General features: G+C 38.8%; 7 protein-coding genes across 17 annotated transcripts in view; 1 reads left to right on the forward strand and 6 right to left on the reverse strand.

The window, feature by feature from the left end:
• Window positions 1-6,699: 6,699 nt before the first annotated feature.
• Window positions 6,700-11,425, reverse strand: LOC311075699 (uncharacterized protein). 4 transcript variants are annotated; one of them, XM_084103247.1, is made up of 6 exons: window positions 10,622-11,425; window positions 10,382-10,497; window positions 10,184-10,281; window positions 9,848-9,994; window positions 9,055-9,275; window positions 6,700-7,465 (listed from the first exon to the last, which is right to left on the reverse strand). In XM_084103247.1, the coding sequence occupies exons 3-6, from the start codon at window positions 10,279-10,281 to the stop codon at window positions 7,236-7,238; spliced, it is 696 nt and encodes a 231-aa protein (XP_083959373.1). In that variant the 5' UTR covers window positions 10,382-10,497; window positions 10,622-11,425; the 3' UTR covers window positions 6,700-7,235. The 4 variants fall into 4 exon arrangements, with proteins under 4 accessions (XP_083959373.1, XP_083959375.1, XP_083959376.1 ...); XM_084103249.1 differs by having other exon boundaries at window positions 6,700-7,462; window positions 10,622-11,017; XM_084103250.1 differs by having other exon boundaries at window positions 6,700-7,462; window positions 10,382-10,427; window positions 10,622-10,755.
• Window positions 11,275-23,370, reverse strand: LOC311075698 (uncharacterized protein). 2 transcript variants are annotated; one of them, XM_084103245.1, is made up of 5 exons: window positions 22,102-23,370; window positions 17,451-17,668; window positions 17,141-17,338; window positions 16,487-16,642; window positions 11,275-13,183 (listed from the first exon to the last, which is right to left on the reverse strand). In XM_084103245.1, exons 1-5 carry the CDS (start codon window positions 23,223-23,225, stop codon window positions 13,161-13,163), a joined length of 1,719 nt encoding a protein of 572 aa, XP_083959371.1. In that variant the 5' UTR covers window positions 23,226-23,370; the 3' UTR covers window positions 11,275-13,160. The 2 variants fall into 2 exon arrangements, with proteins under 2 accessions (XP_083959371.1, XP_083959372.1); XM_084103246.1 differs by having other exon boundaries at window positions 12,191-13,183; window positions 17,141-17,335; window positions 22,102-23,354.
• A 1,810-nt stretch (window positions 23,371-25,180) lies between these two features.
• anxa13 (annexin A13) lies at window positions 25,181-35,390 on the reverse strand. Of its 2 annotated transcripts, none has more exons than XM_084103455.1 (11): window positions 35,266-35,390; window positions 33,154-33,229; window positions 32,901-32,995; window positions 32,647-32,817; window positions 32,457-32,490; window positions 31,275-31,354; window positions 30,963-31,031; window positions 29,929-30,030; window positions 29,022-29,097; window positions 28,204-28,316; window positions 25,181-26,270 (listed from the first exon to the last, which is right to left on the reverse strand). In XM_084103455.1, exons 1-11 carry the CDS (start codon window positions 35,278-35,280, stop codon window positions 26,151-26,153), a joined length of 951 nt encoding a protein of 316 aa, XP_083959581.1. In that variant the 5' UTR covers window positions 35,281-35,390; the 3' UTR covers window positions 25,181-26,150. The 2 variants fall into 2 exon arrangements, with proteins under 2 accessions (XP_083959581.1, XP_083959582.1); XM_084103456.1 differs by having other exon boundaries at window positions 32,647-32,814; window positions 35,266-35,388.
• A 16,563-nt stretch (window positions 35,391-51,953) lies between these two features.
• Window positions 51,954-158,257, reverse strand: gpr158a (G protein-coupled receptor 158a). 2 transcript variants are annotated; one of them, XM_084103576.1, is made up of 12 exons: window positions 157,026-158,257; window positions 141,687-141,792; window positions 107,751-107,853; window positions 102,953-103,182; window positions 99,474-99,542; window positions 67,870-67,979; window positions 63,647-63,885; window positions 61,440-61,578; window positions 57,997-58,102; window positions 57,759-57,905; window positions 57,528-57,611; window positions 51,954-57,093 (listed from the first exon to the last, which is right to left on the reverse strand). In XM_084103576.1, exons 1-12 carry the CDS (start codon window positions 157,868-157,870, stop codon window positions 55,159-55,161), a joined length of 4,113 nt encoding a protein of 1,370 aa, XP_083959702.1. In that variant the 5' UTR covers window positions 157,871-158,257; the 3' UTR covers window positions 51,954-55,158. The 2 variants fall into 2 exon arrangements, with proteins under 2 accessions (XP_083959702.1, XP_083959703.1); XM_084103577.1 differs by lacking the exon at window positions 57,528-57,611.
• LOC311074981 (uncharacterized protein) lies at window positions 70,876-74,628 on the forward strand. 2 transcript variants are annotated; one of them, XM_084102032.1, is made up of 6 exons: window positions 70,876-70,998; window positions 72,771-72,843; window positions 72,941-73,089; window positions 73,224-73,326; window positions 73,510-73,592; window positions 73,854-73,956. In XM_084102032.1, exons 3-6 carry the CDS (start codon window positions 73,006-73,008, stop codon window positions 73,890-73,892), a joined length of 309 nt encoding a protein of 102 aa, XP_083958158.1. In that variant the 5' UTR covers window positions 70,876-70,998; window positions 72,771-72,843; window positions 72,941-73,005; the 3' UTR covers window positions 73,893-73,956. The 2 variants fall into 2 exon arrangements, 1 of the variants encoding a protein (XP_083958158.1); XR_014604415.1 differs by lacking the exon at window positions 73,510-73,592 and having other exon boundaries at window positions 73,854-74,628.
• A 9,919-nt stretch (window positions 158,258-168,176) lies between the features above and the next one.
• Window positions 168,177-172,273, reverse strand: LOC311075555 (patched domain-containing protein 3-like; the record flags this gene model as incomplete). The annotated part of the gene is made up of 4 exons (XM_084103048.1): window positions 168,177-169,900; window positions 170,373-170,518; window positions 171,285-171,406; window positions 171,575-172,273. The coding sequence occupies 4 exons, from the start codon at window positions 172,271-172,273 to the stop codon at window positions 168,177-168,179; spliced, it is 2,691 nt and encodes an 896-aa protein (XP_083959174.1).
• A 27,299-nt stretch (window positions 172,274-199,572) lies between these two features.
• Window positions 199,573-288,358, reverse strand: part of arhgap21a (Rho GTPase activating protein 21a) — a gene marked incomplete at its 5' end in the record, with an annotated part of 101,973 nt that continues 13,187 nt past the window's right edge. For 2 of the 4 annotated variants that reach the window (XM_084103459.1, XM_084103460.1), the window contains 24 exons: window positions 199,573-203,181; window positions 204,299-204,330; window positions 207,808-207,913; window positions 209,181-209,222; window positions 209,329-209,454; window positions 209,887-209,976; window positions 210,073-210,146; window positions 210,332-210,410; window positions 210,529-210,687; window positions 211,673-211,815; window positions 213,111-213,259; window positions 213,346-213,410; window positions 214,825-215,124; window positions 215,713-215,832; window positions 217,034-217,076; window positions 217,196-217,298; window positions 217,393-217,539; window positions 220,262-222,239; window positions 223,177-223,200; window positions 226,113-226,167; window positions 226,572-226,650; window positions 228,782-228,874; window positions 245,103-245,124; window positions 247,235-247,420. In XM_084103459.1, the coding sequence (XP_083959585.1) occupies window positions 201,568-203,181; window positions 204,299-204,330; window positions 207,808-207,913; window positions 209,181-209,222; window positions 209,329-209,454; window positions 209,887-209,976; window positions 210,073-210,146; window positions 210,332-210,410; window positions 210,529-210,687; window positions 211,673-211,815; window positions 213,111-213,259; window positions 213,346-213,410; window positions 214,825-215,124; window positions 215,713-215,832; window positions 217,034-217,076; window positions 217,196-217,298; window positions 217,393-217,539; window positions 220,262-222,239; window positions 223,177-223,200; window positions 226,113-226,167; window positions 226,572-226,650; window positions 228,782-228,874; window positions 245,103-245,124; window positions 247,235-247,420 (5,829 nt within the window). In that variant the 3' untranslated portion in view covers window positions 199,573-201,567. Of the gene's footprint in view, window positions 203,182-204,298; window positions 204,331-207,807; window positions 207,914-209,180; window positions 209,223-209,328; window positions 209,455-209,886; window positions 209,977-210,072; window positions 210,147-210,331; window positions 210,411-210,528; window positions 210,688-211,672; window positions 211,816-213,110; window positions 213,260-213,345; window positions 213,411-214,824; window positions 215,125-215,712; window positions 215,833-217,033; window positions 217,077-217,195; window positions 217,299-217,392; window positions 217,540-220,261; window positions 222,240-223,176; window positions 223,201-226,112; window positions 226,168-226,571; window positions 226,651-228,781; window positions 228,875-245,102; window positions 245,125-247,234; window positions 247,421-253,742; window positions 254,010-288,214 lie in introns of those variants that run through there. The other 2 variants (XM_084103458.1, XM_084103457.1) reach the window with 2 other exon arrangements.

Here is a 288,358-nt window from a genome sequence, read left to right on the forward strand (position 1 = left end):
ATACTGCTTTACAACAATGAACTCTTAAGAAAGCTACACATTGCGATTTATCAATAAAATACCTTACTCGCATGTTTAGTAATAAAACATGATCTCTGTGTCGCTTTTACAAAATTTCAAATCCCTCAGTTCTCGCCATCTCCAAAAAAACAATTAGATTTGATTGTCGTTTTATTACGGGCCTGCATTCTCTGTTTGTCTAACCTATGCCACTCCTACATCATACACGCCTCAAAGTAGCCGGTGTTACAATATATTCAGTTCTTGAAATATTTGGTTCCACTGGGTCACACTTTCATGAATATTCATGATATCCTCCTATTTTCTATGTTAAGCATAAGCTTTTTTTTTGCTTTTGTGATGTTTCCACATAACTCATCATCTTGTAAAGTCGCTGTTTGTTTCAGACTGGATGTGAGAGCTGAAGTAATGGCTAGGCTAGCTCTGGCAGTGTGTGATCTGGACATACAAGGAGGCTCTTTTCATTGAGTGCCAAGGCACTATTTTAATAATCATCTCAGAAACTCACTTAATTTTGCATTCTTGCATTCCACATATTGTTTTAAAATTTTTATTGTCTTTCTCATTGTTGCTTACCATTGAAACTTTTATTACCTTTTCGAAACAACCCATTAAACAGTTGCGATTGAGGAGCTTGCAGTAAGATTTTCAGTTCTATTCGTTTTCTCAAGTACAAGTACATGCCCGCAATAGGAGGATATCATGACTATACATTAAAGCGCCACCCAGTGGAACTAAATATTTCAGTAACTGAATATATTGTAACACCGGAGCAACTTTTCTCTATTTACGTATATAACGAGACATGCACGGGCGAGTGATGTATGTCAGCAATTTCCCGCAAAATCAAAAAACATATAATAGACTAACCATAGTGAATCAAGGTAAGACAAAAACTGGTTTTGGAAGAAGGATTGATAATGTATTATTTAAACTGATTTTATTAATTTTTAATTTATATAGTGTACCTCTAAAATGGCTACAGTGTCAAAAACAGAGCAGTATCCACTGTCCACTGTTTATTTCTGTTATAATGTAAGTGTCAATGATACACTGACCTGCATTAACCAGACACAGTATCATTCTTCACAATTGCTTGCAGGGAAAATGACCAGGATGTAGCTCAGTATGTCCATTGGTGCATGTGTAGGCCTTTGGCATCCACTTCCTGCTCTGACCCACTTAGAGTGGTGTGTTGGTTATTTTAAGACACCAGTCGCACACCCTGCGGCACAAACACACAGCACGAACAATGTTAGAGGATGGTGTGGCGGTCCAGAGCCAAACTGGCATGTGATACAATAGCTGCAAATGACAGAGAGATTTTGTGCTGGACAAAAACAGCAAACCAAACCGATGAGTGCAAGGAAACACAACATGATCCCACTGCATTCCACACTGAGGGGGTGATTTGGTAGAAGAAAAAAGAAATCTAATGTTATATTTGATTTTCAAGGGCTTACTTTACCTCTAAAGATCAGTTCTTAAACAATCTATATAATGTGGATGGTCTGTTCTGAAAAGCATACATGTCTATTTAGTTCTCTGCTAAAGAGAAGTTGTTTTTCTGGCACCTATATATAGGCCTATATATATATATATATATGGTATATGACCCTGTGACCCTATATATGTGACCCTGGACCACAAAACCAGTCACAAGTCGCACGGGTATATTTGTGGCAATAGCCAACAATACATTGTATGGGTCAAAATTATAAATTTTTCTTTTATGTCAAAAATCATTAGGATATTAAGTAAAGATCATGTTCCAAGAAGATATTTTGTAAATTTCCAACCGTAAATCTATAAAACATTTATTTTTGTGAGTGAATGCAGCACAATCACGAACATAAATGGACAAGTTTAAAGGCGATTTTCTCAATGTTTTGATTTTTTTGCACCCTCGGATTCCAGAATAGTTGTATATCGGCCAAATATTGTCCTATCCTAACAAACCATAAGTCAATGGAAAGCTTATTTATTCAGGTGGTGATGTATAAATCTCAATTTAAAAAAATTGACCCATGTGACTGGTTTTGTGGTCCAGTGTCACATATATATATACTGTATTTAAAAAATATTTAATTTGCAATTTTATTTTATAAAATGTTACAATTTTGCGAGTTTATTTTCACAAAATATATGGAAATGGTTTATTATTGTTTAGTTGAGTTATTAAAATGTATAATTGTTATGTTTATGATGGACTGTGATATTTTAACATTAAAAATCACATGAAAGGTGTTTAAAGGGGACCTATTATGCCCCTTTTTACACAATATAATAGAAGTCTCATTTGTCTCTAAATACCCCACAGATCCTTTATTGTATCATGTTGTAAAAGCCCATTTTTGAGAGGAAGGAAAAACCCATTTTCGTGCATGTATCTTTAAATGCAAATGAGCTGCTGCTCCCTGCCCTGCTTTCCAGAAGAGGCCGGAGCCTTTACAGCTCGTTCCTCGGATACTCTGACAAAAACGAAAACATCTGTTTGGTTTTGATTATCATCTCTATCGCGGTGAAGCTCACGTGACATCGCAGTTTTTCATCCACACTAGGTTGTCGAAAACGCACCGTCAGTTATGTCTGTGGACATAAACAGCAAGTAAAGAAATCACGTGTATATTAGATCTGTGTATTAAAGAGACAGCAGTGTAATATACAGTACCTACTGCTGTATATGCTGTTAATATGAATCAAACAACAAAAGAAAAACAGAAAATCACTCACTGCTCTTGATTGAACAACTTTAGTAGCTTTAATAAGAATTCATTTCTTCACTGAATGCTGCTGTTAAATGCTCTGGCGAGGAGATAAACATGGCGGACTGTGTACATTCACTCAAGGGGAGGAGCTAAGCTAATAGGGAAGATTTTGTCACCATTGTGGGCGGGGCCTGTTCTAATGTGACGTCTCACTGGATACAAACAGCAAACGTTTTATTCTGAGACACTGCTTATGATTTATGGGGATAAAAAAAAAAAAGGTGGTTGGTGGGTGTTTTTTTACCATCATAGGGTGGTTGTGTACACACACTGCCGAGGGACATTTATGTTTCAAACACCATGTAAAATTACATTTTGCATAATAAGTCCCCATTAAAAAAAACTAATGTAAAACTAATATAAAAAAATATATAATGATGGCATGGTAAATTGTTTTCAAAATTGATCTTTAATATGATCTTCAAGCAGAATTTGAGTCATATTATACCATTAAATCATTTTTAAATATTGGTAACACTTTAGTTTAAGGTCCAATTCTCACTATGAACAAGTTGCTTATTAGCATGCATATTAGTAGGATTTTAGTTTATTAGTATAAGCACATATTAATACCTTATTCTGCATGACCATATTCTACACCCTACATCTACATCATATTAATAAGCAGTAATTAGGAGTTTAATGAGGCAAAAGTCATAGTTAATAGTTAGTTAATAGTGAGAAATGGACCGAAGTGTGACCGAAATATTTCTCAAATATTAAGCAATTTAACACCAATGACACATATATTAAATAAGACCAAACTTTTTCAGTGGAGAAATAAACATGCAAATTCGAACCTCTTTTACCTCTAAATGTTTAAATTGGATACTTTCCCACAACTGTTGTACTTTAAAAAAAAAAATTTGTTTGAGGTTACAGTTATATTGTACTTACTCAAATAAGAACAGAGTAATATTAACTAACTACATGTACTATAGAGTTACAGTTAGTGTTTGGTTCATACTATAGTAAGTACACATTATACAAGTCCACCTTAAAATTAAGTGTTACCAAAATATTAAATTATTAATTACCTATTTTATTTAGCTTTTTAGACCTTGCAGTAATGCAATCAATCGATCGATCAATAATAAACAATAATAAATAATAAAATTTTGTTATAGAATTATGCCTTTTGTATTGTTATACTGAAGGAGACTAACATTGAAAGAGCAGCACTGTCAGAACAATGGATTTCCAGTTCAATTTAAAGTTTCGACATAAAGTTAGTCAATGGGGTTTCTGTCATATTTTATGTATGTTATGACTAGAAAATAAAAATTGGGAGGCAGTTCTGAAAGGCAGTTTTGCTCCTGGCTGAAAACATGTTCTCATAACAATCTGACAGATGTAGGGATTATAGTGGTCATGACTGGTCAAATAAGCCTGCAGGTGTGCTCTATTCATCAAGTGTTTGGGATCTTACATAAGCGCAGTTTTGGGAGGAAGGATGGTGAACTCTGGCTCAAAATCATGCCAGTGCACCTGCCACACATTCAGCTCGTATGAAACCACCCTGTGAAATCCGTCACTTACAGGACCTCATCGCCGCAGCTGCGGTCGGTCCTCATTCCAGTCACGTCCGTTATGATGCTTCAGGCTCCATTAGGCTCAAAGCACGGCGAGACCCTCCGGTTCCTCAGCCGTCTGCAAGAGGACTACAGCTGTCAGCTCTGAAAAGACAGCAGGTGGACACACTCTCACACACTCAGCCTGTTTATTTATCGGAAGTCATCCCATAAAAAATGACTGCAATGGCAATGCTTTGTTGGAAAGAGAGAGAGAGAGAGAGATAGAGACAAACTGGAAGGAGAGATAGACAGGAAGCTGAGAGAAAACGTGTGTGAATGACAAAGACAGAGTCCCACAGAAAGATAAACAGCCACAGAGGAGGCCTATAATGGCTTTGCACTGCTAATTTGTCACTCCACTTGAACGGCAAACAGCAGGAACACACGCCGAACTGTCACTCCCTGCTGCCCAAAGACAAGCTCACAAGAACCTTCATTACTGGTGAAGACATCAGCTATAGACATCTACAGTAGATCTATACAGAATAAAAATATATAAAATATAAATATAAAGCTGACAGTTAAGTTTTCTCTTCAAGAATATAAAAACAATTCCGTTTACAAGGGATATTTACTGTGGTTTTTCTTCGTTTTCTCTTCACACATCACGTGTCTCATCTCATGTTCTTCTATCTAATGGGTAAATAAGTACTCTAACTTTTGATTAAACTTTATAGGGGCAAAAATGTTCATGGAAATGACGTCAGAGCCTAATTAAAGGAATGCCGTACTTTCTGCAAATTTCTAACTAAAAAATACCAACATGGTTTATCAATATTTTAGCCTTGTTTAGCTGATAGATAAAAAGTATTTATAATTATGTTTAGTTTCAAGGTTAAAGATTGAAATTCTGGGACAAAGGTAAACAACATAAAAGGCATTTGAAATGTAGCACAAATAAATGATGAAGACAAAATGAAAACAAATGATTAGGATGAGCAAGCATACTAGAGCGAGTTACATGCATAAGTGGGGTTTCACAGAGATGCCACAGAAGTGATAAACCTCAACTTTCTGACAGGTGATAAGATCCATTTTTGAAACCACAAAGAACCTTTAATAAGTGAACAAGTGCCGTTTTTCAATATAAACAAACTTTTGTTGCATTGAAAGATTCCGTAAAGGTTCTTCATTCAACCATAGATGCCAATAGTTTAAAAATAAAAAAGTGAACACAATGAGTAGAACACATCTTAAATGTACTTCAAAACACAGTCCACCATTAAAACAGGTTTGGAATGACGTGAGTAGGCCTAAATGATGACATAATTTGCATTTAACATTGTAAGTTTCTTGTCTAGCTTTCCACTTACCGCTAACAAAGTTCTTCTGATTCTGTGCAGAAAGAACAAGCAAACGGTCTTGTCATCTAGTCACTAGTGGTGGCTTAGATAACAAGCTGATCCAGCAGAGGTATCAGAGCGCCCTCTAGTGTCTAGGCGTGGAGCTCGCAACAGGAAGTTGTGTTGTGTTGGTGGAGGTGTTCTGTTCATCAAAACGATGCGCTCACTTAGTTCAAGACCTTTTCTGTAAGTTAAATCACAGCAGGTGACGACCAGTGACTGTCCGTGTAACCTTCATATCTTTGAGTGTCGCTTATGATAGAAACAGATATCCTTTAATAAAATATGCATGTCTACAAATATTATTTAAAAAACGGTTTCTCCACAAATGGAAAGCATACCCATTACCTTTTCTTTATGTTGGTAGTCTTGGTTTCTTTTAAAAAAAATTATAAGCTATCAAACAGCGACTGATTAAATAGCAAAATGGAGTGCTTTCGTTCTGCATTGTGCAGCAAAGCAATGCATTTTTAATAGGTTACTCAAAATGAACGTTCATTTCATAATGTCATTCATAACTATGTTGTCAGTTATTTTTTATTTTAAGACTGAAGGTTTAGCCACCCCTGCTGGAAAAACAAACAAACAGGTAAAATCAGTCTGACCAGCTAATGAAGAGGCAAAAACCCATCTAAATCCATCCTGCTAAACCAGCTGAGACCAGCCAATAATCTTAGACTGGATTTAGCGGTTTCTCTCAGCAGGGACATTTGCTGTTTCTCAGGTGAAGAATTGTCAGACTGCTGTATAGATCATCCATGTGAGCAGGGCTTCATGCATCGCTACACAACACTGCTGAGCTGACAATGGACAAGTGACATTTTGCCTGTGAAATTTGAGAAAAATTGCAAATCTGCATGACGAACCCCAAGTAGTTGCAAAATCCGCACATGGAAATCTTACGCCAAAAACATTCCAGATTGCGTGGATTCCCAATGACTGAATTTTGCCAGAGAAAATTCGCTAAACACCAGTAAATAAGCACACACCTTTAGCGACAGAGATAAAGATGTTTTATTGTCCCAGAAAGTCATACAGGTTTGGAATGGCATAAGGCAATTATCAGTAAATATAGTTCATTAGGATGAATTATTCCTAATAATAATGTTAACAACAATACATATTGAATAGCTAATACATACTGGCAATTGTTCAAAACTCATTCAAATAAATTAGTAACAATGATAAAATGACAAACGCAAAAAAAATAATTTATAAAATGTTTGAACATTAAGGGCGCAAACCCATAAAAGCGGAAATGGGAGTGTAAAGTTCTGCGTGTGATCTACTGACGACATGCAAATTAAACAACAGACACAGCCGGATCATTTCCATAATGATCAGCCGCAAAAATAACTGTCTACGCCTTTTCAGTGTTCATTTTTCACGGCTTGTCTTCAGTAAATCCTGACAATAGTTTTTTAACCCCAAAAGAGGGTTTGCACTGGCCAAGCTGTTAGTAAATCTGGCCCTAAGGGTCCATTCAGTTACAGTTCATGCACTGACTTTAAGACTTTCATAGGAGCCATTTAACTTTTTCCAGTTGCTACATCGGAAACCCCTCGACAGACATGAGCAGAGAGAGCGCCGGTGAGGTTCTCGATCTGAGAGCGGAGGAACCTGCGATCCTCCTGTAGGTCCTGAACCTGTCTCTCCAGAGCTTCAATCCTCTCCTGTTTGCTCTCCAGCAGACACTGAAGTTTGGTGATGGTCAGCATAACACCGCTGGGTAAACCCTCCATGATCGGTGGTATCACTGCTGAGAAAGATGGAAACAAAACAAACTGTCTATGTATATGTATTTGTTCCTACAAAAGAAAACAATCTCTAACTGATCATTATCTCATTTAATTATACACTTTGACAAAAAGGAAACAATGGACAGTGGGAAAATAAAAAAACATTAGCAACACAGCCTTCCATTACTAACCCAATTGACTGGTTGGGATTCGAGGTGTTCAATCAGAAGTGTTTAAGTTAGTCAGAATCCACTCACCGATTAAAACGTCTGAGTTTTGGTTCAGTGCTGTTCTTCTGCACACTCACCATTCCTCTCATTATAGCAAAGGAAGTGCAGACACGATGTAAATAAGAGATTCATTGAGCTGTGAGACAGCTTCATTGATTATAACAGAACTCTGTGAGATCGCGATGAACTGAGTTGAGTGACACTAACACTGTGGGCCATTTTTGATTGTTTTAAACTGCAAGTAAAGTGCAGTGTGTTTTCTTTAAAGGAACACGCCAACTTTTTGGGACTTTAGCTTACTCACTGTATCCCCCAGAGTTAGATAAGTCCATACATACCCTTTTTATCTCCGTGCGTGCCGTAACTCTGTCTGACGCACTCAGCGCTAGCCTAGCTTAGCACAAAGACTGGAGGTAAATGGCTCCAGCTAGCATACTGCTCCCAATAAGTGACAAAATAACACCAACACTTTCCTATTTACATGTTGTGATTTGTATAGTCACAGCAATGTACAAAGGTCACATGAGACACAGCCATCTTCTAACCTTACACATACTGGGAACTATATTCTCAGAAGGCGAAGCACTGCTACTTCTGCGGAGTGATTTACTCCAACTCTGAGCGAACTCTCTGCTCCTCACCACAGGGCTTCTCAGGTGCTGCGAGCAAATCACTCCGCCCAAGTAGCAGTGCTTCGCCTTCTGAGAATATAGTTCCCAGTATGTATACGGTTAGAGGATGACTGTGTCTCATGTGACCTTGTTATTCGTACACGCTGTGACTATACAAATCACAACATCTAAATAGGAAAATGTTAGCGTTATTTTGTCACTTATTGAGAGTATTTACCTCCAGTCTTTGTGCTAAGCTAGGCTAGCGGTGGGTGCGTCAGACAGAGTTACGGCACGCACGGAGATGAAAAGGGTATGTATGGACTTATCTAACTCTGGGGGATACGGTGAATAAGCTAAAGTCCCAAAAAGTCAGCTTGTTCCTTTAAAATAAATGTAAGCTTCTGTAATGTTTTTCCCTCCTTTATATTGAATGACTAGGACTGTAGTCTAATGGATCTAATAAACTTGGGAACGACATGTATGTAGACTGTAGGATGATGACCTACAGAATCATAGGCTACGCCGCGAGTTAGTATAGAAGAATAAAACGTCATAACAAATAGAGCAAGATGAATCGCACTTTGGCAATTGCGGTTTTTATGTGCGCTGAAAAAAAGAGGAAGCAGCGAAAGAGGAGAATATGTGAATAATACACACTCTAAAATGACATCACTACAGACAATACTTAAACGCTCTTTCTAACTCTGTCCCATCATTGCATTTTGGAGATTGACATTGATTCTCAGTAAATGAAAAATCACGTACTGGACACGGCACTGTTCGGAGTGTGGTCCTGCGCTGTATGATTATCAGCTAGCACTGAGTTCATATTTTCCCACTGGATTACTTCAGGCTCCGGTTCCTGTTTCATCCAGCTGTAGTTGCTCACGGGACTCTCCTGTCTCGCGGAGCTGGAGTCAAGCTCACTGCTGGGGGAGTACGGAGCCAGATCCTGCAGCCATTGAGAGTTCATCTCATCCTGAGAGCTGCAGGAGGACAATATTATACAACAATCAAACAATCATGGAATAATTCCTCTTATGTACATTACTTTAATATTTTACTTTAAGGTGCACTATGTAACCTTTGGTCCTCTAGTAGTTAAAAAACAAAACTGCATGCATTTTGCAGAAGAACATTATTTTGGTTGTGCTTTGGCTTTGAGAAAGAGAAAGTACAATGGGTTGTGAATAAAGCGTGTTGAATTTCATTATATCCATTTATGTTTACAAATTACTATTCAAGATGATGAACAAATCTTTAAAAACGTATTTTGTCAAGTGGTTACATGTTATTTTCTTACATTACTTATAATAAATATCCATGACACAGTGGATAATGAGAATATTCACGACAACTGTGGTTGTGTTCGTGCAGCTTCTATCATGTCTTAATCCATTTTTTTAGTAAGTACAACAGGATTACAAAAAAGTGTATTTAAAATAATAATAATAATTATTATTACTATTATTATTGTATTAATACTAGAAAGACATGAAAATTATACAAAATAATGGTTACTGCCATATTCAGTTTTGCAACAATTGAAGGAACATACCAGGATTGCAGAGGTACACTACGAATCTTGTTTCTGTGGCTTCTCTGGTACTGTCTCCATTTGTTCCTCAATTCTGCCTGTCTTTCCTTAGAGAGTTCAGCAACTGCAGGATGTTTCGTCTTTCCCTCCGTCTTTCTTCGTTGATAGCTAAGAATTTTCAAACAAAAAGACAATGTTTTAGTATTGCATATTAAAATGTAATAATTTCATATTTGCATAATACATTACTATTGTTTATGGTAATATATAACAGTACAACTTAGGATAAGATCGAGGTTATTTGAATATGTGAATTGTTTGCTATTTATAATTCGCTGTGGAATAAAATTCAAACACCTCTCTCTTCTTTTTGCAAGGTATCTGGCCCTGGCAACAGGATCAGCATTCACCTTCGCTCTGTGCCGAGCTGATTTCTCATTGTTTGATAGTGGCATCTACAAATAGAAGAAGAAAAAAACACTGTGTTGCAATACAATAATTATGTTTATATTATTTTTAATTATATTTTAAGGCAAGAATATAAATGGGACATACCTTTAGGCTACATATTCCGCATCAATATATCACCATAGTCTGAGTTCTAGATATTTCCATGAGAGTCAAATGAGGTGACAGGTTACACCATTTGACATTTTAGTTTCCATATTTTTCTGAATAAAAAGGATTTTTGAATTATGACCTTCCAAAAGACATTTCCATTTATATGTGAACCTCAACAAACTTGCCATGTCATAGAAAGATCAAATGATCTGCTATTTTGAAAGGCATACTAACCTTGACACACAGCCATGAGGATTTGCAGTGTTCCTCTCAGTCACATTATTTCCTGTTTCACGGTCACATGACAGTAGAACGGCTTCCTTCATGTCGTCGGTTACACCAGCGATGGGGGATGGGCTCTGGTTACACCACACAGAACAGCTTCACTGGACGTTTTCATAGAAATACTTATCATAAACTGCTTCATACGTTGTTTTACAAGGATCTCAAGCTTGTGCTGAGACTTTCTCTAATTCATAATTTAACATCAGTTACACCACCTAGACATGTTTTGTCCACCAACAACAACAAAATATCAAGATGCGTTTTAATTCAGAGAATCAAGTCAAATAAACAATTAAGGGACGATGACTTATTCGTGAACGATTGTTTTTGCTGGATCCTTTCAAAGAACTGGTTGCACGGGTTCCCCGACTGAACGCTTCGTTCACGAATTGGACTCTGACTGAATCAGTCCGCGCGGATCTCGAGTCAACAGCTTAACTGACTCATTTGAACAAGAACCGTAGTGAGCTGATAACAGCAAGAGTGAATCAAGGATTTGACCAGATCAAACTTACTGTCCGATTAGGAGAAAGGTACGTTTTATTTCATTTAACTAAATTGCAGATTACAAATGAAACTTACATGTTTTTTGTTGTTTTTTTGCATTTTATTAAAACATTAAACAAATCAGCAATGAATTTTCGTTTTGTTTACTGCAAATCCGAAATGTATTTAGGTTCTAAATGACTGTTTTCGCTTAAACAAACAAATGAAATGATATCAAATCTTATATTCAAAGACCATAGCTGTGTAATACAGGATGGCAGGGACAGCGTAATGACGTAATTACGTAAAAAGAATCTCCGAACTGTCAGGTTCTTTAAAACGAACTGTTCATAAGAACCGATTCGCGGAAATGAGTCGGACGTCCCTTCCAGCGTCGTCAAAGGAACTGTTCAAGGGCAAAGAAAGTGGTGGTGCTAATAGCTTTAAGTATGAACGGGTCGGTAACAGGATGTGTCATATTTCTCTAAATATTTGGTATCTGATATTTGCAAAGTGACCCCAGTCGCACGTGCACCCCACCTTTTTGCAAGCAAGAATTTTTTTAAAATAAATCTCTGGACGGACATACTTCCAGATAGCCAGAAATTAATGACAAAATAAGAGTGCACTGTAGTCTCTTGTAGTAGATGGGGGAAATAAGAAAAGAGGAACATCTACATAAAGCAATATCTTTATATGAGTTCTAGGTGTACTTGCCGTCATGTGTGTACATGAAATAAGTAATGAGCAACAGCTCATTTTTTTTTTAAAGGTATGCAAAGGTATGAGTGAAGACTATTTTATTTGCATAACATGTCCCTTTTCTGCAATCAAAGAACCTTTGATTTGAGTTTTTGGAGGACGTGTTATAGAGAGCATGTGGTTTCAGATGGGGGTTTCAAGCCTGCAATGTTCTAGTAATCTGCAGGTACAGGTGTCTTTGATTCGGGTTGGAGCTAAACTCTGCAGGACAGTGGACCACGAGGGCCTGATTTAAATTACCCTGACATAAAGGAACGTGATGGAATTGTTAGAGAATACAACCTTGGCAGAGTTTATGTGAAGAAAACAAAAAACAGACACAATATGCAACCAACACATACATACACACCAAATCTGTGCTTCGAGTGGACTGGATGATCTATTTCACTGAATGCAACAAGATAAAAAAAAAAAAGCACAGTTCTAAGAGATCTGTGCATGTATTACACAAACCACTTAAAACTTCTAAGAGACGTACGCACGGTAATTCATATGATAAAACTAGTGATTATGCATAACACATGTTTTAATGTCACCCACTACTTTTATTTCCTTCCAGGGCCCAGAGCCTCTCATTTTAACTTTGCAAAAGTCTCAGAGCGCCCTCTAGTGTCCAAACACGGAGAATACTCATTTGTTCAGCAGTCCTAGGTAGAAGCCTTCATCCGCTCCATCCTTCTTCTCATCACAAAACAGCTGTTCAGTTGTGATATCGTAGGCCAACCCGGAAGACTAAGGTTATCCTAATGGTTTCTTTTAGAGTAGCATAAGAAGAATGTGAGTTACTATGACAAATCATTGTAGTCCTTAATAGCAACTTGCATTTTGAAAGCAAAAAGAACACTCATATGTACTCATAAACCAAAACCCATTAGATCAAGGTTCAGAAATCTTGAGTCTTTCCGGGTTGTAGAATTACAAACTGAACAGCTCTGCAGAGACACTGAGGGTGTTTCCTCACACAGCCTGACCCACCAGAGGAACAGACCTGTTAGAAACCAGCTGCAGTTCTGCCACGAGGGTCGTGTTGGGGACAGTCAGGCAGGGTCAACCAGGAGCGCTGTCCCAGGCCAGAAGATGGAGGGCCCAAATAAGGTCCTTTTTACGGTACAGCCCACTGTACTCCTGGGCACACGGAGGCTCACTCGTAAAAATTGTCCCTTGCCCTGTGAACCTTAGTGACAGACTTGGACGGAAAGCCCAACTCATACTCTTCTTCTTGATGAAGGCAGATCAAGACCTAGTCACACTGGGAAACATACCCTGTTGAGAAGAAATTGAAATACAGCTCAAATCAAATTTGACCTTTTGTTAAAATGTTACATGCAGTTACTATAGTAATAACTATGAATTATGCATAGTTACATGCAACTAAACCTAAACCCTAGTCCTTGCCCTATAGTAAGTACATGTAGTTAACTAATATTACTCAGTACACCTTGAAATAGTTAAACCAACCTTTTGTTTTAACAAATGTTCACTATTACATGCATTTACTGTTAAAACTCAAACTTTGATAAATGCCATCATCCCTTGAGGAAAACGTGAAGTACACTTGTAGTGTATATATTTTGTAGTATATTTAAAAAAAAAAAAAAAAGTAAAAAAGAAAAACTGTCCTTGCAGATAATATAAATATTAATGAAATAAAGGGCCACTTAAGTGTACACTTTTATGAGTATACGTTATTCTGTATACTTTTAAAAAGTAATGTCAAATTAAAAGTTTTCAATAAATTTTAAAATATTTTACTAATCTTTAAAGTGTACACACAAAATACACTTATTTTGATGTGATTTAGTATGTTAGTCAACACATGTAAAGTACTTGATTATAATTTGTAGTTTGTTGTTTGACATTACATTTAAAATTAACATATTTTTAACATGCTAATAAATGTGTAGTTACAAATATATTTAAAGCTGCAGTCCGTAACTGTTGGCGCTCTCACGGTTAATAAACAGAGCTGCATGTGTATTGCGGAAGAACATTGTATCCGGAGCTGCTTCTCTCTGTTTATGTCTATGACGAGTCACGCCGGTACTGGGCTACTCCGCTGTGGTACGACCCGAACTAGTCTAAAATAGTCCCAATATAAACACTTATTATAGGTGTACCGTAGTGATTCAGATTAGACGAAAACACAGTTTTAAAAATGGATTCATGATATAATACTCGCTTATTATATACATTTTGTAAATTTTAAACAAAAAAGTTACAGACTGCAGCTTTAAATACATGACATACAATTAAGTCCTACTTAAATCGGATTAAAAAGCACTAACAGAGGCCTGCGTGGGAAGGATTTTTCCTTTCTCCTGCTCCCACCCGCAACATTCATGTTTGTCCTCCACCCACCCGCAAGTAAAAGAATACATAGATTATTTCAGTACTTTTATGAAACTTCAGTGAAATAGTTTCAACGTGTCGCCTAGCCACAACTCAACATGAACGCTCCCGATAAATTATTTATTAAAGCATCACAAACAACTTAATTTTAACAGAAAAGCAAGCATAGGCTACAGCATGCATGATTTATAAATGACAAAAAAAGCTGTCACTAGTTTTAAATCACGATCTCGATTTCGCTATAATCAATAAAGCTGTCTACACTGCACAATGAGTAATTTATTTACATCGTCTCTATACTTCATTTGTAACAGTGAGAGGAATCGTGAGGGTGCAGAACTCAGCACTGAACAAAAACTCCTGTGTTTTGACTGGTGAGTGGATTCTGACTTAAACACCTCTGATCGGCCCTTGTGTTCACAAAATCAACATACAGTGAGGAAAATAAGTATTTGAACACCCTGCTATTTTGCAAGTTCTCCCACTTAGAAATCATGGAGGGGTCTGAAATTGTCATCGTAGGTGCATGTCCACTGTGAGAGACATAATCTAATAAAAAAATCCAGAAATCACAATGTATGATTTTTTAACTATTTATTTGTATGATACAGCTGCAAATAAGTATTTGAACACCTGAGAAAATCAATGTTAATATTTGGTACAGTAGCCTTTGTTTGCAATTACAGAGGTCAAACGTTTCCTGTAGTTTTTCACCAGGTTTGCACACACTGCAGGAGGGATTTTGGCCCACTCCTCCACACAGATCTTCTCTAGATCAGTCAGGTTTCTGGGCTGTCGCTGAGAAACACGGAGTTTGAGCTCCCTCCAAAGATTCTCTATTGGGTTTAGGTCTGGAGACTGGCTAGGCCACGCCAGAACCTTTATATGCTTCTTACAGAGCCACTCCTTGGTTATCCTGGCTGTGTGCTTCGGGTCATTGTCATGTTGGAAGACCCAGCCTCGACCCATCTTCAATGCTCTAACTGAGGGAAGGAGGTTGTTCCCCAAAATCTCGCAATACATGGCCCCGGTCATCCTCTCCTTAATACAGTGCAGTCGCCCTGTCCCATGTGCAGAAAAACACCCCCAAAGCATGATGCTACCACCCCCATGCTTCACAGTAGGGATGGTGTTCTTGGGATGGTACTCATCATTCTTCTTCCTCCAAACACGTTTAGTGGAATTATGACCAAAAAGTTCTATTTTGGTCTCATCTGACCACATGACTTTCTCCCATGACTCCTCTGGATCATCCAAATGGTCATTGGCAAACTTAAGACGGGCCTTGACATGTGCTGGTTTAAGCAGGGGAACCTTCCGTGCCATGCATGATTTCAAACCATGACGTCTTAGCGTATTACCAACAGTAACCTTGGAAACGGTGGTCCCAGCTCTTTTCAGGTCATTGACCAGCTCCTCCCATGTAGTTCTGGGCTGATTTCTCACCGTTCTCAGGATCATTGAGACCCCACGAGGTGAGATCTTGCATGGAGCCCCAGTCCGAGGGAGATTGACAGTCATGTTTAGCTTCTTCCATTTTCTAATGATTGCTCCAACAGTGGACCTTTTTTCACCAAGCTGCTTGGCAATTTCCCCGTAGCCCTTTCCAGCCTTGTGGAGGTGTACAATTTTGTCTCTAGTGTCTTTGGACAGCTCTTTGGTCTTGGCCATGCTAGTAGTTGGATTCTTACTGATTGTATGGGGTGGACAGGTGTCTTTATGCAGCTAACGACCTCAAACAGGTGCATCTAATTTAGGATAATAAATGGAGTGGAGGTGGACATTTTAAAGGCAGACTAACAGGTCTTTGAGGGTCAGAATTCTAGCTGATAGACAGGTGTTCAAATACTTATTTGCAGCTGTATCATACAAATAAATAGTTAAAAAATCATATATTGTGATTTCTGGATTTTTTTTTTTAGATTATGTCTCTCACAGTGGACATGCACCTACGATGACAATTTCAGACCCCTCCATGATTTCCAAGTGGGAGAACTTGCAAAATAGCAGGGTGTTCAAATACTTATTTTCCTCACTGTATATGTTTGGGATTGGCTACATTGCTTGAAAAAAAAAAAACGCTGCAAAAACAGAAAAATTGATGCTCTCCATAGTGCAAACATCTAAGCTGAATTTATGAACAATCCAGATTCTAGATACAAAACTGACACTGGAAGAACATTTGCCAAGTTCCTGTAAAAGCGCGACTTGTCGTACCTCTCTTCCCTTTCTTCTTGTGGCGTCTCTTTTTCCTGACGCTGCTGGACTCTTCAGATGAAGAAGAGCTGCTGGATTCATCAGTGGCGTACGAGCTGGACGAGCTCTTACGCCGCCTTTTACGTGACCTGGACCCTGAGTACACTGATGTGCTCGCTGTAGGAACCGAGAATGGTAGTAAACAAGAGAACATGAGCAAGTGCAAGTGTAACAGGAAACAGAACATCAACTGCAAAATTCATTCATTCATCATTTGAGCTGAAAATACATTTACATGAAATGACTATGTGAAATCTTAGATTTAAAAAAGTTAAGTTTGGAATCTTAATGAGAACAGTCACAGTTAAAGAGACAGTTATTTGTTGTCTTGGTATATTTAGCTAGAACATTATTTTAATGTTTTGTAGATCATTAAAGAAAACTGCATGTCATGTTGGTTATACTTTATTTGTAACTTTGCGTGTGGTAAAATGATATACTGTGACAAAGTAATTGCAACCAAATGCAATGTCATGAAATTTAAAATAATTTTGTGCTGACAAAATATTAATTATAAAATATCATATATCATATCTATTCAAAATATATCTAATATAATGCAGTTCTCTTCATTCTTAAGAAATTATTCATTTTTTTCCCATCTTTCCACCACACCTTCAGGCACCGGAACCAAGCGAGCGCCGGTGAGGTTCTCGATCTGAGAGCGGAGGAACCTGCGATCCTCCTGTAGGTCCTGAACCTGTCTCTCCAGAGCTTCAATCCTCTCCTGTTTGCTCTCCAGCAGACACTGAAGTTTGGTGATGGTCAGCATAACACCGCTGGGTAAACCCTCCATCGGGTTTGGGTCCGCTGCTGAGAAAAAGAGTCATGGATTTTCACTCAATCTACGTCCCATCACTGAAATGTGGAGATGCTAATGAGCTCATTGACATGGATTCTTAAAAAAAATGTATAAATATCATACTAGCAACAGCACTGCTCAGAGATTTGTCCTGCTCCGCATCAGTGGCGGCCTCCGAGTTTATATTTTCCCACTGGATTACTTCAGGCTCCGGTTCCTGTTTCACCCAGCTGTGGCTGCTCACGGGACTCTCCTGTTTCGCGGAGCTGGAGTCAAGCTCACTGCTGGGGGAAAACGGAGCGGATTCCTGCTGCCACTGAGTGTTAATCTCAACCGGAACGCTGCAAGAGAACATCAAACAACAGTCTCATAATTACACTTTACAAATTATTTTAATGCTATCCCACTTAAACATTGTTTGTTAATTTACATTGCTGATATTCACAGATATTGCATATATACCATATTACAAAACAGTATTTTAGTCAATGACTAATCAAGATTAGCTTCATTCATGTGACAGTTTCTAAATGTAAAGAAATGTAACCTTTGAATATATGAAGAGTTCAGATGCAAAAGCCTCTAAGTGCCATCTGAAATTTTTAAATGACAATTAATAGGTAATTTGCATTGCCATTTAAGTGAAATTATTGAACTTACATATACAAGCTTGATAAAAATGATCATTCTAGAAGAAAATTTCAGATGGCACTTAGAGGCTTTTGCATTTACAAATATAAAAGTTTTACAAAACTTTGAATAACTGAAATGTTATATGGTGTAATAAAACAATAATAATAATGTTCCTTAGGCTTTTATAGTCTACACATCTTAGGGTACGTTTTACAAGACAACGATGTGCTAAAAACGTACAACGTTGTCAAAACAATCCCCTGATCCGCGGAAACGACTAAAAACTCGTAGTTGGCGATATCACTTGAAACACTACGCGCCTATAGTCTGAACATGTAACATGCATGCGCATGACCACGACCACAGAGGACTCATCTTCTGATGGCTATCCAGCAGGATAACACGCCATGTCACAAAGCTCAAATCTTCTCAAGCTGGTTTCTTGAATGAGACATTGTGTTCACTATACTCAAATTGTCTCCAGAGTCACCAGATCTCAATCCAATAGAGCAGCTTTGAGATGTGGTGGAACAGGAGATTCACATCATGGATGTTCAGCCGACAAATCTGCAGCAACTGCATGATGCTGTCGTCAATATGGACCAACATCTCTGAGGAATGTTTCCAGCACCTTGTTGAATCTATGCCACGAATAAGTAAGGCAATTGGTGTACGTATGAAGTGGCTAGTGAGTGTGTATAGTATATTTCTATTTAGCTTTGATTTACTTTATTTCATCATGGTTTTTATCCAACAGCTGTATGTGATTAGTTATTTGTTAAGTAAGGGGTAATCCATGTCTAACTGTCCATTAAACTATTTTAATGCACGAAATGGAGACCAGCCGACGAGAAGCAGAGTGCATTTAAATCATTTAATCCACAGCCAGCCGTGGATTATCCCGCTTATCATTTGCCAGCATTGACAAGTTTAAGCTGTTATTGATGTTTGCAGTGCAATATTTGACCAGAAGGTTATTTTTATCAGCTATAGCATGTTATATCTAGCATTCTGCCTGCTTTAAATCTTTCACAGTAATAAATATCATCGAGAGTTTCTGTGCTCCTGAATGTTTCTGTGCGCTTCAAGGACAGCAGCGCATTAATAAACTGACTGGAATCACCTGTGCATTAAATGGTTTTAATACAATCAGAATCATATGAGACAGACTATGGTATAATATCAGTTATACAACAGATCAGAATCTGTAAATCAACTGCTCAAGTGGTATTCGAAGAGTGCTGATATTTGGTATCACAGCACTGGGTTTCACTCTTTGTATCACTCTACCCATCAGCGTTTGCTGTGTACACTCAGATCTGAGTATATGAGGGGAAAGGAGTTATGATTTTTTTGCAGGAGAACAATAAGCAGTTTCATTCCAACCTACAACAAAACTAAACCAACTAAAACGTTTCATATCTAGTAAACATCAAGGGTATTTCTGAAAGCCAGTTAATAAAGAATGTTTTACAAACAAATGTTTTGAAAACAATTTAAATAGCATTTTTAAGATTTACTCTGATACTCACGCTGCATTCACACCATGTCTTAATTACCGTCATTTTGAGGTGACAACACGTTAATGTCCTACTCAGAGCGGTTCACGTCCTCAGACTTGAAATTACGCGTTTCTATTGCGGTCACATGGTACAAGTAAATTCCCAGCTTACAAATTGTAATTACAAGCTCTACGAGGCTGAGAAGGCTTTTTACAAATTACTATTAATTACGACATGGCGTGAAGGCACCTTCAGTATACAAGCACAATTGTGAATGTAATTTTGCTTTTAAACAACAGAGTTTTATAAACGAAGTTTAAGTTAAAGTTAAAGAAACGGTTTACCCAAAAATGAAAATGCCATCATCATTTACTCACCCTCATGTCGTTCGAAACCTGTATGACTTTCTTCTGTGAAACACACACACACACAAAAAAGATATTGTGAAGAATGTTTCAACTTCGTTCAACAAGAACGAACAATAACCTAAAGGATGCGTAAATGATGACATGAATTTTTATTTCTGGGATTCAAGATTCAAGGAGGGCGATTGAAACAGGAAGAAAAAGAAAAAACGCAAAAAAAGCTTCCAACGCAAAGTTTGTTTTCATGACACGTGTTGCCAAGCAAAGCTAGACAGAACAGGAGAGTGAGACATTCAAGGCCCAACGTTGTTATATGAAATATAAGCATTCTTTACGCATGTCCAGTCAAACAAATAACCAGAATGTAACTTCTGCATGAATATAAATTTGGTGACAGTTTGTAACCTGGAAAGGACCAGCTTCTGTGTTTGAAATTTTAAAGGTAGGGTATGCAATTTTTGGAGTGGCTAGCAATAGCAAGTTAGCTTTGAAAGCATGACATCCCAAAGCCACTTGTCCCATAAAACACATGAACGCATCCAGCAAATTCTGTAAAGCGTCACGAGTACATGTAACGATTCACTCCGAGCCGGTTGAAAATCGATATAAATATCTGACGATTCAAGTCGGTTGAGATGTTAAACTAATGGCGATACACGTTTTAAACAGCAGGGGCGTTTACTGTATACTATGCTTTACCGGAACAATAGCAGCGAGTGTTTTCAGTTCATGGAAGTTGAGTTTGTGAGCGTGAAGCTCAACTTCCATAGGAATTAATTGAAACACTCGCTCTGCTGCGCCAGTGTGCACGGCACACACCTTCAAACAGAAGCAAACATGGCGACGGCGAGCGCGTAGATGTTGACGTCGACTCATTCAAATTGGAGGTGTGGTGGCATTTTGACTTTCCGAAGACTAATTATCACCACAGTGAGAAGCTCCAGTCACCTCCTTCTGCATGTTAAAAAATATGAATAGGCCAAACCAGGCGGATTTACAACCCCACTCATGGCGACGAGTGCAAGAGCCACGGAGATCACTTGGTGCTTCGGTGTTTTCATGGCAAAAGATACAAGGCCGTGGTTGTTTTCTGTCGTGATAAACGCATTCCAGGCTCACCAAGAGAAAGACCAGTGCAGCACGAGGATGTATTCCACAGACTGAAGGAGAAAGCTGTGCTGTTGCAGAACCAGGTATATATACCAGGTATTAATATTATATTTTTTAATAATTTGTTTATTTTTATGGCATAGCCTGTTTTTCTAAATGTGTTCTGGTTTTCTAACTCTTGCAAGTGTAATGATACAAATTAAAATAATTAATAAAATAATATTAAAATCTTGCCTTTATAACAATGTGAAACCCCTGTCACTGCTGTACTATAGTCTTTTTATTTCTGCTATTCCTCTGTGCAGGATGAGGGTGAAGAAAGTGCCAGTGTCCCTCCTCCTGAAACAGTGTTTAGTGTATTATTACATATTATATTATATATTACATTAAATATAATTTATAAAGAAATGTGCAGCATTTTGTCTGAGAAATAAAAGGACACTTTTTCATTTATAATAATTTGTCATAAATCTTAATTTGTAAAAAAAAAAAAAAAAAAATGAGAAAATCGTATTGTGAAACCAGTATCGTGAATCGTATAGCATCGCGAGTTGAGTGAATCGTTACATCCCAAGTCACGAGACGCCATTAAACTACCTCATGTCTCAAAGCACATGTACATAATAATAAACAAACAACTTAAAGAGCTCTGACCTGTACCACCTGACGGCTGCAGATTAATTTCGGCGTTGATAGTGTTGCCACTGAAACGCATAAATTTGAGTCAAGAACCGCTCCGAGTATGAGGTCACGGGTTTCCATCTCTTCCTATTTACAGTAGTCTTGGCGTGAACGCAGCATAAGCTGGTTGTTTTGGTTCAGGAGGAACTGTAAAGGCGGCTGCTGTTTTGGTTGTGGCGCTCGCTGACTGACGTCTGTCTAACTCTGCGTAGAAACGCGCTGTTAAAGTGTGATGTCTGCGCGAGCAGGGTGCGCGGAGGTATGGAAATACCTGTTGACAGGCAGGTAGGACATCGGATCGATTGGACGAACTTTTTAGTGGGCATACGTCTTCCACAGACAAGAATATACATTTAGTGGTTTTACTTAGTGGTTGAGATAAGGATGTGAAGAGACTTTGAACCAGCATAACAAAAAATGTTTCTGGAACAAATCGCCTACCCTGCCTTTAACGTTTTGCGTCAATATTTTGGCTAAACATACCTCTGCAAACATACCGCCATGATCTCCCTCGTTTCGGTCAGTCTTTGAATTGAAGTGACCCTCAGACTGTGATTGGTGTAGGTCGTTCTCGTCCCGGCCTCTTTGCAGATTTTGGGCAGCATTTGGGACAGATAATTGACTCCCAAAGGAACCGCAGTGTACCAGATCTCATCGCTGATCACATACATCCTTTTGGGCTGTACATAAAGCGCTTTTGCGTCGGCTGGAATTTTGCTGAGATATTTCTCCAGAGAGGCAACGGGACACAGCGGATTGCCAGGCTCCTCAAACATAGCCTTGCGTTTTTTCTTGTCCCTCTCCTGCGGGTTCTTCGTGTCCTCGTTTAATGTCATGGTGAAGTATTTGAACCCGTTTTGGTCTCGGTTCAAAGCAAACGCGTCTGGCTGCAGGTGTCGGTTACCCTCCTTACCCCGGAGTCCAAAATGTAACTGGATGTCATACCACACCTTGTTTAATAAGCCTTTTGGGTTGCCAGGGTCCAGTGCAGCAGAATGTTTCAGCATGTGCTGGTCTTCAGGTGAGATCGGCGGATAGTGTGCTGTTATATCCCTACCGGAGCGTCGCATCTGCTTAACAACCCCTTTAAAAACATTGTTGGCGGACCTGAACTCGGTGTCCTGCATCAGATTCCACGCACGGTTGATGGGAGGCTCGTTGATGAACCGATTTAACCCAGCCCGAAGCCCGACGTAACTGCTGATCCCGTACAACTCTCCTTTGCTCGTCCGAATAGAGCCATAAAACTCGCGCAGCACCGGGTTGAGCTCCGACTTCTCTGCGGTTTTTAAGTCGATCGTCAACTGCTTTTCACGCAGCCAGGCTTTAAAACAGTTCACTGCCCATATTGTTTGCTTTACGGTGCTAGATTCGTTTCGGTTGTGTTCTAATTCGTCCAAATCCGCTGATGTTACATTTGCACACCTGGATACTTGTGCTGTTAAACTGGCCTCTCCTCCCTCCGTCTCTTCCTCTTCACCTTCACCTGAAGAGCTTTCACACTTTAGGTCAAACATTATATTCATGGGGACAAGGTCCGTTGGTTCAGTTGGTTTCTTCTTTCTTCCAATATCATAGATGTTCAAGGTGTTCGTTAGATCATACATAACATCCAAACTAGCATTTCCATGTCCATGCAAAGCTCAAATGAAGCATTATTTTAAGCATCTTGCTGCTGACCTGTATACATAAACATCCACGAGTGTTTTCAGGATTTCTTTGTTGTTCTTCTTCATTGCGATCCTGGCGGATGAAGAGTCACAGAAACATAGCGCCATCTGCTGTTCACTGGCAAGAAACATGAGCGACACCGCATTTGATCAGTGGTTTACAGAAATCATTTCACTTTAAGTGTTTTCTCAACATTGAAACATTGCATATCAACTCCTGACGAACACACATTATTTATTATTTGAATTATCACTCAGTGAGTAATTTAATGTGTTACTTTGGAAGACTTTTGTCTTTCAAACACATTACATTTTGGTATAATTTGTTGTCAGCTGAACAACTTTGACTATTTACTTAAAGTACCCACTGAGATTTTAATAAATTATGTCAATAATAAATAATAATTAAAATTAAGTTTATGGATCCCTAATGGCGGTTGATGGTCACATGGCATGCAAGTAAACAAATACAATATTTTATACTTTAATTTATATTTGATCATTTTATTGTGATTATTTTTATTTTAAAATGATTTAATTTTATATTTTTATGATTTATTAAATTATTAGATTTTTTATTAAACTCGCCCCAGTCTGGGAAACCCTGACATAACGTAATAATGCACTTTATGTAGTTCGTAAAGAATAGAATATATTTTCTTTCTCTTTGTATTTTTATATTAGTATGGTACAAGATTATCCATCTCAAATCAATGTGGCAAACGAGTTAGGTCAAAAGTAATCAAAAAGTAATCAGATTATATTCCCTTAAATGTGCAATAGGCCTAATGGATTATGATAACTTGTGTGTTGTAACACTGTCAGTTTGATATCTAAATATCTATGGTGATGTCATCAATATCGTACACTAGCATCGCCTTTTGATCTCACAGGAGAATTGGCATGTGACTGTGAGCAACATTGTAGATTTTATGACCAAAAAACTAATTTTCAGTTGAGAAAAATATTGCATATCAATCACTGTATTGCAGACATAACAGTTTGGCCTATATTACTTGCATAATCTAGCTATTTCTCTAGTTTAATTTGATGCTTTGCATTCACGCTAACTTCAAATATGCTAAAATAGTTAGATAAAGTATGGATTGTTTCAACAGTTCATTAAACAAGTGACCAACCTCTTATGATAATTATGGTAATATGAATAGGTTTTTTTTTGTTGTTGTTGTTTTAACATTGAGGGATTTATGTGGTAAATATGTTTCCATCATAGTTTATGCACGTCTTTTTATAGGATAAACACATTATCACTTGCGATTTGTTATGCATATTTTGTAGCGTTTTTTTTTTTTTTTTTTTGTGAAATCCCAAAATTCACATAAAATAGGTGGATGGCAACAGTGACAGAACTGTTATGTGACAGGAATACAGTACAGACACACAAACAGCAATTGTTTTTGTGCTAAGTCCTTAAAGAAATACTTCAATGACATTCTTGAATAAATTTAGAATATGTGTGGATCTTATTTCAGCAAATGTCCTCTCTACATCTCTCCTCAGCCTGTGTTACAGCCTTACACAGCTCACTCAGGTCGGTTGTCGAAGTGGAGTGTGGTCCACTTCTCATGTTTATGTTCCCTTCCCTCGCTCACTTTGATTGTGTGTCATTGCTTCGGTTGCTCGAGAGAAACACGTATCCAGTAATCAAGCAATCATAAGCAACTGTGATTGGGCCATCTCAACCATCGGTGAGAAGAGCAACATATACCACGTGACAACTCCTCTTACGTGATAGGACACTGGCAGGTGCTGCTAAATAATAGCAAGGTCTAACAGACGTTTAATAAAACATATATACATATAAATAAATAAAGAGAAAATTATAGATTAATAATGCTAGCTCTCCAGTAACTTTGCAAGATACTCCGGTGTACTTTGAACAGCTTTTTTTTATTCAGTTGCATGAAATACAATTGTGTTAATACAGAAGATAGTCCAAGATCCATCTCATGTGGTTTATTCAAACTTAGTTTAATTTAATAGTCATGTCTCAAATATTAAGCTCTACATTTACTGAATGACAGGGGGTAGCACAACTCAATTCTTGTGTTAAAGATATATTAAAATATAATGTAATATTCCATCTAAATGATATAAATACTTTAGTCTTATGTTAGTTACATTAATGATCAGGTGAATAAAACAGTCACTTCAATAATGCAGATATTTTTACCACAGGTTGACATATTAGCTGCATAGAAGTCTCATACATTATTATGCTGACCAAAAATGTTACATTGTAATTGCAGAGTTTCTCTGCATGCTTCATGAAGTCATACACACATATTCAGAATTCACATTGTCATGCACATTTTGAAATGGCCAGTAAAACAGTGAGGTTTTTGTATGGCAAAATACTGGCATGAAAATGATCTGACGACTGCTATTCGACAGTAAATAAAATTGCTGGTCTTGCATCATTTGTGTTCTTACTTCTCAACTCATAATTATCATAATGTAGGCTAACAAAGTTATCTTCTAATCCTTGAAACCACAAGACTCCACTTGAACAAATCCAACTGGCCAATTTAGTTTCACGAACAAGGAACGTCACAGAAAACTGGACACAAATCCATGTCTGTTTATGAGGACAGCTGCATTGGACTTTTGAGTGGTGCTATGTATATTCATAATTTATACAGGCATATATATTTGCACTGTGTAGTAAAATATTAATATTAAAGATATTGTATTTGGTTTTTGTCCCTTTAAACTTAGCTATATAAAAAATGTGTTTGTAGACTGTAAGACAGAAAACTAGTCATGTTAGTTTGCCTTGATTGGGACTATAATGAAAGCTTCCTTGGTCCATGTTGCGCACTGGGTCTGAATGTGCGTCTCTCAGTGAAGGATGGCCAGCAGGAGACGCTTGAAATCTCCACCACACTCCGAGCTGATGGCCTCTTTCAGAGACACATCATATTTCTCCAGGTACATGTCTTTGATGGTCTCCAGATCAATCTACTCAAGCAGAAGAGTGTCCATTACAGTACAATGTACTTCATGCTAAATATCAATGTCTATGATCAGAATAGCATATTATACGAATTATAGCGTTTGCTATATACTGTATGCAAATGCATGCATGAAATATCTGGAATACAATACCATTCAAAAGTTTGTTTTCTTTGAAAGAAAATATTACTTTTATTCAGCAAGGATGCATTCAATTGATCAAAAGTGCCAGTAAAGACAATGGACCCTATTATACACCAGGCACAATGCGGCGCCAGGCAAGTGTCCTTTGCTAGTTTCAGCCTGACGCAGTTTTCATTTTCACATCCTTTGCCATGTTGTTTAAATAGCAAATGCATTTGCACCCATTTGTTCGCTCATTGGCTTGCTGGTCTGAAAACGAGGTGTGTTCAGGCGCATTGTTGGCGCGTTGCTATTTTGAGGCAACTGAAATAGACTGCGCCATTGACCAACTGAAACCTGGTCTAAAGTCAATGGCACAATATATTTTTATTATTATTTAGAGCCCGTTAGTAATGTGCGCCTATAAGCGGATCCACAACACGTGTACTCTCTGCTTATTACACATACATGGACGCGTAGCAGTACACAAACATGCCAAATATTAAAAATAAAAGGATTACAATGTAAAAGATTAATATTGTGTCCATGAAGATATGGTGGAATCCGGCTTGTCCCATAAATGGTCTGCTTGCGCACTTTAACCTCGCGCACGAGCAGATCTGTTTCCTCACTAGAGAAGCGTTCAGTCTTTCTGCTTGCAAATTTCGCCATGTAAATAGCGAATCCGCCATGGCGCGAGCACAACTGGCTTTTAAAGGGAATGGGAGATGAGACTCTGATTGGTTTATTGCACGTTACGCCTAAAACACACCCATTACTCATTAAGAGAATAGGGACAACCCTTAAAGACCATGCGCCGAGTGCACCGACCAGTAGTCCCGTCATTAAACTAGCAAAAATGGATTCAGACATGCCCTAAGTGTACTTGCGCCATGCGCTTAGATCGTTAAAATAGGGCCCATAATGTTCCACAGCAAAGCAGCATATTAAAATGATTTCTGAAGGATCAGAAGACTGGAGTAATTATGCAGAAAATTCTGCTTTGCATCACAGGAATAAATCACATTTTTAAATGGATTAAAATAGAAAACAGTTATTTTAAATTGAAATAATATTTCACAAAATATTTTTTTTTCTGTATTTTTGATCAAATAAAGGCAGCCTTTGCTGAGCATATGACACTTCTTTAAAGAAAAACATTTAAAAAATCCTACCGATCCCAAATTTTTGAATGGTAGTGCAATATCATTCATGACTGTTAATATTCCAAAGTTAGGAATATCAATACTTGATTTAAAAATACTGGATTTAAAATGCGTACCACTGTTTGAAATATTTACTGCATGCTCTTTCACATGCTACTTTCTAAAAATGTAAGCATTTAATAAATGCTGTGCAGAGTGCAGTACACAACACTCTAGTATTCCATTCTGAACACACCCAAAATGACTAGTAATACTGATAGAAGGCCCGTTCACACCAACAACAATAACTTTAAGGATAGCAAAAATACAGTTCTAAAAATCATTCTAAATATAACAGAATAGCAGAGTCCACACCACAACTTTAACAATAATGGCACAGAAACAATATAACGATAATTTAAATCACTTTCAGAATGATTTTTTTTTTTTTCCGCTGATGAATGATAAAATCAATGACAGCCAATCAGAATTCATCCTGCATTGAGCATTTAAAGTGACAGATGACAAAACTGCAGCATGTGCTTAGAATAAACAGAAAAATATTGTGCGTTGGTGTGGACGCATCGCTAATGTACTTATATATTTATCTTTCTTGGTGTGAATGGGCCTTAACACTACTCAGAGCATATAAAATGAGGAATGGTTTATACCTCTGAGCGACACACAATGATGCGGATGAGAGTGTCTTCATCAGTCCCGGCACCTTTCATGGCGGCGTTCAGCCTCCGGGCAAAGAATAGCTGGGGGTTCTTAGCAACCCTCACTATGGGTTAGATAGAAAGTGTTAAACAAGTGAAGAATTGCTATACAAATAATGAAAGCTGGAAACTCTAATATTGTAGTATTTTAACATAGCAGTTTGGCTTTGTTCTCATATCTCGTGTATTTGCACTTTGAAGTTGCGAAGTTCATTTTCGTTCTTCGCGTAGAGGTAAAAATAAACGTATTTACTTTGCAGTGGTATAATGTAACCGCTAAGACTGACGTGAATATGTAAATATGTGCTGCACGCTTTCCTTTCAATAACAAAATAAACAACAAAAATGACAGCGGTGAGAAAAGCATCTGATCATAGCGATGTGTAGATGTTTGCACCAGCTCTGCAATTCAGCACTCCAGTAAAGTCACGTCACATTTATTTATATATAGTCATCAAGAAGAGAAGAGATGTTGTTGCAAGAGGGAGGGGGAGTTATTTTACAAGGCCATTTGAAAAATAATGATGTGCACTGGATTAATCATTTATAATAAATTCTGCAACATTCCATTAAAAAAACAAACAATAACTGTCCATTTTGATTTCATGGTGACTGTAAGTCTCAGTCAATTGGGTGAATTTAGACACACTGCAAGCTGTAGACACTACTGGACATTGAACAACTTTTTCAAAGATTTCTATTTCAAAATCAGATGTCATGTGATTTCCTTGCTGTTCATACTACAAAAGGCCAGTGTTTACAATACAAACCAAGTGTGACATAGCAGTCCTTCAGAGTTCCAGAGGTTTCCTTATCAATTGCATCCAAAATCTCAGTTCCAGAAATCTGTTGGAGAACATGAAATACAATCTAAAAGTAATCCAGAGCTACTACAAGACAACTAAGACAACTTATTGTACTAAATTACTACTTTAGATGGATAGTTCCCCCCTTAAATAGAAATTAAGTCATCATTTACTCACCCTGGTGTTGTTCTAATGCTGTATGCCCTTCTTTCTTTTTCATACCACAATTTTTTTTTTTTAATGTCCTGCTCATGCTGGTCCATATAAGTGAATAGACAGTGAATAGCGACCAGCATCAAGCTTTGAAAAAGATGCAATATCACAGCATGATCCCATGCAACACATGTCGTATATTCTAAGTTTACTAGAAATCCCAAAAAAATATTTGTGTACTTTCTTCACTTGGTTGAATATCTCTCAGATGACAGTCAGACGGACAGTTGAATGTGAATATATTCACCTCGGAGAATAAAGTACATGGATTGTATTTTATGTTGTGATTTTATTAATCTGTATTTCTCACAACTTGTGTGCTTTTTCTGGGCGAGCCGTAGTGACTGCGGCACAAAGAGTCTGAACTGGGCGCACGTCCCGCAAAGACCAACAGCCAAGGTCAGGATTTTCGTTAAATAATACATTACATTTTGGTTGTTTTTTTTACTAAACCCTATTATATTAGCCCAGAACACTTGGAATATACTACACGTGTTGCATGGGATCATTCTATGATACTTTTGAATCTTATACTCTTGTAGTCCGGAAAAAAAGGGCAAATTGCATTAGAACAACACCAGGGTGGGTAAATGATGACCTAATTTAAATTTTAGGATGAACTATCCCTTTGAGCTCATAGAACAGAATAAAAACTCACGGCTTCATAGGCTTTGAATGTGGCCTGCAGTTGTAAGTAGTTCCTGGTGGCCAGAATGAAGCTGAAAGTTGACTCGTCTGTGCCAAAGCCGCCCTCTCCAGCCTTACAGATCATTAAAACATATATTAATAAACTGGAATAAGACTGGACACGGGACTAAATATTAATAAACTGGAATAAGACTGGACATGGACATCATTTGTTTATTTGTTTGCATGTCATTTGACCATTAACTGATATCAGAGAACTGTGAACATATAAATGTATATTAAGTGACTGAAATATTAACTGAAAATCTCAGGAGGTACGTCAAGTCAATATTTTAAGGTCTAAGGGGTTCGGGTGTCAACATTTTTTGGAAATCCCTGAGATAAACAATGAAGCAAAATATCAAATTATTAACTGCATCTAAACCATGATAAGCCTTTTAGACACAGAGAACAGCATTTAACCGACTGTGTTAAATTAAATGCATTTCATAAATGACATGCAGTTAAACATATTAATCTAAATAAGGATAAATATAATATAATAATAATAATAATAATAAAATATTATACACTACTGTTCAATACTTTAATTCAGCTAGGATGCATTAAATTGATCAAAACTGGCAGCAAAGACTTATTTATAATGTTACAAAAGATTTCTATTTTAAATAAATGCTGTTCTTTTGAACTTTCTAATCATCAAAGAATCCAGAAAAATGATTTCCACAAAAATATTAAGCAGCAGAAATCTTTTCAACATTGATAATAATCAGAAATGTTTCTTGAGCAGTAAATCAGCATATTAGTGATCCGTAAATCCATTCAAAATCACCATACAAATGCAATATTCTATAAACCTCAAATGATTTGTAACCCTTATCTGTCTCTAAAGTTATACATAACATAAGTTATGTATAAATGTTTTTAAAAAATCATGTTTTAGATGCTGTCCAACACATTTTATATTGTGTTTCCAGACGTGTGCTAGAACCAGGCTTCATGTATGAATATCTATAAAGTGAGATCATGTTGAATGTCCCCTACTTCAAACAGTGAGACGGCGTCTTGCTCTGCCAGTGCTTCGTCCACCTCGTAGCTCTCGTCTCTGTTACCCTACAAGAGAGAAAGTATTGACCGAGAGAGTGAAATCCAATCTGAGTCACGTCATTGAATCCTGCCTCCACTTATCTAATGAAAGGGGATGTGAACCACTGCCAAGCTCCTCCGCCCTATAAGGACATGAGGAAAGGGGAGGGGTACTAAACACAGGCTTAGAGTGAGCTCTTCGTGCCGCCCAGGACTGCAGTGTAGTCATTTTGTAAGATGTAAGCAACCATTTTGATTCAGAGGATTTACCTGGAGAAGAAATGTTAGTAGTCGCCTAACATCCCCACTGGTGTCTCCTTCAATGTCTGCCTCCAAATCCCTGTCATGCACTGTAGACAACAACACACAGTTGGTTTTTCATTTGATAAAACAATAGAAAAACTGTTCAAGATGAAGAAAAATATTTTTCCCACCTCAACAATCTCAACAAGTCTGTTGGATTTTTTCACCCGTTGTATTGTATTTTGATTCTTTACTAAATTATTTGAAACATCATGAATCTAAAATCTGGTCAAATCCTGGTAGAAATTTTGTAATGTCAGAAATATGAAGACAAATGTCACTGACTAGATATATTTAAAATAATGTCGGCCACTTTTTACAGGTAACATAAGACATTTGGCATTACCAGGACCCACAAATATTACACCATTGCATTATTGAACATTATATTCAACATTATAGTAGTTTAATGAAGTATTGACACTAAAACTCTGTAAACTTGAATTTTTTCTCTCGCACAGAAATTGTCACTATCCATGATACATATAGATGCATTTTTGTATTGCGATATATTGTGAAACGATATATTGTTACACCCCTAACATTTACTAATACATTTTTAAATTAAGTTTTAATTTTAATTTTATCTGTTAACCTTAGTTAATGCACTATGAACTAACATGAATGATCAAGGTACAATTGTATTGCTCAAATATTAATACATGCTGTAAAATATATATTGCATAATGCATATAGTCCATGTAAGCTAGCTAATACGTCCTTGTCAACAAACGGGACTTGCAAAGTGTTACCTATGAACTTTACATACATGTCTCTATGTTATAACTAAAGAAACACACATTTGACCTGTAATATTTTAATGTTTATATTATTTTCTTGGAATTTTGTTCTGTAGAACTTCTCAGTTCTTGTAATTCATATTAATATATTTATTTCATTTAGCACATTTTCATGGTTGAGTATTGTTTTTTATTTGTATAATAAAGTTCAGCACTGTTTTGCTTGGATTGTTATGTTTGTAAAACTATCGGTTGATTAATCAGTTATCGGCACGTACGGCTTAACTTCGTAATCAGTATCGGTGAAATCCACTCTCGGTGGACCTCTAATGAAAGGTAATATTCATACAAGCATAATATGGGCACTTATTATACAGTGTTGAAATCATCTTGGTTGAGCTGTTCTTACCGTAGGTGTAGGTCTCTCGGTAAGTGGCAATATCCTGTTGGAAAACAAAAAGTAGGAAATAACTCATTTCAATTTTTAAATCTATTTAACTGTAAACATATTAGTAACAGACAAACATTTTTCCCTGCTTTATAACAGTGACAAACACAGGAACTTGCAGAGGCTTTCAATTCAAAACAAACTGACATACAGCATTGGTAGCAGTGCACAGGATCTCCACCAGGACGTCCTCGTCGGTGCCAGCGCCCTTCATGGCCTTCCTGAGCTCTTTAACAGCAAACACGTGAGGAGGATCCAACATGGCGATGATGGCATTCTCAAAGTTACCAGTCAGCTCACTCTTCAAAACATCCACCAACTCCTTCATAGAAAACATTCTCTTTATTCTTAAAATATATATTTTTAACTATTTCTTTGACAGAAAAGTGTTTTCAGAATACTCACATCATCATATTTCTCAAAGTATGCTTGTTTGATCTCCATTCTCTGAGCTGCACATCGATTGGCTAGGATTTCTATGATGGCTTTCTCATCAGTTCCTTGAAAATTTGATAGAAAATGTCATTCAAATGTATCCATCGGTTATGAAAATAGCCTGTAAATAGCAGACTAACTATAACTGCATGTCGAATTGTAATTGCATTCTATAGACATGCTGAATGTTGAATAAAATATAAGACTGGCATAAACATCTCACCTAAACCTTTGCAGGCTTTGCGGATGGCCTTTATGTCGGCAACTACGTCGAAGTCTTCATAAGGAAAAACTGTTGGCTGTTGAATAAAACCAAAGATAATCATTTTTAATGTTCATTATATTTGCATTAGAAGGTCACATGAATGCCACTTAATTCATGTTTTAGCATTCAGCATTCAGTGAATTTGCTTACTATGACACTGGCAGTCATTATTATTGGATGAGGACATTTATATGTGCCACCAGTAATACCATTAAATATTGATAAAACATTTAAATTTAACATAAGAAGTCAGACTCCTCTTACATTAAAAAATAAATTGTCACTACTTATTATTGCTAAATAGTTTTTGGTTTATGGAAGCAAATCATTCTTGCAGCTTTCAAGAATAATGTGTTTAAAGCAAAAGTCTAAGGGGACCACTGTTAAGATACTTCAATGAAAAAAAAAAAATCTTACATATATTTTAAAGATTCAAAAGATTCTAAAATATTTATTACTGCTGCAATGATCCCAAAAAACTGTAATTATAAAATAAAAATATTATAAAATCATGGTAGCACTTAGTAATGACTAAGCTGAAAAAAAACAATACGTAAAATTTACTTTATTGTTATTTTGCAAACAATGATAAAACAGTGTAAATACAGTTGGGAAACAGTGAAAAAAGCAACCTTATTAATTTTTCATGCCCCAGTGCATGATGGGAACATCAGTATCAGAAAGTTGAGTAGGTTTTACTTAATTTTATAAGGTTGATATTTACATTTTGATTTCTACAAGCTTGAATTGAGTACTGATATAGAATTTACTTTGTTGTCGTTTTTTATTCTTGCCTGAACTAACTTATGTAATGTAGAAATTACATTTGTTTTTTTCTGTAGTATTTACTTTACCACAGAATAAATATTTAACAATATTATTGATCTGCCTGCATTGACACCATTAATGAGAACTGAACTGGATGACGACATCACAGTTTTCTCCAGAGCGGCTCTAAATGAACTAAATGAATAGGCTAACTTTTTTACAACAGAAATGAACCATCACTGAACTTACTTAATCTGGACTATGACGCTATTTTCTTCTAGATCTGCTGTACAGCAGAAACAAACTTTGTTGCATTATGTTATCACTGCAAAGCTGCTTTGAAACAATCTGTATTGTAAATAAGCGCTATATAAATAACGATGACTTGACTTGACAGAAACATTTTTATCTGTGTGTGTGTGTGCATGTGTGTGTATGTTATGCTATGGGGACCAAATGTCCCCACAAGGAAAGTAATACCAGTAAATTTTTAGCTTATGGGGACATTTTATTTTGTTTTTATATATATAAAAAAAAATCATACTAAATGAAGTGTTTTGAAAATTTAAAAATGCAGAAAGTTTTCTGTGATGGATAGTTTAAGAGGTAGGGTTAGTGTAAGGGTATGGAATATACAGTTACTTTGTACAGAATAAAAACCATTGCGTCTATGGAGAGTCCCCACAAGGATAGTGAACCAGACGTGTGTGTGTGTGTGTGTGACTGAAGAGGTTAGTGAGCTACTATTCCCCTCAGTCTCCCCCATATGAACAAAAGGCCGGCTCAGGAATGCTGAGACTGAGGAAGCGCCCTGTCCAAACTCACTGCAACCCAGACCGAGGCCCTGCACTGGCACTATGAAGAGCTCAGAGTCTCCTCCCAAAGCATTTCCTCTGACTCATTCATAACGGGATTCTAATACAGTCCTTCCCTTTACGATTTCATATAACCTTATAATCTAAATCACCGTAAGACATATTCGAAAAGTGGGAAAATAGTTTTTCAACATTTAACAGTAAAAATAATCGTGGATAATTACAGTTTACACGATAAGGGCTGTTTCCCAAAAGCATCGCGTGGCATCGCAGCCCAGATCAGACATCTTAACTGTCTTTATTCTTTTGTCACTGTATTCATTTTTCTTTCCTTCTCTTTAAAACAGATTTAAGTTGATCGATTATGCGACCAGTCCCGTATCAAACTCTGCGCTGGATGCAACACTAACACACTCTCTCTCTCTCTGTCTGTCTCTCTGTGGCGTGTGTAAAGTGTGTATTAGCAGGGAAAAAATGAAATACTCACTTGACAGTTTCCCATGGTGAGAGTTTTTGGTGTTTGATGATCAGATGATCTGACCGCTGTCCGAACTGCAGGCCACACGCGCGAGAGTGTCGGTAAGTGACGTCAGCACGCAGGGAAATAACGGGATGGATTTCAAACGTGCTCGTGAGAGGCAGCATAAACGGGTCTGGCATCTGCATTTTTGAAAACCATTACTATCATCTATACAATATTATACATGACCTCTGCATACATTATAATTATTATTTCTGACTCTGTCTAAGTATGCATTTAAATCTCCCAAATTCTGACGTTTTTTTTTCTTCTTCCAGGCAGTTATAGTTAAGAAAACATCTCATAGCAAGAATACGCGTTACCTAGACCTAAAACCACACATAGGCCTATGACAAACAGATACAACTGTTTGGAGACACGAGAACGTATATATAAACTTGCATTTCTTTAGCACATATTCTACAAATAGAAAGACTAATTAAGGGCGCCCCCTACTGAACAATAATACACATTTCAGTAACTTATTTGACAACATCAAACACGTTCAAATGCTTTATTTGTTTGTTTAGACCAAATTTACAAATGAATGCTGTAAAGTGTAGAACAGTATAAAGTAGAGATCAGCAACTTGACTGACAAGGAGAGGTTCAGTTCTCTTGCATCGATTCTCCCACACAGCTTGATAAAACACTCAAAGCATATTATCTAAATAAGAGGTTAATACTACATTTATGTTGCATGCATACGTGTTAAACTATTGAATGCATTCAAGCGGTTTTCATCACATTTGTGTCATGATGAAGAGAACAAAATCTCCATTGTTTTGCTTTATTATACCCTTTCTTTTTTGTTGAATAAGTTTAATCTACCAACAGTTATCATTATTTAATCACTAGCATCAGCATTTGTACCAGGGCTCCTGAAAATGGCATTTTTAAAAATACTATAACGAGAGAGGGTGATTTGACAAATCTGCAATAATAATTAGGCTACATATTTCACTAATAATAAAATGATAAGTCAGAAAACATCTGAACATTCACAAAACAGATTTTCAGAAGTATTCCCATTGACTTGAACTCAAAAACACATTGGATTATTGTTGGGATGTGTTTCTTTTACTTCAGTGAACAGGAAATGTGTTCCCTTTCGATATACTGTTTACTCGCATTGTCTCAGTTTTAGCTAACACTGAAAGTTCTCCTCTTTTCTCCAAATCCTAAAACCTGATTGGTTTACGTCTGAGTAACTGCACAGACAAATGGCATTTCAGTTCGTTTTCTTCACCCGTGAGGATCAATGCCCCTCATCTGGCGCGAGTGGCTTGTTCTCATTTGGTGGGTCTGAAGAACTAGACTCGAAGTCTCTGGCTGCCTCTGACTGCGAAGAGTGGGCAAACTCCGGTGATGACTCTGCCCCTCTACCGCCTAAACAGTTACGAACGGCCTCGCATGGACTCAGAGCTTTTGCCAGTCCTCACTAAAGTCTTCGAGGAACTCGGCTTGGAATGGTCGGCCCCAGAAGAGCCCACTAGACGAATGGTTCCTGCAGCCGGGGCACCACCAGCGGGCCTCTTGCCGGCGTACAGCTCCATTCTTCCTGGAGGTCCGCCAGGAACTCACCAAGACATGGCACACCCCCTACTCTGTGTGCGTCCACTCTTCTTCTTCAGCTGCTCTCTCCACGGTTGACGGAGCCGAAGAAAAGGGCTAGACGAAGCTCCGTCCAGTGGAAGAAGCTGACGCTGCGCATCTCTATTGGCCCGCCCACGGCTATCGGCTGGAAGACCAAGGCTAGCCACCCTTCCAAGCCCTGCAGGACCACGTCAGCGCTCGCTCGCAACGGATTAGGCCCTGCGTGCTACAAAAGCCCCTGCACAAGCCATTGGCCACGCTATGGCCAGCCTATTGATGTTGGAGTGGCACTTGTGGCTCAATCTCACTGAGATTAAGGGCGCCGACAGGACGGCTCTTCTTGATTCCCTCGTCTCCCTCCCTGTTCGGCTCCACGGTGGACGGCTTTGCAGAACGCTACATCGAGGCCCAGAAGTCATCGCAGGCTATGCATCACTTCTTGCCTAAAAGAACCAGCTCCACCACTGCCTCCAGTCGCTCCAAGACGGCCCGCCGACTCAGCAGCGACCCAAGCCAGCCTCAGCGCCCGTCCAGCCCCAGCCGAAAGCGGAGCCGGAAGTCAAGCCACGCCTCCGCCTGATGCCTCAGAACAGAGGAGAAAAGGGTTAAGTCCCGTCGTGGCCGGACTCAGCCTGTAGTACTTCAACCATTTGCCACTCAACTCTGGGCTTGGCAAGCCATCCCCAGAGCGTCAAGCTGTATTTTGGGGATAATAGAACGAGGTTACTGCTGGGAAAATGTACAGTGGAGAAATTTCCCATGGAACGCAGCGAGTCAGGCTTTTACAGTCGCTACTTCCTCGTCCCCAAGAAGGATGGCGGCCTCAGGCCCATCCTTGATCTGAGATGTCTGAATCGCGCCCTCATGAGACGGCCCTTCAGAATGTTAACTTTCAAACAAATCCTTGCACAAATTCGCCCCGGTGATTGGTTTATATCAGTTGATCTTCATATCCAGATAGCCCGCCATCACAGACTGTTCTTGAGGTTCGAGGGGGTGGCATACCAATATACTGTCCATCTCTTTAGCTCTGCATACTTTTACGAAGTGCGTAGACGAGGTTACTCCCGTCTGTCTCTCTCCCCTCTGAGACAGACGGGAATCCGCATACTCAACTATCTCGACAATTATCTGCTTATAGCCCAATCAGAACAGGAGCTATGCACCCACAGATCCCGGCTCCTCAGCCATCTTGAGGACCTGGGCTTCAGGGTCAACTTTGGCAAGAGCTCGCTGCTCCCTGGCCAACGAATTTCATTCCTGGGAGCAGTCTTCGACTCAAATGAAGGCTAGGCTCTAACAAGAACGCACCTTGAAAATCAGGAGCATGGCAACCTCATTCAAAGTGGGGTCTTTTCACCCCATCAAGAGATTTCAGAAGAGGCCTCATGGCAAATTCAGTGAGTAACGTTACATGAATGTAAATGATCTATGTGCGGTTTATGATGTCACATTGCTGTTTCTAGCAGTTTTTTTTTTTTTTTTTTTTTTTTTTGTGATTTATACATCCACTACATTCACATGTCCAATCAGCATCTAATTCAATTTGTTAGCTTAATTTATTTTTTTCTTTACTTTTATAGGATGCAGCCGACGGCTGTTCATATAAAAATCCCTCCCATTCTTCAATCTTTTTTTGCACAAACACCTTTTTCGTTGCATAAGGAACTGTGTTAATGATCTTAACAAAGATTTCACTAAGATGTTTGCATGCCATGAGACGTTGGAAGATTTGGTTACTAAATACCATGAGTTAAAACCAACAAAATATCAAAGTATAATGGTTATAATTTAATGTTGTGTGGACTTAGGTTATTTTGGTTACCTTACCTCATGACTAAATGTTGGTGTTTGATGTCAATAGGAAATGCACTGTACCTGTACTAACAATGTTGTTCTTTTTCCACTAGATGTCAGTACACTATAAAAGTAGTAGAATGTTTAGAAAAACATCTGGAGCAGAATTGATGAGATGTTCTGCCTTATTAAGTGTTATTAGACTTCCAGATTGATTTATAAAAGGCATATTAATTTGCATATTAACTGTCAAGTTAATATAATCCCAAATCATAGTCATTAATACACAGTCCATTTTATATTACACTGTAGGCTATTAGAAAGTTAGTTTATTATATGTAAATATAATTTACAGAAATAAATATATATGAATAGATATTTAGATATTAGTTTTGTGTACTTCAAGTATACATAGCAAAAGCAAATAGTGAAACATGCACCAAATAAATGCACGAAAGAAGCTTCCTTTTATTACATAGCCATTGTCTTCAGCCATAAATTGTGGAAAATATGAATTATATATGTTGTTACAATGCTATTCTTTGGCTTAGTGTGTGAATTTAATCAGCCCAGTGACAGCAGATGAAAATGATGTTTATATAACACCAGTGCTAATTAATGTGTGTTGTCATTGACAAATAAATAAATATACAGTTTATATATATATACACTGAAAAAAATGTTTTCATTCATCCAATTAAAAAAATGCAGGGTAATGGTTCACATCTATATTTTATAACTTGAGCCAATGAAAAATAAATAACTTGCCCTAACCAATATTTTCTATGTATTTTCTTGGCACAAAGTATATTTTTCTAGTTGAAGAAAGTCAATTAATTTAAATTTTGTTTTTGATCTAAACAAAAATATATAGATTTAATCAAAACAAAAATTCACATTTAAGAAATATGTATTAGACATTTTTTGTTTTCTCCAATCAAATAGATATAGATTTAATTATACAATTGTTTCTCATTTTTAAAAATACAAGTTAATAGAAATGAAACAAAAAGATATGGATTTAATAAAACATGTTTCCCATTAAGGAACATTTCTTAATATTTAATCTTGTCCAAAAAAGAAAAGAAAAAAAAAGACAGATAATTTTCATTACATCGATATTGATTAACTTGTTATACATTACTTCCACAAATCCAGAATTTCAGTCCTCAAGTGTCAGATTTTCAACTTCTAAGAGCTGGCAAACATGACCGTAGAAAACAACAGCCTTAACCGAGAACAATGCAGTGAATTAGGGAAATGCGACAATTTCTCAGTTTCATCACTACTAGAAATGCAGCTGTAGTCAGTATCTCACTATCTCTGTCCTCATTGTATTTTATGATGATGATTAAGTATTTAATTATATCCAACTGTAAAAAAAAAACATTTTTGAAAAGTCAGAAATGGGAATGGAAGTACAGAGTTGTTGCTATGCACCGTCCCATTTCGTCTCATTGGTGTAAACTGGCAGCTTTCAGAACGCTGCAACGCGTAGTATTGCGTAACGCTGAACCATAGCCAGCCACTCAAACATGACATAATTTACAGGAGTAAACTGGGATGTGTGGGAACCCTGAATTAAGCTCTATTGTAGAGATGGTCATAGAGCCTCTTGACTTTGTTGGTCATGCCTTTTGGGTCCAGCTCCATGATGACTTTCTGGATATATTCAAATGTCTTGGGATATTCCAGACTGAAGGCCCAGGAGAATGGCAACAGCATTTGCGACCGACAGCAAGTCGCTCAGAACCTCTTGTCCCTCAAGTATGCTGTCATTGTTTGTGGGTACAGCTAGTGCATCTCTGATGACGAAGATCGCCATGCTTTCTTGCTGAAGATTTTTTTTCAGCCTCTTCCTTCTCCGACACCTGGAAAAGAATTTAGGAAAAGAATAAGGAATCGATACAGCTTGGGTTTCCCCCCAGATTAACCTCTTAACATTCCGACAGCCCACAGGCTAATACCGTATATTCTTATATTCAGGCCAGCTAATACCGTATTGGCCTGAATATAAGACCACCCCCTATTTTTCACTCATTTTTGAAAAACAGGCACAGGTGCTCCCTTTGGGGACACAGCAGGCACAGGTACCCAGCAGGCACCCTTTGGGGACACAGCAGGCACAGGTGCTCCCTTTGGGGATGCAACAGGCACAGGTGCTCCCTTTGGGGATGCAACAGGCACAGGTGCTCCCTTTGGGGATGCAGCAGGCACAGGTGCTCCCTTTGGGGATGCAGCAGGCACAGATATCACTGAAGACCAGGGATGAGGTGAGGTCCTCTTTTTTAGCACTGGGAGTGTTCTGCTGCCTCCACTGCTTCGTGGTCTTCAGTTCCTCCTCCTCCTCCTAACCCTAAGCACCCTTCGCCGTTGATTCCGTCCAGCTCAGAACCTGCACGTTACCATCGGAAACAGAGGAGGAGAAGGAAGACCTCCTCCGTGACTGTTCCGGTGGTCCCAGTTCCGGTGGTCCCAAGTCCGGTGGTTCCGGTGGTCCCGAGTCCGGTGGTCCCAGTTCCGGTGGTCCCGAGTCCGGTGGTCCCGAGTCCGGTGGTCCCAGTTCCGGTGGTCCCGAGTCCGGTGGTCCCGAGTCCGGTGGTCCCGGGTTTGGTGGTCTCGAGTCCGGTGGTCCGGTGGTCTGGAGGCGGAGGAGGAGGAGGAGGAGGAGGAGGAGGAGGAAGACTTCCTGCCTCCCCAATGGCCCGGAGGCTGTCCCCTCCGAGCAGCCCGCTGTCGTTCCGGAGGCCGTCCCCTTCGAGCAGCCCGCTGTCATCCCTGAGATCGTCTCGGAGTCGCCCACCATCAGTCCTGCCACGGCCAAGAGAGTGGTCTTCCTTTTTTATGCAGTGGCGGTACTGCAGGCGTGGAGGAAGCACGGGACGTCTGCCGATCCAGAGACTGTTCCTGAGCCTGTGTCTTCGGACAAGAGGGTCGCTGCCGAGCTTGTTCACGTCACGCCTGCCGAGCCAGTGTCTTCGGACAAGATGGCCGCGGCCGAGCCTGTTCACGTCACGCCTGCCGAGCCTGGGTCTTCGGACAAGATGGCCGCCGCCGAGACTGTTCACGTCACGTCTGCCGAGCCTGTGTCTTCGGACAAGATGGCCGCCACAGAGACTGTTCACGTCACGTCTGCCGAGCATGTGTCTTCGGATAAGATGGCCGCCGCCGAGCCGGTGTCTGTTCCTGAGCCGGTGGTGTCTGTTCCTGAGCCGGTGGTGTCTGTTCCTGAGCCGGTGGTGTCTGTTCCGGAGCCGGTGGTGTCTGTTCCGGAGCCGGTGGTGTCTGTTCCTGAGCCGGTGGTGTCTGTTCCGGAGCCGGTGGTGTCTGTTCCGGAGCCGGTGGTGTCTGTTCCTGAGCCGGTGGTGTCTGTTCCTGAGCCGGTGGTGTCTGTTCCTGAGCCGGTGGTGTCGGTTCCAGTTCCTGAGCCGGTGGTGTCTGTTCCTGAGCCGGTGGTGTCGGTTCCAGTTCCTGAGCCGGTGGTGTCGGTTCCAGTTCCTGAGCCGGTGGTGTCGGTTCCTGAGCCGGGGTCTGTTCCAGTTCCTGAGCCGGTGTCTGTTCCTGTGCCGTGGACGCCCGAGGGAAAGTCTCCGCCCTGGCCGCCCGAGGGAAAGTCTCCGCCCTGGCCGCCAGATGGACTGTTCGCTCTGCCCTGGCCGCCGAGGGAAAGTCTCCACCCTGGCCGCCAGATGGACTGTTCGCTCTGCCCTGGTCGCTCAAGGGAAAGTCTCCACCCTGGCCGCCCGATGAACTGGCCGCTCCGCCCTGGCCGCCTGAGGGAGAGTCTCCGCCCTGGCCGCCCGATAAACTGTCGTCTCCGCCCTGGCTGCCAGATGGACTGTCACTCCCTGTCCCCGTTTCCCTCCATGGACCTGGCCCCCCATCCCTCACCCTGATCCTCCACCAGTCCACCTCCCGCCTGAACGTTTGTTTTGTCTGTCACGTCTTGGAGCGTCTGGTAGTCGCTCCGTAGAGGGGGGGTTATGTCACAGTGTCTGGTTTGTGTTTCCCCGGGTGTCCACTAGAGGTCTCTCTCCCTTACTGTCACATTCATTCTGGAGCTGCATTTCCCACAATCCTTTGTCTGTTCTCATCACTCATCATTGCACGCAGCTGTTTCCCATTACATTGTTTAGTTCTGTGTATAAATACCCTGTCTGTTTTAGTCCTTGTCACGGAGTCATTGTGGTATGTCACTTACACTTCTTGAAGTCTGTTTCCTGGTTTGAGTTTGTTTTGTTCCTTGTTTGTTTATTTTGTTATTGGACTGCTAACATGGATTTTGACCCCTGCATGGATGACGACGAATTGGATTGCCCTACAAATAAAAGTGTTGTATTTGGATCCACCTGTTTCTCTCCCTTTCCTTGGTGTGTGGATCGTGACAAGGCTACGCAAAAAAAACAATGGCAGGGCTTGTATTATTTGGTAGCCTATTATTGTCTTATTTGCTTATTTGGTTTAAAATAAAATAAAACACTCTTTCGGAACGCTGTCTTACTGAAATACAGTGAATTATCATCATCTGTGTAAAATCCCGAGTTTGTTTTTATTCACCAATCCTAATGGAAAAATGAAGAAGCATAAATTAATGATGTAAAATTACGGAGCCCTGCATGACATTCGGAAAATTTGTCTATATCAGCCTAATAGGCTATCTCTCCTTGAAATGCTAGTAATTTAATGCAATCATACAAGTGGCACTGACTTATCTGCTGGGTAAATTAATAAATATAAATCTCAAACATTGTATAATTTATATCAGCAGCATTTCTTTATATCTCCCAGCCCTGAACTGCTCAATATTAAAGCCTATGTAGCCTATATGACTTTTTGTAAAGCTGCTTTAAAACGATGTGAATTGAGCATTATACGAATAATTTTGACACTTTGATATAGACCTAGGTATATATAGGCTATACAGCCTATATATCGTGGCCACGAATAAAGAATTAGTTCAGATTTAGCAGTACGGCTATATTACATGACAGTCTGCCTGAAGGGATTGTAGTACAGTAACATCATCTAACTCATTAATAACTGTTTAACTCGTATTAAGTTAATCAAAACATTATCCAATTGATTATTGAAATCGACATCGTTATCACTTAATATTTCTGTAGTACGGCCAAACAGCGTAGTAGATCATTCATAAACTCGTACATAAAGGAATGCGCATGCTAATGCCTCAAGCGTCATAAACCAATGAAATTGGGGGTGGGCGGAGCGACACGTGTAGCCCCGCCTTAATGTGTCGCCCCAGCCCAATCGTCCAGACTGCACTCTGGGGTTACTCAATTCCTTTAACATCGTATATCAAGACTGGATGAGCAGGTGAACTCGTGAAGCTTTACATAAGTCCATGTAAGATTCGTTTTTAACACAGTTGTTTACATTGCACACTGTTCAGTATTCATAAGTGAATATTCGGTGAATAAACGTACCGTGTGTGTGTGGCGTGGGTGGAATAGTGGAGTTGTAGCGTTGGTGCTGACAGCCAGGCGCTGAGGAATTTCTCATGGTAATGATCCTCAGTGTAGAGAGGGCCTTTAATTGGGTGAATATGTCATAAGGCCTCACAGTTAATCATAGCAAATAGAGGATGGCTGAGAGGAAGTTTGGGTCGTTTGGGAAATGGTGAAGAATGTAGGCTGTTGTAGTTGGGCTTTAGCAATGTGTGCCATAATTGGTGACTGAGTTTTGTAGATAACTGGGTGTTTTTCATTTATGTGATGGAAGCAAGAGCTTTTTGAAGCCTTTAATGCCTCTTAGATGATAAAGAGTACCATTTTATTTACACTAGCAGCATAGACGTAACACTGTAAGCCTGTGCCTAAATAGTGACTCATTTAGATGGGATTTGTATTTAAAAGAATTATGAATAAAATTAAGAAGGCATAATTGGCATGTGTCTTACATTTAACTGCTAGTCTTATTCAAACCATGTAATCTCTTGAAACTTCAGGCAAAGCAAAGAAAAAAATATAAATGTACAATACATACATTACACTAGACATTACAACAGAGTTGTCTTGAAAAGGTTATAATAAGATAGATGCTAACAAATCTGAATCAACAAAAACAAAGCTTTTGAGTATTAATTAGGCCTAATGTAACCTTCACCCAAAGAACCAATTTTTTAAGACAATCACTTGAGCAATAAATGTCATGTGACTAATTACTCTGAAAATGATGCTGATTGGCTGATGTAACCACAAGAACACAGTCGTAGGGCTTTTACTAGAAGCAATTATTCTGAGTGTCAAAATATTACTGTTTTTCTCCAGAGCAAAGTCTCTCACTGGTAATATATCTGCTTTAATATAATTTAATATACTGTTTAGTCAGAATACACGGCTACTTCTGAAAGGTAGTCAATGGAGAAACTCGCTTTGCATGTACAAAGATAGTTACAGAATCTAGCAGTAGGAGCTAACTGCTGAAACTAACCAGCCAAATCCTGAACTGTTAGGTATGAATAATTAATTTACTGACAGACAACTGGTAATTGATCAGTTGGTTATGCAAGTTAAATCCTTCTAAGTTGAAATCTTGCCTCATGAATTTTGGTGGCTGGGCACTCCAGGAAGTTTACCAAGGTATACGTCAGCATGACCGAATTCATATTCATGACCTTAGCCTTGTAGGATTTGTCACATCGCCTCCGGAACACCTTGATGAGTCATGAATTGTCCCAATACAAATGCGTGGCCCGCTGTACGCTGCCTAGGGGAATGAAAAGCTTGTGTGGGTGTCTTGCGCTGGATTTATCTTCTGAGCACAGCCAGAGCTAGCAGGGATTTAGCTATACCCCTGAGCTCTGTGGGCATTAGACCACCCACTGTGACAGTCAGAAAGACATTCAAAAGCTCTTCTTGATAATTTATGAAGATAAGACATCAAAACATTTAAATAGTTTGAATGTGCAATGCTTTTATTTTATAAAAACGAATATGTGACTAATTTTTAAAACCACCAGCAATAATACATCTCTGGATCATAGACAGAAGCTTAATCAAATTCTTTATTAATGAAATCTTCATGAATTAGCACCTAAAGACTGCAGGGTTTTTATGTTTCTGCATTGGAAACTGGAGGCCACGTGTCAGTGGATGATGCAGTCAAGGGCGTAGATTTGGTTTGAACATTGGGGGGGTTGAAGTTTGGGTCTGCATATTTTTCATGTGATCATGGTATAAATATTGGGGGGGTTGTAATGCATAGATTTAAATATTGGGGGGGTTATCTCCCCCCCAACCCCCCCACAAATTACGCCCCTGGATGCAGTCAACATGGGGCAGCATTATGTTCTGAAACATCTGGATAAAACAGGGACTTATGTGTGGATTCTGTTTTGTGGACTTTAGTTCGGCTTTCAATACCATCCCAGCACTCCTCCGGACTAAATGAACCCAGCTCTCTGTTCCTAGCTCTTACTAGCTGTTGCCTATCAGTCAGAAAGCTGGTGATCCATTGACAGATAGGCAACAGCTAGTAAGAATTGGGAAAATCTGTCTAACACCGGCACAATCAGCACTGGCGCCACCCAGGACTCTCAGATAAAAAAGGTACAAAAGCTGTCACTGGGGCAGTACCTTTTCAAAAGGTACACTTTTGTACCTAAAGGGTGCATTTTGGTACATTAAAGTTAGTACCTCCTAAAGTCTACATATTAGGACCTAAAATGAAAAAAAGTGTACCACTTTTGTGTAACCGTGATTGAAAGTGATTGATGTGTAACCGATCTCATGAAATGCATCTCTATAGCACGGATTGTATTTATCATGCAATTTATAAGCGAAAATTAGTTTTTATGTGCATATAATACGCAATGTAAACCCCTTGGGTAAGACTATTGGTGTTGGGGACGTGCGTATTACACGCCATAAAGTGCGTACCATATGCACGCGAAAACTGCGTAGCCTATATATATATGCACATAAAAAAAAAATTAAAAAAAATTTTCCTGTATAAATTTCACGATAAATACAATGCTTGCTATAGAGACTGATTTCATGAAATCAGGCTGGCTTACTCATGAAGGACTGCATACATGAACGACTGCATAATTATATAAAACAAACAATTAAACAAATAAATAAATAACCAAACAGCTCAAATTTGAAAGTATATAAATGGTGAACATGAATTTAAAACAACACACACTAAATTTAATATTTATGTTGAAAGTGAGATATCACCTTCGTTAAAAATACTAATAATAACAGTGTTAATGTCTACTGTGGATTTGACATCCTCTGACATCTCTTATATTCTTATTTTCTTCTATAATACCATATGGAATATAATATCTAATTAAACCCAGAAAATAAAATTAGAATTCAAATCTAAAACATGAATGGCTTTGTAAAATTTAAATAAATACTTTGTACAAATGAAGATTCATTCAGATTTAATTTGATGCTCTTTGGAACACTCTGAAGTCATGCTGGAGAACATTATCATCAGGTTTAGTTCATGAAGATGGAGTGCTGCTGTATTTGGAGATTTCGAAATACTAAGTAGCCTAATTAATCTTTACTTCCCTGCTGGTTTTGGGCATGAGGATATAAGTGAGTCATAACACAGGCCAGAATCAAACCTGTGTCTCCCACTCATCCTCTCTGGAGCATGTGTGCTAAACGCTATAGGTCACGGTTATGACATCGCTAAAATCTGTATTTAATATACTGAAAATAAAAGGCTCCTCATAATTTATGACATGTATGAATCATTTATGAAATATGAAATGACCTCTGCATTCACCCTTTAGACACAGATGTGATGCAGCAAATCTGAAACAACATTCTTCTCCATTTGTGCCAGTGTAGAGAGAGGCCAGTCTCACTATATTGATTGGCTGTTCGTTCCACTGACAGAGTGCTCTTGAAAAGAGAAATCAATGCTAAAGTGATTTGTTTATACTCTTTTAGTATGCTTTTACCTTACATTACAGCTCATCAGGACTCACAATCCAAAGAGTTTACAGCGACCTTAGGTCATTAAACCTTTAGTATCGAAGGATGGATGAAGCTTGGGCTGTAGAGTTTGTTGGAAGGAGAGGAAAAATGCTACAGTAGCCAAGACTTCAGTTTGGTCACCCCATTATCTTCCCCCGTTAATATGTAATTATGCACTGACAAAGTTTTTGTAGTATTATTAGTGGTGTTTCTACTGAAGAAAATGCATTAAAGGCCCACTGATGTGCCTTGGAATGCGCAGCTTTGTGTGATGCATTGGCATAATTTCCACTGAAACAGGAAGCTAAGGCGGGACATGAATGGCTCCTCCTCCTTTATAGCCAATAGCGTTTAGCTTACCTCGCAGACTGCAAGTCGTACTTGACAGCAGCATGGAAGCGAATCCGAGCGCTGATGATACGTTGGATTCAATAGTAGAGGTGTGAATAAATTCTCGCCATTTCATTCTTAAACTCTCACCAACATTGGTTGCATTGGAAAATGTAAATAAAACTCGAGCGTTTGAGCAACCTAACACACATCTCCAACCCATATTGCTCTGTGACGTGTCAACGGTTGCGTTGGCCAGGTGGTCTTTATAGCAGAGGGGCGGGATGCTTTCGATTCTAGAGAGCATTTGATTGGACAGAAGATGTGATGAGAAGCTGAAGATCCATTTTAGCGGAAGTGAGAGACTCTATGTTTTGAATGCTTATATCTCCTAATTGTGAATTTTGTCATTGTTTTGGAACACACCAGCTTATTCATAACCTCAAATCTAACATATTCATACTAAAAGCTAAAAAACTTAAATTTTGAATTTCAGGGGGCCTTTAAGAACAATCATAACCTTGATATGTAAATAAAGTATCGAGTTTTCCTTTTGTGCGTAACCGGGCCTGAGAGAGGTGTGCTATAAGGCTTAAGGCCCCGATATCGAAAAACTATCTGGTGTGACAATTTAGAACAAAATCAGGCAAAAACGAAGTTCATTTGGAGTTTATTTTGGCCGTTTGAAACAGCTTGCAAAAGCAAACTTCCTGGTTGAACAGGAATCAAGTATTTGCACCACATTCAAAAGGCAGTTGGCTAGACTGATCTTCAGCAGCTTGGCTATTGACAGAAATATGAGGAAGAACCCAATATCATCTTATCCACTTTCCCCATACTGAGCACCAAATGATCCCTGTCAGAAAGACTACAGTGTCTCCATAAAAGCTTTTCCGGAGCTGAGCCAAACGTGCATATGAATATCCTAAAGTGGTTACAATGTAGAAGGCTTTAAAAGGCTTCCTTTAAGTTTAAAGTAAACAAACCTTGCAGAGAACTAAGACTGCCAGGATACAAATTTACTTTGAGAATAGGCCATGACCACTTAGCTGGAGCCTTTGTGTGGAGATCAGTCATTATTAATGAAAGCAAAAATGCTGACAAGGCAAAACCAACCAAGAGATTTTTGCAAATGCAACATATTTGAACCGCTGTTGGCTATGATGCAATTATCATGGTTCTGTATGGAACTGTTTTAACGGTCTCATCAATGGCCCTGTTTACACCTGGTATTAAGATGCGTTTTGGTCGATCGGATCACAAGTAGATTCTCCCTACTCAGTGAAACACCCACTGAGAATCCTGTTGAAAGTGACACACTCTTTCAGTTTAAATCTGAACTAAAAACACATCTCTTTGACCTAGCATACACATAACACATTATAAACTTCTAAAATTCAATGTTAGGTTGCATAGATCAGGTCAGCCGGAACCAGGAACACTCCCCATAAATCCTGATGTACTTGTTACATCAAAAGAAGAATGGCGTCTACGCTAATATTAGTCTCTCTGTTTATCCCGAGGTTTACCGCAGTCCGCCGGATCCAGGCCGTATCCAGATCTGACGAAGGACCTGCGCCTGGACACGACGACAACGCAGTCCTGAAGTGTCAACCAATCTCTCCCCTGTGAAGGCCTCCTTCTCTTCCCTTTACCTCTGTACAGATAAAACATTGTCAAAATAGTTCCGGTTCACATGGTAAGCGATAAATAATTCTGTATTATAATTTTTTAAGGCCAGACAAGTAATTTGTTGAGGTCAATTTGTAAGGCCAGACAAGTAATTTGTTGAGGTCAATTTGTAAAGAAGGACTACACGCCTGCGCACATATATATTCAAACACGCATACCTATAGCACATTAATGGTTTTCTGTTAGAACGGTGTCGTGTAAGCGGACCCTAAATTAATAACTAATGATCTTTGCAACGGAAGTGAATCAATCGAAACTAGCTGGACAATAACTTTATTCTAGAGCTGCTGTAAAGCCAAAACAATCTCTGTTACTGTAATTTCCTATTATCACTGTAAAGTGCTATATAAATGAAGGTGACTTGACTTGACAAGTAGAAGATGGAGACACAATACCCATAGACACCTGGTGTTTTAATCCGTCTCTTTTGTCCACTTACGACCACTTCTGTCCTGATTTCTTCGAGGGGAAGGTGTATGGGTGGGTACATGAATGGCCTTTTTCAGATCTTTTGATCTAATGGACGAAATTCATTTTACATATGAACGCGACCGGAGACAACGGAATACACACGGAGAGCAGCAGCTTTCGTTTCTGCTCTGACAGCCGCAACACCACACCAAACGCTGTGAGTGTGTTAGAAATCAGGAATGGTGTGAAAACATTGTGCTTAGTCAAGTCAAGTATTCAATTTAAACTTGGGTCTTTAGTCGACAAAGTTTAAATCCCGTCTGGCTAGTGCACTTCCCATAATGTTTATGCGTTAGGTCAGTAGATGGAGAGTAGGCGGTCTTTTGTCGCTGTTCGAACGCATTCGACCACATGAGCATTTACACTACGAAAGCAATCCGGTCAAATGTGTTTTCGACTGGAAGAAGAAAGCTCAAATGTTTTAGACCCCGTTTACTACCAGGTGTAAACAGGGCTAGTGTTGTAACAAAAGTCCTAAAGCTGTGAAAAATGGTTTAGTACTAAGTGTGTGTTCACACTTGTAGTTCAGATCTCCTAGTTCTTTTGGCTTAGACCAAAATATAAATTAATGCATGTAGCCCTGGTTCACTTTGCATTCACTCTGTCATTTTTAACACTGAACCTAAAGATACAAAGCAAAAAGCTTTTATCACATCATAAAAGCTTTTTGCTTTGTATTTTTAGGTTCAGTGTTAAAAATGACACAGTGAATGCAAAGTGAACCAGGGCTACATGCATTAATTTATTTTGAGACGGAACTTACCTAAAATCTAAAACAATGCTGTGTGCTGGCCAGTAGCTGGCGATGTCACTTTGTAAGGAAACACCACTACCTATATAATGAACATTTATTACGCATGCACATGATGTCACCGTTTTCACTAATTCGCGTTTGTGTTGTTTACAGAGACGATAAAGCTATCGCTTTAAAAAACGTGCACTTTGAAACCAGATTTCAAATGCTTGAGTTTTCAGGCCACCAAAACGCTGTTGACGTGTAAATGATTGGTCAAAACACATTAAAGTTTTCCGTTTTTAGTGTTGTGTAAATGGCCCCTTAATGTCCTGGAATTATAAACAGAACTTTTCTTCTGTATTGTGACATGAAGGATATGGATTGTGTGTAAAAACCAAGAACCAAGACAGGGACTTGGTTCTATCTTTTGTTTGTTCACTGGATTTTGAGATGCAGTCAAAAATGAATGTGATCTTGCAGTTGATTGTGGATGGCCAGGTTTTTGGACTAAATGAATGGTGAAGAATGACATACACCACCAGAGAAAAGGTAGAGTTATGAAATTTTGATTCAACATTATGAGGTAAAAAAAAAAAGAGAGAAACATATATGGATGAATTGTTCACAAAAATGGCAACTTTAAATGTGCGAGTGAATCCTCAAAATGATTGCTCATAGTGTGTACAGAAAACAGGAGACATGTCTTGAAATTGTGACGATTGAAATAATGATAACCAGTGAAACATTTAACTTCTACCCAAATAGTAGAGCTATTTTTGACCAAAGGAATATTAGTTATCTGCAGAAATATTATTGTCCAGCAACAGTGGAGAGACAGTTTCAAATTTTGTGTCAAGACGCACACCTCTCATCGATTACAGGTTTACTCGGAAATTCTAAGTCACGAAATAGCCTGTCAATGGAAAGTTCTTACCTCCAGGGAAGAATACCTCCAATATGTACTAGACTCTTGTGAAAAGTAATAAGTTTTCAATGTAGGTGCTTTATGTAAACCTTTTACAAAAAACAAACAAACATATTTTCATCATTTTGATTCATTCAGTCAACACAAAATTGCTTTTTGTAGAAATATTTATTGCAGAGGAGGTATTTTTATGTACATGCTATCACAATATTACACAATATAAATCTACCAAATATCTCCATATGTGTATGCTATAAGCTTGTCATAGAGCATTTAATATAACAAGCACATAATACAGTGGGTAGGGTACAGTTTCACTCACTATACAACTTGTAACAGTCCAAAAAAGATCAAAGATTCTTTTTAAAGTTCTATCAAGGGCAGTGAAACATCAGTCTTACTAATTTCTCATTATCATGCAGAAGCAACGAGAGTTAGAGCTAAGACAATACCGCGTTAAGTAGTAGGAGTGTTCCCCCAACACGTGACACGCGGGGCCCAAGTAAACGAGCTAAATAACCAAAATCAATTCATAAATAGATAAATAATTACTTTTGTAAACTCCAAAAACTGAACTAAACATTGCACTAAGACAATGTAATAGGCAAGGTTACCATTAACATTAACAGGTCATGAGCTGAGTGCTTACATCATACTACATAGAAATCAACCTGCAGATGAGTAAAACTTGTAAACTAGAGGGATGCACTACGATACAACAACCATTCCCAGAAACATTCTCTATGTAACAAAGTTGGTCAATTTTACACATCCATCTAGGCATACATTAAGAACGGACTCTGGAGAGTGTATTATTCTTACCAGAGTATGAGATGACTAGACAGTTTAGGAGCAGTAGATCTATAGGTTGCTGAAAGATCCCTTTAGTGTACCTAGAAATCCATGAGCACATATCCTGATGAGGATAGCAGAAATTCTGGGTTCTAAATTATAAGCAGATTATATAAATTTTGGAAGGTGGTGATACTCTCTTGATTGCTGCTTTGTAGTCAATAAAATACTACCTGGGTCATTCTTACTCCGCTGTACAGTTTGTATCAAATATTAAACTCACAATGTTTAAAGATGGAAATAATATGAGATGCATTTTTTTGAAGAAAAGGTTCTAAATGGAACCTTAAAGGGTTCAAAAACCTTTTAGGAGTTTCAATCATGGGATTCATTTTTGGATTTACTTTGAATTAATTTAGTTTTAATTCATTTTTGGAAATAACCCATTAAACATGAAAGTATTATGCAATTATTAAATGCATTTCTCCTTATATAGAACTTTTTTTTTTTCTTTTTTTTTTAAATTTTTCTCTTTAAAATTCAGTCAATAACCCTAGGGTTCTATATAGAAACCCATTAAACCTTAAATTCTTTAGTGATAGTTAATCATGTCAAGCTTGACCAGAGCATATTTCTGAAAGTCTGGTAAAAGACTAAAAGTAGTGCAGAACAGAAATGACCCACTGTGTTAATATAACATGGGAAGATACCCAGAGATCATTGGTCAATTTACCCCACTTAGAGAGATGGAAGTGTGACATCATTTGATTCTTTCACAGAATGTCAAGAATTATATATTTAGGTACAATTTTTTTTTTTTTTTTTTTTTTTACCTCTTTGGTTCACATAACATATGTACATGGTATAACCTTTTCTTCTGTATTCTTGCTAATTCATAGTGCGCACATACAAAACACAAGAATCTGTCAATACATTAAAAAAAAACATTTAGTTACTGTAAGATTGGGTCAAAACCATTTGCAATTGCAATATGTCAACATTTATATGAATATTTCATTACTGGGCATCGTACTGTACAGCAGTTCATGCCTCATGTATTGTGACACCATTACCTTGACATCATTACAGATTACCAATGACCATGTGAGAAGGCATACAAGAGATATGTTAACATTCCAACAATAATTTAGATAGATTGTTGAATTCACATCAGTTGTCTCTGGGGATGTTTCAAAATGTTCTTCTAAGAAATCGTACAATTTCCAAAAAAACAATACAGTAAAAGCTAGATTTTTATTTGTAAACTGATGTAATCATCATAAAATGTTAAAGATACCAGACACATGATAAAGAAATTAAGGCTTGGGTCAGAATTTGATATGACCTACACTGGAATTTGATACGTTTTGTATATTATCATGAGTGTTCTAATTGTAAAAGATAAAAAGGAAAGTCATTATAGATGCAGAAACCTAAATGATTGTGCCCTACGCTGAGAGAAATTATACTGTATCTATGGTCCCATGAACTGAGTAGTGGATTTTTTCCCCCTAGCATACCCCATTCAAAAAGCATTTACAATTTTGTAACATTGCTAATATATAAACTAAACTTCATTTCTTTTCAAAAATAAGATGCTGATTTTCATAAAGTGTTTCAATAAATATTTATGGGCTATGACAAAGGTTTCACATCTCCCAATACAAAGTAAGACTGGTACAGGACTATTTAAATAGGCACATTCAGGATAATATATCAGCAAATTTGGAAGCATTGGAAATGTTTAATTTTTTTTTTTTTACTAGCTTTCTTTCTAGTCAAGAAATCTAAAAAAAGTGTTGCAAATGTGCACATATGATCTCACTGCAGAACAGCATAAAACACCAAGGCCAAAAAGACAAACAAGGGAAAATATGAATGGAGTTATGTCCAGTTTACATCTGTCTTTCTTCTTTACTAAAGTGCTACAGGGTAATTTTCTAGCAGCCATATGAATTCGGCTCACTGTACAAATGTAGTGGTACTCTATTATGCTGTTGAGGTTTGAGTTCTTAGATTTATTGGATTTTACCGCTATCTTTGGCAAAAATGTTTTACTCAAACCAAACGATAATGTATGAATCAAATCAAAACAAGGAAATGGATCAGGCTTACTCCATGACACGTCATGCATGGTCCACACCCTCAGGAACTTGTACAATCTTTTGTGGAAGCCACAGTCAAGGAGGGGCTACAGATGCAGCTGTTATGAGGGTTCAAATGTTAATGAGTATACATGTGGTGAGTATAGGCATCTTGTTTACATTGCACATAAAGAGTTGCATAATTGTAAACTACCGTTTCTATTTAAAGGTTCAACCAATACTTTAGAATCTGGAATGCCTGGTGAGTTGTTGCATTTTTGTATTTTTTTCTTCTTTTTTATTCCAAAAAAACACAAAGGGAAAACAAAAGGTTGAAGAGAAAGGCAGCTTGTGCGACTTGTTGATTTTCTTCTCCAAATCACCAAAAAAATCTATTAAAGTTTATATTCTATGGTGTATTTATGAAAGAAAAAGCACATATAATGAGAACTAACTAACGGTTCACTCAGGTAAAGTGTCATGCTTTTTTTGTTGATGCTTGGTCGTCAAATTCCCAAGGACAGACATCTGCCATTTTAACACCACTAGTAACTCTGCCTTTGGAATTTGAACTTATCTGTTTGCTAGTAGATGAACTGTTGCTCCTGTTGACGTCTTTACTAGTTGCGGCATCTTCAAAATCCCAAGGGCATACATCTGCTTGCTTGCCTTTTGCTAATGCAACATTTGGGCTTTTTTGTTTTTCCATTGAGACAATTTCCTGACTACTCTCAACATCCCATGGACAAACTTCAGCCAGTGTAGACTGGCTGACAGGTCTTTCTTTCGCCTTGCCAGAGGTGAACCTGTCTTTTGTGTTTGATTTCTTTTTGTCATCATCTGGATCCTTTGTTTTCTCTCTTTCCATCTCTAATTTTCTGACAGGGGAAGTTCCCTTCTTTATAGCAGGGGTCTCCTTTGTTTTAGAAACCTGAGAGGAACAAGGGGGCTTTTCAGAGATTGGACCAGAGACAGTCTCATAGTCCCATGGACACACTTCTGCTTTAGGGGGCGGCTGCAGTGAGCTGCCTGTGGATTTAGTAGGTTCGGGGAGAACACTCTTTACTTTGCCCTCTGTAGGTGTATTACCCTTGCCCTTGACTTCAGTAGGCGAGGAGCTTATTTTGCCTTTGATCTCAGCTGGTGTGGTGCCCTTTTTTGGTCTGCTCTTATCAGGGGAGCAAGCTGAGTCCTTTGGCTTGCTTGACACTTCCTCAAAGTCCCATGGACAAATGTCAGCTTTTAGACCCTTGGGGACCTCTCCGGAAGCCTGGGGTTGGGATATGGCAGGCTTACTAGTGGAGTTAGGTTTTGACACCATTGCCTGACTATGGTCCTCATTTCCTTCTTCCCATGGACATATGTCTGTTCTATCTGCAACTTTCTGGTTTGGATGCCTGGCCATAGAGGGTGACTGCTCTGTGCCTTTTTGCTTTTGCGACTTTGTCGCTTTGTTGCTACTTCCATGGACTGTGGTGGTCTGCTCAGGGGCAATGGACACATGTTTCTGGACCTTGTTTTCAGAGGGGGTCGGCAAGTCCTCCAGTTCCCAAGGGCACACCTCTGAAAGGTCATACAGATCTTTCCCCTTGGCTGTTTCTGAGCAAATGGAGGGCTGGCTTCCACTCATTTGTGGCTTCATTATACCGGTTTTGGCAGCTGTCTGCTTGTACTCCACTGATTGGCTGACAATCATCTTTGGATAACCCTCCTTTTCTTCAGCTTCAGCTGAGGTCTTGACATCCTTGTTCTTTTGATTAGCTTTCTTTGTTGAATCTTCCACTGCTTGGGCCTTTCCTGTTAGACCAAGTGTTTTCTCTTTGGCACTGGCAATAACGCTTAGAGATTTCTGCAGCATGGATGTTCTAGGGTGAATAGGTTTCTTATCAGCTGTCAGGTTGTGAGCGCTAGCTGACTTGCACACCAAGGGAACTGACTCTGTTGACTCACTGGCTGCATCAATCTTCTCAGAGGACTTTTTGACCAGCTTCTTGCCCATTAAGGTTTCAAGGAGGGAGCCTTCTGTGGTTGCGACTTCCATCTTGTCAGTCATCGAACTGCTGGAATCCTCACTGTGGTCTCGAACATGGTCATAACTGCTGTGGGACTTTTTAAGGGAGAAAACTTTGCTCTTCAAGGATTCATCTTTGGCAGGCTTAACAGAGTGTGAAGGGTCAAAAGGGTTCTTTCTCAGGACACAGATGCTGTTGCGGGTACTCCCATGTTCACCCAGGTCCTTGTCCTCACGGCTACACTGACGACCCATTGACTCTGGAATCTCAGTTATGCGGCGCATGAGAGAGCGGCCTAGGCCCTTTTTGGAGCTGCGCTTCTTCTGCAGGTGAGGATTGTTGGCCAGCATCTTTTTCCTCTTATATATCTCCAGCTGGGAGTAGAGTTTCTTCAGCTCTTCCTGTAGATTTAAAGACAAAACGGGCCATTAATTCATAACACATGTCAACATGTAGAAATGTAAAAATAAAATGATTCTAGTTACACTGAAGCAGACGCTCTATTGCACAGAAAACATGCAGAAGTCATTATATGCAACTACAGACAGTGCCTCGAAGACGTTAGACCAAACCAACATGCTGTTTTACACTAATTAAAGACAGGACAGTCTGGGACGGTGTCAAATATGAAAATTTTGTGTTTTATTGTTAGGTCTGAAACAGCCTCTGAAGAACTTCAAAGCATTTAGAACAGCCGTGTCAAAGTCAATCAACAAATATTATACCAAGTGCAGAACTTTATCCTATTAGCAAAGTGCCCTTCCTATGAACAAAATGTGGGTCTTCTGTGAGAGACTTCTTCAGCTCTAACAAACAAACAAAAACCTCTGCTCACGTTGGTACGTTTTTCCCAAAGACTGTCGCAAGACCTTACGCCACAGCCATTAATAGAACTTAGCTGGCCCATTTCCTCTGGTGTCTGCAATAAAAAACTGCCATGGCTCAGTATCTTCATCGGTTATAGGACAAGGGGTCAAAAGATTGCAGATTATGAAATTTTAGTTAATTACTAAGGCAGGAGAGAGTCAAGAGGAAAAAGAAGCAGGAAAGAAAACAGGGCACCTACCCGAATATCCTCTGGATCCAGACTGTGCTCACTCCAGGCAGACGTGATGCTGCTATTCAGGTATGACCCAGACCGCCCCATGTCCAATTCATCTTCATAGGCCTCCGTAGCAATGTCATCCCTTAGATGTGTGCCCGCAAACAAGAACTGTGGAAAAGGCATGGATATTTAAGAGATTCTGTAAAATTTGATTTTAGCCAACACATTATCAAAAATGAAAGCTGTTTGGTGGGTTTACCTTTGGCACAAGCAGTAACCCCAAAGTGACAGTCACTGTCAAGTGTGTATGAGCAAAGAATAGCATTAGCATCCAATCCGGGTGCAGCTCAGGGGCTAGAGTGAACCTGTGGGTGGATTTACAGAAAAATGTATAATCACCTTGGCTGAACAAAATAAAACCATTACAATTTCTATACAATACAATTTTGGGTACTTCCCCAAATTTTTTAATTCGTTATCATAATTGGATCGTGGCTGAAACTTTGAAAAATCTGCGCAAGATGAGACATTCCTTTATCTTTCTCTCTACTTTTGTCTGGTACATGTGCATCATAGAAGTGACTCTGGTCACATTCAGAAACGCTTATTCAGACAACCAACTTCTTCATTAATTAAACTTATTTCATATGAACGCATACATAATTAAATAAACATACTGATGCAATCGTGATTGAATCATGACATTTCAAAATATGGTATAGCCCCAGCCATCGTGGGTAATAAGGGTAAATGTTAAAACTTTGTCCAGCTTTGAAGCAGCATCTAATGCAACAAGTTTCGCTCACTCTTCTCCCCCACAGACATTGGAAGTATTATTATTTTTTTTATCAGAATGCAGACTGCACTCACAACAAGCGAATCGGTGAGAACACTCGTTTAAATATCATACACACCAGGACATTTGACTGCACATCACATTTTTGACATTAGCCTATTGATACTGCTTGCAGTCGTAATGCAAGGGACAGGTCTACGGGCCATTAATTAAGCCTTTAAATAAAAGGGTTTTTGAGCTGTTTACACTGTCACATGCAATAAAAGAGGGACAGGAAACAAAAATAAAAAAAAACCTGCCTACCTTACACAACACCGAAGGGGGACTTGCGCTAAGGAGTAGAGCGTGCAAATTCTTTTTTATGCACACTGCAACTGTCACAATATGATGTCACACTCTGCGAGTATGTTTAAAAAATTAATAATTCAACATATAAAAAACACTTTTTAATAGCCCACTAAGAGTTTATTACAAATAAATTACTAAATGCTAAAAATTATTAAATCTTTATGAACAACAATTTGGCTTGCATTTACAATGCTGTGAAAACAGGGTGTGCAGCCCTACTGTAATTCCTGCGCCCATGAGAAATGCTCAAAAGTTAACTCTGACTGCTGATTAGCATGTAGCTAAGCTAACACGTCAGTACTCTATATCCTATGATTCTCTTAGTTGAAAACTTGAAATAATATTTCAGCGAGATGCATCTGTTTCGTACCACTACTGTTTCTACTTTTTTACTGAATAAAAAGAGATTTATTGTCACTATTTCCTTCAGCTTTGTCTGCCATCTTTGGATGAAAACAACTGAAATTTGAAACTGCAATGCCCACTATGGCTCAACACGTCAGAGCATGTGCACTTCTAAGTGAGTCCTTGGCAGTCTCCAATATAGCAGGTTTATATTTAGATTTATGCTGTGTTCATCTGTGCATAGATGTTTTTTTTTTCTTCAGGTTTATCTGTGCTGGCCTGCTGGGAGACTGTCTTCACCTGGGACTATGTTTGCTGTGAAGTTGCAGCTCTGTTGCGTTCAGCTCTTTTAATCTGGTTGGAAATTGATGGTCCCTCTGAGATGACTGATACACTGAATAGAATGGACATGTCCGTACATATGAAGAAAATAAGAACCTTTAAAAAAAAAAAAAAGTTTTCCTCTTACTGTTGTTACATCACCTTCTGAGATTGCTGAGGTGAACTGTGTGTATGCTGAAAACTGTGTGTGTATGCTGAAAACACTGGCTGCCACAATACATTAATTAATGTTTATGATGAAAGGACATGGATGCTGTTACACAAGAATACAGATCCTTAACTAACACTATCCCATGGCTCTGTACTACGATTAATTACTGTAGAAACAGTGGAGAGAGCACCAAGCAATGCAACGCTTCTAAAAATCACATGACCTGCCTTTGAAGTCAACCGCCTTTATCTTGTGTAAAAGTTCAAGCTAAGTCCCTGCCTGAATGAGTGCCTCATTACCGCTGAAGTTATTCATTCACTCCACAGCCCTAAACTGATTTTTTAGAATGCAGTGGCGGTCCGTCGGACAAGGGAGGCAGATTTTCCTTAAGATGAATTAAAAATGGACATAAGAACTAAAAACTAAAACAATTATTCCAAACACGTGGTTTTACCACAGCCCGAAATGTAGAGAAGGCTGACAGCGTTTAAACAATAATATCAATAGTAAACTGACCTATCAGAATGGATATTAATTTGCACTTTATTTCAATGGTCCACTTTAGACATTCTACTAACTATAAGTATTTTTGCAACTACATGTCAACTAACTCTCATTAGAGTATTAGTAGACGGTCTGCTTAATATCTGTTAACATATATTTTTTTTATGGTCCCTTAACAGACATTCTACTGACTATAAGTAACTTTGCAACTATGTCAACTTATTCTACACCCGAAGGCTAACAGAACATCAGTTTAACAGAACATCAACTTATATTTGGATCTGTACCTCACACACAGCTATCAAATGACTTGGAAAACAGAGCACGAGTCATATGGACTACTTTTATGGTGCTCTTCCATTCTTTTGAGCTCCCATTCAAGTACCGTTCAGGCTCAACCCTGCTTAGCTTCAGTGGGAAATCAGGCAAGAGCTGCTCACAGAGGTTGACTTAAACAGTGTGTTGAGATCACAAGCATCCCAAGATAAGGACCATCTTCCAAAACACAACATATGATATGCAGCAGGGGTTTTTTTTTCAGCAGGGAGTCCATATAACAACAGCATCTGGCTTTTAGTCTAGTGTAATCAAGTGAAGGCAAGTGCGAGAGATATTGACTTAAAGGGGACCTATTATGCAAAATTTACTTTTGTATTGTTTTTGAACATAATTATGTACCCGCACTGTGTGTACACAATCGATACGCATGCAGGGCCCTATTTAACGATCTTTTTTTGTTTTTTGTTGGTCAATGGCGCAGTCTATTTCAGTTGCCTCAATGCGTGAACATGCCTGAACACAGCATTGCATTGTTGGAGCATAATTATTATTTTTTTACCAGCACGCCCATGGGCGCACAAATGGGTGCAAATGCATTTGCCATTTACACAATGTGGCGCAGGACGTGAAAATGATAACTGCGTCGGGCTGAAACTAGCAAAGAACACTTGCGTCGCGCTTGATAGGGCCCGTAGTGTGAGTACACCCTAATACTCAGAGGACGAGCCGTCTGACAACCAGCTTGTCTAAACAGCATGTTTTTGCTTTCACTAAAAAATGGTACAATAAACATGGTACAATAAATTATCTGTGGGGTATTTCGAGCTGAAACTTCGCAGACACATTCTGGGGACACCTGAGCATAATAGGTCCCCTTTAATAATGATAAGACAGGGATAGGAGGGAAAGGAGGAAGTCCTCGATGGCAGTCACTCACCTTAAAATGTGGAATATGAAAGAGAGGATGAGCTCATTGTGCACTGCGATGGCCATGTAGCGTGGCTCATGAAATGCTGAGGGGACGGTCCTCACAGCAAAACAAAGATACACACCCCACAGAAGGAACAGGAACTCAGCTGTTTGTGAGAGGTAGTAAAGAGTTAAAACCCAAATGACATACCAGTTCCCAGATCAACCAGAGAATGATGTGGATGTCAAAACCTTTCTGTTACAAACCAATATAGCGCTAGATTGAAAATACCAGAATGATAGAGAAATAGACATTCGATGAATGCAATAAAAGGCATCTAGATTGCTTGTATTCTCTGGACACTGCTTGACAGACAATTACAAATGAAGCTGTAGAAGGTAGTCCAAAGTTTTAAACTTCCCCATCCCCTATTGGCACACCCTATACAATGTCATCCAGTCAGCTGGCCTGACATCAATAAACATGTGTTCCCCCAGTGAAAATCTGTCATCATCAATGTGACGTTTACTGATCCAGGTGTTAGATTGGGCACATTCTAATTTGCCATGCTTGAGAAAAATACATCAGCATAAACATTTGTGTTGAATTCGATTCGTCACAGCCTGGCTGATGCTTCCTGTGAGCTCCGCTATATGTCTGCAATTAGTGCCAAGCCAGACTTGATTAATCACTTCCTTGGCTTGTATTTCAAACATAATGACCTGCAATGGTCTACCACGATGGCTATGTCCAGATTAGCATACTACCACATTACTCTTACAATTTAGGCAAGATGCACTTCATCTGTCAGGACTCAGTATCTACAAGAACAGATTCTAGTTTTGTCATCACTTACTGAAAACTCAAGCACAAAATACTTATAATCAAGTCATAAGATTATAATAAGTCGTTTTTGTCACATCAAAGACGATCACAGATGTTACAGATTACATACTGTCAGCAAACAGCTATTTAAAGGTTGAAAGGTTCTTTAAAAAAGAACTACACTTTAGCACACTTTTATGAAGAGTATGGAATTGCTAAGGTTTTGAGTGCTTGTTGACCCACTTTAGTAGGACTTACTGTAAGTACATCTTTAAATATTTTCACAATTACTTGTAGTGTCTTTGAAATATAGTTAAAGTGTTCTGCCGAATGTTCGCATTTATGGTAAACAAAATGATGTTGTAATATAGTACATTTAAAATATATTAAATGTAATATTGAATAACAAAATATAGTTAAAAATAATTTACATGTTTTTTAATTAGTCAAATAAGTATCCTTCTATAAAGCATTACACAAGTACACTTAAGTGCCCCTTTATTTGATATTTTATTAAATACTTTGAATATTTGAAGTGCACATTTCTATACAATTATGCACTTTTCTTTTTTCACAGGGGGTTGATTAGACAGTTTGCGTTATCCTCACACAAAGTGGCTGCAGAAAACTTGGAATATATCACATTAGTTGTTCATTAGTTGTGAAAGTGTAAATTCACTTTCATTACAACATGACATCATGACTTTGCGTAAACATACACGCCACTTTCAAGTCAAGTGGTGTGTTATTTATACGCATTTTGAGCTTTCCGCGTGTATGTCCACGCGCGTGTATGTGTACGCCGTTAAACGTCCGAGTGATTCCGCGTGTATGTGTACGCCGTTAAATGTCCGAGCGAAACGGAGGAAAATGTATATCTACATCTGGGGAGCAATATTTTTTTCCCTAGGATGGTAGGGGAACACTCATAAATGGTATTAACCCGTGTGATGGGTAGGTTTAGGGACGCGGTTGGGGTAGGTCATATATATTTATATACAGTAATGTAACGGAAAAATCAACGGCGTTGATAAACACGCTGAAAAGCGATTATGCGTGTTGATAACACGCCAAAAATGGAAATACGAATTGGCGTGTCATACATACGCCATTTCATGAGATCAGTCTGATATGGAAATGTGCAGTGTGAACATTCTACTAAACATCTGCAAAATTCATACGGGTTTAGAACAGTATGAGTTTGAATGATGCTGTAAGTTTCATTTTTCTGTAAACTGTTCCTTTAAACAGTGCCTTGAAGAGATTCTCTCTCTTTCTTTAAATAAGTATCCATTTTTGGGAACATTTCATCCAGACTCTTTGATTCTGTTTGATAATATATTCAAGCTGGTGCTCATTAAAATGCCAAATAGTCATAAAGGAAGCTCTTAGGTAACAGATTCACTCACCCACAGCAATCATGTAATCCCAGCGGTCCAGCAGACAAATGCTGAACTGCAGCCCATCAGTGGTGAAGCCCACACTGATGAGAGCGTGATGTCTGTTTGGATTCTGACAAACAGCGGAGGTCCAGGCTATTGCGAACCATAACACAATCAGCAGGATTATACACAGTAGACGTAACACTCTCCAGCTGGTCATGTAGGGGATCCGTTGGGCTGTACGTGACAGGAACACCTTGAGAACCCTGGAAAACAATGAAAACAACCATTGAATCCAGGGCCTAAAATGAACACTATATAACAGTATATGAAACGGTGTCAGTCGCCAGCTGGCTGGTAATATTTTTTAAAAGTGTTGTGAAAACATAAACAAACGTGAACGCCGCTGCGTCTCAGACAGTGCGCAAATACTGAATTGAGCTCTTTTTCACGTCTTCTTGCACTTAAACGGACAAATTCACAAAAAGTTTCAAAAATGGCCATGTTAGCGAGTATCCTAGTAAACATAGTCGGTTATGTCTTGAGTGAACATTAACAGTAGAGAAAGATGTGTACTGGTATCAGTGTATTGGATCTGCGAATTAGGTCTTAAAGTGACAGCAGCCTAATATTTCTGCTATACTGTCTGGGTTTTTAATATTAATCAACAACAAAGAACCAAGAAAATCATTCACTGCTCAAGATTAATAAGGATTAATCTACTTGAAAACTACTGTTCCTTGTCTTTAATATACTGTATATATATTTTTAAATGTATATTAGTTAGGCTAGTAGTTTGAGCTGTGGTATCAACATTGGAATAGAGAATTGTGAATTTTCACTGGTATCTACATTTTTGGTGTCATACCTGTTTTTGCAATGTTTTTTTTGCAACCTGGTTTTGCTGGTTTTTTTCATGGCCGGTAAAATTTTTTTATGACTGGTAAATTTTCTCAAGTCACCGGCCATTGGCAGGTGTGGCAAAAAAGTTAGTTTTACGCCCTGATTGTGTCATTATCACCTCAATATCGGAACTGATGTTTCTTCTAGAATGATCATTTTTATGAAGCTTGTATATTTAAGTTAGCTATAGGTGACACACCTGAATGAATGGCTCATTAAGTATGCAGGGGCATTGTCTAATCAGGTGTGAACTACTAAATATGCATGATCGTTTATGCCCCATCTGCATATTGGCTTTCCAAACTAAAAGTGTTTTGCAAAACTTAAATCAATGTATCGTTTTATGTGAATGATTAAGCAGGATGATTTTCACATCATTTTGAAGAAAAAACTCTAGGCGAGGACATCCATTAGTCAAAAGTCTTATTGACACATATTTAGTATGTGTTTTGTGGCCTTATTTCAGAAACTTTCATTTTTATTTTTTTCAATAACCATGCATAAACATTATTCTCTCAAAAATGAAAACATGTACATACATGTGGCTCACATATTATGGTAGTTCTGTTTGTGCTAAATAGAGTGTAATTTTTTTTTGCCATTGATATGTTTATAAGCAACTGAAAAAAGCACAAATGTCAGGGCATGTCAGAACATCTCAAGGACCCCAAAAACACCCCAGACTCCAGAGGGTTAAAATAGCACCTTGTGGAAATTTCTTAAAGTCTGTATTTGTAAAGCATTTTACTTCCATAATGTGGTGTAATTTCGAGTGAACATGATATTCAACAGGATTGATTGAATAAGAAATGTGGGCGTTCAAGAGGCATGGAAAGTTATTATTTAAAAAAAAGCTTGTTAAAGTGTTAAAATAACTGATAAGGTCATGAATGTGTATTACGAAAGCAAATGTAAATTTGTATTTTATTAGGCATAATAATATTTATTTTTCCGGCAACACTTTACAATAAGGTTAATTAGTTAACATTAGTTAATGTATTAACTAACATGAACTAACAATGAGCAATACATTTGTTACAGTATTTATTAATCTTTGTTAATATTAGTAACAAAATCAGCTGTTCATTGTTTGTTCATGTTACTTCACTGTGCATGAACTAATGTTAACGAATAAAACATTTGATGTATTAGTAAATGTTGAAATAAACAAACTAAGATTAATAAATGCTGTAGAAGTATTGTTCATTCTTAGTTCATGTTAACTAATGAACCTTATTGTAAAGTGTTACCATTCTTTCTTTCAAAGTCAAATCAATCAAACGTATACATTTATGTCACCCTGATAAAGTGTTGTCTATGCCCCACAATGTCTAGTAAAAAAAAAAGTAAAAAAAAGAAAAATTAAGAAATGTGTTCATTTTCACCCCAGTGAAGTATCATCCCATTTCTGTCCAGGTCCAAAGAGAAGCCATTCCTTTCTGATGCCTTAAATACGAATGCCATTAGGCCATTTCCAGTGCATAACATACTGTCAAGCCCACATTATCTTCTGTAAATGTTCCTAAAGATCCTCTACATATCCTCCTTCATCCCATTCTTCCGGAGGCCAGACCCTCAGACTGTCCACAGTTCATTTTCTACTTTTGTTGTCCAAACCATTCAATAAAATGTAACACACTGTGGTCATATTGTCCTAAGTACCTCCTGTTATGGTTTCCCCAACAAAACATTTAGCTGTGCAGCTTAACGATGTAGTCAATCTTTTTTTTAAACGTACTTTACCCCTGATGAACTAGCCGTGGAACATGCAGCTCTGACACTTTATAGGACGTTTACTTTAATGGAAAATTAGGGATAATACAAACATTAACTGTGCTTAAAAGGGTATCACAATTAAATCAGGAGAGGCTAATGCTGCAAGGTCATACAGGAAATGAAGTCCATATAAGAGTAAGAAAAAGTGCATTAGAGGACCGCTCTAGATATGCTGCCATTCTTTATAGCATCTTAAGTCTTTATGGAATAATAGTCTGTATTGAATCTGAACTTTTTATGAAATATAATAGTGATGACAAAGCTAAAGTATAATGTTTATTTAATGACTAAAATCAAGAGAACAAGCAATACATGCTTCTAGATATCTCATGTACCCTTGTGAAAAAGTACACTTTAGCACACTTTTAAAAGGAGTACTTATCACAGAAATGATAAACTTTAAAGTGCCCAATCATGCTTTTTCGAATAATACCTTTCATGTAGTTTGTAATACAGCTGTTTGTGAATGTTAAAGGTCTGCAAAGGTTTAAAGATCAAAATGCACTACAAATAAAGTTATTGTTTCCTAAAAGAAAGAGTCGCCTTTAGCAAATTCAGTCTCACTTTCTGTTACAAACCTACATAACATGTAAAACATTTGCATAATGTCAGCCTATGGTCTTCATTGGCTGCCCGTGGACAATGTCTACTTTGCCCCGCCTTCAAACCCTGAAGTTGTAGCTGAAGCCTGGAAGAATTTAGTGTTGTCGACATGGTGAGAAGATGCTATTTTCTGAGCTGCAAATCCACTTTGCATGCACTTTCAAAGGATGAGGACTCGAATTGATATGGTAAAACCGACACCATCGTTACAGATAATATCACTGTGTGTACATGTGCTGAGGAGCTGAAAATTCAGATAGGGTAATAGGCATTTGGTTTCCAATTCGCGCTGTAAGCGGTAGACCAATCACAACAGACTGGGCCGTCTGACCAATCAGAGCAGAGCAGGCTCGTGCAAAGGAGGAGTTTAGACAGACTGAATCTTCAAACTAACCATTTTCAGACTCTATGAAAAATGAGCTGATTTGAAATGTATATTATGAGAAAATGTAATTTTTATTTTGGTTTAGCACTAATTGAAGCCCATGAGGAACAGATGAATTCTAGCTAACTGTTCAGTCTCTTTCGCCCAGCCTTTGACTCTTTCGCCCACTATGCAATCTGCTACCTAAAACATATCCAGCCTTATTGTTTTTTTCAGCGTTGATTCTGAAATGGCAAAGATCTCAGCAGGTTCCACCTCATCTGCCATATTAGGAAAGTACAAGTTGTGACATTTAATAACATTGTGGTCCGTGAATCATCCAGAATGTGTGTGTGCACTATTGTGTGTATAGGTGTGTGTGTGTGTGAGTGTGTGTGTTTGTCTGGCGCAGCGTATCTATTTCTCAGAAGCATCAATCTCAAAACTCTCAGAGATTACAATGTGTCATTCTCCGCTCACAGACTGTAAGTCGTTCTCAATATCTCATTCTAGCCATTCCTAGGATTAAGATTGGTATCAATCAAGATAATTATTACTAAAACTGTGACCAAAATAATAACAACACTGCAAGTTCTACGGGTACCTGAAGAGTTTGAGGGTGACCGTTCCATAGACCGTGGCAAACCCGAGCAGACGAACCCATCGCAGCAGGATACAGCGGAAAACACTCGGCTGGAAGTACAGAATCACCACCTGGAAAACAATAAGCAAGCACTCAAATGGAATATGCATTTATTTTAATAACTAGGTGTCTATTTATTCAGACGAGAAGGAAATGTTTGCTACAAGATCCCTGCTGTTTTGTCCTTGACTGATGGTTAAAGGATAAAAAAGTAAATTAAAGTTCAATATCTGAAGGTAAAATGTGTAATTTCAGAATTGCTAGAAGCACAAAATGGAACTGAAAAAAGAAAACATAAATTTCGGTCACATTTTATGGTCCAATTCTCACTATTAACTAACTATTAACTACGACTTTTCCCTCAATAAACTCCTAATTACTGCTTATTAATGGTTAGTAAGTTGTTAAGTTTAGGTATTGGGTAAGAATAAGGCATGTGTCGTCAATGTTGGTGCTAAGTGGTTGTTATGCTAATTCTCCACTGTGTTCTCTTTGATTATTAAAAGAGGTTTCATTTTGACCTCTCCTTTGTCGTGCGCTTCCTTGATACAGCCACAATCGTGACAATTAGTTTATTCATTTATATTAAATGCAATTACTGTCAGGTTTGTGGGTAAGGAATGAAGCGAGGACTCAATTGCAGGAAGTCTTTATTCATCAAAAAATAAAACAAAACAGACAACAAAAACTACCCCGAGGGGGAAAACAAGACAGACTTGACTAACTAGACTTGACTTGACTTGACTTAACTTGACTTGACTTGAAGCACACAGCAGAGAAACACAGTGTGCATACGACGACGAACCAGCACAGGACTGCAAACACAGGGAGAATAAATAGGGAGCAAACAAGGCAGGTAACGAGGGAGGACAGGTGACAAACACGCGGAGCATGGATGTCTGAATCCCGACAGAGAACCGAAAACCAAACTAGACCGACGTGCCGGGATCCAAACACCATGCCCGCACACATAACGAGGCACGTAGGCTCGAGCACGCTCGTAACCGTGCACTCAGACAAAGACGAGACAAAACTGGGAGTGTCAGAGCTCTGTCACAAAACCAAGAATTGAACTAGACAAAACCCTGACAATTACTTGATCTTAAACGTGCTTTATTTCACCCACTAAATGACTTTACCTGTGTACTTTAGTAAAAAATATTATAAAAACATTATAATTTAAAATATAGGCTACTTTAAAGTAAAACATTTCATTTCACATTAAAAGTCAAATGCAAATTATTGCAAAGCGCGCTTTTTGAAAGTGTGTTAAGAAACAGTCATGAATGTGTACTCTAAGTTTTTTAAAAATATACTTTTAAGATTTGAAGTATACAAGTGCACACTCAACACAATTAAGTGCACTTTATCAGAAGGGGGATATTTTTAGCAACTAACAGCTTACATTTTTTGCGCCTACAAAACCATCAACCCCATCCTCAAAATTACATGATTTTTTTTTTTTTTGGTGCACTTACTGTCTACCAGACATTCTGATAAAAGAATACCGTAACTGAATAATCACAATCACGCATTACAAAGACCGGTTTAATGTGTTGGAATAGAATAAAGTATTTTAACTATTCAATCAAATTAATTACATGTGCTGATTAAATAATTGCTATTATCAACATATTTCTATTTGCTGAAAAAAAAGCCCAAAATTAAGATAATGAAAATACATCATTGTGGCAGACGAAACACTGTTGTGACTGTTGTGTCACATCTCGCGTCATGAGTGCCACATTTTTAAGATGCTGTAGAACAGTCTTGAGACTACTGCATTGTGTTCAATTCTGTTATGCTTTGTCAATTTTTATAGCGGTATTTTTTCAATTAAATTATTTTATTTTAAAACATATTTACTGTTCAATTTGTGCAAGGAACCAATGGATTACTAACATCCTGTCAACAGCTTGTTTTGTTTTTTCTGGGGACACATGAAAGTGCATAAATCAGAAATTCGCTTTTCATTTCTCTGCTCATCACTTACATCAAGCCTTCAACCTATAAAAAAATACAAATAATCTCTTTGATGTGACTGTGATGTGCGCTTCCATTGATCTATACATCCATCATACTTATCTGCCACCGTTCTCCAAACAAACCCGTCAGATGTCAAGGAATCTAACAGAGAATTCCAGCACATCACAGCACTTCCGTTGCATCCACAGAGAGAAAGAGAGAGAGACACTAAAGGTGAACTGTAATTGAAGCAGAATCTCACAGCTGTGCCTCCAGAAACCCCCCTCTGTCCCCCGCGCGCTGGCCTCCGCTCAATCTCTCTATGTGCAAACAGCGATGCGACGACGCTCTGTGTAATCTATTAACAACAGTCTGCTCACTTCTCAGGAAGCTCTATTATTAAATTGATTATGGAAAAATGATTCAGAGCAGATTAATTGCTCCAGCACAGACTCTTCTGTCATAATTAAGTTGAGAAAAACTGATGACAGAGTCTAAGATACATCCGTATGGGGCTCATGCAGACCCCCACAGCTCCCTCACACATGAGATGACACTAATCTTAAAGGATGGCATGAGCAAATAGTGAAGTTGTACATCATCATATATGTATTTCTGCTATTTAAAGGGGTCATGAACTGGCTTTTTTAATTTTTTAATATTGATGTCTGAGGTCAACTTATGACGTTCGCTTGGTTTTTACATTCAAAAACATCAAAATGAAAAAGTAATAGGCTATTTTCTACCCTGGTTTTGAGCCTAGCTCCTGAAACGCTCGGTTTTTATGGGCGTGCCGCATTGAAGACTTGGAAGTAAACACCCACTGCTATGACTGCACTGTAAAAAATCCAACTTGCAAATTGTTTACTCACCTTAAGATTATAAGTTGAGTGGGCAAATGTTTGAGCGCAATGTTGAGTTAACTTATAAAAACTATTTAACTGCATGTTTACTACTATTTGTCCAATGAACACAAAAAAATAAGTTGAGAAAACTTAATGTTTTGATTTCTGTGCTGGAACGTTTAACTTCCCACCATCGCGCATGCGCAGTCTGTCTCTATGTACGTTACACGGGGTTTCCTCCTTCAACCACGCTATCGAAGGGACTGGATTCATCTCTGAGGTAAGTTTTATTTTGCTTTATGAATGAAAATAAGCTACATTGATTGCAGACATATGTTGGTAAAATATAGTATTATGTTAAAAGATATTTTCTGTGGAGACGATAAGTGTCTATTGTTAGAGATTATCCGCGTAGCACATGGTTAACTTACTTAACTATTGACACCTAGACTAACGTTAAAGTGAGGAAACATGCTTGAATGAGAAAAGACAAGAACGTGCACGAAGTTTAAAATGTTAAGCGCAGTAAGTCGTTAAAAAAGACTCAAATCTGGTGCTTGCGCTGATTGAGACAGAAGAGAGCTGTTTATCTCAGACAGAATGTGAGTGCGAATTCAGTTATCTTTCACGGCTTATTGCTAATTAATAGTGAAATAACGTTACACACAATTATTTAAAAAAACCCACTGTGTGTGTAGTATTCATGTAAATACAGTCGGCTATGTCTTAAGTGAACAAACAATGTTGTAAAATCCAGATGTTTCAGTATTAAATCTGTGCAATAGCTCTTAAAGTGACAGTAGTCTATTCGATTTAAATTCAATTTCAAGTTTATTTGTTATATAGGCCTATATACAAATGTCAGTGACAATTTGTACATGCTTAGGTTGAGGCTCAGGCATTCTACAGTAGTGCAATATAATTCAATATAATACAATTTAGAGGGGAAAAAATATAGGCCTATATATGCAAAACAAATGTTATGTTAAAAATACGCATGTTTGCTTTGTATATTAAATAATGTTTAAAGTGAAAATATGTTATCTGCCGCTGTCAGTGTCCTTCAATCAATGAAAGACAAAATCGCTCACTGCTCTTTAATAACTTTTGTATTTTTAAGGAAAAAATGAATTTATTTTTTTTCACATTTGATTATTCCATTTCTGTAGTATTTTTACTATATGTAAATTAACTAGTGATGCTCCGATCAGCATTTTTGGGGCCGATCACCGATTACCGATCACCAAAATCATGATCTGCCGATTGCCGATCACTGCCGATCACAGAATGGAAATATGCTAGAGTCAAGAAAATCTTGAAGAACCACCAATATTTATTTAATTGTAGTTAGAAAACAAGATAACATAAGGCTACTGTAGGCCACCTTTTCCAAATAAGGCACAGTATAATTTTTCAAAACAAAGAGGGGTCAGGCAGACTACAATGGATGTAGTTGAGGAACTAACTACATCAGATCCAAAAAATAAAATAATGACAATGACATTTGAGGTTATTAAAACAGTAAGTCCCGCCCCTCGACTGCCAAAAATAAAAGTGTTTGAGCGAGCAAAATCAGCAGGCGAGAGGAGATCAAGCGCGAGTGTGTGGGGAATGATCATGCGCGCGCGCGAGGGCAGAGATGTCATGCGCCCGCGCAGGGTTTGAATGAGCTCGCGAGTTCCCGTTTCCTCGCGCGTAGATCTGTTATCCTCTCGCGAATGTCATTTACCGCGCGCGCCAGCATCAGTTGTGCGCTCGTTTATAATTGCCATTGAATTGCCGTCATAGGAGAACTCATTTTGCCACTGTTAAGCAAGCTCTGCTCTGCTGTTGTGTTGTCGCGCATGCGGAAAAGTTGCGCGAGTTATTTACGTCACATGATCGGCTTTTTTGATCGGCGCTTTTGGGGGTTGCCGATCAAGCTATTTTTTGCCAATATCGGCCGATCATGATCGGCGGCCGATCAATCGGAGCATCACTAAAATTAACCTACTGTAACTGTTTTTTTTAGTTTAATATGAATCTTTGTTATGTTGTATTTGTCCCTTTTAGACTAAAGAACATCAGTACAGCAACAAGAACCTCTGATGTGCTAAAACAGTGGCCTTTGTTTTTGAAAGATCAGGTGAGTTTATCATTTTTAGTTAGTAGAACTGAATTAACGTGTAGGCCTACACTTAATTCTTACTGTTTTAACAATGTTTTTTTTTTTTTTTTTTCAGGGTCTGTGCTGAGTATTACAGGTTTACACAAACTAATCAGAAGAGCACCTTTTTCTCTTAGTTAGATGAATACACATCTAATTGTACAAAACAAGTGGTGGAGCGTATACGATGAGATGAAGATCCTCCTAGACCAACTTAATCATCAGGTAATTATTTTGCATGTGGTCATATCTCTCTGGTTAAAGGCTGAATTTTGCCATCTCCTTTTCAAGGTAATTCCCATGCTTCTCTTTGGATATAACATGCATAGCTTGTTCCATATTTGTTTTCTGTCTTTCAGACACAGAAACTACAATGTGCTTGGTCAAAGAAAGGCTACAACTCTCAGAGCTCTACCTTTGTTTATGAGGGAAAAGTCAGGAAACATCCTGAAGACTTGCCTGGTAAGAAGATGTGTGTCACCAGCATATACACTCACACTTGATATAATTTCACCTGTTCACCAGATCCCCATGACGTTGTGCCACGTGTAACTATATTAAAGGAATAGTTCACCCAAAAATGAAAATTAGCCCATGATTTACTCACCCTGAAGTCATTAGGTGTATATGGCATTCTTTTTTCAGACAAATACATTTGGAGTTATATTAAAACGATTCCTGGCTCTTCCAAGCTTTATAAGGGCAGTGATATAGTGGCAGACTTGAGGGTGAGTAAATCATGGGCTAATTTTCATTTTTGGGTAAACTATCCCTTTAATACTGCATGGCATCTAACAGCACAGGTGCAGGAAATTGGGAGATGTATTCTGTTTATCAGTTTTAGTTCTATGGCTGAATTTGAACAAGCTTAAAAACATGACCACCTTTACTTTTCAAGTGAAGGTACATGAGCACATGTTTAGGGTCACTCTGTGGTGTAACGTAATTCAAAATAAAAAAAAGTTATGTCAATTTATTTTCTACTGCAGGACACAGAGCCAGAAGACATTCACAAGGGGAGAAGATGAGGATCTTAACTATCGTTGAAGATGATGTTGCAACTGTTCCACTCCAACCCAATTATAAGGTGCCTCTCTGTAGTACTATAGATACTATGGGCTAGATAATGTGCAAGAACTTTGCCACAGCTGTTACTCTCATCTTTGGCTTGATTTATACCCTCAATGTGAACTGTCCTAAACAATTAAAATACATAAAATACACTTTTGACTAAATTAAAAATTGTTTATTGGTCTTGACTTAAAGTGCTCAGCAAGAGTCCGGTCCTTCAAAAAATTATTGTTCAAGTAGCTGCAATCCATATGGATAATTGTAAGATTGAGCATTTATTTGTTCCAGTTTGTACTCTTATTTAGTGCATAGTCTTTTAATGGCTTCATTTCTTCTCTAGAACATAAAGATATAAATGTAAGCCATGTTTTATATAAATGTAACACATATGATTTAATCCATGTCTTCTGAATACAATCGGATATCAAGATTTAAAAAGAATTGTTAGTTTATTGTTTCTCCCAAAACTGTATTACTTCAGAAAATACAAATTACAGCTGCATGTCTTTGTGTCTTGCACAGAAGAAAATAAGTCCTATGAGTTTGAGACAGAAAAAAGTAAATAATTATGATTTTGGGGTAATATATTCCTTTGAATAAAAAAAGAAAATTCTTGTCATGATGACAGCTAATTGAAATGACATTTTTATTTGCCTTCAACATGCTTCTGAATAAATGTTTTGTTAACATTGACTCACTGTTTTCAGTTTTTGACTTGGGCAAAGTTATTGTAGTTTCCAGTCTTAACATATTATTACTTAGTACCAATTTCCTTTAGGATTTTTTTGTTCACTCAACTTCAGACATTCAGACAATTTTTTTTTAATTGGCTCAACTTAAAAAGGTTTGTTAAAAAATAGTTGCACCTCTCCAGAAAACTAACAATCTTAAGTTAACCCAATAAAAAAAAAATTGTAAGACTTACAACTTAATTTCAGTCAGTCTAACTGTTATTTACAAAAGTTGAGTAAACAAGAAAAAGCTGAAGGAAATTGGTACTAAGTTTTTTGTTGTTGTACTGGCTTAAATTTTTTTACAGTGTGGATAACAGTTTTGCATATTATAATGAGTTTCATGTAATGCGCGAATCGGTGGGCGGGGCTAAACAGGCAGTGTTGAAGTAGGCGTTGATCTTCTTCTGCGGAGGCGGTGTTTGATACCCTTTGACGTCATAGATCCCCACTTTGAAAAACCTGTCGTTTGCTGAGCCTGGTGTCAATAACAGCTTTTATTGGACTAACAAGGACGTTTTCAGTTCTGAAACTTACAGGATATTCTTATAGTATGATGACCTCTTATATGTCAAAAGCTCAAGGAAAATTTGATTTCTCAGTTCATCACCCCTTTAAATTCAACATGAGAAGCAGTTTGGCATTTGCAACTCATTTAATGTTGCACAATGAGACATATTTTGTAAGGAAAATGGTGGACTTTATTTTATCCATTGAGAATTGTAAAAAGTTCTTTCATTTTGATGATAGATCATCTAAAAGCCCTAAACTACAGTGGCCGAGAGAGCTCAACACGCTGCAACTGAAGAAAACACATGCAAATAGAAAAACACCTGCAAATTAAGAAACATCTTCATCAGTTTCACAACACATGTGTGCTCCAAATACTCACAACACAACCAAATACAGAAATGCGCTGCAAAAGTTCACAACACAAACAAATACAGAAACGTGCTGCAAATAGGACAGAACACAACGGAAATGTTTCCGGGGAACCCAATAAGTGACGGACTCGGCTGGGACGTGCTTACAGCTGTCTACTTTTATTTTTTAATTTTTTTGCAAAACATACAGAGATGACACGTTTATAACTTTGTATACAATATACAAAATGTATTTACAATATGTTCAATGTCATAAGAATACTAAAAAGAACAATGAGCTGAACACTAAAATAAATAAATAAATAAAAAAGAGAGAGAAAAAGAACATGAGGGAAAGACATTAATCTATACATCAGTTACATTGTTCACATTTTGTCATGTTATGTTAAAATATGTTTCATAAGAAATGTTAGAATGCAGCAAGGGTCCAAATATGAGACGGCAAGTTTTAAAGTTGAGACACTCACACACAGATATAACGCATATTTTAAAAACTTTGTTGTATAAAATGTATATTTATTTGCAACAGTTATGTTAACAGCAATAATACTATATTTCTGGTAAGAACAACTATTCAGCTGATGGACACGCGCTGCGTTGTCATGGGAACATCCCAGGTGAAAATAATGAGGAAATTACGTTGTCTTTCGTTGCTCCCTTCATCAACATAATGGCACACAAGTGCCCCGCTCCCTCCAAAGTGCCCAATTCAAGGGCTCTGCCGTCTTCCCTTTTAAGAAAGTAGGGCATAGGTAAAGCTCACGAGCAATAAGCACGTCCCAGCCGTCCGTCCGTCACTTATTGGGTTCCCCGGAAACATTTCCGTTGTGTTCTGTCCTATTTGCAGCGCGTTTCTGTATTTGTTTGTGTTGTGAACTTTTGCAGAGTGTTTCTGTATTTGGTTGTGTTGTGAACTTTTGCAGAGCGTTTCTGTATTTGGTTGTGTTGTGAGTATTTGGAGCACACATGTGTTGTGAAACTGATGAAGATGTTTTCTTAATTTGCGGGTGTTTTTCTATTTGCATGTGTTTTCTTCAGTTGCAGCGTGTTGAGCTCTCTCGGCCACCGTACTAAACATACAATAAACTCAACATTCAAAATAAAAATAATGATATTTTTGTGATTTGTAAAGACGTGCATGCAGGTTTACAGAAGACAAATTTGTAATGTCAGGTGCATAAGCTTATTTCGTAACAGAAAACACTTAATACAAACTCATCTTGTGTTTTTCAGTCACACATCTGAACCTCAAACAGCTTAGACACTGACTTTGAGTGGTACATTCATTCAATTGCCCTTTCGTTGACAAGTGTTTTTTGTTTTTGCCTTAAAAGAAAATATATGGCAGTATTTTTCAAAGCATTGTGTCATTGTGGCTGCAAGTCTTTCAATTGCATTTACACACGTCACCAGCAGATGTCACCTGTGTTTTGAGTGCTTTGTGAAGTAAATGGTTGAAGAGATTCAAAGTTGGTTTCCTGTTTCAAAAAGCTTTGTTTCTTCCATCACAATAGCTCCTTGTCAATTGTCAGTACTATTTTATGGCTTCTTTTTCTTTCATTTAAAGGGTTAATTTACCCAAATATGAAAATTATCCCATAATTTATTCCATAATAAAAGCCATGTGTATATGACTTTCTTCTTTCAGCCAAACACTCGGAGTCAATCGGTGTCATATTACAAAATATCCTGGCTCTTCCAAACTTTATAATGGGAGTGAATAGTAGTAACTGAGATTTTGAAGCCCAAAAAGCGCATTCATCCATCATAAAAGTAATCAATACGGCTCCAGGGGGTTAATAAAGGCCTTCTAAAGCGAAGTGATGCATTTTTGCATGAAAAATATCCATATTTATAAACTAGAATCACTGGCTTCCGTAGGCAAGTCGAGATCCGGCTGAAGAGTGACCCTTGACCTGACGCATAACGTAATGACGAACGCAGAAGTGCAGAGGGATAGAGCAAAACAAAACACCAGTCACGAATTAGAAGTCTAAAATTTGAAATAGGAAATAGAAATCTCAGAGGAGCCTGAGATGCGCGAACAGATGTTACCTGAAGCTAGTGATTACAAGTTATCATTTTTCTTACAAAAACTCATCGCTTCGTTTCAGAAGGCCTTTATTAACCCCCTGGAGCTGTATGTATTACTTTTATGATGGATGGATGCACTATTTTGGGCTTCAAAATCTATTATAAAGCTTGGAAGAGCCAGGATATATTTTAATATAACTCTGATTGTGTTTGGCTAAAAGAAGAAAGTCATATACACCTACATAGGATGGTTTGAGGGTGAGTATATTAAGGGATCATTTTCATTTTTGGGTGAATTAACCTTTAATGTCAGTTGTCATCAGCATTTGCACCAATCGTAACAATCACACCAATCGTTTCCCAAAAGCAACGTAAGCCTAAGTCGACTGCTGAAACTATTAGCACTAATGGTCTCAACAATCTTCTTGGGCTTACAATGCTTGGGAATCAGTTCCAGTATAACAATGTAACTCTCTGCTTAATCACCATAGTATGATGAATCGACTAGCTAGTCACAACAGTTTCCAAACACCATATTAACATGGACACATCTCTGTAGCTTACATTTACAATTCAATTACTATACAATAGCAGTCTGTCTTTCTGTAAAGCTGTGAACTGTGTACTTTGAAAAGCATTATACAAATAAATATATTACTTTATTATATTAAGGTGGGACTCATCTTTATGGTGGGACTCATCTCTTCACCACACTGGATTTACTAACAGCTTGTGCCAGCGCAAACCATCTTTTGTGTTAAAAAAAAACTATTGTCAGAATTTACTAAAGACAAGAAGTGAAAAATTAGCGCTGAAAAGACGTGGATATGATTATTTTTGCATATGCATTAGTAGGAGTTTCCCCTTCAGACGCAAAATGTATGGGAGGAGAGTATTTCAATGAATCATGCAAGGTGATTTACTAAGGTGTGCGCAAGTCAATTTACTGGTATTTGCACCATTATTTAACGCCCCAAGAAAGCATGTCTTAAACCAGACGCTAATTTGCTCTGCTCTTGGTAGATTGTGTTGGATTGGTCATTATGGAAATGATCTGACTGTGTCTGTGTTCTTCAATTTACGCGTCGTCAGTAGATCACACAGAACTTTCCACTCCCAACTCGTGAACTTTCCTGTTTAGTAAATCTAGCCCATAGTTTGCTAACAAAGCTTTCAGGAAACAGTTGATGGACCCAATTGACTTCCATAGTATTTTTTTCCTACTATGGAAGTCAATGGTTTTGGTTACCGACATTCTTCAAAATATCTTCCTTTGTGTTCAGCAGAAGAAAGAAATCCATACAGGTTTGGAACAACTTGAGGGTGAGTAAATGATGACAGAATTTTCATTTTTAAGTGAACCTTTCCTTTAAGACAAGGCCAAACATATGGCCAAAAGGGGTGTTTCATAAAGGCACGGTAGCTAAAAGGGTAAAGGGTAAAGAGAGGGTAAAAAGGGATGTGAAAAGCTATACTCAAATAATTGTAATGACCCCTTTAAATGCACTTTTACCGTCCAGTGGGGCAGGAATGTGTTGTTTCAAAGATGTAGTGCCTGTGTGTGTGTGTGTGTGTGTGTGTGTGTGTGTGTGTGTGTGTGTGTGTGATAGCTGTCTCAGGTCCAGTGACTAAAGTGGTGTGTGTGTGTGTTGTGCTTGTCAGGGGAGCATCCAGTCAGCCAGCTCTTAATTAGAACTGGGAGTACCACACGCCTCCAGCAGAACTCTCAACAGTTTTAACCAGTCACTGACAAACCATGCAAAACTAACACTCTACACCTTCTCATAAATATCTGATGCAGAGTAAACAGCACTACTTTCAAGGATTACTTCATTGTCAGCATAATATTCATCTCAACTAAAGTGACATCGCTGTTGAAAGATATGAAACGTACTCTGTCAGGAGTAGTGTACTACAGGAGTGACTAGAACTGCAGCGTTTCAAAGGCCTTTAATGTGTCAGGACACAATTCATTACATAACACAAGTATGCGCTACATCTCAGCGTTATTGCAAAAGGAAGCTAGACCTAGCATTAACTGTCGTCATCTATTCAGTTTCCCTTTTCAGGTCAACTAATATGAAGCAGCAGTTTGAAGAGAAACTTGCTGAGCAAGTGAAAGTTAGTTAGACTGTCAACGGGTAACCTGAATAACATAGCCGATGTAGTGACGCAGAAATTTAAAGGTAACTATGTTGCCCCCTTCAGCAATGAAGTTATTATCTGCCAGACCGATGAAAGGAAGCACATTAAATCTGTACATTCGCTTGCAGCACACAGCTGCATTTGTGTACTTAAAGTATATTCCAAGTATAGAATTCTTGCATAGTGCATATGTAACTGGTCCTACTCGACCCACTCCGAGCGGGATTCAATTCGGCGGGCACACTAACAAGGATGCTAAAGAAAGACCGCAGCCGCTAGCGTCAATCGCTAGTGCTCCTTTTGAGGCCAGGGGAAGTGAAGTTTACACGGACAGCTCTTACTGGCCTATAAGTCTGTTACATATATTGTGTAGTATACACTGCATACTTTAAAATTGTATGTGAATTCTATAAACATTTCAAACATTGGAGCTGGTTACGTGATGCAAACATCAAAATGTGTTATTTACAAATCATGCACTATGGTAAAAGTGTTTTGGGGTTAAAACATATTGTAAAATAAAATCATTATTAATTTATATCTGCCCCTGTAATCATAATTTGCGTGAAAAGGAATTAAAGTGATTGGTGTTTTACTGCCTCTAGTGTTTATTTAAAGGCATAGTTCACCAAAAAATAAAAATGATGTCATAATTTATTCACCAAGTTGTTCTTAACCTGTGTGCGTTTCTATCTTCTGCTGAACACATAAGAAGATATTTTGAAGAATGTCAGTAATCAAACAGTTGATTGACTTCCATAGTATTTTTTTCAATGTCAATGGCTACTGTCAACTGTTTGATTACCAACATTCTTCAAAATATCTTCTTTTGTGTTCAGCAGAAGAAAGAAACTCACACAGGTTAAGAACAACTTGAGTGTGAGTAAATGATGACAGAATTTTCATTTTTGGGTGAACTATCCCTTTAAGTTGGAAACTGCAGTTGTATATATAGGTACGTTTTTGCATTGATCCATCACCCAAGTGTTTTTTGCCTACTTTTTCATGATGCTGCGTATTCGGAAGTTCCACTTATTTGATGGACAGCTCATGGCATACTATATTATGGCATAGTATATAGTGTGGATTTGGCTATGTGGAGCAGTTATTTGCCATTTGATCCAGTTTTGTGTAAAAATGTCTTAGTAGATGAAATTAAATGAAATGAAATGATGAAATGATGACATGACATTACTTCTCATGTATTTGTCACACTGGAAAATTGAAGGTCAAACAAAACACAGTGCACTGTGGGATACATTAGTCAAGTAAGCTCTGGTACATTAAACAGCACATATTTGCAAATAATATCCAAACACAGACAATTCCCACGTTGTGCTCAGTCTCCAGTAAAAGAAGTACGATGATATGCCATTCTGAACATACGCATCATCCCTTGCATGCCACTCACTCCTTAGATGAACCTTCTGCATAATGGACTCACATTGATGACCGGTTGAAAGCTGATCCACACGTACAACAGCCAAAGATCAATGAGAATGAATGTAACCTGACCTCTGTGCGTGTGTCTGTGTGGTGTGTGTCGGCACCAGAGCCCCATCCAAAATATGAAAGACAAAGAAGAGCAAACATCTGAGGCTGCGTAATTATCAGTGTGTTGCAGATGTGCTGCGACCCCCCCTTACGGGACCATTCGTGCTAATCCGATTAGCAGAGGCATTAATGGTCGTCCCATAGCAGTGGAAAAAGACACAGGCACGTGGTTATTTTGGCTCACTAGCTCTGAGTCAGACGAGGGACGTGGCGAACTCTGGAGGGGAAGCCAAGAGGAGGCGACGGAAGTCAACGTTGCCCAGATCGGTGAGGCGAGACTGTATTTTGCATGATGCAGGAAAGTCTCACCGCACTCGAAGCGTAACAAAACACACAACGCTTCAAGTGGCTGATTCCTCAGAGGGCTCGAGAACACAAACAAAACGCAGTTGCCGTGGCGTGAGACGACAGAGAGCCAGACGGTAACCAGGTTGAGAAAAAAAAACACTGAAGCAAATCCTGAGTTATCATTTTACATTAGTGCGCCTATATCTATAAATATTCATATTTTTCAGCCTCTTCGCAATATTCAATCTTGCCTTAAATATGCTTACCCTGAAATGGCTTTAAATTGTGATTATTTTTTTTCAATCAAAGGATTTGATCCAAATAGTCATTGCCAAGTCGACAAATTACTTTTACTTTTAGGTACAAGTCGATTTTTGATGGTTTTTACAAAAGTTTCATGGCCCCCAGAATATTTTATTGTATGAATATCTGAACATGCAATATATCAAAATAGAGAACAGAGCCACAATTATACTTGACCTCCGATACTAATCACCCAGCACCTATTGTAACACCTTACAAACTAGCATTTTGCAAAAAACATAATTAAAAAAAAACACTCTTGAAATGGAGGGGTTTAGCTGAATGTCAGGGCAGTCCAGAACAAAAAAAGGGGAGTGAGACAGCTCTGACATTTCCACAGTTTGCCTGGAGCACTTACGTCCGCTCTAAATATTAGTGATGAGAGGAACTTAATGACGAGACCTTGCCTCTTGCCTTGCCTTACCCGGAAAAACTGAATCTTTTGGAGAAAGACAGAGGCACAGAGGAGCAGCTGACGCATGTCTTGTCTTTGGGGAGTTGGCAGAGCTCTCATCCATCACAGAAACATGCTGTCGGGTCACACCTGTTGTACAGCTCACACATGCACTGTCAGCACTCACTAACTCATTCCATGTAAGCGCTATTCATGAATCAATACATCTAAAAGACCTATAACAGGTTCAACAAAAAACTACAGCATTGAATATTATTTAACTAAAGCACTTAAAGAACTGCAAGTAATACATTAATTTACAGTGTCCTTGTTACACAGCACATGTAGTTACTGTAGTAATAACAATAAATTATGAATAATAATAAGCAACTAACCCTAAACCAAATCCTAACCCTATAGTAAGTACATGTAGTTAATTATTGCTTAAATGTAAATGTTAAACATTGAAATAAAGTGTAACCGAACTACGCTTATAGTTTCTTGTATCACAGTGGGTAACACTTTATTTTACAGCGTCCTTGTTACACATCTTACATGTACTTACTATAGTAGTAACAGTAAATTATGCATAATTACAAGCAACTAACCTTAAACCAAACTCTAACCATAATTATAAGTACATATTGTTAATTAAAATCACTCATATATTTGTATAATAACGAGGTCACCTTAAAATAAAGGGATACTCTTTAGTTATTATACATTTAAGTACTTAAGAATAAAGTAACTAGGGTTAGGATTAGGGTTTGGTTTATTTAGGGTCAGTTGCAAGCAATTATGCATAATTTATACACTGTAAAAAAAAGTTGCTACCTTTTTAAGTAAAATTAACTTGGTCATTTAAGTAATTTCGACTTAAATTACATTAAACGTACAGTATGGAATTTTTCGCCGCTAGGGGTCGCTAACCTCTTTACAATAACAAAGGCGTAGTTTGATGACGCAACATTTGCTAAGAATTATGGATGTTGTCGTCAACGTCAAGCCGGCCGATCTAATAATGTTTATGGATGACTGAATACATCAATGTTTTTATCATGACTGTGATATGAAGCAGTTCGGGATTGCTAAGAGACAGCTATCAGCTCCACACGCGACGCGAGTCCCACGGATATAAAAGGAATATGGACATTTCATTCTACCGAACTACACGCAGAATTACTACTCACAGGTCAGTTTATTAGACAAACTTGTGAGGTAATGCAGCGCTGTTTCACTTGGTCTAACATTACACTAGCACACTAAACTGCATTTGAATGTGTTGAAATTTCTGTGCTAGTTTGTCTGTATGAGACTAGCAGTAAGCTAGATCAACATTAGAATAACATACAGATCATATTCTAACATTTTATCATTGTTGAACTATATAACATTGATTAGTTTTATGTAAATGTGCTCACCTGTTTAATAAGTACATGTAGGAGCGGTCGAAGTCTCGGACGTGGAGCTCTCGTTTATATACTGTCTATGGGAGCTCTCGGCATCTCGAAAACACAGCGCTGATATTGATTCTCGTTTTAGTTCTCCTTTTTTATCCAAAGTCTGCTTGCCATGGTCCATAATGTTTGAACGAAACAACAACAGCGTGCAAATAGACATTGCGAACTACACATTTGTCCACGTCTGTTGCTTTGGTTACAATCAGAGGGCTCTGGTTGCTATGGCAGTACGAGCGGAAACCAGGGACAACGCGGATATGACGGCATTGACGGTGACAAAATGGAAATAAAGAAACGGGACGTGTCTTCGAATTAAATTACAAATTTCTCCTGGTTTGAAAGTTGTTGGAAACAGTCGGGATAATGTAAGTACACAACAAAAAAATATATATAACATAGATATAGTGATTTTTGCTATTTTTAAAGCAAAAAAGTTACATATTGTGCCTTAAAACTGGCTTAGAAAATTAGTTAAATCTTGTATAACTTTTAAAAAAAGTTGAAAATTGCTTAACTTATTTTGTTAAAGTTAAGCAATGTGAGTTAAAGCAATGTAAAAAACATATGTTTTCATAACTTATTGATCATTTAATTTTTTACAGTGCAGTTATTACTATAGTAACTGCATGTAACAATGACACTGTAAAATAAAGTTTTACCAGTGGGTATTGCTATTGCACCTTCTATATGTAAATTACCTCTGTTATGATTGGCTGATTACCTCTGTTATGATTGGCCAAAATCGTATCTCACGATGTAAGCAATTTTAAATCACAATAATTAGATTAAACCACAATTACATTAACTTTAAATGTAATATTGTTACACACTACAGTTCAAATTACTTTTGCACGTGCTTTAGTTTGTTAGTCAACACATCAAAATAAGTGTACTTTAAAGCATAACAAAATTCTTTCTAGTGATTTAAAATGTACTTTAAAGTAAAAAAAAAAAATTGAGTAGCAGAAGAGGTGAACATTTTCAGTCTCTTTTTTGGGATAAAGAAAGTCATATACGGATGAATGCATGCAGGTGAATAAATGAAGAGAGAATTTCAGGTTGAACTATTCCTTAAAAAGCAGGAAAATAAAGACCTATTTCCCCGGTGAAACTGTGTGAGGTACTGTCATGCTGTCTGGCTCATCTGTGTGTGTGACACTACCCTCTGGAGTGTAAACCCGAGAACAGAGTGTTCCTCATCCCTCACGCAACATCCACACAAAAACACACACTGCTCTTCAAAGCTCGCATGGGCATTCACTCACACACACTTCATTACACCCCTTCAGGGGCTCATCCACTCACAAGCCAATGCCAAAAAAAGCATTTATTATTTACCTTTACATAATACTCCTGGTAGATTTATCCTAATGCCTCCCGCTTGCATTTCTTTTCCCTTTTTTGTTGTTGTTGCTAGTTTCAACCCCCCTGCAGCTCCCTTTCTCATTGTCATTTTCAAAGAAGGCGCCCCATTACATAACGCGTCGTTTTCTCTGTACATCTTTGAGTCTTTGTGTAAGATGAAGAGAAAGAAGCAGAGTAGGAGTGGACCTGCCAAAGAGTGTTTGAACACATGCTCTCCCCCATACACACACAACCTCAGTGTGCCAAGGCAGAGATTGATAACACTGCAGTCAATCACGACGGCCGAGGAATTCACACAGCCGACACCATCAGACTCGTGGCGGAATTCAGAGAAACCCTATTAGTGCTGTCAGTCAAAACTCAAACAAGCAGCCATGATTGGCAGAGGAACACAGGAAACACAGAGAGTGGCAGACGGGAAGTGTACATCATGAAGGCAACAGTAAAGATGCTATGAGGCTATGTTTGACAATAGTACAACCACTACTAATACTAATAACAGTATTACTACTACTAAATAGTCCTTTTACAGTTTCTGCAGTATTCAGAATGTGTATAACTAGAGGACACTGTGCTGAGTACAGAAACACAAAATCTTTCATCTTCAAGATCAAGTCATCTTGATCTTTTATTCCTAGAGTGATGATTGAATCCGAAGTACTGTACACTGTATAATATTTTTGGTCACACTTTAGATTAGCGTCCAATTCTCACTATTAACTAACTATTAACTACGAATTTTGCCTCAATAAACTCCTAATTACTGCTTATTAATAGTTAGTAATGTGGTTGTTAAGTTTAGGTATTGGGTAGGATTGATATTCTACATTATGGTCATGCAGAATAAGGCATTACTATGTGCTTTATATGCACTAATAAACAGTCAATATCCTAGCAATATGCATGCTAATAAGCATATAGTTAAGAAATTGGATCCTAAACTAAACTGTAACCATTTTTTATTTTATTTGACCAAACTATTTTCGAATTTAGAATTTGACCTAATTATACACACACTGTATATATGTTATAATACATTTGCTTTCAAAAACCAAGGATATTTATTTCACAAAAATTGTTGATACACAAGTACCGTCCCACTCTACTTAACATACACATAAATTGTCAGACTATGACTAATACTGATGAATAAACAGTATAAGGTAAGGCTATTAAATAGCAATCCCAAACTAGTTTTTGTTAATTCAATAAAGATAGCAAGTTGGTATGAGCCACCACAGTCATTTAAAATACAGCGGGGGGAAATAAGTATTGAACACATCATAATTTTTCTCAGTAAATATATTTCCAAAGGTGCTATTGACATGAAATTTTCACCAGATGTTGGTAACAACCCAAGTAAGCCATACATACAAAGAAACAAACAAAAATAAGTTCAGAAATTAAGTTATGTGTAATAATGTGAAATGACACAGGGAAAAAGTATTGAACACATGAAGAAAGGGAGGCGCAAAAAGGCATGGAAAGCCAAGACAACTGCTGAAAACTTACAGTAATTAAAAAGCAATCCAGCCCCCTGTCAGTGGAAATTAATATCAGCTGGTTCAGTCCCAAATGATGGCCTACAAAAAGGTCTCATTGCCAAGGTGTCACACAAGACACATCTCATGATGGGTAAAAGCGAAGAGCTGTCTCAAGACCTTTGCAACCTAATTGTTGCAAAACATAATGATGGCATTGGTTATAGGCGCCATTCTAAGCTTCTGAATGGTCCAGTGAGCACTTTTGGGGCCATAATACAGAAGTGGAAAGACAATAATTTCACCATAAATGTGCCTCGACCAGTGCTCCTCGCAAGATTTCTGATAGAGGAGTGAAAAGAATAATCAGAAGAGTTGTATTCATCATCCTTATGAATAGAATGAACCTCATCCCAGTGTGAAAATCCTTTACAGCTAACAAGTTCCAGTTACGTAATTTACTGGTACTTTTTGGTAATTTCACGACTTACTAATTGACAACATTACTACGACTTTGCATGCTAGTAATTTATCTGACAGGACAGGAAAGTTCATTTTTCAGAGACTTTTTATTTCGTAACAAGTTACGAATATACAGTGAGGAAAATAAGTATTTGAATACCCTGCTATTTTGCAAGTTCTCCCACTTGGAAATCATGGAGGGGTCTGAAATTGTCATCGTAGGTGCATGTCCACTGTGAGAGACATAATCTAAAAAAAAAAAAATCCAGAAATCACAATATATGATTTTTTAACTATTTATTTGTATGATACAGCTGCAAATAAGTATTTGAACACCTGAGAAAATCAATGTTAATATTTGGTACAGTAGCCTTTGTTTGCAATTACAGAGGTCAAACGTTTCCTGTAGTTTTTCACCAGGTTTGCACACACTGCAGGAGGGATTTTGGCCCACTCCTCCACACAGATCTTCTCTAGATCAGTCAGGTTTCTGGGCTGTCGCTGAGAAACACGGAGTTTGAGCTCCCTCCAAAGATTCTCTATTGGGTTTAGGTCTGGAGACTGGCTAGGCCACACCAGAACCTTGATATGCTTCTTACAGAGCCACTCCTTGGTTATCCTGGCTGTGTGCTTCGGGTCATTGTCATGTTGGAAGACCCAGCCTCGACCCATCTTCAATGCTCTAATTGAGGGAAGGAGGTTGTTCCCCAAAATCTCGCAATACATGGCCCCGGTCATCCTCTCCTTAATACAGTGCAGTCGCCCTGTCCCATGTGCAGAAAAACCCCCCCAAAGCATGATGCTACCACCCCCATGCTTCACAGTAGGGATGGTGTTCTTGGGATGGTACTCATCATTCTTCTTCCTCCAAACACGTTTAGTGGAATTATGACCAAAAAGTTCTATTTTGGTCTCATCTGACCACATGACTTTCTCCCATGACTCCTCTGGATCATCCAAATGGTCATTGGCAAACTTAAGACGGGCCTTGACATGTGCTGGTTTAAGCAGGGGAACCTTCCGTGCCATGCATGATTTCAAACCATGACGTCTTAGTGTATTACCAACAGTAACCTTGGAAACGGTGGTCCCAGCTCTTTTCAGGTCATTGACCAGCTCCTCCCGTGTAGTTCTGGGCTGATTTCTCACCTTTCTTAGGATCATTGAGACCCCATGAGGCGAGATCTTGCATGGATCCCCAGTCCGAGGGAGATTGACAGTCATGTTTAGCTTCTTCCATTTTCTAATGATTGCTCCAACAGTGGACCTTTTTTCACCAAGCTGCTTGGCAATTTCCCCGTAGCCCTTTCCAGCCTTGTGGAGGTGTACAATTTTGTCTCTAGTGTCTTTGGACAGCTCTTTGGTCTTGGCCATGTTAGTAGTTGGATTCTTACTGATTGTATGGGGTGGACAGGTGTCTTTATGCAGCTAACGACCTCAAACAGGTGCATCTAATTTAGGATAATAAATGGATTGGAGGTGGACATTTTAAAGGCAGACTAACAGGTCTTTGAGGGTCAGAATTCTAGCTGATAGACAGGTGTTCAAATACTTATTTGCAGCTGTATCATACAAATAAATAGTTAAAAAATCATATAAGGTCATATCTTTTTTTAGATTATGTCTCTCACAGTGGACATGCACCTACGATGACAATTTCAGACCCCTCCATGATATCCAAGTGGGAGAACTTGCAAAATAGCAGGGTGTTCAAATACTTATTTTCCTCACTGTAACTGGCATCGGTAAAGAATGGAACGGTTAAGCAAAGAGAACGGTTTGGCCCGACTACAGTTCTGTACTGAGTAAATCTCTAACAGGTTCAGGATTGAAAGCTGGGCAGTGATGCTGAGATAGCATGACTCAATCTTTCAAGCTCTCGCCTCATCAAGGCAGCACTTTCACAATGTGCTTTAATAAAGAACTTCCGTTTCCGTGGAGCGGTGTGGCTGCAACAGCTGGGCTGTGAAAGCTGGAGCAGATGAGATGACGTGCGTAGCCCTCTATGCAGCTGAATGCTGTTATTTATTACAGTCATGCATGATCATTAGCTGGCGTGTTCCTCATCTCCACCCTCACACCAATCTCCAGGCACTTGGTTACAAAGGCCACGGATCACGGATCGTTCAAACTGACGTTAAATGATTCCATGCAAATGTTGATGCATGATTCAGAAGTTCCACCATTTCTCATTTGCAATTTAGCAATTGGACACAAATAGGGCTTGAAGTTTTGTTTTCTTCAATAAATGGTCAGTGAAAGGATAACCTCGGGTCAATACTGAAAAGTAACTCATAATTAAAAATATTGTTTACTTAACAAACAGGATATCAATTCAACAGATTAATGTCATAATCACTGTATAATACAGAAGGTCCGGACATTTGATGACATTTAAAGTGCTTAATCCTAGCTACTTTTCAAGCAAAGGTTGTTTTCATGTTATATAAACAGAATGTCTCAAAAAAGTGCATTTGTACTTCTAATGGTTTAAAAGAAAAGTAATGGGACACGAAAGAATGTGCCATTTTATAAGTCCCTAAACCACACAGTGTACAATACTGGTGCTTAAAATAACTAAAAACTGTATTTTATTATCAGTAGACAAGCATTAAGATGTTATTTGTTTGTTGCTCCAAAGCATGAATGATAAAGCTGACTTAGGCAGAGATCGATTAGACAGACAGCTCAAGGTCAGTACATCAGACCATCTGCTTATTGATCCTGGATTAGTTTTCTTGGAAACCCACATATATTCCAAGAAATTGCCTTATGTTCTTGATGGCACGGTGAGAAGTGTGAGTAGATGAGTATTAAAGCAGAATTAATAATGCAAGAGGTTCCTTCCTTCAGACAAGCAGACGAAACATCATAAACATTGCTTTTTATGCATGAACGTGATTCTAGCCAATCCATTCAATCAATCATTAGGGATATTCTGGTGTAGATGCCTTCAAAGGTCTTATATTGAGTGATCTAATCTAATTTCCAAGCAGTGACCTTATGCTGTCCATCCTTGATTCATAGGAAGCTTCTATGCTCTCATATACCAGAAGGACAAATGCAGGATTAGAAGGAGTGAGCACCTTTTCCCCAAACACCATAAATAATTGAGCGCTAGCAGAGGTCATTTCTGGAGCAGGTCTAATTAAGGACGGAGGTGGAGCGTGGAGTCTGCTGGTTTCTGGTCCATAAAGGCTAGAACACCACCTCACCGGGTGCTTTTTTATGTGTCAGTCAAGACATGCTTGCACAATGGCATGCTGTAGGTTTGACCACAAGTGCACAGTGAGAAAAGTTCGGCCTACACGTTTGGCTATATTTGCATGTCTTTGTATTTCTAATGATAAATACAAAGTTCTGTCATTGAAAACCTTAACTCAGTCTGCTTGCAATCATATCGTTTTCTATAGGGCACAGCTGAAGGGTTCCTGCTGTATCAGCTTGCTGCTCAACTTTCAAACACTTGGTCAGACGCTTATAGAAACCCTCCACCTTCCCCAGCTCCACCTGTATAGATCTGCTACGGGTAATTCATGTATGCTTTTGTACAGCAGCAGCATGTCTTACTAACTCACAGCAGCGTGTTATGTATGTATTGACAGTAGCAAGTCTGTGTACTTGCTGTAATAACCTACAGCAGCAGCAGCAGCGTAGGAGATCTATTGTGAAAAAACAAACATATTAACAATGTATTAAAATAATCCAGCTGTGTGAATGCACGCAGTCATATCTCATTCAAAATATACACCCGACTCTTTAGCATGACGCAATCGGTCACGAGACAATGCTATTTCACAATCAAAACTGACGTAATGACGCAATTGGTCATGAGACATGAGGGAGCCAATGCCATTTCACAAACAAAGCTGACGTAATGCTTCTTTGGGCGGCAATTTTTGAATGTGTGCATAGGATGTACAGCGGATGGAGATGGAGATCTCTTTGAGTCTGTTCTTCACACAAATCAATCGCTTGGACTCGGAACACTCGGAATAAATTATGCCTGTAGCCATATCTGCCTGTTATATCCTTTGTTTTATATAATACACAAATGGGTAGGTTTAGGGGTGGGGTTGGGTTCAAACATGTCTAAATAGTGTAAATAAAATAAATAAATGTAGATACAATTATGGTGGTTAATTAAATTAAGAATCATAACCCAATATATAATGTTGTCATCATGATGATAACATTCCCATGTCCAACGCATCTATGCATGTATGACGCCAAAAGTTTCTCACTGAAAGCAATGGAGTTCCCTGTTCGTCGATAACGTGACACCTAGGGGTACCTTTAGCGTCTTAATTGTGCTGCGGAAGGCACTTGACCGGGCTTCAGTTTTTGACGCCTTGGGAGCGAGAATGGGGGAATAATTGGGAAAGCTAACGGATAGCTTTCTCCAGGTAATAGAGCTCATTGGTTGGTGAGTAAGTTATGAGCAGTGAGAAGGTACTGTAGTCAGCTAAAAGGAAAGCTGTTTCAGGGGTGGAGCATTAATTAATTAATTTTTATCTTTCAAAATAAGATCAGGAGTCTTGTATTATGAAAGTAAATAGGGTCAATTATGAATTCTTGGAAAAGTTTACGAAGAGGCTAACTACTTTAGCATGATACTGAAAGATTGTCAGTGGTTCAAGCAGAAAGCAATTTTACAGCCATAACAACAGCTTTTCTAAGAGGTGAGAGGTGCCTGTCTTTTTTTTAGTCCTAGATAACATTAACCTGATTGGTGATAATGTGAACAGGCAGCTTTGGGATGATATCGTCATCTATTTTCATTCTTTCACAACTCGTCTCTTTCTTTTCTCTCCTCTCTTCCCATTTGGCTTGTAATCTGTAAGAATGTCTATGTCTGTGTGGACATGTCTGGTTTAGGTGTGGGGGGAGTTGGCTCCTCTTCCCCACATGCGGGGGCAAAAACAGGAGGTAATAGCTTGTGCTGTGTCCCCCGAGTCTTGCGGCGTGTGAATTACATCTAGTTTGGCCTCCATGGAGTCAAGAGCTCTCTCTCCGTCAAAACCGTGCACTGTTCCCTTCCCCGTCATCACCAAATCCACCGAGATATTTCTGATAACATTAGGTTAATAGGTATGTGACCTGTGCTTTGTGCAGGAGAGAAAAAAAAAGAGATGAGAAATACAGCAAGAGACATGTCTGTGTCAGACTTTTAAACATCAGCATTAAGTTCAGTTTACACTGCATCTTATTTTGGCAAAAGCCACCTGCTTAGCCAGGAAGTGGCTGCCTGAAAGACCTGATACAAAAAATATAGATATACAAATACGGTGCATATTACTATGAATGGGAGAAAGTGCAACACGCAATATGGCGGAATAAGCCCCGCATTCTAAATAAGGGCCAATCACTGATTGGCAAAGTCATTGCGCCACTGCAGCTGCCAATAGAAATTCCAGTTTCAATAGAAACAGTCAGGGCCCTATCTTGCACCCAGCGCAATTGACCGACGCATGTATCATTCCTATTTTGCACCCGACGCACAGCGGACTTTTCCCTCGGCAGACGCATGTCGGTAAATTAGGGAACAAACTTGCGCTCCCGGGGGCGGTTCAGCACAAAGAGGAGGCGTGTTGCGGCGCAAACGTTCCCTGGTGCTATTTTGCAGTTCCAGAAAACAATTCTGGCACAGACCAGGAAAAACCTAGTCTAAAGTCAGTGGCGCGTTCAGATGCTATTTTAAGGGCGCATGCTTGGCCATAATGTAGCGTGTGCACAACACGCATACACTTTGCTTCTCTCATCTACACACAGACGCAGCAGTTGACATTTTTGCAAACCATACATAATTACAAGGAAAAATATTCCACACGAGGGAAATCATTGTGGTGTCCATGAAGATGTGAAAAAATAGGCATAAATCTAGCTTACACATAGTGCTGGGCGGTGTACCGGTTCATACCGAATACCGGTGTTTATTTTTGTTATGATATGAATTTTTAAAATACCGCAATACCGGTGTATGTCGCTTTAATAACGATCGGAACGCGGCGCGACACTGTTTGAGAGGGTCCTTTCACTGTTGCACTGTGGTGACGCACGTGTTACTAAGGGGCTGTTTACACCTGGCCACTTCATGAGTTTTCTCAGATCGGATAACTATCTGATTTATCAAAACAATTCCATTTACACCTGGTCACATAAATGTGTTTTTGCGAAACGGATTTAAATCCGATCTTCAATTCCCGCGCTATATATGCAGATTTAATGGAGTGCACGTCACCGAAAGCAACAGATATGAGCTGCATTTTATTGATCATCAGCTAAAATGTCAAAATCAAAGACTGCAATAAGAGAGAGCGGCAACAGCCCTGGTAAGATCATTTCGTTTCTCTACTTTTAATGATGATGATTGTGTGTTAAGCGTCTCACTTTCACTTTTGATTTGCGATAGTTTGCACGTTGGCTTAATGAATATATGCTCAGCTTCTCATCTGCGGTGATGCGTGTTCCAGTACCGTCGTCATAACTGGCTATAACATTACATATAGCCTATAACACGCTCTCACACGTTTATTTTTTTAGCATTTTTGGGAGGAGTACAATTTACATATGTGGTTTCAACAACCAGATGCATTTACACTTTTCCAGTTTCGTCTGTAATGCGTCTCAGACCTCCTCCTGAAGTGGTTTGAGCGATCGGATTCAAATCCGTTTCGGAGGGCATTTACACCTGGTCTTTTCACGATCGGATAGCTATCCGGTCACAGAAAACGCATGAAGTGGCCAGGTGTAAACAGCCCCTAAGCGTGACTTTGAAGATGGCTAGGTTAAACTATAATTGATAGCTGTCAAATTATATTACAGTGTTTCCCATACATTGGTTCACAATATCAACACAGCCTTTTGGAAAATCTGTTTGTGTTTGGCATTGACATCGTTGAATAAACATGAGCACTGCACGTTTCAAAATCAAATGGCGGCGCAGGTGTTTTTATATGAATGGATGTGAAGTGAACTGACGGTCTTTAGAAAAGCTTCTTTGTTATTACGATTCAATCTTTCTTTATCTTTCCTGATAAAGCAGCGTTTATGAGCGTTGCTGCTTTGTGTACAGCCGTTACCTGGGAAACCGCTATTTCTGCCGCTCTTAAAGCGCCTCTTAAACCCAGTCATGCTTGGGGAAAAAAAACGTCTTAAACCGTGAAACCGGTGTAATTTAGAAAAATACCGTGATGTGGATTTTTGGTCATACCGCCCAGCACTAAGTTTACCCAAATTATTATACGGCTGTTTAACCAAAGCTAATTTGGGTGGGTTTCTCCCATCCCCATACAATGTCACTCCTATGTCTTTTACGGCCCTGACGAGAACGTCGGTCTCCTCGGCTATGAACCGCTCCTGGCGTGCGCCTGGCAAATCCGCCGTTATAATAGCAATCCGCCATGGAACAAGCGCGCCTGCTCTTAAAGGGAATGTGAGATGATGCTCTGATTGGTTTATTTCACGTTACGCCCAAACCACACCTTTGTAGCTACTTCAGACCAACCCATTTTAGATTTGCGAGATCCGCCCACAAAGTTACTAGCGTTTCGCGTTTGATACTTGCGTTTCAGATCATTAAAATAGGGCCCTCAATGTTCTGAGACACGTGCTTAGGACTGCACATGCGCATTGGCCTGGTCCAGCCGGAAAAATTCAGTTTTTTTGTCATGATTTGAGTTGACAGATTTCATTGGTAATTTCAAATATGAAATTTAATCATAAGTTTGGTGAATAGTTTTGGATAATTTAATGTTTCCCCATTCAAAGAGATGGGAGTTGTACTTGCATGAATGAAATAGCTGCCTGAGAGGCATTTCAATGATGGCCGACAAGTGAAATGACTTCCCTTCAAGGGACTTTGCCTGATATAGCACAATAACCTGAGCATTACCATGTTTGTGTTTTTTTTATACAAACAATGGAAGTCAGTAGGGTCCAATATTGTTCAGCACCTCACTGACTTTCATTGTATGGACAAAACCATTTCTTCAAAATATCTTCTTTTTTTAATGGCAATACGTGAAAAGCCATTATGGTCCTCGGTAACATAAGGCGGAAGATTGGTTTAAGATTTTGATGCCAGGTACACAGACTGGAGAACGGCAGGCATTCTCTGATCCACTTAATCCATGGAAAGGCAGTGACTTGGATCGACTCAAAACATAAGGCCACACTCCATCCTGTGCCAGTCAAAACGCACAAGAACACAGCAGTGTTTTTCATTAGCCTCCCGATGGGCCGGGTTCCAGGGTCAGGATGGCAGCAGACCATTTGGGCATAGAGGTGAAAGAAGAGGACAACTGGAGAGGGCAGAGGGAAAAAATGGTGGAACAGAAAGAAGGCCTAAGATGAAGATTGTATATGGAATTCAGGCTCACATAGATTGATGGAGGGTGGAAATGCTCAGCAGGGAGAGAAGGTGTGTACGACGTATGAAGGAATCACTTCCCTTGAGTTAAATAAGAGAGATGCTTGAAATTTAGATAGATCTGCAGTTGGTCCCCCCAGGATTTCACGACGGGGAGTATTAATCTAGTTAGTAACTAGAGTATTAAACCTAACACTAAAAATGACAAGCGTCAGATATATAGTAGAAAGAGAATCTGTGTATGCCTCATAAATTCACTGACACAGGTGCCCTGTGACTTCTGTGTGGACAGGGATGAACAAGCAACCAGAAAAGCATGTGTGTGTGTGTGTGCATGTAATTCGGTTTCTTCTCTCTCTCGCTCCACATCCCCCGCCTTATTCCAGACGCCGCCAAGTGAAGTTATTGCATGTGACACGCTCAGCAGTAGGAGAGGGTTGCGAGCTGAAAAAATTGCATTACTCAACAAAGCAGAATGCCAGAGGAACAAGATGAGATACATCTCTGCTTCTTGATAACACTGGAATTATTTAAGTAGAAGAGGGGGAGAAGGAGTGGATAATATTTTCCAGTCTATATTTAGATTGGGAGCAATTGCAGCAGAGCAGACAGGCGGAGCTTCTATCTGCTTCAGATGAGCTACACGGTGGGCCGTGAGCAGGCAGATATATCTGTCTCTGAGCTTCAGATTAAACCACAAACTGAATCAGAAGGAAAACGGCAGTTCTAAAAGAACAGACACATTCTCATAGGCTGCATGTACACTGCATGTACATTGCAAGACCTAATGCACAGATACAATATTTTGACACCAAGCCAATTTTAAATCCTGTCTGATTATATTCACTTTAAACTAGGGCTGTTGGTCAATTAAAATATTAAATCACTATATTAATACAGTTGCTTTTTAAGAGCAGACAACTTCATAATGTGTGTAATTATTGGGTTCACCAGTTTGTGTGGATGATACTCAAGGCAGAATATATGTGCATATCCACAAAAAAACATACCAACCTTGATTTGGTGGATAAAAAACTAAATATTAACTACTTCACTGTTATTAATTATAGTAAACTAAAACCATTTAAAACATTTTTTTTACTTGAAATAAAATAAATGTTAGCTGATATATAGGGCTGTGCCCGTCAACTCGACAAAATTCCAGAAGTTATTCCACTGGACATGGAATCTCTTCTTTCTTTTCCCAAATCTTCACTCATGTCTCACCTATTTTCACAGGGGATTATAATCATTTCTTCCTTTTGTTCACTTTTTATTACTACATTTGCATCCTTCGGACGATGGAGACGGAGTCGAAGGTGGTGGAGCTCTGAGCACAGATGGCGAGCAGATGGAACTAGGAACTGGGAACTAACCCGGTAGAGCCGTAAGTCCGATGGTCCCAGGTGGAGCCAATGGAGGGAGGAGCCAAGAAGGAGTCAGGGTGATCCACTCGACTGGTAGGAGCTGGATGACGGAAGGCCCGAGTTGAATCCACACCACAGAGGGGAGGTCGAGCAGGAGTCAAGGGGTTGACGGGAAACAGCAGAAATGGGGCTAATGGACTGGCTGACATTGAAAGAGGACACGGGAGAAGGAGGCTGGGTGGGAACTCTGGAGACTTCAAGCTGGATGAAACCAATGGGAACGCAGGAGATACTGAGCTGGGCCAAACCAGTGGGGAGGCTGGAAATTCTGAGCTGGGCAGAACCAGAGGGGACAGGAGATGCAGGTAAACATTCTCTTCTAAATCATTTAGTAGGTCAGAGTACAGCAGTAGGTGGTACACCTCAATGGTGGTAGTGTGGAAGGGGCTCCTATCTATACACACGAACTCCAAGAGTACTCACACGGCGGACGATGTTGCCGGCTCACACACCTGGTCAGACATCTTGCAAGGCTCAGGCTCCGATGGCTTGCTCCAACCTATTCTCCAGCGTGGGCTCATGCATCACTTCAGGCTCTAGCGTTCGCTCCATGCAGCTTGGTGATGACTGGCTGGGCTTTGGGTTACAGGCTGTGATGAGCAACACTGCTAAGTCCATATTTAAATATACTTAATGGGAGGGTCCTGTATTCTGTCACGCACTGGCTGTAATGATGCACGCAAAGTTGAGGAATCAAATGAAACTGTCTTTAACAATAATTCCAACCAAAACACGTAGGAGAACTTCAGGAAGAAAAACAACCACGCTACAATAAAAGATACATGACAAAAAAAGTAAGGAAAACTCAGGGCTTAAATACAAGGGGAGTAATGAGGACACTAATTAAACAACAGGTGAACAAAATCAGTAACTATGGGAACAAACTAGTGAACCAATTACAGAGAACATACTGTAGGCAAACAGAACATAGGCAACACGTTACATTGCCAGAGAAAAATATACTGTGTTAATTCAGAATTTCAAACATGTTCATCATAGAAGATGTGTATTCAAGTCACAGTATGTATGATTTTTATTTTTGAATTACTAAACCTAAGTGACCAGATAATAGATATGAATTAGATTCAGATAGTAGCCCAAATCAAGAAAATCTGATCCTATGCCTTAATTGACCACAACAAATTCCAATCTAAAGCCAGATGTCTGTGAAAAGAAAGTTAACAAAAAAATGTTTTTTAAAACTTTCCTCTTGAGCAAATCTCACAAAAATGGTCAATAATGTCCAAGTCATATTTCACACCAAAATCAAAGGAACAAAATAAGAAATTCTATATTGCATAAAGAAAATTAAGAATATGTGAAATAATACACAGACATTTTCTCATGCCACTCATAAACTGGTACTATTCTAAATTGTTAAAAACAGATTAAGACATTTGTTTTCTATAGGACAAATGCACAGGAAATGAAGGCCTCGATATACTCACGGCGAAGATTTTTCTTAACTTTTGATTGTTTAAAAGCAAGCAGATTTACAGTATTAAACATGAAAAAAGTGTCAGTGTCTCTTCAATTAGAATTACAACTTCAGTTCCTACTATAAAGTGACTCTCCATTGTATTCATGTTTTCACTTGATGATGTCTGACCTCGATGGACCGAACAGAAGAAATGAACCAGAGGAGATTTCCTCCTCAAAGAAGGCGGAGTCTCAGAGCCACACTTATTACTATTATATCATTGCCATGGACCAATGGTAGTTTGATGGTGCTTACCAGCCAGAGGGAAATTTTATGGAAGGAGCTTTGCCAAGCTTTTTCGAACTCCCGAAACAAACACAAACGAACTTCGTTTTGGCCTGATTTTGTTCAAAATAAAGTCACACCAGTTTGAGGATATCAGGGGCGTTATGGTCACATAAAGAGTGATTAAATGGCTAAAATGGTCCTCCACCATCACTCCAGAATTATCTCAAAGATTATTACTTTCCAGGACCTTGCATGTGCTAAGCCTCTAAATCAGTTCACTTTAATTGCATTTACCCTTCCATGTTAAGACATGCCCACAGCTTCCTGTGAATGCCACTAAACTGCAATTACTGTGAGCCAAACGGCTCTGCTGAATAAAGCACATGACAACATCTGTCTAAATCAATACTTTATCGATACATCGACAGCAGATTGTCCATCAGTGAAATATCTCGGCTAGGATATCTATTTTATCCTAAATTGCTTCAGTGCATTCTGCACCATGTGAACATCTAATTAGTGTTGTAATATCATACATTTTAAAAATGTGACTTTTGCTGTATTTTAGAAAGTTCCCAGACCAAAACAAGCTAAGCTCTAACAAAAATCTGTGTCTTCAGTGTATGCAATATTGATGTGCTTCCTGCGGATTGATTTTTCTCCATGTATCAAATCCCTTTTTCATATTCTTAAACATATCATACATAAATCACCAGATTTAACAGCATTCAGAAGTCCATAGAGCTTAACTCGAATTGATCCCGCTACATTTCTTTAATGCTTAAATTAGTGCCATTAAAAAGGCATTCTCCTCCTAATGGCTACATTACATTGCAGTACAAGTCTAAGAATATTAGTCACCAAAGTGCAGTTAATTTTAACACTCCTAAAGTAATACATAGTAAAAATGACTGCGGTCATTAAAGCTTACCGGAAAGTACAGGAGGAGTGCTCCAAACATGATGGCCTCTAGCAGGATGAGTCCTGACGCTCTGATACTCTGAAACACATCAAAAAGAACATCACATTGGAAAACTTCTCTCCTTAAACTATTCTTTTGCTAGAAATGGGTCAGTAGAAACCTTCCATTTGTGACTACTGCATAACTTATCCCTTTGCGCACAAATGCATTCTCCTTGGACTATTCTAATGTGTTCACAGGGGTTGATTCATCTTTGTTCTCTTCAGACTAATGCCTTGCCCTGGAATAAACCTGATCTGTTTCACAATGACATTCTCAACTTGATTCATTTTGAGTTTCAAAGCAGTTAACTTTTTTTTTTCTTTTTTTTTTTACACTTTCCAAAGAATATTAGAGAGGTGTTTGTCAAGCTAGAGCACAGATTCCACCTCCAAGTTTAATAGATATTCTGGTAAATAAAACAAAATAAATTGTTACTCATGATAAAGTAGTATCATATTTCAATGGAAAGATATTTTTACCATTAGTTACGTGAGGCAAAATAAGTTAGAATCAAATATAAACTGAAATTCATGGCATTTCAACACTACTTCTACTCAGATATTTGAAGGCTGCTATCCGCCTTTTAAGTGTGACGTTGTGTGATACCGTATCCGAGTTCAAACGCTCCATCAGATCCCAAAAGCAAACAACTCATGTGCTGATTTTGCAGAGTTAGACGCGCATTCATGGGTCAACATATTTTGTTGATCCTGGAACAACATTCCTGTTCCAAAATGTAATGCTAACCCTATTCCTACCCATAAATGATCCCTAAAATCAGTGGGAAATGATAACACTGCCTAAACTTGACAAACTTTAAACTTGGTCCTCAAATCTGATTGGTTGATTGGAATGTTGTTCCAGAATCAACAAAGATGTTGATCCAGGAACATGTTGTACTTGTACTTGATGAAATCAGGTTCTGCCTCATAAACAGGGGTTGAAATAGTATTCTCACTTGAAACAGAGTGGAGGCTCCCAGAAACCGTATACATTATGTCACAACTTAACAAGCGGATTGGATCATTTAGGGTAAATATTATTATGCAACTACGCATTACTTTATGGGGAGCTTACGACCTACTAGCTACATTCTACCTAAAGAACAAATCGTGCAACCCAATAAAGTACAGAGTCAGTTTCAAACTAGCTAGAAGGTACTAAATATTGAGGAATTTATTTCCAACAAATCTAAAAATGTTTTTTTTTTCTCTGACAGTGCGGCATGTATATTTAGTTTGGCCGGCTGGCTCAAGTATGTCTCCTTTAAAGCAGAGAAAATGAGAATTCCATTAAGAGGCAACAGGTGAGCTGTCAACTCCTTTCTGAAATCAAACGGCCAATAGAAAGCACTTGACAGCGCGAGCTGAAACAGAACAAAATTTCTAATCCTAACTCTGTCGCTTTCATTTAGACTTCTCCAGCATTTATGGATCGCTTTCAGGCAGCGCCCAGACGGAGCATGCTTCCACAGAGTAAATTAAAATGCTGGCACTATCAAAACTGAGTGCCCTACATATCGACAGCCTAAACGGCGCCTCACTGCAGGGATTAATGAACCTTCCTCGCAGTCAGTGTGAATCCAGTCCACTATTACTCAGACCACAGACTGCACGTCTGCTCAAGCTGAGACAGTAGCATGTGCGGTGTACGCTTCTGAAATACTCTGCGTACACGCCAATGGTGTGTTAAGTGTAATAAGTAGCCGTCTGCATTCATAATCTTTGCACTAATCTACAGACTCCTCCTGAGAGAGAGAAAAAATAATAATTTTAATGAATCTAATTAACAGGGAGACGATCCAGAGAGTGGTCTTGCAATTAACAGACAGAATCAAAGAGAAGGTCAGTGTTAAAGTACAGGTTGGACTGAACCATGTTGGCATATGCCATAAGTAACAGAAATCCTTAAAGGGACAGTTCACCAAAAAATGAAAATTGTCATTAATTATTTACTCATGTCATTCCAAACCCATAATACTTTCATTCATATTCAAAACAAATGAAGATATTTTTAATGAAACTTGAGCGATTTCTGTTCCTCCCACTGAAAGTCGACCAAAGCTTTTTCAAGCTTTATAAAGTTCATAAAGACATTGTAAAAGTATTGAGTGGTCTTCTGCAGAGACACAGTCACTGTATACAGTATGATGAACATATTCACATAAACATTGATCATCACACAAATATGGTAAACCAAAGCTAAACTGTGCTTGCTTGACATGCGAGAACGAATGAGGTTTAAATATGTTTAAACATCCGTTTACCATATTTGATGAGCTCTGTGTACTATATGTGTGACAATTAAAGCCAACAGTAAAAATATCTTCATTTGTGTTTCGGAGATGAATGAAAGACTTATGGGTTTGGAACGACATGAGGGTGAGTAAACGATGACAGAATTTCCAGGTTTGTCAGTTATCCAGTCAATTACTGCATCACACATATTCTAAATCATAAAAATAGCTGTACTAGTTCATTTCGCTCAGCACCCTCTTCTTCTCACTCAGCAAACTCATTTCAACTTCATGAAATCAACATTTCATGTCCATTTATTTATTTATTCTGGGAAGGAGCCATGTAGGATAATGCAGTCAGCCTCAGATTTGTGTTGGGTTCTGATCACCCTGTTGACATTTCTTTTGTGATAATGATTGTCTGACTATACATTGTCCCTTACATAATGCCATGGAAAGAACCTTGACTCTGTAGATAAATAAGATCCCTAAGTGTAGTCGGGCTGGACTGATCTCTCTCTCTCTCTCTCTCTCTCTCTCTCTCTCTCTCTCTCTCTCTCTCTCTCTCTCTCCTTCTCTAAGGTAGTTTGCAACAAATAACACCTCTTTCTCCTTCCTCTGTAATTCCTTTGTAAATGTAGTCTCTCTCTGTCCCTTCTAATGGTGTAATCCATTTATTTAGTCAACCGGAAACTCCATTCTCTCTGTCCTTTATCAACATTTATTGTGTCTCAACCTGTCTATATGCACTAAATATATCTTTAATTAACTATAATGCAGGCTTAAAATATACCATTTCTTATCCCCTAGACATGCCGTCTTTAAGTAAATTCAAACTGCAAAGTGAGAAACTGCAGTGATTGCGCTCTTGTTGTCACACTGAATTTAATTACTGATAGAGAATAGTTTACATTCTGAAAACTCAGATGGAAGCAAAGATGTAGTTGTCGCATGATGATGAAAGCGGTGCACAATGTAGATTAAACTTGCGTTTTTTTTACTTTTCTTTTGTAATAATCAAAACTGTCTACTTTCTAATTTAACAGGGAATAAAATATGACCTAACAGGCAAGATACTGTACGCTCAGAGTACGAGTGACTAATTGTAATGTAACTCAGCATGGAAACACCCCGGTGTCAATAAGAACAGGATGTGCTTCATGGAAACAGTTGCCATCTTAATTAGCTCCCTCCGGCAGCACATGCTTACCTTGTTCCTGCGGAAATGGTAGAGCAGCACCATACTGATGAAATCCACCAGCATGCACAAGCCCTGGAAGGAAAGCACCGCCATACGCAGGGCGCCGTCACCCCGGGCCACGCAGGGCGTGTTGTCCTTGCAGAAATCACAGCCTTCCTGGCAGGGCAGACAGTGGCTGGAACTTTCTGGAACATCCCTGTGATGTGGTAAACTCTCTGTGCCCTTCACACCAGCTTTCCCTAAAAAAAAAAATTGAATGATGTTACATGATGTTCGTTCACTCTAAAAAAATCTTGGGTTATTTTTTCTACTCAAATCCTGGATTGAGCCTTTTGGGTCAGTTTTTTGGGGTTATTTTTTCAGTGTTTGGGTAGTTTTTGTGTTACCCAGCTCCTGGGTCAGATGTAACAACCCAATGTTTGGGTAGTTTTTGTGTAACCCAGAGCCTGGGTCAGATGTAACAACCCAGTGTTTGGGTAGTTTTTGTGTAACCCAGAGCCTGGGTCAGACGTAACAACCCAGTGTTTGGGTAGTTTTTGTGTTACCCAGATCCTGGGTCAGATATAACAACCCAGGGGCTGAGTTATTTATCGCAGGCTTTTTGCGACCTCGTCAGGAGAGAGCAGTGCAGCTCTGTCAAATTAGTGCATGTCTTCGGTAAAATACAGGATTGTGTACATTTTTTGTTCTTATAAAAAATATGTTATCAGACCTGTACACTAATTGTTTATGGACAGGAGTCAGTCACAGCATATTTCGCCTACGAGTGAAACACAGGCGGCGGTCTGGAGTTAGAAGTTCCCCCGCTAAACATGATACAAGTTCCGGCATGAGATCCAGCACAGTTATGGTGGAAACAGGACAGAGACTGGTCGATTACACTTGAATTGCTTCTAAATGTTTAATTTTTACTTCTAATATTTGTTAAACAAGCTTAAATGTATGCAATATATATTCAAAATGATGTAAAATATGCTATACTGTAAAATATGATAAAAAATAATAAATAATAAATATCATGCAAACCAGTGGTTGTGTTTTTTTACGTTTAGAGTATTTAAGTTAATATAATATTAAAAAGTAAAGTAAAAAAAAAAAAGTACTATAGTAAAAATGAATCAACCAAGTATGCTGGGTTAAATCAACCCATTATGCTGGGTTAAATAAACAACCCAATTTGCTGGGTAAAATTAACCCAACATGTGTTCTGTCCTATGTTTACCCATCCCTTGGGCTGAAAACAACCCAAATTGGGTTGTTTTTAACCCAGTTTTTTAGAGTGTTCAAACAACTCTGCAGTTATTTTCAATCTATGCATTTTACCACTTGCATGCATTTGCATATGATCACACCAATAAAAAAGCATGAACAATTGTGAAAAGTAGCAGCACAGACATGACATTTAAAGCGATCCAGCCCACCCTATCCTCCAGTCATTGGTGGTCTCATCAGTAGGCAATTCACACTGTTTCATGCGCTAGCCAGGGTGGATGGGTGTGTACACACCATCTGGGCCTTCACTTTGATGCGCCAGTTGTTTCTGCATCAGTTACACATATCACATCTTTTCATGATAACAACATCATGCTCTTTAATAGCTTGAATTTTTAAGCCATGCAACTTAGAATGAATAAGCCATGGTATCACAAGAAAAAATATAAAAATAATAACAAGTGCCACTTTAGCTGATTTATGGCTGTCTGTGATTACCCATACTGCAAGATTTTAAAGGTGAAGTGAGAAATGTTTTCTATATGTTACAAATCCTGCTCCTGGAGGGTCAAGGTCCTGTTGATCGCCAACCTACCAGTATGGAAATTTCTAGTAATCCTGAACACTTGGGAGCTGGTGTGCTTAATTAGGGTTGTAGTTAAACTCTTCAAGACAGTGGCCCTCCAGGAGCAGGACTGGACACCCCTGCAATTAGTTTAATACGGAGAGACAACTTTAAATGGGACGTCAAAAATCATTCTTTATTTTTTCCCCCTGAGTTTATTTTAAAACAGAAGTCAAAAATAGATTGTGCTAAAAATTCAGGACCATTTTGCACTCACCCCCTCAAGGGTTAGTAGAATAAATTGACATGCAGTTGCAAAGTTACTTATATTCAACAGAACGTCTGTTGGGGGACCATCAAAATAAAGTGTTAGCAGATATGAACTCTTTCCCCGCCAGGGTTTTTGAAAAAAGTTGCCAGTCACCACCTGTCACGCTGTGTAGTTCAGACACTTGCAGAAATTACAATCCAAAGAAAGTTTATTTCAATACACCAATCAAAATACAGGAATTTGTAGGGAAAAACCACTACACACCACCTAATACCAGAACAAAGACTAACTCAAACTGAGGGCTTATATACACAGCAAAACAGAGGTAAAAACTAACTAGATAATTAACACAACACACCTGAACTGAGGAACCTAATTAATTAGTGACCATAGAAACAAACATGGAGAGAAAGTAGGAGAACTGAAGTAACTAACAGACTAGGGGTACGTTTACATGACAACGATATGCTTAAAGCGTTTTACATATAACGAGTTTTCCGCGTACAGACGACACAATTGTCAAAAAGATCACCATTCACGTTATACGCATGTGCATGACGTCATCGTTTTCATGGGTTCGCGTTTTTGTTTTTTGCACAGAGACCATTTTCAAAAACTTGCACTTTGAAACCCGTTTTCAAAAGTTTGAGTTTTCAGGCACCCAAAACGCCATGGTTCTCAAAATTAAAGTTAAAGGTTCAATTAAAAGGTTAAATAAACAGGTAAAACAATTAAAGGGGGTTAAAGGTTTAAAGGGTCCATGACCAAAAAGGTTTGAGAACCACTGCCCTAAAGGAATAGCAAATACCAAATTCCTAAAGGAATAGTCAATCCAGGAAGAGCTGTGAAGTGTAAATGAGCGGCCAAAATGCATAAAAAGTCTTCCGTTTTTAGTTGAAAACAGTGTCCTGTAAACAGCCCCTAGAAGATTAACAGAAGTCAAACCTGAACAGAACAGAGAAACAGATTAAAAATCAAACTCAAAACGTGACACCGCTAGCATTTTCCGCTAAAGTTTCATGGCCCCAATTATTTTGTTGTATGAATATCTGAACATGCAGTATATCAAAAGCACAGACCCAAAATAAATACAACTTTTATTCAAGCTTCTTGCATTTCTTTTTTATCAACACCTGAATGTGGGTAGGTTTCATAAAAAAGCATTAAAAAAAATCATGTTTTTGCTAAAGACTACATCCAGATCAGATTCAGCTGGAGATGGAGTAGATCGAGTGCATCAATAACCCAAAAGCTTCACAGCTCTTCCTGGATTGACTATTCCTTTAGGAATTTGGTATTTGCTATTCCTTTAGGGCAGTGGTTCTCAAACCTTTTTGGTCATGGACCCTTTAAACCTTTAACCCCCTTTAATTGTTTTACCTGTTTATTTAACCTTTTAATTGAACCTTTAACTTTAATTTTGAGAACCATTGCTTTAGGCTAACCGTACTATAATATATAGAATAAAAATCTAACGGATGACATGAGACTGTATACACGCACCAGCGTATTCTTAACATAAACCAGGATTATGACGGCCAGACATGAGACATTACCATTACTTAATCAGAAAACTACTCAGTAGAGCAGATAAAAGAGAAATACACAGAACACAGCCAACTTCTCCCAGGAACACACTTATCGGAGATCATTGAAGGACAGCCAGAGAGGAGCCATCACAGATGGAGGACCTGTGGTGATGTCTGTCTGCCTCTCTACCTCTCTCTGCACAGTTTGGAAGGAATATAGCTTTACAATCTGTTCTTAAAGCAGATGAAACTTTATGACTTTTACCAAAACCTCAAATTCATGGCACAACTATTCAGTGTTTTAGGCCAATTTGAGTGGTCTCACATTGACAGAAACTATATAAACTAATTAACCTCTCCATATAAAGTAACAGTTTCGAACATGGGAGAATGAAACATTAAAAATTAAAGCAAATTTTGAAGCATTATACATTGTTGTGTTCAGTGAGGTGTAAAAGAGCGCCATGTGCTGGGGCCCCTGCTGAGGGCCTGATACTGCCAGCATAGTGCTGATCACATGTTTCTCTTTCTGCCAGTCTCTTTTACACATGAGTGTGTTTGTGAGTTTGTGTATGCCAATTTTTGGAGTGCTCATTGTGGGAGAACTTTAGAGTGACAGAGGTTTTTGTTCAGAGAGCTAATTAATTAAACATAAGGGGTGTGGTCATAGTGCTCCAATAAGATGAGAGGGAAGTCAGGTATGCTAAGTGCTCATGTGTGCATGTCTGAGAGGGTGAATACAATATTTATGTAAGACATTGCATCTAACTGCACAGTGAGTCCACACTGAAAAAGTGGGATTTGAAATCTAATTTAAACCTGAGGGAAACGGAACGTTTTGAATCATTTTAAACAAAGGAAAGATATGGCATTGAATAAAGAAAGAAGTCATTAAACATGAAATACTAAACACTCTGATATTCATACTTTTTAAAACAAAGTGTTAATATAATTTGCAATTAAAAACATGTATTAAATTACAAAAATGGAAAATAGAAGCATTTTTTATAAGTAGAATTCTACACCCCACTGTATATTTGACAAATAGGCCTATGTGTAGACTAAGCATATGAACAATAACACATTTCTTATTCTGTCCATGAGCATATATAATATTATTAAAAAACAAAAAACAACATCTACTACATGAAATGTAATGAAGATTTTCTGAAATTGCATGTTTTTATTCAACCCATTTATTGACCTATAACATTTTAGCATAGTACTTACTTTTAAAGCCATTGACTGCAACTCTGCTTGGATGATAAAAGCCGTTTTTGCAGTGACATTTATACTTGTCCAGCACAAATCCATGACCTGGGATGGGCAAACACTGTGGAAAATAGAGAGAAGATGGAAATATCAAAACTGTACTGTACACAAGGTAATATAACTGGAAAAAAGAGCATTGTAAAATTCCATATACTTATGCATGGATGTTTGTGCAAGAATATATATTAGATTTTTGTTTTATAAAGAACCATCTCTGAATAGATTTCTTGAGTTGTCTAAATGGTTCTTTGGGGATGAAGTCTTTTGTTTGGTGGTTTTTCAAAGGACAAGTATAATAAAAAAAAATACTGGAGAATAAAAAGATATTTTCGAAGAAATGTATAAAAGGTGGCATGATTTTAAACTGTGAAAACATGGCCAACGCAATGGTTCGGTCTGTAGTTGATGGGTAATTTGCTGAAATGTAAGAAATGCTAACATTTTCCATTTACAATAAAACTACCTAAGTTGCATGTACAAAATATTGTTTTGTACAATTATTATAGAATATATAATGTGTCAGTTTACAGTGGCTTCATACATTAAATAAAAACATAAAAAAAACACACCTGATGTGCATTATTTGTTCATTAATTTGCAGAAAAAAAAAAAAAGAAAAAAAAAACTTTCTGTGACCTGCAGATTATGACCAGGACTTTGAGTTACACTTTCAATAGTCCACTTTAAACATTCTACTATCTATAAGTAAATTTGCAACTGCATTTCAACCAACTCCCATTAATTTGCAACTGTAAACTAACTCTCATTATTAGTTGACTGTTAGGATAGGGTTAGGATTAGAAGAATAAGTTGTACTTGCAAAGTTACTTTATAGTCAGTAAAATGTCAGATGTTCGGAGACCATCAAAATAAAGTGTTTCCAGATATTAAGCAGACATTCTGCTAATACTCTAATGATTGGTAGTTGACATGTACAGTAGTTGCAAAGTTACTTATAGTTAGTAGAATGTCTAAAGTGGACAAATAAAGTGTTACTGGGCTTTGAATATGGCTCTGTTTCAAAACCTAATTATCTGTCGAGATGGGCAGCATTTTAAAGCACATGTGCTCTCCAGTCCAAAAAATAAATATAAATCAATTTCATTCAATACAGACAAGTAGCAATAATACACAATAATGTACTATTGTATGTTGCGGCATTAGCTTAGCATCATGCTAACATTGAATACTTGTTACAAACACCAGTGAAGATTTCTTGTTGCCTGCCTGTGACCCTATCGTTTGCCTGGACTGTTACTTGGTTTGTTTGCTGCCTGCCCTGATCCTTTGCCCGGTTATGACCTCGGTTATGATTATCGTGCTGCCTCTGACACTGTTGTTTATACTGGTGATAAGACCCACACGTGCCTGTACTGTGAACTTGCTGTTTATCAATAAACCGCATATGGATCCCACTCAACCTGAGTCCTTGTCACAATACTATTGGAATCAATTGTCTCTTGTTCAGCTTGTGTGCTGCACAGGGTTGCTGCCTACTGTAAGTAGAGCATTCTAAATCGGAAAAGGTTTTTTTTTTTTTCAGTTATGATGGTGTATTGTAGCTACTTCTGAAGGCAGTACACAGCAAAGCAGATTGGATTTTGAAATGAGAACAAAAAAAGAGCCTATATAGCTTGTACTTTATTGCTTAATAATAGGATCTTCGCAGTTTCTTCTTTGTCAATAAAGACAAAAGACTAACTTTCTACTAATAGCAAAGAGCCACTAGGGAGGCTGGGCTGCCGACTCTAGAGCTGCAAGCTTTGTTTCTGCTTTCAGCAGGTTCAATATGTGAGCAATGCAAGTTTGATATATAATATCCTGCGTCATCTGATATATAATATTCAAACGGGGACAGTTTTGGCACAGATCTCCTTGCATGTGTCAAGACATAGTATCTGAATTAAAGACAGGCTCATTTGCTGAATTCAAAAAGAAAATTAATTCAGTATCTCCTCAGTATTTCAGGCCTGATGCCCGGTACACAATGTACGATTTTGGGCTGTCCCAGATGAAAGAAGACCAATTGTGGTGATTTCTGTGGTCGTGGCTTCTAAACGTGGTTCTACGTCGTTCAGTGAGAGAGGTTCAAAGACGGCCGATGTTACAGTCTTGTGACCAAAGACAGGCTGCGATAATAAGTGTCCGAAATTTAACATGATCACAGTGTGTTTGCTGCTACGACCTACGTCTACTGACTAGCCAATAAAAAATGCAACATGAATTGGTGTATTGATCAACGCGACATGTCCCTAAAATTAAAACTACTTACCTCAAATTCCATCTGCACAACTGGCATGCCAAGTTGGCCTCTTTTCCCTAGCCATGACTGCGTCCATTTTCTTCTCTTTCGCTTACTCCTCTTTTTCCAGTGCACATAAAAAACACAATTGCCAAAGTGCGATTCATCTTGCTCTATTTTTTTACCACTAGTGCATGCTGATGATGTTTTATTCTTCTATACTAACTTGCGTTGTAGCCTATGATTTAATAGGTGTCATCATCGTACAGTCTACATGCATGTCGTACAGTGTGATTTGTAATGATCTTATAGGATTGCCGAAATCGCACAGTCTATAGCAGGCATGAGTGTTTCATGACTGCAGTCCAGGGCCCAAAGCAGACATGTTGACCCCTGCTCAATACCGATCCACTCCAGCACACACTTGACAAGCTATAAAGGACCAAAGCCTTCATATTGGAGTAGAACAGCAGCGACATCAGCCTTAATGAAGCACAGAACGGTAGAACACTTACACAAATCCATCTTTAGAGAGAAGAGGGCTCCATTTCTGTCTTTCATGCTTCTATATGATCAGGGTTTGAAGACAGATAGCCACTGGAGAAAGGTCAGAGTGCATTAAGGGCTCACAGTCTAACTATAAACATATAAATTTGAAGTCATTTTCAGCAGCATGTTTCAAAGAGGCTACATTGGCAGTAACACTTAAATTTGTGTTGGTTGGCACACTCTAGCATAAAAGAGTGTTTGACCCTGAGTACACTGAGTACACAGTAAACAGAAAGAGGTTATCTGTTTATGTTGATGCACAGTGAGAGTTATTTGGCCCACGATCTCATATTCTATTTTTGGCTTTCTGTTTTGGCAATGCTTGATCATAGAAAACAACTATAAAGGTATACTTACTCTACATTAATTAATTTATTCCTGTGATAAATTTCTTAATATATTTTCAGCATCATTAATCCAGTCTTCAATGTCACATGATTCTTCAGAAACAATTATAATACCCTGATTTGGTGCTAAAGAAATATTTCTTCTTATTATTAATATTATTATCAAAAAGAACAGCCCTTATTTGAAATAGAAATCTTGGTCACACTTTAGATTATGGTCCAATTCTCACTATTAACTAACTATTAACTAAAACATTTGCATCAATAAACTCCTAATTACTGCTTATTAATAGTTAGTAAGTTAGTTGTTAAGTTTAGGTATTGGGGATGTAGGGACGAAGAATATGGTAATGCAGAATAAGGCACTGCACTGATATGTGCTTTATAAGTATTAATAAACATCCAATATCCTAGTAATATGCATGCTAATAAACAACTAGTTGATTGTGAGAATTGGACCCTATAAAGTGTTACCGAAATCTTTTTTAACATTATAAATGTCTTTACTGTCAGTTTTGATCAATTAAAAGTTTAACTTCATAGATTTTTAACCCACTTTGTATTGTTAATGTCAGAACTGAAATTAACTTTCTCTGTGTTACTATGACAGAAAGATTTCCGTTTATTTGTCAGCAAAACTCCACTGGATAGAACACAGTACAAACACTGAGGTTTTTCAGATTTTCCATTGCGTTATCTCCATATTTAGCTACGATTCTTTGCAGCCTTCAGCCACTGCCTATAACATGCTGGGTCCTTCACTGGAAACCGAAAATAACTCACTCCCGCTACGTTTACTCTTTGAATGCAGGGACAATACAAGTCAATACCATTATGACGAAAAATTTACTAATTAGTATTTCCTACTAATGCCTGCTACATAATGTACGATTTCGGCAATTCTATAAGATCCTTACAAATCGCACTGTATGACATGTATCTAATAAACTTGGTTACGACATTTATGTAGACTGTATGATGATGATACCTACTGAATCGTAGGCTACAACGCAAGTTAGTTTAGAAGAATAAAATGTCATTAGCATGCACTAGTGGTAAGCAAATAGAGCCAGATGAATTGCACCTTGGCAAATGTGTTTTTTATGTGCGCTGAAAAAAAGGAGGAAGCGAAAGAGGAGAATATGGATGCGGTCATGGATAGGGAAAATTGGCATGCCAATTTTGCAAATGGAGCTTGAGGTAAGTTGTTTTAAAGGGGACCTATTATGCAAAATTCACTTTTGTATGGTGTTTGGACATAAATGTGTGTTGGCAGTGTGTGTACACAACCACCCTACAGTGATAAAAATCCACTCACTCCTTTTTTTTAAATCCCCATAAATCATAAGCAGTGTCTCCAAACGACCTGTTTTCAGAATGTGGCTTTAGTGACATCACTAAAGCCACAGGCCCCGCCCACGAGTGTTGACTGACACTGCCGTTATAACTTACCCGCCCTGATCGAGTTCACTGCGAGTTGTACACATCAGCCATTGCTGCAGCAATGCACTCACGAGAAGCGTCAAAGCATCTCCCAAGCATTGAAGGTGTTGTAGCTGGATGTATTCATTCACATAGCACTCTCTATTTACTCTTGAAATCTGCCAGCCACTGAAGACAAGGTGGATTCATTTTGTTTTCAAAGAAAATGCTCCCTCAACTCTACAGAAATTTATGTAAGTTACTTATACACTTCTTATACTGTTTACTCAGCTCTAACAGTGATTTTCTGAAGAAAAACTGATGCTTCATCTTTTGTGTGACATACAGTAAACTTTATTAAACTCATCAGTATATTTTGTGTCATCATTCAGACAATTCAGATCGTCAGACGGAGTCCTACAGCAGGCTTGCATTAATAGTGTATACAAGCAATGCCAAATAGGTTATAATCGTAATTAAACTAAACTATACCTGTTCCAACTCCATACAGCATATATCCTCTGACTCTGTAGGCATTTTTATGGTCGAAATGAACACCATTACTGTGACTGTGTCTGTTTTATTATTATCATCTTCCCTGTTCTGGCTCTGATCGCGGCTGCTTAGGCTCCGCCCCCTGTGCCGTGAACCAGCAGCTCATTAGCATTAAAGGAGAAGCACTAAAACAGTGCGTTTTTCACAGACCCAAAAAATTATGATTTAAACGTGCTGTAAATAAAATTCTGTTGGGTATTTTGAGCTAAAACTTCACATACACACTCTGGGGACATCAGAGACTTATTTTACATCTTGTGAAAAGGGGCATAATAGGTCCCCTTTAAGTTTAAGCGCCATATCGCGATTTGCTATTTCATGTTGCATTTTTACTGGCTAGTCAGTAGACGTAGGTCGTAGCAGCAAACACACTGTGAGATGATCATGCTAAATGTTTGACACTGTTAGAAAATTATCACAGGCTATCTTTGGTCAAAAGACCATGAAAACGTCCGTCTTTGAACCTCTCTCAGTGAAAGACGTTGGATCACCGTTTAGGAGCTACAACCACAGAAATTGCCATGATTGGTCATCTTGGGAATGGGGAAGCCCAAAATCATACAATGTGTACTGGGCATAAAGCAAGGTAAGTTTATGTTTTCCTACCTATTCCTACCTATCTAAATGTATTACTTTCTTTAAAAAAACAAAACAAAACTGTATTTTGCTTATTTTTAACATAAACATATTTTGTATAAAGCAAATACAATGCATTTTAAAGGTATCCATAATGCCTTAAATAGATACTTAGGTAAAACTTTAAGTCAAGTCAAGTCATCTTCATTTATATAGCGCTTTTAACAATGTAGATTGTTCCAAAGCGGCTTTACAGAGATACAAGGATAGTTTAAAGTAACAGAGATTAATGTGATTTTAATACACATTAATGCATGAATATATTCATGGTTACAGGTCTTGCACTAAAGTAGGCTATATTACATAATAACCTGAAGTGGTAAGTATCACAATCCAATATAAATGCAGTTGCAAATATTTATGAGGACACAATACTAATTATAAGGTGATTTATGAGGCATTTTGCATAAATTCCTTCATGCTGCATTACATATACAGGTTTCAATCAACTCAAACCAAATATTACATATTGGGCTACTCAAAATAAAACAAAATTATTTGAATATGTTTTTTTATGACTCAGCTCTATATATTTTAGTTTACAATCATTCTCCATTTATCCATAACATTGCGAACTGCCACTTTCATCCTTAGCCAAGCCGAGATCAAGCGTATATTGACTTGCAGTAAAGAGATAGCAACACTCCCAATATTATTCATTGTGTACTCCGGGCACTGACCCCTTGAGCTTTCAGTCAATTCCTGCAATAAAAGCTTCAGGAATCACACAACTGATAACAGCTTCTGCCTGAAATGAGAGAAACAGACTCTGGCCCATGCTGAGAGGAAGGGACAGGGTCTTCTGATAGAGCACAAGCTGACGGCGGGTATTGAGCAGGTGAGAGCTTCAGCTGGGAACACTCTATCCTAATTAAAGCCGGACAGACACATCGCCGACACAGACACTGGCAGATCTGAGCCGCTGGGAGTACACAGGATGATTCCAGTGGCTCTACACACCTTCACGCTGTTCACTTTTAATCAGAGAGAGAAAGTTAGAAAGAACGTTTGATTGACTAAGACTAGGGATGCAGGGATTGGTTTAGATAAAGGAACTCTGTCTCCACTGATGTCCATATGCACAAAACTGAAGAAAGTATCCATCTTTTTCCTGAACAACCAATGGATGCTTTCCATGATGACGCACCTAGGGATGGGCATTTTTCAAAAATACTCCATTCGAATGTTCGGGCTCATAAAAATCAAATATTCGAATATTCGTTTATTTAAATTATGTTTAACGAAAACACTTTTTAAAGGGCCCCTATTATGGATTTTTGAAAATGACCTTTCATGTACTGTGTACACTTAACCATGTGTAACATAGCTATAAGTGAATGAAAACGTCCTGCAAAGTTTTAAATCTGAAAGTGCACCGTATATAAAGTTATTGTCTTTCAAAAGTAAGAGTCGACAAAGATAACTGTGTGCTAAGCGAAGTTTCTAACAGCACTTTGCGTTTTCTGTTCTTACCTGTCTCCCTCAACGAAACTTAAAGTAATTATATATCTCAAAATCATTTTACTATCAGATAAGTTATCATCTCAGCTCACACGGGGTCCAGCTTAATTGGATTTCATGTGATTTCTCATTGTGGTGATGATATTATAACTCAGATTCATTCATTAATTTGATCAAAAGTAACTCCATTTTGTACGATAATTTTCAATTAATTTTATACTTCGCGAGGCAGACGACAACATTATCTAATCAAATACAAACAACTTGTTAACACGCTCCACAGCGCCACCCAGTGCATTTCATAATAACTGTGAGTTAGTGCTTGGGATTTATCATGGATTCACTGCATTTACGGCCAGCAAAGCAACGTAGTAAGTTCGAATAGTATTTTATTTTTTGAATAATAATTACAGATCGAATATTCGAAAATGCGACCTCTAGACGCACCAGACTAGAAGCTAGTCTAAACATTGCATAAGTCAACTCAAAATTCACCTATTATGTTCCACAAAAGACAGGTTTGGAACCTGTGTGCTTAATTGAATTGAATGTGTTGCACTTCAAATCTTGTAGTGCATTTCAAAAGTGTATTTGGCAACACTTTTATTTTGACGGTCCGTTTTAGACATTCTACTAATTAGACGTATCTACATGTCAACTAACTCTCATTAGAGTATTAGTAGACTGTCTGCTTAATATCTGCTCGTGATGCTCCACAACAGACATTCTACTGACTATAAGTAACTTTGCAACTATGTCAACTTATTTTACTAACCCAAACCCTAACCTAACAGTCTACTAACAGTCTACTAATACTCTAATGAGAGTTAGTTGACATGTAGTTGCAAAGTTACTTATAGTTAGTAGATTGTCTAAAGTAGACCATTGAAATACCATAGGGGCAAATACTATTTGCACCTTAGTGTATTGTAGAATATTATAAAACAGTCTGCAATAATGACAACATATTCAGTATTTATGATTATATCTATTAATTTCATAAATGGATGGTGCCTTATTGGGTAATTACTTGTTCCACCTCTAACCCAACCAGTTAAACACTTTATTGCCACTATTAAATGTACATTAGGCAATTCATTTCCACTGTCTGAGCTGATATGTGATGGGAAAAGACAAAAGAATGAGTTCGGAAAAAGGCGGATTCAAACTTGGATCATTCGCTTCAAAATCTAACGCCACCTGCCTTACTCTCCATACCACACTGCTCTTGTTATCAGCAAGAATTCTTTCATATTTTGTTCTGGCTCACTCAGACAATGGTGGGCGGAGTTAATGTAAATAGCCTCTGCTGTGTAAAAAGACATGCCGATATGCTGCTGAATATGTTTATAATGCTGCAGGATCGTAGGACAGATAAAAGAGGATGAACATCAGTGGAGGTGGTGTCTTGGTTGAGGTGTTTGCTGGGACATGCTGTATGCAAAAGGACCTCCTGGCACGACAGTGCGATGCCCGCTATTAAAAACCTCTAGCTCTGAGTGTGAGCGGTGTCATGGGCCAATTATCCTGTCACACAGACACACACTCACTGACTGACAGCTGCCACAACTGTGCCTTTGACATTCACAAAAAGACTGAGAGACAATGAGAGAGACAGGGAGAGCATGAGAGAAACAGGTGGACGTCTGGGGTCACTGAGATTTATGGCTTGACAAATTAGATCAATTCCACCACTACAAGCTGTGGGTCACTGTTGTAGAGATGCTTTGTTAATCTGTTAGTTGTGGCACTGCCGATGTCATAGCAAACATTTTGTTTTTGCCTTTCAGATGACACAAAAGCAGCCTGCGTTCTGGAAGTATATTTTCCATTCATGAAAGGCACATTATTCAGTAATGAGTTCTAAGCCTGAGCCAAACTAACCCGCTGTGAGATGAATTAAATTATATCAGTTGATATGAAAAATGTATTTAAAAATCAGAACAAATCCCAAAGATAAAAGAAGTACACTGTAGCATACATTTAAAATAATATACTTAAGTGCTGACTGAATGACATGTTTTTAGACACTTAGGGCCTGTTTACACCTGGTCACTTCATGCGTATTCTCGGTTAGCTATTAGTTTGTGCAAAGACCAAGTGTTAAATGCTTTCCGAAACGCTTTAGAGATGGATTTAAATCCAATCACTCAAACCACTTAAAGAAAATAAAAAATATGTCATAGCATGTTATAGGCAATATAGGCTGTTATAGGCAGCGCTGCAACACGCATTGCCACAAATGTGCTAAGTATCTCTTCAGCAAGCAGATGTGCAAACTGCCGCAAATGAAACAACAATCAACAATCATCTTCACTAAAAGTAGTGAGACTAAGTGATCTTACCAGTGCTGTATAGAGCCAGATCAGCCTCAAAAATAATACATTTACAAAACAAAATTCTTAAATTCACAGCACAATTCACATTTACAAAATCCGATTCGTAAATTCAAAACACAATTCATAAATACACAAGTAAAAGCATAAATATTTCCTCAAATGCTGACACAAATTCATCTTACCTAAATTAATTTAAAATGTTTACAAAAATATGTATATATCAAGTTCTTGAATTAATTTCCATCACACATTTATGAATGATGTTACATGTATTTATGGATTGTTGAATCTGCATCTGCAAATCGTCACATGTGCGTGGACTGCTTTGAATTAGTGTGCTGTATTTTTGAGACCTTCCTGACAGGTTAAGATTAATAAATATCTTTTTTGGAGGTTGTTCTGTTTAGCCAATTACGGTGAGCTTTAAATCCACCAATCAAAACGCTCCTTACTGAACAGACTCAAGAAGCTCAATACTGCGCTTGTACTGTGCATTGTTCCATGATCTGGCCCTTTATGTAAAGACATTTTAATGGGTAATCTTTCTTTAAGCACAAATCACATTATGATTTATATCGTTCGCACAAAATACAGCGACCCGGTTAGCCTGCTGCCTTATAAACAAAAGTTGCACATACCCTGTTTATTCAGATCAATCTATAATGTTTCATTTAATAACAACAATTATGTAATGTGAACCTGATGTAGTATCAGGTTCGCAGTAACTTTTGATCAGGCATTAAAAACAGCTACCATCACCTAAGGGAGATTTCGAACACACACAGCGGAGCGATTTCAGCATGGAGGAATCAACGAGTAAGTAAAGTCGTTTTTTTATCTGATGGCATTTTCTTATGATTAAAGGTGGTTTTAGTTAATGAAGTGTGCAGTGTTGCAAAGTTGTTAGTCCACGCCAGCTTTCTTATATTATAACTGGTGTTTGTAGAAACACTTTAGTAATCACAGGATGAATGCCGATAAACAATTTCGATGATAAATTATCAAGTAATTTTAAAAACGGTTTGTAGTCAGTGGGTTCTAAAGTTACCATCGTGACCAGCTAGGGATGCCACGGATTATCATTTAGAATTATTTTATGCAGTAACACTTGAGTCATTACCAAACCCTTACAAAAACCTCAAAAGCTTACAATGAATTCAGTCAATATTAGGGAGTTATCATGCTGTTCACTTTAGAATACTGTTCCAAATAATTAGTAATTCCGATTTGGTAATAATTGAGTCAATACTAGTGGGCTACCATGATCTTCACTCTAGAATTAATTACACATTATGCATTACTCACATTAATTATGAACATGAATAATATGAATATGAATATGAATAATAGTTCTTATTATTCCTCCAAGAGAAAAAAATTAGTTACTGTACTACCACATTCAACTGAGCGCTATACGTACTAATTCTTTAATCAGAGTAACTGTGTGTGTACAGAACGGGATAAAACACTAAAAGGTGAACTGACAAGGTATACGTGACCAAAGTGTTGAGAATCTGATGGTCCAGTTAATTGAATTTTTTTTAAGGTATTTAAATTAATTTGATTATTTTTTCCTTTTATTTGGAACTACAATGATTAAAGCTAAATCTGAAAATTGATCAAATAAATCTGACATTATATAGCACAAAAAGTAATAAAACTAATAACAGTAAAACTATAAAAATGGATAGTTGCTGCCTGACACGAGGAGCCACATTCGAAGCTGTATAATAGAGTTATAGTGTGACTGCACTTCAGTTAAAGTCTATATTAATGCAATAATTACCATTTGAAAATTGTGTCATTTTTATTCATTTTTGGTATGTTCTGAGTATAAACTTGTGTCCTGTGTTCTGAAAGGAACTGAAAAAACTATTGTTCCTGAACTGAACCGAACTCTGACGTCTAGTGTGAAAATAAGTTTCATTATCTATGCCTCCATTTATTACCCCCATTGCAGAATGCTTTAATACGGTGACCGGGAGGGGACATGTTCGGTTCACTTAGTTTTGTCGTGGTCACAACATATAAACTCGTGGGAACGTGATCTTAAGTCGTGGGAACGTCATAATATCTCGTGGGCACGAGATCGTATGTTGAGCGAACGACATCCGTTTCTCATGGCCACGACTTAATATGTTGAGGGAACGGCAACCGATTTCTCGTGGCTACCAGTTTTATAACATGTGGGAACCAAATCTTCACACGCGATACGGGCTCCTCCTTTTACCCCGGTCAAAATTTTCTTTATTTGTTAATTTAAGTTTCTCATAATTTGTTTTTGTTTATTGCCTTAAACGGGACTTTATTCGTGATCCAAGTTCATTCAAGCCAGCAAATTTCTGACGAAAAAGCCCATTCAACTTAAGAATGCGCTTCAGGTGTCTTTCACTTACGTACCCATGTCTTAATGCCAGAGACCGCACTACATCTTTATATGACATTCCTAATTCAAAGTAAAATGTTATTTCATCAGTCATCTCCATCTCTGACTGCTGTATATGGTTACAGTATTGACCGGTGTGGTACCCTCAACATAACTCGTGGCCACGAGAAAAATATATCGTGACCTCAACATATGATCTTGAGGCCACGACTTTACGTCACGTGGCCACGACATGATGTCGTTACCTCAACAAAATTATCTCGACGCCACGATTTATTATCACGTACCCACGACTTAATATGACGTTCCCATGAATTAATATCTCGTGGCAACAACATATTATCACGTTCTCACGAGTTTATATGTTGTGGCCACGACAAAACTAAGTGAAACGAACATGTCCCCTCCCGGTCAGTGTGCTTTAATTAGCTTTACATTGTTTGTTTGAACATTTTTATGCTCTCTCACAGGCATAATTTGGAGAACATGCCAGCATAAGCAAACAGCTCTACCTAAAATTGGCCTGGGAGTAGAGAAACAATAACGCTGTGGTGTAGATCTATTTTTGTGACGGTCTAAAACAGCAGGAGGGCCTTTGAAAGTGCTGCTAAACATAGAACAGCAGCACACAGCACGCAGCCCATCACTCCTGCGTCTGCGGGCCGACAGATCCAGGAACAGAGTAAAGCAGACACGTGCACTGGGACGGAGAGCGGTTGGCCAGCCTGTGGGGTCAAACGCTGACCGTACTGAGAGACGATGTGCCCTGAGATCTGGCCTCAGACCAGCTATTAAGCTGTGCTGGAGCTAATGTGAGTCCTCGGGTGGGTTCTACACCAGCTGAGGGTGAGAATTAAAAAAAAAAAAACATCCATCTGCTCCATATGCTGATGTCTAGCAGTTTCCAGGTTGATATTATAAACAAAAGGTGCATCACTGCAGGAAATAGACCTCTGGGTGTCTTTCTACAGCTTCCCCAGTCAGCGCAGTATGTGCTCATCAAGTCTCTGTGGTGTAGAAGCGTGTATTATTTTCAATATTTTCTACTATGGCTTAATCTGCAGAGACAGCTCTATGTAAGCCATTTGTTGGTTGATTCCAATTGAAAGTGTAAACACTTTATCCTTGTGGTGCTTTCAAAATATCTTGATCAGCCCATTACGAAAGTACCCCCATTATGCAATTTTAAAGGTTCCTAATTTTGTTTTGGAGGTCTCCTACAACAGGTTTACATGCATCAAAGGTAAAAAAAACACTTTAATGTTCTCATAATATACACTCACCTAAAGGATTATTAGGAACACCATACTAATACTGTGTTTGACCCCCTTTCGCCTTCAGAACTGCCTTAATTCTACGTGGCATTGATTCAACAAGGTGCTGAAAGCATTCTTTAGAAATGTTGGCCCATATTGATAGGATAGCATTTTGCAGTTGATGGAGATTTGTGGGATGCACATCCAGGGCACGAAGCTCCCGTTTCACCACATCCCAAAGATGCTCTATTGGGTTGAGATCTGGTGACTGTGGGGGCCATTTTAGTACAGTGAACTCATTGTCATGTTCAAGAAACCAATTTGAAATCAAGCTTTGTGACATGGTGCATTATCCTGCTGGAATTACCCATCAGAGGATGGGTACATGGTGGTCAAAAAGGGATGGACATGGTCAGAAACAATGCTCAGGTAGGCCATGGCATTTAAATGATGCCCAATTGGCACTAAGGGGCCTAAAGTGTGCCAAGAAAACATCCCCCACACCATTACACCACCACCACCAGGCTGCACAGTGGTAACAAGGCATGATGGATCCATGTTCTCATTCTGTTTACGCCAAATTCTGACTCTACCATCTGAATGTCTCAACAGAAATCGAGACTCATCAGACCAGGCAACATTTTTCCAGTCTTCAACTGTCCAATTTTGGTGAGCTCGTGCAAATTGTAGCCTCTTTTTCCTATTTGTAGTGGAGATGAGTGGTACCCGGTGGGGTCTTCTGCTGTTGTAGCCCATCCGCCTCAAGGTTGTGTGTGTTGTGGCTTCACAAATGCTTTGCTGCATACCTCGGTTGTAACGAGTGGTTATTTCAGTCAAAGTTGCTCTTCTATCAGCTTGAATCAGTCAGTCCATTCTCCTCTGACCTCTAGCATCAACAAGGCATTTTCGCCCACAGGAATGCCGCATACTGGATGTTTTTCCCTTTTCACATCATTCTTTGTAAACCCTAGAAATGGTTGTGCGTGAAAATCCCAGTAACTGAGCAGATTGTGAAATACTCAGACCAGCCCGTCTGGCAACAACAACCATGCCACGCTCAAAATTGCTTAAATCACCTTTCTTTCCCATTCTGACATTCAGTTTGGAGTTCAAGAGATTGTCTTGACCAGGACCACACCCCTAAATGCATTGAAGCAACTGCCATGTGATTGGTTGATTAGATAATTCCATTAATGAGAAATTGAACAGGTGTTCCTAATAATCCTTTAGGTGAGTGTACATTGTACATCACCTCATTTCTCAAATACTCTAAATCGACTCTAAAATGACTAAATCCGAAGATCGAAGATCTCTAAATCCCTCCTTTCTGCGAGCCTGTTCTGCTCTGATTGGTCAAATGGCCCAGTCTGATGTAATTGGTCTACCGCTTATAGACCCCTTTTCAGTTGGTAAACATGGTGACTTTTTTTTGTGGGCGGGGCTTAGGTGGAGGCAGAACGATCCCTCTGGCTGCTTCACTAACGTTAGTGCGCAAGTTTTGTTAGCTTGTTTGTTAACAATGACTGGAGAAAATCCGATTTGATCTTAATGTGCAAGGTCACTCACTGTCCAGGACCGCGATTGTTATTTGCAAAAGTTAATTTTAACGGACATCCCAGATTGGCTGACCCGAACACGCTCAGTCAATGGATGGACGATCTAACGTCAACGCTACCTCCGGTTGAGTGGCCTGACTTCTACACCTACCCGATAGAGAAACCGAGGGTAAAGAGAAACTGAGGGCATATACATATTTAGATGCCTATAACTGTACTAAATGGTCACGTACAAGACTTGTGTGGTAGCCTACGATCCGCAGTTCTGCCTAGCCAGCGCCAAGGCCAGACAGAAGATGACAATGTCAAGAGTGACATTACGGTGCAATTTTAATGATGTGAATGTTTTCTAGAAATAAAAATTCCAGATACAGCATATTCATTTTTTAACTATGTATTTGATTACACTTTCTTACCAGGTTCTTCAAAAAGTCTAATCACAATCAATCAAAACAATGTATACAATCATAGATGATTCACAAATAATCACGATAAAATTTCAAATTGGAGCCTGTAACAGTTACTCCGTCGATTCTTGCACCCAACAACACAACAAGATGACATTTAATAACAATAATAATAATTTAAGCTCCTTATTATGTAGCCGAATCTGTGCTGGTTTGTATTGGCCGCCTCCTGTTTTCCGTTTGTTTTGCCTCCAGCTAACGCTGTGACGTAATTGTGACGTCGGCGCAAAAGGGGTCTATAGAGCGTTTCAGAAACTCCGGAGGTAGGAAGCTAAAGCTCTCTACATTAGCTCTCAAAATTCCTCTAAATCAGCATTAACAAGTGTATGTCAATCAGCAAACTGATGTGCCACTATATTTCTAATTGATTGAAGTTCACATTTGGGAACTGTATCGTTAACTGTATCAATAACAGCGCATACGTTAGCTGAGCACTAACGTGAATGACTGATATAACATTAAAGTTTGTAAAACAAATCTTGCTCCATCCTTTATCATTACTCAAAGTACTAAGAACGACAGACAATCTGCATCGATTAACACAGTCTTAGGTAATAGGGGGCTGACAATGTCAGGGTTCTGTCACTTCAGTCTAGTTTATTTCTTAGTTTTGAGACAGAGCCCTGACGCTTCTGTATTGTCTTGTTTTTGTGTGAGTTTTGAGCGTGCTCAAGCCGTGCGCTTTCTTGTCGGGGCGTTCCTTGTTTCATATTTGGCACTCACGTCTAGCTTTATTTTGGTTCTGTGTCGGGATTCGGACATTCATGCTCCGAGTGTTTGTGTCCAAGTGCATTCGCTCATTCTCGTGCCCGCTATTTTTTGTTGTGTGCGGTTTTGAGTATGCTCTGGCCGTGTTTACATCAGCCGAATGCTTTCATGTTATGTTTTGTCTTGTGCTGTGTAGCACGCAGCTTGTGTCTTTCACTGGCTGTGTGCTTTCATGTTGTCATGTTTTGTGTGAACACGCGGCTTATGTATGTACTCATTAGCTGGGTGTTCATGTCTCGGTTTGTTTGAGCACACGGCTTGTGATTGTGTTTGCTGGCCATGTGTTCATGTTTTTGTCATGTTTGGTGTGAGCACATGGCTTGTCATCTGTGTTTCCTTGTGCCATGTGCTCAATCTGTCGATTGTCTAACCCCGCCATCTTGTTACCTGATTATTGGTTCATTTGCTCCACCTGTATTCCCTCGTTACCTGCCTTGTTGGCTCACTATTTATTCTCCCTGTGTTTGCAGTCCTGTGCCAGATTGTTGTTGTATATCTACTGTTGAAAGTCAAGCCAGCGTGAAATCACAATGTGGAGGAAGTGAAAAATGAGTCGTTTCAGCAGCTTAGTTTCAACAAATGCTCTTTTTATATTTGTAGTACAATGACCTCTTATATGTTAAAAGATCTAAGAAAATTTGATTAATGTCAAGACCTCTTTAAGAAAAAGTGAGGAGTCAAAATAATTGTCTGTGATAATCGACTGCATGCAATAACCAAGAATATTCCTTAAAGACCAACTCTTGTGTTTTGGCTTAATTAAAATTCGGCCTCAATGTCACCTGATGACATGAGCTTAAAAAAGAAAGTGAATTTCCAGCCACATGTATTTAATCTTCAAATCATTTCCCAGTTAAATCATAGTCAGATTCATTCTCTATACACCCAATTAAAGTAAGCACTGCTACACAGACACGACTGGAGGCTACACTTTAACAAAGACACATCCTCTGCCCATCTGACAAACATCATTAGGCAGAAATAGCCCGTCTTCTTTAATTGCAGCATCAGGCCGCAGCTGATGACCCTGTATTTGGGTTTTGAGGGGGTGAGTATTTCACTGACAAATGCAATTAATTGTTCGGGATTATTATCAGGTCAGAGCATATATGTCACAGAGATTTAATTTCATCAATACTGAAATGAGGCCTAATATAGTGTGTAGCACAGAAATTGTCCAGAATGTAGAGCAACAACCAATCAAGTACATATTTCATTGGGACATATTCACTAATAAAATTAATAATTTTATTTATGCAAAATAAAGGAATATCTATTATAAAAATGTTGGTTTGTCCCCAACTGTCCAAAGAAATATATCATATGATGTAAGACTGCAGTCTTGTCATGTTAGTTCAGGTTAATGTTAATACTTAACTACAGCATAATTATGGACCCTTAAAATAAAGTGCTTCCCAAATGAAATTAACATGAACAAAGATAATAAATTCTTTAGAAGTATTGTTCGTTCATGTTAAATAATGTAATTAATTAATGTTAACAAATGGAACCTTGTTGTAAAGTGTTACTTTACTAAAGTGTTCTCATACTTCAGCATAATTTATCAGGATAGGATATGTTAGAAATATAACAAAACCCCATCATGTCATGGTCTTGAGTGTGTTCAAAATATCCAGGTACCTAGTCTAGGGTTCACTTGATGTGTCTCATGATTACACTGGGCCACATGGGAACCCCCGGATGGATTATGGCGTGATGTTTGCAGTGCTGGAAGCCTCCCGTGGGGATGGAGGAGATCAGGCTATTTTTACAATCAGACCTGCAGCTGACACTCACGCTAACAGCAGATCTCACGTCACATACAGTACACATTTCACATGAAAGCCAATATGTCAATACCTGATTCTTCACTTCACCCTTGTTACTTCGGTTGTAGGATGATATAAATTCTCAGTATTTTAAAGCCTTTTGATCTCAATATTTATGCATTATTTAAACACAGCCATTGTCTTCCAGGTGACTGCCATCTTGTTAAAGGTAGAGGAGACAATCTTCGGGGGAGTGATTATAAAATCCTGCTATGCTCATCTTGATTGGTCTGACCCTCTGTCACACTCAGGCTTGGAGGCAATGACCAGATCTGAGGTAAAACTCAAACAGGTAGGTTTATTTGCAGATATGGCAGTAACACAACGTAATAAATCACAATCTATTTATTGATCATAGGAATGATGTGTATCCCACTTCCCACCCTTTGAGGGCAGGAAAACAGTGTTTTCTTGTGGGTGGTCAGGCAGATAGCAGGGATCAGATTGAAACAGCATTAGTCAATTACAAGCTGTTCTGTTGACACCTATTTTAATGCGGCCGGGGCAGCTGCTGCCGGTGCTGTCGAGCAGATGAAGTCTCTCTCTCCTCTATGAAGATGAATGGCCTGAGCACTCGCCGAGGACACTGTCGTTCACCATTACAGCCAGTCAGCCGCGCAGCCAGTGAAATGAGGAAGAGAGGGGGGAAATGAAGCTCGCTAAGTGGGGCTCAGTCAAACAGACTGAAGCCCTGAGCAAACAAACATGTTTATCCTTAGCCATTTTCTAGCGGCTCATTACATCAGAGTCACTATCAGATCTGAGGATGGGAAGGAACATCACAGCATGCTGACAAGCCGTGAGGTTACGGTTATGGAGCCGACAGAGCAGGGGACCACTAAGGGGGAGTCGATGAAGCAGGGGACCAGTAAGGCGGAGCACGACAGAGCGGGGACCACCAAGGTGGAGACGACGGAGCAGGGGATCACCAAGGCGGAGCCGATGGAGCAGGGGACAATCAAGGCGGAGCCGACAGAGCAAGGGACCACTAATGCGGAGCTGACAGAGCAGGGGACCACCAAGGCGGAGCCGATGGAGCAGGGGACCACCAAGGCGGAGTCGACAGAGCAGGGGACCACAGAGGCGGAGTCGACAGAGCACGGGACCACAGAGGCGGAGCCGACAGAGCAGGGGGCCATCAAGGTGGAGCCGATGGAGCAGGGGACCACAAAGGCAGAGGAGAAGACCACCAAGGCAGGGTCGGCGGAGCTGTAGACCATGGCAGGGCCGAGTCATAGAGCCTAGAGAGTTCAGGTCTGACCTCTGTGATTTTAACAGAGCATTTAGGGGCCACAGAGAGTTCTCCATAGCACAAAGAGTCCAGAGATGGCCTCTATGGTGTGACGGAGCACAAAAAGACCAAAGATGGCCTCCTTGGCCATGACAGGGAACATACAGAGACAAGGAAAAGACAAGGAAAGTCTGGCGTGACTGCCATGACATGAAGAGTCTCTGGTGTGATAGTGGAAGTGGGTTCGTGTTCTAGGTCAGTGGTGTGCGAGTGGCGATCTAAGTCCTCCATGGTGAAGGAGGACCCACTCAACCGAGAGCTAGATCCAAGTACTGTGCCAGGTTCCAGCAGGAATCTCCCCCTGGCATCAGTCGGCTGATGTTGTAGTCCAATTCACTTCGAAAACAGTCCATTATAACAGTTACCTCTTCCCAATAAAAAAGATGGCTATATCTTAGAAACACCTCCATAAAATCCTGCAGCGAGCGTCCATCTTGACAGATACCGCACAATTACTCCGCGGTGTGGCTCTTTACTGCTGCTAGATCCATTTTCTGGGTCGGTCATTCTGTTATGGTTGTGCAGGGAATAGGAGAGACAAGGATCTAATTGTATAATATTGAGGATAATATTGTTATATTATTATAACTATAATATAACAAGAGGCTAAAGAGGGGCAGGTGTGGATAATGACATACTATGGAAACTAACAAGGGTAACTATGGTAACAAAGTAAAACAGGAACTAAACACAAGTAGTGAACACTAGGAACAATAGGAACTGAAAATATACTTCAAAGTAAAAGTCCTTGAGCCCAAAGCAGGGGAATTGTTACAAAAAACTATTTATAATAACTGCTGTTCGTTAGAACATAACAACTGCTGTTCTTTAGAACTTTCTATACACAGAAAAAATCCTGAAAATCTTGTTTCCACCAAATATATTAAGCAGCACTACTATTTTCAACACTAAAAAAACCCATTCATTTACCCGCCTCGAAGAAGTGGTTGAAAGTGGACAAAAGCGACTGGTAATTAATTACCAGATGTATATGGGTATTGTGCCTCCCTCGTCTACTTGTGATCCGATCGACCAAAACGCATCTTAATATCAGGTGTAAACACAACCTTACACTTTCACACATACTGTTATTTTTACTGTATTTTTGATCAAATAATAAATAACTTTAATGAGCATAAGATATACTTTTAAATGATAGTGTATGAATATATACTTTTAAATACTTTTGAATGGTAGTGAATATATATTTTGGCTCTGAGCATAATTATAGTTCATTACAATGTGAGATGTGCTTCAGATAAGCTGAAGAAAGTCAGGATTTGCCATGTGGAAGTTATTTGGCAGCACATGCAGCAAGTAGTGTGGGAGTGCGTCCCACAGATGGGTAAAAGTGGATTGTGTGCCAGCCGAGTGATCAGTCACGCTCAAAACTCATGCTCTCATTGTGAGCAGTGTGTGCCTGTGTCAGGGTGCACAGGGACTGTCGCTCGCTCATGTTTCCACTGATCATCACCATAAGCTTTAGCACATGCTCTCGCAAGTAAACTGAAATACAGAACGTCTGATTTCTATTGCTTTTTATCAGTTCCATATTGACATCACATTCTCACTTGTGACTGTAGGATTTTCTTTTTTAAACCATTCAAGTCAATAAAGAAACTGCTTTAAAAAAACAAGAAAAAGAACAAGAAGAACATTTTGGAATTGGAGTAAGAGCCCAGACCTGAATAAAATCTAAAACAAACAACCAAAAATAATACAAAATAATAATGAATTGTCTAGAATAAATTCCCCCAATAATTTGATTGATCTGGAGCTGTTTTGCAAGGGAGTGGGAAAGAGTGGGAAAAAAGAAAAATCAAGATGTGTTAAGTTGATTCAAAAAGACTCAAAGTCAAAACTATCCAAAACAGATGCTTTGTTAAAGTCGACATGAAAACGGAAGTTGCAATAGTCTTTTCTTCTGTTTCTGTTGTGATCTATATCCGAGTAAAATGGCTTCTTAAACTAGAAAAAAAAAGAAAAAGAAGTAGGACAGAACTTGATTTCGTCCATCGGGAATTGATTGGACCATTGGATGCTTGTGTTTGCTATTACTGTGAAGTGACAGTGACTCATGTAAGTGACAGGTTGTTCCACCCTCATGCAAGAGTTATTTAGATTTGATCATTTATTTTGAAAGATTACGAAGGCACATGGATTTAAAAATAATAATAATAATTGCGCACAGATAAATCATTTATAAGATATATTGCAATTTTCCATAAAAAAAAATGTTGATGATGAAAAAAAATCGCTGTTTGGATTTAAATATGGTATATGCTTAAAAGTCTATTATTGGATCATTGCAGTGATTATGTTTCATGTTATATGTTTGGCAACAGTTCTTCTAACCCTAATGGAAATAACCTCAACACATTTATTTCCATCAAGAGGTGCATCAATTTTAGGTCAAGATCTTGTATGGACAATGCAAGAGTCCAGCACTCTGTAAAGTCTCCTCCAGCACATCCCAAAGACTTTCATGACTTTAAGGTCTGGACTCAGAGGTGCCACTTCATGTGTGAAAATTCTCCTTCATGCTCCCTCCCTTCCATTCTTTCACAATTTGAGCCTGATGAATCTTGACATTGTCATCCTGGAATTTGGCCATGATGTGCCTTCCTACATGGCTGATTAAGAAATAAAAAGCTACACACTTCATCAATTAGGGTTAGAAGAACTTTTGCCAAACATATAACATGCTAGAAACATAATACTCACTGCAATAATGATACAATCATAAACTCTTACGTATTTTATTTTTTATTTTATTTTTTTGGTCATGAAGTGTATAATGTACAGTAATAAATCACTTATCTGAGGCTTTTTGGTAACTATTAGCATATTCACTTTGTAACTGCCTTATTTTTTTTTACTATTAATTTTTGGACTGCGGCCACATAAAATCTCATCAAATCAAATCTACTTACAGCTCACGATCAGACTAATTCATTTACACAAGAGGAAACTGCTCCAAGCAGTCACCAAAAAAAAATGTGCACAGCTATTGAATGGTATTGCTGGCCTGGTGCCACACATCTTGATAGAACTGATTGTCATATATTGAGTGTTGCGGCAGTAGTTTTGCCATGACCAAATCAATGTGATTAATGAGTCTTTCTGGTCATGGCTCTGTGTCTATAGCAAGCATTCCCTCATGGGTGCTTTATAAATGGAGCAGTATACGCTATGCCACTGTCAGTAATTCTTTCATATCAGCATCCTATAATCATATTCATTTACACAGTCTATAAATAGAGACATTATGACAGCATATTGAAAGAGGAGATCAGTTTATCATGAATGAACCAGGAGCTGGCATGATACTTTATGAACACTGTGACAGTCGGAACATGCCAAGGCAACTTGTGAAATTTTGACTCTATCTATGGACACAAGTGGAAAAGAAACAACAAAGTGAAATCAGAAAGGAAAACAAACAAAAGTGCTTGCTTGGTAATCATCACTCTTAATATTTCTCACATTGGGTCTCATTCATGAAACACGAGCAGAACGAATTTTTGTGTAAATCGTGTGTAAAGTGGTTCTGGCGTAAATTTTCGGATTCATTAAAATGTTCGTATTTCCCAAATGTTAGTTGGTACGAAAGAAATCTACACCTGCTCCCAGCCACGCGTAAATAGTACGTTTAACATCCGAACGTTTTGCTCATTAATAAACTGCATTTTAATTCAACGTAATCGGGTACATATTTACACAGCATTTTGAAAAAGTATTATATATAGTAATTACATACGGTTTTTCTTTTTACTTGTATTACGAGAGCCAGTAATAGCATCTGCAAAAGGAACACAAGTCCACAAGTTTTTTTTATTTTTTTATATTCAAGCTGTTTTTTTTTTGTTTTGTTTTTTACAAGTCCGCAAGTTACAAGTGTTGCAGTCAAGCTTCATGTCGAACCATTTTCTTTTCACTTCTGGGACTGTTCGATTAAAAGATGAAACTCCATTAACTGCATCTGTAATATGCTGCCAAGCATTTTTACCTAAAGCATGTAGCCTATTACCTAAAAAAATCCTTTTTTTTTAGGACCTGATACGCCACTATGTACGCTTGAAAATAAAATGTGGCGTTTTGAATGAACTTCTGATAATAAAACTTCAATTTCTGCATCTGAGAAATTTCTCTTCTTCATTCGCTTTTTTTTTTTTTTTCTTCCAAAATTATACATGTAATAATACAATAGCATTCGCTTTTGAGAAGACATGTTGAAATCCTTCGTTTCGTGTCATAATATGATGCCCATATATAGCTGTCAGTCGGTTTTAATTGGCGGGATTTATGGTAATTGAGAATGAGCGTGCACGCGCGTCCCATTTACGAGTGATTGGAATTCATTAACCCACACACACATTTCACTATCAAATCTGACGTTTACGAAGTATTTGTGAATCAGGAGAAGAATTTTCGGGAATGTCTCTTTACGCGCAAATCACTCACATATTTACTCGTATATTTACGAATGTTTCATGAATGAGACCCAGTGATTTGAACAATAACCTAAAACAAAGTATTAATCTTTGTCGTGTAACTCATTCTCTCCATTTGTGCTACAGACATGGATTTCAGTTTTTCACTAGCAGAAAAAAAAAAGAAAAAAAAAAGGCAGGTTAGCAGAGATATTAAAGAGGCAATATTATGCCCTTTATCAGAGTCTTGATTTTGTTTTTGGGGTCTACTAGAATAGGTTTTCATGCGTGAATGTTTAAAAAACATCTATTTTTCACATATTTTACATTGTTTCAGCACCTCTCTTCCCAATCTGTCAGTAAAGGTCTGTTTAGTTCCGTTCTCTGTGAAGCCCCTCCTTCCGAAAAGCGCAATGTGCTCTGATTGGTCAGCTGGACCAGTGTAATGTGAATGGTCAACCGCTTTAAGCCTGTTTCAGAAATGTCATGCCTCTTACCATAACCACGAGTTTCAATGCTCTACTAACTCAATTCAACCAGGGCCCCCTTTATTTTACGTATGCCTTGGGTGGGAATTATTTGAATGAGGAATATTGTGACTTGTGCATTCCTGGAAGAAAACTCAAGACTTCAATGGACCCTTTTCACATTTCTGGGGTTCTCGGGAGTGGTAGTCATCACAGGCTACGTCTACATTAATCCGGAAACAATTTCGCTTTTTGAGTTTTCAAAAAGTTTCTTGTCCAAAAAAAAAAAGAAAGTCGGAAAACGCAAAAATTCGCGAATGTGCAAACTCTCATAAAGACTCACTGAGATCAAACAGACAGAACAAGACATTTTTAAAGTTATCATACAATTCTTCATGACAGGATCATTTTATTTAGCAAAATATCTCCCCATTCACTAAAGCATCCAGGTCAAACTCAATCACCATTATTTGTTTGGTCTATAAAGCAATTGTGAGTAAATTTTCTGTCATCTTTGCAGGACTCTGATATGAAGAGTGTGCAAAGTAACATTTTAGCAACTATTTGAAAGTTAATTGCACATAACAGACACATTACCTGTATAAACATAGATATCTATCTGTACAATATGCGTTACATGACTAAACATACGTCATCGTTTTCAAATACCCCAGTTTTCAACACACAACAACACGAAAATGGCATTTTCAAAAACTCAGAATCAACTCAAAATGGAGGAAAAGATGCATTTTAAAACGAAAACGCATTATTGTGGACAAGGCCATAGTTGAGTAAACTTCTATAGCAGTGAATGGAAGACAACAGCAAATATTTTGGTTTCACTTTATTTTGATGGTCCCTTTAACACATTCTGTTGACTATAAGTAATGTTGCACCTACATGTCTACTAACTCTCATTAGAGTGTTAATAGACTGGTAGGGTTAGGGTTAGATTAAGTTGACATGTAGTTGCAAAATTACTTCAGTAGTTACAAGTCAGTAGAGTGTCTGTTGGAGGACCAGGACCATCACAATAAAGTGTTTTCAGATATTAAGCAGACAGTCTAACTTATACTCCAATGAAATTAGTTGATTAGTTAACATATAGTTGCAAAGTTACTTATAGTCAACAGCACGTTCAAAAGGAACCATCAAAATAAAGTGTTACCAATATTTTTTGTATTTGCATTTGCTCTAATAGCAAAAGAAAAAATCAGAAGAGAGAAAGATGTCAAATTTGCCATCACTCTCCCTTAGTCGTTGTATAAGAAACAGCCTCGCAACAGCACTAATTCCCTTTTTGTCAATTACTGTCAAGGTAATTTAACACAAAATATGACATTATAAAAGTGTATTCGATTTTTAAAAGATTAAAATATTAAAAACTTTACTTGATTTGCAATGTTGATAACTGTGGAAATGTGTCATCACATTCCATGAAAAGGGTCCATCGAGGCTTTTCAGGGAGTTCAGAAACAGTGCTTACTGATATAGAGAATAACTCCCTTTGGAGGGACTTGTGCTTTGTCACTTTGCAGACCTTTATCATGCTCAAACAGGTCCTCTTTAAAATTCTATACTATTTTGTATAAATAAATTAAAAATAAAACTCTAAAAAGTTAAACCCATCATATTTAATTGCACGTAAAATAAAACGTCTCTTAGACCTTGTCCACACTAATACATTTTCATTTTAAAACGCATCTTTTTCTCTCCGTTTTGGCCTTTCGTCCACATTGAGACGGCGTTTTAGTCGACGAAGACGGAGCTGTTTGAAAACGCTCTCCCAAGTGGGTAAATTTGAAAACACTATTTTCGCGTTGTAGTGTGGACTGTGAAAACTGAGGTATTTGAAAACGATGATGAATGTTTAGTCACGTGATGGATATTGCACCCATTGATATCAATGGTTATACAGGCATTGTTGTGCCAGCTATATATTTTCATAGTATTGCTAAAGAGAAATGTTCCTTTGTGCAGTCTTCATATTGCATTCCTGCAAAGATCACTGAAAATTTACTCGCAATTGCTGTTCTGCGGCAGAAATGATGACAACTGCATTTTAGACCATGTGATCTGAGTGCAACCTGGACTTAACACTGATTGGTGAAATATTTTGCTAATAAAATGATTGTGCCAGAACTTTATTATGTCTGCTCTCTGTGTTCTCTTGTGAACTTTTAGTATGTTTTAGGAATGATTTAAGATTTTTTAGATGTTTCAATGTGGATGAGCAACTTTTGGAAAACGCTTGAAAATGAAAAACAAAATTTGAAATGAAAACGCAGTTTTCAAATGTATCCGGATTAATGTAGACGTAGCCTTATACCATAACTAAGAAACGTACTGTACTGTAGCCTACAGAATACAACAGAAACTTGAAGTTGAGCTTTCTTGACTAAAGGTGAGATCACATTTACCATTGGTGAATTTTTGCAGTTATAATCCAGTAATTTCAAGAAGAATCCATGAGATCATAATTTCAAAAGACTTCCCCATGCTTAGTTTGCAATGCAGAAAACTGCTTGGTTTGAAAGTGACATTTTTGCATAGCAATATACTAGCAACCACTGGCTAGAACTCCTGAGCAACCATGTAACATCCAGTAAGAACATATAGTTAAGCCAAAGACTATAGAATTACACAAGACGCGTCACTCATATTGTTTTGAATGGGGAAAAGTGCAACGCTCAATATGGCGGAATAAGTCCTGCCTTCTAAATAAGAGCCAATCGCTGATTGGTAAAGTCATTGTGTCACTGCAGCTACCATCAGAAGTGCGCTTCCACTGCGCATGTGCATTAGCTTGATCCAGCCGGAAAAATTACGTTTTCTGTCATGATTTGAGCATTTAGAACAAAATTTAGGAGACAATTGCTTTCAGATTTCATTGGTGATTTCAAATATGAAATGTAATCGTAAGCTTGGCAAACAGTTTTGGAGAATTTGATGTTATCCCATTCAAAAAGAAAGGAGCTGACAGCAACCACCACAAATGCCTCATGTTTTTGTGGAGAAAAGTATTGCACGGACAAGCACCAATCACATTTTTCATTTACAGTAGTTTGATATACTTTTAAAAAGCACCCATATTCCTGCCTCTTTGAAACATGAGATTTTCTTCCCACATGTGTCCTTTATAAATTTGCAAACTTAATCTGTGCTTCTACTTTTAGAGCAGAATTGTATAAGGGAGAGTAGTTTACTCATAAAAGTCTATACTGTGAGGTTAGTAAAGATGGCTATCTTTAATGGCACTTCCTCTGAGCTTCTCTGTACCTCGTTTCCTCATTAGTACTGCAGCCTATCGAAACCATACATCCCTGTCATACAGCGAGCACAAAAAAAGAGAGCTCAACAGATATTTCATTTCACACTAAATCTTTTTTTCTTTAACACAACCTACAGAGAGAGATAAATGGAAGGAAAAGTAATTACTCCACTGGTGGATGTATTTCTAAATATCAAACTTCAGAGGGGGTTCAAACGCACAGGCTCATCTGTTAAGTTCAGTGCCTTAAAGTAGCAATAACAGCAGCGTATGATCAATGCAAAACCAGCAGGTGTGTGACTCACCAGGAAAAGATCAATTCAAAGTGCCGCTGAAAATAGCATGGCTATTTCACCAATCTCCAAATAGAAAACGTGTCTTTCAGTCATGCATGTTTGTGTGTGTTAGGCACTTTCTGCTTTTCTACTATTTATACCCTGACGGATATTTGTCTGTCTTGTCTAATTTTGGCCTTATTGTATGACTAACTGTACGGATATGCTGTTTACTCTTGTCTGGTTGGGTGTACAGCACAGAAAAAACAAAAATGCCACAAGATTTTTACATTTTCCGAAGAAGATTTCTGTTTGTCGTTTTTCTTTTTTAACAGCTGTTAAAGGGGTCATGACATGACATGACATACCCCTGTCCCATCTCCACCACAATAAATGTGGGGGGATCACACACTTTACTTTGTAGTATGTATATCTATCCACTTGGTCAATTATTAAGATCTCTCGACCTTATCCCTTTTACGCTGATGATACACCGATTTATATCCATTCAAGACCAGGTCAGCAAGTGGACGTTGTGCATCTTTCAAACTGTATTGCTGAGATCAAGATTTGGACATCCAATAATTTTCTGTCTTTAAATGGCTCAAAAACTGTTGATGGTGTTGCCTTGGAGTTTCAGAGCAAATTAAAAAATCTTGGTGTCATATTTGATGCCACACTGTCATTTGAGCCTTTTGTGCAGAATACAGTTAAGACATCCTTTTATCACCTCAGAAATATAGCATGTTTACGTCCTATGTTGTCCTTCTCAGTTGCTGAGAGGTTGATAAACTCTTTTGTCTTTTCACGTATTGACTACTGTAATGATCTTCTAGCTGGGGTATCTAAATCATCAATTGACAAACTGCAATATCTACAAAATTCAGCTGCTAGAGTATTGTCTGGGGTCAGGGCTAGGGATCATATCACCCCTGTCTTGGAGTCTCTGCACTGGCTACCTGTCAGGTACCGTATTGATTTTAAAATCCTTATGTTGGCATATAAATCTTTGCACAATCTGGCTCCTCAGTACTTGACTGATTTATTAATGCCTTACACACCATGTCGTAATCTGCGTTCCTCTCAGAGTGGTCTCTTGGTTGTTCCCAAGACACGGCTTTGTTCTAGGGGTGATCAAGCATTTTCTGTCTATGCTTCTAAGCTTTGGAATTCTCTCCCGGCTGACATCAGGGAAGCAAATACGTGACTTTTAAATCTCTTCTTAAAACATTTTATTTTAGGATTGCTTTTACTTGATTTTCATTTTTGTGTTTATTTTTGTATTTAAAGTGTGTAGTTTCTCTGTTGTTATGTTTGCCTGTAAAGCGCTTTGAGAAAGCAACTTTTAAAGGCGCTATATAAAATAAATGTATTATTATCAGGAGGCTTTCGCTAGGCGCTGTTAATTTGGATCCCAATCAGTACGGTACGTCCGACTATGTTGATCGTGACCGAACTGAAAGGGAACGTCTCGGTTACGTATGTAACCCTTGTTCCCTGAAGGAGGGAACGGAGACCACTAATGCTGGACCACCGCTCCGCTCGGCTCCTCAGCGAAAAACAAATGGTGCATCCGCTTCCGTATTTATACCCGCGCTGCGGGGCAGAGTGCGAGATGCAAATCTCACACACCAATGTGCATTGGCTAATTTTATCAATACTCGAAGATGACAGGCTCCCTAAGCGTGATCCCAATCAGTACGGTACGTCCAACTACGTCTCCGTTCCCTCCTTCAGGGAACAAGGGTTACATATGTAACCGAGACGTTCTTGTTAGTTTCTAGGCATTGTTATGTGGTTGCTAGGGTATTCAGAAAGATTGCCAAATCATTACATTCCTATAGTTCACACAGTAGAGTATGATACTATCAACACCAAGGTCATGGGTTTGATTCCCAGGAAATGGAAGAATTACAGAAATACATATACCTTGAGTGCAATGTAAGATGCTTGGGATAAAAGCGTCTGACAAATGCATAAATGTAACATGTAAACATTGAGTTCTGAGTGTTTTTGGGACCATATTAGATGGTTGCCAGGGTGTTCTGGGAGGTTTCCAGAGTTTTGTCATGTGGTTGCTAGCATGCTCTAAGTGGTTGTCAGTGCATTGCTATGCAATTGCTATGTTGTTCTGAGTTCCGTTCTTACAGTGATGGTTGCTAGGGCCACGTGTTCTGATTTATTTTTAGTTTCACAATGTTATGTGATTGCTTGGGTGTTCTGTATGGTTGCTAAGGTGGATGCTGAGATGTTCTGAGTCTTTCCTTGGAGGTCTCTGGGTGGTTTCTCACTGGCTCAAGTCAAAAGAGGCCACCATCAAGTCTGTTTATGGGATGTTTCCACCCATTTCATCATCAACCAGACAAACAAACTATGGGCCCTATCTTGCACAATTGACTTTGTACACTGACGCATGTATCATTCCTATTTTGCACCCGACGCACAGCAAACTTTTCCCTCCACAGACGCATGTCGGTAAATTAGGGAATTAACTTGCGCTCCCGGGGGAGGTTCAGCAAAAAGAGGAGGCGCGTTCTGGCGCAAACGTTCCCTGGTGCTATTTTGCAGTTTCAGAAAACAATTCTGCATTATTCAGATGCTATTTTAAGAGCGCATGCTTGGCCATAATGTTGCATGTGCACAACGTGCATACACTTTGCTTCTCTCATCCACACAGCAGTTCCCATTTTTGCAAACCATACATAATTACAAAGAAAAATATTACCACACAAGGGAAATCATTGTGGTGTCTATGAAGATGTGAAAAAATAGGCATAAATCTAGCTTACACATTTACCCAAATTAAATTTAACTGAAGCTAATTTGGGTGGGTTTCTCCCATCCCCATACAATGTCACTTCTCTGTCTTTTACAGCCCTGACGAGAACGTCGGTCTCCTCGGCTGTGAACCGCTCCTGGCGTGCGTCTGGCAAATCCGCCGTTATAATAGCAATCCGCCATGGAACAAGCACACCTGCTTTTATAGGGAATGTGAGATGACGCTCTGATTGGTTTATTTCACGTTACGCCCAAACCACACCTATGAGTAATGTAGCTACTTCAGACCAACCCATTTTAGATTTGTATCGGGCACAAGAGTCATTTATCCCGCCGGTATAATAGCAACAGCGCCCGAGATCCGCCCACAAAGTTACTTGCGTTTCGCGTTTGATACTTGCATTTTAGATCGTTAAAATAGGGTCCTATATCTGATTTCTTAGAAGATTAATAGCCTAAATATCCTTAATTAGCTGCATGATTTAATTTGTTATTATTATGCGAGTAGCACAATAACTACACATCAAAGCTTAATACTCAAGGTTAGAGTTCGTTCAGATCACTAAGGCTATAATTAGCAATAAAAATAGTGATGCTTGTCTTACATAGTAGGATGTTTTAGCATGCATAACCAGACCTTCAACCACAATGGCTAAATGCATATTCAGTATCGGATTACACATTCCGGAAGTCTTTGCTAATGATATTCTTGAAGTACTGTAGGAAATCTCTGGTTTGGCATAAACAGGATCAGTGGCATGTTGGCTGTAGTTTCATCAGACATCCGAGATAATGAGAACGTATTACAGCTTTTTTGCATACGTTGTGCCTTCTGGTACAAAGCAGCTATATCACATTACAACAAAATTCCTGATTGAAATGCAGTTTTGAGCTCTATTTATAGTCCGCTTCACCGTCACCAGACCTGTGCTACGAGGGGAAGATGGAAGCTATTATGACAGAGGTCACAATTCAATTGCATAAAGTGAAGATGATGTGTCGCTATGTGTGGTACGCTCAACTGTGTCTCGCACACGCACACTGTGCAGTGTCCATCAGGAGGCCGAGCACACAAAGAGCTTTCTCAATTATTCAGTGCACCCTGTGCAATCTATTACATCACATCCATTATGAAGGAGCCAGACCTTAAAAATCTATTCTCTTTATAACTGCAATCCTCCAAGCATCAGGTTAACAGGATTAAGACACAGCAAAATCATTCACCGCTGATCCAGAAGGTCAAAGATATATATAAAAAATGTCTTTTGTTATTCAAAATAACAGCAGGATGAACACCATGAATCAAGGGCTGAAACCAGAATTTGAGATGGCATGGTGCTGTGCAATGATGTGATTTTTTGACTGCCGTAAGAGGTCCTGGAGAGTTCAAATTGTTTATGTTCTGCAGCGAACCAGAGATATTAAAGGAATAGTTCATCCAAAAATGAATATTCTAACATCATTTATCCAAAGTTTTGATGTCAAACAACATTGGTTCCTGTGTATCTTATGATGCAACTGACACCAAACACAAAGCAACATGGTCTGCAAATAATGCCTAACAAGTCTGAATGTTTTAGGACAGGGATGTCCAATCCTGCTCCTGGAGGGCCACTGTCCTGCAGAATTTAGCTCCAACTTGCCTCAACACACCTGCCTGGAAGTTTCTAGCATACATAAAAAGATCTTGATTAGCTGGTTTGGTTGTGTTTAATTGGGTTGGAGATAAACTCTGCAGGACAGTGGCCCTCTAGGAGCAGGATTGGACATCCCTGTTTTAGGAGAGTATTAACAGCGATATGAGAGATTCAGTGGGGCCTATTTTAACTATCTAAGTGTTTATCTAACGGTTTAAAGTGCAAGGTGCAAGTTCACTTAGTGCATGTCCGAATCCACGTTTGCTAGTTTAACGACGGTAAAAATGGTTGGGGCGCACGGCACATGGTCTAAAAGGGTTGTCACTATTCTCTTAAAGAGTAATGGGTGTGTTTTGGGCGTCACATGAAATAAACCAACCAAAGTCTCATCTCCCATTTGCTTTAAAAGCCAGTTGCGCTTGCGTCATGGCGGATTCGCTATTTACATGGCGGAATTCGCAAGCGGAAAAACTGAACGCTTCTACAGAGCGCAAAAGGATCAGCTGAGCTTGTGCGCGAGGTTAAAGCATGCAAGCAGACCATCTACCGGACAAGCCAGATTCCACCATATCTTTATGGACACAATATTAGTCTTTCACATTGTAATCCTTTTATTTTAAATATTTGGAATGTTTGTATACCCTGTGTGTGTAATGAGCAGAGTGGAAGCGCGTTGTGGACCCGCCTATAGGCGCACATTACTAACGTGCTCTTTAAATAACAAAAAAAAAGATTGCGCCATTGACCTTAGACCAGGTTTTTGTCGGTCAATGGCAGAGTCTATTTCAGTTGCCTCAAAATAGCAATGCATCAACAATGGGCCTGAACACGCCTCGTTTTCAGACCAGCACACCCATGGGTGCAAAAATGGGCGCAAATGCAATTGCTATTTAAACAACATGGCGCAGGACGTGAAAATGATAAGTGAGTCGGACTGAAACTAGCAAAAAACACTTGCGTCGCGCCTGGCGCTGCATTGCGCCAGGTATATGACAGGGCCCAATGGCTTTTAGCATTAATTGCATTGACACACCATTATTATTTTTTACTCTTTTGAGCTGTTTATAATCTATCTTATATCATATACGAAGATTTGGAAGTTGTGTGGACTACTTGTACTTACAACCCTATTTTTGAATGATATAATATAATATAATATAATATAATATAATATAATATAATATAATATAATATAATATAATATAAAAAAAAAATCTTAAATAATAAATAAAACAAAAAAGTTTTATAGTTTAAATTTATATTAAATGCAATTAGCTCAACCACTTTTTTGATCCACTTAAGTAGGGCTTAAAGACATCGTCTTTAAAAAAAAAATTACTGCTAAATGTACTGACAAGTATTTAGGTAAACTAAAATATACTTTAATGTCATTTCCAAGGAAACATGTCATGTATATTTGTCATATATATATACAGTATATATATATATATATATATAATGATAATGGTGCAATTTATTACATTTAAAATATTGAATATCAAATGACACTACAGTTAAAATTATTATTTTTACAGTACATGTTCTTTATGTTAGACAATGCATCAAAAAACATTTACTTCTTCAATGTTGCTTTTTTTAAAAGTAAAGTACTTTAAAGTAAAACCGTTTTACTTTGTGTTAAGATAAAGTCATGAAAGTGTACTCTCTTGAAACTTAAGTGGCCTTTTATGTCATTACTATTATATTGTCTATATTATACTTTTAGGATTTGAAGCACATAGCAAGTGCACATTTAATACAATCAAGTGGACTTTCTTTTCACAAGGGCTGTGACATGAACTATTCCTTTAATGTTATATACTCATATTTTCAAGCCACTAAAAGTGTGGACTGGTCACCTGGAATGTTTAAAATAAGCAAAATCTTTTGAATTGTGTCACTGAAGCAAGAGCTTGAAGATGGACTCACCTCCATTGTGGTGAGGTTGCACCTGTGTGTTCCTGCAAACCATCCATCTGCAGAGCACTGATCAATATCCACATCCTGCAGGCTGATGTCCACACGCACAACACCCCTATATGATATTACAGAGCACAAGAGAGAAAGACAAATTAGTCTATTGTTAGCCGTAAAGAAGCTGAGATTTTCTTTCAACATTTAAGTAAAATATTAGTGCTTTAATTATAGACTTCCTGCACACATGTAGAATTAATGCTACAATAATTCTTCCGTTTTGAGCATAGACTACTAATCTGAAAAGTCATTAATTGACTACTATATTCAAATCATGAACTGTGACTTCATGTCTTTGTTCTAAAAGGCTTAACGGCCAATGCAGATTTGTGTCTACATGGGCCAATTAAGACTTTGCTATTTCTGTGTTGACTTCTTTACCTAGTAAGCAACAAATCATCAATAAGCTCATCAATACACTATTTATCACTGTAGTCTTCCTCTTCAGTCTACTGAGAAAAGTAAGCTTTTGTACTCTCATCACCACTCATCAAGTAAGAAAAGGACTTCAAAATCTCCAGCCACAAACAATGAATAACAGGCTCTCTCCATAGAGAACCATTAGAGGAGAATGATCTTGGTATTCTAATCCTGAACAAACAACCACTGAAGTACAATTAAATTAAAAGAGTTAATATTCATTTGGGCTAATGTAGAAGACTTTTTAAGGTCCGTTGGCATATATATCCCTAGCAATGGACTTATTCAGTACAGCCTGATAAAAGAGGCTTTAATGTTTATGGCTTCATCGTTTGGCTGAATGGAGCTTTGAGTTGAGAACTCAAAGAAGTTGACTGACGTTGAATAATCTTTGATGGCATCTCTGTTCAGCATGTTTATTTTTATTTCCCTTCACAGCTGTCTGCACCAGCTTTCTCACATCTGCTGTCAACGTGCTGGAACATTTAGAACACGACTGAGAGAAACATCATTACAAAGCACAGATGCCCATGCAGTCTAAAGGCCTCCTCACACCAATACAAATTCGGTTCGATTTTCGCATGCGATTTGTCTGTTCAGATGTGCTGAATAAAAATTCAGCTCACTCCGCGACAGTAGGTGCCTAAATATTGGGGTATACAAGGGCAGCAGTGTGATTTCTTTTATAACGTTGTCTGGCTCAATCAGACAATGATAGGCCGAGTTAGTGTAAATAGCCTCTGCCAACAAGGTGGGCTTTTTGCAAATGGTGTAATGCTGCCTTCACGTGCAATCAGAATTATCCTAAATATGAGCTTCCAAGTAAAAAAAATCTCCGGTGTCTGGAGAGTGTCTACCCACGGTCCAGATTGCTACCAGACCCAGACCCCGTTTCACCACCATCGACCACGGAGGAAACATGTAAGCCCCCCGCACGCTGAGAACTACCACCCGCCATGACTAAGGATTGGCTGATTGACTTCAGCGCAGAGGCATCGTCTCCCACCCTATCCCACCCCATTCAGAATTCTTCATCGCTGTTCCTAGACAGCACCATGGACTGTTTGAACTTTTATCTGTTCCTTCTGAACCTTCATCGCTGTTTTTAGACAGCACAAACATCTGCATGGACAATGTTGTGTTACCTTCGACCCAGTCTAGCCTTCATCTGCCTCTGTCACTGCCCTGCTCAGCCAGTCCTCCAGCCCCGCCTCTGCTAGAGGTTGTCAGCCCTTCACCATCTCCTGCAATGCCAAGCACTCACGGCGAGCCTCAGGTCCTACAACCACCATCAGCGCCTGAGAGGATGCATCCAGTGGCTCTGCCTCTGGCCTCAGATTGTCTCGCTCCGTCTTGGCCCATCAACCTGCCGGCACCTTCGGCTCCACCAGACACCCTCTGCCTTACGCTCCAATGGATTCCCTTGTCCCACCGGCTTCCCCTTGGTCAGTCGTCACTCCACCTTCGCCATGAACTTGTGGACCTTCTGCTACGCTCCGTTCCTCCACCCCTACGGCTGCAGCGAGTTCCTCATTCCCTTCGGGTACACCTCAGTCCTCCATCACACCGGCATCACCTCAGTCCTCAGGCAGTCTGGTTCTTCCTCAGATGATTTTCACCGTGGCATCGCTCCAGCCTCCTGTGCCAGCGATGTCGCTCTCCTCCATCGGCTCTCCGTCTGCACCCTGGGATCCATCAGCTCCGTGTTCATCCCCCAGTTGACGTCAGCCTCCATACCAGCTTGGTTCCTCCCTCCCTCAACTCCACTGAGGGCTGTCGTCTCTGGGCTCGGGGTCTGTGCCATTGGACGCCCTTCACCATCGCCGCCGAGGTCTTGTCGTCTGTATTGCATCTTACCCTCATCTCTTGTCCTCCCTGTGTCATTGCCTCAGCCACCTCCATCCCTCCCTCACCTCTGCTACTACGACGCGAGGTCACGCCTAATGGGAGAGGGCATTCTGTCACGGTTATCTGGACTTATTCATCTTTAGTTTCACTTTAATGTACATTCAGTTAGTTTTCATTTATCACATGCGTTCCTTTGTTTAATTTTCCCACCACTCATCAGAGACCATGGACCCTAATCATTATCACATCTTTGACAAATCATCTGCTCATCATTCAGTTCAATACCATCATGTATTTAAGTTCTTCCCTGTGCACCCACAGATTTCAGTTGATGTTTGCGTGTTGTGTGTGTTAACCTTTGTTTCATGCACGCTCTGTTACACTTTCTGTCAGTTCCTGATTTTATTGTATTATTAAAATCACTTCATTAATCCAATGATCTTTTGTACCTTCGTCTTCATCCTCATCTTGTGACGGGTGTCCACCATGATTCCTGTTATTTCCGACAACAAAGCACTTGAATGCAATGATCTCATAATCACAACTTCAGAGGTGGGAAGTAGAAAGTTTACTAAGTTTGATACAATTAAAATAGTTACAATTGGCGCCTGCCATGTCATGATTATATTGTCTGCTATATTTTCTTCTTATTTATTAAATCCAGGCAATCGGTTGATAAAAAAAATAATATTAAAATTAAGATACAATTTATACAAAATTAAATTCACTTCAAAGAAAGGCTTTCTACAAAACAAAACTTAATGAAGTGGTCAAAATGTATCTCGATATATTGCGCATCCTATCTTACTCGTGCTGTTCACTTTTCATAATCAACATAGATGAAAAAAAAATAACATTATAATATTTTAACAAATATGAAACTAAATGCACTTATTTAAAGGGATAGTTCACCCAAAAATGAAAATGCTGTCCTCATTTAATCACCCTCATGTTGTTCCAAACCTGTATGACTTTCTTTCTTCTGCTGAACACAAAAGAAGATATTTTGAAGAAAGTCGGTAACCAAACGACTGATGGACCCCATTGACTTCCATAGTAGGAAAAAAAAAAATACTATGGAAGTCAATGGGGACCAGCAACTGTTTAATTACCAACCTTCTTTAAAATATCTTCTTTTGTGTTCAGCAGAAGAAAGGAAATCATACAGGTTTGGAACAACATGAGGGTGAGTAAATGATGACAACATTTTCATTTTTGGGTGAACTATCCCTTTAATAGCTACAACACGTATAGAGAGGCCTACAGACTCTCTATTTGTACAAATTGCTGCACATTCATTTTATTCTGATTTTTGCACACATAAGTTGAAAGGCATTTGTTTGTGCATAGTAAAACATATCTGCAACATTTATCAAGTTCACTGATAATTGTGCGTGCATTTATTAATTATTATCTTAATGAATAATGTAACAAGGACAAGTAAACTGCGTTGTTTGTTTGGAATGGATCGCAAATGGATCCGAATGAAGAAACGTACAAAACCATAGTAGAAAATGGGCGGGCCCGAACCGGGCCCAATAGTAGCGCCGTGGCTGGTTAAATCTACTTAAAGCGCTCAGAAATACTTGACGTAAATGTATCATAGCAACAGTTTTGGAAGAAAACATTTTCAATTTAAAGTCACACATCATGGTCATTGCTGTAATTAATCAAATTATATTATTTGAAATAAAATTGTAATTTTAACCTTATTTATGTTAAACATATCTTGTGCTTATCCTTTTTCTAGTTTTGCTCATTTATTCAAAAATGATTGAAATCTTTGACATTAGCAATCATTGGTTGCAGGATCAGCGGAGGTCAATCGGCTTGTGCCATGTGGTAAATGATGTGATTGCTTGCAGATTGCATGTAGGACCTATCAGCCTGGGCCCTCTAGAGTTTCATGACAGAACTAGATATTTATGAAAATGTATCATTAATATAATCAATGTTTGGGTCTGTGAGGCTTAAGGAAGTAGGCCAAAGTCGATTTATAGTATCCGATTCATATGAGAATGATGTTAATAAACCTTTAGACTTCATTTTTCTTATCTACTGCAGGTAAAAAATCATTATAAGATATACTGTCGTGAACGCTGGTCCTGGAGGCATGCAAATATTTATCAGAAAACACTGAAGAGATAGACTGCCTGAGGTAACAGAGATCTGTCTGTGTCTCTCTGCAAGTGTCTCCGTTTCCTGTATTTTTCTCTTTCTTCCTCTCAGACAGACACAGAACTTGCAGTCATGGAATAGCCTCTGCTCGTCTTAATTGAAGCCTTGGCCAAGCAAGTGTGCTAATTTTAGCGGCTGTGTTCAAACGCCACATCCTTCATCCAAGGTCAAATAGAACCTATGGGCTGTGTATTGCCATTATTAACTCATAAGACAGAAAGTGGATTGGTAACAGTGCCATCATTTTGTCTTGATGATGAAAAGCCTGATGATAATTGTGATTAGTATAAATTGACTGTAATTACTGTGGCAGACTATGTGAGATTAGCTTGTATTTTAGTCTTCCCTGAGATTGAAATGAGATATGGAGAAGCTGACAAGAGCTGTTGAAAATGTCTGAAGCTGTCTGTTGTATTATTGTAGTCTATGTATTATACTGTATATACATGATTGTCAAAATCTTCTCTAACTTCTCAGAGTACATTAGCTTGCTGGTCTAATACATTATAGAGTAAGAAGTAATACATAGGAGTATGTTAGGATGACTTTTTTTTCTTACTTTCTGAGAAATAAGTATAAAATAGGACTTTTAAAAAACAAATGCATTTTTATCTTTTTAAACAATTTTTTATATGATTGTATGATTGTAAATTATTTAATATAATATATTTATTATGTTAATTATATTTGATATATTAGCTTTTTTGGCAACCCTGCAATTTTAGACATGACTAAATAGGTTGAAACCATGATTTGTGATTATTTTCTAGCAATAAGCATCACATTAACATCAGGTAAATAAAAAAAATATATAAAATATATATGCAAATGTAACCAAAATTAAACTTTTTAGAGACTAGCGAGTTTGGGACCATAATTTGATTAATAGGCATTGATACATTTACACTTGCCATAAAACAAACAAAAAAAAGTTTTATCTTTGATTTGAATACCTCTGGTGTCAGGGTTAAATGCGATATTTTGCTACAATTAAAAATGTTTTGTGCCTTTTTATTTACATAATGGGACACCAAATTTAACCTATATTTGTGGAAAGTGGATACCTTTTCATTAGTAAAGTTTCGGTCTTATGACCTTCATCAGGTATATGCAATAAATAAATATTTTGTGATACTTTTTGCAAGTATTCATAGTGTGCAGGATTTCATTTTGTTTTTTAGTTTACTACCTCAAAATTACTTGCCAGTTCTTTCTAATTGTCTGTAAAATTTACTGAGTGAAAATTGTTTCTAAAAAAACAAAAACAGTAATGTGTGTGCAAATGTTTGACCAGTAGTAGGCTTCTGTACTATTATACTATTGCTGCAAAATTAACATAAATGTTCAAATAATAAAGTCACCATTTCGCATGTTTTTGTCAGCCTACACATCAAATAATAAGCTTGTAGGCCAGGGCTTCATTTATCACACTATGATAGTTTCATCAAATGGTAAACAGTGTATCAATATAGACTACAAGTGACTTGAATACTATACTTACCATAAATGCTTTTGGTGCTGGTTTTGTGCAGTGCTTTGTAGTCAGTTAACATCCATTAGTTCAAAGACGCAGATTCAGATCGCTTCATAAATGCAAATTCGTCTGTTCATGTAATTTTCAAACGATTTATTTATAAATGACTGGAAAATTACCGCTCCACTTCACATTGTCCAATGAAATTTGAACTTGTGCCAGATGACGATTGGTCGGTGTATTATACATGACAAACAGGCTTCAATGAATTATGTAATATTTTAAAATATGTGATATGTGGATTTTTAATTGAATCGACACACTATCTTTTATTTTTTTTGCCTTCGAGCCATATACTCACTGAAAGAACCATATTTGGCTCGAGAGCATCGGTTCCCGAGCAGACTGTGATATACCAGAGCCCGTCTACGGAGAGCCTTGGCACTTCCTATTAGCCCCATTGTATCGATCTTGGTTGCAGTTCCATTAGAATTCCACTGGAGGTGATCGCGGGCGAGCGCAGACTGAATGGGAGTCTATGGAGCTAGACGGCTAAATGTATCTCTTTCTCCTGCTTGTCGTTGAATCAACGTAGATTTTATTGTTGATTCCACAAGTTCAATATAGATTATAGTCCAAAAGTCGAATGAATGAGTACTCATGTCCTTTCGATTTCTTACAAGTTGGTCCGTTGTTGGCCGGAACACGCTAGCATTCTGCTAATGAATCCTGATTGGTCAGTGAAGGACTGATTACGACCAGATGCTTGATGGCATTGTGCGTGTGTGTGTGTATTTTCGGCGTGGTCTTTTAAAACAACAAAAACTATTCTAGCACGTGTATTTACCTGTGTCAGCTGTGTTGTCGATGCCTCGAGAGAAAAGAAAGTGCAGAGCGCGAAAGCACTAAAGTGACTGAAGGAGTGCCGTAAAGCAGTATCTCTGGTTGTACGATGTGTACGACGTCATTGACATTTTAAAAGACTTTTTTAAAGCAAATAAGTGATTCTAAAAAATCTAACACCCAGCAATGTGTAATTTCTTTGCATCTCCTTTCAAATACAACATTCAAATTACTAGACAAAAAATTACATCCTGAGAAAAGTGGATTCTGGGGGTGAAACCCCATAGACTCCCATTCATTCTGCACTCGCCTGCGAGCGCCCCCGCATGGACAGAGACGTGTTACTGCAGCCAGTCCAGAAACCGGAAGTAACCAGAGAGTGCCAATTCTCTTCCTATTAGACATTCTCTGGATATACCTACAGTACGTTTACACTAGTGCATTTTCATTTTAAAACGCATAACTTTTGCTACGGTTATGCCTGCCGTCCACACACTACTCCGGAGCGGAAACGGAGACTGACCCCTTCAGTCAAGACCGAAGCAATGGTGCGTTCAAGTCATCTCGTATAGATCGTATTTACGAGTTGAACGCACTTGAACGCCACCACAGTGTCGTAAATACCAGTGGGGAGCTCGGGATTTTCTCTAAGCTCCGATCTTTACGAGTTGGGGGCGTGTCAGTGATTAACATGGCAGAATACACAATACGTAAAGGTATTTAGCTGTGATATTGTCAGGCTTTTCTATTAACAGCTCAGTTAGCTAATCGCCAACACAGAATATGATAGTATTATAATATAACAATGCAACATGTAACGATGTGCTGGCAGTGGCTTCATAAATTAATTAAAAACATAAAAATACAAAGCACACCTGATGCACATTTCTTTGTTCTTCATTTTCTAGAACAAGAGTTTAAGAACCTTACTGTATTTTTGTGTAATTAATTAAGAGAAAGTACTCCACCATTTTGCTCCGACGAAAGTGACTTGAACGCACATGCCGTTATAAGCACGACTGCCCACCTCGTATGTACGAACTTCCCAGGAGGACTTGAACGCACCACAAGACACACGCAACTTGACGCAAGTTGACGCAACCCATAGCAACGCGTTATGGCAACGACACCTCAGACTGATGTCAAAATAAACGTGAATTTAGGCTACTTTAGTTTTGTACACATTGTCATGTTAATTATAATCAAATGCATTTTGTTTTATTGACCACAATATTATCATTGATATTTGTTTGAGAAGGGCTAAAAAGTTTGAAGTAGCCTACACTAAAAGTGCAAAGTAAAAGTACAGTAAGTAGGCTACACACTTAATCGCCTCTGGCTTGCTTAGTTGGGGACATTTAATATTCAACAATATTATTGATCTGACTGTACTAAAGCTGTTTTATGAGAACTGAGCTGAGATGTATGATGACATCCTTTTTTTTTTTTGCAGAACTGCTTTATACATTACTAAGTTAATAATTGATGATCTTCACACTGGAACTGAATCAACACTGAACTGACCTCAGCTGAACAACAGCCGAAATGCACCATTTTCATGTTTATCAATATCAAGCTGCTTTGAAACAATCTGTATATTGTATAAAACGCTATATAAATAAAGGTGACTTATTTTTCACAATGGTAATTTAATTTAGGAATTAAAAATTTAGGAAATTTGTTATATCACATCCCAGACAGCAACATAGTGTCGGCCCACATCTGGGCCATGTGGAATCCATGTGTACCAGATGTGGGCTGGATCTGGGCCGACACTAAGTTGCTGTCTGATGTGATATAACAAATTTCCAAAATTTTCCAAATAAGAAACTGAGTGTTATTTTATCTTTAAGGAAGTTGTCAGCATTATGCAATACCGCAGATGAAAAACTAAAGCAAATCACAAATTAGCTTGTAACGGAACAAAGGCAGAAGAGACAGTGTTTGTTGACGGGGATGGGTAATGGCGATGGGGTAAGGGGTGGTGAAGACCGAAATGTGAGGGCACAAAGAGATGCCGTCACTGCGCTCGCTGACATTAAAGATCGCTGGGCTGTCTGCTTTGATAACTGCCGACAGTACTCGATGGAATGACCCCGGTGTCACAGAGGAGACCACATCATCCAACCAAGGCCTTGAGTCACATTAGCAAAAACTCGTCCTGTCAACCTAATACATTTCCCTCACATTTCCCTCATTTTGTTTCCTTAAAATAGAAGCACAACATGACATTGAGATCATACTAAAACATAATGCTTCAGTGCACTTGATTTATTAAGAGGATGCTTTTAAGGCTGTCTGCCATTCAATAGACATGTGCCTTGAAGCTAGCTGAGGTTCTGTCGCCGCCTGAACAAATACTAAAAATTACTCTACGCTTCATCCATCCATATTTCATGAAGTCCAAGGCAGTATGACAGTTTGCTCTTTAGAGAGGATGTATAGCAGTCTCCTGTTTCATTGTGCAGGTTTTGTTGGCTAATTGAATTTTATCTAACGGTCTTCCTTTCTTTTTGGGCAACATTAGCATAACAGCGCTCGTGGCGAGATTTAGCTTCGCACTGGATGAAAAGAGGTGACATCCGTCTCCATGCGTATTCTTTTTAATGAGCTCCCCCTTTTTTTATACCAAACTGAAATTCAATTCAAATAGAGCAGAACAGCAAGAAACCATGTTCACTCTAATTTCAGCTAACAAAGGAAATGGATGGATTTCTCCCAAAGGACTGAATTTGTTTAGACAAGAGGTCAGAAAGGACATCACTATTGATAGTAGCCATTTCCAATGCATTCATGTTCGCTATGTACTACTGCACAACATACTGCATATCTCAAAATATGGCTTAAGTGATTAAGATTTTTAAAGTCCCCCTGTGGTGAAAATCAAGCTTTTAATGTTGTTTATATGTCTGTGGTGTTTTTAATATGCTTTAAGACAAACCATGTGCAAATTCATAAGTCAACACCATTGCTGAGTGTTTTCTCCTGCAGTGAACCAAAGAAGGTTTTAAAAACATGGTTTGAAATCGCTGGTGTTTCTGACGTCACAAACTACCTTGTAACCAATCAGGTCAACGTGTGATCGTCAACGAGTGGATCTCTGAGCTGGTGTGAGTGAGTGGAGGCGGGGCTCATTTGCATATTCATAGAACGCATTTACTAAATGAGGCAAGGGTGTAGAGTTACATTCAAGCTATTTTAAGGCATGAAGACATTTTTTTCAAGGAAAAACCTTATGTCATTTTGGTGATCAAAGATGAGTTTTAAAGGTTGTATCAGCGATTTCAGGCCCAAACATAAATGATCACATTCATCTAATCTTTCCTAACGATCCACTAGCTGCCCGCCCCATTAGCATGCCGTCAAAAAAACGCGTCTCTGTAGGCAGCCTAGGCTCTGAGATCTGCACACAAAAACAGTTGGTTTCACCACCACTCAAAACCAAAATAAATAGTGTTCCAACCAATCACCGACAGGGGTGGGTGTTGTGAGGTTTTCACATGCAGCCGTCATAGGCAGCCGTGCACGAGCGCAAAACCTCACAACACCCACCCCTGTCGGTGATTGGTTGGAACACTATTTATTTTGGTTTTGAGTGGTGGTGAAACCAACTGTTTTTGTGTGCAGATCTCAGAGCCTAGGCTGCCTACAGAGACGCGTTTTTTTGACGGCATGCTTATGGGGCGGGCAGCTAACGGATCGTTAGGAAAGATTAGATGAATGTGATCGTTTATGTTTGGGCCTGAAATCGCTGATACAACCTTTAAGGGATAAAATGATTGACTGGGGGACTTCAATGTTTTTGAAAGAAGTCTCTTATGCTCACCAAATGTGCATTTATTAGATGGAAAATACAGTAAAACAGTAATACTGTGAAATACTATTACAGTTTAAAACAACTGTTTTCTATTTTAATATATTTTAAAATGTAATTTATTCCTGTGATGCATGTGATCACTACTCCAGTCTTCAGTGTCACATGATCCATATATATATATATATATATATATATATATATGAAGTAAGATTTTTATTCAGCAAGGACACATTATTCACATGATTCAAGTGACAGTGAAGACATTTATAATGTCACAAAAGATTTATGTTTCAAATAAATGCTGTTCTTTTCTCTATTCATAAAAGAATCCTAAAAAAAGGAATGTTTTTCCACAAAAATATTAAGCAGCAAAAAAAAAAAAAAAAAAAAAAAAGATTGAACATTGATAACTATAAGAAATAAATTACATTTTAAAATAAATTTAACTAGAAAAAATTTCAATTAAATAAATAAAGCCTGGGTAAGCATAAGAGACTTCTTTCCTTTCTTTTGACCTCTGGAGTATATATTATATTTAATATGATAATATTACATTTTTTATATTATAAAATTGAAATGTTAATAACATAAAAAAAAAAAAAGATGTTACCTCTGGGAATAAAAATAATAATTTGTATACTGTACAAACTTTATTCTATCCCCTAACCCTAAACCTACCCATTAGAGAAAACTTTTAGCATTTTCATATTTTCAAAAAACATTATTCTGTATGATTATAAGCTGTTTTCCTCATGGGGACCAAAAAATGTCCCCACAAGGACAGGGATGTTGGATATTGCCATCTTTGTGGGTAACGTAGAGAACATAGGGAATGCCTGAACCACATACACACACACGCACACACAAACACACACACATACACACACACACATACAGTGCAATGCATAAGTTAATACACCCATGCTAAAGTTGACTAAAAAGAGGAATAAAAAATCATATTTTGGAAATTGAACTTAATGCCTTAATTTAAAAAATTAGGAAAAATCCAACGTTTTAGGACACCAATTTTCTTTGTGAATGAATAATGTATCGTAAATAAATAAATGTTCTTCCTTAAAATACATGGTGCATAAGTGTGTACACCCCTATGTTAAATTCCCATAGAGGCAGGCAGATTTTTATTTTTAAGTATTTTTTTATTTATTAATTTTTAGGATACTATGCATCCTGATAAAGTTCCCTTGGCCTTTGGAATTAAAATAGCCCCACATCATCACATAGCATTCACCATACCTAGAGATTGGCATGGTTTTATTTCAGTTAGCCTAAAAGCTAGTTTGATTTGCATTGAGAGATGATCTTATGGAAAGTACCCCATGCCAATCTCTAGGTATGGTGAATGCTATGTGATGATGTGGGGCTATTTTAATTCCAAAGGCCAAGATAACTTTATCAGGATGCATAGTATCCTAAAAATTAATAATAAAAAAATACTTAAAAATAAAAATCTGCCTGCCTCTATGGGAATTTAACATATTTATTTAACATATTAAATATATATATTTAACATATTAAATATATATATTTAACATATTAAAATTTATACATATTATATGTGTATACATATAATATATATATATGTATACACAACAACTGCAAAATGTCATTCTAATGCCAATTCAAATGCCTGAGTGTTTTTGAGTCCTCTGTTATGACAAGTATGAACATGATGTTACAGAATAGGCACTGGCTCTTTAAGACTACCATGTCAGTAGTAATTGGCCTATTCCAACGTCAGCCTCCCTTGGGCTCTTGGCAGGGGCTTGTAGGGCAGAGGACCTACATCCCATGTGGGTTATAATAGGACATTGTGGATCTGTGTATCCCCAGAGACCCCTGGCAGACCGGACAGCCTTAATAGAGTTCACTTTTCTCTCCAGCCAACCCTTACTCACACTTGACAAAGGAGAAATGACCTAGAAGAAGAGTTACTTAAATACTAAAATACAATGAAAGCACACTAAATAGCCATATGTATGTGAACGCTCTGTTCTAATGAACATGTTTGGCTTTTCCAAAAATTCTGTGGAGACAAATCTTTATGTTACGCCATACACTGAGATTCTGGAGAATTGTGAGGTTCTGACTTTGTTGTAACAGTTTGGGGACAGTACTCAAATCAAAATCAAATGGGACACTTAAGGGTAAAATCATTAAATAAATGCCCAGCTACATAAAACAGCAGCATCTGTGAGAGAATAGCATAGCCTTCAATATACTGACAATCATTGTTGCTCATTATGAGCTAAGAGAAAAATACATTTTCATCTTCTAGAATCTAGAATGATCTACCACTGCTTTTCATTGTGTCACCCAAAATATATTGAAATAAAAAATATTTCAGAACTTAAAAACATGCTCATGTTAAAAGAGGTGTATTCAAGTCACTGTGTGTAAGAATTTTTCAAATGCATTTTTTTAATACATTGACAAAGTGTGTGGGGGGGGGGGGGTATGATTATCACGTTATTGATTCAACCCCAACAGTAGCAACATGCTAAAAAAAAACATTCAGACCTCTTTAGCAACAACATAGCAACACCCTGGCAACCAGTCACAACAACTTGGCATTGTGGCGGTGAGCACAGCTTTCATATTTTATCCAAAAAAAAATAAAAATAATTAATAATAATCTATTTACCATTCATCACATGTGTGATCTACATGTCCATTACCTCAAGCTACACCAGATAATGGAACTTGTCAAAGTGAAGAAAGACTCAACTAGATGTAATTAACTTTTCACCTGATGGCCTGCAAGTCTCACTTCATAAATATCAAGAAGTCTGCCATGATAAAAAGTCTAAGTCTAAGATTCCGACACACAACATTAATCTAAAAATGTCTCAAATGTATGAGAGGTGCCTCTAGTTGCTGTAGTACATCTTTCATTATTTATTCATTATCGTATTGACTGAAAGGCATCCTGAGAGTGAAGGCTTGAGACGCTGCATTGGAGAACACCCCTTCGCCTCTCCATTGCCCCTTTATTAATATGTTTAGGTGGCAAAAAGTGGGCCTAAAGACAACAGGATGGATCTACCTTAATGTCATGGCCAGCAAGTGTTTCGGAATTCATTACCCTGGGGATACTAGTCATCATAAGACGAAGCCCTGGCCAAATATCGACCTGCGCAGAGAGGTTACAAATTACAGCATAACTACTGAACAAACCCAGAGAGACACTGGCTTCCGCTGGCTTACCTCATTTAGACGATAGACTGGAGAATTTGAAGATGGCAGATGTAACTGCCAACACCATTTTGCTACAAATTGAGCTTGGTTCCTGAACTGATACATATACCACAGTCCAACCACGCAGTAAAATGCATTGAAATCCTAAATGATTCGCCTGAAAAATAGCTAGCATTAATATTAAAGGACCAGTTGCAGCTTGTAAAGAACAATTCCGGCTGTAAAACCTGAGTCCATGTGGGATTAATTAGTAAACAGGAAAACAGCCCTATTCCTGTGTTCCGAGCTCCGGTGTTACCGGTGCCCCTTAACACATCTTTGAACAGAGTCGAGGATCCTTGTACACAACATCTCCACCAAGTTAGCCTGATCAATCCAAACATCTCCAATGACCGTGGTTGTATATTGAGAAGCGAGCTGATTGTTCAGGGGCCAAGGGGTTTCTTGCTATGCAACCAGGGTTATTTTTAGAAGCACTCTCTACACCTTCAGTGATGGCTTACCATTCTAACCAACTGCATCTTTGACATAAAATACTAAAATGTGAACAATAAAAATAATTATTGTTACAGCAATAGGTAATGTTGTAATTCTGTAATAATGGGCATACTTTGACACACTCATCTCTGACAGATATCAGAATACTTCCTGACTTAAATGCACACTGAATCATATGTTTTCTGTGAACCTGTTTTAAAAACAATATGTATTGTGAACCATGCTATAGCTACAAATAAACTTTGAAATAATTATAATAATGCTTTAAATGGATAGTTCACCCAAAAATTCTGTTATTAATTACTCACCCTCATGTTGCTCCAAACCTGCAAGCCATTCGTTTGAAGATCTTTTTGTTAAAATCTGAGAGCTTTCTGTGCCTCCATTGACATTCTACGCAACTACCACTTTGAGCTTCATAAAGTTTGTAAAACTAATCCATATTAATTTAGCGGTTTAGTCCAAATTTTCTGAAGAATCTCTATCGCTTTATATGATGAACAGATTGAATTTAGACTTTTATTCACATATATACATTGATCAGCGAACATAAATAGGTGCAAAAACAAGCCTCTTGCAGAAGCTCAAACATGCTGCATAACACCACAATAAACCTCACCATCATGTCGCGCGTCAAGCGAACATGCTTGAGCTTCCGTTTACCTCAACTGATGTGTGAGTTGATCAATGTTTATATGTGAATAAAAACCTAAATTAAATCTGTTCATCACGTGATCGAGTCTATTCAGAAAATTTGGACTAAACTGCTCAATTCATATGGATTAGTTTTATGATCTCTTTATGAACTTTTTGAAGCATCAAAGTGTCAGTTGCGTAGATGAAGGGACAGAAAGCTCTTAGATTTCATTAAAAAGTTTTTCATGAAAGACTAATGCTATATTAATCCTCATAATAACAGATTATGTGTGGATAATCTGCATTGCATCGTGTAATACTAATAAGCACAAGTACATCCATTGTGAAATGTTACCAAAGTTACCTGAAGTCTGGATTCCGGTTGGGTTTGAGGCCATAGAAGCCAGCAGACAGTGTCAAGAGCCATCTGGGAATGAAATTCCCATTCTCACACTCCAAATACGGAGCTGACCAGTGAATCTGAGTTTTGTCGGTAACGTAACTTTCTCCACTGCGCACAGACGCGTCAAAAGAGGCAAAATCTTGAGTCAGCACACGTTTTTGGAGATGGGTCTTCTTTTTATTTTTATGCTCATGGTACCACTCTGTATCTGCCGTTCTGTTTTTCAACATATGGTGGGCAGTGCTGGATAAATCCTGGAGAATGATCTCTCCAGCTGCCCGTGTGGCCTGAAGGTAAACAGGTGGCCCGTCTGGAGGGAACTCGGTGCTCAAGGTGACCACTGCTCGATGGATCTTGAGGTCTCCCTCCAGGATACTCCTGACCAGAGCGTGGTACCACTCCATATCGCGTCTAGGGCTCTGATCTCTGGACCTGTTCGTTTGTAGGATCATGTTGAGGAAGTTTGTGGCGTGAAGGACTGTGTCCAGGACGCTGCGCATGGAGTGATGCGCGTCTCCGCGCGTCCTTCCCCGCAACACCCCCAGTTCATATCTCCTGGAGCAGTTGGCGTGTTTTAAGGTGGAGGAATCCCCCGTGTGCAGAAACGCAGTCACCACTCTGGGTACCTGCTCCTCAATCTTCTGCGTTAAACCCGAATGGGGCTTCCGGAGGTGCGCTTGCTGGTTGCTGTGCGTATTATAAATGGGCAGCTTTCCTTTTAGGTCCCAGTCCTGTTCCGCATATCTATAATTTGTTCCTATAACAAATCCGACTTGCAAGAGTAACGATATCCAGATTATGGCCATATCCTTCAATCCCGCTCTTTTACCTCACCAGCTTCAGTTCATCAAATCTGATGCGAGAAATCACAGCTGGAATGAATCAAATCAGCACAGCATTTTCACCTGTGGATTTCCACGCATTTCTACCACTTGATTGCTGGCCTGAAGACATTTATTGTATCGGTAATCCCTTTCCCCTCAGGTGCATTGGTGTTGTTTGTGTTAGTGATGCTGGTTTGGTCTTGTATCTTCTTGAATGAGCGCAGCAGATGTGTAGGATCCCCGATGCTCTCCTCCCAATATGATGCTGGATCACAACAGACGTGATCGAATGAGAGAAAAAATCCTATTTTTCGGAGGCAGGGAGTCAGTACTTCACACTTGGATGACAAACACACTCCGCCCTCTTTCGTCCACTCCAGTCTTAAAGCATGAGAACGGCAGAAACCATTTGCTACAACATCTAGTGATGTCCGATTCGCGAAGGGATCGTTTATTGAACCGATTCGGAAGTCAGAATCGTTCGGTCAGAGCACTTATCCAGTTCTCGGGTTGCGAGCGGCTGCATTGAATTAAACTGTTCTAAAGAACCGATTCGGGGAAATGAGTCGGACTTCCCAACACTACTAACGTCCCGTCTTCTTCATCACCTTATAGGGTTTGGGAAAGTGCCCTTGATTGGTGTATGGTCATTTCTGCTGTCAGTCATTTGACGGAGGGCGTGTTTGTAAAAGTGAAGGAGCTATCCAGTGCTGAAAGGGAAAAAAACATACATCGTAAAACGACGATAAATCATATTAAGGTTTCGGGTTTCGGCAGAAATAGACGCTCGATGGACAGGATCACATTTATAAAGACTCAGCTATAAATGTAAAATGGTCAAAGCGGTTTAAAAGACACATTGCACTGAGACAAGCGTTGCTGTATAGGTTATTTAATTATGAGCTCGTATAGAGAGGAAACAATAAAAACGGAATGCCGAGGTTGTTCATCACAATAAACAGAACGCGTTCTTGTTCCGTCTGCGCTGTTTTTTAATTGTTTGTCTATGACATGCGTCTGATGTCTTCCGCCGTTGTCTGTTATTTCTATGCTTGTCTCGTTAAGACGCCCTCAACTGTTCAAAACGTGCTTTAAACCCCTGCGTTCGGTTTCATTCCGTTGCGTTACTAACGTATTTGGTAGCGTTGCGTCGTGTCTCGTTATAGCGTCTCACGCGAAGAGAGTCACTTTTTTTCCCCTCAGACGTCGGGTCTATTTAAATAGCTTTAAACCCGGGTCTCGAGATACTTGCGTGATTTCACATCCCGTTTCTTTCCTTCTAACAAAACGCGCATTGACACACCATACAGACAACGCGTTTCGTCAGCGCTATATTATTTGGTCTTTGTAGACATGCGTCAGATGGACGTTATGGACCTTTGCGTCGCGTCTCGCTCTTACTTACAGGGCTGCTGTTTAAGACGCCGTATCAAGTTTTAAACAGATTCAAAACGCGTCTCCGCTACGCTGTTTAAACGCAAGAATGCGTCCTGTGTTGTTTAAAATTCAAGCCAATGCTGTAATAGGCTACCCCTCAAGCATTTATTCTTGAATTAAACATATACAAGCTGAACAAAACTGTTTGCTTCTAAGAGACATCCAGTGTGCATCACTGCTTGTCGCTCACTGGGGGAAATACTGCAGTGAAGCGAACAGCACAGGATGAATGCATGCGACTGCGTGAGGATGTGAATCATGGTGCAATATGAGTCATCATCGCCGCACGAGCGCTTAATCCAGATCTGTAAACAAAGAGATGTTCAGAGCGGAATCTAAACGCGTGCGTCAGGGGCGCAAATGACTCAAGCGTCTCTGAAATGACACATATAAAAAAACAATCGGTGATGCCATCACTGTCTGCAGAGGTACATGGGTCGAGCTTTCCAAAGCTCTTAACAGAAATTCATGACTCTTAATCATATGAGCATAAATGGACATATTTGCAAATAAGACAAGATGACAAGATAATTTGGTGATGTTATAATATAGCATACTGATCACATGCATATAGTACACTTATGCTATGAATTATTTATAAGGGAGACAAGGGCTTGTGGTCATATGGGGAACTTGTCACAAGGGATATAGTAAGTAATTACACGTTTTTAGGTCAAAAGTCTGACAACATGCTTTATTTATTTGGCAGTGTCATTGTATTTTGGTTTTGAACACCTAAATTAGGACTTATTATCATTCGAAACAAAATGTGCAATATCATCTTACACTAAAAGAAACTGTTAAACTTTTAAGCTGCTGGTTAAATAAACATTCTGTGCACTTGTTGTTTGAACATAAATTAACTGTGGAAAGGTTCTCCTTATTTTTATTTCATTTATTGAACTCTTTGTTTTGTGTCTATATTTTTGTATTAGCTCTTTGGTAATCAAATGTTTTGTATTTCATAATTTTAAATTCAGACTAAAAGCCAAACATAATAATAACCCATAAAACATATTTAAAATGCAGAGAGTACTTTTTAGATAATATGTCATATGACAACTTACTCCTTATGTGTGGTAGCATGCCTCTGTGTGTAAATGATGTTTTCCTGGCAATAATAGTGTGAATATTAAGTGGATTTTTCTAAATAGCTAAAACCTAAGTAAACAAACTTTAAATAGCCTACACTATGAAATATTCATTAAAGTAAAAAGTGCGTTTGTTAGCCTTGTAACCCCTATTTAAATCACACTTTTTCAGTACTTCAGCTGGAGACAACATCCAAAAAGTCCACTGCAAAAGGACTTTTTTGTTTGATTGGCTTCTAATCTTTGCAGTTTATTTGCAAATGCATTGTGTCAATATCCCTTTTCTTGTATTGTTACAGATGTAGGCTATGTTTATAACAAATGATCTTCAGGGACTGTTGTGTGACCTGCTTAATAGTGGTTCTGTTGTTCAAAACTCTTCTGAGTGTCTGAGTCTCCCTTTCCCTCTGTTTCTTTGTCTTTTTTAGGAGTTTATGGAGTGTCATTCATATCAAATGCAGGCAGGAGGCAGGAGGCAGGGAGAAGACAGGTGAGGCCAGGGGTGACTGGAGAGTGTGGCCACAGGAGGGTTGTGTCAGACCCAGAACCTGATCACATGCATTTGGCAGCCATGGTGGTAGAATATGTCCATTTGTGTACCATCTGCTGCACCTCACAATTTTTAATCAGAAACAGTTTATATAATTGATTAAATGTGTAAATTTCTATAATACATTTTTGAACAAAATATCCCATTTACGTACCCTCACAGCCCCATCAGTAAGGATCAAGTACCCCTTCAATACTTAAACAGAAAGTTAACTCGTTCATTTTATACTTGATATCACAGTATTATCATTAATAGAGTAAAGAGTCTTTACATGAGTTATATGGACACACACTGTATACATATATCCCACTATGATCCACTCAAACTGAAACAACTTATTCACATGGTTAGTTTTGATTTCATGCCATAAAATGTGCCACGTAATGTGGTTAATGCAACAATATTATAACATAAATCACAATTAATTATCACTATAAACTACATTTACATTTATTCATTTTTCATTTATCCAAAGCGACTTACAAATGAGAACAATAGAAGCAGTTAAACAGTTAAACCATAAACAATATCTATACAGCAAATCTCTACTGCTTGATTGCTTACATTATTGCAAAATGTAAACTTTATTATCAACCAGCTCTGCTAAATGTGACAATATTGCATGAAGACATTGTTGCGTGCATTTCAAGTCTAGGGGTAGGAAAGGAGGGTGAAAAAAAACAGGGAGAGGCTGAGAGAACTGCCGTCTCAAGGTCCCAGGGCAGACACAAACGCTCAATGATAACAGGTATTAAAAAAAATAAACAGAAGTTTATTTTAACAAATTTTGGGATATAAATACACAGAGGCTTCTTACAAGGGGAAAAGGCCAAACGAATAAACAAAAGAGCAATCTTACAAGAGGGTTTTTAGAAACAACTTACCTAACAAGAAAATAAAAGACATCCTCCATTACCCGACTCCCACTCTAATCAAAACACTGGAGAAAACGGGTTCAAAAACAAAAAGGCATCCACCTCCCTACAAATGATTCCACAAATAAATGGTCCAGAACAAGTAAAAAGGTGATAATGAACAGGGCTTAATGTCTCACATACACAAGAGTTAGCCGAAGCACACCACACAGCTTTTCAGTTTTTACCTGGCACTATAGGCAACATACACAACAAGAGAAACAACAAGAACTAGGACCAGAAGATGCTCAACATGGAAAGCCTCAGTCTTTCTCCTCTGCCTAGAGTTCTCTGGGGCTGAATCCAAAATCGCCCCCTATACCCTCAAATAGGGCATTATTTGAGGGGACAGCCATTTGTAGTGGTGTCCGAAACCATAGTGGACGTTATTGAATGCACCCATTCTATCCCATATTGTACCGCAATAATGGGACCCCCATTCGCTCACTTGTTTTCATTCACTCCTTCAAGTGAACTTTATTAGTGGACTAACATAGGGAACACTGATTTCGGATTCAGCCTGGGTTTCTTTGTACTCAACCTAACGAGCTGGGACAGGAATCCGGTGGAACTCATGATCCTGTCAAGTGGACAGTGGGAGGAGCAACAGTTACAAACTCACTCCAAAGGGAGTTATTTTCAATATCAGTGCTCAGTGTTTCTGAACTCCCTCAAACGCCTTGATTGTAGTCTTGAGTTTTCTTCTGGGAACGAATGTCACAATTTTCCTCATTTAAATAATTCCCGCCCAGGCATATGCAAAATAAGGGACGAGGCCTGGCTAAACTTGTGGCTATGGTAAGGGGAGTGACATTTCTGAAAACACTCTCAAAGCAGTTGGCCATTAACAACACACTGATCCAACCAACCAATCAGAGCAGACTGCGCTTTTCAGAAGGAGGGGCTTCACAGAGACAGGAACTAAAAAGGGGTGTGTTTCCAAAAGCTTTGTTAGTCAACTATGGTCACAAGTTCCATTGAACTCTATTGGTAACAACGGAACTTGCAACCATAGTTGGCTTTGGGAAACGCACTACAGACTGGGAAAAGAGGTGCTGCATCAATGTAAACTATATGATAAATGATGTATTTTTTTAACATTCAAGCATAAAACCAATAATAGTAGACCCCAAAAACAAAACCAAGACTTAGTTAAAGGGCATAATATGGCCTATTAAAAGGCCCCCTGAAATCAAAATGTAAGTTTTTTAGCTTTAAGTATGAATATGTTAGCCTTAAGGTTATGAATAAGCTTGTGTGTTCCAAAACAATGACAGTCTCTCACTTCCGTTAAAATGGATCACAGATTTTTATGACATCACCGCAGACTTCAGCTTCTCATTGCATCTTCTGTCCAATCAAATGCTCTCTAAGCGTCCTGCCCCCTATGCAATAAATAAGCGTTGTGTTCAGTTGTTCAAACACTCAAGTTTTATTCCGTTTTCCAACTGTACGTTAGTAAAGAATGAAATTGCTAGAATTTATTCACACCTCTACTATTGAATCCAACGCATCATCAGCGCTCGGATTCGTTTCCATGCTGCTGTCAAGTACGACTTGCAGTCTGTGAGGTAAACTAAACGCTATTGGCTATTTGAAAAGGGGGAGGAGCCATTCAATATATACCACCTTAGCTTCCTGTTTCTATACATTGCTATACACTACACCCCCTACCATCAGCCTTCCATTATTAAAGTAATCTTGAAAACAGTTTCAGAGATTTCAGTCTTTGCCCATTTAAGCAGATAGGAGCTCTACTTGAATGACTGGAAAATAGATGACCAAGATGGCCGCTGAGTGAACTGACTTCCCTTATGAAAAAGAAGTGTACTTCAAGTTCATTTTATGAAGTATACTTAAGTAAAGTTGAAGTATATGTTAATACCCTGTCCAAATACCCACACTTGTGGTCTTTGCACTCGACCACTTGTCTACTTACATGACGTAATTATTTGGCCCAAGTGTTCAAATGGCGTGAAGACTGCAAGTGTGTATAGAACTTTTGATTACCCGATGGGACACACTTATAGTGTTGCACAAAAATGCAAGTGTTTACAGAGCTTTTTTTTATTTTCAATACTTTGCATTTTAAAATAAACTTCTAAATGTCTGTTCAGTAGTCGCTATGTAACTAACAGAAGACACGGTTTTAAAATTGTGGTGCTTCTAATTAAGTGATAAAAAGCAGTTGCAAATGTTGTACAAAATACACATTCCCTACTCATCTTTGCACCAATAAAATGTGCAAAACTATATGTTTTACTACCAAATTATATGTAATATCTAATTAATTTAACTTACAGTGGAATGTTTTCCTTGACATCTCACGATTTCAGGGCATGGGAGTTCCCGAATAAATGCATGATGGGATACGCTTAGCCTGGAATAGGGGAGACTGGGGATGGTTGTAATTTTTTTTACATTTCTGTCTGTATCTTGAAATTCTTTTAAGCCAGTGCATTCAAAATGTGATTAAAAGTAGTTACAAGTGTCAGCTATTAAATGACATAGCTGTTATCTTTGCAGCACAAACAGAAAACGTGTGGTTTAGTTTCAAACACGAGGAGTGAAATGTTACAATTCACCCCACAGTCCGGGTCAGTTGTAACAACGGTAACACTTTACAATACGGGTGCACTAATCTGCATTAATTCATGCTTAACTAGTGCACAGATAATCATGTGTTAATGTATGACTCATGAAGAACTAAACCATTAATTAATGATTACTGCATCAGCAACTAATAAAGATTCTAAATGATTAATAGATTAAGTAATATATGAATTGTTATTAATTAAATGTGTCATAATGTATTAATTCCTTAATAACTTATTTTATTATCTAAAAGTGTAAATTAATGCGTTAATTCCCACAGTTGGTCAAAGCAATGTACTTCAACTTCCAGTTGTCTGCTTTAATTAATCATTAACTAATGATTTGCAAATGTATCATTATGTTATGACTTTACTTGTTGAGGCACATGACTTTTAACTAATTGTTAAGTAATATGCCATTTATGGGTTTTGACCGTTTGCACATGAAGTGAATGTAATTTCAAAGAATGTGTTTGAAGGATGGGTGAGTTGGGCTGCACACAAATATCAGCACACCAGAATCTGAACTGACCGCTGTTACACTGTGTTAAACTGGACGAGACCAGCTGTCTACACTGGACATGACAGACCATCGCAAGTCCATTTGTCCTTCGTAACAGAACTAGCACAAGAGCTCTGAGTACGTCAGAGATAGAGTGTGGCATCGGTTTACTGTCAGGGTTTTGTCGTGTAGCGTTCTATTGTCTTTGTCCAGTCTAGACACAGTGTTATGAAACAGCAGCGCTCGGCCGCATGTTCTCAGTGTACCATGACCTCAAGCTTAACCTGACATATTCCTGTGCCATGAATAACAAGGTTCATCGAAATCAGTGAAATCTTGGTTGTAGACGGTTGGAAATTGAAATCCATGGCTTAGTGTGGATGTCAAAACCAAAATGGCATATTACTTAACAATTAGTTAATAGTCATGTGCCTCAACAAGTAAAGTCATAACATAATGATACATTTGCAAATCATTAGTTAATGATTAATTAAAGCAGACAACTGGAAGTTGAAGTACATTGCTTTGACCAACTGTGGGATTTAACGCATTAATTTACACTTTTAGTTAATAAAATAAGTTATTAAGGAATTAATACATTATGACACATTTAATTAATAACAATTCATATATTACTTAATCTATTAATCATTTAGAATCTTTATTAGTTGCTGATGCAGTAATCATTAATTAATGGTTTAGTTCTTCATGAGTCAGACATTAACACATGATTATCTGTGCATTAGTTAAACATGAATTAATGCTTATTAGTGCACCCGTATTGTAAAGTGTTACCGTAACATACCATGGGGTGAGATGTAACATTATGAAATAAGGATTATGACCAGGCAGGCAGGTGTGTTGAGGCAAGTTGGAGTTAAACTCTGCAGGACAGTGGCCCTCCAGGACAGAGTTTGGACACCCCTGACCTAGGCATAAAAAAAAAAAACATACTGTATAAATACAACAAAAAATTTGCTTCACTGATGTTACAACTAACCCAGAGTCTTGTAACCATGAACTAGCACACCTTACAGCTAACAGGCAAAACAATAGCAATAAAAACTTGCATGAAAGATATCTACACAGACACATAATAAACATAATTTAACTTGCCATAACAAAATAAATTATTTAAAATAATTAGTATATTTTAAGTATATTTCTTAGAGGTACATACAAATAGGCTGAAAGTATGCTTTCTTATTTTTAGTTAAAAAGAAGAATACTAATGGCACACTTGAATAAACATATTTTTCGCAAAGGTTGCCTTAAACATGAATTCAGATTAGGACTTTCTTATATTTTAGAACTCTCTAAAAGGTTTTGTTTAATGGAATGATTGATATCTCTGCTGTTGGCAAGTAAAAGAGAGAGTGCCCTGCAGATATATAGCTGAAAGGCAGATACAGTAGCTGCCTTTTTATAGAGTCACACCTTCTAAAGCAATCACTCACTTTATTGATACAGAGTTTACATTGGTTATCACACTCTATAAACTTGCAACAGTTACATTATCTTTATTGTGTGTGATGCTAAAGTACATTCATCTTTCATTTACACCAATGGCCTGGGTTAAACAGTAATTTCTCCAAATTATATAATTTACAGGTGCTGGTCATATAATTAGAATATCATCAAAAAGTTGATTTATTTCAGTAATTCCGTTAAAAAAGTGAAACTTGTATATTATATAGACTCATTACATGCAAAGTGAGATATCTCAAGCCTTTATTTGTTATAATTTTGATGATTATGGCTTACAGCTTGTGAAAACCACAAAATCAAAATCTCAGAAAATTAGAATATTACCTGAAATCACACAGTAATTACACAGTGATACCATGGTCATTGAACCAGGTTTTGGTTCTTTCGGCAGTGTGGGCAGGTGCAAATCCTGCTGGAAAATGAAGGAAGCATGAAGTGCTCTGAAAATGTCCTGGTAGACGGCTGCGTTGACTCTGGATTTAATAAAGCACAGTGGACCAAAGTCCTCTTTTCTGATGAGAGCAAATTTTGCATCTCATTTGGAAACCAAGGTCCCAGAGTCTGGAGGAAGAATGGAGAGGCACACAATCCAAGATGCTTGAAGTCCAGTGTGAAGTTTCCACAGTCTGTGTTGGTTTGGGGAGCCATGTCATCGGCCGGTGTTGGTCCACTGTGCTGTCCACTCAACGCAGCCGTCTACCAGGACATTTCCAGAGCACTTCATGCTTCCTTCAGCAGACAAGCTTTATGGAGATGCTGACTTCATTTTCCAGCAGGATTTGCACCTGCCCACACTGCCAAAATAACCAAAACCTGGTTCAATGACCATGGGATTACTGTGTAATTACTGTGTGATTTTATGTAATATTCTAATTTTCTGAGATTTTGATTTTGTGGTTTTCACAAGCTGTAAGCTATAATCATCAAAATTATAACAAATAAAGGCATGAGATATCTCACTTTGCATGTAATGAGTCTATATAATATACAAGTTTCACTTTTTTAATGGAATTACTGAAATAAATCAACTTTTTGATGATATTCTAATTATATGACCAGCACCTGTAAGTGAAGAAATTCCTTGTGGAAATTGAACAAGAAAAATAATTCAGAATCATACTCTATAAAATCTGAGAATAATCTAAAAACGTTATGTTTTTTTTTAACTTAGTGTCCAAATTCTTATCCCTAAGTTTGAGCAATATTTTTCTCATCAAGTTTTTTAATAAAAAAAAAGTAGGCTTGTTGGGTAAATGTGCCTCTTCAAAAACATAAATGTATACATACAATTCACTGCAGTTTCCAGCTGAAATGAACACTACAGGCAGTAAAATGGCAAAAAAAATTAAACTTTGATTACTTTTCACACAAATTATGATTACGGGGGCAGATAGTGAATATCGAATTATTTTCACACAGTTCCTTGCACAATACTATGGCCTCAAAACACTTTTTTCCATAGTAAGTTTGTGTCAAATATAACCTGTATAGCTTTTCTAATGCAGTGACCTTGCTTGGTAGCTCACCTGGTACAGCATTGCACTTGCGATGTGGAGCAATGCTAAGAGTCCTGTGAAACACGACTTATGATAAAAGAGCTCAAAGACTTGTAGAAGCAAGTTAAAATGGCATGGTTGCTTCAGCAAATGCTTTTTTATCTCATGTTGCTTTTGTTAACACTGTCGGTTAGGTTAACAAAACATGCATGATTTTTAAACATGACCTGATTCACATTCACCTCTTTCGTTTAAAATGAACACAATTTTAGTGCCACTCTCTGGACATTTCACATTGAAATTGTCTTTAGTAAAAGCGTAGTTATTGTATGCCATGCTTTTGTTTTCAAGTATAATGATTTTTGGAATAACTGCAGGCACAGTCATTGTTTCCTTCTTAGTGTTGGTTGAACTGCATGACAGTAGGGTCAGAAACACCGGGATGAAGATGATGCTGTGAGCCAAACCAAAAAGCATAACGAGGAACATGATATATAAAAACATAAAGAAGACCCTGAAGATGTGGTTCTTGGATGCAGCTAAAACGAGCACACCTATTATTGTTGAAGCTGCTCCTTGGAGAACCGGGTAGCCCAGAGAAAACAATGCATCAATCACCCTCTCATTGGCAGTTGATTTTTTGCTAGAAACAAACGCATATGAAATATGTGCCGAGAAGTCAACAGTGAAGCCAATACACACCACCAAGATGATCATGGAAATGGAATCTAGGTTGACACCCCATAATGCCATGAAACCAGTGACGCCGGTGATGACCGAGCCGATGGAGAACGTGACCCACAGAGAACAGAGCGGGTTTGGGATTAATAACAAGGAAACAACCAACATGACAGCTGTGGTGAAACCAACATTCTGAATGGTGCTGGACACTATCACAGAGTATTGATCCAAGTAGATGAACAATGGGTGGAACACCAGTAGTTTAGTTGCACTACAGCTTTGAGCTGTGTCTCTGAGTTCATGAAACATCATTATCTCCATACTGGCGTTAGAAATATCCAAAGTCTGGACAAAAAATCTTGAAGCATTGATTTTGCCTTCTGTGACATTGACATCAAGCATTAACTCTGGATAGAGCATTAAAAAAGAGGATAAATTCCCCATGAAGACGTTTTCGTTGTCTAGATTTAGGCTTTTGCTTTCAGCATATTGTAAGTAAAAGTCTAACCAAGAGACGGACAGATTTTTATTGACAAATCTCAAGTTGTGGAGTTTTCGCATGCAGTGGTTTAGTTCGGATCTGCTGCTTTTATTCCAGTATGGAAACTCTTCAGTCACTACCACCATGACATTTGGACCGTACCTGGAGAAGAATTTCCTGTCATCATCATAATAATTTACAACATATGAATCATCAGCTGCAAGGTCCCTCATATTAATGCCCTGCTGTAAATGAAGACATCCATAAATACCTCCAGCCAAATAACCGGCATACAAAAACATCACACAGACTTTCATCCAAGGCTTAGTTATGAATGGACCATAATAGGACTTAAAGAAGTGTGTTATGGGTTGCTGTTTCTCAGCACCGGTTTCTTGGTCATAGTCTCCTCCTACACAGCAGAGGCGATACGCCGAAGACTTTCCTTTAGGGCTCTGTGTTGGGAGTTTGCAGCAGGTCAGCCAGTGTCTGTTACTCTGCTCTCTCCTGCCGTTTAGGGCTAGAAAACTTCCAAAGAAGAGGATGTTATAGATGTAACAGAAAATAATGGATGTGCTGGTGTACAAGCAGAAGGCCTGAACCGAGCGAAATTCACTCATGAGTCCGATGTAGAAGCCGAGTACGTCAGTCAATGTAGTGATAGTTATAGACATGGCGGCTTCTTTGAAGGTTTCTGCCATTCTTTTCTCCACTGGATCCTTCACTTTGGTCTGTTGCCAGTTGGAAAGCATGATGAACATGTCATCAACACCAATGCCTATGAGAAAAGCTCACTCTTAATAAACTAACTCTTAACCTAAGAGTTAAAAATATCTATATAAAATCAACACATTTATTTAAACGGTAACCAAACAGTTGATGAGCCCCACTGACTTCCATAGTATGAAAAAAAAAGAAAAAAAAGTTTAAAATATCTTCTACAAAATATCTTCTTTTGTGTTCAGCAGAAGAAGAAGAAATTCATACAGGTTTGGAACAACTTAAGGGTGAGTAAATTATGACAGAATTTTGAGTGGGTGGGTGAACTATCCCTTTAAAATTATAGCACATGAGTTGGACTACTTTTAGATTGGAAAAGAGCAGCATGAACATTCTGCTAAACATTTCTTTTTGTGTTAATCAAACACAAGACAAAGATATAAATTTTTTTTTTTATGTTTGTTTGTTTTGCAGTGCATAAAAATAATCCAGTTAAATCGAAGAAGTTTTCTGCATGGACACACACTTACCCAGAATCAGGAAAGGTGAATTAGCCACTGTTATTACGAACGGCACTTTAAAATAGAGCATCAAGCCAAAGCTGGAGACCACAGCCAGACCCGCAGACAGAACCCCCATGCAAGAGACCCAGAACTTGTTTCTCACATTATCAAGACTGAAATAAATTGAAACCACTTGTAATTAGCAGTCAGGTAAATAACTGGAAGAATAATAAAATGCAGTAAATGGTCAAATAATTTGCACTACAAACCAGTGTGTTTAAAATAACGTTAATAAATTCAAAATAATATGATAACAAATAACATTTTGCAATCTCAAGCAGCATAACAAACCCGATTTTGTACAGCTAAAATAACTAGAAGTGTATGAGACCGGAAGCCTCGACACAAGTTATACTGGCCAAGCCCACTCTTACGCTAAGAATAAAATAGGCAGACAATTATTTAAATTCTCCAAATTATATATACAATGAGGGTCCAAAGTCATGAGACTACTAGTGAAACATTTTCTTTTTTGTCTAAATATATACACCATCATTCAAAAGTTTGGAGTCAGTTATTAAGTTCATGCTAACCAAGGCTGTACTAATACAGTAAAAGCCGTAAAATTGTGAAATATTGTATTTTAAATGTAATGAAATGTTCAAAAAAAAATTATTTAAAATATACATTTTCTGTAACATCTTAATGCATCCTCACTGAATAAAATTATTCATTCTTTAAAAACAACTTTCTACTTTTATTAAGAATTTATAGATCTGTGAACATACAAATTAAAAGTTTATGATCAGATATTGATGGACAGACACTGATTTTCCATATATTTTATAGATCTATATATAGTATTTGATTATTCCCAGTGTGTGTGTGTGTGTGTGTGTGTGTGTGTGTGTGTGTGTGTTTGTGATATCTGTTTCTTACCGCATGCAAGATAACACTGAGAAGGAGATTGCAAGTGAGTAAGTTATTGAAAACAGAGGAATGCCATCTGTTGTGTGTTTCTCTATCTCCTCTTGTCTGGACTGTGAGGTAAAACGAGACACCTGCTGGAGATTGAGAAGGTTATCTAAATATTCTTGCATAAAGCACTGAATTTACAGATCATTTGGTCTCAAATATATTTTACTGTAGGTTTATTCTGTGACTGTCCATCTGATTACAGCATCTACAGAACAGACGGCATGAATCAACACCTTTACATGGCCACGTACCTTGAGTCCTCTGCTGAGCGTTTCATTGGACAGAACATTTTGGAACTGCTGAAGCCATTGAGAGGCTCCAGGCTTATCCTGCAAGAAGTAGAAAAGTCTGATGGCACGTGCCTTCTGGATCACACCTTCCCTCTCTTCAACACCTCCTACTGTGGAGCCAAGAAAAACATCTTTCCTTTCCCACATATGTATTGGAAAGGATAAATTGATGCATTTATATTTGATAATGTCCAGTATGGGATTTGAGACACAGTTCCCATTTACTCTTGCACAAATATGTTTGAAGCTTATTTGAGTTTCATTGACTTTGACAGAGAGATTATGTACTACTTTGTCAAGATCACTGATTTCCTCAAACAGCTCATCTGTTAGAATGTTTCCTTCCACAATGGAATATATTATCACGGCGTAGTTCCCTTCAGCATAGAGTCTTTGACTTGAAAACAATGAATCGTTATTTGGAAACGTTTCTTTCACGAAATGTCTGGCTTGCTTGGACGGTCCGTTGATAGGTGTGAATTGATTCTCGACGTCATTGTCCTCGTAGTCTTTGAGAAAGTACAGTCCTCCTCCGAGAGCAGCGGACACTATCAGAGGAATGACAAAGAACCAAACCGGATGAGAACCAACCAGATGGCCGAGTTTCTCAAAAACCTTAGAAATAGGCTTCTCAACGCAGTCGGTACGATAATACGCCATAGTCTTATATTAGACTAAAATATAACGGTCTGAATGATGTTCTCATCTGTTCTTATCGTTTTTATTAGTCCACCTGTTTGTTTAAGCCCGCCCAGTTTCTTTAAGGAAAAGGTGGGTTCATACAGTAAAAGGAGGGTTTTTTCTAAAAACTATCCAGTTTTACAAGCAGAAACACTTTTATTATTTCCTGAATTGCTTTCATGATTCCAGGATTTTCTTTTTAACTACATGAGTGGTAGAGGAAGTTCTTATTTGTGGATTAAGTCACTAGAGAATGATAAACATGATAAACAGTGTTGCATGTGGAAATGGTGTTATTCAGGCATCTGTCTGGCGGATCATTAAAGGGTTAGTTCACCCAAAAATGAAAATTATCCCATGATTTACTCATCCTCAAGCCATCGGTGTATATGACTTTCTTCTTTTAGCCAAACACAATCAGAGTTATATTAAAAAATATATCCTTGCTCTTCCAAGCTTTATAATGGGAGTGAATAGTAACACTTTTGAAGCCCAAAAAAGTGCATCCATCCATCAAAAAAGTAATCCATACGGCTCCATGGGGTTAATAAAGGCCTTCTGAAGCGAAGTGATGCATTTTCGCTCAGCTATACGACTACACAGACTGTCAACATACTCTCAACAGGTAAATTATTTCTTTCTTAAAATGTCTATACAGTAAATTATAATTTTAGAAATTGTAACTGGTTTCCTCAATCATGTCTTTTTCTCTTTTTAGTTTAACTGAACATGCAAGTGTGAGCAGCTCTGGTCAGTTAAGGATACTCATCAACTCTTCTCCACAAAGTAAGTAACAGAGATTTGGAATTAATAATCCATACCCTGGTGAAAAAAAAAAATGCTAAGTATACTTGCAGCGAGACTAATTATCAGTATACTTCAAGTGTGTTAATGATTAGTTCATTTAAATTTGCTATTTTGAAACAACTAATTTTGTACTACGTATATTTTAGTAGTAATTAAATTGTAGTAAAGTGTATTTAGTGTACTAAATTGGAACAACTTTAAGTATACTTAGTATACTTTAAGTATATGCCTGTGTAGTGACTAATTACATGCTAGATTAGTGATATTAAAGTGTACTTTATTTGTGTTACAAATACATTACAAATTCATTATGAGTGTATTCGAAACATACAAGCAATATACCCAGGTGAAAATAAATATATTTAAATTGTATTAAGTGCGTATTAAATGTATAATTTTGAAACAACTTCAAGTATATTAAGTGTATTTCAAGATATGCTTAAGATCAATTTTAAGCTATTTGCACTATATTTTAATATATTAAATTGTGCTAAAATGGAACCACTTCAAGTACATTTAGTGCATTTAAGTGTATTTCTTTACAGTTCATTTAAAATATACTTTGAAATGTCTTAAACTACAGTTATAATATATTTGAAGCTTAATTTTAATGTACTTCAAGAACATTTAAATATTTTCAGCTCATTAAAATGTATTAGTATTACACTAATAGTTTATTATAAAGCTGTTGTATTCAGTATTCAAAATGGTATATTAAAAGTGCAAAAATTAAATACAAATGTTAAGACATACAGACTTTGAAATCAAGAACACTTTAATATAGTATCTTGTTGTGTACATTGCAAAATAAATACATAAGAGTACATTAAAAAAGTACAGCAGCATATATAATCTCTTGAACAAAATACATTATAACAAAGATCAGAGCTATATTTATATTTGTTTGTAAAACATTTCAGTTATACCTGTATTACTGAAAAGTACACAGTGAAGAGTACATCACTAAATAAATAAGCATCACAATGCAATTTTCTGAAAAAATTAAAATAAAAGTTACTGAAAAACTGTGCAGAAGTCAATAATCCATTATTTACAAACTTAGGCCTAAAAATGGCTGAATCAAAGAAACAGAAGAGTTTGAATGTCACATCTTCATCTTCAAGTGGACGATCACTTCTTTGAGTACGACTCATTTTCTGCAAATGAGGGCTTGTGGTTCAGACACTATAGTATTTGAAGACTGCTTTATCACAGGATCTGTGAAAGGGAAGAATTATTTATATAAAATTAACCAATGATTAACATTTTTGTATCCATGTTTGAATATATGTATAATAATATGCATATAAATGCATTAGAATTCCGTTGACTTCTCAGTTTACCTTTCAAAGCTTTGACTATATCCTTATCAAGCTAGACATGAGTGTCCATTTTTATCCTCTTCTCTGTCGTCACAGCACTCTATGAGTTACATTGAACATAAGATTAGAAGAAGCCCAACACAACTTACAGTGAGCAAAGTTCAATCAAAAAGTCACTGATATAGTTATTTGCAGCAATAAAGCAACCTGTGAGTATTAGAGGGTGTGTTGTATATTGATAATTGTGGTTTATTTAATCCTATTTCCCATGAATGTGTCTATTGTGGTCATGCTAACATGCACTCTCTTCACCTCTGTTGCAAAGATTTAAGGAAATTAGAAGTTGTGCAAAATATTGTATGCCAGGACAACTAGGACAAGTGACAAGCTTTACTAAAAAACAAAAAAACAATTAAATAAACAGATTTTTACATGAATGACTTAAAGGCAGCACAAATTAGACACCTGAAATGGACATGTTGCTAACATTTTCCTAATTGTCAATCATCTTTCAATTGGCCTGATTCAAAAATATATATACATATAAGGCAGGTATTCCATGTGTAAGTCATATTAGCATATGCAGGGGCGGATTAAGGTGGTCAGGGGCCCCTAGGCTGCTCTTTGTGTGAGGCCCCCCCCTAAAAATTTATTTAGTAGTGCCATGCATGGTCCACACGCAACTACGGTGAACTGGCATACACACATTGGCCCTCATTTATCATTCTTGCGTAGAAACGGGTGTATATGTTGGCGTAAGAGAGAACCAACACTACAATGTTTCCTTTACATTCCTTCAAGTGGTGGCCAATTCACATCTACCCAATCACCTATTTGTTGTTTTTTTTCTTTTTCTTTTTTGTTATGGGCCAATTAGGGTCTTTTTTTGTTCGCGGTGCGGTTATGGGTTTGTTTTTCTTCAAAAAAAAAAAAATGTTTTAATATATTTTAATTTGTCAAGAATTGTAAAAAAATCGTCAATAAGCTCATAATTTGTGCTAAAATAGTCTAAATGTTTAGTTTTAAGAACAATTTTAAAAAGCTGGTTATGTCCATTTTGATGTTTCTGTGCAAGTTCAGCAGACAGTGAGGTTCGGGTTTGTTCCGATCAGAGCTCGTGAGCGGAGAGCGCATTTCTGAATATTCCGCTCCGCTCGTTCATTCCGCAGGGTCACACGCTCAACACAGAAGAATGTCCTGCTGCCTGGCTCGAAAATATGTGGAATAAGGGCTGCTTCCGACTACATTTTTTTCTAGTCGACTAGTAGTTGTTCATTTAAGACATTCGTGGACAAATCGCCCCTTTATATTAATTTAATTACTTAGGCTATACCCTAAGAGCGTTTACATATAGCCGCATTCAAGCGCACGAACGCACGCACGCATAAAGCTTGCCACAAAGAACCGGTAAAAGTAATGATTATGAATGTGTCTAAAAAGCAAGGAGACATTTAATAATTTATTAATATACTGGTGATTTCTGTGTCGCTGCAAAGATGATGATGCTGACTCGCCATGAACGCCAGAGAGAAATGCACATTTCAGATGACATATTCAGAGAGTAGCCTATTTCTTTTGGTTTTGAATATTCGTATATTCAAATATTATTCAAATACAGATTTGAATATATCTGTAAATTCGAATAATATATTCAAATTCGTATATTCAAATACAGGCCCTCGGCCCTGTTGCAACAGTCGTTGTTTAGGTAGGCTACCTTAAACGCGCACGTACAGTCTCTGAGTCATCGCTGCAACCAGGAGATGAAGAGAGCTGAGATCCACATCACCTAGCACATCTTCGTCTCTGCCACCCCAGGATGATAGCGCGGCTAGCGCAGCTAGCGTGACCAGCACCGTTGCTAGGAGGGCGCCAGCGCCTCTGCCTCGCGAGTGGATGATAGCTCTGAAGACGCCTAGCAATGGTATACCTTTAGTGGTAGTATACCTTTAGTTAAGTTAGTCTTCGTAGCGCGCTAAGAGACAGCGTTATCGGGAAACGCAGCCCAGGTATGATGCGTAATGGAGATTCCAAAGCGCTCTTCTTTGGTCAGAACCATGGAGAGCGATCGCGGATAGGTCCGTCCTATGCACCGAAACTTTTTACTATGCAACAAAATATTTAAAGAGCATCAAGCTATTAAAATCTATATTATGTATACGCACATATAATATAACAGTATAGGCCTATTAGTCAGTAATTTTTATTAGGTTAAACAGTGATTCGATAAGGTTTTTAATTTAAGGCCCACCCACAATTGGTCTGGGCCATCCAAAACTGGAATCCTGGCGCCGTGCCTTTGCGCTTAAGTAAATAAAAAAATAAAAATAAATTGTCTGGCCAATCCGAGGCCCCTGCACACGTGGGGCCCCTAGGCTGCAGCCTTGGCAAGCCTGTGCATTAATCCGCGCCAGAGCATATGCATAGCAGACCTATCCACCTAGGAAAAAAAATAAACAGTGAGCTATTTATTTAAACAGCAACTAAAACTTACCAGTAACTTCTGAGGGCAGTATCTTCATCTCTTCGAGTCTGCTTTGACTTCGACTTGAAAAGCTTGGCTCTGATTGGTTAAATTGAATGTAGATGAACAAAAAGACGTAACCCACTATATATATATATTTATATATTTATAGCTCTATATATTTTTAAAAGTTTAAATTTAGACTTCTAAATCTAATCACATTCAGGTAACATATGCACGCACACACAGCATATCTGATAAATGGAAGCTCTGAGTGAGGTGCGAGCTCATTATCATAAGAACTAATCGCAACCATTCAATGGCTCTGGAACCAATCAGGACTAGTCACGTGTGTTATGCTATTGTTTGTATTTAAACAAGTACAAACTTTTTTTTAACATCTTTGGAAAATTTATCTATGATGCATTTCAAATAATATGATGTTGAAATCTTTGTGGTAATTTCAGTAGTATAAACGTATCATTTAATGGACAACAGCCTTTTATGTAGCCTTTTTCAAGTAGCCTACAAACAACTAAAAGTGAACAACATTAATTTTTAAGTATGCTTATTGCAATGCTTAATAATAGTTGACAAATGTTTCTAATACATTATAAGTTGGTACATTGTAAATGTTTTTTTTTTCACATATTAAAATGATAAAAATAATAAAAATATTTAAAATATATTGCAGTAGGCCTAAGTGTTTATAAAGTACATATATTTTAAACATACTAAGGGCCCTATCTTGCACCCAGCGCAATTGACTTTGTACACCGACGCATGTATCATTCCTATTTTGCACCCAACACACTGCAGACTTTTCCCTCCACAGACGCACGTCAGTAAATTAAGAAATGAACTTGTGCTCCCGGGGGGCGGTTCAGCAAAAAGAGGAGGCGTGTTCCGGCACAAACGTTCTCTGGTACTATTTTGCAGTTCCAGAAAACAATTCCGCCACAGTCCAGGAAAAACCTAGTCTAAGTCAGTGGCGCATCATTCAGATGCTATTTTAAGGGCGTATACTTGGCCATAATGTAGCCTGTGCACAACGCGCATACACTTTGCTTCTCTCATCTACACAGACACAGCACTTGACATTTTTGCAAACCATACATAATTACAAGGAAAAATATTCCACACGAGTGAAATCATTGTGGTGTCCATGAAGATATGAAAAAATAGGCATAATATAGCTTACACATTTACCCAAATTATTATACGCCTGTTTAACCGAAGCTAATTTGGGTGGGTTTCTCCACCCCCATACAATGTCACTCCTATGTCTTTTACGGCCATGATGAGAATGTCAGTGTCCTCGGCTGTGAACCGCTCCTGGCGTGCACCGGGCAAATCCGCCGTTATAATAGCAATCCGCCATGGAACAAGCGCGTCTGCTCTTAAAGGGAATGTGAGATGACGCTCTGATTGGTTTATTTCACGTTACGCCCAAACCACACCTATGAGTAATGTAGCTACTTCAGACCAACCCATTTTAGATTTGCGTCGGGCACAAGAGTCATTTATCCCGCCGGTAGGCTATAATAGCAACAGCGCCTGAGATCCGCCCACAAAGTTACTTGCATTTCACGTTTGATACTTAAGTTTCAGATTGTTAAAATAGGGCCCTAAAAGCTTAATCATTTTGTTTTGTTCTTACACAAAGTACTCATAAAATGTACTTTAAGTAAGAGCAACATGAGTGTCACATGTCTGTCCTGTCTTGTTCTGCACTTGGGTGTCTGTTATGTTGAGCCATGTGCTTGTGTTATTGTTAGCCCCGCCCTACTTGTTATCTGATTATTGTTTGAGTTCTCCCACCTGTTCCCCCTGATTAGTTTCCCTTTATTAGTTCCCTCTTGTTTGCAGTCTGTGTGGATCGTTGTCTCTGTTTCCCCCTGTGTTATGTTTTGAGTGTTTGCCTGCCTTGTTTTTCCCCCACGAGGGAGTTTTGGTTTTTAGTCTGTTTTGTTTGTTATTCATTAAAATTCCTTTTCTGCACTTGAATCCTCGCTTCACCTTTTGAATTCCCGTGACAGAACGATCCACCAGAATGAGGATTCAGCAGAAGAATTCCTGCCCTCACCTGGAGCGAATCATGAGACTCAGCAACTTGGTTTCTCTCCGACAGCAGGGGACCAGGGTGAAGGATTTCGCCCTGAGATTCAGCGCGGCAGCAGAGGGACTCGGGCTTGGGGATATAGTCCTTAAGGACTTATTTAATGTTTGTTTGGACGATCCCTTGCCTCGATGGGAGATGAAGGGGCTGGAGATTTTAGACTTTCCGAGGTTCACTAAGTTTCTCCACTATCGTGCTCGGTGGGATACATCGGACCCGCCTGCAGCCCCGCTGCCCAGCCCAGAGAATGCGTCGCCGCTGCCCAGCCCAGAGAATGCGTCGCCGCTGCCCAGCCCAGAGAATGCGTCGCCGCTGCCCAGCCCAGAGAATGCGTCGCCGCTGCCCAGCCCAGAGAATGCGTCGCCGCTGCCCAGCCCAGAGAATGCGTCGCCGCTGCCCAGCCCAGAGAATGCGTCGCCGCTGCCCAGCCCAGAGAATGCGTCGCCGCTGCCCAGCCCAGAGAATGCGTCGCCGCTGCCCAGCCCAGAGAATGCGTCGCCGCTGCCCAGCCCAGAGAATGCGTCGCCGCTGCCCAGCCCAGAGAATGCGTCGCCGCTGCCCAGCCCAGAGAATGCATCGCCGCTGCCCAGCCCAGAGAATGCATCGCCGCTGCCCAGCCCAGAGAATGCATCGCCGCTGCCCAGCCCAGAGAATGCATCGCCGCTGCCCAGCCCAGAGAATGCATCGCCGCTGCCCAGCCCAGAGAATGCATCGCCGCTGCCCAGCCCAGAGAATGCATCGCCGCTGCCCAGCCCAGAGAATGCATCGCCGCTGCCCAGCCCAGAGAATGCATCGCCGCTGCCCAGCCCAGAGAATGCATCGCCGCTGCCCAGCCCAGAGAATGCATCGCCGCTGCCCAGTCCAGAGATCCATCCACCATTAATTCCGTCCAGACCAGAACCTGCACCTCACCATCGAAGACGGCGGAGGAGGAGGAAGACCTCCGGCCTCCCCAATGTCCCGGAGGATTCCGTTGCGGAGGAGCCAGAGACTGTTCACGTCACGTCTGCCCAGCCAGAGACTGTTCACGTCACGTCTGCCCAGCCAGAGACTGTTCACGTCACGTCTGCCCAGCCAGAGACTGTTCACGTCACGTCTGCCCAGCCAGAGACTGTTCACGTCACGTCTGCCCAGCCAGAGACTGTTCACGTCACGTCTGCCCAGCCAGAGACTGTTCACGTCACGTCTGCCCAGCCAGAGACTGTTCACGTCACGTCTGCCCAGCCAGAGACTGTTCACGTCACGTCTGCCCAGCCAGAGACTGTTCACGTCACGTCTGCCCAGCCAGAGACTGTTCACGTCACGTCTGCCCAGCCAGAGACTGTTCACGTCACGTCTGCCCAGTCAGAGACTGTTCATGTCAAGTCTGCCGAGCCTGTGTCTTCGGACAGGATGGCCGCCGCCGAGGGTGTTCCCATCACATCTGCTGAGCCTGTGTCTTCGGACAAGATGGCCACCGCTGAACCTGTTCACGTTACGCCTGTCGAGCCTGTGTCTTCGGACAAGATGGCCGCCGCCGAGAATGTTCCCGTCACGTCTGCCAAGCCTGTGTCTTCGGACAAGATGGCCACCACTGAACCTGTTCACGTTACGCCTGTTGAGCCTGTGTCTTCGGACAAGATGGTCGCCGCCGAGAGTGTTCCCGTCACGTCTGCTGAGCCTGTGTCTTCGGACAAGATGGCCACCACTGAACCTGTTCACGTTACGCCTGTCAAGCCTGTGTCTTCGGACAAGAAGGTCACTACCAAGACTGGGTCTTCGGACAAGATGGCCGCCGTCGAGCCTGTGTCTGGGCCGGTGGTGTCTGTTCCTGAGCCTGAGCCCTCAGTGACCGCGACACTGGCCATTATAGCCACAGCCATGTGGTGTGTGTGGGCTACACACACGCTTGAGCCGGTGGCGTCTGTTCCTGAGCCGGTGGTGTCTGTTCCTGAGCCGGTGGTGTCTGTTCCTGAGCCGGTGATGTCTGTTCCTATTCCTGAGCCAGAGCCAGTGTATGTCCCTGAGCCGGAGCCCGTGTCTGTCCCTGAGTCGGAGCCTGTGTCTGTTCCTGAGTCTGAGCCCTCAGTGACCGCGACACTGGCCATTATGGCCACAGCCATGTGGTGTGTGTGGGCTACACACACACTTGAGCCGGTGGTGTCTGTTCCTGAGCCGGTGATGTCTGTTCCTGAGCCGGAGCCCGTGTCTGTCCCTGAGCCGGAGCCCGTGTCTGTCCCTGAGCCGGAGCCCGTGTCTGTCCCTGAGCCGGAGCCCGTGTCTGTCCCTGAGCCGGAGCCCGTGTCTGTCCCTGAGCCGGAGCCCGTGTCTGTCCCTGAGCCGGAGCCCGTGTCTGTCCCTGAGCCGGAGCCCGTGTCTGTTCCTGAGCCGGAGCCAGTGTCTGTTCCTGAGCCGGAGCCAGTGTCTGTTCCTGAGCCGGAGCCAGTGTCTGTTCCTGAGCCGGAGCCAGTGTCTGTTCCTGAGCCGGAGCCAGTGTCTGTTCCGGTGTCTGTTCCGGTGTCTGTTCCGGTGTCTGTTCCGGTGTCTGTTCCGGTGTCTGTTCCGGTGTCTGTTCCGGTGTCTGTTCCGGTGTCTGTTCCAGTGTCTGTTCCAGTGTCTGTTCCAGTGTCTGTTCCAGTGTCTGTTCCAGTGTCTGTTCCAGTGTCTGTGCCTGTGTCTGTGTCTGTGTCTGTTCCTGTGCCTATGTCTGTTCCTGGGCCGGTGGTGTCTGAGTCTGAGCCGGTGGTGCCAGTTCCAGTGCCTGAGCCGGTGGTGCCAGTTCCAGGGCCTGAGCCGGTGGTGCCAGTTCCAGGGCCTGAGCCGGTGGTGCCAGTCCCAGTGCCTGAGCCGGTGGTGTTTGTTCCAGTTCCTGCGCCGTGGCCGCCCGAGGGGTCTTCTCCGCCCTGGCCGCCCGAGGGGTCTTCTCCGCCCTGGCCGCCCGAGGGGTCTTCTCCGCCCTGGCCGCCCGAGGGGTCTTCTCCGCCCTGGCCGCCCGAGGGGTCTTCACCGCCGTGGCCGCCCGAGGGGTCTTCTCCGCCCTGGCCGCCCGAGGGAGAGTCTCCGCCCTGGCCGCCCGAGGGAGAGTCTCCGCCCTGGCCGCCCGAGGGAGAGTCTCCGCCCTGGCCGCCCGAAGGAGAGTCTCCGCCCTGGCCGCCCGAGGGAAGGTCTCCGCCCTGGCCGCCCGAGGGAAGGTCTCCGCCCTGGCCGCCCGAGGGAAGGTCTCCGCCCTGGCCGCCCGAGGGAAGGTCTCCGCCCTGGCCGCCCGAGGGAAGGTCTCCGCCCTGGCCGCCCGAGGGAAGGTCTCCGCCCTGGCCGCCCGAGGGAAAGTCTCCGCCCTGGCCGCCCGATGGACAATCTGCTCCACCCTGGCCGCCCGACAGTTTGTTTCTCCCGTCCCGCCCTGGTTTGTCTCTTCCGTCCCGCCCTGTTCTGTTCCTCTCGTCCCGCCCTGGTCTGTTCCTCCAGTCCCGCCCTGGTCTGTTCCTCCAGTCCCGCCCTGGCCTGTCCCTCCCGTCCCGCCCTGGTCTGTCCCCCCCGTTCTAGTGGAGTGTCTGGAAGCCACTCCTTAAGGAGGGGGTTATGTCACATGTCTGTCCTGTCTTGTTCTGCACTTGGGTGTCTGTTATGTTGAGCCATGTGCTTGTGTTATTGTTAGCCCCGCCCTACTTGTTATCTGATTATTGTTTGAGTTCTCCCACCTGTTCCCCCTGATTAGTTTCCCTTTATTAGTTCCCTCTTGTTTGCAGTCTGTGTGGATCGTTGTCTCTGTTTCCCCCTGTGTTATGTTTTGAGTGTTTGCCTGCCTTGTTTTTCCCCCACGAGGGAGTTTTGGTTTTTAGTCTGTTTTGTTTGTTATTCATTAAAATTCCTTTTCTGCACTTGAATCCTCGCTTCACCTTTTGAATTCCCGTGACAATGAGTATGTTTTCTTTAAATACACTAAAACTTCACTAAAAGTATGCTTGTATTTAGCATATTCCTTAAAATATAATTAAGCATATATTTATTACCAATGTACTTCTAGTGCACTTATTAGAAATATATTAAAAGTATGCTTGTGTTTAGCATATTTCTTAAAAGTGTAACTAAGCATATATTAATTACCAATGTACTTCTAGTACACTTTTTTAGAAATATATTAAAATGCAATTCAATGCATTTTTAATGCACTTCAAATAAGCATGTTGGGAATACAAATGTATTATAAAAATATTTTAATACTTTTAATACCACGTCTTTTTCACCTGGGTATTGTTTGATCTTTTTTTAAATTATTACTTTATGCCTTAACCTACCCAGTCACAAAACAAACAAACAAACAAACAAACACATAATGAAGGACATAAAGGCCCAATCCCAATTCTATTTTATACCCCTTCGCCTACCCCTTACCCTTGCCCCTTGAAACAGAGTGGCAAGGCGTAGGGGTGAAAATATTCCCCTAAGAAATGGGACACCACTACTACACCGTTACACGTCATTATACGTCGTTGCTAGCGCCTACGTCACAGGAGATGCGCCAATGTTTATCACAAACTTCCAAGATGCCATCGTCAGCTGTAGTCATCTCAATTGCGTGAGTTACAGCTATTTTTTTTTTTGTGCATTTTTCTTCTTAAGTTCAAAGAAAACAATGGAGATGACGATATCTTCGACGCCTAAGTATTTTTGGACTTCAGGAAACGTTGCTCGTTGTCAGCGCGAAAACGAATGAGCCTCCGGGTTTCCTCAGTTGTCCCTGTTTGATAAAGAACATACAAGACTGGTTGATCATGTTGCAAAAAGCACGAAACTGTGTAAGCACTGTTCGTTTATATCGTGATCACATATAACCACAAGAAAACAATGCGTTCATAGCAGACGTACGGTAAAAGATTCCCTGCCGCAATTACATTCACCAGTTATCAGACATAACAATTTGTTGCGGGACTATCGTTAACGAACTTCAGCGTTTCTTTGAAGAACATGACCATAAATATGAACACAAGATTGAATGTGACATAAAGAAAATGATTATTGGCAGTCATGTTGCCTCTGTAGCCGATGTATGCAGGTACATTTCTTATACCCCTTCATTTGAAGTGTGGTCCCGAAAAATCTTCGTTTCAAGGGCTATCTGGCCCTTCCCCCTACCCCTCCAACCAAAAGAGAATCGAGACAACCCTACCCCTTCACGGGAACGCGCAAAATGGAGGGGTAGGGGCAAGGGGTGAATTGGGATTGAGCCAAAGACATCAGAGGATTGTGAAGATATTACACTGAAACATGGTCTTCATTACTATCATTACTACCATTATTATCTATATCATGTACAATGTCAGTTATTATTTATTAATGTATTCAGTTAACAACTGTTATTAGAACACTGTAATTTTTGCTACAATCTGCCATGTCAATAAAAAATAAAAGTAACACATGCTGTTTTTATGTAAAACCCAAAGAGGCAACAAGATATAATAAGGCCAGGCAGATAGAGGACAAAAAAAATAAAATAAAAATAATTAATAAATCATATATAAAAATGTTATTAATAATAGTACTATTCATAATATGAAGATACATATATACTAATATTAATTAAACTAAATACTGTTGAAAAGTTCATTTATAACACCATTAAGGTCCTATATGGCACGTTCAAAGCATGGTTCTTTATGAAAAAACCTTATAAAAAGGGTTCTGCTATTGTTACAAGCCAAAGAACCCTAATTTGGTACTGTTTATAACCATTTTTCTTACTCTTGAAGATCAAACTTCCTGCTGTTCCAATACTCTTAGCCTGGAAATCCAGACCCAAATCCGAAAGATTAAGGGTCTGGCATTGAGTAATGTAAATCGCCCAACTCAAGGGGTGGCACCAAGCATGCATTTGAAAATCTCACTGCATGCAATTGGATAACACTACGACCAATCACAACAATACATGGGGTGGCGTATCCTTAACTTAGCTACCAGCGGAGCTAACTGGTAGATTAGACTCTTGCCGTATCCGGTCAGCAAAACAGCAAAAAAGTCCTTCTTGCAAAGGAACGATTCGAGCGCCATCTTCTGTTCCTCTTTTAGATAAAAAGCTAAGTCTAACTCGTTCATTGTAGCGGCCAAAGCTGTTTCAAACAACTGGTGTTCATCCATAGCCATCTTGCAATGTCAGCTTTATCCAAATGAGCAGTGAAATGATATGGCAGTCTATAATCAGTTTATAAAGAAAATAATTTATGCATTAAATTATAATGCAAATTATAAATATTAATTTATGCACTTAAGACTTTATGCCTCTGTTACTCTCATAGAACAGGCCTACTCACTTCTTCTAACCCATTCCAAGAATTTTCATTCCTGCATGGTTGAGTGCTGTTGTGACGGCTAGTGGAGAGTGCCGTTCCAGCCTTTAACCGGGCCGTAGTTTTGAGCCTTCCAGGCCCCTGTCACTCAGCTGTCAGTCCAGGCTTATATAGGCCCTCAGAGAATAGTCTCATATCATATTTCACACACAACCCGCTCAGGGTCAGTGATTTCTCAGATGCGATGTGAGAAATTGACTCTTTATCAAGGAGAAAGAAAAAAAGAAGGTAAAAAACAGCACTCAATACAGCCTTAAAACCATTCCAGACAGTTAATCTTTGATGCTATTTTGAGGGGTATTTATTTAGCAGTGCAATAATTTAGTAAAATACTTGACGGAGAGATGTCACATCAATTACTATAGAAAGACGCCCTGTCATTCATTAATTTTTGTAAGTGAATGCTGGAACTACTCCCTGTGTCCGAATATGCTTACTTCCATACTATACAGTAGGCGAACAGTATGTGAGCCGAGTAGTATGTCCGAATTCATAGTTTTCATAAAACAGTAGGCGAAAATTACCCAAATGACATACTACTTCCCGTGAAATTCTGAAATGTGCATTCACTGGACACTTTTCTATCTCATGAGGCCACGGGAGAGGACTTGTGAATGGCAGTGAAGCGACTCAACTGATGCCGTAGGTCAAATAACAGACAACATGGCGGATGTAGTACCTCCGGATTACATTCATACTTCATATTCTTACTAAAACATACTTTTTTAACGATCGCAAAGCAAGTTTCAAGGCAAATGTATATAGCACCTACTGTACTTTACAGTATGCGATTTTGAACCGAGAGTTTTTGTTTGTTTGTTTATATTGTGCCTGCCAATAAGGCGGACTTATATTGACACCTAGTGGACTGGATACAGCACACAAAAGCAAAAGTTGTCAGTTACCGATGCCATTGTCGAAATGAACTTATTCAGTCAGCCATGATTCCAGAGTGAAAGTGTCCAATAACAGAACTCTTTTGAGAAAAAGCGAGTAATAATTGTCTGGATCTTAAATATGATGTACTGAGTGCACTTTTAAAGTCAACATGAAACAGATGTTGTGATAGTCTTTTTCCCCCTGTTGTGATGTATGTCTAAGTGAAACGGCTTCTTGAATAAGAAAAAAATGTAGGGATGGACTTTATTTTTCCATCTGGAATTGATTGGATGGTTGTTTGCTATTGCTGTGATCTCATGTCAAGTCAAGTCAAGTCACCTTTATTTATACAGCGCTTTTTACAATACAGATTGCATCAAAGCAGCTTCACAGAGATAACATGAAAATAATACTACACAAAGTTTGTTTGTAGAAGAAAATTGCATCATCGTCCACCTTAAGTAAGTAAGGCAGATCAGTAATATTGTTGAATATTAAATGTTCCCAACTAAGCAAGCCAAAAGCCAAGGCAACAGTGGCAAGGAACCAAAACTCCATAAGGTGACAGAATGGAGAAAAAAACTTTGGGAGAACCCAGGCTCAGTTGGGGGCCAGTTCTCCTCTGGCCAATGAGCGAACAGTGTATGATTATGATCCAGGCAGCATTACAGGTCAGAAGTCAGACTGGATCAGAACATTCAGAATATTATCCAGTTCCATCTGGTTGGAAGTCGGAGTCATCACGCTGGTATGGAGATGAGTTTGTTGAGGGTCAGTGCCGATGGCTGTCGTGCCGATGAGGCCTTCACAGGGCTGATGAGGCTGGCACTTCAGGGATGCGTCATGGTTGGGTGCAGGTGCAGGTCCACCATCTGATCTGGATACGGCCGGGATCCGGCTGACTTCAGTAAACAGGGGAGGGACTGGTTGACACTTCAGGACTGCGTTGTCGTCGTGTCCAGGCGCAGGTCCTTCATCAGAACTGTATACGGCCTGGATCCGGTGGACTGCGGTAAACCTCGGATAAACAGAGAGACTAATATCAGCGTAGACGCCATCCTTCTTATGATGTAACAAGTACATCAGGCTTTATGAGGAGTGTTCCCGGTTCCGGCTGACCTAAACTATGCAGCCTAACATTGAATTATAGAAGTCTATAATGTGTTATGTGTATGCTAGGTCAAAGAGATGTGTTTTTAGTCTAGATTTGAACTGACAGATTGTGTCTGCTTCCCGGACAATGTTTGGAAAATTGTTCCAAAGTTTTGGTGCTAAATAGGAAAAGGATCTACCACCAGTTGATTTTGATATTCTAGGTATTGTCAACTGGCTGGAATTTTGAGATTGCAATAGACGTGAAGGACTATAATGCCTTAAGAGCTTGCTCAAGTACTGGGGAGCTAAACCATTTAGTGCTTTGTAAGTGATCAGCAATATTTTAAAATGTATACGATGTTTAATAGGGATCCAATGCAGTGTTGACAGAACCGGGCTAATATGGTCATACTTCCTGGTTCTGGTAAGAACTCGAGCTGCTGCGTTTTGGACCAGCTGTAGTTTGTTTATTAAGCGTGGAGTGCAAACACCCATAATAGCATTACAATAATCTAGCCTTGATGTCATGAACGCATGAACTAATTGTTCTGCATTTTTCATTGAGAGCATATGACGTAATTTAGATATATTTTTAAGATGAAAAAATGCGGTTTTACAGATGCTATACATGTGACTTTCAAATGAAAGATTGGTATCAAAGAGCACACCCAGGATCCTAACTGACGATGAAGACTTAACAGAGCAGCCATCAAGTGTTAGACCGTATTCTAGGTTATTATGTGAGGAAGTTTTTTGTCCAATAATTAGAATCTCTGTTTTTTCAGAATTAAGTAGTAGGAAGTTGCTAGTCATCCAGTTTTTTTATATCAGCTATGCATTCCGTTAATTTTGTGAAGTGGTAAGTTTCGTCAGGGTGTGAAGGAATATAGAGCTGTGTATCATCAGCATAACAGTGAAAACTAATGCCATGCTTCCTAATGATATCTCCCAAGGGTAGCATGTACTGAGCACTGAGCCTTGTGGTACACCATACTGAACTTGTGATCGATAAGACATCTCTTCATTTACTGCTACAGACTGATAACGGTCAGATAAGTATGATTTAAACCATGCTAATGCAATTCCACTAATGCCAACATAATTTGAGTCTATTTGTGAATGTTTTGGTCGATAGTGTCAAATGCAGCACTGAGATCAAGTAACACTAATAGAGAGATACAACCACGATAGGATGATAAGAGCAAATCATATGTGACTCTAATGAGAGCTGTCTCAGTACTATGGTACGGTCTAAATCCTGATTGAAAATCCTCGCAGATACCATTTCTTTCTAAAAAGGAACAGTTGTGAAGATACAGCCTTTTCATCTTTGACAGAAAAGGTAGATTCGAGATCGGCCTGTAATTGACTAATTCTGTAGGATCAAGTTGTGTTTTTTTTAACAAGCGGTTTAATCATAGCCAGCTTAAAAGTTTTTGGTACGTATCCCAATGACAAAGATGAATTAATGAAATTAAGAAGAGGATCTATGACCTCTGGAAGCATCTCTTTCAGTAGCTTAGTCGGTATAGGGTCTAACATACATGTTGTCGATTTAGATGATTTAACGAGTTTAGAAAATTCTTCCTATACTATTGTAATGAATGAATCAAATTTTTCCTCAGGGAGACTGCAATGCACTGCCTGATGCGATACTGTAGTAGACGGTTGCATAGTTATAATTTTCTCCCTGATATTATCAATCTTATAAGTGAAGAAGTTCATAAAGTCATTACTGCTGTGCTGCTTGGAAACTTCTGGGCTTGAAGCTTTATTTTTCATTAGTTTAGCCACTGTTTCAAATAAATACCTAGGATTATGTTTATTTTCTTCTAATAGGGTTGAAAAATAAGCAGATCTAGCAGCTTTTAAGTCCTCTCTGTATGCAAAATAGCTCTCTTTCCATGAAATACCACTAGTTTTGTTTTCTAGCTACGCTCCATTTTTCTGGCTGCTCTCTTAAGGCCCCGAGTGTGCTCGTTGTACCACGGCGTTATTTTCTTTAATCTTCTTTAAGCGCAATGGAGCAACTTTGTCTAAAGTGCTTGAAAAGAGAGAGTTAAAAGATTCTGTCGCAATATCGAGTTCTTCTAAGCTATCTGGGATGCTGAGATGATGAAACTGATCAGGAAGATTATTAATAAAGCAATCTTTAGTGGCAGAAGTGATAGTTCTAACATATTTGTAACACGGAGTCGGCTTTGCAGCCTTGGCTAAATTAAGTTTACACAAGACTAGATAATGATCTGAGATGTCATCGCTCTGCTACAGAATTTCAACGGCATCAACATCTATTCCGTGTGATAATATTAGATCTAGAGTATGATTTCGACAATGAGTAGGTCCTGACACATGTTGTCTAAGTCCAATAGAGTTAAGAATGTCTTTAAATGCCAATCCCAATGCATCTTTTTCATTATCTACATGTATATTAAAATCACCAACAATGAGGACTTTATCTGCTGCCAGTACTAACTCTGATAGAAAGTCAGCAAATTCTTTGATAAAGTCTGTATGGTGCCCTGGTGGCCTGTATACAGTAGCCAACACAAATCTCAAACGTGATTTATCATTTACACTATATATTGTTACATTAAGCACCAACACTTCAAAAGAATTATATTTGAAACTAGACTTCTTAGTAATTCTGAAAATATTACTATAAATTACAGCAACACCTCCCTCTTTGCCTTTCAGACGAGTTTCATGTTTATAAAATAATCTTGGGGGGTGGACTCATTTAAAGTCATGTAATGGTCTGGTTTTAGCCAGGTTTGTGTCAAACACAGCACATCTAGGTTATAGTCTGTAATCATATCATTAACAATAACTGCTTTTGAAGTAAGGGATCGAATATTCAGCAACCCAAGCTTTATCAATTGTATTATATCTGTTTTTTATTTGTTGAACATCAATTACATTTTTACCCTTAGATGGGTTTGGAAGTTTGTCCTAATTCGGAGAACAGACACAGTCTCTATATGATGATATCTAGGTGAAAGAGTCTCTATGTGATGGGATTTATCTGACCTTGGTGACGTGAGACAGCTAGCAGATGGTCGGTTTAGCCAGTCTGTCTGCTTCCTAACCTGAGACCCAATTCATGTTTGAGCTCTAAGACTATGTGCCATATTACTAGAGAGAAGAGCAGCACCATCCCAGGAGGGATGAAAACCATCTCTTTTCAACAGGTCAGGTCTACCCCAAAAACCTTTCCAATTGTCTATGAATTCTATATTATTTTGAATATCCATGAATATGCAAATAAAGCCCCACCTCCACTCACTCACACCAGCTCAGAAATCCACTCGGTCAACTTTTCTGTAGTAAACACTGTACAATGGCAAGTGGAAATACTGGTTTAATTCAGGCATATATGTTTGAACCAGAAACTGATTCAGAAGAAGAAGTGGAAGAGCAAATTATACAGGGTCGTCTACAAGTCGATGTATCAGAATGGTAATAATACGTTTTATGTATCGCTCTCTACAACGTTGGACACATAACAGTAATTAACATGATTATCCTTTTGCTTGACTATGTTATCAAACAGCTAATAATGTGTTGCTAATGTTACACAAACCATGTTCCAGTTTGCATCTCAGAGTCAGGCAGCTGCCTTCTAAAAATCATTAGAAACGCTGAACTTCAGTGGAGAAAGACACATAGTTCATCATAACATAGTAATATACATCATATACATAATTCACCATCTATAAATGTTCCTGATTTTTCATACCAACATAAAAAATATACCAGGATAACCTGTCTTCTCTTGAGACTCCCCTGCTTCACAGCATAGTAATGCTGATATGTTTAAGCCTGTCCACACGTTGACCTGGCAATTTTAAACCATGTTTTTGAGACTGTCTTTGGTTCACTGCAGTTTTAAGGCGAAAATACTCATTTTCTTAAAGGATATTAAAGGATATTTGTTCATGTTTGTCTTAAAGGATATTAAAAACACCACATGGATACAGTATATAAACAACATTAACTTGATTTTCACGACAGGGGGTCTTTAAAGATTATGAGGGCACATGAATTTTAGAAAAAATATTGATGTGATAAATTATTTATAATACGTCAAAAAAAAAAAAGAAAAAAAAGAAGAAGAATTGTCAATTTTGATTTCATGGTGAATTTAAGTGTGTAGAAATTAACAACACATTTTCGAATAAGCAATAAATCAGTGTTGAGGCTAAAAATCAAAACAATCAAACGAATGAGAACACCAAAGTCTAAACTCATTTCTGATTGTGTATATCACGGTTTCTGCAATAAATAAATAAATAAATAAAAATAATAAATAAAGGTTATGTTCCACATAAGAAAGAATGTCATACATGTTTGGAATGGCATAAAGATGAGTAAATTACACAATTTTCATTTTTGTATGAACTATCCCGTGTGTGATTTTTTTTGGCAAAAAAAATAATAATATATATTTAAGGGTTTTGGCAGTGATTTATAGGCCCTAATAACAATAAGAAAATATTGGCAGTCATGTCCAGTCCAGGCTCTGCAGTTAATCCCACAGGTCCACATTAAAGAGCTGGAGACAGACTGGCACCTGCAATTATCCCTGTTCATCCAGCCATGGACCTATTTCCCTATAACACAGGGAAACACACACACACACACACACACACACACACACACACACACACACACACACATACACACACCTGCCATTAAAGGCTGATTATTATGACTAGCAGACCTTTACAAACAAACACAACAACATGCCTCATATACAAGAACAGCCTCTTAAACAATGTCATGCATCATTTAATTATTCATGCCAATATCTTGCGAATATCGCAAAAGTTCCCTGCTACATTTTACTTACAATGCTAAAATTGCAGTGCCCTTAAAAATCCTGTCAGGACACATTGTCAGAAAATTACTGGTTAAAGAATTGCTGAATAACTATTCTGCTATATTTGTCTAAGACTAACAAGAGGGCACCAAGACTCCCTCTTGTTTTAAAATACATGAATGTGGAGTTATTTTAACAGCTATTATTGCTGTCATAAGCAGTCCTGGAGATCTATAAAAGCCCTTTTCCTCTAGGCATACAACTGCTGAGTTAGCAAGTTCATATCTCTTTCCAGTCCCTGTTGGGCCGAAGGAGCTGGTTCATTCATTATAGCTCGTTCATTCAGTAGAAAAGGTAGATGTTTGCATCCTATATTGCATTAATAAATACATGTATTACATTTATTAAAAATAATGCTATCGGACATTTCCTACTTCCTTCTTCTAAAGTTATGACCACGAGCTTCACACATTCAAGTGCTTTGTTGTCAGAAAGAATAGGAATCATGGAGGAGTTTGTTCTTGTGTATTTCTTGGGGAAATCTTATTAAAGCCAAATTGTATTAAAGATACTTAATTTTGAATAAAATGTAGCATTCCATTCTTTGACAACACTATCTACTGTAATAGTGGAATTTCTGTCAAATACATGCTATTTTCACTGTGTATAAAACATATAACAATAGGCTTCAAATGGTTATATATATATATAAACACTAATTTAACAAGACAAGTCGTTTTGTGGGAAAAAACAAAACAAAACAAAACAATAAAGAATACCAGTCACAGCAGCAATCGTTCTCTCCTCTTCCACATAAAGGTTTATGGTCTTGGTTCTGTCAGGACCACTATTGTCAAGTACGATTGACAATTAGCATACAGTTAGTGTTGGCGGTATGGTTCTGTTCTGGGCAAGAACATGCAGCCTAGCATGGATAAGAGCAGGGAGAGCAGCAATAACCCTTAGGGTAAACAGAACACAGCCAACATTAATGTATTGCAGATATCATTAATTCAAGAGTTTAAAGTACAACATAGTTCAAGAATATATCCTGATTCAAGGTGAATCAGAATGCCATCCTGACTGACACGAGGAGGAGCTGGGGATGGAGGAGGGTAATTAGCTCCTGAGAAACGCGATAGCTGCTGATAATACTGAAGGAGCTTATATATGTATACAGTGATAGGCGTCGTATTCCTATAGGTAGACGTGTATCAGCTGAGAGTCAACTGATGCGAGCTTGACTAACGCGACCTGCCAGAACTGATGCTACACTTAATCTATAAAAATAATCTCTGAGTTTCCCAGTAGTAAATATAACTTGAGAGGTCCAATTTCCAACTATAAAACTCATATTTACGGGAATTCCAATTGCACGTGAAGGCAGCATAAGCTTATGGTAGGAGCAATGGGGTAAAAAAACACTTCTTATCTATCAATTCATAACTTATCTATTCAAATCTTATGTAAACAGCATTGCCTACTCTAACAAACAAGTAAAAAGTTAGGCCTATTCCTGCCAATGCTGAAGCACTTGACGAGACCAGCTGAAAAGTGCCCAATATGTACCATTATCACGTTCCATGAAATAAAGAAAATCACAGGTTTGGATTTGGAATGCAATGAGGGTGAGTTAATGATGCCGATATTCACGTTTTTGCATATTTATACCCTAAAGGCTTGTGTTTCACATAATTTGTAGTTTTTACTTCCTTTTACTGGCACAAGCAGGTCCAGAAGTCCCATCAGATTCGAGCAACTGCATGCCCTTCACGCTTTAAATGCGGGATCAGACCTTGTAAAAATGTATAAACATTTACTGGAAATGGCAAATCATAATATTTGAGCATGACCTCTATGCCTTGCTTTTATTATTTCTTGTTAACAGCACAGGGTCAAATGCACAGTTCAAGAAGCAGAAATTGCATTCAAAATCCATACAGAGCAGAATTAAATTAGCATACTGCTTTCTGCACGCATAGTATGATCTGAGTGCTATCTGCTATTTATTAAAAATTTGATATGTTAATGAAACAGTTTGTATTTTGACAGAACAACCTACTGCACCATGAGCTCAAAGGCTGTTAAATGATGAAAGTGGCTATGGGATATGACATTATGATCAGTGTGCTGCCAACTTCAAAAGTCAAGTTTTGATTAATACTGTAGGCCTACTACCCAGAATCCTGAAACTAAAATTACCAATCATGGTAACAAGTTACTGTTACCATGAAACGGGCAAACAGAATTTCCAATCCGTGCCATTCTGTTTTGTAAACTGAACCTTCAGCTTTTCAATCCGTACCCACAGATTCATAATCCGTGCCCACGCTTTTGCAGACAGTTTTGCAAATGATTTGTGGCCGTCCCTCATTTATAATAATATGAATGGTTGTCATAGAAATGCTTGATGTATACTGTGTTGATGTTTTCCAATAGAAAAAAATGTACTGGAGTAAAATGTATTGTATTGAAAGTACACCAACTCCTGTCTATAAAAGGATGCATTGCAAAACTGTAGGAAAGGATTGTGAAAGCCGTGGCTATGGATTGAAAAACTGATCAAATCTGATAGCATGGATTGGAAATTCGTGGGTACCATTTATTTATCCGTGGGTGTGATCTGTTAAGCCGAGAGAACAATTTAAGAATCTGTGAGTATGGTTTATAAACTGAGGGAACAAATTGCAAAACTGTGGCAACGGATTTGCAGGTCTTGTTTTTGTTTCTCCTACTGGTGACTTTGCAGGCTCCATACTATGATCGTTTTCCTAATAAAAGAGATTTTTTTACTGCCCTTCCTGTAGGCCATTCTGTGCTGAAACAGGAACTGATTCCTTGTTTTCAAGCACTTATGATTTGATGCTGTTCAGGCTAAACAGATAGATAAATCTATTTCATATTCCCACCAAGTTATCGCCCTCGTACAAGCGGTGCAGCACACAGTAAAACGCCGAACAAAGGAGAAACCGTAACATGCACGTCTTAATTCTGCTCAGGTGGGGAAGAGAAAGTTAGGTTTCGCTGAGGATCAGAGGCACAGTTAGCTAATTCTGTGAACTGCCTGACTGCAACTGCAGCATGCAGGAAGAGTAAAAAGATTGGATATTATGCTAATCTTTGCCGATCAGCGCAATCAAACATGCACAAGGTCCATGAAATTTAATTGCCTGAAATTACTGTACTGTACATGGAATATTCAGCTCGTACTCACAGTATTACAAGCACAGTGACTATATCTACTTCTGACTCACAGACTTGCATGGTGGATTTGTTCATTGACAGTGAGTCTTCTGTATCTATCCTGCCCTACAGCACTTCTGCATGCCATTTCAGTAACGTTGTGCTGTCGCAATCCAGAGCCAGGCTTGTGACGTATTCAAAAGCCCAAATTTCGGTGGTTGGATGTTTGTCAGTGAACGTTTCTACATGACTACTCAGTCCCTACGTTCTTTATTGTGGACAAAGGGACACCACTCATGGGGAGGGACCTAATGTCTGCACTGTATGTGAGGATTGAAAACAATCAAGTCCTTCCTCCTAATGGCCTTCTTGTGCCCGTTTCTCTTGTGCCAGTCTTTCACTGCACTGTTGCTGAGTCAACTGATTTTTTTTGTGCTAAAAACTTTATACACCGCATAAAGCTGGACAAAACAGTCAAGAGGAATTAGAGGAAAGAGGATGTGCGTTGACCTCAGAGAGCCAAATAAAGCAGTGGTCGTGGACTCTTTTCCATTGCCACACATGGTTGAACTACTCTCTGCTCTAAAAGGTTCTACTGTTTTTTCTACCATCAACCTGACTAATGCTTACTACCAAGCGGCACTGCAGGACAGGACAGTTGTGAACTCACAGCCTTCATTACTCAAGACGGACTGATCAGTTTTGTCGTGCTCCTTAAGGATTGGCTTCAGGGGATCAAATGCCGGTGGCATTTCAGAAGATGATGACCATCATCCATGTTGGCTTGTCAAGGGTTGAAAATTACCTGGATGACATTATCATCTACGGACACAACATGTTTATGCATGACAAAGCACTTCAAGCGGTCTTACAGTGACTAGAAGCTGATGGCTTGCAGCTCAATTAAGACAAGTGTCACTTCAGGCAAACCTGCCTGCTGTTCTTAGGTTATACTATTTCAGCGGAGGTTCTTCTTTCTGATGAACCTTTCTGATGATGTTGCTTTTCGATGCTGCATGTGCTTCTTGTCCGGCTCTAACCAAACTTCATGCACAGATTTCTAATGGTTGGCATCCTTCACCCAAGGGACTGGATGGTGTGGTTTTTCTGTTCTACAAACTGTTAAGGACAACTTCGCCTTCTGAGGCTCATGGCTGATTGCACCTGCTGCTCTTCGATCTGTGCTGGTCTCCATAGTGCACAAAGGACATCAAGGAGAGGTGAGAACCAAGCAACCCCTTTGTGATCTCTATCCCATCCAGGGATGGATGCTCAGGTTCATAATGCTGTCCGTTCCTGCCACGCGTGTCAGCTCAATGACAAAACTGTCAAGTCACATACTGCTCCTCTCCAGCCGGTGCTGCTGCCAGATGGACCATGGCAGAAAGTGGCTGTGGATATAGTCAGGCCATTTGACACTGCTGCATCCAACTGCAGGGTTGCTATTACATTAACTGACTATTATAGCAAATGGCCTGAGGTCTCCTTTACTGCCACTACAGATTCTGTGGTTTTGTTTCAGTCATCAGTCGCCATGAAAATCCATTGAGTATAGTTACGGATAACGGTGTTCAGTTTATGTCTGCTGCTTTTGCTGCTTTTCTGTAAGGAAGGAATATTCATCACCATCGTTCCTCTCTCTACTACCCGGCAGCTAATGGTGCTGTAGAGGTTCAACCGTGTGCTCAGTTTCTACATCTGCTCCTGTGCACACGTTAACTGACATGGCTGTTTGCCGAAGGGTTACGTGGCTGCAACACAAAATGAAAAAGTACAGAATGTGAGGGGTACAGAATGTTCCTAAGAGACAGAAAGTTTACTGATCCTCTCACGGTTACCGGAAGACTTGAGGCGGGTACATACGCGTACACTCTTAGTGATAAAAAGACATGGAACGCTTCCCATCTCACTGCAATTCCATGCACACCAACAAGTGAGAACACTGCTCACTTAGATCTGAAGTGCTGTTCTGGATCTTATGTGTGGATGTGTCTGCATTGTCGATGCAACCCTGATGATCTATTCTGTTCTTTAAAAAAGGGGAAAATGTTGTGTTCATAAGTAAATTAGTTGTGGTAGACTCAAGTCAGAACTGTTTAAGTGTTGTGTAATGACGTAATGAACGGAAGTGCTGAGTAAACAAGATGGATAAAGTTCGCTACTCCTGTATCGTGTGCTTCATTGTTTTTTAAGTCCTGACAGATACCACACATATAAATAGATGGACAGGATAGTGACGCACATAGTTCTTATTAAAGGTCCCGTTCTTCGTGATCCCATGTTTCAAACTTTAGTTAGTGTGTAATGTTGTTGTTAGAGTATAAATAATATCTGTAAAATTATAAAGCTCAAAGTTCAATGCCAAGCGAGATATTTTATTTAACAGAAGTCGCCTACATCGAACGGCCCGTTTGGACTACATCCCTCTACTTCCTTCTTTAATGACGTCACTAGAACCGTTTTTTTTACTAACATCCGCCCACAGGAATGCTCCCTCAACTCTACCGAAATTCGTTTATGTACTTGCGCACTTCTTATAACTTACTGTGTTTACTCAGCTCTTAAGGTGATTTTCTGAAGTAAAACTGACGCTTCATCTTTTGTGTGATGTACAATAAACTTTATTAAACTCATCAGTATATGTTTGATCATCATTCAGACAGCAGACTTGTAGGCTATTAATAAATAATGGATACATACAAGCAGATGACAAATACGTTATAATAACCGTAATTAAACTACTAAACTATACCTGTTTCATCTCTATACAGCACTCTGACTCTGTAGGCATTATTGTCCGACTCGAAATGAACACCATTACTGAGAGTTTCTGATATTATCATCATTCCGTGAGATGAAATTTTCCTCAGACTGAGCGCGAGCTCATGAAGCTCCGCCCCCTGGGTCGTCCAGCAGCAGCTTATTTGCATTTAAAGGGCACACACTAAAACAGCGCGTTTTTCTGTGCCCCAAAAAATGACAATTTAAACATGCTGTAAAAAATTATCTGTTGGGTATTTTGAGCTGAAACTTCACATACACACTCTGGGGACATCAGAGACTTATTTTACATCTTGTGAAAAGGGGCATAATACGGGACCTTTAAATCGTTGTCTATTTCACCCCGTCACCAATACAAATTATATAGCCTAGAATTAAAGAATGCAGTTAAGACAGGTTGATGTATTCAACCTAATAATACACAATAAAACAATATACAAAAATATTCGTTAACAGAACTGGGAGCTTGTTCTGTTCTTGTGTTGGTAGACTAGATTTTCTAAAATGAGGGACGGGCCACAAATCTGTGAGTAGTTTGCAACTGTGGGAAAGGATTGCGAAAGCGTGGGTACGGACTGAAAAACCGAAGGTACGGTGTACAAACCTGATAGCACGGATTGGAAATTCGTGGGTAGAGTTTATTTATCCGTGGGTGTGATCTGTTAAGCCAAGAGAACAATTTAGGAATCTGTGACTATGATTTATAAACTGAGGTAACGAATTGCAAAACTGTGGCAACGGTTTGAGGGTCTTGTTTTAGTTTCTCCTACAGGTGACTTCCAGGCTCCGTACTATGATAGTTTTCCTAATGAAAGAGATTTTTTACTGCCCTTCCTAGGCCATTCTGCTCAAAACGGAAACTAATTCCTTCTTTTCAAGCACTTATGGTCGCACAATGCCCTCTTCTGTTCACAAGGAGAACAACATTTGGTTATGTTATTTTTATGGGTCCCCTTTAGACATTCTGTTGATTATAAGTTATGTTGCACCTACATGTCAACTAACTCTCATTAGAGTATTAGTTGAGTATTAGTGTTAGCAGATTGAGCCGACAGTCTACTAATACTTGCAGGGGGAAAGTTACTTATAGTCAACCGAATGTCTGGGGACCATCAAAATAAAGTGTTACCCAACATTTAGCACTTTGTTAAAATGTTTAATTAAAAATTAAGCAAGCATTTACTCTACCAGTCAAGAGTTTGGACACGCTTGTCTAAATTTATGTTTCTCATGATCCTAATGATCTTATGATTGCATCAATCATTTGACTTATGCGGAAATGCTTGAATTTAGTGTAGTAGAATATTGTACACTAATTAACTTATTTACAAACCTAAAAAAAATAAAGTGAAATTGGAAAAGATATTTTTTTTAGGGAAATAGTAATAACACTAACAATAATAAAGAACATGACTGTGTCCAAACTGAGAGACTGCGAGACCTAAAGTCTACATTAGGCTACATAAACTACCAATGACAATGAGAAGACGCTGACAAAGATAATTTATTTCCAGTGTTTTTGTTTTCTTTGCAGTTGGGAGTCACACATATGAATATTCAGAGGTAAGATGAAATCTGCAAACATAAGTATGAGGTCATGCATACTCTTCCGAGGAATCACATGCTGGCTACACTGGTCAGCTCGGACAAAATATGTGACTTTTTAACAAAGGTAACATACACAAAGAAATATACACATTTAAGTTATTGCCTCAATAAAAGACCAGGGTAAAGACATATCCAGTGGCAAAGCATGAAATGACTTAAGACTATGACTGATGAAGCAGTGGAAGCGCAGGGTCTGCTTTTGCATCGTTTTGTATAAAAATTTATTTTTCTTCTTCTTTTTTTTTTCTGATAAAATTCAGTCATTCATTCACAATACACATTCCATATTAACAAACAACAAAATTAAGAAATGGCACCTTTCCTGTCACCAGAACCAGTTGAGAGGCACTTTTTTGTAAAAAAAAAAAAAAAAATTCCTTGTAATTTCACGACTTATTTGCTGTCAGTTTGTAGTTTGCATTTCAAATGGTTTAACATGACACCAACACCAGTAAGCCTGGTACTGCTACAGATGTTCAGGCTCTGGCGCTTTCGGTTTAGCACTTACTTTAATCCTGTAGAAATATAAAAAGATTTCATTCTTCTTCCACATTTATGTCTGGCTGTTATGATGCACTGTAAAAGGGGTTTCCACAGCACACAGCTCAGAAAACAGCCCATATCAGGGCTAACCTTCAGAATAAAAAACAAAAACCAAAATACTTCAAGTACAGACATTATTTACATTTTTTCACTAATGAAAACTGCAACAAGCAATTTACGTGTTAGTCAATATAACGGCAAGCATATTACATTCTTCATATGAGTAACATCAGGAGTTTTCTTTTTTGTCCTAATCTTGGACAAGATGCCTTTTCTTTTCCTTTGATATCAGTATCCTTCAGTAACAGTTTCGCAAATGCATGTCTGTCCAACAATTGTGCTGTCGCAGCAGCAGAGGCTGTTGGTAAACATTGGTATTGTACAGCCTCTGAATATCAGGCCACTTCACCGTCATGCATATATTACTAGCTTTCAAGAAAAGATCTCCAGTACTGATCCAAAAAAATGAGTCAGATAACTCAAAATTGTTAAAATTACTCCAGTTACTTTTTTATAAGCCTATACATATAGATATATACAATTTATATTTATAATATATATTCATATTTATAGATACTTTGTTTAAAAAAAAGGACAGGGGGATGGAAAATAAAGGTGGAGTAACCTTAGCTCTAAGTACATTCATTCATTTTTAAGGCCTGATCACACCTATGTGCATGTTTGGCATGAAAATTAATTGAAAATCTTGATTTTCACATGTGTTTTGCCTTTTTATACCAAAAAATAAAAATGGCAGGTTAAATAAAAATGTAATCTGACAGTAGGGGGCGCTTATAGAAAAGCAGAAATACCCCGGTGACCCAGGTACATAAAACGCTGCGCAACTATCAGAATCTGACACCCGCTTGTCACGAGGAAAGCATTTACATGAGTTTTAACAGCCATTCAGATATTTGTATTTGCTATGATGCTTATCAAACAGAGACAAGATACCTGGTTTTGGATTCTTCCTCTGCTATTCACAGCCGTTTAGCAAAATAGTCTCTTTGTAAGCACCACCAAGCTGTAGTTTTTTCTCTAGAAATGTGACCAAAAGCACAAATCTTAATGGTTGGCCAGTTTTCTTTGAAGTGCAGTTGAAAAGAGATTAGAACCCCGTGTAAGAATTCTGTCACACTGACAGCATGCAAATGTTCAAATCGGTCTGAACAGATGCAATAACAGTTTGTGTCAGTCTGAACAGATGCTGTTTATTCAAATGAAAATGTTTATCGCACCCAATTTTCACACCAAACATTCATCTTGGTTTGAACAGGCCTTTACACACACATTATGACACACTTACACACGTGCAGATGATTCTTTTCTTTCAAAGATATTGGTAGAATCGTGAGCGCACCACTTGGGCTCCAGACAATTTCTGTGGATGAGCATCAGCTCCAGAATTCAGGCTGTTTTTGGATTTGCCCTTTGACGTGCCTCCGTTTACTTGGTCAGAGCTGGATTGGGGACATGGAGAGGCGGAAGGAGTCAGTTGCTCAGCACTTTGCACACCTGCATGTGTATCTCCCGCTTCTGTTGTACTTATCCCAACTTGACCTTCCAGCTCTCGACTGGTTCGTCGATGCTCACAAGCAATCCAGTCACGGATAGACAAGTCCTGAGAGTCGCACTTGGGTTTAAGGCGCTCCACAGCGGACAGTTCGGCACCTTGGTCCACCCCACCCTGTTCCCTCCAGTCATGAATGACATCTAGTTCAGCAAAATCCCGCTGGCCACCCAAAGTATGGCGTCGCCGGATGCTCTTCTTCTTACTACGCGTCTCTGTAGAGCGGGCTTTCTGCGTGCCAACACCGAACATATCATCAGCGGAGGCGCGTAGACGGAACTTGAGTCTCTCTGTGATTTTAAGATGCCATGCTGGCTCAACTCTGTCCGATTCACTTCGCAATGGGGCACTCAGGCTGCTGGTGGAACGGCCTCTCTTCATCACTTCCAGTACTCGAGACAGTCTATTTGATTCATTCTTGCTGACTCCACCACCAGCTCCTGCCTCCACAGATGAATCGCTGTCTGTCTTTTGTCGCAGGGATCGCCTCCTAGACAGAGAGTCACATTCTATCAATTTATGGGAGGGCAGCAAGCGGCAAGCTAGTTTGGGTGTGTTGTTTCCACTATCTTCCGTGGTTGGTATGTCTTGTCTGGCGATGCCAGGGCTAAAAATTGGGAAGTCACTCTCGCTGTCCGTTTCCATTGGTCGTCCCTCACTGATGAGCTCACTGCGCTCGTCATCCGCCTCGTCTCCTCCCCGGCTTTCAGTCACAGACTGCACCTCTGGGCTCAATGTGATGGATTCTATTCCCGTCAGGAAGGTGGTTGAGGAAGTGGTTGAGTAGTCTGAGGTAATAGAGCTCACCTCTGCAGTCACTGAAGCCCCCCCATAAACTAGTAATAGCTCAGGGGCCGGGGGTGTAGTTGTGCCCCATTTCCGAGGTCTGGTTCTGGGACCGGAGGCTCCAGAGCTCATGGTGCCCAAGTCTGAGGTGGTCTCATCTAACTGTGAAGAAGGATCCGAGAGGGATGATTTGGGAGGACCAGAGGTGCGGCGGATGACACCGGGTGAACATGAGAGCTTGGGCAAGGGGGAGAGAGTTGAAGAGGGTTTGTCTTTCATAAAGAAAGAGTTCCTGTGCTCCTTCTTGTTCTTTGGGGTGGCCTCTGCATTTATGCTGTTGTCTCCTATAAGTGATTTTCCGCATGGGCTGGACCTGCCTCCCTCCTCCTCCTCCTGGCTTTGGTGATTCTGCTTTTGAGTTGGGTTATCCTTCTTGGTGAAGACAATATCAAGGTCGTCATCAGAGCTGCTGGGTTGCAGCTTCTCCTTGTGCTTCTTTCGTTTGCGGTTGGCCGCAGCAAAGATGGAGGAGACTCGTGGCTGAAGGAACTCGCGGCTGCAGTGGTCCTTCCCTGATCCCCAGGAGCCCTGGACACAAAGAGAAAGAAAGAGTGGCAGATTCAGTCACAAGGAAAACAAAACAACCTTGTAATCCATTGAGCCATAAAGCACTGAGGCCTAGCGAGAAAACATGGAATAAAAAGCCCAACCGCTGCCCTTGCAGGTGGCTAAACCCAGAGTACTCCACCTGCTTCTCTGATAGCAGCACAAATCAGAGGTTGAAGGACTGAACATAGAAAGAAACATTAGAGACAGTTACAGAACTCCAAATGAGGCTTCTTTTTCAGAACAGCCACATAGCATAAGCAGCACCCGCAACACCAACAGCAATGACACATGGAAAAAGCTGCATGGGTTGCATTTGAAAAAAAAGCTGGAGCCAGATGACAGAAAAGGGAATGGGAATCGGAATCCATTTAATGGTTCTTCTAGTACTTTTGAGGAAGCACCAAATATATGATTCTAACTACACTGTACAGTATACTGTATTTTGTTTTACATTATATTAGTTTTTTGTTTAGTATTGTAAAAATACTAAACAAAAACTAATAATTTTGCAGCTTTTTAAATGTAGTTTATTACAACAAGTCTATGTCTAATGTTTATCTTCATATTAGAAAATAAATACTAAATACTGTCATATGGACAACTTAACAGCAATAATACTTGTTTGACAAAGTGATGACTTCATTCAGTGAATGCCGGTCTTATTAATCCAGTTATTAATTCAGTAAATGACAGTGAATATGCTGTTTTAGATTAGTTTGAGAGACTGATTCATTAAATAGAATGTTATGCGTCAGACATTCAATAACTATTAACTTAGCTGAACGTCATGAAGATAATTAAGTTGTTACTTCGTTTAATATTTTTCTAAAAAATGGTTCTCGATTCCCACCCCTAGGCAGAAATGCTTAATGCACGTTCTAGCAACAATTCATTTCCCCGTTACACTGAATGCAGTGCATGTTCAAAGCATGACATGATGGCCTCTGATCCATCTGTCCAATGTCTTTAAGATGGCAACTGGCTCTCGGGTGCTACAGTGGGAGTCGTGGAGCGTGTCAGCCTGGTGCAAGAACTACACTCACCCATTATACCTGATTTATCAGAAAAGTGGCGACAGTCCAAGAATCAAACTCACCTTAGATTTGGCGGAGTCACTGGTTGGTGAATCTGTGGAGTAAAAATAAATATAACACATGGTTAGTGGCTTTTGCATGTCCTCATACTGATCTCAAACAAACTGATATACAGAGAGAAGGTGATGAGTAGAGAAACATATGCATTAAGAAAGGTTGTGCATGACGAGGAGAGCGTGGCAAACAAGGAAAGAGAGGTATGGTGAGCAGGCGTGCATGCAGAAAAACAAGTGAGCAATGTTTTGTTGGAACACTAAGATATATATATTCACCAGTAGGGAGCAATCTTTCACGAGTAGGACCATCCAGCAAACACAAACAATATAGTAACATGTATCTGGCACGAAAGGAATGTTTGTGGTTGCAAAAGAGATCAGCTGAACTTGATGAACCTCTTTATGAAGGAATAAGTGCAACTAATAGGATGCATGGAGAGTGACACAACACCACGGAGTACAGATGAAATGATAACGGTCTTGCAGAAAGTGTCAGTGACGGATATCATTGAGAAACCAGGCAAATTTTTAATTCTATGTATATTTTAAGTAGAACACAACTTAGTGCTGGGCGGTGTACCGGTTCATACCGAATACCGGTGTTTATTTTTGTTATGATATGAATTTTTAAAATACTGCAGTACCGGTGTATGTCGCTTTAATAACGATCGGAACGCGGTGCGACCATAGACTGTAAGGGTGCGACACTGTTTGAGAGGGTCCTTTCACTGTTGCACTGTGGTGATGCACGTGTTACTAAGCGTGACTTTGAAGATGGAGAGGTTAAACTATAATTGATAGCTGTCAGACAGTGTTTCCCATACATTGGTTCACAATATCAACACAGCCTTTTGGAAAATCTATTTGTGGTTGGCATTGACATCGTTGAATAAACATGAGCACTGCACGTTTCAAAATCAAAACGCGGCGCGGTTGTTTTTATATTGAATGTATCTGAAGTGAACTGACGGTCTTTAGAAAAGTTTCTTTGTTATCACGATTGAATCTTTCTTTATCTTTTCTGATAAAGCAGCGTTTATGAGCATTGCTGCTTTGTGTACAGCCGTTACCGGGGAAACCGCTATTTCTGCCGCTCCTACAGCGCCTCCTGCTGGACCTTTTTGTAAACAGCCTTGCAAACCTGTATTAATACTAGTGTGGATTTTTTTCTACAATATTCACTCATGACAGTAAAATAGGGCATTCTAAGTCAATGGACTGCAGTATTTCCTCTCTCACTCAGTGAAAAATGTGTTTTACACCCAGTCATGCTTAAAAAAAAAAAAAAAAAAAACGTCATATACCGTGAAACCGGTGTAACTTAGAAAAATACCGTGATGTGGATTTTTGGTCATACCACCCAGCACTAACACAACTAGAATTTAAAGTAATCAATACAAGTTAAACTCATCTGTGACATTCTGTGTCAATTATCACAGAAAATATTTTTGACTCATCTCCAAGTAAAAACGCATTACCAGTAACCCTGTAAACATTAAAATATACACGTATATATATACTTAATATAGACCTAAATTAAAATCTTCTGGCTATATACATAATATATGGATATATACATAAATTTTGAACCTACCGTACATCTTGGTCATGTTAACATGTATAATGACGCATAACCAGAAGTTTTTTCTGTATATAACATAGCTTCAACAAAAATACAAGTTTCACATACCTTTAAACCATTCCCCCTTAGACTTCCATTCTAAGTGCATTACAGTACAATTTTACAGACAAGTCAAACTTATTTTCTGCATGTCTCAGATGCTGTCCACACAGCTTAACTTGCTTTGAGCCAGGATTATTTCTTTAAGTGGGAAATTTAGCTTTTCACCAATTTAATCTACAACCCTTTACACTCAAGTACTATGTGCATGATGCAGAAATCATTAAAATGCTCATCTACATTAATTGAGGCGATAGACAAGGGGGGTTGGATGTTTAATGACAGTGCTGATTCTGGTCTAATGTGTGCTGTCGTGACCGCAATGAAGACGAGACACTCACGGCATGAACCAAGGTAAGAAGTGACAGGGGTCAGAGAGGGGCTAGCTACGCAGAAAAGATGACACTATGGGAAGACAGAATGCCAGCAAGGAAAAGTAAAAAAATGTATTCACTGATGTCTTTGCTCCCATTTCACTTTCCATGGCAAAGACTACAAATTTTTGGAGGCTTATTTCTTCTGTGTCCAGCCGAGCCCCCCTGAACACCCCTTGGTGGTGACAAATGGTATGACCGAGTGATATTCAGAGCCGAGTAGCATTACCATGCTGTCTCTCCATTTGGCCAGCGTTCAGAGAGAGAGAGAGAGAGAGAGAGAGAGGGGCGAGAGACGGCGAAGAGCCTTTGAGACAGCAGCACTGCTCTACGCCAGGTAAACTCACAAACCATTCACGCCCCACAGAACCCAACACTTCTGATGGGCTTTCCCTTTGCACTTTTTTGCTCTCTTTTCTCAGTCGCCCACGTCATAAAATGCGAGGGTGCCGGCAGACTAGGCAGCTACACTGCGGGCAACAGTCCTCCCTCTTCCTACAGTTCCAGCTGCCCATCACGGACACTACTGAGTCCATCAGTGACATCACGGTGTGATAGACTCCGCCCACTTGGCCTGTGTCAAGATCAGTATGTGTGAATGCTGGGAAAGCCTTTAGGACACGCGACAGAGTGGCACTAGGGACAGAGGGATCAGAGATTGACAAGCGTGCTCTGCGGTTTGGCCTTAGCTTGTTCTCTCTTGGAGAAAGAACATGACGTGTTAGTGCAGAAGTCAGCAGAATTACAGAGACGACCCAGTGGAGTTTGGACACGTAGAAAAAGAGACATACACACTAAATGGTTGAATCTCACGGAAATGGTCGAATTTCTCCCCAAAATTAAAAAGAGAAAAAATTGGTATTTTTCATATAGTAGCCTATTCAGAGACCATAAGGAGGTTTTACATTTTCAAAACATTTTCTTCCAAAATTCTCCTTACAGTAATGCTTCTGAATATTCTTAATTGTCATGAATGCAAGCAAATCTTAAATGCTAAAAATAGCCTTCATTTTCCTTTTGCTAATTTTTTTTCTTCTTTTTTCCCCATTTATTTTTTATGTGAAACATGACAGTTTTTGAGATTCACAAAACAGAAATGGGATAAAGACAGAAAGTTTCCAAAATTGACTAATTAAATTAGGTAAAGGATGGAAAATAAACAAATCATAACCAAATAATTCAAGATCGCACCAAGCAAGCTAATGTAGGCAAATTTTTTTTAACATTTTGCCTCACAAACTCACACAGGCATTGTAATTAAGCCACAGCACAGTTTTTGTTAAAAACACAGAGAGAAGCTGCTTCTCTTCTCAGAAAAGCAAAGCAGTTTTCATCAATATTAGAAGCTGTTTTGTTTTAGTTCTCATGACATGGTGTGCTCTAAGACATAGTTATACTTTGCAGCAGGGTGTAAAAGGTGAACCCGTGGCAGAGAGGGTCCAACCAAGGGCACATGTTACCTGACACTTCCCCGGGAGAGGTGCCTGTCCGGCCGATGTTGGTCAGCAGGTGGTCGATGTTAGGCACAGGCTGAGACTCCACAGCACTCTCCTCCTGGACTGTAGTCTGAGCAGACACACAGAAAAAACTATTCACTGAAGAGTGGCCACGATCTAGGGAGTTTTGGGTGATTTTTTTCCCCTAGGTACTACTTTCTCAAAAGAGCACATCCAGAGATACACTCCAGAGTTTAAAGGCCCACTGATGTGATTTGGAACGCGCAGCTTTGTATGATGCGTTGACGTAATTTCCACTGAAACAGGAAACTAAGGCTGGACAAACTGAATGGCTCCTCCCCCTTTTCAAATAGCCAGTGGCATTTAGTTTACCTCACAGACTGCAAGTCATACTTGACAGCAGCATGGAAGCGAATCCGAGCGCTGATGATGCGTTGGATTCAATAGTAGAGGTGTGAATAAATTCTATCCATTTCATTTTTAACCAACGTACAGTTGGAAAACGGAATAAAACTCGAGCGTTTGAGCAACCAAACACACATCTCCACCCCATATTGCTCTGTGACGTGTCAACGGTCACTTTAGCCAGGTGGTATTTATAGCAGGGGGCGGGCCGTGGGACACTTTAGATTCTAGAGAGCATTTGATTGGACAGAAGATGTGATGAGAAGCTGAAGTCTGCTGTGATGTCATAAAAATCTGTGATCCATTTTAGCGGAAGTGAGAGACTGTAAGTTTTGAATGCTTATATCTCCTAAATGCGAATTTTGTCATTGTTTTGGAACAATAACCTTAAGGCCATTCATAAGGCCAACCTTAACCATTCATAACCTTAAGGTACATATTTATACTAAAAGCTACAAAACTTAAATTTTGATTTCAGGGGGCCTTTAAGAGTTACTTAGGGTTAGGGATTTGCTCAAATTCATTTTCCACTATCGGGCCAGAGCGAGCCAGGGCTAACAGTGTGCCGGGTGAGACCAGTAGCCTCGGACCTTGAGCCACGAGGCCAAAACCAAGCTGTGTTTCCACTGTTGGGCCAGTAGTCTCACAGCGCTACCTTAAAACCCGCCCTTAACACAACACAACGTCACACAACCCCACTGTTTCACCAGCAGGGGAAACCTAGCGGACTGAAAACTAACTAGTGCACATCAAACATGCTGAATCAAACTGTATATATGTTACAGTTTGATTCAGGCCCGACGAGGCCCTGAAAGTGACAGTGGAAATGCGACTTGCCCAGGCACGCACTAGAATACTCGCTTTTGGCCCGACAGTGGAAACACAGCTTATGATGTCTACCTTAGCAAACACATCTAAAAAAGGTGTAAAAGAAATAGTGGAATAAAGAAAGCATCTGTACTAATACACACCGAAGGCTCCTTATCACCCTCCTCAGTGAAGAACCAGTCGTACTGCAAGAGAAAACACCAGACTTCATTCAGAAATGTTTCACCAATGGTCAAAAACATGAAATTTAAAAGTTACTTTCTTTTAACATGAGAAGAATGAAGAACTCACATGCTGAATGAGCGTTTCTACAATCTTGTATTGGTCTGGCATGTGTGTCACCATGTGAGTCATATTGTCTTCAGATGTTCTCACTAGTGTTGGGCCGAAGACAATGGCCAGATTACGTGGCTCCATCTGACACAATGATAAATGAGCAAAATGAGACATTTCTCCCTTTTCATACTGTATATGAAAAACAAAGAGAGTGTTCACATGCATTCTTGTTCCGTATCTGTCCTGGTCTTATTGTGTATGATGCACAGCAACTCTAAAAATGACTTTCCTTTTTGTTTGACGTCACCAAGCCCTTTTAATTTTCAGCTATCCTCTCCGATAATTTTCTGGTCCATAAAAAATCAAGTTCCACCACTTTTGAATATCTTTTTTTCATGCATAAAACTTATTTTCACGGTTGCCTTTAAAAAAAGAGCTTGAAAGTAAATATCTCCATCACTGAAAATCTGGCAGAAAGCTTGCAATGTCTCGAGAGCCCTGTATTATGTGTTCTTTTCCATTCTGTTTTTGAACGGAAGCGCAGATTCTGTGTACATGCCAAAATTGTTTTACCTTGTTTTTTTCGGAATTATCAGCCACAGTTTTGAGATGTGCCGAGAGGAACTTCAGTGTTTCATAATGATGATCAGGCAACTCGTGAAGCTGAAGAATGAGAGGTTTATTCAGGGCTTCCATAACATACAGAGAGATTATTACCACTGAAAACAAATTTTGTTATTGGGGCAAACTGCTGCTTACCAGTCTCTTGAGCACTTTGAGTCTCTCTACAGGATCCTCTATTCTGTTGGCATCAATAAAGTCTGCATACCTATCTATAGAGGCCAGATCATGAAGGAACATTATTTCAGCTGTGTCAGGTGTTGAAGTTGCATGCCTATTTCACTCACAGCCACTAGATGGCTAACTATACAATTAATGTTGAGCAAGAGAAAAATATATAAATACAATATGAGTCATAAAGAGCCTCAAGCAAGGGAATTCCAAAGAAGACTTTTACCGTTAGTGAAGAGGGGTTCAGGAAGTTTTCTGAAGAATGATTTGAGTAAACTGCTGATCACATTCAAGTCCTTCCATTTCTGTCCAAGAATAGAGAATGTATTAAAAAAAGAAGAAGAAGAGGAAGAAGGACCTCAAGCAAAAAGCAGAGAAAATGTTAGACACTTGAACTAGACAGAGACAGAAATATACACTCACATCATCCTGAATATCAATGTCACCCATGCCCTTGTGATTGAGCTCTTCCTGCATGATGGAGATGGCAGAATTATTTCCTGGCACTCTGTAAATGCCTGTGTATTCCAGTCCTCGTTCTTCCACCAGGTTACAGCACACTTCAACTATCAGAGGAACAAACTAAAACACACAAAGTTCAGTCAAATACCTGCAAGCCAATATAAACCTCTGAGACTGCACGCCATATGAGAGTGTGCTGCTTACATAGACAAAAATGACTCCAACATCAGCCGTATGAAAAACATATCAGTTTCCAAATGCAATTATGTTCATCCCACACACTTAAGTAAACAATTACTCTTTAAACATTATTAAACACATACAGCTAAAAATATCACAATGGTAGAGCTCACTCCCTTGTGAAAAAAGTGTTTAATTGTACTGAATGTGCACTTGAAGTGTACTTCAAACCTTAAATGTCTAAAAAAAAAAAATGTACTTGCAGATATTATATTAATGAAATGAAAGCTCACTTAAGTGTACTTTAAGAGAATACACTTTTTAATGGCTAACAGTTAAGTACACTTTCAAAAATAGCACTCTCTAATGTCAGATTAAACGTTTTACTCTAAAGTATATTTTAAATCATTGTTTTAATAATCATTTGTCACAGTTTTAAAAAGTATTTGATGTGTTGACTAAAATACTAAATCACAAGTAAAGAGCTTGATTATAACAGTAGTGTTATTCTATATTACATTTAAAGTTAATATATTTTAAAAGTACTAAATTGCTAATTGTAATTACAAAAAAGTTTCAATAGAAATGTAATTAAAGTATATTTTAGTTTACCATAAATGCTTGTCAGTACATTTGGCAGTACACTTTAATCATATTTCAGTTAATATAATTCTTAAATTGCATATAATGATGTACTTAAGTCAAAAATGCTCTCTAAAATTCAGCTAATGGTATTTAATATCAATTTAAACTATAATATAAATTTACTTGCAATTAACATGCAATTATGGAAAGTTTTCAAAACATGACATTCAGTTCACACTTAAGTATACTTCTTTTTCACAAAGGACAGTTTTAGGATGTCATTGACAATGCCAAGTGAAACAGTAAGAGAAAGAGAGAGGAAGTTTTTTTGTGGTCTTACTCTGTTGTTCTGAGCAGGAGGACAGTCATCTAGTCTTACTCCAAATGTGACTCCTGGAGACGGTTTCTTCTCAAATGGCTTTCTCATCAGTCCAGGGATGCCCTTCCTCCATGTGCCCTTATCCTTGGGTGGGCTGGTTTCATCTATTAACAGACAACCATAATAATAATAATGTGTTAAAGAAACATAAGCACTTCAAATCTAGGAAGCTGTCTACCTAGCTCTCTCTATACACATTCTAAGGCAGCATCCTACCTGAAAAGGAAACTCATAAGTGACTGATTTGCAATGCTCTACAAAGACAGCAACTCTGTTGATGGTCATTTAAGTGCACAACACAAATAGCAGTTATCAACAGCCCTAATTAAAAGACTTGTGACTCGTTTAGAGTTGATTCCAGTAGAGTTTTATGTTAGCATGTTGCTAAGCTGACATCAAAGAACGTCTCCTGAGTAGGGAACGGAGACGTTACGTCAATTATCAGACGTTGGCTGACTGTCTGCTTGGTGTATCAGGGCCTTAAAGGTAGGGTAGGAAATTGTGGAGAGCCTAGCAATCCCTTATGAAAAGAAAATATATTTCCCTATATATGAATTATCAATACATTAAATGGTTCAACAGTATATTTGAAAATATTCAGAATAATATATTGTGTTATATATTGTTGTATATTACAATATATTGAATAATACATAAGGAATTGCCGCTTTTCATATATTGACAATATATTTACTAATATATAATTTATATAATAATATACAATTATGTATATGTAATAAGTAATACACAAGCAGGGTGTGCAGAGATATGGAAATACATATGTTGACAAGCAGATACGTATTATTGAATTCAGCCCGATTGGATGAACCTTTAAAAAGTACTTAAAGGTGCAGCAAGCAATTTCTAAGAAACTGTTGATATTTGAAAATCAACCCAAACAAACACACCTCTCCCTTCATTGCAAGAGTGAATGTCTCTTTGTCAATGCTGAAGCGAAGCAAAAAAATAAATGAAGTGAATATGATGAACAAACTACAAGAACTAAAAATGAACATACAGTACACAAGAGTATATACAAGCAAGAGATAGTTAGTCGTCAGCAGCACACTAGGACAAGCAGGTCCTAAAGCTCTTGCCTGATCAAAACCCTTTTTTTCCAGTGATATCCAGTTTCTCTTTTGTAATGTCTCTCAGCTATCTCTCTTTCTACAGTGTTTCTTTAAGTCTCTCTTCCCCCATCATGAGTGTATATGTCCCCTACTGCTGATTGGCTACAAGTGTGTTGTGGTGCTCGGTCCGATCCACTTTCAACAGCGTTTCTCAGGAATCGCTTACTGCATCTTTAACACACACAAGTACTGGACAACATTTTTATTGATACTTAAAAGTATTGAATAAAATGCAAAGAATCCAGAGTTAGTGCCCTTGATGCTGTCACCTTTGTGGATGGCCTTCCTGTCGTGGTCCTTGTTTGGTGAGTGAGGACTTGTGGCTTTATTCTCGCCCTTACCACCCAGTAATGTCTGCCTGATGCTCAGGGACTGACGGGAGGCCTTGGGCGAGGGTTCTGTCTTACTGCTGGGTGGACTGCAACACACATAATCCGAGTCAAGATCTAGATAAGGAAGAAGTCTAAAAAAATTGATGGGAATTCTTCCCTTCTTCCTGCTTACCTCATCAGAGTGTTGTACTCCTTTATTTTCCGGTTGATGAGGTCTGTGCTAGTAACAGTCGCATTCTACAAAAGGAAGAAAGAAACAGAGAGAAGGCAGACAAAAGTGAATGGATGAAATGTAAGAGTGGAATCCCCAAACACACCAGAGGGCTTTTGGATAACCCTGTGCTAACAGAAGAAGACACCCTATAGTGAAGATCCCATGTTTTTGCTTAAGAGTTACTATTTCTTACAAAAAAAGCCCTAGGTTATGTTCAGCTATTGTAAAAAGTATCTTTAAATAGGGGCTTTTTCCATGATTCATGAGGAAGTCCAAAACATCCACCATATTGATATCAGGTCCTAGACTTGGATAGACTTACCCCGCACCACTCACCACTCACTTAAAGCCAAAACAATCTCTGTTACCTTAAATTATACGCTTATCTCTGTAAAGCTGCTTTGAAACAATCTACATTGTTAAAAGCGCTATATAAATGAAGATGACTTGACTTGACTTGACCACTCACATCACTAAACAAAACTGCAAAAATGATGATTGTTTAAAAATAAATAAAAAAGGATTCCCGTCAGCCTTTGTGATCCTTTAGATTGAGATTAAGCTATATTGTTTTTATAGTGTTGTCTAGCCCACTTTGGCACACGTCTGAGCGTTCAAAGGCAATTAAGGGATTTAAATATTGGTTAGCATTATTCTCTTAAGATATTTAAATATTGATTGGTTTTGTTTTAAGCGAGAGTAAGCGATTCTCAAACAGTTTTGAAAATATGTTTGGATGTCACAGGTAAAAATACTGAAAATGTCTGAAAAGTCTGATGCTCAGTAATGAATAAAAGTAATGAATGGACATAGAGAATTGTTGTTTTGTTCAAATCAAGAGTGTACAATACTCAAAAAGGCTATCAAGGAGTTTGATGTGTGTTTAACATTTTACAAATTTATTTAGTCATTTAAGTGACGATGTTGATAAATATGTAGTACGGCTTTGATTTACATTAGTAAAGTCTCTGAATTCAGGCAGAATTACTATCTTACTGTGGTTGAAGATTACTAGATGGATCGCATACCACTCAACGCCACGTCTTTAAAATTCAAACACATTGTTTTCTGTGAGTTTTCAAATCATTGTTAATGTATATATTGACTTCACCCTCAGCTGAAAAAGTGCGTGTAAAGGTAAATAACTAGAAGAATAACAAAGTGCAATAAAAATGTAATACTATTTGCACTACAAACCAGTGTTTATAATTACGATAATACATAAAAATAATATGCTAAGAAATGCCATAACCGGAATATAGACGCTCAGCGCCTCGTCATGCTGGTGGCATTTTAAAAACCGCGGCAGTCACACTGAAATATGCTAGCCTTAGGAAAAAATGCTTTGGTGGACACGGGGCCTAGGGCTCTGCTCTGACAAAACTCTCAACAAATATTTAATCTCAGAATAAAAAACAAATCATCATGATCATTCACCTCGTCATCCAAGTTGCTGTTCTCTTGAATGACTCGGATCCAGGACAGCATTTCCTCTCGATCCTCCGCCTGGAACAGGTATTCACAGTCTGACGTCGTCAGCCGGAGGACGTTCTTCCGCTTTGTGTCACTGTAGGAGATGTCAATGAGACAGGCTTTGATGCTGATCGGCAGAGGCTCGTCTTCGATCTGGGAGTTGGCGTTGGTTTGTCCGTCCCTCTTGTCTTTGTACAGGTAGAGGCAGTGGCCACGAAGCACAGCGTAGATCTGCTTCCATGACCGTATTCCGCTGCCAACACGCTGTAGAAAAGAGGACAGAATTATGAAAATATGATTGAATTGAATGAGCCAAGTTAAAATAGCAAATATACACAAGCTGCTTGTCAACTGTAAACAGCCTAGATTTGAATGAAAGTTATGAATGGGTTTATTTGATAAAAATTATGGTACATTATCCTGCTTATTATAGGGTGGACACAAGCTCTGGATTGACAATATTATTTTCTTGATTTTAATCGGTAATAATATGGATGCTGCTGTCATTTTACACCCTTAATTGTGGTAAAATCACTATAACACACAGTCTTATTGTTGGCTTATTGTTTAAATGCACCACATATTGTACATGTTTTAACCTTTAAATCTGTCTGAGTGGTGTAAAATATGACAAGATCTCATAAGACAAGATCTCTCGCACTACAATACTTTGGCTAACATTAAATGTTTCTGAAAGCCTGCCAGCCATTCACATTCAGACTCGTTTCAACATGTTTACAATATGTTTGAGAAGGACTCCTACAGCATGCTCTGCCGACACTTTCATTCAGTACTGAGACCTAGAACAAGAGAAAACATGATTGTGATTGTTGGTGTTTAATGGTGTTGTACCTTGCCCTTATCTGAGTTCAGCTGCCGGAAATGAAGCGGACCCTCCTTTGTGGCATCAGTGAAAACATCTGAAGTAGAGTCTCTCCTAGAGTCAGAGTCCTCAGATGACCTGTCAACAGCCTGAAACACACCAAACGCACAATTCACATTGTTTGACAGCTGCCACTGAAATGAGGACCACTGAGTTCAATAGTCAAATTGAAAAGGACATCAGATTATTAGATGAAAAGCAATGCTATAGGCAGAAATTTCACTCTGATTTTTTGTTTTCAAATTTAAATCTAAATAATTAAATATGTTGTTTATTTAATCAATATCCAATGTGGATGGTGCTACACTCATTCTGTGCTAACAGATGGGACTATGAAAAACATGAATGTGACACTTTAAACTTACACTTCTCTCATTGAAAATCCCATTAAATTGTCAGATTTAGAGTCCTATCATGCACCCGGCACAATGCAGCACCAGGCTCGACGCAAGTGTTTTTTGCTAGTTTCAGCCCGACGCAGTTATCATTTTCACGTCCTGCGCCACGTTGTTCAAATAGCAAATGCATTTGCGCCCATTTGTTCGCCCATTGGCGTGCTGGTCTGAAAACGAGGTGTGTTCAGGCGCATTGTTGGCGCGTTGCTATTTTGAGGCAACTGAAATAGACTGCGCCATTGACCAACTGAAACCTGGTCTAAAGTCAATGGCACAGTATTTTTTTTGTTATTTAAAGAGCGCGTTTGTAATGTGCGCCTATAGGCGGGTCCACAACGTGCGTACACTCTGCTTATTAAACACACATGGATGCGGAGCAGCACGCAAACATGCCAAATATTAAAAATAAAAGGATTACAATGTAAAATACTATTATTGTGTACATAAAGATATGGTGGAATCCGACTTATCCGGTAGAGAAGCGTTCAGTTTTTTCGCTTGCAAATTCCGCCATGTAAATATCAAATCCACCATATCGCGAGCACAACTGGCTTTTAAAGGGAATGGGAAATGAGACTCTGATTGGTTTATTGCACATTATGCCCAAAACACACCCATTACTCATTAAGAGAACAGGGACAACCCTTTTAGACCATGCGCCGAGCACGCCGACCATTTTTCCCGTCGTTAAACTAGCAAAAGTGAATTCAGACACGCACTAAGTGCACTTTCGCTGTGCGCTTTAGACTATGCGCTTAGATCATTAAAATAGGGCCCCTGATGTTAGCTGGAGATCAGGTGCCAACTGGACAGAACTTTATCTAAGGTGTAAACTAATCATAATGCAGTTAGTGTGAGTCTTAGTCATTTATTATCTCTATTACAGTAGTCTCACCTTTCTAAGGCCCTTGAATCCATGGGTGTGTTTAATCGACCGCCTGTACAAACACAGTAAACACAGAGGTCATATAATTCGAGATGCAGTAATGGAAGAAGGTTGACTTTTCATCCTTGTGGTCACTGTACTGATTTGTACTGATAGTGACTGTAAACATACCCTCTTCCTTCTTCTCTGTAATTATCCAAGCCCTCATCGAAGGATCTGGAGCGCTCTGTTTTAGCTCCAGAATCAGATTCCAGAATTGTGAGTCGTAAAGAATCTAGGTTGGAGATATGGGTGAATTTATAGTAAAAAAAGAGACACATTTCTGATGTCACTGAGATATTGTATGTGTTGGCAGAGATGTTCCTCACCCTGGTCATGGGACAGCTGTCTGCGTATTACGGGAGAAGGGGAAGTTGGACTGGGTGGGATGGTGGTGATGATAGGTGTGCTGGAAATCACGGCAGATGCAGGAATGTGTGTTGTGTCATGGTCATTAGTGGAGCTTGACGGCTCATCTGATGACAACAGACATGAGACACTCATAAGATCTTTTATCTTTGTAGTGTATTGCATGGAGTAATGTAGTCCAAAAGACACAACAGAATCAGACAGTCAAGAGGAAAGCTGCTTACTCAGCTAGTGAGCAATCATTAAATTGATAAGACTCCCACACCTTTTTATACACAGACGCTATATAAACAATAGAGCAGACGGGTTGCATCAACAAGCTGTTTGCTTGTTGGAGCACCCAACACAGTCAACCAAATTAATCATAAACTCTACCATAGTCATAGTCTTTCAAAAAAAAAAAAAAATCACAAAACAAACCCAAACCAAAGTGTATCAAATTAACTTAAAAGAAAAAAAAGTCTAATAGGGCTGCCCCCGACTAACATTTTTCCTAGTTGACTAGTAGTTCATTTAAGCCATTAGTCGACTAATTGCACGTTTAGCCTATATTCATTTAATTACTTAAATATTTCTGGGTGCGGAAGCCAATTCCGCACACAAGCACATGCATAAAGCTTGCCGCAAAGCACTGGCAAAAGTAATGATTATGAATGTGGAGGAAAATACATTTTAATTGTTTATTAATAAACTAGTGCTTTATACTGACTCGACATCACAGTATAGTGAACACTATAGAGAGAAAATTACCTTTCATACGGATTACATAATTACGGATTACATAATCAGAGTATTTGTTTTCGAATCGGTTCATTTAAAAGTAGACATTTGTAGCTTTCTATAGATATATTTCTCATGTCTGTGAGGCAAGTAGCCTATACGCTGAGTTTCGGTTAATTTTTGTGACACGCTCAAGTTCACAGAGACAGAGACGTCAAAAAGCACATCCTGTTTTTTTATTTTAATTTTACAAAAAATAAAAAAAGGCACAACGTTTTTTTGTTATTGTGAGTGTACACAAATAAAAGTAGGCCGATGTATTACTCTTATCTGTATGACAAAAAATGGTATTTTAAGTTTAAAAAATGAAAGTGATAAGTAAAAGTAAAGCGTGCTTAAAATTTACACTGTATAAAAATGTGTTGCCTTAAATTTTTAAGTACAATCAACTTGGATGTTTAAGTCATTTCAACTTATATTACATTAAACTGACTTAAATTGCTTAACAACTTTTGATGAGTTAAAGAAATGTAAAAACATATGTTGTCATAACTTATTAATCATATTCTTTTTTTTTACAGCTTCCACACTCAGCACGAACACATGGATATGCACCTAATAATAGCGCACATTTATCTAGGTTAACGTTAGAGTTATGTAAAGTTGCTACTTGCATGTTCCAAATGATAAGCCATATTTTAGGTAGATGGATGATAGAGGAACGTTTGGATTCATTGGATACATTCTACCAAATCAAAAAAAAAAAAAAAAAATTGTTTTGAAAGAGATTAGATTTCAGGAACTAATCAAAAAAGAGAAATCTTTGAGCTAGTTTCCACTGGTATGTTCCATTACTTTGTCATATCACTTTACTGCCCTCTTGTTTGTTTGAGGTTTCCAAGCTGTGGATGAACTGGGGGGAGTGGGAAAGTGTCAGGGAATGGCCGTGGAAGTGGTTGCCTTGGGTGGAATGTGTCAGTATGTCACATTATCTGTGCCCCTGTGGACTATGATGTCATGTCCTATCACTGTACTGGTGTACATTAAAATTTGGAGATGCTCCCAGAGACTGACCCATGCACTTCACGAACACACTGAACTAGTTGTGTACATATCAAAGCCCATTCTATAATTAAATGTGCAGGCTGGTGGAGTATGGAACTGTATCTTGAGAAGCACAACCATTTGTGATAACCAGTCAACAAATTCTAATGTCTTCATGTTGGACATTACCTGAGGAATCTTTATGTCTGTAATATCTAGAAATTGGCCAATATAGATGGCCAATGACTCGAAATACACCTTAGAAAACACTGCTTCTTTAAAGCTCCTCCTCCTCTCTCTCTCTCTCTCTCTCTCTCTCTCACACACACACACACAAACACAGATTACCAGAACTCAAATTACTCATCACTCCTCTCTGCAAACTTTGTTTACATTGAGTTGAGCTGTTCATCCTGCTGTTATTACTGTTAACATCATAAAACCTCACTGTTGTACACCACTTGATCTAAAGCTCTCTATGCAAAGCCTGGCCCATTAAGAACGAAGAAACAGTGTGGCCTTTTATATGATTTATCTGAGCAATAAAAAGCAAATTCATCAAGACCTGCTCTAGTGTGGCAGCATAATGGAGTAGACAATGACAGCCTTGTGTAAAAAGTAGGGAGATGAAGTTCAGATGTTTAGTTAGATGTTTAGCTCTGAATAATATAAAACAGTGAATGTTGAGACAAAGTCTTTTCCCTGTGTCCCATCAGCTGCTTAATATTATAAACAGAGATGCAGCAGGAACACATGTTCTGAGAATCACTTTGCTAAACACACTACTAACACAACATTTTACCTACACAAAAATTAAGCGAGCAAACAGCCAAAAGAGATACAACTGGCATATGCAAACCCCCTTGAATATGTAAAAGAATACATTTTTATATGAATTTGGAAGATGCTGGAACTACAGGACAAAAGTATTTGAAAGTAAAGTAACAAAAAATATATTAAAAACATGTTAACCTTTTCAAAACTCATCTCCTTTCAGGGTAGACTGAACAGTTGCTATAACAACAGAATATGTGGTTATCTTGTATAGTTGAAAAAGCCTCTCACCAATGAAGGGAATGGAGTCCAGTGAGTCATCAAGGTTGCTTGAAAAGGAGGTTTTACACTGGTCTCCTAGTTTCCTCATGTACATTTCGCGTGGGGTATTGTTAGGCAGCCAGCATGTGTTGGAGACTGCAGGTGGTTCAGCCCCTCCCTCTGTCTCATTCACCGCCAGAATGTAGGAAGTGTGGCGGATAGGTTGAGATCCAGACTTCTCCCTCCGAACCACTACTACAGTGGCATTTGGACCCTCGATGCCTTCCACCACCTTCTCATTGGGAGTTTGTGGTTCTATGTACCTAGGCTGCTGAGGAACTGTTCCATTACTGGTCAGTATGGGCTTGGATCCACCTTGCTTTGTTCTATTGGATTTAGTGACGGCAGAACAAGAAGAAGAGCGATGTCCACGGGCTACCTCTCTGACAGGCTCCTGAAGGCTGTCGGCCCGCCCCCTAGGCTGTAACTGCTTTGCATTGTGGGGCATGTGGTTGGCAGTGAGCGGTGTTCTTTGGTCTTTGATGGGGCCTGTGTTGGAACTACCAGTGATGTGGCCTTGTATTGAGGCCAGGGCAGAAGCTATATAAGAAGCAGCAGCAGTGGAAGGGTCTGAGACATAATTTTTCTCAGGTAGCAGTGAGGGTCTGTTTACGGAAGGTGCAGAGGTGTTACCCAGGCTTTCAGCTCTGGAGGTAAGCAATGAATCCGTACCTCTGAAGAGAGGGGTGATAGGCAACCCTGGGTAACTGCCCCCTCGTCTGTCTGCGCTAAATACACCCTGTGTTCTGTGAGGCGCCATGCGTAAGGAAGAAGACTGTCTGCTTGCTCTTGCCTCATCCCCTCTGTGCATGAGTAACCAATCCTCTGTCTCAGTTCTGCAGCATGCCTGCCTGTCCAACATGGATGGTGCATTTTCATTCTGTCTGCCCAGATAGTCACAAGAATATGCTCGCGGTTTCAGCATACCTGTGGGGACTGACGGGAGGGCATCCTGGGAAGCACTGCGGGGCCAATTCTGTGCTAGAGCAGTCTGTTCTGAACCACCAAGCCTCTCCTGAGAAGCGCTACGCAAAGGCAGCACAGTAGATACCTGATAACTCCGATCATGTGAGGCGCTCCTCCGCCTCAGCTGTGATCCAGAAAAGCCCCGTGAGGGCGTAGCTGTTGTTGACGCGCTCTTCGGCTTGCTGTATTCGCCTGTACTGGAAGGGGATGCAGCTCGCAGACTGTCCAGGCGTTCCTGAATAGTCCGGGAGCCATACATGTAGAGCCGTTTGTTGTCAATGTACTCCTTGTAGGTGGTGTAGTTCCTCCAGTCAATATTCTGATGGGGAGAGCAGGGGGAAGGGGTGGCTGGTGGAGGAGATGGTGTGTAATGGGAGGGAGAGGTGGCTGATGGGAAGGTTTCTGCTGTTGTGGTTAAGGTATGTCTGTGGGAAGATACAGGCTTCATGTCTATGCAAGTCTGTGCAGTTTTGTCAGAGAACCCAGTGGGCTCTGAAATTCTGTTGGGTTTGTGCGGTGATTGTGCTGCCCCAGTTGGAGATGAAGTGACATGAGCTCTGGACGTGTTAAAGCTTGGGTCTGCTGAAGCCGCATTCTGATTCTCCTCCATCCTCTGGCAGGGACCAGCCCAGGCCACATGTGAAGTTTGATCTGTAGTTTCAGGTGATGCTACCATTGTCCTAACGTTCTCATTAAATACACGCACAACAGTTTGGGTCTTGGGGACCTGAGAGGTTTGAGATGGGATAGGGTGAGATACAGGTATATCAATGCGGCAGCCTATGTCAGGCTTGTGGCATCGATTTGCTCCTTGTCTGGTTCCACATGATGCCTCGGCAGAGCATGACGGCTCTGACACCTGTGCCATGGCCAAGGCATTGGGCTCTATCCGTGGGTAACATATTGGGGGCGGTTCGGGGATGTTCTGGGCATTTCCACTATATGCCTCATTTCCTTTGAGGTACGCATCTTGAGAATAGGCCTGAAAAGAAGGGACATTTTATTAAATATAAAGAATGAGTAACACTACATGCACTAAACAAATACTGAAATGCAAAATAGATTATTTACAAACATAGTTAATGTTGTATCAAACGTAATTTTTTTTACTACTTTACTATTTAACCAGTAAATTACAGGGGGCAGGTTGACCCCGATGTCTTTCTCTAAAGTTCAAATGCATCCCAGGAAAAGTGAGAGAGGGGAAAAGGTCAAGTAGCCAGGCTCAAATGCTTTTAACCTCATGGAGGGATTAGGTATCAGAGGCTTACCTACCTTTAGCTGAGGAGAGAGAGCAGTGCGCAGACAAGAGGAAAAAGCGAGAGGAGGGCAGCCTTTCACCGAGCACTCTACAGACGCTTGTAGCTGCTCTGTTATCATCTTACAAAGTCAACAGCCAACTAAAATCCTTAAGGTCAAAATACTACATTCTGCACAGGAAATTACTCCATTTACAATGCGTCTTCTTATCCCAGGTTAATATATAAAGTTATTTCTGCCTCAGCTGTCTCAGTGTGCATATGACAGAGCTCAGGCATTAATGAGAGTGCAGACGTGATAGCTGGACTTTTGACTCTACACCTGAAGTGTCGAGTTACACAGGCATGTCCCTCCCTCTCTCTCTTCCTCTGTCTGCTCCGCCTCTTCTATGGAAATAAAGATGACTCAGAAGCCAACAAATTTTAAGGTGCAACCTTATGGCAGTGGAATAAATAAGGAGAAAAATGTGTTTTGTGATTGAATAAGCATATACTGTCCCCAAGCTTGCAGTTCTTAAGATAGGTAAAGACTGGATTTTAACAGACATTACAGGTACAAAGGGAGATGGAATACACATCCAAGGCAAAGAAACAACCACAAAAGGTTAAAATTACATAACAGAAGCGAGGTAGCAAGTGACAGGTTTAGCTCCTTCTTACCAGAGCTGTGATATCCCTGGAGAACTGCAGCCGGAAGGTTAGATTGACAGCGGGAAAAACAAAGGAAGAACGAACAGGAAAAAAGAGCAACGGTGAGGGAAGATGACAAGAGCTCTACAGGTACACCAGAAGCAATCAGCCCCTATTCCAGACAGTGCTGCTGTCATTCTAGTGCAGGATAAAGCACGCTATAAATACACACTGCAGCAGAAAGAGAGAGAGACTACTGGAGGGATGCCAGTCCAACACCAGAGATGAACCAGACAGAGGAGGACACACTTGAGATCAGAGGGGGACAACTGCTGCTCTTTCCAGAGTGTCCCTGCAGCTTTAAACCAAGTAAAACTTTTACACACAAACTCACAGTCAGCCAACATTCTCTTATGCACTGCATATGTGGCTCCTTTCCACCTAAACACACTCTTAAAAACAAAGGTTCCAAAAAGGTTTCCCCAAAGAAACTTTTAGTGAACATTTCTTAAAATAGCCACTTTTTTTTTTTTCTACTATAAATAACCTTTGTAATGGAAAGGTTCCATGGATGTCAAAGGTTCTTTATGGAACTATCAATGCCCAAAAAGAAGCTTTATTTTTAAGAGTGCTGTGACTGTCCGCACAATTCTGTTCTTTTCAAATGGCAGCTTCATATTCTTTTTTTCTGTTGTTTGTATGCCCTTTGGACCTGTTTACACCTGAAATTAATAAGGTGGTCCAATTACAAGTGGTCAGCTAAGACTCATTGCTGTCTATACCGGGGAGTAATACGGGTCTCAGATGTGTCTTCTACGACCACTTTCACATTGGATTTCAAGGGGATGGTCTGTCACTATATCAATGTAAAAAATAAAATAAATTATAAAACTGCTAAAAATTATATTCTCATGATTTTCTCAAACAAAAAAGTGAAAATATTATCAAAAATTTTTACACATAATCTGGCAACATGGATTGAAATGTAGCTAATGCAATGCAATGGAAGAATAAAAAATGAATTGCATCTACAAATAAGGCAAGCAAATGGATGGATATACATTTAAATTTATACCTGCTATGAGTTTGTCCTTTACCTGTTAGTTTCACAGTCAAAATAGGCACTTTGCAAGGTGCTGCTTTGGATCTGATCAGCTGACTACTTTGCATACAGCACTTGCCGTTCCCTGAAGTCCATTACATATCTTCTGCCTATGATTCCCAAGCACACATGGTAATATGATCCTTTTATTTTCTGCCTCTACTCCACCTACACCCATTCTTTGTGTTTTATCCATAATTTCTAAAGCTAGTTTGTCACCAGCATAATTTAAGGCAATTTTAGACTACTGCCTTTACCATAAATGTATGAAAATTGTGGTTGTAAATCAGGGTCAATCCACCAAATATTGATCTCTCAACTCTTCCCAAGTTAAAGCATTAGTATTGTGTTGTTTGAGTAAGGAATAATTGACAATGGGCTGTTTTTAGAAAATAATGCACACACAAAGTGGTAATTCGGCCACAATGCGAAGCGCCATATTTTTCAATAATTCAATGGCCAGGAGTTAATTATTCCGCTTATACTGTATACTACGGTTACCACACCTCAAAACATTGTTCCGATGATGTATTTTAAGACATTTGTCAGGTTTTTGTCCTTAAAACGCTCTTGTGTGTAGGACTAATTTCTTACACATCTAATCCCATGTAGCTTTTAAATTGTTTTGGGTTTTGGTTCTTTTTCTGTTGTACTCTATAAGGACATTTGAAATAACTAAAATTTATTTTAGTATAAAGTGAGGTGGAACTATAATGTGGTCAAGACTTGCCTGGAACTACTTTAGATGTGCGTTTCCCTGAAAATAACTGCACGCCTGAGAACATTCATCAACCAATCAGATTCAAGCATTCAAACAGCCCCATGGTATAAAAATGAATATAAACGTGTTTTCTTTGAGATATTCAATGTCTTTTGAGGTTTGTATTTGATGACAAAAAATGACTACAAAGTTTATAAGGGTTGATAAAATATTAGCATTTTCCTAATCTTGGATTACTATTATTTTTGTTGTTGTTTTTTATTAAAAAAAAAAAATACATTAAATTACTAATAATGATAAAAAATAATCTAAAAGTAACAATCATAAAACTGTTTATTCTAATAAGAGTTGTCTTCTCGCGAGGAGCGTTATTGGTATGTGGTAAAGATTTGCTGAGTGTATGTAGGGTTTCAAATCAGTCACTTATGAGAAGATCCCTATGCAGACAGTAGAAGACTGTAGGTTTTGGAAGAGAACATGTTGCTAGAACTGCTTCCTGTTAGCTGAAATAACAAGCATGAGTGTCATTCCTAAGTCTAAAACTCTACTCTGGATGGACTCATTACTGTCAAATCAGAAAGTGCCCGAGGGCTCCACAGTGGAAGATGAGTTTATGTGGCTGGCATGTAACAGCCTGAGATTTGGAGTTCCGTCTGGAATGGGCTCCGATATGGGATTGGCATTACGTCCCTAGTTCTGAGGAAAACCTCATTATAGCTGAATTCAAAATAAGCACACACACACACACACAGGCGCCATCACGCTTCTCTGCTCCGCTGGATCACTGAACTCCGCCTGGAAGAGCATCTTCACCTACGCAAACTGGTGCCATCTGTCTCCACTGCTCTGCTTCCCTTCCAACAATTCCCTTTGCTTAAGTAATTTCATCCATTTTTCACCCAGAAACTTCAAAAGCCAAATTTTTTGACCACAACACAATGTTAAACTTGAAAGGACATTACTGGCCACAAAATAAAAAATACAAAAAATAATCTCAAATAAGATTTTACACAAGTTTAACTGATCAAGGTTAACTAGCCATTACAAAGGCGAGAGAAAGCCTGAAGATTAATCTATGTTTGCCCAAGAAATTATGATTTTTTCGGATGTGTGACAAGTAAACCCATGAGAAATAAAACCTACCAGCTGTAAAATGTCTTCATCTTTTGGCATTACGCAGAGCTCCAGAGATGTGTCACTGCAAAGAAACATTTTGAAAAAATAAACTGAAAATGATATCTCAGACGAAGTCATGAATACAGTCACGAGTACAGTGCTTTTCATGATATTCAAGAACAAGGAAGAACTGCTAGCTGTGTTATTACCAAATACAATTATGCAATAAAGAGCATATTCATTAAACTTCCTCAAGGATTAAGAGATTTATCTGGAAGACTTAGCAGGAACAGATAATCAGCCCACAAAATGAGCAAAAAGAAAGCATGTGTATACAGAGCAGCAAGTATTCCTGGATTAAGTATCTTATAAAATTGTATTTACGTTAAAATCAAAACCTATAACTAGTTACCAAGTCAGATCCTTAACTATGAGGCTACACCACCCCTCAGGGGCTGGAACAAGCAGTGCAAGTTGCAACATTACCTGTTCTGGATAAGGGCGATTACTTGGGAATACGTCTTCCCGATGATGCTTTCTCCGTTGACTTTTACAATGCGATCCCCTGTGGGAAGGAGAAACAGGAAGAGAGCCAGATAGTAATGTATAGTAATCTATAATCTATAATCTATAGTTCAGTAATGTAAAAAGATGTTGTTGTTTTTTTTTAAAATACGTGTTTTGAAATCATGGCACATGATGCCATGGTAAAAATAATTACAGATTTGGACAGGAATTCAGAACCCTGGAGTAAGCATGTTTGTACAGATACGTTGACCGTTATGTGCTGAAGATGAGATTCACAGGAAAACAATCAGAGTGAGCCAGCAGTGAGATATTGTGGATAATTGTGGAAACATGTGTTCTGGACCCTCCCAAAAGTCTGTCCACTGAGACCAACATAGTAATAACTTCTCAATGTTTCTTTGGGTCCAGACTGATCACACTTACATAACATTTCAGCTGCTTATGAGGAAGTCCTGCCAATGCATTTTGGATGCTGGCTGATGGTATGACTGTTTAGTAGTGATGCCTTCATGCATCAGTTAACCAAAGATTTGTGTCTTAAGGGGGCTGACAAGCAGGATGTGTGGTCTATCTGTGCTATTTTTATATTTACTAGTGTACATACAGTACTGTATGTGTCAGATGGATGTATTTGGATGTTGCATTTTTAAAGTGCCCTATTATGCTATTTTAAAGGTTCCTAATTTTGTTTTTGAGGTCTCCTACAACAGGTTTACATGCATCTAAGGTCAAAAAGTAATACATAATATAAATCGCAGAATCAACTCTTTTCTCATAGTGTCTTAGAGAGCCTACTCTGCTCTGATTGGTCAGATGAACTAGTCTGTTGTGATTGGTCTACCGCTTACAGCACGTGTCGGAAACGAAAAGCCCACTACCATATCTGTATTGGTAATCTGTCAGTGATACAAACAGTAACAACGTCAGTTTTACCGAATGACTTCGAGCTTGAGTCCTCATTCTTTGGAAGTGCATGCAAAGTGGATTTGCTTTAGTAGCGAAGAAAACAGCGTCTTCTCCACGTGTCTACAACACAAACCAAACTCTTCCAGACCTCAGCAACAACTAAAGTGTTTGAGGGCGGGTCAGAGTAGACGTTGTTCGTAAGAAGCCAATGAAGACCATAGGCTGGCATTATGCAAATTTGTTACAAACCTTTGTAGGTTCACGAAGGATATAAGGCTGGAATTACTGACGACTCGTTTCAGGCGGTTCAGAATTGGTTCTTTCTTTTGGGAGACAATAACTCCATTTATCTCTAAAAACCTTTTACATTCACACACAGCTATATTACACACTACATGAAAGGTAATATCAGAAAAAGTATAATAGGGGGACTTTAAGATGGTATAATAGATAAATAACTTCAACAAAATCTCACCTGATGTACAACTCACCAATGTTAGTTTTAAAACAACGGACTAGGGGTGTCACAATATACCAGTATTGATGATAACTGTGATATTTAAAACTAATGAATATTGATATCATCTTAATACTACACATACATTCATATCACAAATAATCCAGCAACTATCTCGTTGGCACTCCAATATAGTTAGTGGTGGTGGTGCACATTAACGTTGGTTGGTCACTACCTGTCATACAAAATGGTAAAAATAAGTATCAGTGTACAGCTACTTCTGCCACACACACACACAAAAAAAAAATTGTGTTGGATGAGATGACAGGTGAAAGCCAGACACTCTACCCATACCTAAAAATATTTAGCTCGCCAGTGTGGAAGGTTTTGGACAGGGCATTAGACATCCCAGTCTGCAGGAAGTACCATTCTTTTTGAAGGCTTTTGTAACATTTTGGTTACAAACACTCTCTCCGCCTCCCTATAATTGTATTTTGAGATTGTAATTCATTGGCGAAAAAAAAGAGAAAACACAAAAGATGAATCTGACTTGTATCATCATTTATATTTTTCCCCCAGAATTTCTATAGATATTGTGATAAAAACGTCATTGTGAATTCTTTCGCCATGATAATCATCTAGTGAAAATCTGATATTTCGTGATAGGTCTACAACTGACCAATCAGAACAATTTGTACAGTTTTTTACAGTCTTAAACTGTAATTTAGCAATATCCTAATTTTGAATAACGGACATAAAATACGGGCATTAAAATGTGTCTCGAGACTTGAACAAGAACCAGTACCTGTGCAGAGTCCAGCTCCATGTGCGGGGCCGTCCTCTTTCACCTGCTTGACAAAGATGGTGTCCATTGGCTCCAGTCTGTTCCTCTGTCTCCCTGATGGCACGAGACAAAGAGCAAGAGTCACTTGAGAGTCATCAAAAACAAAAATTCTTTCACAAATTCTATGATTGTTCATGTTGGAATATCTAATAAAACCTTGTCAAGCCTTGGTCATGTCCTCTCTTTTTCTCGTGCATTTTCCAAATGAAATCGGTAATATCGCACAGACTTATATTGCACAACGAGACAGCACATGTTAATCTACTGTCCTCTAGTCATGCTCACTGTGAATCCTCTGCAATCTCTCATAATCTGATCTTAGTAAAGCATAAGATGATATAAGATATGCGCATGCCTACGTGTGAGAGTGTGTGTATGCACATATTTGACGGGGCTAGGTCGTGCTGACAGAACATGATGACTGAACGCCTACATTATGACACACTGCACTGATTAGTATGCAATATCTAATGTTGATGCTGCACACCATATTGTGAGTCGTAAACATTTACCAGCTAGCTCGTCCGTTACTTTTGGATATTTTGTCAACAGTAAAAAAGAATCTTACTCCATTATACATAGAAACGGCATAACAAAGCCTTTGAAAAAGTGCATCATCATATCTGGGACAACTGCGACAAACCACATATTGAATTATCAGCTTGCATAGACCAACAAGGAATCTGAACGTTTTCATCATTTTCTATGATGGAGGAAAATCTGTATAATTCTGTGGAATGTAGGGCTGCACGAACAAATCAATTTGCTATTGTTCTCATAAAAATTACAATATATATATTTTTTTTGAGGTTTAATGTGCTTGCTTGTAGGGCTGCACAATTTGGCCAAAATGTATGATTATATATCAATATGGATATATAATAATGATAATAATATTGAATAAAACATTATAAAAACAAAATAAGAAATATTACTATTATTTTACTGTAAAATAAATTAATGGTATAAAATAATACAGTTCTATTAAAAATATTAATTTATTTTACATCTGTAAAATTACAATACTAAGATTTATGGCTGTCTTCATTTATTTTGACAGGACTCATTCTTTTATTTTGATGGAAAAACACAGGAAGCCCTTAAAGTCACTATGAAATCAAAATGGACAATATAATACTTAGGTATTTATTATAAATGATTTATCTATTCACATCATTATTATTATTATTTTTAATTCATGTGTCCTCATAATCTTTAATAAAAATAACTTCCTCTCCCTCTTGCAACGACATCTCTTCTCTTCTCTGATGACTTGTTTACCGGCGCAAGGGCATGACAACCTGACGACCAATAGCAAACCACAACCATATCAATTGCAGATGAACAAAATCAAGTCCCACTCTACATTTTTCTTTTGTTCGAGAAGCCATTTCACACTGATACGTCACAAAAGTTAACAAAAGACTATTGCAACTTCTGTTTCATGCAGACTTTAAAGCTTTTTTTGTTGTTGTTGTTGTTGATGATAAGCACTTCTCATTCAAGTATATGAAGATTGCTGGCGCATATTGCATTCACATTAAAGCGTCCCAAACTCAGAGCAGACGCAGAGATACTGCCAACCGCTCCGCTCTGAGATACTGCAAACGCCAACGGATAATGAGCTGCACTTTGCACTGAAACGCGCAGAGTAAATATTTATTTACACAGCTTTTGAGTTTTGATAAACTCACAATATCTGATTTATTTCCTTTAATCGTGCAACCCTAGTGAAATATGTTTAACAGAGCTTAATAACAATCTATGCCCAAGGGGCAAGAGATGTGTAGCTTTGCAAATGTCTTCTGTTCAAACTTTGCAGAAACCTACGGAGGCAGATTATGTGCTGACCTACATGTAGAGTAGTTTGGGATCAGAAAAATTCAGTCCACACCAACACAGAAAAGTGCACTGCAGAAAAAAACATTCACCAATCACACAAAATCACTGATGCAAACAGATACATCTTACTTGTGCTCGCACTAACATATAGCCACACAAAAAAGCAGTGTTTAATGTTGTTACACTGATGTGTGGTGTCAGGCTCCCTCTACGAGCACATGAGGTATTGCAGAAGATTTTCACCATACTGAATGATGTAATACCTCACTGGCCACATATAATACTGAGCATGCTCTGGCTCTGACATACTGTACATCTGAGCGTGTATGTATGTACACGCATTAGTTTCTGACTAACTTATTTTTTTTAGATTTTGACTTCTACAAAATGAATGTGTACGTGTCAAATCAATATAGCACTTTATAAAATACAGCAGTGTGAGCATCACAAAATTCAGGAATTAGTAGTTGCTAATTCAAGTAGAGGTAAAACAAAGCAGCTCTACAGAAGTTCATACAGTCTAAGTGAATTCAATGCTACTGCTACAATAGTTTCAGTCTCAGCTTCAAATATGTCACTATGCCACTGATGAGAAAGCCAAAAGAAACAGTGGCAAGAAACCAAAATGAACTTACAGATACTATAATATTAATTAAATGAAAGGCCACCTAAGTGTACTTAAAGAGTACACTTTTGTGACTATAAATATACGTTTAAAAGGTGCACTTTGTAATGTCAAATTAAGTTTTATTTAAAGTACATTTTAAATCATTATGTTTTAAAGTCCTGCTGTAGTCAATAATTGTATCCCTTAAAACTCATCTTTGATCACCAAAATTAAACATTTAAATGTTTTTTCCTTGAAAAAAAAAAAAAAAAAAATCATGCCTTAAAATAGCTTGAATGTAACTCTACACCCTTGCCTCATTTAGTAAACGCGTTCTATGAATATGCAAATGAGCCCCGTCTCCACTCACTCACACCAGCTCAGAGATCCACTCCTTGACGATCAGGCATTGACCTGATTGGTTCAAGGTAGTTTGTGACGTCAGAAACACCAGTGATTTTAAACCGCGTTTTTGAGACTGTCTTTGGTTCACTGCAGTTTTAAGGAGAAAACACTCAGCAATGGTGTTGACTTATGAATTTGCACATGGTTTGTTTTAAAGCATATTAAAAACACAACAGACATATACATAACATTAAAAGCTTGATTTTCACCACAGGGGGACTTTAATAATCTTTTGTCATGCTTTAAAGAAGTACACTTATTTTGATATACTGACTAACAAACTAAAGCACAATAAGTATTTGATTATTTTAGTTTACCATAAATGCTTGTCAGTACATTTGGCCATACACTTTAACCATATTTCAAAGACAATAGAAATGATTTTGAAATGACATATGAAGATGTATGAAGTGCTACTTTAGTGAAGTTTATACACTTTTTGGAAATATGCTGAGTGTACTTCTTTTCACAGTGGTTTTGCACTACAATGTATCACTACTGTTTAATTTGAAAAGCTAAAAGGACAAAAAGCAGGATTCCTTCAGCCCAAAGAGCTTATCTAAGAAGTCAGGTAGAGAATGTGATATGAACAAAATCTTTTCTCAATAAATTGCCACAATGATGAAAACATCATCTGGGCCAAAAAAAAAAAAAGAAAAAAAAAGAAAAAGCCTTTTCAACTGAGTAGCCCTGGTTTACCCAATACTGAACACTGATCCTGTAGAGGGCAGTAATTCATATGATCAATTGAGGGCTCTAGTAATGGGATACCATCAATGGCTCAGTACCAGACCAGGAGGTTAATATTTTATTCCATTACATATGAACTGTGATCCAATCTGATTACTATTGGCATCTCTTGTGAGGCTTTGTTTAATATGATATGGCTCATCCTCATCTATCGAATCCTGCTGCCAAGACTAGACTTTTAATGGCTGTGCTTTACTGAGAGGTGGAGGCTCCAAAAGGATGTCCCACTGATACAGTTACACTATGACAGCCATCGACTAATGGGCTGTGGACGTTAATCACAATATCTGTGTAATGGTCATTTCAAAGGTACTTAAAAAGAATTGGAATATAGTGCACGAGTTGTACGTACTATATTAATGTGCTTTTTATCTTTCTGGAGCTTGGCAGCCACTTCCTCATTCACTTTTGTTGTATGGTAAAGTGCAGCATGAACATTCTACTTCGTATTTCATGGAAAACAGGAAATCAACAACATGACGGTGAATAAATTATGATTTTCTAAATTAATTTTAAAGTGTATTTTCAGAGTTTAGTAGCTAACGGCTGTAACTCCAGTCTGATGTGAATGTGTCCACATGCACGATGATGTTTCACACTAGCCTCTGTGCCAAATTCTCTGCCGTCCCTCGGGTGACTCATTCAAACATGCTTTTCTTCAACACATCAATAGAGGGCAGAGGAGGGCATGCTGAAAACCGTCTTTGTGTGGACAGGTTTGTGTTGCCCCCTCAGCGTCTGGAATCTCTTTTGTTAGTCTGTGTGAGTGTGTATGAATAAGGAATAAGAAACAATGCTCCCACAACAAACACACTGCTTTTACCAGCCGTTTGCTTCTCCCTAGATATAGTATAAAACTAAATACCCTAAAGTGCAGTTCATATCCCAGTGTTCTCGTCTACAGAGGTCTTTCTTCTTTCAGCGTGAGGTGTATACAGTAAATGACTGATGTTTTAGCTTGAACCACACTCACCCTCAAAACCCAGCCAGTGTCAACACACAATATGACTTATTGTGAGAAATCGAAGTCTGATCTGCTGCAATCTGCACTTGAACCGCAAACTGTTGAACGAGTGTCAGGGCGTTTTCGGGTACACAGTGCTCTAGGGTTTGAGGAGAAAATGAGTTCAACCCAAAACCAGGCTCTGTGGGAACTGCCGGAATCACTTGATTTACACAAGTATAGCCAACTCTGCTCTACTGTACATAGACCCCAATATGATCACAGTGAAGTTCTTCATCCTTTGCTCAGGGTAAAAAAAAAAAAAAAACACCAACAGCAACAAAACACCTTCGTTTTAGCCTGATTTTGTTCTAAATTACATCACATGCATTTGTTGTTCGAGTTTGCTTAAAGTACACTAGCGTTCAAAAGTTTGGAATAATTCGTTTTTTAAATGTTTTTGAAAGATGTGTCTTATGTTCACCAAGGCTGCATTTATTAAATACAGTACAAACAGCAATATTGTGTGATTATTACAATTTAAAATAACTGTTCTTACTATTATCCATGTTGAAAACAGTTCTTGCTGCTTAATATTATTGTGGAAAGCATAATACATTTTTTTTTTTCAGGATTCTTTGATAAATAGTAAGTCTGAAAGAACAGCATTTATTTGAAATAGAAGTCTTTTGTAATATTGCAAATGTCTTTACTGTCACTTTTAAACAATTAAATATATCCTTGGTGAAATGAAGTATTGATTACTTACTTACCCCAAAACTTTTTAAAGGTAGGCTAGTGAATCATGGTTTCCACAAAATATTAAGCAGCACAACCGTTTAACCTCAAAACTAATAAGAAATGTTTCTTGAGCAACACATCGTCATATTACAATCATTTCTGAAGGATCACGTGACACTGAAGACTGGAGTAAATTACATTTTAAAACATATTAAAATAGGAAACAGTTATTTTAAATTTTATTTAAATAAAATGTTATGTAGGGTCCAATTCTTGCTTATTATTATCATGCCTATTACTAGGACATTGGCTGATTATTAGTACTTATAAAGCACATATTAAAGCCTTATTCTGCATGACCTTATTCTACATCCCTTAATCCACCCAATACCTAAACTTAACAACTAACTTACTAACTATTAATAAGCAGTAATTAGGAGTTTATTGAGGCAAAAGTTGTAGTTAATAGTGATAATTGGACCCTAATCTAAAGTGCGACTGAAACTTCTTTCCCTAAAAAAACAAAAAAACAACAAAAAAAACGACAAAAAAAAAAAACATTATTCCAAACATTGACCGGTAGTGACCGGGGCCTTTAGCCTGAGACAGTCAGTGAAATAACTTTTGCATAAAAAAAAATTACAAGTACAATCTTTATAATATCACCATCTCCAATTTGTTTGGCTGATTGCACAAATCTGATACAATGAGCTGTGCCAAACTCTGCTCTATATTCTTTTCCCGAGTATTTTCCACTCTCTCTATTTGACCTAATCTTTCCTCTGTCTTTTTTCCATCTCTGTGTGTGTTATTTTGGCTAAAGTCTCTCGTGCGCAGCTGGCCCTCCTGTTGTTTTGTGTTGGATAATGTTGTTTGGCAGCGGTTGGGAGGACGCCCATTCCCTTGATTCCCCTCAACATTACACAGCAGGGCCAAATTCCTGCACAACACAGCACTGACTCTCTTTCTATCTCTCACTCTCAGACAGAGGAGGGAGAGAGGGAATGAATAAGGAATTGGACTTGGTATGCAGCACAAGTGTAAAATAAAGACATGAATGCCCATCATTCATCTGACTGACAGAAACTATTGTGAACAGAAAACTGAACTACTTTGCAAACCATGATAGTATTATGACAGTGCAGAGAAAATTTGGATGATCCATGAACTTATATGAAATGGAAGTAGGTTAACTATTTAAAATTGAATTCCCTAATATACACATATTTCTTTCATACAGTATATTCTAAATGGCAAGTAATTTTATTTGAAATCCAGTATAAAAACCAAGCTGAAAGATCAGTGGCCCAATGTGTGTTCTTACCCATCATCACTCTGAGCCGTCACTCATGTCTGTTGCCTACAAACCACTTTTCACTCATCTCAATAAGAAAGCTGCACAAGCTGCCACCTCCGTTTAACACAAAACATCTGGGTAATACATCAATCCATTACAGAGATCACTAGTAACCAGTCATGTCTGGCATTAGCTTTACAGTTTTTCCAATGGCGATACCAATATCTAGAGAGCATGGTGATAGACAGATATATAGGCCAAGTTTGGATATTTTGAGATTATCTGCATTTTTTTTTTTTTCCACATTAAATAAAGTAGTTAAATAGTTAAAGGTAATGTGTTTCAATAGGTTTTGCTATGGTATCGAAACTGGTACAGAGAACGGTGAAATTTTACTTGTAATATACCAACTACTGAAATTTTGGTATTGTGACAACACTACGCAGTATCTAACAATACAAATGTTTCAATGTTCTTTTAAACAAGTGTCAAAAAAAAAAAAAAAAAAAAAAAAAAAAAACATTAGACCTTTTGCACATATTTTATCTAATATTAAATGTTGGATAGTTCAGCCAAAAATGAAAATGCCATCATCATTTCCTATGGTTGCCCTTTATGTCTGTCTGTGGGTTTTGCAAATATTTAACCAATGAAAGTTTTAAAAAGAGCTTGTGGCTAAACCTCGTAACCCCATTGGATCCTCACCATGTTGGTAAAGACTCATAATTCCACCCCTTCTCTATCGTGAATGAAGTACCACACATTTTGGACCATCTCTGCTTGTTTGCAATGCAACAATTGACCTATGGCTAAGCCACGCCCCCTCCACTCACTCAGTCAACATTCGGTGACAGGCGCTATGGCAGCTGTCACAGTAGGAGACATTTCACAGGAGGCAATTGATGATTTTTGGAGACAGAAAGATTATATATCATCTTAAAGTCACCAAAAGGGCCTTAACTATGCATTGGATGGTTATATTACTCATTTTATTGTTGAGAAGGTCGATGAAAAGCTTCAGCTCCAGGCAAAAATTTACAGGTCACAGTGTAAACGTGATAAACCGCATCTCGTTGCCATCACCATCTCAGACAACAAGATAGAGGATCAGCATTGTTCATGCACTGCAGGATAAGAAGTGTGATTTACTTTCAATTTATTAATGTATTATTATTACCTTCAATTTATTAATCTAACTTGACGTGACTTGTAAAATATGCTATGGTAATTGCTACTAGCTTATTTTAAGCTTAAAGCTCCATATTAGCATAGCTAGATTTTTCTTTTGCTAAAGCAGCATTTTGTAATATACTAGGCTAACTTTTTAGGCTTTTCTACCGCATAACTTAATCCAGAACAGACACTTATCTCGGTTGAGATGTGGCTTGGGAAAGGGTAAAAAATACACACCGTCGCCCAGCCTCTCGGGATACCTAGTGTCGGAGTTGCATGTACCCCATGCACACCGTTTGACCATTTTAAACTTAAAATTACAAGAAAAAACATATAAAAAGGAATGAAAACTGACTAACTGCAATGCATTCCAATGGACGTGGAAGCAGAGAATGTCCGAGTGTATTGGGTTAGTTATGCGCACTGTGATTGGCTCATCGCGTTTGGGGGTGTGGCTTAGCCATAGTCAATTACGATTCGATTCAGGAGTATATCTATCGATATTATGATGTGCCTATAAAGGTGCCTCTAAAAATAAAAAAATAAAAAAATATATATATATACAAATGTATATGTCTCATACATATATTAACACAAACTTTTGTTATGGCGCTTTTCCATTACCAGTACCAGCTCAACTCGACTCGGCTCGGCTCGGCTCGCTTTTCGCTCCGTTTTCCATTGCAGATAGTACCTCCACAATAGTACCTGGTCATCATAGCGACGCCGCAGGAAACTGCCGTGACTTAATCTTTTACGCGAGACGCGCGAGACACACCCGCTACCCACACACACAGGACAATGGAGGAAATCGAGTGTATGCTGTTTTTGGATGTTTTTGTTTTTGTTTTTGCTGTTTTTTATTCAGGATACTCCGTCTGGCGCGTGCAATGATAACGCAGGGAATAGTGACGATTCTCGCTGACCAATCAGCAGTCTGCCGTGTTTTCACGTCACATTTTAGTATCGCCTCAGCTCGCCTCAGCTCGCTTAGAACCTCACCGGAGGTGGTACGAAAAAAAGTACCTGGAAGCAGGTACAGGTACAACTTTTACACAGTGGAAAACCAAACAGAGCCGAGTCGAGTCGAGTCGAGTCGAGGCGAGCTGGTACTGTGTAGTGGAAAAGCGCCATTAGATGCGATTAATCATGATCATGGTCTACAGTATTCCACACACTTTGTTGTGTTGTACATTTTGGCAAAATCCTGCATACTGCACACAATATACATAATACACATTGCAAAAAAATATATAATAATATTACAAGTATGGTATTACAGAACTACACTGGACCTGTTCATCTGTAATCAGGTGCAGAAATATAGCGGAGGTTGAGGACAGCAGCCAAGCTTTTGTGTGACAGGAGAGCCAAAAGCACATTGTTTTTGGGAACCCAGAGCTCTCTTATTTACGAGCGTTCTCCATATCTTCTGCAGTCAGGCAGCACTAGTGTAATAAAGCAGCGGAGACACTAGAGTTGGTGTCTGGAATGCATCCAAACCGAGTCTGGCCCATGCGGTGCAAGGTGGGGTTTTACTGGTCCTCCAAGAATCATGCAGAATTCTATTTGCTTGTGCTTGTGCTCTTGCTCCAATCCCTGTCCTCATGGACACCACCCAAAACATTAGCAAGAAAACAAAATGAAATGAAATATCTCTGGCATGTATTTTCATAGAAAAGGAAAACAAATATTTGAACAGATGTTGACTTTTTTTTATTTTTACTGCATATTTTTTCAACTGTAGCAAAGTCTTAAAGCACAACACAATGGGGATAATTCACTACGAATGATCTGTGACTGCTGATATGTTTATTTGCATTGTTTTAAAGTGCCTCTTTTTTTTTTTTTAAAGGTTCCTAATTTTGTTTTGAAGGTCTCCTACAATAGGTTTACATTGGTTTAATTTTCTCATAATATATATTGCAGCATCTCCTCTTTTCTCAGTAGGCGTGTTTCCATTACAGATTTGCGCAAAACTCTTACGATTTTTTCTAAATGTCGACAGAAAACTATTGCGAAATGACGGCGTTTCCATTAACCGATGTTATGCGACTAAAACTCTCGCGATAAGTCATTCCAAAAATCATAGCAACGGACGTTGGTTGGTTTATGCATCTCAGCCACCGCACTGGCCATTATTATTAATCAAAGGAGACGTATCCAATCATTAATGGTAAGGAAAGACTCTTATACTTGAGAGCGGCACATATGAGGTGTTTTTGGGTGTTTCTCACTCATTTCTGCTTCGAGGTCTTGATTGTGGCATTTAGTTGAGGTTTAGAATCCATTATTCCTGTAATTCTTCTGTCTATTATGAATTTAATAAAGAACTCCGTCTCGTATTCTGTCCAAACATACTGTGTCGTCTACGTCAGGTGACCTGTAAATGCGCAAAAACTGTTTCCATTGCAGTTTTGCGAAATATTTCTTTTTCGAATTGCCTGAAAAACCACCTCATGCGAGCATAAAAACCTTTTTGCGATAAATGGGAGTTTTTGCAAAATTGACGTGTTTCCATTGGGCGTATTTTCAATTCGCAATTTCAATTTGTGCAATTTGAAGGGTAATGGAAACGCGGCTAGTGTCTGAATCAGTTTGATAAAAGATTCAGTCTCTATAGACCCCTTCTTTCCAAGAGCCTACTCTGCTCTGATTGGCCAGATGACCTAGTCTGTTGTGATTGGTCTACCGCTTACAGCACGTGTTGGAAACTATATGCTCATTACCATATCTGTATTTCAGCTCCAGAAGCTTCCTCAGCACTTGATACACAGTGATACGAACAGTAATGATGGTGTCGGTTTCATCGTATCAACTCCAACTTGAGTCCTCATCCTTTGGAAGTGCATGCAAAGTGGATTTGCTTTAGTAGCGAAGAAAACAGCATCTTCTAGACATGTCGAAAACACGAACCAAACTCTTCCAGGCCTCAGCTACAACTGCAGTGTTTGAACTTTGCAGACCTTTTACATTTACAAAAAGCTATATCACACATTACAAGAAAGGTAGAATCCAAAAATGCATTTTAAGGTATAATACAAATCACCCAGTTTAGCAAACAAACTGATCTCAATTTGCAAGGGGAAATTGCCATTTTAATACAAAGAAATGCAACCACACAGTGGTAGAAACTAGTGAGTGAGTGTTTTCTTGAGGGTGTTCCTAACCCTTTCCTTGTGGAACTTGGAAATTGGTTTAAAATCGGATTCTAAACTTCCATAATCATCTTTTTGGTCCGAAGAGTTTTCACAATGGGCGGGGCTACCTGGCACAACACCCCCCCAAAAATGTAAAGTATAATTCAGATGGATTGTAGCTTTGCATTTGTGGTTGGTTAGGACAAAATATTTGATTTGAATTCTGATTAACATTTTTATTTATACATTACTTTATATTTATGATTACATTTTATATTAAACACAATTAACTTTTTATGTCACATCTGGATAGGAGATGGTTTTCCAATAAACCGGTTTACAACCAGCTTTTTGTGGGTGGTTACAGTGTCCTGTTAACTGAAATTTGGTGCATTCTATAATGAAACGCAGTGTTTGCGTGCAAAAAAAACAACAACTAACAAACAAACAAAAAAACTCAAATTACAAAACGGTTTAGTAAAAATGGCACAATATGTGAATTCTCCCTCAGCTCAACACCTTACACATCTCGTTTAAGGGTGAGAGAAATTATGGAAAATGAGTAAAATATATTCTGGACTGTACAGCTTTAAAGCAAAAGTCAACAAACACACACAAACATTGTGTCATTCTTTCAAACATATTTTACAGGCAGTAAGAGCGCTGATCTCATAATACACAGCTCAGATTGGACGATATCCAACCATTCCACCCAGATTGTCTGCACGTGGAGTGCAGATCTCCATCCACACACATGCCTGTGGCTTCTTCTGCATATATGTTACACAAATAAACATCCTAATTACTGTGAGGAAACATCTAGTTCTATGCAATGATAAGAAGCAAAAGAGGAAGAAAACATCCTTGGTGACATGATGTAGAAACCCGAATTTCTCTGAGGTATTTCTTAGTGGTTGTTTGTTCATATGACGGCAGACTAAGCTTTGAAAAAACACTCCCACAGGCAGATGAGCGCAAATGCTTGATTCAAAAACTCGATTTCACTTGTTGCATTCTGAAAAGTGTAAGCCAGGATGTAAGTTATAAAGCAAAGCAATCTGACATTTAAAGTAATAGTTCATCAAAAAAATGAATACTGTCATCATTTCCTCACTCTCAGGTCATTATAAACCCGAGATAAATCAAAATATTTGCTTTCTTTCTTCTGTAGATCACACAAAATGAGGTCAAAAGAAAAAACATACTGTAGATTTAACAGTTTTGTTCCTATAGTGTGTGGAGTGCCACGATGTGACCAAGACAGCGCATCACACACTAACAGATTCCATTCACAAACAACCAGAGTCCCGACCAGTGGCGCAGCTTGCAAAATCTAAATCGATGTCCATCATTTTGCGAGCAATTGTTGATAGAGAAAATTTTCGCACAATATTGGAAATATTTCCATTTTAAACCATCAAGGCAAGCCAGTAGATATCGCATAATCACTGTGCAAACTTTGCTCTATTATGGTGATGAAGAAGTCGCAAACCTCAGTCAATTATTCACTCCAGAAAGTAAAAACTTTAGAGTAAACAAACATGGCGGATGACGGGCAAGAAGAAATAGCGATAATAATGTTTGGACTGCTTTTTACAGAAAATGTGCGGAAAAAAAGAAAAAAAATTCTCAAATGGTTCTGTCTTCCATCAGCTTGCTTTCTGATTGGGTATCGTTTCGTTCCATGTGACAATATATACGTAGAGCACGTGCGAGTGTGTCCTCAGGTTTGTTCCCTCCACACAAAAGGAGTTCTGATCGTAAATATTCAACATGTTGGGTACTTACGATTTGAGATTAGTGCACGTTCTTCTGAACAGATTCAATCACTCTTAACACACCTCACACCACAGGAAAATCTGATAAGATAATCTGTAGAACCATAAAGATAATCAGGACTTTACCTAGGATTGTCGGAAGGGGAGAATTGGGCCCAAAATTGGCTCGATTATCTTGTAGTGTGTGGGTGCCTTAAACCAGGCTCAGACTTCAGGAGTTTCAGGCTGATTTATACCTGATTTACCCCTCCTGACATTCAGAGGAAAAAAAACGCGTCAAGGGCATCAGTTGGTTCTGATGTTCGGTGCAGATTATCTGGTAATGTGAGGTGTTTACTGATCAAATCTTAAACCTCCCGACCTGCTCGCGGATACATCGGGGCTGCCCCGACAATATCAAACATGTTTGATATTTAGGATTTTAAATCGTGATGATTATGACTATGATTATGTCAGTACTTCCAGAATAGCCAATGAGAGACAAGTCTACAAGGAGACGGAAGTGACGGAACTTTTGAAATGGCCACCGCGAGACAACAAGCAGCTGTACGGGTCCGGTGGACAACGAAGATGGAGGAACGGCTGGTCGTAATGTGGAAACAACACGACTGCTTATATAATGTCTACAGCAAGTTTCCGTGACACAGTATCCATGTTATTTACATCCGTTTCCCTGTGAGATCATGTGAGGTGCTAAATCTGGCATGATTATCTTAAGAATATATTGTAGTGTGTGATGTGCCATGCATGGTTTTCAAATTTTGTAGTGTGTGCAGGTTTGAGATTTGATTCTCCTTATGTGCGTGATGATGCAACCAGATTTCACAATCCATTAAGATTTAAAAACTCCTGTAGTCTGTGTCTGGCTTTAAGGTAAAAATCACTATGATAAGGAAAGGCATTCAAGTTATACTGTATATAGAAACCAGAATATCATAGAGACTCATTTGGGGTTCTTTTGACATGGGCCAGAAATCATCTAGTAACAAGCAAGCAATGTTATAGCAAGCACCAAGAGCACACTCTGAAGTATGAAGAGTATTAATGCCCTTCAGCAGAGTAATACAAGCTGCCAAATGAAGGCGTGTGTTACACACGCGGGCAGCATTTCCTTAACACTACAATAAATCTGTGTGTGTGAGTGTGTGTGTGTGTGTGTGTGTGTGTGTGTGTGTGTGTGTGTAAGTCTCAAGTTACACACCCCCCGTTGCAGAACTCTCTGGAATGCACCATTTAGGAATGGTTACGAGAAATTTCTGCTGCTCAATTTCCTGCAGGAAAAGCTCTTCACCAAATATTTAACTGAAAGGCAGATCAATTCACTACAGCTGTTCTAGGGAACATCACTACACGTCTGTCAGCTGTAAGTGGACATCAATATATCTTTAGCTCTGCCTGTAAATGGGCTGTAATTGGTGCCTTAATTACTACAGACAATTTAGCATGTTGGAATTACTTTAATTGTGAATTAGTTTTCTATTTGGGCATACAGAACTTGACTGTAATCAAATCTCGAATGCCTATTTGCTTTTATATGACTACATCATAACAATATTAAGGACACGAATGATCATTGAAACATTTAGTTGCCATCCTTCTATACAGAAAAATCTCTAAGGTTAAAAGAGTCCTAAAGCTGGAATGCTGTATTGACCAATCAGCTACTGAGAGCCTGAGAATCTGTTTTATAACTGTTAATATATCTCTATTACAGACAAGTTCTTTGAGAGCATGCAGGACTCTACATACTGACCTCATACTAAAGGGTTTCTATGGCAGGGAGATATGTTGAAGTGAGTGTGCGTGCAGTAAAAATTACGAATACGTGCAGGAGATGAAAGCCAGAGTGTGTTTTCCTGTTGTCATAATGGGGCATAGCAGACGTGATTCGGATATGAATGAGGGGAAATCTGACAAACACTGCAGCAGAAGAGAAGAGAGAGAGAGAGAGAGAGAGAGAGAGAGAGAGAGAGAGAGAGAGAGAGAGAGAGAGAGAGAGAGAGAGAGAGAGAGAGAGATGGTGCTGCTTTGACCAGAGCAAGTCAAAGACATGAATGAACAAAAATACAAATACAAATACAAAAATACTTATTGCAAATTAATCCATTTCTAGACAAACTAGACAATTCTCACAATCTACCAAAAAACCAGTGGTCCATGGACATTAACATGTGGCTAAGAATCGTGTTTTTCTGACATTTATATGAACCTGATTTCAATGCAGTATAAATACATAAAGCAAAGCCTGTGAACCCTTTATCTGATATACAACATTTTAAATACAATATAGGTAGATCTAAATCCAGTTGATCACTTACATCAATGTTATACCTCATCATATCGCCTAGCCCTAAAACTTAGTAAAGTACTAAGGATTATAGACATAACATTATGACTTTCTGCAAAGCTGCTTGGAAAGAGCAATACAAATAAATTCGACATGACGTGACGCTTGGGCGTATTTAATTGATGAGTGGTCAATACAATATATAACCCAGGGTATGATTTTACCCCAAAAATCAATATATCTGACAAAATTGTAATTGCCAATCCACGTTTTGCTGCCTAGTTTTTTCTGGGAATTGCAGTGATCTATTTGCTTCTCGTTTCTGTAGCATTTGGCAGTCTGTAAAAAGATAGCTCCGATGTCTTGTTGAATCTATTTGTACAGTCATTCACACAGCTCTATACCATTTTAGATGTGTTTTGTCTGTTTTTCACAGTATTCAAGCTGAACACCAACTCCCGCCTCCTGTGACATCATGTGCATCTATACTGGAGCCCTACTCCTGTAAACCTCTCTACTTCATGGCTACTGATAATTATTTTGCTGCTGTGCATGTTCCACTACCTTGTATGATTTGTAACTCCACAAACCTTCATGGCACTCTTAACCAAACACCAGCCCACAGCTGATCAACCGCCACAGAACACGCTGCACTGCCAGCTGGGAGTTTTCCTGCCCCGGGAGCGTGCATTAAAGATTCCCAGCAATTCGCAGAGTGCAAGGTCAGACACAGGCCACTGAAGATAACACCTCACTCTCATGACAGACACAGTAGATACAGAACTGAAGTTCTGGGAATCTCCTACCTATTACTGTGAAGCATGAACCTCATATCACAGTGAGTTTGCTGCTACGACCTAGATCTACTGACTAGCCAATAAAAATGCAACATGAAATGGCATATTGATCAACACGACATGACGCTAAAACTTAAAACTACTTACTTCAAGCCACTCCATTTGTAAAATTGGCCTCTTTCGCCTATTCTCCTCTTTCACTCCATGTTCTCCTCTTTCGCTTCCTCCTTTTTTCAGTGCACATAAAAACCACAACTGCCAAAGTGCGATTCATCTTACTCTATTTGTTTACCACTAGCGCATGCTAATGACATTTTATTCTTCTATACTAACTTGCGTTGTAGCCTACGATTCAGTAGGTGTCATCATCATACAGTCTACATACATGTACCCAAGTTTTTGTACAGTGTGATTTATAATGATCTTATAGGATTGCAGAAATCGCAGTCTGTAGCAGGCATCAGAGAAAAGCCTTAAATAAACAAATGCAGTGAATGTGGATCACAGACCAGTTAAACTCACCTCTGCTGCTATTGTCTTCATCCTGAAAGAGAGAGAAGATAAAAGAGTGTTAATACTCAGATGTTTCAAAAACGTTCATGAAATCAAAAGCTGTGTGGGATCAAAATCATGTTCCATTTGAAGTGTAATCCAAGCTACACCTAAAACCTAGTTAAACATTCCAGAAAACTTTACATTAATAACAAATTAATACTAATAAAGAATAATAATAATAATAATAATAATAATAAAAACAGATTAAAATATAAATACTGTTCTAAAGTTTGGGGTCAGTGAGACAGAAAAATATATCTCATTCCTATATGTTTGTGTCAAGTTTTGTTGTCATATATTTGCCTGACATAGGGATTAATGTGAATCACATGTTTGCTAACAGTAATCTGTAAGAAAGCATTATCTGAAAACAGTTGATGGTACTAGCATTATCTGACGGCTGGCGGTGGTGGGACAACAGAGCTTTAATCTCTTTATGGATGAGGGGCCACTAGGCTGATGTCACTCAGAAATAAAACAGGAATGAACATTGGACGGTGTGTATTAACAACCAGTAGAATTTGCTGACATGTATTTTGTCTCATGTAATCACTCAATCAGTGTTTCAACCGCAGAAAAATGTGAATAAAACAGTTTGTAAACAATGTCACATAACATTGCATTTACTTCAGGAAAGACATTCAGCGATCATAAACTCACTAGTAGTTAGCTAGAAAAAATTCTCTACGGAGGAGCATTTTCTAAATATACCCACTACATTATTCGTAATATTTTTTACTTAAGCTTCATTATTTGATGCATGTTTGAATAAATCTGTCATGAAAACAAGTTATTACAGTCCTTTTTTAAATATCAAAACCCTGACTGTATATATAATCAGAATTTTGATAATTTTCAGTGTGTTGTAAGTTCAGTGCCTGTTTGCCCGTGTGACCCAGTTTCCCAGTGTGTGCCAGTTTGATTCCCTTGATTGTATATCCCACTCACCTGCTGCCCAATAATTAGCTCTGTGTATTTAAGTCCTGTCTTCCTTCAGTTCATTGACATCAATGTAAAGGTGCATTTTGTCTATTTCCCTGAGCTCTCCTGTGATATATTTGGATTAAAGACTATATTGTTTGAATCTTCGTCATTGTGTCCTGTTAGCAGCCACCTGTGACTATATATATTTATATTCAACAACAAACTGGAGTAGAACCAATTATATAATTAAGAAGTTGATATAAAAACTACAATTTAAATGTTTACAACTCAGTTTATGTTTTATACGTGTATATTATTAAATATTAACTTTATTTTCGGGGGGGGGGGGGGGTTTGGGCTAAATGAAAACGTTCATTTTGGTTTCAGTGTGTCGGTAAAAAACCTAGTTTTAGTGCATCACTACAACTAACTGTCACAGTTATGCCCAGTGCTGGTTTTGATTTCTATCAGTCTGTTTTGATTAGTTGATAGTTTTGATTTCTATCAGTCTGTTTTTCATGCATACCGGTAATCATTTGTTCATCACAGCTGTTCATCATTTAGTTCATGTGCATTTAAGTTCCTCACCTTCACTCATTCTTTGTCCAGTATTGTTTGTGCATGGCACACTGTTTCGAGTGCTTGGCTTATATTTAATAAAGACTGTCGTTATTTATACCTTCTTCTTCGTCCTTGGACTTAAACTGTTACACCAACAAAATCCCAAAATGTGGCATAGACTTTATAAAAGGCTTGACAGTAGCTGACGATGTAGGATAGGATCCCATAAAAATTGGACCGACTGACACTGGAACGGCACTTTTGAGAATGGTCAGCTTTAACACTGCAGTGAAATATGCTGGAATACACAATTTATTTCTACAACCCACAGTTGAGTACATTGAGAATTGACAGCGCCGAAAAACACAAGGTGTTGTGAGGCCTGTAGATGTCCCCCCTCTTCCCCCCGCCTAAGATGCAAATGTCATAAATTATGCTATTATTGTATGCAGACGAGCACTAAAGGTAAGCATTTCATCTTAAGCACATACTGTATCTGCTGGAGAGGGAGAAAAGAGACTCTGAAGCTGAATTACGTTTAGGAAACAAACTGACAAAACCAATCGACCCAATGATCTGGGTCACTCTTATGCGTGTGTTTGCTGTGAACTGACCTTGAGAGAAGACTGCACGGCTGACTCCGGCGGGTACACGATGAAGTGACGGAGTGTGAAACCAAAGCCATGAGAGGTGCGGCGTAGGTGCAATGTTTTAGGCCCTGGCCATGAGAAGGGCTCCTCTTCAGCAGCCGGAGACAAGGCTGATGCCTCGCTGCGCTCACAACCATCCTTCTGTTTGGCCTGAGAAAGAGAACAAAATACTAATAAGTAGTCATTCGGATACTTTTATTCAATGGCAGTACATTAATGAAACAATCCACACAGAGGAAATGATAGTTATGTTTTTGGCTCAAGGGCCTTACATTCATCCTATAGCTCTACACTCAATTATTGCAGATATTTAACCACTCAGTAACAAAAATATGATGATACTAACATTTATTTATCCTGTAGGATAAGAGTCACAAAAAAAACACCCTAAGGAGAACAAACTTTTGAGTAATTTGACATCTGAGTTCAAAGCTTATAGTGGCCCTTGTGACAATCTCCCCATGTGACAACGCTCATCAAGAGCACTTCTGTTTACCTCATTTATAAATGGTTATGTCATTTATTTTGCCACATGTGCAGTATAATACCGTTGTCAATTCAAGAAAGGTTTAAAAGAGTTTGATCTCTAGAGGGTCTTAATGGAGTTTCACCCAAAACTGACATGATACTCATTGAGAGTGAAAAAGAGCTTCTTTGAAGAAGCTCATCATTACACAAAGCACTCTCTGTCCCAGTGCAGCAGAAAAAAACATTTGCCTTTTTAACCTGCCACATCAGCACTCACACACAGACTCTTGGTGTTCCAACTGATTTTAATAGGCACTGAACTGTATTGTGATCAGGATATGCAGATAAACTGGTACTTATGAGCAGACCATGAGACCCAGGACACAGTCTACCATTGAGGAAGTTCATCAAAGTTCACTGAAGCTGAAGCGGCACTAGCGTCAACACAGAACTGCAAAAATAATGACTGTTCTAACTGGTCAAAGTATTTACAACTCAAAAATACTGATAAAAACATTTAAATGCATTTTGTATGTGTGTGTGTGCCTAATATCTGTATGCATTATCAAAGTCCCTTTAAGAGAAGTCATTTCACTTGCCGGACATCTTTGAAATGCCTCTCGGGCATGCAAGTGCAGCTCTATCTCTTTGAATGGGGAAACATCAAATTCTCCAAAACTGTTCGCCAAGCTTATGATTAATGTCATATTTGAAATCACCAATGGAATCTGATAACAAATGTCTCATAAATTTTGTTTCTAAACGCTTGAATCACGTCTGACTGTTTCTATAGGAACCGGAGCTTCTAACGGCAGCTGCAGTGATGCGATGACTTTACCAATCGGTGATTGGCTCTTATTTAGAAGGCGGGACTTATTCTTCCCCATTCAAAACCATACGAGTGACCCGTCTTGTGTTATTCTATAGTCTTTGGCATTATGTACAGTATCTTTATGCTAATTATATTACTGCATCATTATCTTAACAGCATGCTGTGTTTCACATTAGGCATGTTGTTAGATGATGAAATGTTGCCTTTGAAAGCAGCTGTCTATTCAGGGCAGGTTCACACAGAACACATTTTTGCTGTTAAAAACATGAAACACAGGCAGTACATGAACGTGATTGGGCTAGTTTTGGCCATGATTGTGTGGGTTTTAAATATCAATTGGGCTATTCAAAAGCAATTGGTCTGGTTTTGTTACGCAACCCCGGACACAAGTCAGTGCAATGGGAAAAAATCCTGCAAGCTCTGGAGATGCATTTTTTAAAAGCTTAACTTCTTTTAACTTGAGCACCGTGTTTTAGAATGCCATGCAATATGCAAGATGCTGCAAAAGATGCAAGCGCGATGGTTAATGATATACGTCTCACACATTTACTATGAAAATCAATGGAAAAGTAGCACAGTGGAATGGAAAAATGTGTGAACGGCCCCGCCTTAAGGCTGATTTATACTTCTGCGTCGGACCTACGCCGGAGCCTCTACGCTGTAGGCAACGCGTTGGTTTTCATTTATACTTCTGCGTCGTTGTCCGCGTTGACGCGCAATTACACTTGCAGAGGGAGCATGTGAAACCCGAGGGAGGGGTTCTAGCAGACCAATCACAGCGCTTGCGTCCGCGTAGAGTTGACGCGTTGTTACATTTTTGGAGAGGTGCACGCCAGGGTACGCCGAAGGGTACGCGCGCTACACACAGCCTATGACGTAGCTACGCCGTGAGTTTGACGCAGAAGTATAATAAGGCCTTTAGACATTAGACAGCAAGGCATCTCACTAGGTTCTGGAACAGAGCTTTTCTGTTTCCAAACAGTCATTCATACGCTATCTGAAAACAATGGGTTTCTCTTAAGGGCAGAAGGTATTGCAACAGAGTATCCTGTGAGTGTTTATAAAGCATCGCTGACATGATTTTACACATCTCAAATATCTGCCACTACAATGAATGAAGGTCACACAGAAAATGCTGGGACTCAACCGAGACATTTCTTTCCATATGACCAATGACCAACACATATGTACATGTCATGCACATCACGACACCAGTAATGTTCTTCTGGCGGGGGGAGGTGGTAATTCACGTTAGCATCTGGGTCGGTGACGTCAGTCCGTCCACCCGTATCCTCGGAGGAAACGTGTGACATTTACATTATGAAATAATGGCAGTAGACTCTCATTCCTCCACAGGGTGTGTGACTGTGGTAGACTCTGACAACACCACATTGACTCCGGGTCACTCTGACTGCCAAACAGACCAGACTGTGGTTTAGCATTGCAGGAGATGGATGTATTATAAGGGAATGGATGTATTTTAGCTTGTGGCTGGGCTCAGGTACAGACAGCTGTGGATGTCTCTAGAGTCTGGGCTGGGCTTTTACACAACAGAGCCTGAACATGACATCACCAGAGGGAATTAAATTACGTACATTCAGTGTTGGACACAGTCCACTGCAAACTCTTACAAAGAAATGAGGGACGTTTGGAAAGGCATACTAGCATACTACTAGTCCCATACTATTTGTGTGTAGTATGCAGGATGCATCCTGTGAATACGATGTCAAATTTTTGGATGATTTTTAAAGTCCCCCTGTGGAGAAAATCAAGTTCCTAATGTTGTTTATATTTCTTGACATTTTCTTGTTAGAGTTCTGTCACTTCTGTCTAGTTTATTTCTTGGTTTTGTGACAGAGCCCTGACACTCATGTTTTGTCTTGTCTGTGTATGAGCGCGCGGATTCAAGCGTGCTCGAGCCGTGCACTCTTGTGTGTGACTTGTTTCATGTGCGGGGCATGGTGTTTGGATCCCGTCACTTCGGTCTAGTTTGGCTTCGGTTCTGTGTCGGGATTCAGACACTCATGCTCCGCGTGTTTGTATTTCTGTTTTGAGCGCACAGAACGAGCCTTTGCTCGTTCTTGTGCACTCTGTCTTGTCACGTGAGCGTGCGGTTTCGAGTTCGCTCGGGCCGTACACTCTTCTGTCTGCGTGTGTTGTTGTGTCATGTGTATCTCACGTTTTGTCTTGTGCTGTGTAGCACAGAGCTTGTATTTTACACTAGCTGTGTGCTTTCATGTTGTCATGTTTTGTGTGAACACGTGGCTGGTGATTTGTTTTACTGGCCATGTGCTTGTATTTGTCTGTTAATATGAAAAATCGGGTAGATTTAGCAATATAGCGGCTGTATGATGTATATTATGAATGTATGATGAACTGTGTGCCTTTCTCCACTGACGTTAGAAGTTGTTCAAAGCGTTTCTGATGATTGTTAGAAGGCAGCTGTCTGACTCTGAGATGCAAACAGGAACATGGTTTGTGTAACATTCGCAACACATTATTAGCTGTTTGATAACATAGTCAAGCAAAAGGCTAATCATATTAATAACCGTTATGTGCCCGATGCTGTAAAGAGCCATACCATTGTGCAACGTTTACTACAGTAAGCTGGCCGAGTGAATCTCTGAACTGGCGTGAGTGAGTGGAGCCGGGGATTATTAGCATATTCATGAATCCACGTATACTAAATGAAGGAAGGGTGTAGAGTTGCATTCAAGCTATTTTAAGGCATGAAAACAATTCACAGGAAAAAAAACGTTTAAATCGGTCATTTTGGTGATCAACTACAGGGGGACTTTAACATTTCCTTCTTTTCAATTATTTGGCCACACTGCCAAACAGTGAGACAGATATCTTGATTAAAAATGCAAAATGACTACATTATAAGTAAAATGAACACTAGACACAAATTTCTATATTAAAAATGCAACGTGGTAAGCTCTCGCAACAATATTATTGCTGCATAACACTGTTTCACATGCAGTTTTATAAAATAGTATGTAGCATACAGTATACTGAAAAGTATGCAGTACACTAGTATTCTATTTAAACATATTATTACAAGGAACTAAGGTGTTTTCTCGGAGGCAAGGGAGGCAGTGCCTCCTCAAAAACTGGATGAGAAAACAATCCACAGTACAAAATAAAACAATGCAAATATTACAAAATATTACATTAAAAAAAAGAGTATAAATTACTAGTTTTCCTGAAGTGACACTGTCCAACAGAGGCACCAGTTGTTGAAGTTACCGTGCGATAGAGTGAATCTCTTGCCTCCTCTGAGCTCATTGATAATAATGGTGTTTATATGGGAAGACAAATTAAAATGTAAGTAAACAACTCACCCACTTGATATTACCTGGAATGGCTCCACTTTATGCCACACAACATGAAATTATTTGAAAACGTTATCTATGAGGGTTTTTTTAGTTTGGTGAAATTAAAGGAAGCCTAGATCTCTGTGTCTCATCACCTCTACATGAAATATGACATTTGTTACTGTGTTTTTATAGTTATTATTGTAAAATGTAAAAATTTATCAGAACTTTCTGGCATCATTCCATATAATCAAACTGCTGTGTGAAGGATTCTCTTTCCTGTCTTTGCTCTGCTTCATATGCTAATGCTACCTTGACTCACACACGTGGTTTTCCAACAACACCCACTATAACATCACAACTTTCCTCTGCCTTTCATTTTTCATTTCCCTACCATTAGCCAGTCACAGTCTTTGTGGTGGGCACACAACCCTGTTTCCAATGCTAAATTTAACCTGTTAAATTATACAGCTGGAAAAAGCTCTCATCTGAATGGCAGAAAGTCCAGGAAACGTGAATGACTGCCCTGTGTGAGAGTCCTTTGCACCAGAAACAGCATCATACAAACCATCCAGTCCATAAAACAGCATGAATAATACACACAATCCCATTGGTCATAATTCAAATTCAAGAACTAGTTACATAACAATCACATTTCACTACCAAGTACATTTGTTTTTTAAAATGCACCAGTTACTTTAAACTTTAAGAAGAAGTGGTGTGTGTTTAATGGTTTTCAGAAACTTGGTTTGAAATCACATTCATGTGTTCTATTGCCAGAAAAGTTGACATACTGTTCAAAGCTGCTAATTCCGCCAATATATTTATCAGCCCATCCAATCTACTGCATCTTTTTTGTTCGTCTAGAAAACAATAGGATGAAATTGAGACTTTTGCCAAAAAGTTTTTTGTTGTTGAGAAAAAGACCACAGCAATCTGATATTCATAGGATATCTCAACAAGGTCTCAAAATCATATTTGACAAGATACCGAAATCTAATCTCACAATGAACCCAAACTTTTCTCATCAAATTCTTCAAAGACCAAATAATTTGAGGTATACTATCCACATTCATTGTATAGCTTTATTCCTCTACTGTCAACAACTGTCTCAACTGTGTCTATTTCCTTTTCTCTAATGAAATGTAAGGAGAAACATCTGAGACAAAGCTAATAGTTAAATGAAAAAATAAATAAATCCATTTTATGGAAGTTTCCTCAGCTATAATAGAGCAACCTCTAAGCAATAACATTTTCTTGCTAAATGCTGTCATGACGAAATACACAAATATTCATGTGTGTCCTGTAGTTATGGTAAGCGTGAGTCACTCTTGAGCCACAGCGGAGCTCACTGTGAACACATAAACGTCTCTCTTTCTTGAACACACACTTTTCCAAAGATAAAAACATAGAAACAACTCAATCACAACTCTGTTATCTAGATGAAACCATCATCCACAGGGTTTGGGTTTAAAAACGTGAGCAAGTACCCAATCAAAAGTCTGTTCAATCCCAAGGTTCCTCTTTTGGGACCGTTGCTTACATAGGAACAATAACTGAAACGTGAAACCAGGGCACGTACACACACAGTTGTCTTGCTGTGAAAAATATGTTACATGTTGGCTCAATGTAGGAGACCTAACCAACCACCCTGGATGTGAATGACGAACAAAGCATTCCTGAGAGCCATCTCCTTGCCCCCCTCAGCCCTGCGTAACTCAATACACCGCTGGGAGCCTCTGTCTATGTGGAAGCCCTCCATCCCTTATATGCAGGACCAGACTGTCACTATGAACCCATCTTCTCCTTTTTAGTTCTGCTGCTCTTAACCTACAGCAGATCCCGAGAACCTTACCCAAGCCCGCATGCAGTTCCTCGGAGTTGTCTTCTTCAATCTGCGCCAAGAGACATCCTTCTGGGCCTCCCGGAGCCCCAGTTCCACGTCCCCCCAGTATGCCCTGGCCAGGAGCTGGAACCAAAGGCAGGAAGTGTCCGATAAACAGCCGTCCACCCCTGTCAGACAATCCCAGGCACAGGTACACCCTGCCACATCCATTTGATCTGAGCCGTCCTTCCCGGGCAGAACGCAGCCGGTACACGCCCCATTCCTCTGAGTGAGCATGGCAAAGCCTGCTGGTCCTTGCTATTGCTGCTTTCCTCTGCTGATCTTCTGATGATGTGATTCTTTCTTGTTCTTCGCGATCCCTCCCTCCCTCTCTCTCTCGCTCTCTCATTCAGACTAGGAAGGCAGAGTGCACATGCATGAGGTTTCCATTGAGACACGGAGCATGTCGGGGAGAGAGTGAAGCAGGGAAAGAGACCGTCAGAGTGCAACACATCTGCCTGCACTGGACGAGATGGCTTTCTCTTCTCATTTTACATGTCCCTTATTTGTTTGTTCTTCATTGCTCACTGCAAAGCTACTCTACTGCCCATCTCAAACGTCTCTTGAAGTAAGAGTTTCATGCACCATGTAGACATAAATTAAATCACAATGGAAAGACCATTTACTAGTGATGTATGCTAAGGCTAGCAATGCATTACTATTAATATTCCTCAAAATTATGGTTAGTCATCTAAAAGGGCCTTAAAGGAATAGTTCACCCAAAAAGGAAAATTAAGTCATCATTTACTCACCCTGTAGTTGTTGTAATGCCGTATGCCAGGGATAGGCAACGTCAGTCCTGGAGTGATACTGTCCTGCAGAGTTTAGCTCCAACCCTAATCAAACACACCTTAACAAGCTAATCAATGTCTTTAGGATCACTAAAGCTACTAGCAGGTGAGTTTTTTTCAGAGTTAGAGCTAAACTCTGCAGGACAGCGGCACTCCAGTCCCACTCGCACTTGTCCATATAAAGGCAGTGAATCGTAACCAGCATCAGGCTTTTTAAAAAATATGATAAATTGTCACATAGCTAATGATCCCATGCAACTCACGAGTATCCTTCTGACAACTAAAATGACAAATGGGACACCCTACGGTCTCATGGACTTAACAGACACGCACATGTGGCAGCCATTGTCCACAAGAATGACTTCTGACCTATAATGCTGCCTGAATCATAATCATACACTGTTCGTTCACTGGCCAGAGAAAAACTGGCCCCCAGACTGAGCCTGGGTTCTCCAAAGGTTTTTTTCTCCATTCTGCTACCTGATGGAGTTTTGGTTCCTCGCCACTGTCGCCTTTTTCCACCTTTGTTGCCATTGGCTTGGCTTGCTTAGTTGGGGACATTAAATTTAACATTTAATTTAATATTCAACAATAATATTGATCTGCCTGCATTGACACTATTATACAAGAACTGAACTGAGCTGGACGATGACATCACGGTTTACTCCAGAGCAGTATATATATATATATATATATATATATATATATATATATATATATATATATATATATGAATAAACTAAATGAATAACTTTTTTAAAAACAAAAATGAAACATCACTGAACTTACTTAAGCTGAACTGTGATGCTATTTTCTTCTGGAAACAAACTTTTTTGCATTATTTTCCTGTTATTTCTGTAAATCTGCTTTGAAACAATCTGTACTGTAAAAAGTGCTATATAAATAAATGTGACTTAACTTGACAAGACAAGACCATAAGTGCATATGAAGAGTGCCATTTGAGACAGGGCCATAGAAGTAAATGTTATGACATTCTATGAAATCCCTAATATGGACAGAGTTATCCAGCTTTCACTGCAGCTGAACAACATGCAGATAGAAACGTTTTGACTCTATAAACGTGACAATAAACACACAATTGAGACAATATAAATCTGTATTCTTCAAGCTACCTCGGGAATTTTCATAAGAATTAACAATATAGATGATCGGCATAGACTTTATTATTGTAGAGAATACTATAAATTAATATTTTTTTTGCATCATTTCATGATAAGACGCCACATAAGATCACAGAAGGTGGTTATTTTAAACACTCGACTTAAGTTATATAGTGGCTTTGGAAGAAAAACATGACATTAATGGCACAAATTGTTGTCTTTTGATGCTATGCTAAGATAACATGCTGTTGCCATGAGCGATAAATCCACCTAAGCTGGAATGGCTCTTCTTTGGAAGAGCATTTGATACAAACACAAAGACTGTGAAGCTAGATGTTTATAATCAAAGAAATAAGGAATTTTTATTCACACTGTTTCAATCGTCTTAAGCTTATAAATAAAGCGTGCCATGCCACCATCATAAGTACAGCAGTTATCTCGAATATCACATTAGGATATCAAACCTGTAAGGGTCACTGGTTCCCAACCCTGAGTACCCCCCAACTGTGTACATTTTGAATGTCTCTCATATCTGAAACCCATTTCAGGTTTTGGTGCAAACCCCATTTATTTTGGGGTCTCTACTAATGAGCTGATAAGTTGAATCAGGTGTGTATGTTTAAGGAAACAAAGACTGCGTACGAAATAGCCACTATTTAAAAAGGACAGCTATTTTGTAGTGGAGTCCAAAACCACAATGGACCTGCCTACCTATAATGCACTGTGAGGGTCGCAATGAATGAATTTCTGCTTAATGCCAGAAGATGGCGCCCACAGCAGAATCATACAGGTGCAATTATAGGTACTCAAGGACCAGGGTTTGGAACCACTGAGATAGAAAGTAAAAAGTGGTTATGAAACACTAAATTAAAGAGCACTTATTATGGTAGTAAATATGCAATATTTTTGTATAGTACCTTTCCTTTAGGGTGTAATATAGCTGTATGTTCATGTAAATTATGTAAAAAACTAAAGGTTGGGAAAGTGGTTTCTCTATGTAAATGAGAGCGCTCCCCTTCCCCTTCTGCTGCGAGGGAAAAAAAACATGGAATGGACTTTCAATACCAATGCCATTTGGAATGACGTATGGGTGAGTAAATGATAACCACATTTCACTTTTGGGGGCGAACTATCCCTTTAAATCAGAGCCTGCTTTTCTACAAACCACAGGATCATGTCTAAAACAGTAGTAGAGCATCTCTCAGTTCATCATCTCCTTTAGTGTTATGAAATATGAGCACACAGTGGCATGAGAACAACTCATGTGACCACCAGCACACAGACCTGCAGTAGACGCTCACAGCTGCTTTATTTTAAGACCTGCTCAAAACAGTGACCGGTCCTGGTGAGATAGAACACCAAAAAGTGCACTGATAGACCTAAAGCATCTCAGCATCCCAACATAAAAACCAAAATCACAAACAAAACATCTATATAAAGCTGCACTTCCTCTGAGAATCAATAATTCACTCCTTAAATCTCATGCACAAACACTTTCCATATCCCACAAGCATGTCCCGGGCTATTTTTTGCGAGATACACAGAGAGCTTTCAGAAATGTGAAAACAGGAAACCAATGATGGCATGCTCATCTTCATTCCTCTACACTGGCATGGCATCTCATTACCACACACATTCCTTTAGACACACACAAGCGCTCACTCACACTATTGCGTTTGGAAAACATATCACAAAAATAACCCGTCCAGCCATCTGAGGCATCCTTGTTTATGAGGATCATGGTGAGACTGAACTCAAAGGGGACACTGTGTGATCCCTGCTGAATATACCAACCCAAAAAAGAAGGCATGCTACGGTATTGGCTGGTGTTCATTCCCAATGGGTTTCGCTCCACATAAAAAAAAAGAAAAAAAAGAAAAAACAGTTCAACAACGTGTCTAAAAAGAAAGCGGCCATAGTTCATAATGCATTTTAATGTGGGTGACGCTACGAATACTCTAAGAACAGATTTGGACGAGTGAAAGTTCCTGTCATTTATGACACATCATAAGAAATCCTCAAATAAAAACATATTCCAGCTGGCTGAAGTCATACAGTGTATTTTAATGGAGGTTATTTCATATAAGTAAGGAGGGGGCAACACCCTGCTGCCATGGAAACAAACAGGCCATCACACCGTGTTAGACTCTTACCTTCATGTGATGTAATAAGAGATACAGTGGCCCTAAGTTTAACAATGCATGAATGCTGTTACATTGTGTAACTAAAATATTAAACTGAAGGCATTTCATTTTAAGATTTAAAGTAAAAAAAAAAAAAAAAAAAAAATCATGTACGGGTTTAAACTACTTTAAAAAAATAGAAACAATAATCTGATTTTATCACTTACAAGATAAACAGTCAGTCCTGTGTGAACATAACTAAAGCTTTTTAGGGCAACTGTATATTTCCATTCCATCAGCTACAGAAAGTCTTCTTCTTCAGAGAAAATACGTAATCAAGTGGATTTCATTTGTTTTACATTTGAAATATTAAACGTGTTTAATGCCTGCTACAGAGTGCGATTTTGGCAATCCTATAAGATCATTACAAATCAATCTGTGCGACATGGATCTAATAAACGTGGGTACAACATGCATGTAGACTATGATGATGACACAAGGCTACAACGCAAGTTAGTATAGAAGAATAAAGCATCATCAGCATGCGCTAGTGGTAAACAAATAGAGCAAGATTAATCGCACTTTGGCAATTGTGGTTTTTAGGTGCGCTGAAAAAAGGGGAGCAAAAGAGGAGCAAAACGAAGCAAAAGAGGAGAATATGGACACGGTCATCATGGCTAGTTTCCCTAGCCAAGAGGCCAACTTGTGCAAATGAAGCTAAGTTTTAGCACCATGTCGCGTCGATCAATACACCATTTCATGTTGCATTTTTAATGGCAAGTAAGTAGACGTAGGTCGTAGCAGCAAACACACTGTGAGAAGATCATGCTATATTTCGGACACTGTCAGAAAATTATCGCAGGCTATCTAAGGTCGCAAGACCGGGACAACGAACCTCTCTCACTGTACGACGTTGGACCACCGTTTAGGAGCCACGACCACAGAAATCGCCACGATTGGTCATCTTTTGTCTGGGACGGCCCAAAATTGATTTTAGATCATTCAATTAAAAGGGATAGTTCACCCAAAATTTTTAATTATGTCATCATTTTACACACCCTCATGCCAACCCTTTCGTTCATCTTCAAAACACAAATGAATACCACATCAAATATGGTAGGCCTAATCGGAAGGCCACCAAAGCTAACCAAACCTGGCTGGGGGGGTCAGTGATATCTGGTGTATTTCAACAATTAAAAGGATAAAAGCATGTTTGCACACTATTTCAAAGGTTCACAAGCATGCACTTCAAACAAACCACAATACACTGAGCATCTTTTGAAATCCAGAGTGTTAAAGCCTTGTGGCATCACAGGTGTGTCACTTCAATAGACCTGTTGACCTTTCAGCGTATTGACAGCGTCGTTCCACACCCCTTTGCCTTTTTTCTTCTGTATGGAGAAGAAGATGTTTAGCAGAAGGTAAATGCTGCTCTTTTACATACAAAGCACACAGTGACCAGGGAGTGTACAACACCAAAAAAACACCATGAAAGTTTCCCATACGACTTGTGCACTATGTTCCAGAAAAAAAAGTGTTCTCTGTTAAAATAAAACTACTGGTTTACACTTTAATTCGATAGACATTCTACTAACTATAAGTAACTTTGCAACTACATGTCAACTAACTATCAAGAGTATTAGTAGACTGTTAGGTTAGGGTTAGGGTTAGTAGAACTACATGAACTTACAAAGTTACTTATAGTCAGTAGAAATGTCTGTTGGGGGACTAACACAATAAAGAGTTAGCAGATAGTATACTAATACTCGAATGGCAGCTAGTTGACATGTAGTTGCAAAGTTCCCTATAGTTAGGAGAATGTCTAAAGTGGACTCTCGAAATAAAGTGTTAACAACTTGATGTCTTCTGTAATAGATGCTAGTAGCACAAAACCAAGCCAATTTGAAAGTAGAGGTTACGGCAGAGCAGCTGACAGCTCTGAACTAGATCATCCTCAGACAGCAGTGTTTCATTAAAACTCTTCCTGTAGCAGGTGAGCGTTCTTACCACAAAATCACAGCCTGTAAAATTAACAGCAGTTTAAACATCCCTCTGAGCTATTGTCTGCCTGCTACCTTTATAAACCAGTAGCAGACTTTCTCAACTACGTTCTGAAAACATATAAAAGACAGTAGTGTAACATTACAAAATGAACTAGAGCCATATCCATGAACTTTTGGCAGCCGTAGGAATGGCTTTTCTGATCAGCTGAACGTGGCAGTGGGCACAAACTAAAAAAGTAGCATCATTAATGTACCACCACAGTACTTTTTAAGTAACAGGGTTTCACACTTTTTTGTCTGACTGTGGTCTCTTAACACCCTCATGTCACAGCTGAGGGCAGCTTTGCCAGGGGATTGTGGGTAAATGCATTAGCAAACTCCAGGCCAAGCAGAACATGCTGTAACCATGGCAGAGCAAGAGCATTGTTTGGGGTTTTTCCCCTTTATTGCTAGGTAAACTAAAAACCAAATTAGTGCTAAAGAGGGCGTCCTAAGGGGAAAAAGTGAGCCAGATTGTGGATTTGGACGTTCTGCAAGTTGTGAACCAAGAGCCAAACACAAACACATGCCGTTTACTTTACCTCAATTGACAACAAGTGAAAAAAATAGGCACAGTAAGGCCGTGTGTCCACCAAAGCATTTTTAGCCAGCTGAAAACGCTAGGCGCTCTGTTGAATTTTGTTCCGTTATTATGCTTGTTGTCATCTGATGATGTTGTACAAGTAGAATGTGGCGGTTGGTCGGTGTGGTATTATTCCCGCCCCTCCTCCACTGTGACAGTGACAGTGATGAGCGCTGCGTTTTACCCAAAGTTGAACATTCTTCAACTATCGGCGACCTGTAAAAAAACGGCGAATGCTCAGCGCTTCAGCGTGAAAAAGATGTTCAGCGCCTCGTTACGGTAATGTGTTCTTACAAATGAACAGCTCATTATCTGCCAGTGTTTGCAGTGGATCAGAGTGGATCAGTTTGCAGGACATGCGTTTTTTCGTCCAAATATAAATTTTGATGTAAAAATAAAATAAAAAAATTTAAATTAAAATTACAATTACTATCTTTTTATTAAATACTCAATTTTACAGTGAAATATAACAGTAACATTTCTTATTTAGTTTTTTAGTATTTAAGTACATTTTTATTTAATAATATTATTCAATTATATTATTATTAGTAGTAGTAGTAATAGTAGTTGTAGAAGTAGTAGTAGCATTGTTGTTATTATTAAATAAAAAATGTAAAATTACTAAGTAAAAACAATATTTACAAAAATTTTGTCAAATCACATTTTAGATCACAATTCCAGAAAAAAAAAAACACAATTAGATTCCCTGTAGTGTAGTGTATAAGCATCCCAACCCCCATAGATGTAAAAGATGTGGAAAAGATCAAAAGTGTGGCTACATTTCACCAGGCTCGATGCCAACAGCGTGCGATTCAATATTTGCGACAAGATAATTGCTGCCAAGACTGGCAACACGACAAATCTGATGAAGCACTTGACAGTGCACGGAATAAACTTAAGTCTTAAGAGCAGAAAGTTGCTCTGTCTTCGACTGCAAGAAGAACTGGAGTGCGTCATAAATGAACTGAAACTCGTATAGGCTACTCACCTCACAGACATGAGAAATAGGCATATAGAAAGCTTGAAATGTCTACTTTAAATGAACCAATTCGAATAGAAAACAAATACGCTCTGATTATGTAATCCAAGGTGCATTTCCTCTCTATAGGTGCACACGTTCACTATACTGCAGAGATGACGAGTCAGCAACAACAACTTCATCTTTTCAGCCAACACTTACTCAGAAAACACTTGTTGATTAAACAATTAAAATGTCTCCTTGCTATTTTTTCCTGACACATTCATAATCATTAGGCTACTTTTTCCAGTGTTTTGCGACAAGCTTTATGCGCGGCATATATTCCGCCACCCAGTGGCCTATATGAGTCTTTGAGTGTGTAAAAAAAGTCAACAAAATGAAAAAATAACACCAAAGGTTTTTTTTAGGTAATATGTCATGTAATCTTGTTAGGACGGATTTCATAAAATTGGTATCGAAAAAAGTTCAGGAACCAGCATCAAAGTAAAGGTATCGATATCGAAAAAAATGTAACGATACCCAGCCCTACCTATAGCTTACTATAATGAGGGGGAAAAATATATAACTACAAAAACATATAATTTAACGTATAAAGCATATTCATATTTCTTGCTAAATTAAATACAACTCTGAAGCTTTAGACATACAAGTAAATCTTTGCAAACCATTGAGGTTTACTTATTCAAATCCTGGTGCCTAAGATTTATTGGCCGATTATTAAGGTGGATTTGTGTGACAGAAGGAACAAGACAAAAGGGATGGAGTGGATCGGCAGCGAGAGATTAGAGCCACAAGAAGACCACAAAGGAGCCTGAGGAACCCTAGGCATTCATACCAGAGCGAGGCAGAGGAAAGATTAAGCTCTATTCAGGAGGCCTAAGACTCATAGAGAGGGCAAATTTAATCCGGGCAGACTGCATCTGGACTCACTGAGGTATGTCTTACAGTAACAAAAGCTTCCTTAATGGAGGCTACGGGAAGAAAAATCACATGAGACCCCTCATAACCCCCTACCATATGGAGTTCAGTAATATGCCAGCTTCACCCAAAAATCCCTGCCTCCTGAACTGGTGTCACTGGCACACTCCAGTATGCTGCGCAGGAAGTGAGATAGCACAAACAGACGGGCCATTATGTGTAATAGCGACTCGTATTACTTATTTCCGAGGTAGGCAGTTGTGGGAAAGTCATTCCCAAGGGTAGAGGTATATTGTGGCATTTCTGCTCATGAGAAAAGCCATTCTAAACTGTTTGTGTGGCTGAAATATGGCAAATAACAGTCAGTTAGGTAAGTGTTGGGTAAGTTACGTTAGCCTAAACACTGAGCATGACTAAACTGAGAAGGTTTAGTCACACTGGTTTTCCCCGTCCACATGACGGAAAGAAAACAATATCCTAAAATTCTGGTCTACTGACCAAACATCAACATAATCTGTTGAAGAGTCAGTAAGTCACACCTATAGATTGTTTTGGCCAAAAAAAAAAAAAAAAAAAAAAAAAAAAAAAAAACCTTGCACACATTTCCTTGCACTGGAAACCATGTAATGAAACAAAACACTATGATGTGTTTTTTTTTTTACATCAAATGTGAGTCACATTTCAACCGCATTTTAGAGAAGTTTTGGTGTGTGTGTGTGGCCTGGTAAACCCTAGTCTCAGCCTCAGACGTCACACCCATGGACCGTTTGCTGAACGTCTTATGCATATGGCACACTTTTCTGAAAACACTTCAGGAGTTTCGAAGCCGCAATCTGATTGGTTGAATTCTACAGGATGTCCGAGAGACGTGCACGTCGCATTCTTTATCGGTCCGCCTGGAAACAAATGCGTGACGCCAAAGCCCCTCGTGGAAGAAGAAAGCCATTGTGTTTACAACTGTGACAACGAGCGCTTACCAGGATCAACTAAACGCTGGATTTTCAAAAGTATGTGAAGTTCGCGGCTCCATTGTTGCAGTAAACTTGATCAACGTTCTTGAATGAATAATTTATTAGATGCACGCCGGTCTGTTATTGTAGGGACGCTGATATTATATTGCCACGCCCCTAAACATGTGAGTCAACAAACAAAACAAACTGTGAACAAAACAAACTGTGATTGGTCAAGAAAAGCTTCGATAGAGTCCAGACCTTCGGCCGTCAGTCTGAAGGTTTGGCTACGCTAGACTAGGTAAACCCTACATTATGGGGACAAAATGTGCCCACAAAGATGGCAATATCCAAAATCCTTGTCCTTGTGGGGACATTTTTTATCCCCTTGAGGAAAAGTAATGTTTTTTGAAAATGAAAAAATGCATAAAGTTTTCTGTGATGGGTAGGTTTAGGGGTCTGGGATAGAATATACAGTTTGTACAGTATAAAGTATAAAAATAGTATAAAATCATTATGTCTATGGAATAAAATAAAAGGCCACTTAAGTGTACTTAAAGAGAGTACACTTTCATGACTATGTTTCTTAACACTTAAGTACATTTTTATTTAATTACAAACTGTGGGACAAGTAGACAGTATCCAATATACGGTAATACGATATATCAGGATAATGGGCACTTCGAAATACCATTCGAAATACCAAATTCCATATTACGATTTATTTAGATTTTTAGAATTCCACTTTAAGAATAAAGTTAGAAGTAGCATTACGTTATACAAGGACTATTATTTTACACCTGGATCTACAGATACGGAGAAGATTCCTAGATCCCTATTGAACACCAACAAAGGGCCCAGGGCCCGATGGTGCGGGTGCAGGGTCTGAGGTGTCGTAGCTATTGCTCAGTGAAGGGCCCTGCCATTGTCCCCACGGGTCCCCAGACACTTACAGACAAATGCTGCTGTCAATCACACACCCTTTCATGCGTTTAACAGCAGCTGCTCCCATGCAGAAAAGAAGGCAAAATATGTTTGTGACAAAGGAAGAGTGTGGCGATAATCTGAATATTTGCATTCAGACAGATTCTGCCTGAGGGATTGAACCCAATCTGACAAACAAAACCAATGAAAAATTAAAGGGCTGTGAATGGAATACCAAAAAAAGAGAAAATTAATAACATATACAGTGCATATACGTAACATTCCTTAGGAACCATATAATACAATAAATTTGATTTTATGCAATGGTTTTATAATTAATAATTTTATTTAGTTTTTTTGTAATTGTTTTACTTTAAAAATACATTTCAAATCATTGTTTTAATAATCGTTTGTCGTTCTTTAAAGAAGTACACTTATTTTGACGTGCATGCCGTTTTAACCCTGTATGGCTTTCTTTTTTCAGTGGGAAAAAAAGAATATATATTTTTAACTCTTCCACCATAATATTGTTCATTAGCAGAACTATATGCATTTATGGGTGATATAGATTTGAAATAGTGCAGTAATTTCAAGTTTTGAATTCCTACTAGTGTTGCACGGTGTATTGATACTTCAAAAGTATCGCGATACTCGGAAATGAAAAACGTCACGATACCTAAATTTAACAGTATCGATACAAAAAAAAAAAAAAACGCCTCCCTATGGACGTCTGTGTTTTTTTCCTGACGCACGCAGCAAAGAACCTGCCGCTGTCAGTGTCATGTGACAAAACACTACAGCGAGATGGCTGCATGTGCGAGCACAAGTGGCCCACGACTCGTAGAAAAAGATGACGCGAGGAGTGACATATGGAAGTACGTTGCCTACCTTGCTCTGTTGCACGGTGCACCGATACTTCAAAAGTAAATCGGAAATTAAAAACGTCACGATTCCTTAATTTATTAGTATCGATACTTCTAAGAATGACCGCGTTCAAGATTTGTAAGGCCGGTGACACACTGGCTGCGTGTCGTGTCCGTTTTTATTTCGGCTCCCATGTTAACTGCCTGCGTGACACACGCGTCTGGGCGCAGCTCGAGACGCGCGGAAAACGTGTGCATGCTAGAAATAGAACCGACGCCTATTTTTCACGTGACACGCAAGCGTGTTGGAAGCGTTTCCAGGCAAAATATGTCATTTGTCATGTCATGTCATTTTGACACGAATACATATTAATAAATGACATTTTGATGTTTGAAAGTTTTGACATAAATATAAATGTAATTTAAAAAAAATATGATCGATTTTCAAATATTGCACCTCTCAATACAGAACGAATTATTCTGTAGCCTATTTTGCCGTCAACACTGCCGACGTTGTCTTTGCTGTTATTTATGTTTAACATGAAGTATAGGCCTTCCACAACTCTCTCTCCCACGTCAAATATATCACCAATGAGGCTTATCATATGTTACCAATATTAAACATTGTTTAATATAATCGCTGTTCATATTTTTATTCAAAGTTCAGAATCAAGATAAAGCTCTTATGTTTCTAATGATAAATGAGATAATGCTGCTAAATTTATCATTTTTTTTACCTTGAATGTCATTGCTCTAATGTATTTTTTTATATTTTGATATTTCATATTTTGTTCAAATGTTTAATATATCTGCTGTTCATATGTTCATTTATTAGTGTGTTATATGATTAGAATGTTGTCCCGGTTTTAAAATAAAGCACAGCAATGATATTTGAGAGTGTTTCTCCCTTTTCAGGAAAAGTATCGAAAAAGTATCGAAATCGCAATACTTGACTTGGTATCGGTATCGAAACAATAATTTTGGTATCGTGACAACACTAATTCCTACTCCAAAGACAGCATTCAGATAACATACACTCAGACACACTCAGGTCTAGACACTCAAAACACATTTATCATTCATACAACTACCTGACTCATGCACAAACAGGCAGAGACATAAACATTTGGAAATATAAGGATCATGTGAAGGTATGTGTGGTGTGTCTAATGATTCAAGCGTTCCAGTGGGCTGAAAGAGGTCTCAGTGTTTAATGTACAGCAGCACTGGAAAAAACTCACACAAACAGGGCCATACAGCAGCAGGGCCAGAGCAACTTACACATATCTCTGAGCATTCACTCAAAAATCTATATTCTGACATCACTTAATTATTACATTTAAATTACTCACCCTAAAGTTCTGCCAAACTTGTATGAATCTCTTTCTTCCGTTCAATACAAATAGATATTTTGCTGAATGTTCAAGCTGCTCTTTTCCATACGATGAAACTGAACAGGGAATAAGCCTGTCAAGTTCCAAAATTGGCCAAAAGGCACCATCAAGGTGGTCTATGTGAATCGTGCTGTATTCCAAATTTTCTCTAAAGTCATACAACAGCTTTGTGTGAGAAAAAATCCAAAATTTAAAGGGATAGTTCACCCCAAACTGAAAATTGTCGTCATTTAGGCTACTCCCTCTCATGCCGTTTCAAACCTGTGACTTTCTTTCTTCTGTGGAAAATAAAAGAATATATTTTGAGAACAGTGCTATTATTGACATCTAAACGTAAAACTATTAAAAATAATTTTCATTAATTGATATAAAGCTGAAATAAAAAAAAAGTCTAATAAATATTAGAAGAGTAAAATAAATATTTATTAAATAATCAATAAAATCATAAAAATGACAAAAGCACAAAACAAAATTACTTGAACTTAAAAATTTTAATTAAAATGAATAAAAATAAAAGTTTAAATATTAATAAATACTATAATAGTATATAAATAATGCTAAAATAAGACTAAAAAAATGTTTAAGGCGTTTATGAAACAGAATTTGATCAATTCAGCAAAAAAAATATTTATTTGTGTTCAATTGAAAATGGGTTCAGTGGGTTTGGAACAACATGAGGATACATAAAGGAATAGAAAAAATGAAAATGAAAATGAAAATGAAAATTCTGTCATTTAAATGACCACACTACTCATAGCCTTGCAGATGTAAACATTGAGAGACAGTCACAACAATTACTTTTAAAAGTTAAATTCAGCTAAATTACATTTCATTTTCCAAATGCATTTCCAGGGTCAGTTAAGACAGTGGTGTAACCATCTTACTCAAAGGAAACAGTAAGAGACACTAACTAGAGAGCTGAACAACATAGCACAGACCCCCCACAGCTGTTTAGGAAACAGAAATCCACCATAAACTTGCCTGAAACTGCCATTAGAACTTGCCATTGGACTTTCTGAACTTTATTAGTAGAATTAAAACACAACATATGAATGGAGCGTTCTCAGATAATACCACGCACACACAACCGTAGCTGAGACATGTCACGCATGTTATCAACTGCGTCTCCGATGTCTATTTCTGTGAGTGATGAAATATTCACAAGCTGGATCCCAAATTCATTAGTGCTTTGAAAGACATGCTTAAATCTAAAAATACCCCGCCTGCACATGAAAGATTCAGATCGATATGACTCCCGTGAGCATCCAGTATGAGTGTGAGCTCGGGTCTTTCTCGCCATTGGTTGATCTCTCAGTTGACATCAACATTTGGATGGAAAGAGTTTCCAGCATGATGACTTCATATCGAAAGAGCCAAGTGGCTGGGGTTATACTGGAGAAAACAAGACTTTGGCCAGTTCAGTTGTTTTTACGAGCAGTTGCTGTGGGCTTTGGTGCAGTTTACAGGACGATAGTCCTGACTGCTGGAAACAGGATCTTCTAAAGATTGCTGGAGCCGTTAGTATGACAGCAGCGGCCCACACCCTTAAAGCTGAACACAGAGTCATAAATTAGAGGGGGAGTTTTAGACAAGAAAGAAAAAGAAATCAAGAGAGAGGGGGAGTCATGATCACATAAATTGAGTGGTTTTGAACTATCCACAGCATCTGCGAGTGAAATTAGCATGCATAGAAACTGGTGTTTTCCTCTTTTTAACAGGCTCAGGGCCCCGGCACATGGAAGAACACTGTGTCTCCGCCTCCATCAGCTGATGGGTGTGTGTATCGCTCTCCTCTCACACTGCTAATGTAGCAGATCTCCACACACGGTCATACTGAGGTTTTAAACGAGTAGTTCACCCTACTTACCTGACTTATGTCAGTAAAAATATATATATTTTATTTATTTATTAATTCAGGCTATTTTTCCATACAATTAACTTATATGGTATACTGGGGGAAAAGCCATGTGATATCTATGTGTGAGAAACAGACTGAAATTTAAATTATTCACTTACAATGTTCTTCTGAAACCAACAGTGTTAAATGTAACTAATGTCAAACCAGTGCTATTATGTAAGTATTTATTTTAGTATTTTTTATTTTAGTTTACGTTTTAGTATATTTCTATCCTTAATTTAAGTCTTTCAGCTATTTTATTTCATTAGTTGCCAAATATTTATATTCTATTAAGCTTTATCTCAATTTATTTCAAATTTTAACAGTCTTAGTTTTTGTTATCAATAACAACAGTGTCAAACAAAATAGAATGAGATTTGAGAGCAATGACAGAAGAAAAGTTTTTCCATGAAAAATAATTTAAAGGGATAAATGGGATTTCAGCCAACATGAAAATTATCATCTTTTATAACCCTCATGTCAATCCAAAACTGACTCATTCTTCTGTGGAACATAGAAGATAGCTTGAGGAACTTTTGCAGTATGAAAATCCTTTTGTCTTTCACGGGAGAAAAAATTGAGTAAACTAATAAAACCCTTTAAACTAATAAAAATGATAAACATTGTCACATTTATCATCAGGCACATGTCCAACACCTGTGCTCTCCACTTGCCTCCTTGTTGGGTCTGAAGATATGAGAGTTCCTGTGATCTTAGAGACCACAAAAGGGTGATATCACCGATCTAAAATATATCAGGATTCTCTAAGGACAGTGGAGGAGGCTGTAGGGGAAATCCTATCTCTGAACAAGCCCATCTGTCCTAACACTGGCCTTACGAGCTGTATGCCCAACTGTCTCCTCCAAGGCATTCCTACAGAATTGAGTAGAGAGATCCCAAGCAGGATTTGCTTTGATTTACTGTCTGCTGTGTTGTAGTGCTGTAATCAGTCGTTTTGCATAATGTCTGTTCTCAGCTGAATCCCTTGTGGAAAGCCAGAGGCTGGAGTCTACCACGAATATAGGGTTGAGGTCAGGTCAGGAGACTCGGGAGGAGAAAGAGGTGGAGCCAGTGAGAAGACGTAAGCCTGGAAAAATGGACCTTAAGGTGGAGTAGTTTCTGAAGACTTAAGAGAAATACTAGGATGTTAGATAAATTAAACTTATGATGATAAATCCCTGAATCCTTGGTTGACAAAGATGATGGAAAAAAATAACACTGACAGTGAATTAATACAAAATTTGAGGCAATATGAGTGCCAGACTATTGACAAAAAAGCGTTTAACTTTATGCAAATATGCAATGACTAGGTTCCAGATTTACTAACAGCTTGCACCAGCGCAAACCCGCATAAAAAAAAAACTACTGTCAGGATTTACTAAAGACACGCAGTGAAAAATTAGTGCTGAAAAGGCGTGGACACAGTTATTTTTGCAGCTGACCTTATTGCATAATTATGTATTTATAGGAGTTTCCTTTCAGGCGCAAAATTTATGGGAGGAGAATATTTAAATGAATCACGCAAGGTGATTTACTAAGGTTTGCGTTCGTCAATGTACTGGTGTTTGTGCCATTATTTACCACCCCAAAAAAGCACATCTTAAACCAGATGCAACGTGGTAGATTGCGTTGGTCATTATGGAAATGATCTGACTGCGTCTGGCTTCTTTAAATTGCGGGTCATCAGTAGATCACATGCAGACCTTTCCACTCCCATCGGCACTGTTTTGGAATTGCACTCTCACGCTAATTTGCCCTGTTTAGTAAATCTGCTCCTAGATGGCCAATAGGGGTATAGACAGTGAACCTCATGTGATCTGCCACATGATACAGCTGGATACTTTTTAAATTCTAATGTTTAAAAATAGTTCACCATATCCAACTCTACGTTCTATTCTGTCACGCTCTATATAGCAATTTTGAAAACAGGAACACATCTTTAAAGGCAAACACACACATCAAATAGACGTCTGGGCATTGTACGCGAGCAGAGCTATTAAGGAGGCAGAACACAAAAGCATGCAAGTTCAGTGGTGCCCAATTCTGCTCCTGAAGGGCCACCATCCAGCAGAGTTTAACCCCAACCCCAATAAAACACAACTGAACCAGCTAATCAAGGTCTGCAGGGTAACTAGAAACTTCCAAGCCGATATATTGGGGCAAGTTGGAGCTAAACTTCGCAGGATGCTGATAAAGGACTTCAGGAGCCGGACTGGACATTCCTGTGTAAGTTCTTGGTGAAATCCACCACTGTGACAGCACTGTGTTAATGTTCGAAAGGGGAATACCAAGGAACAAGGAATCTGGATAAACATAGTTTTCTTTTCCACTTTGACATTTCAATATGGTTTCACATTGCTCAAAAAGGTCTGCAGACATATGTAGCGTTTGTCAAAACACAGGGTCTCTCTGTGGTGCTGTTCCTGATTTGTTTTTAAGTTCTGCTTATGCAATCAGGACCAGGGCCATATGAAGCTTAGAACAGGCCATTAAACCCTCCACATCTCCATCCCAGAAGCTCTACATCTTTAGAAAACCCTTCACCATGAGCTCTGCTGCTGGGGTAGACTCACACAACACCATAGAATCATGTTATAGATTATAGTTATAGATTATTGAATGATTTCACATAAAATTATAGTTTCACAACCTCTTTTAAGCACAGAACCTCTTTCCAAGCATCATTCAAATGATTGTATGTTAGCATGTGTCTTCTTGACAAATGTGTTTGCTGGATTTGATGTAACATGTTCTGTTCCTTTATTTCTCTTTTGAAACAGTAATGGTGTTGTGTAATAAAACAAGAGGCATTTAAAATTGCAGAGAATGTCTAATGAGAGTAGGACTGCGTATGTTGAAAGAGGGGGTCACACGCTGGCTGAAAACATTACTCACCTGGGTACTATTACACTTAAGATAAAATCTCTGTTGCAAGGAAGTTTCTCTCTCATTTTCTGTTTTTGCTTGTGGAAAACCATTGCTTCCGCATAACTTAATTTTCTTAGCTTTGGCATTTAATCAATATTTCATTCATCTACTGCTGTCAAATATATCATCTATTTATGGCAAACCTGCACTTTGCCTGACACTTGGCAGTCTGGAGATAACCAAGACTTAATCAAGCCAGATGAATCGATCAATCAGTCAATCCCCAGTAGGGACCAGAATCAACAAAGCTTACTTTAGGATCTCAACCTCTCACACAGGCTGATCTTGTTAAATCCAGTTCTTTGGGCACCACAGGAGCATCATCAATCTCCTTCAGTTGTGTAGTAGAGTGATGTTTGGCACATGCATTTAGCCGAAAAACAACGAGGTGGTTTATGGAATGGAACTACTTCCATTGTTTAAAATAAATCGGCGTCTGTTCAGGGCATCACCTCTTGACGGTCGACTGTGAGTGACGTCACGTCCCAACACGAACACGCCCCATAGCATAATCCCACCCTTGACACTGATTGACAGGTTTCCGTGTAAGGCATCGGAAATGGAAATACTAGGGATTGCGATTCCATTTGAGTTTTGGCTGGCTACATACGCGACGCTGAGAAAGTGAAAAAGCAGACGTGGTAATTGAAATTGCTATTTAAATATGACAGGGTCAAGACTCGTAAGATATGGGAAACACAGTTGCAAACGGACTTTGCATTTCCATTTTAAATTTGGCAGTCACTGTGCGTTCGCTTAAACGAAAATGCAAACGGTAATGCGCGATTTGCATTTGCGTTTGGATTATGTCACATTTTATGCGTCCACAAATTGAAAACGCAATTGCAAATACAATTTGCAATTCCTTTTGAATAATGTCCGGAATATCATTCCATAGTGGTTTGTATTGTATTAGAAACAGAATTCTTTTGTCTACACACGAAAGACCAATATATTGGTTAGATGAATTTGTGCGCTAATATTTGGCCATTTTGAGATGGCATTGACATCTTTTCCCATTTTTAATAAAACACTGTTTAGTATGTTTATTTAGCTGTTTGAATTATGGGGACAGTTGACCCAAGCACAAACTCTCTGCTCTGTCCAATGAGAGTCATCTTATTTTGGGGTAGACTAACTAAGGCGAGGACAACTCTTGGTTCAGGAGCAGTCCCAGATTGACGGCCAGATGGCCCCACCAGCTAAGACCACCATCAGCCTAGGTGGGGGGTTTGTTAAGCTTGAGTGACTGATTAAGAATCAGCCTTTAATCTGGACTCAGGCAAGAGTGAATAAGTGTGGGCAACCGGGCAAAGCCATTGGACACAGATCAGTTGGTCTGTATTTTTTATCAATGTTAAGATAGTTATGAAGAAGTTTGCCAAATAGGGCTAGTAGTGGAACAAAGTAAGATGGAGAAACAAGTGAAACTCTCATGACATAAGAACAAATTAATTAATTACTGTCTATTAGTTTGCAGGTGCATTTAGCTACATAATTGTCTTGTTTAAAGGCATTTAAAAAGATGTTAGAGGTCAGAGTTTATGGATTAGATCATTGTAAAAAATGTAAGATTTTGAAAAGACTCGGCCCAAATGCTGCCCTCTGCCCTGTGATCCTTGTCTGAGCCAACACTTTGGTGACATGCCAGATAGGCTGTCAGATAGTGGTCCTGGGGAGTCCATACCAGAAAAGGCTTGGCAAAAGGATTAATCAAGGATGAACAGCTCCCATAAAGGGGGCACTCATGATCACCCTTCTACATTTTTTAAATCCATGTCCACATTAAGTACGTCATTTGAGACAGGGCCAAAGATGAGACGAGCCGCTGTGGACAAACTGTCTAATAGGAACAGATCGACACAGCTCAAGGACCATGGTGATGCACTGTCCTGATGTATGAAGTCTGTTGGTGGGAACAGGGAGTATGGCTCGTTGTCAGTGAGTGTAGATCATGCTGTACATTTGTGTCTGAACTACATATTAAAAGTGAAGGTACAGTAACTGAATAAAGACAGGACATTTAGCAGCAAATCTTCCACACTAAAATATAGCTCCCTAAAATCTCATCTCCAGCCTCCCCCTGAGCTTGGCAGCAAGCATGTGCCCTAAAGTTTGAGGCTTTAAAAAAATAAATCAATCCTTTAAGCCTTTTAAAAGGAACTGGAATTTATCCGAAGGTTCCATGATGAAATCCTGATATAGACAGAGTATGTTGCTCTATGTGTAACATAAGCCCTCAGAAGAGGCCAAACACAAAGACTCAAATGGTTCAACTACAGTAACCAGGTAACCTGCAAAACACTGCCCAAGCTTACACTGTGAAAAACAACTCCAGAGTCCTGTATGAGCAACTCAGGAAATTACATAATAAAGAAAAACCTACAATGACAATCTACAAAAGGGCAGTAGCAGATTTATTTTCTTGAGAAGGCTCAGATCCATCAATGTATTTTGCAAAATACTTTGCTTGTTCTTTCAGTCTGTTCAGTTTATACTTTAGTGTGCTGGTGTACTTGGAGATGCCAACCGGCTAAATAAACTCACCAGGAAGGTAGATTCTGTCATTTGAGTGGATCTGGAACCTCCAGAGTTTGTTTCTGAGAGAAGAATGATGTCCAAACTGCTGAACATCATGGACAATATGTCAAACCCCCTCTATGACATGATGGTTGGATTGTGGAGCCTGTTCAGCAGAAAGCATGTCTTGCTTTGGCGCAAAAGGGAGAGCTAAAGGCAGTCATCCATGCCTATTGAGAGAATTCTTGTACAATTCTTCCATCACATGCAGTAGCATTATGGACTTGAACTTAAATGTGAACTTTGGTCTCTTTGAGGGCCTCTTTAAACAGACCAAGAGTCTTGCAGTGGCAAGTAATTTTTCAAACGCTTTGTGGGGGTAGTGAAATTTCAGACCAAAGACATTTCAATGTGTGCGTAACATACAGAAAAATAGAGGCCTCGTTTCTTATTGTGGGTGGCTTGATGCAGTCACATATCCAATGATTGTATGACTAAAAAATCTTTATTTTTTTCAGATTTTAGGCAGTATCTTGACTGGTTAGCATTGGGTCAGCATGTGGTCCAGACTAAAGTACTAAAGTGAAACTGTGGCTTCGGAAGTGATGCCTGAGATCAATGATATAAATATCCCCAAGAGTACAGTACCTACCGAGTACTGAAATGAAATTGAAAAAAATGCCTATGCCTATTTGATTGCTTTTCAGACTATCACACCGTGCAGGACAGTGTAGGGGTAGTTTGCTAGAGGCAAATCTCTTGCAGAGGAGGCTGTCCACTCTGTTGCTAACATGACATTAAGAAAATGACCATAGAAAATGACACTCTGACATTTATGGCAACATCTATGGATTGTTATGTTGTTTGCATTGATGGAAGAAGACACCCATTAAAAGACACCCATTATCATCATAACAGTGAAATATCATCATCACCTCAATGACCTAAAGAGTTCTCAATACTGAACTGAGAGTGGTCTAAGCAAAAAAACAGACCTGTCTGAGCCAAACTCTCCATTTCTTGACAGTCCTCAGGCCTGATCTCAGCGGAGGGTGAAGTCATAAGGAGAAGAGGGCCGGGCCTAGAGAAATATGTTCGCTATTAGAGTTTAGGGTCCCCCCCCCCCCTTCCTCCGCTGTCCCACCCAAAACTAAAGCAGCTGGGCCGCCTCGTGACCAACATGATTAAAAGCAGTTGGGGCCCTTGGTGAGATATGCACAGTGGAATGTAGTGACTGGATATGTGTGTGTGTGTGTGTGTGTGTGTGTGTGTGTGTGTGTGTGTGTGTGTGTGTGTGTGTGTGTGTGTGTGTGTACTGTGAGCTTAAAGTGATCCGTCAGGAAAAGTTTCACAACACAAGAGGACGTACATTCCCACACCTGCATCACACCTTATGCATGTCATTACCTCCATTCTGTAATTTCCCATATAAACAGACCAGGATGAAAAGCTAATCATAACTGCCCAGGTGGAAGAACAATATGTAAGCTAATCTTTTAAGGGTGCCCGAAAGTCATGAGTCCACCAGGTTGATTTTAGGAAACACTCTTCACACAGTTCAGACCACATCAGAGTAACAGGAAATGAGGAACAATAATGCTGTTTGGATGAGATAATACAAATGGTGCCTTTACACACACACACAGACCAAACCACTTGACTTACTAACTCCCTGATGACCCAATAGAAGCAAATAACTGCTTTTAAAACCACTAATTCAGGAAAGAATTCAGGGAGGAATGTACCGTCATATACATATGAGGGGGAGACATCCAGCCTTTACAGGGGAGTCACCAAGATACACCGCATTAATAATGTTTGCCAAGGCAAGTATCACAATTAATACTGCTTATGGTTGTGTATTTGAAAACCCTCTAACCCTAAAGCCCAGAATTATAGTTCAGTTCTTACATTCGCTATGGTATGCGTATACTGCGCATTACATACATTTCATCCTCAGCATAGTACGCACGTACTGTACGCTAGGAAATGCTAATTTGTTTGTCCACAAGTTGGTAACACAGGCTTGGCTCATTGTTTCACAGACAAAAAAGAAACTGATGAGATGGAACAACAACAAACTACTCAGGATGGCAACAAAAATAGATGCATACGTGGATGAGTGCTTGTGTGAGGGGGTTAAAGGATACTCACAACTCTAATTTAAATGAGTAAGACATAACTTAAAAATAGTGCAGACGCTAGACAAGGATTAAACTAGTGTGCATATGTCGAGCGCCTGTGTTTGCGAACGCTATCATATAGAGTATACTTTGAAAGGCTATTCGTTTAGCTGTATGCATTAAGTGTAGGCTACTTTATACTTTTTTGAGTGCTGAGAGATTTTTCTTCAGAGAACATACAAATCTAGTAAAGATTTTAACCTGAAGAAAAACTGATACAAATTTAGTTGGTATAGTTAATGAAATATACCCATAGGCAACTATGGATCTCATAACATTAATACATTCCAATATAAACCACTAAGCTTAACTTTTGGGAAAGATGTGGTTATTGTGAGGTCCAATTCAATCTTAGAGCCTGACATGGCTGTGACACAGTGGTTCACAGATGTGCTTCAGAAATTTAAACATTTGGCTCATGTGGGTGATGCAGGTTCAATCCTGAATTCCCCTCTCAGGACAAATAATTTCCTGATGCTCTCTACTAAGTTTGTTAAATAGAAAGAGGCATTAGGCCAAGAATAAAACAAATAATAAACCAAAAACAGCTGGAGATACATTGTAAAATTCAGAATTTACACCATTTCTACGTCATTGCACACGGCCTTTTCTATGTTTTCAAGTGTTTTTATGTCCTCTCGATCAGATTAGAATAAGCTTTAAACCACCCCTTATAATCTTTGGCCAATTTAATCAAAATGTAAGGTTACGTGACTCTTTTATTACGACTGTGCTACTAGTCCAATTACATTCAGATTATTAGGGTCATGTAAATTAAACAATGTAAGGGAAAATACTACCATTTGAAACTATATAAACCACCACTGACTTTAAATAGGAATTACGTGAAGTGAATTTTACTGAAAACACAGAAATTCAACAAAGATAATGCATTCTGGGAAAAAAGTGCTTTTCCAGCCTGGGCTACAAAAGTTAATCTACCCATAATTCTCTCTGCATGTGTAAGGGCATGTGTCAGACTTCAGACTTCAAAGCTTTTTAAAAAAATAATCAAAACCTTAAAACGTAGTTTGTCTTGAAATTACAAATATATGAATTTCTTTGAATTTAAAATTTAAATGGCAGTTTTGCATCCTGTTTGCTACCTCAGTTCAACTTCAACTCAGTTCAACTGACATCATAAAAAAAATAAACATGAATAGATAAAGTGCAAAACCAATTAAACAAATTAATTAACCCAGAAAAGGCCAGTTAGAGTGCAAGCTCAGCAGGTTTAGAACCAATGAACATAGAAGTAGCAATTTACTAAAGCACAGCAGGCAGGGTGGGACACACTGCAGGCCCAAGGTAGCCAAATAATACAGGACGCGCCGCATGACAGCTGACCTGCCTGCCCAGAGTATGTCATAACTCCCAGCACAGCAGCGACCATTATGAGGGACATGTTCAGACATGACCGTACTGGCATTAGTGTAGACGCCATTGTGTCAGTTGGCTTATTCTGTGTAAATAGATGCCACTGCATTGTTTGCCCTCCTGTGCAGTCAACCCACTACACACACACACACATGCATACACTCGTCTACGGCGGACGTTTGGCAGCGGGCTCAGAAACTCTGACTGTAGCTCCATTCTGAGCTCTGCGGGTCTCTCGGCCGATGACCACACCCCAGTCCAGCTGGACCCAATAAAGATGCTATTATACACTCCTACATTCGATCTGTCTATCTTTATATGGTTATCTCCCTCTCTGATAATACTTTTCTTCCTCTATCAACTTTCGTTTCTCTCTCTATCTCACTCTATTACAGTACATTGTTTCGCAGTGCTGTTCCTTATATCAGTGTGTGTGTGTGTGTGTGTGTGTGTTAGGGAGGGTCAAACGGCTCACAGACAGGAAATACTCCAGCTCTGAGAACTCATCTCTGGCATGCATGTGCTCTCTCAAATGAAAGCAGCGCAGATCACTCACCAACATATGGATGAGGCCTGCTAACTGCACTCGAACCAAAAACACACTGTCGACCCATCATATATCAATACAAGATCACCAAGCAATTGACACATTTTCAATGAGCCATAAAGAGTGTTTTTGAAACAAAACCAGCTTCATATCTTGCATGGTGAGCGCTTTTGATGTGTTCAACAAACTGCAGCACACAGCACATGTTAAATGAACAGCAGCTTTATCGCTGAGAGATTCACTGGGAGCAAAACAGACACCCAATCACAGCAAAAGCATGCAATCTATAAAAAACATAAGCAGGCTTGCCGGAGTGTTTCCCTTACGGAAAGTACCATGGTATTACCATAAAACTATAGGGTTATTCCGTGTCAAATCAACCAAATTTTGGAAAATTCCCCGGCCCTGATGAATGATGAAAGCCAAAATATTAAATGTCATGGATAAATATTTATTGAGTAATCCACTATTTTGTAGAGGGGGGTCAAAATGAAAATGAGAAAATTTGTTGTGTATACCGCGGTAAATATATAGCACTATTGACACTTCAGAGTGATGAAATGCATGAACGAGAATATAAAAAGGGGTACGTGCGTGAATTTGGGACATGCTTGATGTTAAAATGTGAAAAACAACTCAATGCAGTGTATACGCTCACTCACACACAGCGTAAGCACATGAACTCTCAGCATGCGATAGCGAATTCAGCTGTTTCACGTCTTATTGCACTTAAATGGTCGAATACACGCAATTATGTCAAAATGGCCATTGTGTGGAGTATTCATGTAAACACAGCTGGTTATGTCTCAAGTGAACGTAAACCGGATGTGTATCAGTATAATGGATCCGAGCGTTTGGTCTTAAAGTGACAGCAGCCTAATATACAGAATTTGCTGCTCTGTGTTATTAATGTGAATCAAACAAAAGAGAAAATAACTTAGGCTACTGCTCTTGACTTAACTTTTGTTTTGCTTTAATAAGAATAAATCTATATTTAATTCATACAGTGAATACTATGCAATGTTTTATTTTTTACATTTGAGTATTACATTTCTGTACGAATTCTAACTACATGTTAAATAAACCTATTGTGCCTGAAAAACTTGATTGGTTTAATTACAATTTTTGTTACATTGTATTTTTCCTATTGTTTGAAATTTGCTTCTTTTTTCTTATTTTTAATAACATAAACGAGGTCAAATAACATAAAATAACTATATCGTGATATAGGCTATATCGTGAAATAAATTTCTCACATCGTAAAAATAAGAATTTGGACTTATCGCCCAACACTATTTTCACCTGAGATTTGGAGCCAAATTACAGGAGGGGTAAAAAATAACTTTAGATAGCAGCATCATCATTTTATTTTTACACAGAGATTGGTAGGTCTATTAAATAAATCTGTTGACTTTAGCTATCTTTATATAAAATCTGTTGCCTTTACAGTACCATGGTATATTTTTTTATATAGCGCTTTTCACAATACAGATTGTATCAAAGCAGCTTCACAGTATCAAATCAAAACAATACATCAATGCTTGTTTCCAGTGGAAAACGTCCACGTTTGGTAATGCTGATCAATAGTATTGTTGATTGATTAATTAAATTAAATATCCCCAAATATCCCCAATGTGTTATATGTGTATGGCAGTGACATGCTATTTATCTTAAAAATAGCATCCCTGTGTAATGGTACTGCAACAATAATGTTTTGCCAGTGTACTGTGTATGGCTGCAGTATATGCGTGTTCTGCCGTGTGGTTTCCCTCCACTCGAGTGGGTGGAGTTACAGCGATGTATCACTGCTGCTCTGATTCTCTGGCCTTCATGCAGCATTCTACACTACTATGCACTGTTGCCATGGTAACCGCCTCCTCTTTGACATGTGGTTGTGATGTTTACATTAAGAGGGAGCGATCTGGTATATTTAAATGAGTGTGTGTGTGTGTGTGTTTCGTAAGTGGATGGGGGCGGGGTTTGAGGAACACAGTCATGAAACAATCACTCCCACCCTGAACCTGCCCCTCTGAAGCCTCCTCAAGCTCCGCCTCCTCCTGCCTGCATTGCACCAAAAGACCTGTGTCGTTTCACAGGAGACGTCTCACATACTCTCTCTCTCCTGTTTCACATTCAGAGCGTGTTAAACCCTGGATAACAGCACACAGCAGAGGAACACACACTCATGAGAGACAGAAAACAAGTGCATTTCCACCATTAACGCCACTCGAGTTATAATGACAGACAGATTGAAGGACAAATGTGTTTGATCAGCCTAGTGTGTTTTTATACAGGCATACCCAGTGTCACAATTGGACATGTACCATGATATTCTTTAGATATTAATGTAAATACCATTTAAATATGTAATAAATATGAGCATATATCTGTAACGATTACATTCGTTCTGTCTGCACCTGTTCTTGTTAGTCCTAGTTAGTTTAATCTTCCTCCACCTGTGCCTGTTTAGTTCCCTCATTCACCTTGTGTATTTATGCTCCCTGTTCTGTTCTATCCTTTGGTTATTGTTGAATGTCATGCTTGTCTGCATGTTTGTCACCAGTAAACTCTTTAGTCTTCAGTATCTTCCTTCATCGGCGATCCGTGACAATATCAGCAGTTCATAACTGTTTTAAGCATGCCGTGTTGCAATAGAGTATTTTATAGCACAGCCCTATTGGCAAAGCAAACTGATACAAGGTATTTTGGAGGCAGTAGGTTCATGTTATTATAGTACCGGCACAAAATATGGAGAGAATATTTGTGCTGCATTAGCACACATTGATTTTCACTGCATATGGTAATGTACTTTGCTGTGTAGTGTCAATGTGAGTACAAGCATCAGAGCCAATTAACTGCACAGACACGTCTATACAGAAAACATGAATCAGATGTCGCCTAGTCACTATATTATAGGTTACAGTGGGAGCGCCAACTGCTGGATGCCCTAATGGAAAGTACTGTTGCTCAAACAATTCTTTCTACTTTGAACAAATCAGTTTTCTTTCCACTAAAATGCAAGATTATGCAATAGGTCAGTGGGGTCAAAAACAACTCTGGATTGCTGACTATTCTATTCTATTGGGAAAAAAACTATTTAAAAAAACAAAACAACTTTTAAATCTTATTTTGTGTAAAAGAAATGCATACAGGTTTTTAATGACACAAATTTGTTGATTACTTACAAATAATAAATAACACATGCACACTTCAATGCCCACTTCAGAAGCTCTGAAAGCTGGGTTTGCCAAAGTTTATGAGGTTTGTGGAATTAAATGTTTATTAGATATAGTATAAGTATTTTTTTAAATAATACAAATGCATACATTTACAGAATACAATTAGGGCATTAACCGTTCTATTATTAAACAGAACTGTTGAACATCACTGTCAAAATAAAAGTCCCACTTACGACACCTGTCGGCCAAAAAGAAAAACTTTGCACTTATTGCAGATAATTAAAAAATGCCAAATATCATCGGTCAACCGTAAACTTTTAAACTCATTTGTATAACGTTAAACTCAACTGCTCAACTTTGTTGCATTGCAAACATACAATAGCTATGTTTCCATCCACCTATTTTATGCGGATTTTAGGATATCGCATAAAAAAACTGCTGGATGGAAACGCCAAGACGTGCATAAATTCTAAAAATGCGCATAAAAACTTACCGGATACATTTTTATCCGATAAGAAAGCATGCGCATAAACTACACAATTTTACCGAATAAATTCCTCAATGTGCATCAAAACAAATCATGTGACGGCATAACTGGACGAACCAGCGGACTGATCTTATTGCACAGCATCTAAAATGCCAGAACTGTCTTACACGACTACATTCCCAAACAGCAGGTGTCTTCCTCCGAAGTCTTGCATTTCATGCGAAGTCTGCGTTTCGTCTGTGCCCTCTGAGACGCAAGTAATTTATTATATACGAAAATTATTATAAATAGTGGCTTCTCCTACTTTTCTTAGTGAGATTTAGCACCAGTTTATCAGGAAGTGACGATTTTGTCCTATTCGACTCATTGGATGGAAACGCCGCTTTAGTCGCAAATTTTTTATGCAATATTCCCATTTTGCGCACAAGTTCAATTCGAAACATAGCTAATGCAGCTCATGTCACCTTAGATCCACAACTCTCAGTGAAACTGAATGACATCAAATTACTTTGTTGGTGCAAACTGCTGTCAGTGTGAATGCTTCCTTGGTAGTACAATACAGATAAATCAGTAGATCCAAGCATGTTTATTCAAATAACCAATCTTATTTCTCTGTATTACAGGTTGTTGTGCAGTTTCTTTATGCATATTAAGCACACACATGCTCAAATGTTGCATTAGAAACAGTTGCACTGCACACACAGACACACACACACACACACACACACACACCATGGGCGTTGGAAGAAAAAAAAAAGTGGGTGGGTCCTCCCCCAGAAAAATGTTACCGGAGTAAATACCATTTCATGTATTCTGGTGCCTTTTAATTAAAACAAGTAAACTAAACTCCACGTCACGTCGGGCATTAAATGCACAGCTATCCATGGATTATCCTGCTAATACCATGGTCATTTGCCAGCAATGACAACTTAAAGCTGTTATTGATGTTTGCAACGCAGTATTTGACTGAAGGGTACAACAGGCGGTTACTTTCGTCAGTTGCGGCTCGTTGAGAAATATAATGTAGCGATTCAGCGGAAATGGAGTTTAGGGAATTCCTCAAGTGGAATGGATTTGACTGACGGCGAACAAACAAATGCGAAATAGAGAAATTTGAAATAGAGACGGTAAAAGTAAGTGGGTCCAATATCATTGGTCTTAAAAAGTGGGTGGGTCTTGTCCCACCCATATACAATGGTTCCGACGCCCATGACACACACACACACAGTTGTAGATCTCGAACCCTCACACAGCACAGGAAGTGACATATAAAGAAGCGGGTCTGACAGGCCTGTGCAAATGAGCCAGATATAAAGTGACCTCTGTACAGTGTCAAATACTGGCAACCAAACCAATGTGTCTAAGCCAAAAGCTGCCCTTCTCCACTGCAGCTGATCTGGAGGTTTTATGATTCCCTTTCTCGTATCAATGGAGATAATTGTGTGGTCCTGAATTCCTCTTTATAAACGAGAGCACAGGGCACGTTACAGCAGCAGAGACGCTTCTCTCACTCTTCCCAGGCATCAGGGTGAAAAAAATGGATTGTGAATTCTCTCCTGGGAGTGGGTGGAGTGAAATTATGTCAGAAAATGTTGGTTATCCATGCACAATCTGCCTTTGATATCGTAATCCCTCTCATGTCTCTTCCTCACACAGATTTCTATCAGTTCTCTTTGAGTGGACACTGCTAGCGGGCTTTTCCGGTTTTCCCATCACAGATCATGTGATGGGGCCTTGTAAGAGTTAGTCTCACAAAGCCATTCACAGTTATTTTGCTGTTGTTGTTTTTTTTAGTTTTTTTAAAGTGACATTTATAAAGCTAAAATCATCTGCTCTGCAATAACTTTGAAAACAAAAAATATGCAGGTGTCAGAATATGCATTCTCAAAAAGATTCAGTACTATGAACCTGCAAAGCAACAAACTTTACAGAATCCAATGATTAACTTTCTTTGGAAGCACTGATGGTAGCGGCTGGTATGTACCAATAGAGATTGTATCGGTCTGATATTGCACTCATAAAATGCTCCAATTCCAAAATCAATACTGGTCAGCTGAGCTGCATGATTAATCTTTAAAAGATCGCAATCTCGATTCAAACACCCACGCTATTTCATTCCTAAATGACAACGATTCGCCATTGTCTATTAAACCTTTGACAAAATCACAACGGAACATTCAAATATGCCCCAGAGAAAGTGGTTATCATGTATAGAAAACAGCTTCACAAACAGTCTTTTCAACCACACAGTATTGTTATTTATGTTACAAATGTTCAAATTATCAAGTACTGGGATAAAAGCTTATAGCTCGTATATAAACACTGATGTCTATGGAAGCGATCATAAGAGCAAATCCCCTTTTGAATGTAACTTGGCTCTTCACGAGGTGGTGACAAATTACTGTTAAACAATTTATTTGTCATTGAATCATTCAGTCCAGAGATTTGTCCAAAAACGCTGATTCATCCAGAAAAGAAACAAGTGAAGTAGGTTTATTTACTAGCGAGTCATTCATTCAAATTGAATTTCTTAAATAATGAATTCAAATTAATTAGCCTAAACATTGAAGTAGACTACAACATCTAACATTTTGTCAGAACCTCATGTTATTTTATTTAGTTGTCTGTTCAGAATCGTGGGAGAATCCTGATCTATATTTGAAACAAAAAATATTGACTCTCAATTTATCCAGAATCGTGCAGTTCTACTGGGCAGTGTGAGACAATTCACAACGTACACTCATTCAATAGACATAAGCATAACAAATTTCTGTCTAAATTGTTTGTAAAACCATTTTTTTAAACTCGTATTTTATTAAATGCGTCAATTTAGTTTTCAATCTACATATTTTTTATGCTTAATATCACAAATAAAACTAGAAAACAACATAATTTATATAAGCCACAAGTATATGAGTCAAAAACATAGTGATGACCAGCAAATCTTAGGGGTGTGACGGTTAGTATATAACCGTGAGACCGACTGTTATAGTTGAACACCATCATTAGAACTCTATAACTGCCAAAACCGTGTTATTAAAATATTTTTTACAAACATTTTTTATCATAGAGAATGTTTAAATACTAATTAAAAACAATTGTTAACAGTCTGTGGTATTAATGGTCTATGTCGTTTCCAACTGTATTTGATTCTTTGCCAAGTACCCACTTGACCGACCGCCAATCATTTGAGATAGAAATAAAAGCTATGATATAGTGATGTGCCATCATTATGAGATTTATTAAACAAATGAAAAACATTTGCAATAATAAACATTAGCAATGAACATTTGCAATCGGGAGACATGATTTTTACCACTTAATGAAGTTTTGTTTTGTAAATCATCAGACATGATTTTTACCACTTCATTAAGTTTTGCTTTGTAGAAAGCCTTTCTTTAAAGCGAATTTCGTTTTGTACAAATTGTATCTTAATTTTAATAAATGTTTCATCAACCAATTACATGTATTTAATAAATAAAAAGCAAATATAGTAGACAATATAATAACCGTGCCATGGAGGCTCCGATGCGCCGCGTTCACTTGCATTGCATTGTGAAGTTGAACTAGAGCGCATCTCATCATAAATGAATGAAACTCAGCGTAGGCCTATGCCTCATACATTAGCATTAAATATCTTTTCTGCATCCTTTCTAGAACAGACAAGGGCTTTCTTGCGGCTCGCATCAGCAGAGCATTGCATCGTCCATAGACCGCAAAACAATCAGCGGATGGCGGGCGGGTGCGGCTTTGAAATCTGGTCAAAAAACGTTGGTGCGGATGATGAGTTTTGTGATGCGGTTGCGGATGAACTAATACCCCATCCGCGTATCTCTATTGATAACAACATTGAACACTACACAAATATTAATTTTATTCAAACTAAGTTGTCCTATAACAGACGAACGTCACAACCCACAATGAATCAGACTTCCAATGAGAGAATTAATTTGAGAGAGTGGACAATTAAGAGTTGTATCTGCAATGTCAAACTGTCCAAGTAGGTAAATTTCATGGGTAACAAACTTTGTGACTATATAGCATGAATATGTGTAGTACAGTATGAATGCAATGTGGCCGTACTACATTGGCCATGTTGTCACAGTCATGTGACTTCCAGAGTGAGCTGTGCTGCTTCACTGCCATTCACAACTCCTCTTCCATGGCTTCATGAGAAAGTAAAGTGTCCATCAGGTGCGCACTTCAGAATCTCTTCACATTCTGTACTATTTTTCACCAAATGTATAGCAGTTAAGCAGGCATAGCAGTTCTTGCGCGCTGTGTGAGAAGTTTTGTTTGCGCAACATATCCAAAGTGCGTGCCAAGAAAGCCACTTCTCAGACAGCACGCAAATACAGAATTGATTTCTCTTTCTCGTCGTCTTGCGCTTGAATGGACAAATTCACACAAAATTGTCAAAATGCACATCTTGGCGAGTATCCTTGTCAGTCGGTTATGTCTTGAATGAGCGTAAACAGTTGAGAAATAAAACGCATGACAATATATTCGGTCCAGGCATTCGGTCTTGAAGGGTTAATTCACCCAAAATGTCATATTTTACTCACCCTCATGTCGTTCCAAACCCATGAGGCTTAAGTTCATCTTCGGAACACATTTTTAATGAAATCTGAGAGATTTCTTTCCCTCCATTGACAGACAATGTAACCCCCACTTTGATGCTTCAAAAAGTTCATAAAGAGATCGTAAAACGAATCCATTTGAATTGAGCGGTTTAATCCAAATGTTCTGAAGAGACACGATTGGTTTGTATGATGAACAGATTGAATTTAGGCTTTTATTCACATATAATCAGTGATCAACGAACATAAACAGAAGCTCAACCGAACTTGCCTGAAGCACTTGAACAAACCTCGGCAAGTAAACATTTGAACCATTGGCCCGCAATAGACTTAACTAAAAATCTGAGTGCAATACAATATTATACAAAGAGCAATGTACACAATGTATTATACAAAGAGATCTCTATTGAGAAATGAAAAAAGAAGTTAGTAGCATCACTTTTCTTAGTTAGTTGAATATGCATCATATGGTCAGTGAACGGACCTGAAGCATGAGGCTATGCAAGAGTGATCTCAAAAGGACAGAAGGTGAAGCCCACAGGCAGTATCATTAGAACAGACATACAGCCCCAGTGAAAGTAAACCAGCTCAGTCTGGAGTCTTTCTCTAATGCTTTAATTCCCTTCAGATCCTGTTCACAGCCCTTCACATGCTCTATACGTTACTTCGGGGTGTATTGTCAGGGCGGGTGTGATGCAAGCGTGAGCTGGGGCCACAGTTACACAAAGAGCGGGGCCCCACACCCCCAGCGGAGCAGGTGGGCCAATTAGTGTCCCTTGGGCTTCCACAGATGCTCCCAAAGACCAATATAATTGGGATCTTCACTGCTGGGCTGCTATGAATTATTAATACGTTTATGAGGGATGTTATCGGTCGTCATAATGATGAGACTAGCAGACATGCTCATTTAACCACAATGAACTGAGTTAAGACAAAAAAAAACAACACAACGGGACGCTCTTCTAACAGATTTTACCCCTTCTGGAAGGTTAAGGATTTCCCCAGCGTGGGCCGGTCATTTTTTCCAACCGATGACCAGGTGCTGGAGTGTGAATGCTGAATATCATACTGCAGCCTTAGCACAAAGACTGTGTTCATGGCTCCAAACAGAGGCCCATCAGTCCTACATGCATGCAAACAGTTTCAGCAGAGCTAAAATTAAATTAGTTCAAGGGGCGAAGCAAGAAGGCACTGCTGAGTTAGAGCCGGCACAGCACGACCCGCAGATCACACAGAAAGACAGAGCTGGACAATGATTACAGTCTCTAACTTGTCTGTCTATGAACTACGTGCCAAATGAACTTTGAAAAGAAGCCAGGGATATATGCACACACACACACACACACAAGAAAGCTGCACCAGTTGTGTGCTAGGGTTTTACAGTTACCAGTATCAAAGAAGGAACCAAAATATAAAACAAGACCAACCATAATGTTTCATATTTTAGTACTGAATGAAATGTGCTGTTATTTAGAGGTGTGAAAAGCATTGTCATTGATTATAGTTACTAAGGTAATAGGCTAAGTGTTACAGAAGTAGTCTTATATTTCATCTGCTTTAACTCTGACTATGCTCTTTAGATTATTTAGTTTTCTTTCCTTAAAAGTAACTGATAAATATAATGACATTGATAACAATAAATCATTTTAATTTATTGAAAGCCTCAATATTTCAGACAAAAAATCATTTGTTTTTCTAGCCATCAAGCCAATTCTACTAAGTGCACATTATATAGACATTCACCTGAATGGAAAATACAGAAATAAATAATAAATAAATAAAAAATCGACAAAACACTAGAGATCAGTCACGAGTGCTCTACGAAATCAGACATCCCCATACAACCAGTTCTGCATTCCCACGCAGCAGGAATACACCAAGTTATTCTTGGTATCAGACAAGAATTTCCATGAGATAAGACAGAGAGGGCTGCCAGGGTCAAAAGGAACTATGCATATCTGCAGAACAGTGTGACTCTTTGACTGGAGATACTGTGCATTTTAAAAAGACATGCACACTAAATTGCATTTCATGCATGGAGTAAGGCTGCACAGACCTGACTATTAAAAGCACAGTAAAGGTCACATATCCGACTCCATTTGTGGCTGATCATGCAGTCCAGAACTCTTAGATGAGCCATGGCATTAGTCCTGATACAGACGGCACCCCCGCGTCCACCTGTGCTTTTATTACTTGACCC

The sequence above is a fragment of the Abramis brama genome, assembly GCF_963993115.1.
Source record: "Abramis brama genome assembly, chromosome: 24".
NCBI classification, from domain to species: Eukaryota; Metazoa; Chordata; class Actinopteri; order Cypriniformes; family Leuciscidae; genus Abramis; species Abramis brama.

Coding starts and splice junctions, on each gene's coding strand:
- LOC311075699 (XM_084103247.1), bottom strand. CDS start 10,281: ATGCCACTATCAAACAATGAGAAATCAGCTCGGCACAGAGCGAAGGTG. Junction 9,995..10,183: donor CTTGCAAAAAGAAGAGAGAG/GTGTTTGAATTT, acceptor GAAAATTCTTAG/CTATCAACGAAGAAAGACGG. Junction 9,276..9,847: donor AGTGTACCTCTGCAATCCTG/GTATGTTCCTTC, acceptor GTCCTCCTGCAG/CTCTCAGGATGAGATGAACT.
- LOC311075698 (XM_084103245.1), bottom strand. CDS start 23,225: ATGTATGATCTAACGAACACCTTGAACATCTATGATATTGGAAGAAAG. Junction 17,339..17,450: donor TCTGAGCAGTGCTGTTGCTA/GTATGATATTTA, acceptor TCTTTTTCTCAG/CAGCGGACCCAAACCCGATG. Junction 16,643..17,140: donor CTTGGTTCCGGTGCCTGAAG/GTGTGGTGGAAA, acceptor CGGTTCCTACAG/CGAGCACATCAGTGTACTCA.
- anxa13 (XM_084103455.1), bottom strand. Junction 31,032..31,274: donor TACTAACATTTCTTCTCCAG/GTAAATCCTCTG, acceptor TCTCTCTTGTAG/GGTAACAGAGACGAGAGCTA. Junction 26,271..28,203: donor TCATTGTGTGTCGCTCAGAG/GTATAAACCATT, acceptor CTGCTTGAGTAG/ATTGATCTGGAGACCATCAA.
- LOC311074981 (XM_084102032.1), top strand. CDS start 73,006: ATGAATACACATCTAATTGTACAAAACAAGTGGTGGAGCGTATACGAT. Junction 73,090..73,223: donor TAGACCAACTTAATCATCAG/GTAATTATTTTG, acceptor TCTGTCTTTCAG/ACACAGAAACTACAATGTGC. Junction 73,327..73,509: donor ACATCCTGAAGACTTGCCTG/GTAAGAAGATGT, acceptor TTCTTTTTTCAG/ACAAATACATTTGGAGTTAT.
- gpr158a (XM_084103576.1), bottom strand. CDS start 157,870: ATGGCCATAATCTGGATATCGTTACTCTTGCAAGTCGGATTTGTTATA. Junction 107,854..141,686: donor GCAACCTCACCACAATGGAG/GTGAGTCCATCT, acceptor TATTTTCCACAG/TGTTTGCCCATCCCAGGTCA. Junction 61,579..63,646: donor GGATTACATGATTGCTGTGG/GTGAGTGAATCT, acceptor TCTCACAAACAG/CTGAGTTCCTGTTCCTTCTG.